This window comes from Suncus etruscus, chromosome 14, assembly GCF_024139225.1.
Source record: "Suncus etruscus isolate mSunEtr1 chromosome 14, mSunEtr1.pri.cur, whole genome shotgun sequence".
Taxonomy (NCBI): Eukaryota; Metazoa; Chordata; class Mammalia; order Eulipotyphla; family Soricidae; genus Suncus; species Suncus etruscus.
The window spans coordinates 78,660,135-78,948,492 of NC_064861.1; the positions used below are offsets into that span (position 1 = coordinate 78,660,135).

The 288,358-nt window shown below is 44.0% G+C and overlaps 7 protein-coding genes and 1 non-coding gene across 8 annotated transcripts in view; 5 read left to right on the forward strand and 3 right to left on the reverse strand.

Moving 5' to 3' along the window:
- The first annotated feature begins 9,070 nt into the window (after nt 1-9,070).
- NUDT19 (nudix hydrolase 19) lies at nt 9,071-20,415 on the forward strand. The gene is made up of 3 exons (XM_049786323.1): nt 9,071-9,955; nt 16,279-16,486; nt 19,883-20,415. The coding sequence occupies exons 1-3, from the start codon at nt 9,230-9,232 to the stop codon at nt 20,086-20,088; spliced, it is 1,140 nt and encodes a 379-aa protein (XP_049642280.1). The 5' UTR covers nt 9,071-9,229; the 3' UTR covers nt 20,089-20,415.
- Nucleotides 20,416-29,534: 9,119 nt separating this feature from the next.
- On the forward strand, nt 29,535-114,114 carry TDRD12 (tudor domain containing 12). The gene is given in 37 exon segments (XM_049787445.1): nt 29,535-29,558; nt 38,701-38,859; nt 41,779-41,915; nt 43,693-43,812; nt 47,010-47,065; nt 48,299-48,384; nt 53,227-53,419; nt 54,529-54,609; nt 61,325-61,422; nt 62,604-62,680; nt 64,081-64,161; nt 65,949-66,009; nt 66,876-66,983; nt 70,424-70,609; nt 79,295-79,451; nt 80,077-80,204; nt 82,615-82,800; nt 83,018-83,146; nt 86,995-87,112; nt 87,459-87,598; nt 87,722-87,942; nt 91,614-91,713; nt 97,136-97,323; nt 98,846-99,056; nt 104,313-104,405; nt 107,614-107,691; nt 107,693-107,790; nt 110,735-110,844; nt 112,028-112,088; nt 112,171-112,284; nt 113,065-113,083; nt 113,085-113,120; nt 113,122-113,148; nt 113,150-113,188; nt 113,191-113,223; nt 113,361-113,427; nt 113,979-114,114. Coding segments are annotated over 37 exon segments (3,912 nt in total). The 3' UTR covers nt 114,071-114,114.
- A 4,206-nt stretch (nt 114,115-118,320) lies between these two features.
- On the reverse strand, nt 118,321-148,032 carry SLC7A9 (solute carrier family 7 member 9). Its single transcript, XM_049786620.1, has 12 exons — nt 147,946-148,032; nt 145,967-146,114; nt 145,553-145,795; nt 145,143-145,268; nt 144,815-144,914; nt 143,789-143,833; nt 142,942-143,065; nt 142,387-142,490; nt 123,275-123,371; nt 122,119-122,268; nt 120,538-120,712; nt 118,321-118,385 (listed from the first exon to the last, which is right to left on the reverse strand). Exons 1-12 carry the CDS (start codon nt 148,030-148,032, stop codon nt 118,321-118,323), a joined length of 1,464 nt encoding a protein of 487 aa, XP_049642577.1.
- On the forward strand, nt 125,868-125,974 carry LOC126029008 (U6 spliceosomal RNA). The gene has a single exon (XR_007502669.1). It is a non-coding gene; the product is annotated as a U6 spliceosomal RNA (small nuclear RNA).
- A 21,622-nt stretch (nt 148,033-169,654) lies between the features above and the next one.
- CEP89 (centrosomal protein 89) lies at nt 169,655-235,018 on the reverse strand. Its single transcript, XM_049786698.1, has 19 exons — nt 234,875-235,018; nt 231,105-231,211; nt 229,277-229,435; nt 226,852-227,032; nt 218,742-218,847; nt 215,216-215,241; nt 213,752-213,794; nt 211,976-212,194; nt 210,278-210,423; nt 207,730-207,780; nt 207,119-207,202; nt 204,663-204,766; nt 198,807-198,922; nt 195,977-196,157; nt 189,438-189,605; nt 188,261-188,402; nt 183,777-183,866; nt 173,495-173,664; nt 169,655-169,980 (listed from the first exon to the last, which is right to left on the reverse strand). Exons 1-19 carry the CDS (start codon nt 234,911-234,913, stop codon nt 169,728-169,730), a joined length of 2,385 nt encoding a protein of 794 aa, XP_049642655.1. The 5' UTR covers nt 234,914-235,018; the 3' UTR covers nt 169,655-169,727.
- Nucleotides 218,776-288,358, forward strand: part of LRP3 (LDL receptor related protein 3) — a 269,703-nt gene continuing 200,120 nt past the window's right edge. The window contains exon 1 of the mRNA XM_049786576.1: nt 218,776-218,780. The gene's annotated coding sequence lies outside the window, so the exon portion shown is untranslated. The remainder of the gene's footprint in view (nt 218,781-288,358) is intronic.
- Nucleotides 235,549-238,516, forward strand: FAAP24 (FA core complex associated protein 24). The gene is made up of 4 exons (XM_049786670.1): nt 235,549-235,654; nt 235,756-235,895; nt 236,431-236,583; nt 238,268-238,516. Exons 1-4 carry the CDS (start codon nt 235,549-235,551, stop codon nt 238,514-238,516), a joined length of 648 nt encoding a protein of 215 aa, XP_049642627.1.
- Nucleotides 241,317-288,358, reverse strand: part of RHPN2 (rhophilin Rho GTPase binding protein 2) — a 77,333-nt gene continuing 30,291 nt past the window's right edge. The window contains exons 3-15 of the mRNA XM_049786579.1: nt 281,667-281,795; nt 277,836-277,911; nt 263,862-263,939; nt 263,478-263,602; nt 261,381-261,547; nt 256,411-256,598; nt 255,715-255,871; nt 254,170-254,289; nt 252,479-252,673; nt 250,317-250,393; nt 249,178-249,324; nt 248,663-248,818; nt 241,317-241,923 (exon numbers count right to left, since the gene is read on the reverse strand). Of these exons, the coding sequence (XP_049642536.1) occupies nt 241,663-241,923; nt 248,663-248,818; nt 249,178-249,324; nt 250,317-250,393; nt 252,479-252,673; nt 254,170-254,289; nt 255,715-255,871; nt 256,411-256,598; nt 261,381-261,547; nt 263,478-263,602; nt 263,862-263,939; nt 277,836-277,911; nt 281,667-281,795 (1,876 nt within the window). The 3' untranslated portion in view covers nt 241,317-241,662. The remainder of the gene's footprint in view (nt 241,924-248,662; nt 248,819-249,177; nt 249,325-250,316; nt 250,394-252,478; nt 252,674-254,169; nt 254,290-255,714; nt 255,872-256,410; nt 256,599-261,380; nt 261,548-263,477; nt 263,603-263,861; nt 263,940-277,835; nt 277,912-281,666; nt 281,796-288,358) is intronic.

A 288,358-nucleotide genomic window follows, 5' to 3' on the forward strand; every position in this document is an offset into this window, starting at 1 on the left:
ATCACAGCTCTCTCGTACAAGAGGAGGCAGTGTTAGAAAAAGTCCCTAAGAACCAAGCTTCAAGTACATCCTTCTATTTCTAACACTGATTCAGTCCCGATCGATGTGTTTTGGTTCATGGGGTGAAAAAGCCATTGTTCAGCAGGATTTCTTAAAGGAATACCCTATTAGACACTGAGAAATCCATGGTAAACAACAGAGACAAAAATTTTTTTGTTGTCATGCTTTCTAGAAACCACTTCATGTATTTACTGATGTGAGCAGCCAGATGTGGATCTTAGTCAAACTCCTCTACCCTTTGAAATTACAGAGCCGGCTGATCAAGTGTTATGCGTACAAAAGGAGAAAGTTGAACCCCAATAAATGTACTTAACCTGTGACCTATTAACCAGAACAGCTCTGTGAGTTTGAAAATTGTAATCCTTAGAAATAGTTGGCATCATTTGGAACTACCACTTTGCCTAGTTCTCTGTTCTCGTTTCTACATAATATTCAACAGTTTGCTTTCTGAGAGAAGCCTCATTCAAGTTAGCTATTTAAATCAAAAGAATTTATTTAATAAGAGTATTTGGTTCTTGGGATCTGAGTGATAGTGCAGCGGTAGGGCCTTGCACATGGCTGACCCAGGACGAACCTCAGTTTGATTCCCAGCATCCCATATGGTCCCCCAAGCCAGGATTACTGAGTGCATGGCGAGGAGTAACCCCTGAGCATCATTGGATGTGGCCCAAAAACAAACAAACAAAAGGCATTTGGTTCTTATGACAGATAACAATAGAAGAAACAAATATTATAAAATCAGGTAAAAATGATGAGGTCAGAGTTAAAGTTTATGACAGAAAGAATCCACTGTCCCAAAATGAAGGTAAGAATTAAAGATAGCATCTGTATTTCCAAAAATTAAGGTTGTTAGAAATCTTTTGTGTTAAATACCTGTGCGGAGAAATATCCTTGACCAAAAAGCCAAGAACTTGGAAATCAAAACAAAGATGGGCACTTTATTAAACAAAGAAGTTCTGTGCTAAGAAGAAGCTCTGGGGGCCGGGCGGTGGCGCTAAAGGTAAGGTGCCTGCCTTGCCTGCGCTAACCTTGGACGGACCGCGGTTCGATCCCCCGGTGTCCCATATGGTCCCCCAAGCCAGGAGCAACTTCTGAGCACATAGCCAGGAGTAACCCCTGAGCGTTACTGGGTGTGGCCCAAAAACCAAAAAAAAAAAAAAGAAGAAGCTCTGTGCTGGCAGCCAAAATAAATGTTTAAAATATTTGTAGGAGAGAATTTAGCTAATTCTCTTTTTCCTCCAGTGTAGGGAATGGAACCCAGGGCCTCTAGATATAAAGCAAACACTCTACTACTGTATTACATCCTCGACCAGCAAATTATTTTTTAATGTGCCCTATAAATTTATTTATTTATGTACTTAATTATTTATTTTGGTTTTGGGGCCACAACCAGCGGTGCTCAGGGGTTAGTCCTGGCTCTGTGCTGAGAAATCTCCCCTGGCAGATTTGGGGGACCATATGAAATACTGGAGGTTGAACCTGGGTCAGCAGCGTGCTAGGCAAACATGTTACCACTGTGCTATTGCTCCGGTCCCATATGCTTTTAAATGTTACAAAGGAAAATATTTTTTGGCAATTAAGAGCCTAAACATCTTAATTACCTTAAATTTATAGTAAACTGTAGGAGAACCATGTGCTGATAATGTGGCATGCACATGAATATGTTAATTTTATAATGTGTGCTTTTTAAGGGTGCAAGCCCCACTAAGTTAGCCTGAGGACTAAGTTAGCCTGAGAAGTAAAGTACTAGGGGATTGGTTTCTGCATTCCATGGGGTGAGGTGGGGTTTCTATTCCTACAGAACGGAAGTCCTGAGCAGCTGTAATGGCAGGGCTTTGTCCTCACTCTGTCTGTCCTCATTCTGACACTCAATCTGTCCTCACTCTGCCTCACTTCCTTCATTTGTGAAATGGGGGCTTGTGGGGCTCCCTGATTGATTCGCTCAAACATCCCTTGCAGAACTGAAAACATTCAACAGAAAGCTGTTAAAGAAAAAGCTTATTTTAGCTTATTCTGTTTATTTATATTTTGTTGGCTTTGATGCATAATGGAATATTATAGTTATTTTCTAAAATTAGACTCTTGAAAAAGTTCCGTGTTAATGTTCAAAGTCAAACTTAATTAAGCTAGTTGTGAGTTGTGTGTGTGTGTGTGTGTGTGTGTGTGTGTGTGTGTGTGTGTGTGTGTGTGAAAGCATGCGCATGATATTCAGGGACTCTCCTGTGGGAAGAAAGTGTTGTATTGTTAAGTTATATCCCTGGCCCATTATTATGATTCTAGTCCATGGAAGAATGAGTGAATAGACTTAAAAGTAATTTTGTGTAAATTTCACTTACAATATTTTAATTAGACGTTTTTCATTTGAGGCCACTAGAAAAGTTGTTTTACCCGGCAATCAGGCCACCTCAGCTGATTCTTGGAAAATTACAGATACAAAACCCCATTCTTTGTCATGAGAGAAGCCTATTCTATAAGTAATCTGACGCCATTGGAACTACAGCTTCACTGTCTGCCTGATGTAAGGAAACTTAAACCACAACCTGGATGCTTTTGCACCTCAAATGATTCAGCTATCTACTATTGTGACGGTTAAAATGTTAAGAGTGGGAGAGATAGTTAGATTCTTGCCTTGCAAGTGGCTGGCTCAGATTCAATCCTACCCCATGCATGTGTTCCCAAAGCATAGAGCAGAGCCATGGGTAAACCCTAAACAATGCTAGGTGTGGTCTCCAAACAAAATAACAACAGCAGCAATAAGCAAGCGTTCCTAATATTCTTCCTTCATATTTGAAATGAAAGTCCTGATCCTTCACAATCATCATCACATAAAGAAATGTTCAGAAATATTCAAGGATCATCTATCTCCAAGTGCTTGGTACAGTTCTGTCTTACCCATCTTTTCGTGATGGATTGAATCTGGATAGAATGGAAAGTTCTATGGAAGCAAACCTGGCTTGGGGCAACACAGATTCATGTCAGGTTTCAGTTCTGGTTCTTCAGTTCCTAGAAACTGACAAATGTGTAGAAACTGCCACATGGACACATCTGTGTCTATAAAAGCAAACTAGATTTCTGGTAACAGCATTTCTCTTCCTTTGACTAATTTTCATCTCAGTCCACAGGAGATTCTCTTCCCATTGGTACTGTGAGAGTTTAAGCATTCTTGTTTTTTGGTATTTAGACATTTATAACCTTAAGGCATTTATGACAAATAAAAAAAAAGCCAAATATGAGTTTTTGTTAGAAAATTATTAGAATTCTTTTAATATGCTACTGCCAGAGAACAAAGCACTCTGTGCATATATATCGGTGATAGGCATATAGCAAAGGTCTACAAGGAAATAAACAGAAATGAAATATTTTTAAGGTGATGGGATTCTGAAAGATATTTTTAATATTTCAATATTATATTATATTATTATACAATAAAGTTTTGAATGTTCTTTTCTAAACTAGAAAATATTATTATTTAAACCATTACTTGGGGCTGGAGAGATAGTACAACAGGTAAAGTACTTGTCTAGCATGCAGCTGATCTGGGTTCAACCCCTGGCACCTAATATGGTTCCTCACCAGGAATGATCCCTAATTTCAGAGCCAGGGGAAGGCTCTGAGCATTGCCAGGTATAACCCAAAAACAAAAATAAAAAAACGAACCTTTTATGTATAATAACTAACCATTTCACAATTGTCCTCCAAAGAGGATGATATCTTACTACATAGATTCCAGAACCCTGTTTGGAGTTGTAATTTCAAGACAAAGGCACTGGAGAAATAGCACAGGGGGTAAGGCTCTTATTTTGCATATAGCTGACCCCAGTTCAATCTCCAGCATCACATATGGTCCCTGAGCGCCATCAGGAGCGGTCCCTGAGGATATCTGCGGGTGACCCAAACAAACAAGCAAGCCTGTCACCCATTTGGTCCCAAACGTCCCATCAGGAATGATCCTTGAGTGCAGAGCCAGGAGTAAGCCCTAAGCACCATGTGATATGGTCCAAAAACAAACAAAAGCATAGAGTTTAACAGCTAAAATGAGGCATACCTGGACTGGGGAGTTAGGTGAAAGAACAAGAACACATTCTTTATATGTGCAGGCCCCTAGTTCATTTCCTGGTACAGCATAGTGTCCTACCAGTACCACTGATGTGGCCTTGGTGGCCCCTGTGTTCCCTTAAAGTAATCCCCCAAGGAATACCCTGGTTCAGATTCAAGCTTATTGAAGAAGTCTTTAATCTCACTGAACTGATAAGTTTTCTTATCCTTACAGCACTCTGTTCAACAGCATATACTTTGAAGCAAGATATTGCGAGATGGTGTCTATTATGCCAAGGCAGCAGGTTTTACCGGATCTGTTAAAAGGTGAAGACATTTCCGGGGATCTTTAATAGTGGTGCCACTGCTGAATGCCTAAACACTGAGTAGGTGAGGGTAAACAAAAAGCACGTATAAAAAAATTTAACTTTCTATAACTTACATAAAGTCAAAACCACACATTCTTGACAAAAAGGGAAGGTACATAATGAAAACATCAAGGTGATAAATGGAAACTTGGGTTCATGTAGAAGTTGTAAAATCGAATGTATTGAGGGGAATGTGGAGGTAGCTAAAGAAGTAGAGCACATGCTTAGTATGTGCAAGGTCCTAAATGCAATCCTGTAGGTTGTGGCCCTCGGGCCTGAGAGCCCAAAGGCTTACCCCAGTGTCCTGCCCAGGCCCATGGCCCGAGAGCCTACTGAAGGCCCAGGAGCACTGCTAGAGCAGCTGCTATGAAATATTTATGGTCATTTCAGTACAATAACATTCCCTCTTTTTCAGGTATGCCCCTTTCTCCACATGTATAGACTTCTGTAACCACCCCTACAACCAAGCCATGGGGTATTCTCTACACCACTAAATCCCTGTGTCCTTCTTTAGGCCATGCCTTCCTGTGTCCTGGACACTGGAAAACACAGATCTTATTTTCTCCTGAATTTATATTTTTATTTGTTTGGGGTCCACACCCAACTATGCTTAGGGGTTACTCCTGACTCTGCACTGAAGGATGACTCCTGGCTGGGATCAGGGATCAAATGGGATACCAGGGATTGAACCAGGATCAACTGTTAGCAAGGCAATAGCACTACCCAATATACTATTGCTCTGACCCAGCTTTGTATTTTTGAGAAATATTTTTAATGTTCTAATTCTTACTAAATAAGATATTGCTTCTCATTTTAGAGGCACATTTTGGGGGGGGGTGTTATGGTGTAAGGAGCACTCCCAAGTACTACTGAGAGAACCAAGACCCGGAGACCACTCTGGTGATACTCAGCCTAGTGACAGGACAGTTCAACACTTGGTCCTGGAAATTCAGTGCTTCTCAAGCCCAGTAGTGTTAGGCCTCCAGGGTAACACCCAAAGAAACTGGGGTAAGGTGATGGCTGCAATATGTGGTACCAGAGTTTGAACTTGGATTCAGATATACCCCTCATCCTTGTAGGTGAACTTTGCTGAACTCCAGTGACACGCCTTGGTTTCTGGGTAGGCTGAATAAATGCTCTTATTAAAGCTGAATTAATGCTTATCCAAGCTGACCATCTCTCCTTGCTGAATATATTCTCTTCTTACATTTTTTCCAACCCAAAAATCTGATAAATAATGGATAATAGAAATGAATTTGGCCTCACTGAACTAGAGACTGAAATAAAACCCTACTTGAAGCTATTATAAGAAGCAATCCATGTTTGGAAAGTTTTTTGTTTCTTTCAAGGTTATAAATGTTCTAAAATAAGAAAAAAATTTGTGTTCAGAGAACTGGACAAGGGACGTGAGAGATAATACAGATAGTACAGAAGTTTGAACATATGCCTTTAAATTGGCTAATTGTAGTTTCATTCTGGGACATTGTATTGCAAGATTCAGCTCTCAAGGGCATTGTATGGAGGACATCAGTATGGTGGTGTAAGGGAGAAGGGACAACGCCTACCTCAATATTCAGGCACTTGTGTTGCCAGGGATCCAGGGATTGAATTGTGGTTGGTCACATGCAAAGTCAGCAACCCCTGTACTATCTCTCCAGCTCTGCTTTTTTTTTTGGGGGGGGGGGGGGGGAACAGGCTATATCTGGCAGTGCTAAGGCACATTCCTGGCTCTGTACTCAGGATTTACTGTTGACAGTGTGGAAGGCAACATATGATGTGCCAAGGATAGAATCCAGGACCACCAGAGCAAAAAACCCCTACCTACTATAGTTTCTCTCTGGCCACTGTTTATTGTTTTAAACTGTCAAATTTATAAGAATTTGTTAACAGCAATAGACAGATAAAATATTTGTCAGCAAGTTTTCCTATCAGCGGCCATTTTAGATTTGAATACGGTATATCAACTGTTTTGTTACTTCTGGTTCCAGGCCACAGTTCAGCTAGCAGAAGTTAATAGAATGTAATCAGCGGATTGCTCCACAAACACACCACCATGTAAGACCACATGACAGAGTGGGATGCCGGGAATTATACCTGGGTCAACTGCATGCCATGCAAACCCTCTACCCACTATGCTATTGCTCTGACCATACCACATTCATTTCTTAGCTCTAATAAGACAGTTCTTCTCTCTCTCTCTCTCTCTCTTGCTCGCTCTCCCTTTCTCTCTCCTTTCTCTCTCCTTTCTCTCTCTCTCTTTCTCTCTCTCTCTCTCTCTCTCTCTCTCTCTCTCTCTCTCTCTCTCTCTCTCTCTCTCTTTTCTTGGGTAACACCCAGAGACGCTCAGGAATTACTTCTGGCTCTGTGCTCAGAAGTCGCTCCTGGCAGGCTCAGGGGACCTTATGGGATGCCAGGATTCAAACTGGGGTCCATCCTGTGTTGGCTGCATGCTATTGCTCAGCCCCAACTTTTATCTCTCCTTTTTAGTTCAAGGTTTTACTCCTGGTTCTTACTAAAGAATCACTCCTAGGGCCAGAGCAATAGCACAGTGAGTAAAGTGTTTGCCTTGCACATGGCCAACCCAGGTTCAATTTTCGGCATCGCATATGGTCCCCCAACCCTGCCAGGAGTGAGCTCTGAATGTAAAACCACTCTCAGAATAAACCCTGAGCACTATTGGGTGTCGCCCAACTCCCACTCCCCCCCCCCAAATTACTCCTAGTGGTTCTTGGAGGACCATATGGGATGCCAGGGATTGAACCCAGCTTGGTGGTATGTAAGATGAGTCTCTTATCACTGTACTATCTCTTCAGTCATTTCACTCTCCTTTTTGAATGTGAGGTTCCCAATCAGTGGTCTGGAGAAACTAGGAGGAAAATATGTTGCCAGGATAAAATTCCAAGTCTCAAAAATGTTAGGCATTAAAAGAAAGTAAGGTATCTGCCCTACCCCTTTGAGCTATCTCCCTTGTTAAAGTCTATCATCTAAATACTCTAAATTATTCTCTTCTTGTTCACTCTCTCTCCAGAACCACTCTCCTAATATAGGTCCTTATTTATTTCCAGGCTTATATCTTCCATAAGCCTATGGTCCAGCTCCATTCAATTGAGTCAATTTTGCTATTTAGGTGGGCTTTACCAATAGTACAGTATCACATTTCACAGCCTGCAATCACCTGGAAAGTAGTCTCCTAAAAATGCAGATTCCAGGGCCTGCCCTCAACTCTACAAGATCCTGAAATGACTCTCATAGCCAAGTACTCTATAGCTAAAGTGCAGTTCAGCAAGCACTGTATTATATACTCAGGTAAGAAGAATGTTTGGCCTCATTGTGTTATTTTTTTCAAAGTATGGCTCTGCTTCTTTTTGCTTCTAGGATGCAATTTGCACACCAAGATTCGCACCTTCAGGAAATGCTAATAACAGAAACCCATTTAAAAAAAGTCATGGGTGGTGCTATCTGAATTCAGTCACAGACCTTCTGAAAATAATCACATTAAAACTAAGTTTGCAAATAGGGCTCCGGAAGAGAATAATCTGTCTCTCTCAAGCCCCATAAGAAATGACATATAAGAAATGACATAAGAAATGTGTCACCTATTACTACACATATGGGAGAAATTGTTAGTAAGTAGACTCATTTAAATAGACTCAAAGAGCTATTAAGAAAAATAGTCAGGGTACATGCAAAAGATTTGACCTCTGGCACAGGAAATAAAAGGTTTAAGTCTCTAAGAGCTGATAACATTAAACCTGGAAGTGGTGTGATTATGGCGTGTGTGTGGGGGGTGAGAGAGAGAGAGAGAGAGAGAGAGAGAGAGAGAGAGAGAGAGAGAGAGAGAGAGAGAAACCTTCTATTTCCAGACTATGATTAAACATCTCAAACATGCTCTGAGAACAAGTGTCCAGACCATAATGAATCTGAAAAACCCAAAAGGCAAGGATTCAAGGAGAACTTTTCATATTTAAGCTGCACCATAAGAAATTGATATAAAAAACTGATATCTAGTTTGTCCATGAGTAGTGACAAATGCCTGGTCAAAGAAAGTTCTAGTTCTAAAACAGTTTTAGTGGGATAAATGTCTTTTTTGGTTTGGCTTTTGGGCCACACCAGTGGTGTCAGGGCTTATTCCTGGCTCTCTACTTGGGAATAACTCCTGGAGGGGCTAGAAGACGAGACTTATGGGATACCAGAGATGGAACCTGGGTCAACAGCATGCAAGGCAAAAGTCCTATCCTCTGTACAACTTGCTCTCAATCCAAAGGTCATGTCATGTTTGCCAAAGAAATGGCCTCAAAGGCCCTGCTCTCTGCCAGGCCCTCCTTCCAGGTCATTGTCAAAACAGTGGAATGCAGGCCTGATCGATAGTACACAGCGGGTAGGATACTTGCCAAGCACACCGCAGGCTGAGGTTCGAGTCTCAACATCCCATATATCCCAGGAGCCAGCCAGCAGGGAGGAATTCCTGGGTGGAGAGCCAGGAGTAACCTCTGACCCCGAGACAAAACCAAACTTAAAAGACAGGGGCCTGCCCAGGCAGTCACAGCAGTCACAGTCACAGGGCAGAGCAGAAGCAGAGGCTTGCTATGCTCCTCCCACCACAAGCAGGCGCAGAGTAAAAGCCCCGCAGGTCCATTCCACCTTGCACCAGTGCGCCTGGGTCGGGTGCGAAGCAAGGATCTCTTTGTCCCCAAGGCCAGGACGACCTCTGGGGCCGTGGGCCCGGCGCCTGGAGCTTCTGCAGGAACCTAGAAGCAGCTGCCGCCATGAGCGGCTCCCTGCGGCCGAGCCCTACGCGCTGGCGGCGGGCGGCCACCCTGATGCTGGCCGCCGGGTGGCCAAGGCCCGGCCCGGCCACCGCGACGCCGCAGCCACCGCTGCCACCGCCCGCCGAAGGCTTCCGGCTGCTGCTGCTGCAACGCTCCCAGAACCAGGGCTTCATGCCCGGGGCGCACGTCTTCCCCGGGGGTGTCCTGGACGCCGCGGACAGCTCGGCCGACTGGTTGCGCCTCTTCGAGCCGCACCACAAGCCGCCCCGCTTCGGCCTGGGCGCTGCGCCCCCGCGCGTGGCCACCTTCCCCGGGTTGCAGTGGGAGCCGGGCCACGAACCCGCGGCCGGGGACCCGGCGGTGTTGCCGGATGACGTGGCCTTCCGTATCTGCGCCATCCGCGAGACCTTCGAGGAGGCCGGCGTGCTGCTGCTGCGGCCCCGCGGGCCCCTGGCTGGCTCTCCCGGGCCCGGCCGCTGCCTCGAGCCGCCGCCCGGCCTGGAAGCCTGGCGCGCCCGGGTGCGCAGCGACGCGCGCCTCTTCCTGCGCCTCTGCGCCGACCTCGACTGCACCCCCGATATCTGGGCACTGCACGACTGGGGTGGGTGGCTCACCCCGTTCCTACGCCCCGGGGGACGCCGCTTCGACACGGCCTTCTACCTGTGCTGCTTGCAAGATCCGCCTCCGGTGCAGCCTGATGCAGCCGAGGTGGTGAGCTGTCAGGTAAGGCGTCGTGGGGGACCATGATGCTGAGGTCCCGCAGGAACATCCTGGAGATCAGCCCCCCCCCCCCCAGAAGCTAGTTGCATCCTCTGGCTATCCAATAAGCAGGTGTCCCCTGCAGGCCCAAGAAGCAGGGGACACTTTGGCATTCAGGGGATACTTTCCCCCAGGCTTCAAGATCCCAGGGTCCCTATTTCTTGTGTGTGTGTCTTCCAACATGGTACTCCCAGCGGCTTGCAGCTTTGACAGTAGCTTCATTTCAAAGCACCCACCTTCCACCCTTGAGATTTTCTTTTTCTTTAACGTTTTGGCCCAAACCTGGTGGTACCTTGGTTCTTCTGGTATCTTGGTTCTGGGGATCACTTCTGACGGGGATTATATGGGGTGCAAGGGATCCAACCTTGGTCGACTGCATGCAGGGCAAGAAACCTCCCCTCTGTACTTGATCGACGACCCTGAAATGGGTCATCTATCCAGCTGAGTACATCTATACAGCTGAGTACCTGTTGCGCCAAAGCAAGCAAACAGGGAAAACTTTGTTGTGCTTGTTGTAGTCAGTGTTTGTTAGGTTGGATTCCACGGGTCCTGGTTTTCAGGTCTTCCAAATTATTTACTTGCTTCATCAGCTACTGGGAAAAGAATGTTCTCTCTCTTGAGTTCTGTCACATTTTACTTTATTAATTTGGAAAATAAAACAATAAATAAATAAATAAATAAATAAAACAGCTTTTGTAAGCTGTTGTCTACATATCTAGGATCCAACAGTTGAGCCCCCTGTAATAGCTCTGAAGACATCTATATCCTTGGCAATTGTGCTTATTCTGAAATCTAAGTTTTCTCTGGCTGATCCTATTTAGTTTTGAGTTTTGGGTCACACCCACAATGCGTGGGGGTTACTTGGAAATCTCTCCTGATTAACAATAGAGCAAACCACAGTGAAGAGAGTTAGTTCCTTTCTGTTTTGGGCCCACGCATCAGGAATCACTCCTGGTGGTGCTTAGGCCCCAGGTGGCCTTGTGCAAGGCAAGCTAGTTTCCTACCTGATGTATGGTGTTTTTTTGTTTTTTTGTTTTTTTCATTTTTTTCCATTTGTTATTTTATTTTTTTGTTTGGGGCCACATTCAGCAGTGCTCAGGGACTACACATTTCTTTTCATTTATTTTGTTTTGTTTCGGAGTCACACCTGGTAGTGCTCAGACTTACTCCTACCTCTGATCTCAGGGATGACTCATAGGGCTTCAAGGGGGGGGGCATGCATATATAGGATGGCATATAGAATGGCAGGGATTGAATTTGGGGGTCTTCTGCATGGACAGTAAGTGCCTTACCCACTGTACTATTGCTCCTGCCCTAGATCTTTTTTTACTTTGTATTGTATTGTTTATTTGTTTGCTTTGAGGCTACTTGGTGCTCCGGGAGTTCCCCAAGGAACCATGTGGTGCCAGGACTGATACTGGGTTTCAAACTATGGAGCTTTTTTGAACTCCCAGATGTGTTTTTTTTTTTTTTTTTTTTTTTAAGTTCTATTTAGGAGTCAGAGCGACAGAACAATGGTAGGGTGGTTGCCTACACACGGCCTACCTGGGACAGATCTGAGTTCGATCTTCGCCATCCTGTATAATACCCCCCCCCCCCAGCCTGTCAGGAGCAATTTCTGAGAGCAGAGCCATGAGTAACCTTTGAGTGCTGCTAGGTAACCGCCCCAAAAAAGTTTCATTCAGTTTTGTTTTTGTTTTCGTTTTTATTTCATGTATTTTATTTTTTCTTACTTGTGTTATTGAGTCAATTGGTTTTAGTGTCACTTCACCTAATTCCATCATTTTAGTAATTTTTTGTTATTGGCTAGTTTTTTGTTTTGTTTTGCTTATTTTGGGGCTGTATTTCCCGGTACTCAGGTTACTCTTAGCTCTGTGTACAGGATCACTGCTGGGGGTGCTTGTGGAACCAAGTTTGGTGCTGGGGATTTAATTCAGACTGGCCATGTGCAAGTCAAGTACTTTTACCCATTGTACTGTTTCTCTCTGGCCTCTGATTTTTCTTTTTAGTTATAAGAGATCATATTTTATTGTTTCTTTATAGGTCTTATGATATATTTGTGCCACACATGTACAGTAAGTGCTGTGTATATGAGCTATAGTTCCAACCTGTTGGTTTTTTTTGTTACAGATTGTCAATTGTGATTTAATGATCTTTGAGTGTTAGATTTTTTTGTTTGTTTGTTTTTTGGGCCACACCTGATGACACTCAGGGGTCACTCCTAGTTATGCATTCAGAAATTGCTCCTGACTTGGGGGATCATATGGGACACCAGGAGATCGAACCATCCTAGGCTAGTGCACGCAAGGCAGATGCCTTACGGCTTGCACCACTGCTCCAGCCCCAAGAGTTAGATTTTTAAAGGTGTTGAGCTTTTCTGCTGGGAAGTTGCCAATTACTATGATAATTTTTTTTTTTTTTTTTTTGGTTTTTGGGTTACACCCAGCAACGCTTAGGGGTTACTCCTTGCTCCACACTCAGAAATTGCTCCTGGCAGGCTCGGAGGACCATATGGGATGCCGGGATTCCAACCAATGACCTTCTGCATGAAAGGCAAATGCCTTACCTCCAGGCTATCTCTCCTACCCCTACTATGATCATTTTAAGATTTACTCAATTGGTTTGTAGTGTAGATCTATGGTAGCCTTTATACTAGAATTAAGTTTAAGTATCTCTCCACTAATGAATGATATGCATCAAGGTCTCACCACTATGGTTGAAAGGAATTTGGAACATCTCTGGCTCACTATGAGCCCAGGGATCCTTACTTAGCCTTAAAGTTCTGAGTTAATTGTTCTTTTTCCAGGAATCACAGTTTTCTTACTTTAAGTAGGATTCAAGGACACCTGGCTGCACATTTCTGGAGCTCTGCTATCTTCCAACTTCTCTCCGGGCCAGACCTTTCCAGACCCCTGACCACTGTCTCCTCAGTTCAGTGGGAAATCTGTGTATGGTTTCCTTCTCCCTCCAGGGTCTGCCTTCTGTGAATCACCTGTAGGTGGAAGATCTGGCAGTGGTCATATTCTTTTTTTTTTTTTTGAGGGGGGGGCACAACCAGTGATGCTCAGGGGTTATTTCTGGCTATGGGCTCAGAAATTGCTCCTGGCTTGGGGGACCATATGGGATGCCGAGAGATCAAACCGCCATCTGCCCTGGGTCAGCCATGTGCAAGGCAATCGCCCTACTGCTGTGCCATTGCTCTGGCCCCCAGTGGTCATATTCTTATCAGTTACAATGGTACATCTTTTAAGTACCAAAAAGTGATGAATTAATATTTTGACCACTTCTCTATTGTTTTCACATATTGGGGAAAGGTAATTCTAGAGCTCATGAGGGAAAAAGAGGTTCTGATGGTTATTAATATAGTCTAAGCTAGATATTCTCAAATGGAAGAAGTTGGTTGACTTCACCCCAGGTACCTTTGGCCATGTCTACACACACTAGAGTTACTTTCATGACCGAGGTTATTCTAGGTAGATCTGATGGTTGCTGCTTGGACTATAGTGCACAGCACAACCTCTAAGAGCAGAAACATGAGCCTAAAGTGTGCCAGGACCCAAAGTGTAGAGACAGAGTTAAAAACTATGAACCTTCTTCCTTCCTCTTCCCAGCTCCCCTCCCTCAGAATTTGAAGCCAGATTTTTTAGTAAAACCATCTGTATTTCACATCTGTGAAATGAGGGTATGTTGGGAGATGCTAAGGAGTAGAAATATTTTATGTATTCTTTTTTTTGTTTTGTTTTGTTGTTTTTTGTTTGTTTATTTTGGGGTCACACCTAGTGATGCTCAGGGGTTAGTCCTGGCTCTGTGATCAGAAATCACTCCTGGCAGGCTTGGGGGACCATATGGGATGCCGGGAATCGAACCTGTGTCTGTCCAGGGTTGGCCACATGCAAGGCGAACCACTGTGCTATTGTTCCACCCCCTAGTTTACGTATTCTAAGCAGTGCACTCATCGTAACCAGTCACCAATCTTTTCATTTGTGGTCTGGACTATTCTGAACATGTTGAATTAAGCAAATTGGTGTCTATCGCTTAATATTTCATCTTTTAAATTTTTTATTTATTTTCATTTTGGGGCCACTTCAGCATTGCTCAGGGGTTACTACTGACTCTATGTCAGGGATCATTCCTGGTAGGATTCAAGGCACTGTATGGGATTCCAGGAATCAAATTGAGATTGACCATGTGGAAGGCCAGTGTTTCTGGTATATAATCTCTTAACTTTGGGGGGGGGGGGCACAGCCTATGGTGTTCAAGGGATACACTCCTTGCTCCATGCTCAGAAATTATTGAGGGACCATGTGGAAAGCCAAGGATCAAATCCAGGTCAACCGCAGGCAAGGCAAACATTTTACCTGCTGTGCTTTCCCTCTGGTCCCTGGCCTCTTTCTTAACCTTTCATCTAAACACCAAACAAATAGAATTCAGAAAACAGAAAGGTTGGGAAATAGCGATTTAGTAGCCCTTTGAAGATGAGCTCAGTTTTTCAAGATACAACCTTTGTTCCTTTAGAATAATCTGAGTTATTGGTTAAAAGTAAATTGCTCATCTCCCCCCTCCCAAAGAGTGAAGTTAATTGGGTCTGCCAAGGAAGGTATGTGAATGATGTGCAGATTTTGAACATTTTATCATCCATGGTAGGAAAAATTTCAACCCCACTTGGGTCTGATGTGTGTTATCAGTTTCCTCTGGTGTCAATGGTTATTTAGTAAACAACAACAACAACAAAAAGCAGCTGGGTCTATTATAGGATATAGTATTATAGGATATAGTAGCCTTTATACTAGAATTAATCATAAGGATTTCTCTACTAATGAATGATATGCATTGTCAGTGTCAACTTGCTCAAGATGGGCCCATGCTGCTGGAGTTTATGGGGCTTTACAGGCAAGACTCTGACAAATATCACAGACTTATTTATTAGAGAAGCCCAGGGGCCTATGACAAACCCCTAGGCCAGGAGAGAGAGAAAGAGGGAGAGAGAACTGGGTTTGGGTAAGGTCAGATTGAGGGCCAGGTAAAGCAAAGGGCTATAGATGAAAGTTGCCAAAAGTCTGTCCAAAATCAGGGGGAAAGCCACAGTCAGGAATAGAAACAGTTCAATCCACTTGATCCTTCCCACTGTCTCTTCCAAATGCCCACAACACTCTTCCCGCTCTCCAGCTACCACTTCCAACTGCCACCAAATTTTGCTCAACTGTCTATTCCAAATGCAAACCAACTCTCTTGATCCTCCAATTACCAACAAACTCTCCAACTATCTCTTTCAACTGCCAACCCTGGGGAGGTAGACTCAGCAGCCAATCATGATTAGAGTCTTTTTTTTTTAAATTTATTTATTATTTTATTTTCCCCCAGACCTCTGTGATTAGAGTCTTATTTAAAGGGGCAAATCCCTTTTATGGCTTGCTGATACTAGACTGTAGTTCTAGAATACATTAAGATTCACCTCGTTCATTCTTTCTTTTTTCTTCTTTCTTTCTTTCTTTCTTTCTTTCTTTCTTTCTTTCTTTCTTTCTTTCTTTCTTTCTTTCTTTCTTTCTTTCTTTCTTTCTTTCTTTCTTTCTTTCTTTCTTTCTTTCTTTCTTTCTTTCTCCCTCCCTCCCTCCCTCCCTCCCTCCCTCCCTCCCTCTCTCTCTCTCTCTCTCTCCCTCCCTCCCTCCCTCCCTCCCTCCCTCCTTCCTTCCTTCCTTTCTTTCTTTCTTCTTTTTTTACCTTTTCCCTCCCACCCTCCCTCCCTCCCTCCCTTCCCTCTTTTTTGTTTGTTGGTTTTTTTTGTTTTTGTTTTGTTTTGTTTTGTTTGGTCACACCCGGCAGTGCTCAGAAGAAGCCCCTGGCAGGCTTTGGGAACCATATAGATTGCCTAAATCGAACCATGTCCGTTCAGGGTTGACCGTGTGCAAGCCAAACGCCCTACCCCTGTGCTATGTCTCCGGCCCCTCAAGGTTCATCTTGATGAAAGAAGAGCTGGTCCTAGCAGTGAGGATTTTGAAATTAAACAGGAAGTTTCTGGATGGTTGATTCCCTGAGTTCATTAGCTCCCTAGGATTGAAGCTGCCTGTTGGCTTTCCAGAAAGTTCCCTGATGCCCTACTTTACTTTGACTTGAATGGTATCATGCGTCACACATTGTGCTGCAGATGTTGCCACATGTCTCAGGGATTTTGCAAGTCATATTCACAAATTAATTTCACATTTTCATTTAGATCTTAGGTACGGAGCTAACGATTTCATAGTTTGCCTTGCCCAATGGAATAACCTTTCGGCATCCCTCTTTTCTTCCAGTGGTCGTCTCCATCAGAGGCAATTGAAAGTTTCACATCAAAAGAAATTTGGTTGGCACCTCCACAATTCTATGAAATGAAAAGACTTGAAAATTTTGCCTCTCTCTCTGATTTGCACACATTTTGTTTGTATCGTGAAATAGAAGGGACGGAAAGATGGTTTCCCATCAGATTAACAGCTGCGGATGGGATGCTCCAGATTTTACCAGGTAAATCAGTGACTCATCAATACTTTTGATAGAATTTCATTTCTTGTATGTCCTTACTGCCTAACAGATATGAGTTATAGACTGTATCTTACATATTAAGTTGGTATCAAATAAGCATTAAGGTCAAAGTCTCAAAATATCTATCATATTATAAATAAATAGGAATACTAAGTCATTTTATACTCATATAAGTATGTTTATGTACATTTTTAAGATTTTGACAAAGTTTGTTTTTTTGTTTGTTTGTTTTTTGCTTTTTTGGACCACATCCAGTGAAACTCAGGGGTTACTTCTGGCTATGTGCTCAGAAATTGCGCCTGGCTTGGGGGACCATATGGGACACTGGGGGAATGAAGCACAGTCCATCTTAGGTTAGTACATGCAAGGCAAATGCCCTACCAATTATACCACCGCTGCAGCCCCAAAGTTGTTATATATTATCTCTTTAATTTCAATTTATTTGGGGATGTCACGAATTGGTATTAGTCAGGATCAAACCCAGGACTCCTATATACCAGATATATATGCTTCACCCCATTGTGAATCTTCTTGACCACCTTTTTTTATGTTGGCTTGTTGTTGATTTTAGACCTTGCCAGCAGTATTCAGGGTTTTTTTGGGGGGGGAGGGGTACACTCAGTGGCACTCATGGGTTCCTCTTGGCTCTGTGCTCAAAAATTACTCCTGACAGGCTCAGGGGACCTCAAACTTGGGTTTATCCCTACCACTGTGCTATATCGCTCTGGTCCCAGTGTTCAGGTTTTACTCCTGCTTCTGTACTCAAGAATTACTCCTGATAGTGCTTGGGGGGGACCCTATGGGGTACCCTGTTCAGCTTTGTCCAAGGCAATATCCACCTTAGCCCCTCTTTTATGTATTCATTTTGTTGTGGTTTGGTTTGGTTTTTGAGCTATACCTGGCTGTGCCCAGGACATACTCATGGCTCTGCATAGAGAGATCACATCTGGCAGTGATTAGGGGACCATACGAGGTGCCAGGGATAGAATTTAGGCCAACTGTGTGCAAGGCAAGCTTGCTACCCACTGTACTATCTCCTCAGTCCCTTTGTTTTCTGGGACTACACCCAGCAGTGCTCAGGGGTTGCTCCCAGTGTGCTCATGGGACCATGTTGTTTTGGGGGCTCCTATATGCAAAGCATGCAAAACCTTTTCAGCTATCTCCCCAGCCCTACATTTTAATTTTGAATGATAAGAAACTAAATTATTGGGCTGGAGCGGTGGCACAAACAGTAGGGCATTTGCCTTGCATGTGCTAACCTAGGATGAACCGCCGTTCACACCGTTCAATGGTTCAATCCCTGGCATCCCATATGGTCCCCCAAGCCAGGAGTGATTTCTGAATAGATAGCCAGGAGTAACCCCTGAGCGTCACCAGGTGTGACCCAAAAACCAAAAAAAAAAAAAGGGCCCGGAGAGATAGCACAGCGGCGTTCACCTTGCAAGCAGCCGATCCAGGACCAAAGGTGGTTGGTTTGAATCCCGGTGTCCCATATGGTCCCCCGTGCCTGCCAGGAGCTATTTCTGAGCAGACAGCCAGGAGTAACCCCTGAGCACTGCCGGGTGTGGCCCAAAAACAAAAAAAAAAATAAAAAATAAAATAAAATAAAAATAAAGAAGAAAAAAGAAAAAGGAAAATAAGAAACTAAATTATTTACTTAAGTTAGGAAATTTGCAAGTAGATGATTGTTTTAAATAAACTCAGGATTAAGTTTTGTAGTATTTTCGAGTGGACTTTGTGGCCTGTATTCATGGTTTCCTACCTCAGTTATCAGATTATTGGCACTATTTGTTTTGAAAGGGTGCCAGAGTGCAAACCAAGGCCTCACACACTCAAGGCAAACACTCTCCCACTAAGCTACTCCTTGGTTCTCTAGCAATAGTATTTGTTACACAACCTGCAAAAGGACAGTTTAACATGTAAATGATAATTGTTGCCCCATTTGTTGGCTCCCCTTTACTCCTTTGTTGATTGTTTGAGTATCTGCAAAGAGCTCCCAGAATGAGAAATTGATTCCCATTCTCTTGTCCGCTTTTGGGGGGAGATCTTGGTAATATTTATCCACAGCAAATAATCCACACAGACAGGAGAGTTAAGGGATAAAAGATTGGACGAAGAAAGTCCTTTGTCAGTCTGCTGCTAGCTCCAAAACACACTTAGAGCCAGCCAGCCAACTCTGGCAAAAGACCCTCAACGATCCAGGACCAAAGGTGGTTGGTTTGAATCCCGGTGTCCCATATGGTCCCCCGTGCCTGCCAGGAGCTATTTCTGAGCAGACAGCCAGGAGTAACCCCTGAGCACCGCCGGGTGTGGCCCAAAAACCAAAAACCAAAAAAAAAAAAAAAAAAAAAAAAAAAAGAAGACCCTCAACACCTTGCTCCCAAACTATTTATTCAGCTCTCAACAGCGCCCCCACCTGGAAGGTCAAAGTGGGACAACAGTCAAAGAATAATCTTATGGAAATATTTTCATATACAACAATTATTTGTTTTATTTAACCTTAATATGACTAAGGCTGTCTACACTGAAGTGCCAAAAATATATGGACATCAATGTCATTATTAATGTGGGTTGAAATAGAATCATGAGCTAAAATAGGAGCTAAAATTCATCATGAAAACAAGCCACTCATAAATATTTACATACCCAAAGAATATTCTTTTGGGCCCGGAGAAATAGCACAGCGGTTTTTGCCTTGCAAGCAGCTGATCCAGGACCAAAGGTGGTTGGTTTGAATCCCGGTGTCCCATATGGTCCCCGTGCCTGCCAGGAGCTATTTCTGAGCAGACAGCCAGGAGTAACCCCTGAGCACCGCCGGGTGTGGCCCAAAAACAAAAACAAAAACAAAAGAATATTCTTTTTGTTTGTTTTTCTGGTTTTTTTTTTTTTTTTGGGGGGGGAGGGTGTCATACCCCGCAGCGCTCAGGCATTTCTCCTGGCTCTATGCTCAGAAATAGCTCCTGGCCGGCGCGGGGGACCATATAGGATGCAGGGATTTGAACCATCGTCCTTCTACATGGAAGGCAAACGCCTTACCTCCATGCTATCTCTCCAGCCCCCACAGAATATTCTTTTTATTTTCTTTTGGTGGTGCTGGAAGCAAACCCAGGGCTTAAAATGCAAACATCCTGGCTCCCAAAAGAAATTCTTAACTGAGGGTAGGATCTATGGGAGAGGGGAGAGATATTAACACAAGAAACAAATTGAGATAAGCTCATAAAGTTAGGGTTCTTTAACCCTAAACTTTAACCATAAAGTTAAGGTTCTCAGTCCAAAACTCATGAAACCGATGGAAAAAATTGTTGATTTTAGAAGTCATTAATATGTTGAAATATTTTATACAATGATACTTTATAAAATTGGAATCTTATTTTTCAGGGGATGAGCTGTACCTAGAAGATTCAAAATTTATAGACAGTCAAATGTCCACTGAAAAGAAGATTGAAGATCTCATGAAGGAAGGAAAAATGTTTCATCGTATGATCTTATATGATAGCCACCTTTATATTATTCATGTAACTGTTCCAGCCAAATCTAAACATCTATACCCTAAGAACTCTGGAGTAAATAAAAGCCTTTTGTAGAGCAATGGCTTTGATCAGATGAATCCTACAGTCAGCTTCATAGTGGTTAAACCTTAGCACTGAAGGGACTTTGTGTCTCCAATCTTGTGAATTTCAAGTGTTTGGCGTTCCTGGACTTATTTCATTCTGAGTGTTTCATAGGTATAAAGTATTAATGATCTTGTTATCAAAATGAGATAAATGTTTCACAATCGATCCTGCTTTGTATTGCTATTACGTCAGAAGTTTAAATAGGATGTTCTACTACTACCCTTGTCTTTTAATTACATCAGTAATTAAAAAGTACTGACATCAGTACTTTTCTTGGCGTGCTTAGGAAATTGAACGATGAATTCATTATTATCCTGGTTGGAATTAATTTAAGGGTGTCTGATTTGATTGGAACAACTTTCATTTTTGTTGTTGTTTTTGTTTGTTTTATTTTGGGGCCTTACCTGGCAATGTTCGGGTTACTTCTCGCTCTGCACTCAGGACTCAAATCCTGGTGGTACTCGGGGATCAGATGGGGTACCAGGGATCAAAACCAGGAAGGTTGTGTACAAGGCAAACACCTTACCTGCTGTAATATCTTTCTGTCACCCAATGTAATCATTTGTGTCTTTAGTTTGATGACTACAAAAATTACAAATTTTTGATTTTTTGTTATTATTCAGGGTTTATTCCTGCTTCTATAATCAGGTATCACTCCTGGTGGTGTTCAGGGGATCCATATGGGATGCTAGAGATTGAACCCAGATTGGCCACATGCAAGGCAAGTAAGTGCCTTACCTGCTGTATCCTCTCTGGTCCCCTAAAGATAAATTTTAAATCAAGTGCCATTCATTACTAAATCAACCAAATTACAATGGCTTTGGGCAGTATTTTTTTAAATAGGGAACTATAATAAAAACTATACTTTTTTTAAATCAACAAAAATAATATTGTTTGTTTTGTATTTTAGGCCACAACCAGACAATGCTTAGGATCTACTCTCAACATGTTGGTGGGGGAATCACTCCTGTCTATGCTTAGCTGGGGATTGAACTCAGGCCTGCCATATACAAGGCATGAACACCAGTTGTTGAACTATGCCCTGGCCCAACTGTTAATTATTTTGACTTTGGTGTATTAATGAATACGGAGTAGATAGAGAGCTGTTGATCGTTTAATGGTGTTTAAATGCTTTAAACATGAATGAAAATGTTTTTATTTTTAAGTGGAATAATGGTAACTGATTATGGATGAGAAATTGTTTATATCTTGGATACATCATATCTTTTAAAATATGTGCAAAATATTTTTCACAAAATATTTTTATTTTCCTACCTATAAAATTGAGTTTATTGATAAAGTTTTGTGTTTTATTCAATCTTGAGTAGAGAAATGCTTCTTGGTCTGTGGTTCTCATCCCTGAGTCACTTTTCCCCCTCAGGTAACATTTAACCTATTTTTGAAAATTATCTTGTTTGTCAAAAATGAGAATGAAATGTTACTACCATCTACAGGGGAGATGCCAGGGATGCAGTCACTCCCCAGACATGGGACAGTCACCCACAACAATCTACGTTTGAGAAACTTTGATATAAAACTTTCAGTAAATATTCTGAATATTAATATTCCATTTGGTTTCTGAATCTGTATCTGTTCTCCTTACTGACTTATATTTTGACATAATATTTTTATTTTTCACAAAGAAAATGCTATACTTGGTATATATATAAAATGGAATATATGACTTTAAGAACAGATGAACTCATGCAGATTGGATGAAATCCAGATGAGATCCCTGAATGGATCTGGAGAGTGTCACGTTGAATGAAATTAGTCAGAAGAAGGACAGGCATAGAATTAAGTCTCTCCTATGAAGGATATAGAAAACATGATAGGAGAATAACAAATGCCCAAAGATAACGGAAGCAGACTGGTTTTCAGTAGGAAATTCAGTGACGCTGGGACAATGGAGGAGAGAAACAGACATTTTGTGGCAGGTGTGGTGATGAATGTTTTTTGAATAAAACCCCACTCTTACAATTTTGTAAATCATGGTGCCTGAAATAAATAAATTAAAAATAACAATCAATATGCAAATAGGCATGGTGGCTCAGAGCAGTAAGGCATCTGCCTTGCCGGTGCTAGCCTAGGAGGACCATGGTTCGATCCCCCAGCGTCCCATATGGTCCCCCCCCCCAAGCCAGGAGTGATTTCTGAGCACATAGCCAGGAGTAACCCCTGAGTGTCACCAGGTGTGGCCGAAAAACCTAAAGCCAAAAAAACAAAACAAAACAAAACAAAAACTTAAATTTCTAGGGCTGGAGAGATAGCATAATAGTAGGGTGTTTGCCTTGCATGTTGCTGACCCAGGACAGACATGGGTTCGATTCCCAGTATCCCATTTGGTCCCCAGAACCTACCAGGAGCAATTTCTAAGTGCAGAGCCACGAGTAACCCCTGAATACTGCTGGGTGTGCCCCACCCCCCAAAAATCCCCAAAACTTAAGTTTCTATATGCAAATTATGAACTAGAAGAGAAATTCTTTTTTGCTTTTATTTTGGGGCCATACCCAGAGGTGTTAGGGGTTACTCCTGACTTTGCACTTAGGAGTTACTCCCAATTGTGCCTGGTTCTGCTGTGTGCAAGGCAAACCGCCTACCTATAGTACTATTCCTCAGGCCCCAGGGGAAAAAATGCAAAAGTTTATATCTATTAGCTGTATAGACAGCAATTAAAAGTACTTGCTTTGCATGTGACCAACTATAGTTCAACTCCTGGCACCATAACCAGGGGTGACCCCTGAGCACCAAAGGGTATGGCTAAATGATTTAGAATTGTGTCCAAAGCATCAAGTACATAGAAGTAAAAAAAAGAATGTGGAAGATTTATATTTCAAAAACAAAGTTTTTTTTTTTTTTTTGGTTTTTTTGGGCCACACCCGTTTGACGCTCAGGGGTTACTCCTGGCTATGTGCTCAGAAATCGCCCCTGGCTTGGGGGGACCATATGGGACGCCGGGGGATCGAAGCGCGGTCCGTTCCTTGGTAGCGCTTACAAGGCAGACACCTTATCTCCAGCGCCACCTTCCCGGCCCCAAAGTTTTTTAAAGTTAATTTAAAAAGTTAAAATTTTGGGGGCTGGCGAGGTGGCGCTAGAGGTAAGGTGTCTGCCTTGCAAGCACTAGCCAAGGAAGGACCATGGTTTGATCCTCCAGTGTCCCATATGGTCCCCCCAAGCCAGGGGCAATTTCTGAGCGCTTAGCCAGGAGTAACCCCTGAGCATTAAAAGGTGTGGCCTGAAAAACCAAAAAAAAAAAAAAAGTTAAAATTTTTTAAAAAATTAAAAAGAATTTAAATTTAAAAAAGTTAAAAAAAATTAAAGTTAATTTAAAAAGAAAGAGAAAGGCTGTAGAGATAGTACAGGGTTAAAGCACTTGCCTTGTGTGCCCCTGACCTCAGTTCAGGTCCTAGGACCACATAAATGGTCCTCTAAGCACTGCCAGGTGTGGCCTTCCCAATCTCTCTACATTAATAACTTATTGGGTCATGTATGGGCCACACCTGTGGTGCTCAGGAATCACACTCAGGAATTTCTACATTTTACACTCAGGAATAACTTCTGTGGCAGGCTCAGATGACCACCAGGGATCAAATCTAAATCAGCCTTGTGCAGGGCAAACTCCCTACCCACTATCCTATCACTCCAGGACCCTATAAATAAAAATTTAAAAGAAACAAAATAGAAGAGGACAGAAGAAAATAGGAAAAGATTCTATTTTCAAGAGTTGGAAGAATTAATATAATTAAAATGATCATACTACCCAAAGCATTATACAAATTCAAAACAATCACTATCAAAAGAGACAGAGAGTTTGCCTTGCACAGCCAACCTGGATTTGATCCTAGGCATCCCATATGGTCCCTTGAGCTTGCCAGGAGTAATTTCTGAGTGCAGATCTAGGAGTAACCCCTAAGCACCACTGCGTGTGGCCCCCAAACAAAACAAACAAAACGGGGCCGGAGAGATAGCCCAGCGGCATTTGCCTTGCAGGCAGCCGACCCAGAACCTAAGGTGGTTGGTTCGAATCCCGGCGTCCCATATGGTCCCCTGTGCCTGCCAGGAGCTATTTCTGAGCAGATAGCTAGGAGTAACCCTGAGCACTGCCGGGTGTGGCCCAAAAAACAAAAACTAACAAAAATTCCATTGACAATCCTCAAGGACTTTGAACAAATGATGCTTAAAATTGTTTGGTTTTGTTTGGGGGCCACACCTGGCAGTGCTCAGGGGTTGCTCCTGACTCTGTGCTCAGGGGTCATTCCTGGCAGTGCTTAGGGGAGCATATGGGATGCCAGGGATTGAACCCAGGGCAACTGAGTGCTATGCTATACAAGAGGAAAATCTGGAAGACTACAGCCACAGAGTATGCTACTGCCCCACAGTCATCCTGCAGCATGCAAGACAAACACCCTACTCTTTGTGTTACCACTCTTGGCCCCATGATGTTTAAATGTGTACAGAACCATAAAACTCAATAAAATAGCCAAAGCATTGCTGAGAATAGAAAAAGGCATTCCATCCTCTGTACTGTAATGCCCAGGACTGAACCAGGATCACCTGTGTGCAAGAGAAGTATCTTAATCCCTCTTGAGCTCCCTCCACATTTTTCTCTCCCTCAGCAGGGCTAGGATTGAACTCTGACCTCATACACAAGTAAACAGTGGAGCTTTCTCTCCAGTCCCACTTTTTAAAAATGGAAAAATTGCAGACAAGAGAATTGATTACTCCAAGCTACGTTTTTTTGTTTGTTTTGGTGTTTGTTTTTGAGCCACATCTGGCAGTGCTCAGGAGTTACTCCTAGTTCTACACTTAGAAATCTGCTTTTTGGTCAGAAATCACTCCTGGCAGGCTTGGGGAAACATGGGATGCTGGGGATCAAACCTGGGTCTGTACTGGGTTGGCCATGTGCAAGGCAAACACCCTACTACTGTGCTATCACTCTGGTCCAAGCTAAGATCATTTGAATTACATCTTGGGGAAGAGGGAAAAAGGTAGTTGGAGAAATACAGTACAGTAGGTAAGGTGCTTGCTTTGCATGTACCCAACTGAGTTTGAGTTCTGACACCCCATATGATTCCAAAATCTTTAAGGAGTGATCCTTGAGCACAAAGACCTAAGCATCTTTATGTGTGATCCTAAAACTAAAAAAAATAAAGATCAAAAATGAAAAGAAGAAATGTTCTGATGGCCCCCCTTTTTTAAGTGAAGCAAGGTAGCTTTTATTAAATGAAACATGCTTAGAAAGATTTGAGGGCAGTAAAAGAGGGGACTAGGTATTTAAGAGAAAACACAGGTCTTTGTAAGAGTGCAAATAAGCAAAAATCAGAGACAAGCAAGTGTGTGTCTTTTTTTTTTTTTTTTTTCCGTTTTTGGGCCACACCCAGCATTGCTCAGGGGTTACTCCTAGCTGTCTGCTCAGAAATAGCTCCTGGCAGGCACAGGGGACCATATGGGACACCGGGATTTGAACCAACCACCTTTGGTCCTGGATCGGCTGCTTGCAAGGCAAACACTGCTGTGCTATCTCTCCGGCAAGTGTGTGTCTTTAGGAGAGAATGTGGGCTTGTGAAGTTCAAGCCTCCTTTCACTTATTTTTAAGTTATTTCAGTGCCAAAGAGATAGGGTAGGGCATTTGCTTTGCACATGGCTGAGCAGGGTGCTATCCCCAGGATCCCATGTGGTCCCCCAAATCTGCCAGGAGTGATTTCAGACCAAAGAGCAAGAAGTAACTCCTGAACACCGCTGGGTGTGGTCCAAAAAAACAAACAAAAAGTTACTCCAGTTCTGTGCTGAAGATTTAGTACAGGAATTAACTGCCCTACGTGCAGCCAAACCTGGGTTTGATCCCTGGCATTGCACGGTACCTTGAACACTGCCAGGGGAGACCTAGCATGTGAACTAAAAGAAAAAAAAAAAGTGTGTTAATCTGCAAAGTTTAGATGTTCCTTTGCATCCTCTTCTCACTACCCAATACTCTGCTCCACCACTCCTGATGCCTAATGTGGCCTGTTTCTCTTTTCTTCTGGGGGCTACCCGAGAAAGATCACCTGAAGGGTGATTGGGATGGGAAACAAAAAGTATAAGAACAGAGCATTCCCCATGCAGATGCTTTGCAGAACCAGAAGGCCATCACTGTGCTGAAAGACTAAAGACCTCACAATAATGCCAGGCACTGCAAGGCCCAAGACCCGGGGCAGTTTCCAAAGGGGGGTTGCCTTGCCCTGACTAATTTTCCTGAATTTCTGGAATAAACTTTCTGCTTTCTTGGCAATCTTTTACTTTATTTTTTAAACACTTGTCTCCGATTGCTTTTAGCATCTATCCAAATAAATAAAATTAGTCCATAGATTATAGTGTCATATTTTAGTACTAGGATTTAATTGCCTTATAAATTTGCATTGGTAGGCCCAGCATGTACAGCAGAGAGGACCACTTGTTTTGAATGCAGCTGACCCAGGCTTGAACTCTGGCACCACATGTTCTGGAGTGATCCCTGATTACCACCAAATGTGGCCACAAAATCTAAATAGTAAAACAGCAACTGGAATAATTTTATCTTTTCACATAATCAAGTAAAGAAAATCTCTTTACCTAGGAGTAGATGGAGGAACTAAACTTATTACAGGAGCAGAAACGTGACCTCCTTTGGCCAGGTGGTTCCTGGGACCCCAAAGCAGTGAGCCCTCCCTGTGGCAATCTTTTCACTACACCCCAAATTGATGTTACCACTCTGTGAGTCTGTTTGGGAAACCTTGTATTGTAGCCTGGGATCTAACTTGGGAAAATGGAGTCCCCCCCACCTTGCCCCCACACAGTAGTAGGAAGAAGCTGTATGTGACTTCTCTGGGCTTGGGGACTTCCATTTAAATCAGATGTGATCACTGGCATCTCTTGGAACTTCAAATGAGTGGCCCTGCCAGGTGTCTCCTCTGTGGTGGTCGGGAACCTTTTTAGCCCAATTCAGATCAGGTGGATATCTATCCAGCAGCTGGAGCAGTTCTGGCCTGTGTTTTCCTCTTTAGCAGCAGTTAGTACAGATGTGCTCTCCAGCAATCCTGTCTGGAACTTTAAGCAGATTTGAACTTGGGAAAGCAAACTTTATTTATTCATTTATTCACTCATTCATTCATTGTGTGAGGGATCAAACCCGGGTCCCTGAAACACTCAAGACAAGTACACTACTACTGAGCAATATCCCTGGCTCCCAACTTACTTTTTTTTTTTTTTAATAATTTTATTGTGACCAATGTGAATGACTAGTCTTTCACATTATATTTAAGATACATAGTGACAATGAATCAGGGCCATTCCCACCACCAGTGTTGTCCTCCCTCCACCCCTGTTCCCAGGATGCATCTGATACCTTCCCTCCCCCCCCCCCCCATTGTCCCCTGGACTGCTAGTGTAACAGGTCCACTGTGTTTGTGGCTTGTTGTAGATTTGGGGGTCTTGATTCTGTTGTCGTTGACTTTGGGTTTAGTGTTTAGGTCTGATTATTTTTATTTCCACTCAAATTTCAAGAGATTGCCAAACTTACTTTTTGAATGATGTGTATGTGAGCATTGTTTTCTGACTATATCTCCTTATCACTTATGTCTGTGCTCTCTTTAAACTGATAAATCTTGGGCCCGGCGAGATAGCACAGCGGCATTTGCCTTGCAAGCAGCCGATCCAGGACCACAGGTGGTTGGTTCGAATCCCGGTGTCCCATATGGTCCCCGGTGCCTGCCAGGAGCTATTTCTGAGCAGACAGCCAGGAGTAACCCCTGAGCACCGCTGGGTGTGGCCCAAAAACCAAAAAAAACAAAAACTAAAACAAACTGATAAATCTTTTTTTTTTTTTTTAATTTTTTTGGAGAGCCAGACCTGATGACGCTCAGGGGTTACTCCTGGCTATGTGATCAGAAATTGCTCCTGGCTTGAGGAAACCATATGGGATGCTGGGGGGATCGAACCGCAGTCCATCCTAGGTTAGCGCATGCAAGGCAAACGCCCTACCCCTTGCGCCACCGCTCTGGCCCCATAAACTGATAAATCTTTCATTATCTTGCTGATTCTCTTACTAGCAAATGAACACACTGTGATATATGAGAAACATTTTCACAGTTTAAATATTAAAACACTCATCTGTAAGTCCACCTACAACCACAGGGGTTCTTTTGTTTAGTTTGTGTTCATGGACCACACCCTGCAGTGCTCAGGCGTACTCCTGGCAGGCTCAGGGGACCCTATGGGCTGTTGGAGATGGAATCCAGGTAGGCTGCATGCAAGACAGATGCCCTATTCACTGAACCACCTCTCTGGCCCCACACACTTTTACGTTAAAAAAATGATTTGGGGACCAGAACAAGCGACCACGTGACAAACAGCCTCGCCCTTCTCCGCCCACCAGAGCCCCCACCCCCGCCTTGCCCTGTCCCCGCGCCCTAGCCCCACTCCTCATATCACCACGCCCCCTCCGCGAGCCCTAGACACGCCCCTCGGCCCACCAAGCCCCGCCCACGCGACTTGGCCCCGCCCCTAAGTTGCCCGCTCAGTCCCCACTTTCTTGTCCCGCCCCCTAGGATTGGCCATCCTCGTGCTCTAGCCCCGCCCCTCAGTATACCACGCCCCTTCCCTGCATCCTAGCCCCGCCCTATCCCTCGGTTCGCCACGCCCAGTGCCCCCCCACGAACCCTAGACCGGCCCCCTCTGCCTCATCCCCACTCTTGGCCCCCAGGATTACAATCTCCGCTCCCTAGGATTGGCCACGCCCCGTGCACGCCACCTTAACCCTCCCTCTCGGCCAATCAGATACCTGCCCTCGTGCCTTAGCCCTGCCCCCTCTGTTCGCCACGCTCTCGGTCCGCCTTGCCCTTACCTCACGCTTGGCCCCGCCCCCAGGTTTACAATCCCGCTCTCTAGGATTGGCCACGCCCCGTTCACGTGTTCTTAACCCTCCCTCTCGGCCAATCAGGTACCGTCCTCGCACCCTAGCAACGCCCCCTATATCTGCCACGCCCATAGACTAGCCACGCCCCCGACGCTGAGCGCTCTCTCAGACCAGCGTCCTGCTCGCTGAGGGCGGTTGCGCTGGCCGTTGCCTCTCCCTTCACGTGGCTCCTGACTGGCGACCTCGACGGAGCGAGGAGTCAGATCTGAGGCCGAAACGAAGTGTGGGCTGCCCCATGGTGCGCGGCGGCTGGACTGGCAGGGCCCGGGCCCCCCAAGCCGGGCCCCCGGAAGCCCTCGGCCCTGCGTGGGTGAGGCGAAGGGAGCCTCCCGGAGGCCGGCCCTGGAACACAGCCGCTGCTCCCACGCCCACAGCGTGGCCCACCAGGAGCGAGCGGGAGCCCGCATCGGGGCAAGGCCTGGAGGTCGCGGGTCCCAGGGGGGCGACGAGTCCGCCGGCCCTCTGGGGAGGAGCCGGTCCCGGGAAGATGCTCGACTTGCTGGTGCTGAAGGTGAGCCACCCCACACCCCACCCGCCCCAAGGGGGAACCCCGCCTCGGGCCGCTGATCTGGCATCCCGGCTAGATCCCGAGCCCCCCACCCCATACTGCAGATGTATTTCAGAGTCTTGTTGGAGTAAAAAGTAGTTTTCTTTTCAGAATTCAGACTTTTTTTTGGGGGGGGTTCACACCTGGCAGTGCTCAGGGGTTACTCCTGGCTCTGCACTCTCAGAAATCACCCCTGGCAGGTTTGGGGGGGACCCTATGGGATGCTGGGATTCGAACCACCATCCATCTGCATTGCAAGGCAAACACCCTACTTCCATGCTAGCTCTCCGGCTCCCAGAATTCAGACTCAACTAGGTGTTTCTTAACCTTAGGAGGGACGATCTGTAATTCCTTCCCCCACACATTCAGTATTTCTGGGTACCAGGATGCACACACACACACACACACACACACATACACACACGGGTTCCTATACCACACATACACACACACACACACACACACACACGTTCCTACACCAGCACTTTGCCTGCAGACTGTCTCTTGGACCCTCCCTGGCTTGTTGAGCAGGGCTCTTTCTCCCACATTGCATGCTGAGGGGTGCAGACCCCTTAGGTGTCTGTGACCAACTACATACAGCAGTCCTGGGAGGGCAGTGATCCGTCCTTAAGTGCTGGGGATGGAGTGCCAGACTGGTTGGTGCATGCAGGGCATGTATGTGTGAACTCCATCCTTTGAGCTATTTCCCTGGCGTAAGTCCTTTATATATATTTTTTAATTAAAAATACATATATATGTATTTTTTAATTAAAATTTGTTTGGGGGCCACACCAGGCGATGCTCAGGGTTGTTACTCCTGGCTCTATACTCAGGAATTACTCCTGGCGGTTCTCTGGGGACCATAAGGGATGCTGAGGATCGAATCCAGGTCACCCATATTCAAAGCAAGCACTCTACCCTCTGTACCGTTGCTTTGTCCCCAAATTCTATCAGTTTAATGATGTGAAATATTCTCTTAGGTGGGGCCAAAATGACGGCACAGTAGGGAGGGTGTTTGCCTTGCATGTGAAAAACCCAGGTTTGATCCTCGGCATCTGGTATGGTCCCTTGAGCCTACCAGGAATGACCCCTGAGTACTGCTGGATGTGACCCCAAAACAAACAAAAGTTCTCTTAGGTATAGAAGTCTGTTTTCACTTGAATAAATTTATTCAGTTTTGAGTAGTAGAGTTAAGGAAGAAAACAGACCAGAATTTTATTACAGGTGTCTTTTTGTTTGTTTTTGTTTTTTTTTTTAAATAAGAACAAAATGGTGCTGCAAGCGATGTCAGGATGGCTGGTGTGTACAATACGGTCTGCTGTCTCTGGTGTCAGAAATCACTCCTGAAAGTGCTGAGGGGACCACAGGGGATGCTGGTGATCAAACACAGTCATCCATGTATATTTTTTTTTAAAAAAAAGGAGATGTCCTAGGAACTTCCTAGGAAGTCCTAGGAACTGTGATGCCCTGGGGATGTTCTAGAGAACCTGAGTTGGATTCCAAGCATCACTGAATTATAAGAACCTAGGATGTGGCCGGAGAGATAGTATGGAAGTAAGGTGTTTGCCATGCATGCAGAAGGACGGTGGTTCAAATCCCGGCATCCCATATGGTCCCCTGAGCCTGCCAGGAGCAATTTCTGAGCATTGAGCCAGGAGTAACCTCTGAGCGCTGCTAGATGTGACCCAAAAACAAAAACAAAACAGAGAAAAAGAACCTAGGATGCCTTAAAAACAATTTTCTAAGGGCATGGGAGATAGCTCAGGTGATAAACCACCTGCCAAACATATGAGACTCATAGTTCAGTGAGACGCTCAGTATCAATAACTCTTCCCCTGGACTTTGCACCCCAGGTGAATCCCTGCTGATCCCTAGACTAGCCCCCTCATTCACAGCAGCAGCAACAAGGTATAGCACCTATGAAAACTTGTTTTTAACTCTATTCAACTTGATATTTTTCAGAGAAGCAGTTACAGAAATAACAAATTACATAAAAGCCCTACATCCAGACTCAACAGTTGTTAGCATTTGGTCACATTTTCAAATTTCTCTTTCTATAAACACTTATATGTATGCATATACATATATAATTATTTACTTTTGACTAGCGATTACTGTTCAAAGTATATAAAGAAATCTTGAAATTAAACAGTAAGAATATCCAAGATAATTAAAAAATGGACAGATTTGAATAGACATGAGCTGCACATGTAGATAGCCAGTAGACCCATATAAAATATGCTTGTCATCACTGATCATTAGGGACATATGAATTAATATCACAAGGAAAAGGAAAAAACACCAAAAAGGGGGGCAGAAAGATAGCATGGAGGTAGGGCATTTGCCTTGTATGCAGAAAAATGGTGGTTCGAATTCCAGCATCCCATATGGTCCCCCTAGCCTGCCAGGAGCGATTTCTGAGCATAGAGCCAGGAGTTACCCCTGAGTGCTGCCAGGTGTGGACCCCCCAAAAGACAAAATAAAACAACAAAAACCTAAAATCACAAGGAGATGAGGTTTTTGTCCTGGTAAAATAATTGGATATTTCATTCCAAGAAAACTTACTTTTTCTTTATGTCTTGCAAGTCTGTCTGGGTTGATTTATCTTTGTCTCATCCAAGAATTATAAATCATGCCAATGCCAAAGCCAGTTGTTTTGCCTCCACTAGAATGGGTTCTGAATATAAGCACAAAGAGGAAATCTGGAAGGGTCTTGTACATCTTTGCTAGATTTTTTTCCCCAGAATTGTGTTTTAGGTTCTTTTGCTTTCCCAGGGTGAAGAACATAGAAGACCATTTGTATCTTCTGAATTTGCCTAGTCCTGAACTTGCTGGTCAGATTTACTGTATGTGAAGGCAGTAGACCTTCAGATGCAGCGAGTTTTGTATTCTGATTTGAGAAAATGACTAGGATGCTTTTGTGGGTCAGAAGTATATTTAAATTGACTTAGTATCATTTTGTTTTGGGCCACAACCAGCAGTGCTTAGGCTTACTCCTAGCTTTGTGTCCAAGGATCACTGCTGGAGAATGCCGTACCAAATGGGGTACCAGGGATCAAACCTGGATTAGCTGTGTACAACACAAGCACCCTATTCTCTGCAAGATCTCTCCAGCCTGTAGAAGAAGGGTTTGGGGATATTAATATCTGTTAGATTAGCCAGGTACCATCCTATTCAGGATATGTTTGTTACTCATTGGTCGGAAGCACCTTAATGCTTCAGTCCTGCTGCAGCAAGAGTTCAGGATCCCCAAATTTGGGTCAGTGGGGTTGGGGAGGAAGAAGCACAAGGAGAATCTAATTGCAGGAATGACTTCCATTTTATTGCTCAAAGTGTCTATCTTTTATATGCTGTATTTTGGCTTACAGTCGCAGGTTTATTTACATAGTGGGGAGAAAGTAACATAGAAAAACAATGGTTGGGGCCGGGCGGTGGCACTGGAGGTAAGGTGCCTGCCTTACCTGCGCTAGCCTAGGAGACGGACCTCGGTTCGATCCCCCGGCGTCCCATATGGTCCCCCCAAGCCAGGAGCGACTTCTGAGCGCATAGCCAGGAGTAACCCCTGAGTGTTACCGGGTGTGGCCCAAAAACAAAAAAAAAAAAAAAAAAAAAAAAAAAAAAAAAAGAAAAACAATGGTTTACATTGGCCTACCTCCTGGACTTAGAACAGACAGAAGTGCTCAGTACAATGATTAAATTTAGTCAATAGTTTACAAGAACTTGTTGGAAAAAGATTAAGCACAGGCTTTACACAAGTCAAATAAAATAATTTCCCATTCCATACTTCGGAGTCTTTAATAGGGTCAGTCAGAGCTTTCATAATATCCCTTTTTTAATAGGATAAAAAATGATATTTCATAATCCTTTTTTTTTCTATTTAAGTAATGCTTAATCAGCTTAGCACGTTTTTATTTGTCTTATGAGGTTGCTCTTTTGTTCACTAAGCACCATTCAGGTTTACTACATCTGATTCGCTGCCGTAATAACAAATCCTTAAATCTTTTATGCCTATCTTTAATGTTTATTCGCCATTGTCCACCTGGGCTGTGAGCTCCTGTGAATGCTAATGGATCATCGGGTACCTTTTGCATGCTATTCTTGCCTTTTTTGGGTGTGTGCCAGATGACCTTTAATCACATGGGCAGTGAGTGACCCATGTGTTATGACCATATTTGGTCATAACAATAGATATAGTGGCTTTCCTGATTGGGGAGATAAGGGGGCTTTTTTTTGGGGGGGGTCACACCCGGCGGTGCTTAGGGGTTACTCCTGGCTATCGGCTCAGAAAAAGCTCCTGGCAGACACTGGGGACCATATGGGACACCGGGATTCGAACCAACCACCTTTGGTCCTGGATCGGCTGCTTGCAAGTCAAACGCCGCTGTGCTATCTCTCCGGGCCCAAGGGGGCTTTTTTAAAAGACCAGGTTTTCTCCTAGTAGTTAGGATTTCCAGAGTCAGATGCTTGGAATTTCAAAAGCCTAGTATGGCTACTGAATAATTGTCTGTTTATATTTTTGTAGCTCATCCATGAACTTTCTAAGGGTCTCATATGGCTTAAAAACTTTTGTGAGGGGCTGGGAAGGTGGCTCTAGAGGTAAGGTATTTGCCTTGCAAGCGCTAGCGTAGGACAGACCTCGGTTTGATCCCCTGGCGTCCCATATGGTCCCCCCAAGCCAGGGGCGATTTTTGAGCGCATAGCCAGGAGTAACCCCTGAGCATCAAATGGGTGTGGCCCCAAAACAAAGAAACAAAAAATAGCCTAAGATTTGTTACTTCCTTATGTCATGCCTGGCAAATCAGAACCATCAGGTAAGGGGGGTTGGAAGTAGAAACCCTGAGACTTCTGCTAATCCATTAATAGTGTTTACTGCTAAGCTTAAAGAGGAAAATCCAGGGACCAGAGCGATAGCACAGTGGTAAGGTGTTTGCCTTGCAAGCAGCTGACTTGGACTACAGTTCGATCCCCAGTGTCCCATATGGTCCCCCAAGCCAGGAGCAATTTTGAGCACCATAGCCAGGAGTAACCCCTGAGCATCACCAGGTGTGGCCTCCAAACAAACAAAAACAAAAGCAAACAAAAAATATAATTATGGGCTGGAGCGGTGGTGCAAGCAGTAAGGTGTCTGCCTTGCCTGTGCTATACTAGGACGGACCACAGTTTGATCGCCTCTGTCCCATATGGTCCTCCAAGCCAGAAACGATTTCTGAGTGCATAGCCAAGAGAACCCCTGAGCATCACCGGGTGTGACCAAAATAAAAAAAAAAAAAAAAAGGAAGGAGGAAAATCTAGTGTTAACCCTTGAAATTCAGGGCAGAAAGTTTGAAGGAATATTTAACTCTGCAGTGGAAGTATCTGTCATCACATTAAATTTTTGACTGCATAACTGGGCATTGCAAGAAATGCCCAGAAGAAATAGGGGCATTTTGCCTCCAGATTCTGTTCACCAGAGTGCTAGGTTTTTGAAGTGTATAGAACCAGAAATTCAACAGGCTTTTTTTTTTTTTTTTTTTTTTTTTTTTGGGTTTTTGGGCCACACCCGGTAATGCTCAGGGGTTACTCCTGGCTATGTGTTCAGAAGTTGCTCCTGGCTTGGGGGACCATATGGGACACCGGGGATCAAACCTCGGTCCGTCCAAGGCTAGCGCAGGCAAGGCAGGCACCTTACCTTCAGCGCCATCGCCCGGCCCCGGCTTTTTTTTTTTAAACCACACATAGCTCTAATTTCAGTGAACGTCTGGGGGCACAATTTGCATAAGCAATGGAGGTCAGAATATCACATCCTTGCCCAGACCTCTCTCATTTCACATGTTTTGCCTTATCACCCAGTCCCCTCAAGCACACCAACTCAGAGGTTTCACTCTGAGGGCCACTGGATGACAGACTCCAGAACCCGTTCCAGAATGGGTTAGTGTTACAAGTAGCGGCTAGTCAGTAGCACAAAACTAGTACTGAGAAATTTAATCAACAAACAGCTGAGACTAGGACATTAAAACTTCCTTTTCTGAATGGAACTCTTTAATATTTGTAATAAGGAAGCAATCAGGTAGTTGGAGACATTTTTTTTCTAAAAATTTTATTATTTCGGGCCACAGCCAGTGACCTCAGGGGTCACTCCTGGCTATACGTTTAGGAAATCGCTCCTGTTCTCTCTCCTGCCTCCTGGACCCCAAAGTTACCCCTGGTCGCCTGCCCAGAGAGCCAGCAAGGAGGGATCCGGGCGAGCAGTTTAAGGGGGACACTAGGCCTCTCCCATCCTGCACGGGGGATGGGGGGACTGGTGAACTTCCAGCTTCCAGCATAATTAAGGATCCAAACTCCTCTCCTGGAGAATAGCTACTTTGTTTTTCTGTTTAGGGGCCATACCCAGAAATGTTCAGGATTACACCTGGCTCCCTGTGCTCAAAGATCATTTCTGGTGAACTTGAGACTACTTAGGGTACTAAGGATCGAACCTGGGTTTTTCTCCCACAAGGCAAGTGCCCTTCCAATTGTGCTCTCTCTCCAGCCCTGAGACAGTTGTTTTCTTTTCCAATCTTCCTATCTTTTTCTTCGTTTGCAGCGAAGATGGTGGATATGGGCAGAGGCTGTTGGATTTTCCAGTGGTGGCTGTGGGTGGACTTGGCCAGGCCCATCCCCATTATGAACGTATTCCAGAGTTTTCAGTCTATAGTCTGGTCTAACTGTCCTCCTCCCCACTCTTCGATAGTGTTTTTTGAATTTGTGGGGAGGGTGATATTTGTCTGCTTTATCCAAAGTGTTGAATGTGTTTTTTTTTCCCAATTTTTAGCTAGCTCTCCTTTAGTTATAATTTGTATTCCTTTGAAACAGGATGCCATTCTTTTTATTTGTTATATTTTGTTTTGGGGCCACACCCAGTGGCACTTGGGTTACTCCTGTCTTTGTGCTCAGGGATCATTCCTGTCAGGCTCCGGGGACAATATGGGATAGCTGGGATCACATTAAGGTCAGCCGCATGCTAGGAAAATGCTCTCCCCCCCTGTGCTATCACTCTGGCCCCAGGATGTCATTCTTTTTTTTGTGGGGGGGTTGGTTTTTTGGGTAACACCCGGCAGCGCTCAGGGGTTCCTCTTGGCTACACGCTCAGAAATTGCTCCTGGCAGGCTCGGGGATCGTGTGGGATGCTGGGATTTGAACCACCGTCCTTCTGCATACAAGGTGCAAACTCCTTACCTCCATGCTATCTCTTCAGCCCCAGGATGTCATTCTTAATGGTAATGGATTTGTTCATGAAACTTTGTCACGATTGGAACCAAAATGGCCCTGATCTTCCCTGCTGCCTTCTCTTCTCTTTTTTGCTGCTGCTGCTATTGCCTTGACCTGGCTCACACATACCTTGACTGCAGGGCCTGCCTGCTTTGTCATGTTTGTGATGTCTCTTGGTGATGTTGCTCACTGAAGGTAGTTCTTCCTCGAATAGATGCTCCTGCTATGGTTCATGCTGTTTATCTGTGCTGTGCTCATTGGAGACCACACATTATACTCTTGACTGCCCTGAAAGTGTGGAATGCACTAGAGCCACCCACAGGACAGAGTCACCCAACACATGTGACACCTGGTTGAACGTGCCTTGATGCTTGCAGTGCAGGTGTTTCTAGCTGCCAGCTAGTCCCCTCGGACCCAGCTGTTCATTATAAAAATGTTCAATTGTTCAGAAAAATGGAAAGAATACTAATGCAAGCACCTGCATTCCTGCCAGCTGGTACCTGGGACACGAAGCCTGTATTGTCACAGCTTTAGACACGTTCAGTGGGCACCATTAGAAACTCGGTTTTGAAAACCATGGATATTTGTCAGATTTGCATTCTGATCATACATGTGTATGTTTCTGTGTGGAAATCATCAAAAGATGATAAAAAAAAAAACATCAAAAGATGACAAGGCACGTTCAGAGTAGTCTGGTTTTCATTGCTGTCTCTTCTGCTGCATTCCTGGCTTCCAATCTGGTAGTGATAATGTTTTTTTTTTTTTTTCTGCAACCTTTTAAAAATATGATCAAATTTTCTTCTTATGAGAGACACAGATTACTTTAAACATTATCTTGATTCTTCCTTTTGTATGTTACTCTGGATATTTTCAAACTTCAGAAACTAGAGATTGAGAGTCTAATAATCTATTGTTTTGCTTTTCACATAAAAACTACATATTGGGGCCAGAGGGATAGTTCAGGGCTTAAGTTACAGAGGTTACTTCCCATCCCAGTGTGATTTCTGGTGCTTCCTAGAAAGACAGCCAGCCAGAGAATCTCCAGAGTACTGCTGGGATAGCCTAAGTAGCCTGGGTGATCTAAGCCCTGCAGGACTAGAGTACCCTTGGTCTCTGGTGTTGGACCATTGATCCAACTGAGCAAGAGTCACAAATAACTTTGAGTGACCCTAAGGTCCACCAGAACATAATTTGGGAGGCTCAAAGGACAAAAGAGAAAAATAAATGACATGTTATTGTTTACTTGCTTCTGAATTTTACTTCTCCCCTGGCCCTGCCCAGTTTTATAATTGACATTGTGTAAATTTAAGAGGGAACAGTGTTGTGATTTGTACGTATCAAGTGCCTTTAGTTCTGGGTCTGACTATTTACAGTAGAAGCGGTCACGGATTTCCGGGGCTGGAGTGATAGTACAGTGAGTAGGGTGCCTGCCTTGTACATAGCTGATCCATCTTCAATCCTCAGCATCCCATATTGTCCCCTGAGCACAGACTAGGAGTAAGTCAGGTCTGGTTCAAAAACCAAACCAGGGCCCGGAGAGATAGCACAGCGGCGTTTGCCTTGCAAGCAGCCGATCCAGGACCAAAGGTGGTTGGTTCGAATTCTGGTGTCCCATATGGTCCCCCGTGCCTGCCAGGAGCTATTTCTGAGCAGACAGCCAGGAGTAACCCCTGAGCATCGCCGGGTTTGGCCCAAAAACCAAAAAACAAAGAAACAAACATACAAAACAAAAAACAAACCAAACTCCCCACCCCCAAAGTCAAGAATTTGCTAAATCGCTTATTTAGAACACTACCATGACTCTAAGATTTGTTTTTTGTTTTTAATGATTTCTTACTTTTAAATTATGTATTTTGTTTATATTTCAACTTCTTTACAGATTGAAGATCCAGGTTGCTTTTGGGTTATTATAAAGGGATGTAGTCCCTTTTTAGATCATGAAGTTGACTACAAAAAACTAAATAGTGCCATGAACAAGTTCTATAATGGCATGTGTCAAGACACAGAAGTAAAGCCACTGGTGTTGGAAGAAGGTCAGGTATGTATCTAAATGTGCATTTAAGAATGTATGTGTTGGGGCCGGAAAGATAGCATGGAGGTAAGGCATTTGCCTTGCATGCAGAAGGACGGTGGTTCGAATCCCGGCATCCCATATAGTCCCCTGTGCCAGCTAGAAGTGATTTCTGAGCTTAGAGCCAGGAGTGACCCCCGAGCGCTGCCGGTGTGACCCCAAAACCAAAAAAAAAAAAAAAAAAAGAATGTGTGTGTTGAGTGAGCCCCTATTCAAAATAGAGACTATTTGGACAGTGAGAATGACAAAAGTTCTTAGACCAATTTCATGTTCATAAACATTGCTTGTGTTAGCTTCTCGTGGGAGCGCAAGGTATCTACCTAGGAATCTTGGGATGGGAAGTGAGTGAGAGGCTACTGCAGTGTCTTCTCCTTTCCAGAGAGGATGGTAAAGGGTCTTAATCTGGGGCCAGTGGCTCCCTCTGGTGGCTTTAGTCAACACTTGTTCCTTTCTTTTCTTACAAGATCTTTTTGTTGCTTCTTGTTCCTTTCTTTAAACCTCAGCGGCCACATGCACTGTGACTGTCCAGGCTAACACCATTTCCAGAAGAGATAAAGCAGAAGACTTTGAGATTCTTGGGATCAGGGAGATGGCTCTGAGGGCTGGAGTGCAAGTTTATTAAATGGGAGCCCCCGGTTGAGCCCTGACACTGCAGGGTCTCTGAAATAAGATGAGAATCAGTCCCCTCCTTTCCTCCTCCCCACTCCAAAAACATACATTCTTTGTGAGCAGTAATTTGAATTTGTTTTAATTTCTTCTCTCTGAAAAATAGTTGATGGTATAAATAAATTTTTTTCATATGATTGACTTGTTGAAGAAACAAAACCAGTCTAGTTATCTTTTTAATGTCCCTTTGGGATCATTTCGTTGTTTCCTAGTAGTGTTACCTTTTTTGTCTTGTGTTTTCCATAGACTGTTGCGTAGGTTTTTTTCCTTTGGTTTGTGGTGCCAGAGGTCATGCTCAGACTCTTGAGCCTGAGCTTGGACCCTGCAAGATCGACAGTATTCCATTAAAAACCCCTGGTCTTCGCTTCTTCTTTTCTTCCAAAATGATTGGCATTGGGATTTTTTCTTGTATTGGATTTGGAAGTGATCGATTTTGGTGATGTAAGTTAAGGTTCATCTGTATTCCGAGGTCACTGCCTGGTCTCTTTTCATGGAGTTACTCGTAAGCTTTACATGTAGTGTAAAGCCCCTGGTGTCCGCCTCCCAGGCCACTCCTGCATGAAATGTGCAATCACTGTTTTCCATTCTGTGGACTGGAATCCTCCAGGAGAGAACTTTCCTTCATCTTTTAGGACTGTGTTTACCTCTGACATAAATTCAATTTGTATAGGAGATAGAATAATTGTTTGATTCTTTCCCATATCTTTCCCAGACCTATTTGTTTAGAGATTTGTACCTCCTGATCTTCCTTAGTATCAAGGTGTTCTGACTTTTTATTTATCTCTCTCTTTTTATTTTTCTTTCACTTTTGAGGCCTTAGTTTTGGTCCTTGATGTTATTCCGTTTATCTTTTCTCTAGGACCTCCTACATCCTGAATCCTGTGGTTTCACAGACATCCAGATTACCCCATTTTTGGCTAGTGAAAGTTCTAATCTTACAGTTGATTCATTGTATTAGTTATTCACATCATAAAACACCTCAGGCTGCTTGGATTGAAGCATTAAATAGGCATCCCCCCTCAACTTTTGCAGAGTTTCTCTTATACTCTCTTGCATTGACTCTGGTTATGAAGAGGTTATTAAGAGCCCTCCCCTGCAGAAAGGCTGCATCATATTCCCACATTCGAGTTCGGAGGGTAGGAATCTTTTCTGGCCCTCTCCTTCCCCTGACACTGCCTTCCTCACTGGGTCTGGCTCCACATACACCACCTGTGGTCAGTATATGGGCCAACACCTGTGCTTGGCTGTGAGTGGGCAGCCCCGTGGGACAGTCATCGTGATGTCAAATGTTGTCACTTCAGCAGGGCATTCTGGGTTGTGGCTGCAGATCTTTGTATATTCAGTCATTTAGCAGCAGGTGTAAAGACTTTACAACAGCCACAACTGTCCATGTGTGGGAACATGGCAGTCAGCAGGCACACTTTCCTGGAGCTGCCCCCAACTCTGGCATCCTGCCCCGGATGCAGTTCCCTCGGAGTCTGGCCCATGCTTGACATTCTTTTAGAAGCCTTGTGTTCTGACCCCAAAGGACTGTGGTAATGTGATTTTTCTTATTTTTTTTTAAAATCAGAGAATGCTTTCAAAAGGAGTTAATGGATCACAGTAGGAAAAATAAAGAAATGGAATGCAGGTGACCTCTGGTGACAGAGGTTCATTTTCCGGCAAACAGTGTAGTGGGGCAGGGCCATCCTCCTTGCATCTCTTTCCTTTCTGTTAAAGTGTTGTTATTTATCATCTGAATAGATATTTGAACATTGGCATTTATCCCTATAGATGTATCTGTGCATTCAAGCTAGTACTGCATCTTAGGCAATTTGCTGCATTTTAAAATGAGTGGGTATGTCTCTATTTTAGGGAAGCAGAGTTGCCCTATTACACTGTCTTCCAGAGACTCCATCCCTGAACCTTTCAGCCCATCTTGATTACATAAGCTTTACATTTTGGAAATGTCAAGTTGGCAGAAATATTACAAAGACAGTACCGCCAAGTCCCACCCTGCTCTCAGCCCCATCTTTATTCATTGCACCTGTTGCCATACAGAGCTGTGTGAGAATTTGAGAGCTGCTCCCTCACTTACTCCCATGATGTGATCCCCATTTCCTTGGCTCCTAGTGATGTTTTTCTAGTCTAGGTGTCCATCTCAGATTCCAAATTGCATTTAATTTAATTTCTTGACGACTTCCGGCCTGTTAACATTGGATTTTTCTTTTTAAATTTCAGGTCTGTGTGGTTTATTGTCAGGAACTAAAATGCTGGTGCAGGGCTATTATTAAGTCAATTGTGTCATCAGCTGATCATTATCAGGCAGAGTGCTTCCTGGTGGATTTTGCCAAGTACATTCCAGTAAAATTGAAAAAGTATGTATTTTTGCTATTTTCATGAGACATATGTCAGGGTTTTTTTTGGGCTTTGTTTTTGGGGTCATCTCCTGTGGTATTCAGAAGTTCTTCCTGGCTGTGCTCAGGGGATCATATGGAACTTGGAGAATCAAACCCAGGCTACATGCAAGTCAAGCACCTTACCCAATGTACTATTTCTCTGGCCCCAACACAGATATCAGTTTTTTAAGGGTTGTGTCAATTTTTAAACGAAGAGAATAGAAGTCAAAAGTAGAATTCTCCTTAACATCAAGAAGGGAAGTTAGGGGTTGAGGAGGGACAGAGTTACAGTACAGTGGGTAAGGTGCCTGTCTTGAATGTGGCCATCCTGAGTTCAATCTGAGCATCCTATATGGTGCCCAAGTATTGCCAGGAGTAATTACTATGTGCAGAGCAAGGAATCCCTGAGCACATCCAGGTATGGCCCAACTCTCCACCTCCCCAAATAAAGACAAGAGAAAATTGGACTTTATTATTATTTTTAAAGAAGGAGGAGGGTGGGAAGACTCAAAGGTTTTAACTTCTTGCACTGAAATTGGAGCAAGTGTCCTAGAGGAGGGTGTGGCTTCGGGCCTGCCAGCAGGCAGCAAAAGGAAAGGCTCCTAGTCTCTGCAGAAAAGGGGCTTTTGTTGTATGACACCAGCTGGGTTGCTGAGATCAAAGCATTATTCAAGGATCCTTTCCTGACTGTCACAGAAAATGTGGAGACAGTTTAGTGAGAGTCCTCACTGGTTTAGAGTCACTATTCTTTAAAAAACACTGTTTGGGGGCTGGATCTATAGTATAGTGTGTAGGGCATTTATTTTGCATGTGGCTGACTCAGGTTTGATCCCCAGCATATGGTCCCCAGAGCACCATGGAGAGTAATTCCTAAATGAACAGCCTGGAGTAACCCCTGAGCACTTCTGGGAGTGGCCTTAAAACAACAACAACAACAAACAACAACAATAACAACAAAATAAACCCCACTGTCTTGGTGTTTGTGGTCATTTGTTCATAGTTCCTTGTTCCTGAGTAAGAGTATAACAGTCCAATAACTAAGCATAATGACCCTTTCAAAACAGTTACAATAACAGATTTGTCTTTACTAGAAAAACTAAAATGCTTTATTAGTATTTTATTAATTTTCTCCACTTCCTTGCCATTGTGTTTTACTGCCAAAGATGTGTTTTTCTCTTTTTCTCTTTCTCCTATTTTTGTTATTATTGTTTGGGGCCACATCAGTCCTCAGAGGTTACTCCTGGATCTACACTCAGGAATTATTTCTGGTGGTACTTGGGGATCATAAAGGATTCCGGGGTTTGAACCTGGGTCAGCCACATCTAAGACACATTACCCTCTGGCCCTCCTGTACTACTTTTGAAAGGAATAGTAAAATTTCTTTAAATCCCCATCAGTTTTTGTTCCTTTGGGCAAATGTACCTGATCACTTATACTGTTATTAGAAACAAAAATAATCTGGGGAGCCGGAGTGGTGGCACAAGCCACAAGGCGTCTATCTGCCTTGCTCGCACTAGCCAAGGACGGACTGCAGTTTGATCCCGTGACGTCCCAAATGGTCCCCCAAGCTAGGAGCGATTTCTGAGCACATAGCCAGGAGTAACCCGTGAGTGTCACCGGGTGTGGCCCAAAGACAAAAAAAAAAAATTGGGTTTTGTGTTTTTTTTTAATGTTAAATATGTTGAATATAGGTATGCTTTTAAAATGTCGTTCCAATTTTTCTACATAATGGAATTATTTCTGTTTCACTATTAAGCATCCGAGTTGCAATGGAAAGTTTTTTGCAGCTTCCCTACAGAGCAAAGAAATTCAGATTATATTGCACAAAGCCTGTTACCTTACATATTGACTTTTGTGAAGACAGTGCTGGAATTGTGTAAGTATGGCTTTTAATGGAGGGAGGAACATGTATATTTAAAATATCTCTTAAGAAAGGCAAAGCAATTTCCAGGGTCCTTCAGGAGCTATATTTGGGCTCAGTGTGTATTAAACCTGGCCACACAGAAGAATTACTGCCACAGCCCCATTTTCTGAGGTTGAGATGAAGGGTGAAGGGGCGAGGGGTATAGCCTGAAGTCTGAGCTCCCCCTACCTTCTAAATAGAAAAAGTGAGGACCTGGAAAGAGAATCATTACTGAGCATCAGGTCAGGGAGCATCCAAACAGTACCTGAGGCCCCTTCTCCAGCACTGATTCCTCTCCTGCAGGGCATGGAACCCAATCTGCCTTGCACTGGGAGACCTTTTTCAATGGTGTTATCCACACCTATGTGTGGCACTTGTATTAAATATAGATCATGGACTCTTCTTGTAAATGGCATGTAAGAAGGTTTAGGAGGACTGGACTGCAAGTTTTGCATGTACAGGACCCATATTTGAGTTCCCACTGGTATAATTTTCTCTAAGTACCACCAGCCCCCAAGCACCACAAGCTGTGCCCCATCAAAACAAAGGAAAGGCAAATACAGATAAATCCATATAAAACACAAGAATGTATAGATGTAGCTCATACATGCTAGCCCCTGCCCTGGCCCCTATTTCTTAGTATTTGGCCACTTTGCCTGTAGTATAGTTCAGGACAGTTTAGTGTGAGTCCTCGCTGGCTTCAGGGTCACTGTTCTTTAGAAAACACTATCTTGGGACCAGATCTATAGCATAGTGGCTAGGGCATTTGCCTTGCCAAACTAACGTGGGTTTGGCAGTCGGCAGTACTGCACCAGGGTATGACTTTGGCCTTTGCTGTCTTAAACAGGCATTACCTGGGCCTCTCAGGACAATGTAGTCCTCCCACATTGTCAGTGATCAACTTTGATCTCCAGTCCATGCCATGTGGAACTAAGTTCCTGTACTTCTTTCTTCCAGGCTGCACTAATAGAATCTCTTGATGCCATGTCATGTGGAACTAAGTTCCTGTACTTCTTTCTTTTGGGCTACACTAGTAGAATCTCTTAAAAAACAGCTGTAGAAACTATGATAACAGAATTAGAGACATACTCCAGCGGATAAGGCCTTGCACATTGGCCTGGCACATGACCAATCCCATATGGTTCTACAGCACTACCAGGAGTGATCCCTGAGTGTAGAGTCAGAACCATCCCCAGGCATTTGCTGGGTATGGCCCTCAAACCATACAACGAAAAGCACAAGAAACTATGGTAATGCTAATTTAAATGAGAGGAGGTATTGGTAACTTTATGGCTTCCTTCTTGGGCTTGATGGATTTGCTGGAATGACTCCCAAAACTCAGAAACATTTTATTTACTAGAACACAAGTTTTATTATCAAGGAACATCCAGTTTTCAGAGTTGCCCAGTGTTAGGTTTTATGAGAAGGTACAGAGCTTCCATGCTCTCCCCAAACCATGCTTTATGAATAATCTCCCTCCCATGCATGATTTCCCTCCCTTTGAGTTTTTATGGTGACCTCATTACTTTTTGTGAAATTGACATTTTGAGACCTCGGATCATACTTCACTCCTTCATCCTTAAGGGCTTTGCAGAAATCATGTCATTATCACAAGAGAAGATTCTGTCCAATTCTTTTCAGTTAGGAAATTTTACCAGTGTGTATTATCTTAAAATTTATTTTGAAGGTACCAGGACCAAACAGTCATATGAACATTGAGTGGAAATAAAAAATGATCAGATTTACACACCAAGCCCAAAGTCAATGACAACAGAATCAATACCCAATCTACAAGCTATTCACAGAGGGGACCAGTTACACTAACAGTCCTTGGGACAAATGAGGGAGATATGGGATGCATGCTGGGAATGGGTGGAGGGAGGACAAACACTGGTGGTGGGAATGACTTTGATTGATTGTCACTATGTACCTTAAATATTACTGTGAAAAATTCGTAATTCACTTTGGTCACAATAAAATCTATTTTAAAAATTTATTTTGGGGGCCGGAGAGATAGCGTGGAGGTAAGGCATTTGCCTTGCATGCAGAAGGATGGTGGTTCAAATCCCAGCATCCCATATGGTCAGTGGCTCAAATCCTGACATCCCATTTGGTCCCCCAAGCCTGCTAGGAGCGATTTCTGAGCATAGAGCCAGGAGTAACCCCTGAGAACTGCCGGGTATGACCCAAAAACAAAAGAACAAAAAAAATTATTTTGAATCATTGTGAGATACCGTTACAAAGTTTTCGTGATTGAGTTTCAGTTATACAATATCTAATATTCCAGTGCACATTTCCTGCCACCATTCTCCCCAATTTGTTTCCAGTCCCCCCCACTTGCCTGCCTCTGGCAGATATTTTCTTCTCTCTCTCTCTCTCTCCCTCTCTCCCTCTCTCCCTCTCTCCCTCTCTCCCTCTCTACCTCTACCTCTCCCTCTCTCCCTCTCCCCCCCTCTTTCTCTCCAATTTTTCCTTTTTAAATGTTGGTTTGCAGTATGGATACTGAAGGAATATCATGCATATCACTTTATCTCCTTTTAGCACCCACTTGATCAGGTAGATCCTTCTCTGTCCCAACTGCACTCTCCACTTTTGAATCCCACTGATTGTAAGAGTTTGGTACCTGACACAAGGGAGAAAGGCTACATACACATCTATTTCTTTTTTATTAATCTTAGTATCACACATGCTAGAGAAGATGACAGAGAAAGATGGGAAACAGTGAAAAGGTGTTGGCAGAATGAGTATAGGAGCTAGTTGTGATTGGCCTTTTTTTGACCCCTTTCAGAATGACCCTTTTCAGAATATTGGTTTCATCAGAGCCTATGGAACCTGTGCTCTATGACAGCCTTTAGTTTAGGATCCTACTTCAAGCAGCTAAAATCATTTTGTGGCCGAGTAGAGGTAATTGGGGATAGTCCCATTGGGCCATATATAAACTGGTGTTGGGCCTAGTTCCCTCCAGGTAGTCCTTGGAAGGAACCTGACTTGCCCACACACTAGGCAGGAAGCCATGGTGAGAAGAACCTATTGTGGGTTACAGACTCCTCACCCCAGAGTAGAGTCATGAGCTCTATCCCTATTCATGCCTAGCATAGGTTTTACAGAATGATATGTATGTGCAGGCCTCAGATTGTTACTTATGCAGTTGCATCTCTTCGCTATTCCAGACCCTCCAGGAAGTGGGATAGTGCTGCCATTCAGTATTTCCAGAGTGTTATCAAAGGTATGGCAAGTGTTTATTCATGGCTGCTTGCTTGAGGATGGCATACAAAGGTTTTTTTCATCTTCTGGGGGATGAGGGGCTTGAGGTGTGCCTGCAGTTTGAGCCTCCTCACTCCTGAGTCACCTAATGTCCCCTCTACCCCTAATGTCAAAGTGCATGTGTACTCCAGTCATTGCCGGTTGAAAGTGAACATCTTATTGACCATTTTGAAATGACATGGGGCCAGTTTGAGGGGTCCCTGTGAGTTAATAATGCCCCTCTTTGAGTTTCCACAGAAGCTGCAGCCCTGAAAAGTAAGTTGACATGCACTGCATTGAACCAGTAATGGTTGAGTTGCTAGTATGAGATGACTGATGTCAGAGCACCTCTGCACTGTGCTCTGTTCTATATTGTTGACTCTAAACTAGTTTCCTTGGTGATGTGTCTAAATCCTTGCCAGTTAAGAGTCAATTAGTTGTGCTCACCTAAAACTGTAGGATAGTGGAAGGAAGTATCTGGGTGCTGCCTGCTATCAGCTGGGATCCCAGTGCCTCTCTTTTACTGTTCCTTTGACTGCATCAAGGAAAGAATCAGGGCCGGAGATATGGCACAGTGGTAGGGCATTTGCCTTGCATGTGGTTGACCCAGGAGGGACCCGGTTCGATTCCCGACATCCCAAATGGTCCCCCAGCCTGCCAGGAGCAATTTCTGAGCACAGAGCCAGGAGTAACTCTTGAGCGCCATTGGGTGTGGCCCAACAACCAGTCAATAAATAAAGTTAAAAATATAAAGGAAAATATGAGATTCCCTGCCTTGGGAGAAGTGGAATGGTGGGAGGGTTGCTGGTTTTGCAGTGTTGGCCCCTGTGATGGAGGAGTGAAGTGCCTGAGTTGGAATATTGCCCTTCTTTCTCCTTAGTAGCCTTCTCAGACTCCTCAGCTCACCTGTCTAATGACAGTAGCTGTTCTTTCATCTCACCGGGTTGTGGTTAAAAGTAAGATGAAGTAAATTCATTAAGGTTAGTATAGTGTCAGTCAGACCCACCCATAGAGCTGCAGTTGGGCTATAAAATCTCCAATATAGTAGTTTAGTGCTTGGATTCTGGATTCAAGGCCATGTAGATTCAGATGGAAGACCCAGGAAACAGCCACATGTGTGTTCCTGGCTAATCATTAGTAGGAAGGAGATAAATCAGCACTTTCAAATAAACACTTTCATGAGTACCTAATGCTTGTCTGTTTTTATTCAACATAGAAACTACCCAGGTGGAAGCCAAATTATGTGCTGTGGAAGAAGATACTTTTGAGGTTTATCTTTATGTAACTATGAAAAATGAAAAGGTAAGTTACAAAACTATATTTTAGAAATACCTTTCTCCTTTAAAATTTTTGTTTTAACAAAAATAAAACAAACAAGAAAAAAAGAGAATCCAGCAGAAAAGGTACATGTCATCCATGCATGCAGCTGACCTAGGTTCAATCCCAGCACCACATGTGGTTGCCCAACAACCCCAGGACTGATTCCTGGACAGGGAGCCAGTAATAATCCATGAGGCACTACTGGGTGTGGCTCGAAAACTCCTCTCCACAAAATAAAGAGAAGTGTGATTCATTAAGTATACATTTTTTTTTTCTTTTGTGGAGCCACATACCATTGCTACTACTCCTGGTTCTGTGCTTAGAAATTACTTCTGGTGGGGCCAGGGATCCAAATCAGCCAGTGGGGGGCCAGGTCTCTAAACTAGTTTATGATTTTTTTCATTGCTTATCTTGCTATATGTTAAAAAAAATGACAAAATAAAATTCCTTTTAAACCTGCTCTCTTGGGGCAATGGTACAACTATAAGCCTTACATATAGCTGACCCAAACTGAATTGCTGGCATCTCATATGGTGTCCTGAGCACTGCCAGTGTAATTCCTACGTGCAGATCCAGGAGTAAACCCTGAACATCATCCCTGAGCATCACCCCTAAACAAACTACACCCTGCTTACTGATGACTGGGTCTTTTCTTATTCAGCAGTAGCTCTCTCTGTTCTTTTGTGGTTTTATGTGGACGTGACAGTTTGTTCCTTCATCAAGATGTAAAGTATACAGGAGGGAAATTTATAATGCCTCACAAAGCTGGGATATTTTTTCCACCTCCCAAAGGAAGCACGAAAATGTTTCTCTGGTTATTAAATTTTCTGTCCGACTTCTTTGACCTAGCAGTTATTTTTTTTACTGGGCTCCCTTTGGTTAGCTCCACTAAAGAATTTCAGAGGGGTCACTTCACAGCCTGACTTCACGCTGGGCACCATAATGCCAAAGTTTTCTTTCCAGTCACCATCCCGTTGCTCCCTTCTCCCACCTTTTTTATGTAGCTGCTATAGAATTTTGTTGTTTATTGATAGTTAGCTCTGATTATTAATATGCACTCAAGAGTGAAAAATGCTTAATAATTGTCTCTAACTTATTTCACTGGGTTAGTTTATGGGCCACACCAGACAGCATTCAGGGGTTACTTCCTGACTCTATGTTCAATAATCACTCCTGCAGGCTTAGGGGACCATATGGGATGCTAGAGATCAAACCCAGGTTGACCACGTGCAAGGCAAATGCCCTACCCACTGTGCTATTGTTCTGGCCCCCAAAGGCATGATTTTATTTTATTTTACTTAATTGTCAGAGTAACATTCCATATTCCTTATTCTTTTTTTCTTTTTTCTGGTTTTTGGGCCACACCCGGTGGCGCTCAGGGTTTACTCCTGGCTCTGTGCTCGGAAATTGTTCCTGGCAGGTACGGGACCATGTGGGATGCCAGGATTAGAATCAATGTCCATCCTGGGTCTGCCACTTGCAAGGCAAAAAATGCCCTACTGGTGTGTGCTATCTCTCCAGCCCTATGTTAAAAATAAAGAAACACAGTGTCTTTATCCAGGCTACCTTTCAATCAACGTTTAGGTTGATTGCATATTTTGACTACTGTGAACAATATCGCTAAGACCAAAGGGGTGCAAGTTTCAAATAAACATTTTTATATCTTTAGGATAAATGCCTGGGAGCAGGATCACCAGTTGGGCTTATATGGCTTCTCTGATAGTTTCACCTCTAATTTGGTGTATTTAATACTGAGATGTCAGTATTAAAACTGGAGGTGTGTCATATGCTCTAGGAATTCCAGGATCTATGGAGCTGGGCTGATGAGCTCATATGGCAGCTGCATGGATCGTAGACTTGGCTGCTGGGACTTCTGGAAGTACAGAGATGCTAGGCATGGGGGTGGGTGGAGGGTGACCCACCCTGGCTCTACAGAGTCCCAGGGATGTCAGCTACAGAACCTGCATACCTGGTGTTTTTGGCAGTTAGAACTTGGTTCAGAGATAAGTGGAGAAGTTGTGAACTTGTCCATTGGTGCGGCGGCAGTTGCAGGGTGGGTCCGAGTATGCAGTTGCAGCACTTGGCAGAGGCTTCCCAAGGGAACTCTATGATCAACTGCAAGACTGATAAATCCATGGCTTGGTTGGCCTCTCCTTCAGGAGTTAGATGAGTCTGTGATTTTGACCGATGGGCAGACAAGGGGTGGCTCTGGGTAGTGGGGTGGCTCTCACTTTTAGGTTTCAAGGGAGCTGTGTGGCATTTTCCACAGGGGCTGCACTGACTCACATTCCTCCAACTATTTCAGAGTTCGGTTTTCTCCACATCCTCGAAAACACTTGTTTTAGTCTTTTTATGTTGTTTTTATCGGTACAGGGACCTCATCTGGTAATGCATGGAGGGACCATTAAGGCAGTTGGAAGCCATCTGGCTCCAGGGAGCTAATGCAAAGCTTTGTCTCTGCTGAGCATTGCTCTGCCCCTTGAGTCATATCTGATCCCTGTTACTTTTGTTTGTTGTTTTTTAGAAGGGCTTTAAAAATGATACTCAGGAAGCCTGAAACCCCTACTTTGCACTCAGGGGTCTCCTGAGTGATACTTGCAGTATCACTAAATACATCTAGTGATATTTGGAGGACCAAGAGTCAGATAAGCATTGCCTACCTCTAAGACATGAACCTTGACCCTGTTCTGTCTTCTAAGTCATCCCCATTTTAAAATCCTAATTTTATTATTTTCCACTTCTCCTTGTACTGTTTTTGTTGTAGTTACAAAGTGCAATGCTATTCGAGGTCAGTCACATTAGTTGTGGTGCTTGCAAGGGATCACATTCTTGCCAGGGTCATCCACTTTCAGTTGTAATGTGCTAGAAGTCACATAGTCTGCCCTGCCTCCAGGATTACACACAGGGCATGGACATTGCCAGGGATCTACCTTAATTTGCCGGCGTATAAGACGACTGGGCGTATAAGACGACCCTCTAATTTTGTAGTTAAAACATAGGTTTAGGCCTATATTCGCTGTATCAGACAGAAGGTTCCTGTGCTGCAATGTTCCTGCGCTGTATGTACCACAGTGAGCCAATCATAACAAGCAAAGGTTCAAAGGTTATACTGTAATAGACTTCCTCTCTGACTCTGGCCAATCTGAGCAGGCTTTTGATAGTGTGGATTCAGGTCCAGAACATTGTCTAATTTGCATGCATAAAAAGCCTGCTTGGATTGGCTGAGTTAGAGAGGCGGTCTGAGCAGCCTTGAAGTGATTGGTGCAGGATCGAGTTGGAAAATTCATTTTGTGGCAATATTCAGACAATTTTTGTTTAGCAGCATATTGAAACATTTTTCGGGATATACTTGGCATATAAGACGACCCCCAATTTGGGTTGACTTTTTGTTTCAAAAGTCGTCTTATACGCCAGAAAAGCCAGAAAATACGGTAATCTGTGGCTTCACTCCTCCACAAACTGAACTACTCCTGAGCTCTCTCTCCAGTGTTTGTTTCAGGGTTGAGGGCTACTGCCCTGGTTTGATGCTGATGCCACAGAGTGTCCCTTCCAGTATAGTACGCTGGATCCCTTATGCAGAGCATGCACCTCGCCCTATGAGCCCTCTCTCCAGCACCTCTAATTTTGGAGGCCCATTCTTCTGGTGGTCTTGATTTGCACTTTCTAACGAGTGATTCAGTAGCCACCTTGAAGGAAATTTACATTGTGATAAACCACTTTGAGGTTAGATCCATGTTGACCCCTTTTTACTGTGCATCTCCTTCGTTTTCTGGATGTCTGAGTTGTTGCCAGGTTGGCACTATAACAAAGCTGGATGAATATCCATGTTCAGGTCTTCTCATGGACTTTTTTTTTCTCTTGAGTAAATCATAGGAGTCAAACTTGTGGATGGTGTTCTAGGTCACAAAGAAATCACGTATTAGGGTCCGGAGAGATAGCACAGCGGCGTTTGCCTTGCAAGCAGCCGATCCAGGACCAAAGGTGGTTGGTTTGAATCCCGGTGTCCCGTATGGTCCCCCGTGCCTGCCAGGAGCTATTTCTGAGCAGACAGCCAGGAGTAACCCCTGAGCACCACCGGGTGTGGCCCAAAACCAAAAAAAAAAAAAATCACGTATTAATTCCCACAGTGCTTGGCCATTTCCTGATTGTCTCAGCACTGTGGGAATGTCCAGTCCTTCCACCCACCTCAGCACTGATTCTGGTTGATATGTGGTGGTATCTTGTTGAGGTTTTAAATTTGCTTTTCTCATAGCTCAGTATGCTTAGTATCTTTTTATGTATACTACTGATAGTCCAGGTATCATATTTGATATATTCATTAAGATCTCTGGGACCATGATGAAGTTTTTGTAAATGGAGGATTTTGTGAATTTTGGATAACATGACTATCTCCATATACATAAAGAGGAGGACGGAGGGTATCCTAAGTGGTGCTCAGGGAACCATGGGGTACCAGGAATAGAATGAGGGTCTCCTGTGGGCAGGGCATGCACTCTATCCTTTGAACTATCTCAGTGACCTATAATGATTTGTATCTTGCCTATACTTTTGCCAGCATCTTTGTATAGCAAAGTCTTATTAGCTTTTCAGTGGCTTAAAGAAGATATTTCTTACTATTTATACAAAACCTTTTATTTTTACCAGTTGGTCAGCAGGATCTTGTTTACTATCAGAAAAGATCAAGAGGTACCTGGCTTCCTAACCATTTATGTTCCTATATAAAATAATTTTTCTGAAGACTGTTATTCAGTATCAAGTTTGAGATAGTAATCTGAATAGGCACTTGTTTGTTTTCTCAATCATGAAATGTCTTAAATTGAACAGGTATGTGTTAATGACAACCTGGTTGCAAAGAATTTTGCTTATTACGTATCACCCATGGAAAATAAAAAAAGCCTTGATTGTTTGGAGAAACCAAGAATGAATATAAACTCAGCATCATTTTCCAGTAAACTCAACCCAGCACTTACTCTCTGGCCAATGTTTTTGCAAAGAACAAATTGTCAAGAAATGAAAAGTGAGTGGACCCCTCTTCTCCAATTCTTTATTATTATTATTATTATTATTATTATTATTATTATTATTATTATTATTAATCTCTGATTTTTAAAAATAATAGTGTAGGATAGTCTGCTATACAGACTTCAGATTTCTTCCTATATGGAGACAGACAGCTCAGTTTAATATTTTTGTTTTAATCCTACTGAATTTGGGATGTGTTTTGAGATCTGAAAACTGCTTAAGCTTTTTTGTTTAGAGGCCACAGACAGTGATGCTCAGGGGTTACTCTTGGCTTTGCACTCAGGAATTACTCCTGGTGGTGCTTGGAGAGGATCATATGGAATGCTAAGGATTGAGTCTAGGTCAGCCAGTGCACCCTACCTGCTGTACTGTTTGTCTCTCCAGCCCTGTTACAGTTTACTTTTATGAGACAGAAAAATACTATTTTTGGCCCAGAACAATAACACAGTAGGTAGGGCATTTTGTCTTGCACAAATCCAACCTGGGTTCAATCCCCGACATCCCATATGGTCCCCAGTGCCTCTCTAAGAGTGATTATTGAACTCCAATGATGTGGGCCCAAAAACACAAAAAGGGAAAAATACATTTCTTAATTTCTTATTAATATAGAGTTAAATTTTCAAAATTCCATCTGTTTGCAATTTAAAGATATTTCCAAGACAAGACGTTAGATGTTTGGGGTTTATTTTATTTTTTGTTTGATTGATTGATTGTCTTTGGGCCACACCCAATTGCACTCCTGACTCTGCACTCAGAAATCACTCCTGACAGGCTCAGGAGACAATATGGGATGCCGGGGATCTAACCCGAATCAGCCACGTGTAAGGCAAATACCCTACCTGATTTGCTATCTCTCTAGCCCCAAGATTTTATGTTTGACATTTAAAAAGAGTTATTTCTTAGCATAAAGATAGGAGAAGAGTCAGTTGTGGGTGGCAGAAACTACCTTCAGTACTCCCTTCCAATTTAATAGTCCCTTCTCATCATTTCATGGAAGGAACATGTCTTCTCCATGAACCTTAGAGCAAAAGCCAGAGTAAAGGAATTTCTATTGTATTTTGGCTTTTATTTCTTTCCCTAATCTAAAATGTATTCTTCTGTCAGGTGAGTTAACTTTTCTGGCACAGTCTCTCCCACGTTCATGGCTCAATAATGTGAACAAAGGACCCACTGTCACAGTCCCGGGTAAGCCCTCCCATATTATTCCATTGGAGAATTTGAGCTACTAAAAGGCTGTGAGGTTGGTTGGAAAGACTATGGGGAATTCAGCCTTCTTTCCTTAATTTAATGGGAGGTTAAATTTTTGATTCATGCTTAGAGGATTTTGTAATGTAAAAACATGCTAAACACTTGTTCAAGTGTAGAATTGTGAACCAGCCACAGTTTGGGGATTATTTGTCCTCAGGTGGATATATTTTTATTTTAAGTAGTAGGGTACATAAAAATAAGAAAAACACACTTTTGATGACAGAAATACCTACTTTTAAATTCCATATCTGCAAAATAGTTAATTGTTTGGCACTCGTATTCAGTAGCTTGTTTGTTTTGGTTTGGTTTTTGGGCCATACCAGCAGTGCTCAGGGATCATTCCTAGAAGGCTCAGGGGGCAATAAGGGGTGCCAGGGATTAAACCCACCTTGACTGCATGCAAGGGAAGTACTCTTCCCCACTATACTATCACTCTGGACCATGTATAACAATTGGGTGCTCACGAACCAGTGTTAATAAACTGATGATCTATTCGTTGTTTGGTGCACTGTTGTAGAAGTTCCTCTTACTTTGTTTCTATTTTGGGATTGTTGAGTGTGATAGAGTGTGATAATTTATGTATCTAGATATATCCATAGAAAATTCACCTGAGGCTGGATTGATAGCATAGCTCTAGGGCAGTGGTGGGCAACCTTTTTTTTCAACTGAGTCAAATCTCGCCAAAACCACGATTGAAATTTATTTTGAGAGCCACACAGGACGTGCACTGACAGAGGCTAGGAGCAGAGTCCTGACTCCTGGAGCGGCCGCCCGGCACACAGAAGAGCCGCATGAAAAAGTGTAAAGAGCCGCATGTGGCTCCCGAGCCTAGGCTTGCTGACCACTGCACTAGGGCATTTGCCTAGCACACAGCCAACTCGGGGCCAATCCGGGTTTGATCTTTGGCATCCCGTATAGTCCCCCGAGCCTGCCAGGAGCAATTTCTGAGTACAGAGCCAGGAGTAACCCCTGAGCACTGCCAGGTATGGTAAAAAAAAAAAAATGCATCTGAGTCAATGTTGTAGTCAGTTAAAGTTTTTTCTATACTTACAACTATTTTTGATAACCTGGTAATACTGTTCATTAGAAAGATATAATCGACTTGCCTATTTTTTAAAATACTTTTCTACTTACTAAAAGTTGAGTCTTTCCAAAGATGTCTATATGTGAGGATGTACATTAAATTAAGTTAAATTAAATTAAGTTAAAAACTTAATTTACAGAAATGATATTTTACAATATGTACCTCTTCAGTGTACTTTTTGTTTTTGTTTTGGGCCATACCGATAGTGTTCAGAAGTTACTTAGCAAATTATTCCTGGTGGTGCTCAGGGGACCATAAGAATTGCTGGGGATTGAACTGGGTTAGCCACATAAAGGACAAAAAAATGTCATCCCCACTATACGATCACTCCAGCCCCTTCATTGTACTTTTTATTTAATATATGGCTGGATTCCTCTCTAGATCAAATTATTGAGCATAATGTGGGTTAAGGATATGGGCTCTGATATCGTTGTTGTGGAGTATCAGTCTCACACCTGCCTCTGTGACCGTGTAGAGGATCTTCCCATCCCTTTGAATTGGTTACAAGGGCCTTTCTAGTACAGATCTGCCTGGCATATTATCTGGCCCATGGTAGCTTTTGGTACACATTGTTTCTCTCTCCTCTTATTTGTTTTTTATTTTTGTTTTTGGGCCACACCCAGCGGCACTCAGGGGTTACTCCTGGCTCTGTACTCTGAATTCTCTCCTGGCAGGCTTAGGGGACCATATGGGATGTTGGGGATTGAATCTGGGTTGGCTGCATGCAAGGCAAATGCTCCACTGGCTGTGCTGTCCCTCCACCCCCATGTCTCTGCCTGCTGTCAGGGCCCTCTTTTTTTTTTGTTTTGTTTTTGGGCCACACCCGGTGACGCTCAGGGGTTACTCCTGGCTATGCGCTCAGAAGTCACTCCTGGCTTGGGGGACCATATGGGACGCCGGGGGATAGAACCGCGGTCGGTCCGTCCTAGGCTAGCGCAGGCAAGGCTTACCTCCAGTGCCACCACCCGGTGTCAGGGCCCTCTTAAGAAGATTTCTGTTGGGGCCGGATAGATAGCATGGAGGTAAGGCATTTGCCTCGCATGCAGAAGGACGATGGTTTGAATCCCAGCATCCCATATGGTCCCCCGAGCCTGCCAGGAGCGATTTCTGAGCATAGAGCAAGAAGATTTCTGCTGAAAATCCTCTGGGAATATGTTATTTCTATTTTGCCTTTTTCTTTCTTTCTTTCTTTTTTTTTTTTTGAGGGGGGTCACACCCGGTGGTGCTCAGGAGTTACTCTTGGCTCTGCACTCAGAAATCACTCTCGGTAGGCATGGGGAACCATATGGATGCCGATGAACCACCTTCTGTCTTGAATTGGCTGTGTGCAAGGAAAGCACCCTACTTCTGTGCTATCTCTCTGGACCCTTGTCTGTCTTTATTTTATTTTATTTTTTTATTTTATTTATTTTATTTTTTTTGTTTGTATTTTTTGTTTTTGTTTTTGTTTTTCAGGCCACACCCGTTTGATGCCCAGGGGTTACTCCTGGCTAAGCACTCAGAAATTGCCCTTGGCTTGGGGGGACCATATAGAACGCCGGGGGATCGAACCGCAGTCACGATCTTTCCTTGTCTAGCGCTTGTAAGGCAGACACCTTACCTCTAGCGCCACCTTGCTGGCCCCTATTTTATTTTATTTTATTTTATTTTATTATTTTATTATTTTATTATTTATTTAATTTTTTGGGGGTTTGGTTTTTGGGTCACACCTGGCAGCACTCGGGTTATTCCTGGGTATGCACTCAGAAATTGCTCCTGGCACGCTTAGGATCATATGGGATGTCAGGATTCGAACCACCATTCATCCTGGATCAGCTGCGTGCAAGGCAAATGCCCTACTGCTGTGCTCTCTCTCCAGCCCCAATCTCTTTGTCTTTCTTCCATTGTCTTTGGAACAGGGAAAAATACCAGTCTCTTATGTCATTGTGTTTACCATTGCCTGTCTTCTGGCACATGATTATATCATTATTATTTTAAATAGCAGTAATTCCTGTACCACAGTTGTTTCCAGGCTTTTTCTTTTTTTACAATCAGTATTTTTTTTTTTTTTGGTTTTTCAGGCCACACCCGTTTGATGCTCAGGGGTTACTACTGGCTAAGCACTCAGAAATTGCCCCTGGCTTGGGGGGACCATATGGAACACTGGGGGATCCAACCACGGTCCTTCCTTGGCTAGCGCTTGCAAGGCAGACACCTTACCTCTAGCGCCACCTCGCCGACCCCAACAATCAGTATTGATAAAAAAAAAAGTGGGGGGGCATGTTTTTGTTTGTTTGTTTGTTTGGGCCTCACCTGGCAGGTGCTCAGGGTTTAATTCCTATATCCTCTCAGGGATCTCTCTAGGTGGCTCAGAGGACCATATGAAATGCTGGGGGTTGCTGTTTTATCTCTCAGTTCCCTGTGCATTTTTTATTTTAAGAAAAGATTAATGATAAACAAAAATAGCTAATGTGATGTGTGACTAGATTATCAGGTAGAAAAACCAAGATCATTAAATGTTATTTATCCAAGTGAAGATTTTCTTTCCCTTAGACTCATTGTGAAGAGCTATTTCAGGTATTTTTTAATTAACTTTAGGTTCTTCTCTTGAAAGCATCTTATTTGGTTCATACCTGGAAGTACTTAGGGGTTACTCCCAGTGGTGCTCAGGGGATCATGCAGTCCTGGGGATCAAACCTGGACCTCCTGCCTCCTCAGCCCATTGGAATTTCTCTCTGGTCTTGAAATTACATTATTTAAAAATTAAAGGGTGACACCTGGTTACATTTGTTAAATAATCATATAGTACAGATGGGTTAGAATGAAAAGTAAATTTTTTTTCCTCACCCAAGCTGGTTTCTACAAGTAAACTTTTTTTCCCTTAGCTATTTTAGGTAGTTTTCTTAAAAATATTAAATAACTATATTGATTTATATTTTTCTAATTTTATCAGTTCTATATGTTGCCTGTCTCTGACAGCTCTCAGACTTTCTGGGATACATTCCTTCCTCAGTCATTCAGAAAGTTCCTATTTGTGCTCTAGAAATTCATTAGGGAGGGAAACAAAAAGTGTCTGCTTTCATGGAGTTTATGTTCATTTCATCAATAATAGTTTTTATTTTAATAATTACAATGACAAAACTTTGAAAGCATTACAGGGGTCTTTGTAAGCTTTAATTTTAATTAACTTGTCTTTACACTTAAAAGTGGTGTTCCTTATAGCAATATATAATTGATATTAGGTGGGGGTTTTTTTGGTTTTTGGTTTTTGGGCCACACCCAGTGACACTTGGGTTACTCCTGGCTATGTTCTCAGAAATTACTCCTGGCTTAGGGACCATATGGGACACCAGGGGATGGAACCTCAGTCTGTCCTAGGTTAGCAACTTGCAAGGCAAATGCACTACTGCTGCACCACCATTCCGGCTCCCTTTTTTCTTTTTAATATCGGGGGCCCCTTAGGGGTTTCAGGAGTCATGGTGTATATGTGTATGTACATGTGCATGCAGTGTCAGGGACTAAGCTCAGGCTCTCAAGCATGCAAGACATATCCTATTCCTTTGTTGCATCTCCCTGATCCCATTGGTTGGGCTGTTGGATCCTGTCTTTCAAGGGAAATGCCTGCAATCGAATGACAGGATGTAGTCAGCAATATGAGGTTGTGAACATTCATGATGTATTGGGTGTTTTAGATGATTTTACCATGACTGTACTCATGGAAGAGTGCTAGGAATAAGTGTTGAAGTGTTGATGCCTGGCAGATACAATAAATGTGTTTCAGACGTGGATAGGATAAAACCATCCAATAATGCTATTATAGGGTGGTAACCAACCCCCAAACATACATGCATAAATTGAGGAAGTTCATGAATTATTCTGGGTTCAGTTTCTTTTTCTTTCTCTCCAAATAAAATTGGGTGGGAGAGGGATAGAAAGGGTATTTGGAACACACTACTTTGCTCAAAGCTTATTCCTAGCTATGTGCTCAGGAGCCATTCCTGGCAGGGCTCAAGGGACCATAAATGGCGCCAAGGACTGAACTGGGGTCTACACATGCAAGGCAAGCACTTTGACCAATATAGTTTCTCACTGGCCCCCCAAGTAATTTATTTTTCATGATAAAAATTTATGCTCATGCAAACATAAATATGCAGCTTTTCAGTGGAAGAAAGAAGACCCACTGCTATCGCTAGGGAGGATTTGAAACAGCACAAGAGGAGCAGCTCTGGGTCATGAACATGTGGTAACCAGCTCTGCCCAACTGTAAGGCATGGAGAGAGACAGTTGCTGCTGGGCCAGCAGCAAACCCTGCTCTGGGAACCACTGACCTAATGGAGACCTAGTAATTTTTTTTAATTTAAACACCATGATTTACAAAATTCAGTTATTTCAGGAATTCAGGAAGTCAGTGTTCCAACACCAATACCACCACCGGTGTGACTGATGTCCATCATTGTCCCAGTTTTCCTCCTGGGTTCTGTGCTGAGAATGGGCAGAGCAAGAGCAGGGTTTGTTTCTATTCTATAATGTCTGGCATTCCATGGTTGGCACCTTCCTGGAGTATATTTTTGCCATCTGAACGTTGAAGCTTCAAAAGCGAGCATCCAAAGAGCAGGTTCTAGGCACAGGGCAAGTTTGTAAACTCACTCTTGAAATCAGTGCTACTGTGACAAGTCCACCCAGGTCATGGGAAAGAATACAGGGATGATCCCTCTATTCAGTGCTGGAAGTAGCCAAGTCACTGTGAAGGTAGTCTTGAGTTTGGTCAGCATGTTGTGATTCTTTTGGGAAATTATAAATTCAGATTGGGAAGCAATTTATTTTTAAATTTTGGTTTTTAAAATTTGGGCCACACACCAAACCAGGAAAAACTCGTGGCGGGGCTTATGGGGACCTGTATGGTGCCAGGATTATACTCACTGTACTATTGCTTTGGCCCAAATAAATTGTTTTTAATTGTTAGTATGCCACTAAGAGAATTTTGAAAGCATTTTCTGTCTAAATAAAGATTGAAATAATCATTTAAATTTTAACTCTTTCAAATAGAGCTTAATATTGAGCTTTATTCCATAATACCAGATGGAAAGACTTTATGATGGTGTTTGTTTCATTATCTTTTTTAGGATTTTGCTGTTAATGCTAAAATAAATTTTTTTTTGGGGGGGGAGGGTTTGTTTCGTTTTGGGGCCACACCCAGTGACGCTCAGGGGCTACTCCTGGCTATGCACTCAGAAATAGCTCCTGATTTGGGGGACCATATGAAACACTGGTGGATTGAACCATGGACCGTCCTAGGTTAGCGCGTTCAAGGCAAACACCCTACCACTTGAGCCACTGCTCCGGCCCCTAAGATAGGTTTTTTTGTTTTTGTTTTTGTTTTTGTTTTTGGGCCACTCCCAGCGGTGCTCAGGGGTTACTCCTGGCTGTCTGCTCAGAAATAGCTCCTGGCAGGCACGGGGGACCATATGGGACACCGGGATTCGAACCAACCACCTTTGGTCCTGGATCGGCTGCTTGCAAGGCAAACGCCGCTGTGCTATCTCTCTGGGCCCTAAGATAGGTTTTCTAATTGCTATTTTTATCTTACAGATCAGACTCTGAAAAACAATACAGATTCATTGAGAAATTTACCTAAAAAGACACTTGACGAGGAACAACAATGCATTCCTTTGGAAGATGTAAACAAGGTGGTATTTTTAAACATTACATAAATATTAAATGTATATAATGTTTTTTGAAATTTCTTAAGAGTTGATAGGAAAACCAAAATTATGTTTTCTATTAGAAATCTTTGACTGTATTTGGACAAAGTACAGGTTTTCCTGTTTGCTCAGTTTCAAAAGAACAAATCAGTTCCAACTTCCTAAGCCCTTGTTCTCAACCATGTAACGACACCACAATGATGATTCTCATTATACCAAGAGTTGGCATGCTGGAATCACTAAAAGTTTAGTCTCAGTCTTTACTTTAGTCTTAGTGTTCTGTGTTCAGTCACTATTCTCTAGTGCCTTTGAGAATATAGATGAAAGTAATCACAGAACATTTCAAGTACAGCTTCCTGAATGCCAGCAGCCTGCTGGTCTGAACACTGTGCATAGTAGTTATGGCATACTCCCCCCATCTTCTACTTCTTCATCTTTCCATATCTGTGCACTGGAAGATGTCTAAAATGGTTGTTTATAATACTGATATCCATGGAAGTTTTGTTCCTTTTTTTTTTTTTGGTTTTTGCATCACACCCGGCGGTGCTCAGGGGTTACTCCTGGCTGTCTGCTCAGAAATAGCTCCTGGCAGGCACGGGGGACCATATGGGACACGGGATTTGAACCAACCACCTTTGGTCCTGGATCGGCTGCTTGCAAGGCAAACACCACTGTGCTATCTCTCTGGGCCCGGAAGTTTTGTTCCTTAAGAATGCATATCTTGGGGCCGGGCGGTGGCGCTGGAGGTAAGGTGCCTGCCTTACCTACGCTAGCCTAGGAGACGGACCGCGGTTCGATCCCCCGGCGTCCCATATGGTCCCCCAAGCCAGGAGCGACTTCTGAGCGCATAGCCAGGAGTAACCCCTGAGCGTCACCGGGTGTGGCCCAAAAACCAAAAAAAAAAAAAAAAAAAAAAAAAAGAATGCATATCTTGGTGCCGAAGAGAAAACATGGGGTAAGGCATTTACCTTAATGCAGAAGGTCGGTGGTTCGAATCCCGGCATCCCATCTGGCCCCCGAGCCTGCCATGAGTGATTTCTGAGCAAAGAGCCAGGAGTAACCTCTGAGCGCTGCCGGGTGTGACCCAAAAACCAAAAAAAAAAAAAAAAAAAACCCAAAAATGCATATCTTGTAGCATGCATGCTCTCTAAAAATTTTCTTTACAGTGTGTTGAATCTTCAGTGAACTGGCCAACAAAGAGAGGCATAACCATTTATGCTGAGCCGGATTTATCAGCCCCAAGGTATGATCTGAGAAGTCAGTGCTGGTTGACCAAGACCCATACACTTAGTGTTCTGTGTATGTACAGTTGCTGTGTTTAAAGTATTTGTTTTTCTCAATTATGAGACATCCTGGGTGAGACGTCTTCCAATTTCACTTTCTCATGATGATCTAATTGTCCCAGTTTTTTTGTATATCAAGTAATATTGACATTTGCTAGGTATTTAGCATGTGTGAGACTGATTTCAGTTAAAATTTTCTGGAGAATGTTGATATTTATTGTTACTTGTTTTAACAAGAGGTTAGTAACTGGGGGCTGTAGCAATAGTATAGCAATAAGGGCACTTGCCTTGCATGCAGCTCACCCAGATTTAATTCCCAGCATTCCATAATGGAATATGGTCCCTCGAGCACTGTTAGAAGTGAATTTGAGTGTAGAGCCAGGAGCAACCTCGAAGCATCACTAGGTATTGAATAAAAATAAAACAAACATGAAAGAGGCTAACAATTCTATTTATATTTTAAATTTTGCCTCATTTCCTATGGCACTTATATTAGTTTAGTTTTGTTAGCTACTCTGGGTCTGTTCTGAATATGGTCAACTTTGGGTGAAACTGGGACTTGGGTTGGGTCATCTGTAGAAATACAGTATCGCCCTCCATGCTGGCTTTCTTCTTTTCCCAGAACTTCCCTCACATCCATCATTTTCTAGCTGCTTCTACTCCTGGTGGGTTCTTTTAAAGAGATGGCTGGACACTACTGTAAGATTGGTGCTTCTTGTGAAGTGTAGCAGCAAGTTCACAAGAGAAAAGCAAAAGGAACACGAGACTGCTCCATAATCTTTAGACCACAGGTTTCCTCTGGGGGAAGGGAAAGATTTTCATTTTAGATGACTGCACTGTAGTGCCAATGTGTAGTGGCTGGCTCAAGGGTCAGAACTGGCTTTGGCCGAGTTGGCAGGTCCAGGAAGGAAGAAGCGAAAAATAAAATTAATTGTGATTTCCACACAGTTTCCTCATCGTTTCTAAGGCTTGTAAATGACTGTGCTCCTCTCAGGCCTTGGGATGTTTGTATCTACTTCATAGTTAGGTCTCCCCAACCCATAGAGAGAGGAGAGTCAAAACCAGGAAATCTCCAACACAGTCCTGGTTGTTTCTGACTTCTCTTACACCCCATCCTACCTCAAGTTTTGTTACTTTGTGCAGGGTTTCTGGTTGAAATTATTAGGAGAGGGAGGCAAAAGGTGTCTTTATAACCACAACCCGTCAGTGAATTCCACACTCAGTAGGCTAGGAGTGTCCCCGGGTGTATACAAGCAGGTCACCCTCAGTGGCACTTTTAAGATTTTCTCCAGGAAAATAAGAACACATCTGCATTTGGGTACGTGTGTTGATGTTTTAATGAATTGATTTTTATTTCTAGTACATCATGTCAGAAGCCAAATGAGAAATCCTTCAGATTGGCTGAGAAGAAAGAATACAATGAGAAGAATGGCTGTGTGAAGTAGGATTTGTTTCTTGGACTACATTTCTTTTTATCAAAATGATTATCATAGAATTGTAATAGGAAACATTCACATATGATTTTGTCACTAATTTCAGAACTGTGTTCTTACTAAAAGATCATACATGCTGGGCCAGAGCAATAGCAGAGTGGTAGTACATTTGCTTTGCATGCAGCCTACCGGGATGGACCCGGATTAGTTCCCAGCATTCCATATGGTCCCCCGAGCCTTCCAGAAGCAATTTCTGAGCTCAGAGACAGGAGTAATCTCTGAGCACACCGGTGTGGAGCAAAAAGAAAAAAAATCATACATGCAATCTCCCCTGTGTGTATACTTTGATGTTTGTTTTCCTCAATGTTTTTTAGTATGGGATTTTTCTGGTTAAATCTTTATTCCATCATTTTATACCTTATTATGATCTTCTTGTACAAATGAACAATTTTATGAAGCAGATAAGTGTAATTGATCTTTGGAACTATTGATTTTTAGAGGGGTTAGTGTTTGCTTTTACAACTAAAACTAATCATGTATAGATAGTATAGAACTTTGGGGTTTTTTGGTTTGGTTTTTTTTTTTGGGGGGGGGGAGGTGTCTCTAGCCAGATTGACAAAGCATCCTTATGTAATTTGTTAATAGAATAATAATTTTATATTATACTTTAATCCACACAATGTTTCTTTATCAGTTTTTCTGATTCCTTATATCAGTCTAAAAACACTCCTACATTACAAGTAGGGTCATAGAGTCCATATGGTTCTGAAGTCGATTGATGAAGAATTAAAAAAAAGGAGGTAGGCCAGGCTATAGCCACTGTTTGTCCTAGGAGGAGGACAGGATACTCAGCTGCTAGCTTTCTACATTGGCTGTTATGTCCTTATACACAGAAGGGACTCCTTGGGACATTCAAGGAACTGCCAATGAGCTCACGGATCTTGGGGTGCCTAATGCACATGCCCAGAAACCTCTCGGCATACCCTGAATATTTTATTGTTACAAAAGAAGGAAAATAGCTATTGTCCTTGCATTACTCAGGTATATAATTTATTTTTATTCATTTTATAAAATGTGATAAAATACTACTCTTGTAATATAGTCTGTTCAACCACCACCACCATCTTTTTTTTTTTTTTAACTAAGTTGTATTTTCTTTGGCTAAATACCATTTACTTAGAAACCCCTGGATGAAATTATCAATTATTCTCTCCATCCACTGTAGGTTCCAGGGAATACAAATGGTTGAAAACTAAACAATAGAGGAAGGGGACATTGGAGGGTTTGTTAGAAATAAAAGGGGAGCTGGTGGGGCCGGCGAGGTGGCGCTAGAGGTAAGGTGTCTGCCTTGCAAGCGCTAGACAAGGATCAGGACCGTGGTTCGATCCCCCTGCGTCCCATATGGTCCCCCCAAGCCAAGGGCAATTTCTGAGCGCTTAGCCAGGAGTAACCCCTGAGCATCAAACGGGTGTGGCCCGAAAAAACAAACAAAAAAAAAAGAGGAGCTGGGAATGTTGTAGTCTTTCATCTTGTCTAGAGCAAGTGATCCTGACACTGCTGTGCTGTGTCCCCTCCATGAGCCCTGCCCCGGTGTGGTGGGAGAACACAGACAGACATGCCTGCCATGGCTCTCTGATTGCACCAGACAAGACAGAGCACAACAAGCAGTCATTTTGTAGCTATCATGCCTTGCTGTAGTATAGTTTATCATAACACTTCTAAGAAAATGTGAAAATAAGTGTGCTAAACAACATATTTACCCTTTCTTTGAATTGCCCTTTTATCCATTTTACAGATTATTGCAGTTTTTGAATCCTGATCCTTTGAAAGCTGGTGGAATCTCTGATTTGCAGCAGGTATTTACTGCCCTAGAAAAAGTTTAAAAAAATGGGGTTGGATCTATAGCACAATGGGGCCTTGTCCACAGCCGACCTGGGTTAGATCCCTGACATCCCATATGGTCCCCACCCATCCCAAGCCTGTTGAGAGTGATTTCTGAGTGCAGAGTCAGTGCTGCTGGGTGTGGCCCAAAATTAAAAGTTCAAAAAGCAAACATGTAGCACTTGTTAAATCCCTCTCTTCCTCCTTATAGATTTGGGATTAGAAGGGAATTCCCTTATCCCTGATGACCAATCTGGAACCAGTCGGAGTCTCCAGTTTTGGTTGTGTGGGTTTGGGCTGCCTGCACACAAAACTTCATTCTTTTCCCATCCCTCTACCCTCACCTCTCTTTTCTCTTCTTTTGTACACCTCTCTCTTTTCCCTTCCTTTATTCTCTGTCTGAAAAAAAATTGTCTTTATTCTCTATCTACATGTTTTCTCCTTAATAAACATTCCTTCCCCCTCCCCCGCTAAAAAGAAGTTCCTTAAATGGGAAAAATCTACCCAAAGACTTCCATTTAGAGATTTTCTATTGAGTCTCTGCTTTACAGAAATTGTTCTTTTACAATTAGGGCTCTAGGTAATCTTCCTTTTATTTTGTTATTTTGGTGGATTTATGATAAGCAGATATGCAAAGGTGGGTTTTTTGTCATTATTTTCCCCCTGCTATACCAGGGATCTAGCTTATGGCCTCATGTACAGTTTGCTTTAAAGCTGAATTCCATTCCCAGAAATGCTTAGGTTTTCCTATTGATATCAAACCCTTATATTTTCATCATTTCTCTAACTTGTTGAAACCATGTGTCTCTGGGCAGAGGAGTCCAGCATTGTGTTCTCTTAGTTGCAGAAGTTGAAATCAGGCATGCAGCAGTCCTTGGTGGTACTCCGAAATAAGGTGGAGCCTTGCTTATCCAATGACGTGTTGCCGCTTTCTCCACACCTGAAAAAGGTAAGATCAGTGCCCTACAAGTAAAATAGAAGGCAAGTTCACCTTCTCTAAGTGAATAATTCTTTTGTGGGAAGACCCCTAAGTGCTTTTCTAAATAACTTTTCAAATGTGCTTAGAAAAATAAATTACCAGGACAGTTTGAAACATACTTCTTAGCACTTACTTGTTTTGGGTGTTTATTGAGTCCATACCCAGCCATGCCTGCAGACAACTTCCAGGTCTGTACTCATGGTGCTCCAGACCATGTGGTGCTAGGGATAAAATCCAGGTCTCGGGGCCGGGTAGGTGGCGCTGGAGGTAAGGTGTCTGCCTTGCAAGCGCTAGCCAAGGAAGGACCGCGGTTCGATCCCCCGGCGTCCCATATGGTCCCCCTAAGCCAGGAGCGATTTCTGAGCACATAGCCAGGAGTAACCCCTGAGCGTCAAACGGGTGTGGCCCAAAAACCAAAAAAAAAAAAAAAAAAAAAAATCCAGGTCTCCTACAAACAGAGTATGTACTCAGCCCATTGATCTTTCTCTTTGGCCCTTCTTAGCATCTTCTCAAAATCACTTTATGGATCTATTGCTTCACTTAATAAATTGATCAGACCTGTATAGTTATTTTTTTCCTAATACAAAAAAAGTTTGATGATTTTTTTTTGTTTTGTTTATGGGGTGCATACTTGTTGATGCTTATGGGTTCTGCACTCAAGAATCACTCCTGAAGGGCCAGAATAGTAGCACAGTGGTAGGGCATTTTTCTTTTCTTTTTTTTTTTTTTTTTTTTGGTTTTTTGGGCCACACCCGGCGATGTCAGGGGTTACTCCTGGCTGTCTGCTCAGAAATAGCTCCTGGCAGGCACGGGGGACCATATGGGACACCAGGATTCGAACCAACCACCTTTGGTCCTGGATTGGCTGCTTGCAAGGCAAACACAGCCGTGCTATCTCTCCGGGCCCGGTAGGGCATTTTTCTTGCATGCAACTGATCTAAGACGAACCTTGGTTCTATCCCCTGGGAGTCCCCATATGGTCCCCTGAGCCAGGAGCAATTTCTGAGCACATAGCCAGAAGTAGCCCCTGAGCATCACAGGGTGTCGTCCCAAAAAAGGGAAAAAAAAAAAAAAAAAAGAATCGCTCCTGGCAGTGCTCAAGGGGATCATATGAAATACCAGAGATCAAACGCGGGTCACTATGTGCAAGGAAAATACTCTTCCCACTATACGATCTTTCCAGTCCCATGATGTTTTTAAAAGATAAAGCTTAAAGGCTGAATAGAATGGGAGTAAATTTGTCACAGAACAAAGAATTTTCATCGGCTTTTCAAAAATGCAACACAGGCCCCAGTCTATCTGGTATAACAGAGGAAAGGAAAGAATGGGGGTAAATTGGGGAGCAAAGTACTTACTCTGTTTTCTTAACATCCTACTTTTAGAAATTGAATGGCTCCAGAGAAATGACCTTCAGGTGATCTTTGGGATTATCCCAATAAAACATGCCTATTTGCTTGCCTGTCTTCCTACAGTGATGCCACATGTGTGGCTCACCCACAGATCTGCCAGGCTCATCCCCTTTGGTGCCCATCCCCTTTAATGTGTGAAGGGACACCTTCTAAGGGTCCTTAGATATTTGAAAAAGGCTCTCACTTTAACCAAAGCAGAATGAATTCTTTGTTCTTTCTTGAGGTGTGGGGATAGAATCACCTTAAAAATCTGAAGAAAACAATGTAGGCCAAAGAAGAAAATAGAAAGTTAACATCTTAGAGATAAAAGAGGATGCTGCATTGTTGCATGTATTTGACAATAGCAGGGTGTTGGGTCAAAAAGGAAAAAGGAGTAAGAAAAGACTCCTGGAAATTCAGATGCAGGGGGGGGGATGCTTAAGAGAAAACATAGAAATTAAAAGAAAAAGGCAAAGAGATGGAAATTGGGGAGAAGAGAACTTGAGGACTGATTTGATATCTTAAATCTTTAAAAAAGGGGGGTGGATTTCTAGAAAGAATGATGAGGGCCAAAAATTCTGACAAAAGCAACATATGAACAACTTCTGGACCTGATAGATATGTGACAAAAAATGAAGAGATTTTATGCTGAGCATGATTCAAGAGAAAATTGGTAGATAGTGTTATGAAGCCTCCATACTTGGAGGTCCAGAGTATGAAAGCTTTTAGAGAGAAGAAAATGGTACTGGATACAAGATCAGAAATTCACATAGCTTCAGACTTCAACAGAAGAAAGCAGAAGAGTGTTGATTCTAAATCCCTAAAGAGGGCTGGAGTGATAATACAGTGGTAGGACACTTACCTTGCACATAGGAAATCAGGATCAGCACAGTGCCTAAGCACTCCAGGACGTGGCCCAAACAAACAAAATAAGCAACAAAAAGGGGGGGAGTGGAACATCAGCTAAATGATGTGCTCTGAGGCATTTCAACCCTGAGATTTATACAAACTCTGAATGAAGCGTCAGGTATGTCAGGGTAGGATGAAAACATTTCAAAGATACGTGTGTTTCAAATATTACTTTCTAGAGTACAGTAGGTAGGACATTTGCCTTGCAGGTGGCTGACCTGAGTTTGATCTCTGGCACCACGTATGGTCCCCTAAGCCTACAGGGAATGATCCCTGATCACAGAGCCAGGAATAAATCTGAGCACCATTAGGTATGCTCCATACTTTCTGTACCTCCTGTACCCTTTGCTTAGAAACCTTTTGGAAATTGTTCTTAATTTGGTTGGAGAACTCTGATAGCGCTTATGAAACAAAGAAAACAAAGCCAGGGGCTGGCACAATAGCACAACACATAAGGTGTTTGCCTTGCATGTGGCTGACCCAAATTTAATCCCCAGCATCCACCCCCAAAGTCTGAAAGGAGTGATTTCTGAGTGCAGAGCCAGGAACTCCTGAACACTGCCAGGTGTGGCCCAACAACCAAAAAAGAAAAGAAAACAAAGCCAGTAAAGTTGTGCTTTACATTTTTTTTTTATAAATGGTGCCAAATTTTATAAAATAAAACATTTTATAAAAGGCTTGTTTATCATGTGGCCGACTTGATTTGATCCCTGACATCTGATATAGTCCCTCGAATACTGCCAGAAGGATTTTTGAGTACAGAGCTAGAAGTAACCCCTAAGCACTGCTAGATGTGCTTCAAAAGCCAACAAAATGAAACAATTTTTTTTTATAAATGAAGCAAGGCACTGGCAGATGATTAGGAGATAGTGATTCCACACTTGACTCTTGTGATCTTGGAGTCCTTGGGTGGTTTATGGATCGATTAACTTCTGATCCATTTCTCGTGGGAACCAGAATAGGCTATCTTATGGCTGGCGTTTGGAATCAGGAAGACTGAGCAAGCTCCATTTGGGGTACTCCACTGATGATTTGAGTAAAGTGTCCAGGAGATGGGATTTCCGCTGGTTTCCTATCCTTACTGCACTCTCTTGGCCATTCACTGTTTTCCAGATCCTCCAGAGAAATAAGTTTCCAGGACCGAGCCACACAGAGTCTTATGCTTGGCCTCCCATAGCCCGTGGCTGCGATGTGGTGGTCATCTCTCAATGTGGAAAGGACCCTTTGCTCTACTTACTGCCAGTGCTCTCAATTCTGCAAACAGAGGGCTGCTATAAGTCATTAGAAAGTAGAAACGGAGTGAGTCTAAGGCAATGTTGTTTACAGTATGAGTGAACTGTTCAAGAGTATGTGACACTAACTTTGGGTAAAGGTTGACTCACATTCCTCTGCCAGCCCCAGGCTGGGAGGATAGAATCTCTTCCTCCTGCCACAGCACAGAAAGGCTCCTAGGGCTGCCCTCAGCTCACTGGGGCTGCTGGCTGAGAGTTGGCAGGAGAGTTGGCTTTCAGGAATGGTTGCTTCGGTGAAGGAAACTTCAGTAATTATTTCACTGACCTAATACTTTCTTTTAATATTATCTTTATTTAAGCACCTTGATTACAGGCATGATTATAGTTGGGTTTCAGTCATAAAAAGAACACACCCTTCACCAGTGCAACATTCCCATCACCAATGTCCCCAGTCTCCCCCCCACACACACACACACCTGTATTCAGGCATTCTACTTTTATCACTCATTAACATTGTCACCATAGTTGTCAGTGTAGTTATTTCTCTAACTGCCCTCACCACTCTTTGTAGTGAGCTTCATATCATGAGCTGGTCCTTCCAGCCTTCATCTCTATTGTCTCTGGGTATTATTACAATAATGTCTTTTATTTTTCTTAAAACCCATAGATGAGTGACACTATTTTGTGTCTATTTCTCTTCTTCTGACTTATTTCACTTAGCATAATAGATTCCATGTACATCCACTTATAAAAAAATTTCATGACTTCATCTCTCCTGACGGCTTTACAATATTCCATTGTGTATATGTACCACATTTTCTTTAGCCATTCATCTGTTGAAGGACATATTGGTTGTTTCCAGAGTCTTGCTATTATAAATAGCACTTCAATGAATATAGGTGTGAGGAAGGGATTTTTGTATTGTATTTTTGTGTTCCTAGGGTATATCCCTAGGAGTGGTTTAGCTGGATCATATGGGAGCTCAATTTCCAGTTTTTTAAGGAATCTCCATATTGTTTTCATAAAGGCTGGACTAGATGGCATTCCAACCAGCAGTGAATGGGAGTTCCTTTCCACATCCTCACCAACACTGATTGTTCTTGTTCTTTGTGATGTATTCCTGTCTTAGTGGCTTGAGATGGTACCTCATACTTGTTTTGATTTGCATCTCCCTGATGATTAGTGATGTAGAGCATTTTTTCATGTGTCTTTTGGTTATTGTTTTTCTTCTCTGAGGAAGTCTGTTCATTCCTCTCCCCATTTTTTGATGGGGTTAGTTTTTTTTCCTTTTAAGTTCTGTCAATACCTTGTATATATTTTTTTTTGTTTTGTTTTTTTTAATATAAATTTTTATTTTGATCATAATGGCTTACATATTGTTGACAATAATATTTTAGGTACATATTTACATAAAATCAGGGGGGATTCCCATCGCCAAATTGTCATCCCTACGCCTCCGTTTCTATCCTACCTCCCTTTTCCTTTTCCCTCACCCCAGGGCGGCTAGAATATGTGGTCCCCTCTGTATCTAACCCACTACTTAGTAGTCTTGCACCTGTTTGGTCCTGATGCCTCCCTTATTTCCCCCTCTATCTGGAGTCAGGACTAGCTAGTTCAAGTTGCGTGGTTTTGTTTGAAGGAGAAAAAAGCAATAAACTGGGGTAAGAGTCTAATACCCCGAAAATGGGCGGAGTCCTTCTAAAGGCTCTCATCATCACTCTGGGAGATGGAGAAAAAGTAGGTGAAACACTCCACTAGTACCAAAAGAAGTGTCAAATATCCAGTGAGGGCTCCAGCTATTTCGATAAGCACCACACAGAGCAGACAAAACAAACAAACAAACAAGTAGAAAAAAAAATAAAACAAAAACAGACAAACAAAAATCACGCCATGGTCTTGAATTAAGAAACATGGCATAGCACATAACGAAAGAGAAGAAAGGAAGAGAAAAAAAATAGAAAAAATAAGTATAATTGGGGACTACACTTTCAATAATCACACCCAAACAGAGAAATCGACCAAAATAGATTGGTAAATCAAAAATAATAATAACAATAATAAATGAAGGTACTATATATATTTATATCAAAAAAATAACCAAGGTTTTGTGCTTTTTGTATTTTTGTTTTTTTCCCTCCTGCACTGGCACAGTAAATATTGGGGTCATTCGAAAAAGAATTCACTTGGCCTAAGAGATATGGGATTTCTCCGTCCTTGGAGCATACTGTCATGGGATCAACTCTAGACATTGCTCAGGATCCTTTACTTTGCCGGTGGTGGTTTTTTTTTTTTTTTCCTTTCTTTTTTTTTTCCTTTGGTGTGTGGAAGACTTCTGCTCTGTGTTTAGAGGTCTCAGTATCTGTACAGATCCTGAGGTGGGACTTATGATGAAGTCAGTCTTTGTGGTTCTAGAGGTTCTGTTACCTCAGTGTCATTTTAACCCATCTTCTGTGGTTGATGATCTTGGTCTTTGCACTGAGCCTAGGGTGGCACCTAGGATAGCGTCTTTCTTTGTGCTCCCAAAAGCCCCATTCCGTTACAATTGTCTCTGCCGGATCTTTGGGGCTGGGGATCATGATTCTTGTGCAGGTCATAGTTCAAACCCTAAACTAGGGCTTATTTATTGGTCCCAAGATGTATACAGTCTGGTCGTGAATCAAGCAGCCAGTCATCTGTAAATCCCGATCTTGGGTTTTTGTCCTACCCAAGGGAGCCAAGACTTCTGGTTTTGTCTTGTCGTTAGTTGGTAAGGTAGGCTAATCTGCTCTAAGGTCAAAATGATCGCATTTTCCCTGTTGTCAGGATATCATGTTAGAGGTGGGCCTTGTTGTTGGTCTCGTCGTATTAAGGCCGTCCTGGATGGAGTTTGTTTCCTGCAGCTGTTGTGGAGAGCTGTGCCGTTTCTATGTCGGAGATCCAGGGTTCAAGGCTGGATGAATGGTATCTAATCACCTGAGGTCTAATTTGATTCCACATGACATATTTTCAAGGCAGGAGATATCCCTATATTTTAAATAACTATGAGTTCCTATCTCTAGTAGATAAGAGCTCTCTTTTATTTTTTTTTTAAATGTAAAATTTCCCCTTTACTTAGTGTGCCTTTGTAGGGGGAAGTGGTGCTACATCATAATGTCTGTGTATTCGTGGGTGGACTGATGGGATAACAGCCACAGGTCACCTACCAAAAAACGAAGAAAAAAAAAAGGGGGGGGGGATTGAAACTGTATGTGCTCACAAATATATATGAAGGACAAACATTTAAAAAAAAAGATAAATAAATAAATTAAAAAAAAAAAAAGAAATAAAATGAGTTAGCGAAATTTTTATGGGACCAAAGTGGTGCAAAAGACTACCTTACATTTGGGGGAGGGCAGGTAAAGAGGTGGTGTATTACAGGTCTTATGCCTATGTTGGAAGTACAGTTTTTCCCATTGTCTTTTGGGTTTTTCTTGTGGTGTGTGGGTTCCCAGGCATCTTCCTAACCCACCCCCTGACCTTCTTCAGATTGGTAAATATTTGCGGCAGGGGGGTACCTTGTATATTTTTTATATTAGCCCCTATCTGATGGGTATTGGATAAATAGTTTCTCCCATTCTGTGGGTGGCTTTTGTATCCTTGGCACTATTTACTTTGAGATGCAGAAGCTCCTCAGCTTAATATATTTCCATCTGGGGGCCGGAGCGGTAGGGCATTTGCCTTGCACGCACTGCCTAGGATGGACCACAGGTTCCATCCCAACATCCCATATGGTCTCCAAAGCCAGGAGCGATTTCACCGGGTGTGGCCCAAAAACAACAACAACAAAAAATTAATGTATCTTTATCTCTGCTTCCACTTGTTTGGAGAATGTGGTTTCCTCCTTGAAGATGCCTTTAGTCTCAATGTCATGGAATGTTTTACCTACCTTATAGTTTTAGGTCTAATATCAAGGTCTTTAATCCATTTGGATTTGACCTTTGTGCATGGTGTTAGATCGAGGGCTTAGTTTGCTTTTTTGCAAGTGGCTGACCAGTTGTGCCAACATCACTTGTTGAAGAGGCTTTCCTTGCTCCATTTTGCATTTCTTTCCCCTTTATCAAAGATCACACTATTGTATGACTGGGGAACATTCTCTGAATACTCAAGTCTATTCCACTGATCTGAGGGTATGTCTTTATTCCAATACCATGCTGTTTTGATAACTACAGCTTTGTAATACAATTTAAAGTTGGGGAAAGTGATGCCTCCCATATTCCTTTTCCCAAGGGTTGCTCAAGCTATTTGCGGGTGTTGATATCTCATCGTTGTTTTGATTTGCATCTCCCTGACGATTAGTGATGAGGAGCATTTTTTCATGTGCCTTTTGGCCATTTGTATTTCTTTTTTATCAAAGTGTCTGTTCATTTCTCCTCCCCATTTTTTGATGGGATTATATTTTTTTTCTTGTAAAGTTCTGTCAAGGAAAAAACTCTTCAACAAGTGGTGCTGGCAGAACTGGTTCGCCACTTGCAAAAAAGCGAACATAGACCCCCAGTTAACATCATGTATGAAAGTAAAATTCAAATGGATTAAAAACCTTGATATCAGACCTGATACCATAAGGTATATAGAACAACACGTCGGTAAAACACTCCATGACATTGAGACTAAAGGCATCTTCAAGGAGGAAACTGCACTTTCCAAACAAGTGAAAGCAGAGATCAACAGATGGGAGTACATTAAACTGAGAAGCTTCTGCACCTCAAAAGAAATAGTGCCCAGGATACAAGAGTCACCCACCGAGTGGGAGAAACTATTCATCCAACACCCATCAGATAAGGGGCTAATATCCATATCCAAAATATACAGGGCACTGACAGAACTTTACAAAAAAAAAACATCTAATCCCATCAAAAAATGGGGAGGAGAAATGAACAGACACTTTTTTTTTTTTTTTTTTTTTTGGTTTTTGGGCCACACCCGGTGATGCTCAGGGGTTACTCCTGGCTGTCTGCTCAGAAATAGCTCCTGGCAGGCACGGGGGACCATATGGGACACTGGGATTTGAACCAACCACCTTTGGTTCTGGATCGGCTGCTTGCAAGGCAAACGCCACTCTGTTATCTCTCTGGGCCCATGAACAGACACTTTGATAAAAAAAGAAATACAAATGGCCAAATGGCACATGAAAAAATGCTCCTCATCACTAATCGTCAGGGAGATACAAATCAAAACAACGATGAGATACCATCTCACACCACAGAGATTGGCGCACATCACAAAGAATGAGAACAATTCGTGCTGGTGGGGATGTGGAGAGAAAGGAACTCTTATCCACTGCTGGTGGGAATGCTGTCTAGTCCAGCCTCTATGGAAAGCGATATGGAGATTCCTCCAAAATCTGGAAATTGAGCTCCCATTTGACCCAGCTATTCCACTCCTAGGGATATACCCTAGGAACACAAGAATACAATACATAAACCCCTTCCTCACACCTATATTTATTGCAGCACTAATCACAATAGCCAGGCTCTGGAAACAACCAAGATGTCCTTCAACAGACGAATGGCTAAAGAAACTGTGGTACATATACACAATGGAATATTATGCAGCCATCAGAAGAGATGAAGTCATGAAATTTTCCTATACATGGGTGTACATAGAATCTATCATGCTGAGTGAAATAAGTCAAAGGGAGAGAGAAACGGACACAGAATAGTCTCACTCATCTATGGGTTTTAAGAAAAATAAAAGTCATTTTTTGCGGGCCCAGAGAGATAGCACAGAGGCATTTGCCTTGCAATCAGCCGATCCAGGACCAAAGGTGGTTGGTTCGAATCCCGGAGTCCCATATGGTCCCCTGTGCCTGCCAGGAGCTATTTCTGAGCAGAGAGCCAGGAGTAACCCCTGAGCCGGGTGTGACCCAAAAACCAAAAAAAAAAAAAAGTCATTTTTTGCAACAATCTTCAGAGACAATGAGAGAAGGGCTGGAACTTCCAGCTCACTTCATGAAGCTCACCACAAAGAGTGGTTAGTGCAGTTATAGAAATAACTACACAGAGAACTACCATAATCATATGAATGAATGAGGGAACTGGAAAGCCTGTCTGGAGTACAGGTGGAGGTGGGGTGGGATGGAGGGAGATTTGGGACATTGGTGGTGGGAATGTTGCACTGGTGAAGGGAGTGTTCTTTACATGACCGAAACCTAATCACAATCATATATGTAATCAAAATGTTTAAATAAAGAAAACAAAACAAAAGATTTAAAGTGGGGCCGGAAAAAAATTAGGTGCTTGTATGTCTGGGGAACATTGTCTGAGAACTCAAGCCTATTCCACTGATCTGAGGATCTGTCTTTATTCCAATACCATGCTGTTTTGATAACTATTGCTTTGTAGTACAGTTTAAAGTTGGGGAAAGTAATGCCTCCCAAGCTATTCGAGGGTATTTATTGTTCCAGATGAACTTCATAAGTGTTTGATCTACTTCTTTGAAAAATGTTATGGGTATCTTTAGAGGGATTGCATTAAATCTGTATAATGCTTTGGGGGGGAGTATTGCCATTTTAATGATGTTAATCCTGCCAGTCCGTGAGCAGGGTATGTGTTTCCATTTTCGTGTATCCTCTCATTTCTTGGAGCAGGGCTTTATAGTTTTTTTTGTATAGGTCCTTCACGTCTTTGGTCAAGTTGACTCCAAGATATTTGAGTTTGTATGGCACTAATGTGAATGGGATTGCCTTCTTGATGTCCATCTCTTCCCTATCATTATTGGTGTATAAAAAGGCCATTGATTTCTATGTGTTAATTTTGTAGTCTGCCACCTTGCTATATGAGTCTATTGTTTCTAGAAGCTTTTTGGTAGAGTCTTTAGGGTTTTCTAAGTAGAGTATCATGTCATCGGCAAACAATGAGAGCTTGACTTCTTCCTTTCCTATCTGGATTCCCTTGATATTTTTTTCTTGCCTGATTGCTATAGCAAGTACTGATCTCCCCCTTTTCATTTCTAATCTGGTTTATTAAGTTTCTCCTTTTCTTAGTGAATTTTGCTTGTGATATATAAATCTTGTTTATTTTTCAAAGAACCAACTTTTCTGCTTTCACTGATCTTTTGGATTGTTTTTATTGATTTCCACTTCATTGATTTCTGCTCTAAGCTTTGTTATTTCCTTCAGTCTACCTATTTTTGGTTCCTTTCATTGAGCATTTTCTAATTTTATAAGCTGTGTCATTAAGCTTTTTATGTAGGTCTCGTCTTCCTTTCTGATATGTGCTTTCAAGGCAATAAATTTTCCTCTTAGTACCGCTTTTGCTGTGTCCCATATATTCTGGTAATTTGTGTCTTCATTGTCATTTGTTTCCAGGAATGTTTTGATTTCCTCTTTTAATTTTAATTTCAACTTTAACTGAACTGGTTGTTCAGTAGTAAGCTTTTTAATTTCCAGGTGTTAGGTAGTCTATTCAGTTTCTATACTCTTGACTTTATAGAGATATGTTTTATGGGCCAGCATGTAGTCTATTCTGGAGAATGACCCAGGTGCATTGGAGAAGAATGGATATCAAATTTTCTGGGAAAGTGGAGTGCCACTTTCTTCCATTTCTCCTTTCAGAGCTGATATATTCTTGTTGGGTTTCACCCTGGTTGACCCATGAAGGGGTAACAGGGCAATGTTGAGGTCTCCCACTATTAATGTGTTGCTATTGATATCTTTTTTCATATTTGATAACAATTGTATTAAATCTTGTGCTGGTCCCTCATCAGGTGCTCTTAGCACTCCAGTGAAAGACAGGGCTCTAATAACAATAAATAACCATTCATTTTTCTAAGTATATTATGTAGTTTAATTGTCTTTCCTTGAGTATCTGTATTGACCTGTCCTGTATTAAGTGGATAATGTTTGTTCTCTCCTCCTATAATGGGTATCATACCCAGGGCCTCATGCATGCAAGGCCAGTACTTTAGCACCAAGCTGCCTCTCCAGCCCTAAGTTGATATTTATATTTGTTGAGTGAGTCCGCTGCTTGTGTTGACAGAACCTTTACTGGGCTCGGCTTGGTTCCAGGCCTGCCTTATACTCACATGTCTCCACCCTTAGCCTGCCCTTAGACTTGAGGCCTAGAACATGCTCAGGAGAATGAAGGAGAGGAAAGAGGAGAATGTTTCCACATTACTGGTGCCTGTGATAGGCACAGGAGGGCGGGAGAGCCCTTTCAGGAGTGCTGTGTGGGATAGAGGAGCACAGGGAACATGCTATTGGGATAGTCTTCTGAGGAAGAGATAGTAACCTTTCTTAAAGCCCCTTGCATGAGGCAGTTTTTTCCATTTCTGCTTCAAGTAGACCCTCTCAAGCCAAACTGCCCAGGCTTTTATTTGCTCTGCAACTTCAGGCAACTGACCTCCCTTTCTTTTTATTTTTTCTTTGTGACCTCCCTTTCTGACCTGACTTCTCTGTGGAATGAGATGGCTTCTGACTGTGCAAAAACACTGTAAGGGCTTCGATTAAGCCCCAGCAGAGTGTACTCAAATGTGTCTCAGTCTGTTTTCCTGACATGACAGTGTAGCAATTCTACTTGGCACAATAAAAAGAACTGTCATACACTTACACTATGTATGCAAAGATGTTGTTTTGTGTGCGTGTGTGTGTGTGTGTGTGTGTGTGTGTGTGTGTGTGAGAGAGAGAGAGAGAGAGAGAGAGAGAGAGAGAGAGAGAGAGAGAGAGAGAGAGAACGACTAGATGTGCCTTGTTCTCTTACCTTTGTATAGAATTCTACAATTTTTTTTGTCTTTGCAGCCTCTGGCAGTCATCGTTTGCCCTGGGTGGAAGAAGGCCCAGTTTATTTTTGAATTATTGGGAGACTACATTGCATCCTCTAGGCCTCTTCACCCCATGTTACTAACAATTGGACTCAACAAAGATGAAGCCAAAAACATGAAGCTCCCAAGAGGGTGTAAGCATCCTTTTCAAGCTGCTTGCCTTTCCCTGGAGATCATGATGAACCTGCCAGACAGGCCTAGAAGTTACACATGAAACATAGCAGTTGAGGGTCAGACCTTACCTGTCTGTTCCGTCGGGGTCTGCATTGGGCGTGTTGGAGCTGCTGAGGAAATCCCGTGGTTTCATATGTCTATCAGCTCTTTACTATCATTGCAAAGCAGAGAAACCTGGGGCTTAGGTGTGGAGACACACAATGACAGGAGACATGGGGACAGGAGACACACAGAGGCAGGCAAACATCTTCTCTCACTTACTCTAGCAAGAAAAACAACTTTTTAAAAAACTGGTTTCACGGCTGGAGAGATAGCATGTAGGTAAGGCATTTGCCTTACATGCAGAAGGACAGTAGTTCGAATCCCAGCAACCCATATGGTCCCCTGAGCCTGCCAGGAGTGATTTCTGACTGTAGAGCCAGGAGTAACCCCTGAGTGCTGCTGGTGTCCCCCCCAAAAAAAAAAACAAAAAAAACAAAACTGGTTTCAGTAGAAAGCATTTCTAGAAACTGTATGCTCTTATGGAAGTAAATGATAGGGGGGAAATGGTTGAAAACCTAAGATGTCTGTTGTTTTTTTCCTTAGGTGACATGATTGTTACAACACCACATAGCCTCCAGAGATTGCTCAAATATCAAAGCTTGTTATTTCTTAGACTCTGTCACCTGATTTTGGATGAGGCAGACATATTATTTGTTGAAGCTAATGAACAAGTAAGTGTGGTGACCACTTAGATGTCATTACAACTCAGAAATCAGTGTAGAGACATAGAAATGCATGTGTATATAAAGTCTTGAGTGCTTTTAGGGTTCCAGGAGTGTGTTTACTTGGGGTAGAAACTGGTTAATTTAAAGCTATTTTCTCTGGCTGAAGGACTGAGGTATAGCAGGTAAGCACTTTCTTTGAATATGGCTGACCTGGGTTCGATCCCTGGCATCGCAGGTGGTCCTCAAGTCCTCCAGGAGTAATTCCTGACTGCAGAGCCATGCGTAAGCTCTGAGTAGGCATGGCCCCCTCCTCAAAATAATACATTGAAACAGTTTTTAACTTTTTGTTGTTCTTTAGACCACACCTGGTGGTTTTCAGGAGCTCCTCCCAGCAGTGCTCAGTGGTGTCACCTGGCCTATTATGTGCAGAGCTAGCTTCTCTAGTACTTTGACTATGTTCCCCAGCTCTTCACTTTCATAATGGAGAAGAGAACTTTGGTTTGAAATTCCTTTTAAAAGTGTTATCTTTGAAGAACAAAATTTCTTATGAAGGGTTTTTCAAATAGTAATAGTTTTCTGGCAAAGGGCCACTCGAGAGACAGTTCCTCAGGTAAGGCTTTTACCTTGCAAGCAACTTAGCCAGGTTCAAGCCCTGGCACCATGCATGGTTCACTGAGCCCATCAAGAGTGATCCCTGAGCACAGAGACAGTAATAAACCCTGGAGCAAAGGCAGATGTGGCTCGTATATACCCGCCAAACCCCAATTTTTGTTCTGACTATGGTTATAGCCTTGTATTTATTATTATTATTATTATTATTATTATTTGATTCATAGGTTACACCCGGTGGCACTCAGGAGTTACTCATGGCTCTGCTCTCAGAAATCACTCCTGGAAGGCTTGGGGGACTATATGAGATGCTGGGAATCAAACCACTGTTCGTCCTGGGTTGGCTGCATGCAAAGCAAATGCCCTACCACTGTTCTGTCTCTCTGGCCCCAGTTGCAATCTTTTTATTTTTGAAAAACCCAACTTTAATCACCTCCTATGCACAGAAGATACCTATTTTGGAGTATTTATTGTTTATATTTCCTATGTCTATTAATTCATATTGGTGACACTTTCAGATGTATATTTTATGTGCTACTTTGTAACTTAGAATTTTGGGGGACTTCCCAACAGAGGTCCAGAAACTCCCATAGTGATTCTAACTACCTGGGCCATTGCTGCTACTCTTCCTGCAGTGCCAGGGTTATCCAGGTCACCCCAACAGGATGATCGCCTCCAGGACTGCACCAGTGGTGTTCAGGGGCCTCCAAGGCAATGGTCTGGAGATCCTGTTGTGCCAGGAATCAGACCTGGCATGGTGCCTGCCTGCCTGCCTGGCATGCTCTAACCATTGAGCAGTCTCCTGGACCTCTCACTTGCTTTCTTGAGGGGTGGGGGGAGCCCAGACCCAGCTCTGCTTGGGGCTTACTCCTGACTGCTCTCAGGGATCACTTCAGGCAGTGCTCAGGAAACCTGGTGGGATGTTGGGAACCAAACTGGTTGGTTGCTTGCCAGCCAAGGTCAGGCTATCTCTTCAGCCTCAGTGATTCACATTTTTTTAGTAAACATTGTGAGAATTCTTCCTACCTGTTATTCATAACACTTTTGTGATTGCTACTAATTAGAAAGTATTAAATCCTGAATCCACACCATAGTTTATTTTTAAATTACCATTTCTTTGGGCTTGTGTGTATGTGTGAGAAAGTATTCCTAGGTCAAAGACTGGGGTCCTCTGAAACACTTGATGGCAGCAGTGTCATAGGTTGAGTAGGGACATTTGTCTGAGAGCGGTTATGATCACAGTGGCTGGTCCTAGCCATGTCACTTACTGGCAGGGTTTCTAGAGCCTGAAGACTCAGCTCTGTGCCATGCATGCCCTGTGCTGCTCCCTCCTACGTTCAACTTCTTTAAACAGTTTTCTACCACCACACCTTCCCAGTGCCCATCAGCTGTGCCTTTGCGGCTTTCATAGCATGATTGAACCTTAGTTGGAGCTGCTTGGTTGCTTGTAAAGAGGAGCACAAACAGCCTGGCCATCCCACTCACCCTTGAGCTACTGTTCTTTTCCTTGATTTATTCTGTCTTTGAGGTCATGTTTCTTATCAGGCCACAGAACGTTGTACTCAATAAGGTTAATCCTTTGTCACCTAAATTTCCTCCCGAATGCTGTTTGTATTTGCATTTGGTTTGTATTTAACCTTTTGGTTCTTTGCTGCTTTTTTTCCCCCTTTTCTGTTTCAAAGGCTTTGTTTGTTTCACCCTGAGAACAGAATATGTGCTTATTAGTTCTGTCGACTAAATCTTACTTGGCTTTGAAATAAGAATGAAATAATGATATACCTGGTTGTTGTTGTTTTTTTTTTTTTAGATGCTTGCTATACTAGATAATTTTAAAAAATATACTGAAGAAAGGGAGTCCGCCCCACGTCAGATTGTCGCTGTGGGAGTTCACTGGAACAAGCACATAGAACATTTAACCAAGGAGTTCATGAGTGACCCCTATGTTGTCATTACAACCTTGAAGGAGGCGGCTCTTTATGGCAGCGTCCAGCAGGTGGTGCCTGGGAGAGGGTGGTGGCAGGGCTGTTGAACACAAACAGGTCGCCTTTATTTCATGACTTCATGTTAGCAAATCACAGTTTTAATTTTTAGCACCAGTCATGCATTTAAAGTTAAATGTATTTACTAAATATCCTTTCTATTTCAATTGTAACTATCAGAGTATCTTGAATATTAAAAAAAAAATCCCCGTTTTTGCATTTCATTGTCAGATAGTGCATCTTTGCCTAGAAAGTGAAAAGACTTCTACATTGCTCCAGACTTTTGATTTTGTTCCCAGTCAAGCACAAAAGACCTTGATCTTCACCTGTTCTGAAGAGGAGACAGAAATGGTGTCTAAGGTGAGCCCTTCTACTTGCAACTGTCTTTTGTCGTGAAGCAAAGTGCCTGTACATGGGAAGTGTGGGAGGAGAGAGAAGAGGGCTCCAGGGCCCCTGAAGGTGAAGGGGATTGATTACACGCCACATGTTTGGAATTCGGAATGTTCTAGGATAGCTGGTGGTGTGGTAGTGTTTTACCATACATTGAGCTGTCTTCAGTATGAAGACAAGGGTAGTTCAGTACTCAGTGGTAGTAAAGCTGCCCATGTTTCACATCAGTCAGAAGGTGAGGTGAATTCTACTGCCCAGCACTGACTGGAGCAGAGGGACTGGGGGACCCTCCCCTTGGCCACCTCAGCCTTCCAGTTTCCCCAGAAGCTGAGGATGTTCCAGTGTTTAGAATTTTGTATTGACAGAATAGTCAGAGGATCCCAAACATGAAGAAAACCCAACTTCCCCTAGATCTTTTATGACTTGCACAATAAGCATGATCCCCAGTCCCAAAGGTCTGACAGAGACAACTGCAACAGAATGGGGCTTCTGGAAGCACAAAGAAAGACACTATCCTAGGTGCCATCCTAGGTTCAGTGCAAAGACCAAGGTCACCAACCACAGAAGATGGATTAAAACGACTCTGAGGTAACAGAACCTCTAGAACCACAAAGACTGACTTCATCACAAGTCCTACCTCAGGATCTGTGCAGATACTGAGACCTCTAAACACAGAGCTCTGAGTGTATCACCCTGGACAGAACAGAAGTCTTCCACACACCAAAAAACACCACCGGGAGAATAAATGATCCTGAGCAAAGTCTAGAGCTGATCCCATAACAGTATACTCCAAGGATGGAGAAACCCCATATTTCTTAGGCCAAGTGAATTCCTTTTCGAATGACCCCAATATTTACTGTGCCAGGGCAGGAGGGGAAAAAACAAAAATACAAAAAGCACATAACCTTGGTTATTTTATATATATATATATATACATATATATCTTTTACCTTCATTTATTATTATTATTATTTTTATTTACCTATCTATTTTGGTCGATTTCTCTGTTTGGGTGTGATTATTGAAATCGTTGTCCCCAATTATACTTATTTTTTTCTCTTCTTTTCTTTTCCTTCGTTATGTGCTATGCCATGTTTCTTATTTCAAGACCATGGCATGTTTTTGGTTTGTTTGTTTGTTTTTGTTTTTGTTTGTTTGTTTGTTTTGCTTTGTTTTTCGTCTGTTTTTTGTGGTGCTTATCGATATAGCTGGAGTCCTCACTGGATAATTGACACTTTTTTTGGTACTGATGGAGTGTTTCACCTTCTTTCTCTCCTTCATCTCCCAAATCGATGATGAGAGCCTCTAGAAGGATTCCACCCATTTTGGGAGTATTAGACTCTTACCCCAGTTTATTTATCTTCTCCTTTTCAGGCAAAACCACGCAACTTGAACTAGCTAGTCCTGCCTACAGTTAGAGGGGGAGATAAGGGAGGCATCAAGACCAAACAGGTGCAAGACTACTAAGTAGTGGGTTGGATACAGAGGGGACCACATATTCTAGCCACCCTGGGGGTGAGGGAAGAGAAAATGGGAGGTAGGACAAAAACGGAGGAGTAGGGAGGACAACTTGGTGATGGGAATCCCCCCTGATTTTATGTAAATATGTACCTAAAATGTTATTGTCAACAATATGTAAGACACTATGATCAAAATAAAAATTATATTAAAAAAAAGAAAGAAAATAAAATGATGGCTAGATTATAGCATCATTTAGCTAAAAGAGTCAATGATCTGGGCAAAGATTAATGTCTTATAGATTTTAAAATATAGACCTGAAGTTTCTAAACTTTTGTAGTCTACTGGTCCTTTTCAGAAAAAAAAAATCACTCTGTACTGCCCCTGGAAATCTGCTGCTATTGTACCCCAGCCCTCTCACCAGATCATTCCAGTGTTGCCCACTTAGAGAAATAATTCTGGAAAACAAGGACAAGCTAAATAAAATAAAAAATGTAATATACTATTAAAATTCAGTGGAAATGAGATCTAGGAGCTGTGGCAGGGAGGATTCTATTGGAAACAGTGCTGTTGATTTGTGTGCATGTATTTATATGTGTTGGTAAATGAGTCTATATACAATGTATGAATAGACCATTTTTATTTGATTTTATTGGCTTTGGGGTTCTTTGGGATGCTCAGGTCTTAGTCCTGACTTTGCTCAAGAATCACTCCTGGGGCCGGAGAGATAGCATGGAGGTAAGGCATTTGCCTTGCATGCAGAAAGTCGGTGGTTCGAATCCCAGCATCCCATATGGTTCCCTGAGCCTGCCAGGAGCGATTTCTGAGCATAGAGCCAGGAGTAACCCCTAAGCGCTGCCAGGTGTGACCCAAAAACCAAAAAATAAAAAAATAAAATAAAAAAAGAATCACTCCTGGTAGGGCACAGAGGACAATATGGTATGCCAGGAATCAACTTAAACCAGGCAAATAAGCACCCTACCAGCTGACTGTCTCGCCAGACCTCTGTTTATCATTTTTGACAGGTTGAAGTTTTATTTTTGATAGATAAATAAATGGAGGTATACTTTTCACCATGTACTACTGCAGGGCTTGTGAGGTTGAAGAAATAGTTTCATGAGAATTCCAGTCAGACCCAAAATGACTCCAAATAAACTTGTGATTGACTGAAATCAAATCTTTCATCTTGAGGGAGTTTTTTGTTTGTTTGTTTTGGGACCACACCTGGCAGCAGTGTCAGGAGTTACTCCTGACTCTGAGTTCAGAAATCACTCCTGGCAGGCTCAGGGGACCATATGGGATGCTGGGATTCGAACCCATGTCTGTCTCGGGTCGACCACTTGCAAGGCAAATGCCCTACCTCTGTGCTATCTCTGGCCCCCTTGAGGAAGTTTTTAAGAAGTTCTTCACAAAGTAGATAATTTTTTTTCTTTTTTCTTTTTTCTTTTTTTTTTTTTTTTTTGGCCACACCCAATGATGTTTAGGGATTATTTCTCGATCTACACTCGGGAATTACTCCTGGCAATGCTTGGTAGACCATGTAGGTGCTAGGGATTGAACCCTGGTCAGCCACACGCAAGGCAAATGTACAAGCCTTACCCACTGTACTATCTTTCCAGACTCTGTAGATCACTTTTTAAAGAAGGGAAAATAATTTGGTGGGGAGATGCTATACCTGTGATGCTTAAAGCGTACCTCCTGGCTCTAAGCTCAAGGATCACTCCTGGCAGTTCTCAGATGATGGAGATTAAACTTCTGTCAGCTGTGTCCAGGGCAAGCACACCTGCTGTCCTATCAGTCCAGTCTTGGGAAAATAATTTGTTTTTGTTTTTGTTTTGGGGCCACACCTGGCAGTGCTCAGAAGTTACTCCTGGCAAGCTTGGGGGACTATATGGAATGCTGGAGATGGAAACTGGGTCCACAACATGCAAGACAAATGCCCTGCCCACTATACTATCACTCCAACCCCCCCCCAAATAAATGTTTAATTAGAATATTTCACTTGAGGGTCAGAGTGATAGCACAATGGTAGGGTATTTGCCTTGCATGCTGATGACCCAGATCTGGGTTCGATCCCTGGCATCCCATATGGTCCTCCGAACCTGCCAGGGTCAGTTTCTAAGAGTAGAGCTAGGAGTGACCCCTGAGCGCTGCCGGGTGTGGCCCCAACCCCCCTCCCCAATTTCACTTGGTCAAATTATTTAGACATAAGCTGTAGAATTTCAAACATTTGTTTTGCTCATTCTCCTGAATTAGTGGATCAATGTAGCAATACTTCACAGTGAGGTTTACAGCAGTAATGATTGAAGGGAACACAGGCTTTACTATCTTTGACCTGATCTCTTTGAATTCCTCTTTAGGTCATAGAATGCAATTCAATATTTTGCCTGAAGATGCATTCGGGCTTGATTTATAACTTAAAGAGTGTTTTAGAACAGTGGAAAAAGAAGCTAAATTCTGGCTCTCACATTGCATTAGGTAAGTGTTTAGATTGCTCCTTAGATGTAGAAAAGCACAACAATGAAGAGGACTCTTGCCATAGCAGATCATTGGTTTCTGAGCCCCACATCACTGGGAATTAATGAGGGCTGTTAACTTCCCAGTCAGTGTGTTTGTCCCTTAGGTTTGCCGAGGCAGATGCCAGTGCCCCCAATTGTGGTTACTGGGCTGTGATATTTTTGGGGGGTAGGAACTGAAAAAGGATCTCTAGAAGGTAAATGCAATAAAGAAATGTGTTGTAGTCTGGTTGTTGAAATTACCTACGTAGGGGGTGAGTTTGGTGGAATTTCAAGGTTATTTGTAATTGTCCTGCTTCTTTTTCCAGCCTTAACAGATAACTGCATTCCTCTCTTGGCCATCACTGATGCTACTTGTGTGATTCACTTCAGCTTTCCTTCCTCGCCAAAAATATTTGGTGGACGCCTATATTGCATGTCTGATCATTTTCAGAGTTTAACTGAACAGGTTCGATCAACATTTTATCTTTCTGTCTTCTGTTGGTGTTTCTCATGTAATGACATTCATTTATAGTGCGTGGATTGCTCTGGGCAATTCACTACTTTTATTCTCCCCCCACCCCTACCTCAGGGATTTTCTGCAGAACAAGGAGACAGGAAAACCAAATCTGTCTTGCTGCTTACGGAGAAAAATGCATCTTACGCAGTTGGTGTTCTACACTACCTGGAGCGAGCAGATGCCAAGATTCCACCTGAGCTCTATGAATTCACTAAAGGACTCCTGGTAACCAAAGAAGAAAGGAAAGCAAGGAGGCCTCTTTGTCCATCTCTTAAGTCTTTTGGTTTTTGCAAGTAAGCCTGCCATTTATTTTGTAGGGGAGAGAGATAGGGGGGTTCATACCAGTAAAGTTCCTGACTCTGCACTCAAGAATTACTCCATGCTCAGGGGACCATGTAGAATATCAGGGATCAAATCTGGGTCAGCCACATACAAGGCAAGTAGTGCTCTATCCATTGTTCTATCACTATGACCCCAAGCCTGTCATTTTTGGAGTTAAGATAAAGCATCCAATCAAATACAAGACATTTGCCGTTCAGTGGATGATTATACTGCATGTACCCATGTAAATCACAACCCAGCTCTCTAGCAGCACCCTTAAAATCTCCTCAGACCCTTGCCCACTTTGCCTTGTGCCTTAGCCAGTCACACAGTGACCATTCTTCTTTGATCAGACTGTGGGTTGTTTCCAGTTTGGGGCTCTTGCATATGAAACTGTTGTGAAGGTTTTTGTTCTTGACTTTTTGTGAAAACATGCACCTCTTTCTCTTTCTCTTGGGTATACTTTGGGATGGAATTGCTGGGTGATGGGGTAGACATGCTCCAAAGAGATTGATCATTAATGGATCCATCAGTACTGGTTGAGTTTGAATTGCTATGATTCTATTGAGTTAAGTATTCCTGAGTATTGATGGTAACCTGTGTGGGTTTTATTTTCCTAATACTCCTATTGAGTGTGGTTACTTTTTTTTTTGCTCTTTGGGCCACACCTGGTGATGCTCAGGGGTTCAGGGTTACTGCTGGCTATGCGCTCAGTAATTGCTCCTAGCTTGGGGGGACCATATGGGATGTGGGGAAATCGAACCATAATTCATCCGAAGTCAGCTTGTGCAAGGTAACGCCCTACTACTTGTGCCACCACTCCAGCCCTGGGTTGGTTTGTTGTTGTTGTTGTTTTTGATGGCAATCCTATTCAGATCTTTTGCTCCTCTGGTGGGGGTGAGGAGTTGGGTTACACTTGTCAGTGCTTGGGTTTCTCCTGGCTTTGTGCTTCCTCAACTTTGCTCTTACTTTCAAGTTGTCTTGGCTCTTTTTAATTTTTTTTTATTTTTTTATTTTTTTTTTTTTGGTTTTTGGGCCACACCAGTGACGCTGAGGGGTTACTCCTGGTTCTGTGCTCAGAAATCACTCCTGGCTTGGGGGACCATATGGGACACTGGGATTCAAACCACCATCTGTCCTGGATCGGCTGCGTGCAAGGCAAACATCTACTGCTGTGCTATCGCTTTGGTCCCTGCTTGGCTCTTTCAGTCATGTATACTGCTGGTGAGAATGCCATCTAGTCAGTGCTTTTTGGAAAACTATATGGAAATTCCTTAAAAAACTGGCCATTGAGCAATAGCATTCCTAGGGATATATAGGACCTTGATGGCGAACATATGGCACGTGTACCGGCAATGGCATGCGAAGGCCTTGCAGCTGGCACATGGGAAGGGGTCCATAATTAAGATATGTGGGAAGGCGGGAGGTGAGTGTGCCCGTTTCTGCTTTACAGCTCACCTGGCAACAGGGCCAGACTAGCCATTGGGAGGACCAGGCATTCTTTGGTTTTGTGTAGCAGTTTAGACACTTGGGCTCAAAAAGTTTAGCCATGATCACTGACCTAGGACCACAAAAAACGTAATACAATAATGCTCTCTGCATTCCTATGTTCATATCAGCACTATTTACAATAGTGTTGGCCAGAATGACCAACAACAGATGAGTGGCTAAAGAAACTGTGGCACATCTACACAATGGAATACTATGCAGCTGTTAGAAGAAATGAAGTCATGAAATTTGCTTACATATGAATAGATTTAGAGACTATTATGTTGAGTGAAACAAATCAGAGGGAGAGAGATAAGCACAGAACAGTCTCGTCTGTGGGATTTAAGAAAAATAAAAGAGTATAAGAATAACACGCAGAGACAATAGAGATGAGAGCTGGAAGGACCAGCCCATGATCACAAGCTTATCACAAAGAGTGGTAAATGCAGATAGAGAAGAAACTACTACACTTAACAGCAATCATAACAACGATAGAGAAATACAATGCCTATCTTAAAGACAGGCAAGGGTTTGAGGGAGGTAAGAAATGGTGGACCATGGTGGTGGGAAAGTTGCGCTGGTGAAGGGGGGTGTGTGCATTTTATGGCTGAAACCCAGTTGTGAACATGTTTGTAACTATGGTGCTTAAATAAATCATAAAAAGATAAAGCTTTAATTCATGTGTATATTCTTACATATAAGCACAAGCTTGTGAATTTCTTCAAAAAATACAGTATCTTCTGGAACTTTGATAGCAATTGCATTCATCTAACAAAGCAATTTGGGGACTCTGATATGTATCAGTCTTCAGCAGGTATTGGCATTGATCAGACATATTGAGAAATGGATGCTGGAATGGAATAGTAGGTGTCTAATACTTACTGAGACAGCATGAAAGGGGTTAATGTTACATTAAAGACAATCTTAACTTTTTAAAAGTTGGATATACAGAGGCTGGAGCAAGAGCACAGTGGGTAGGGCATTTACCTAGAACATGGCCAATCTGGACTCTGACCTAGGTACAATCCCTGGCATTTTATATAGTCCCCCGAGCCTGCCAGTAGCTATTTCTGAATGCAGAGCCAGGAGTAACTCCTGATTTCTGCCAGACGTGGCCCAAAAACAACAATAACAACAAAAGTTTGATATACTAACTAGGTTGTTAGACTTAATATCTGTAGTGCTATAGAATGTAGATGATGCTAAAAATGTTAATTTCTATAAAATATTTATATAGAAGCTGCAGCTTATTCTTGGTTTGGGTAAAGAAATGCCTGGGTTCTGGGTTTGGGAGCTCCAGTGATGTGATTCTGATTTAGAATGTATAGATTCTGATCACTAAATATCGCACTGAAGGGGCCAGAGAGATAGCATGGAGGTAAGTTGTTTGCCTTTCATGCAGAAGGTCATTGGTTTGAATCCCGGCATTCCATATGGTCCCCCGAGCCTGCCAGGAGCGATTTCTGAGCATAGAGCCAGGAGTAACCCCTGAGCGCTGCCAGGTGTGACCCAAAAACCAAAATATATATATATATATATATATATATATATATATATTACATTGAAGAATGCCTAGGGTGAGAATAAAGGAATGATTTTACATTTATTTAGCATTAAATTATACAAAATATAATTTATTTAATATATATTTATACTTTCTACTTATTTACATGTTCTTTTTTTTTTTTTTTTTTTTTTTTTTTTTTTTTTTTTTTTGTTTTTGGGTCACACCCGGCATCGCCCAGGGCCTACTCCTGACTGTATACTCAGAAATCGCCCCCGGCAGGCTCAGGGGACTATATAGGATGCCAGGATTCGAACCACTGTCCTTTTGCATGCAAGGCAAATGCCTTACCGCTGTGCTATCTCTCCGGCCCCTATTTACATATTCTTAGTATCAGCTGGACATTTTATTTCATTTTAAAGTGCTTAGTTTAGTGCTTGCTCTAGTTTTAATTATATATTCCTGAATAATACTTGCAATTCATTTGAAAAAATTGTTTGGGGTCAGGGATATAGGTTAGCAGTAGAGTGCATACCTTGCATGTGTGAGAACCTGGGTTTAATCTCTAGCAATGCCAGAAAAGTTCAATTTGAAAAATATATAATTGCATTGTTTTAGTTTGCTGTAAAAAGTCTCATTACCTTTTTTCAGAAACAAAAGAACCTGTCCTGATCGACACCAGATTAACCCAGAAATAGACATGCCAAAGAACACCTCAAACCAAGCTCTTCCAAAATTTGGATACATTAAAGTAAGTTCTGTCAAGGGTCCTTTAGTTGAAATGTTAATGGTTATTTTAATGAGTGTTTCATATTCTTAAACATTAGAATCTTACTAGAATACATTAATGACTTCCAGTGGTCATATAATCTGACAGTAGACATGGATCATGGATCCTTGAAAGGTGCCTAATTTTAAAGCTCCAGCATATAAAGAAAATCAAGATCAAACTGAGAAACAACAAATGTAAGAATTATATAAAACTTTTCAGAATTATCCATAATTATTTACTTATAGGAATTCCTTGTGCTGCAAATGGCTGAGGAGCTGTGTTTTGAATCCTTCTGATTCCATTCTTTCTTCCTTGTTACCTGGTCTCTTACCACCTTACCTTCCCCCCAAGGCTCCTTCTCTAATGCTGGGTCTGAGCTATTGGGTCTGTTTGTGGGCACAGAGGGAGAGAGAGGGGGGAAGGGAAAGAGAGAGAAAAGAGAAGAGGAGAGGAGGGGAGAAGAAGGAGAGAGAAGGGAGAGCAGAGGAGTAGAGCACAGGAGATGAGAGGAGAGGAAGAGAGGAGAGGAGGAGAGGAGGAGAGGAGACGAGGAGAGGAGGAAAGGAGAGAGGAGGAGAGGGGAGGAGGAGAGGAGAGGAGGGGAGGGGAGGGGAGGGGAGGGGGGAGGGGAGGGGGAGAGGGAGAGGGAGAGGGAGAGGGAGAGGGAGAGGGAGAGGGAGAGGGAGAGGAGAGGAAAAAAATAAAAACAACTGCATGACTTAAAACTGCACAGGTTTACTCTCTCAGTTACTCTCTCTCAGTTATGAAAGCCAGTTGGCTGGGCAGTTCCTTGCTCCCCGGAAACTCAGCTGGATAATCCTTGGGACTTTGTCTCCCCTACCCCACCCTACCCCTCCACCACAATTTCCACCCACCTTTCCTCCTTTACTGCCTTTATTTATTTATTGGTTTATTTATTTATTTTTGCTTTTTGGGTCACAGCCAACTGTACTCAGGGCCTAATCTTGGGGTGCCCAGGGACTCTTCTGCCTCACTTTTTTCTGGAGGGACAATTGGCCCCATCATCCCAAATGATCTTCTCAAGACCCTTGGTCACCTCCAAGGCTTTTTCCAGGCCTTTTGCAGTCTGTGAGTTAGCCCCCAGACACACCTGTGGTGGCACACTTTGTTTCTAATTAATGAAATGTCTTTTTTTTCTTTTTTTTTGTTTTTGTTTTTGTTTTTGGGCCACACCCGGTGGTGCTCAGGGGTTACTCCTGGCTGTCTGCTCAGAAATAGCTCCTGGCAGGCACGAGGGACCATATGGGACACCAGGATTCAAACCAACCACCTTTGGTCCTGGATTGGCTGCTTGCAAGGCAAACGCCGCTGTGCTATCTCTCCGGGCCCATGGTTTTTTTTTTCTTAATTCCATATGATCTTCTGAGTAAATGTCACCTTATGTTTGAATTTTTTTAATTTTGATTCATGTTGTTCTCTCATATTTTTGATCATTTATCTTAGCTTAAAAGTAGATTGTTTTTAAATTTTTGTTGTTTGGGGTATATTACAATTTATTTATTTATTTATTTTGGCTGTTGGTTCACACTTAACAGTGCTCAGGGGTGACTCAAAAATTACTCCTGTGGTAGGCTTCATATGTGGAGGACCATATGGGATGCTGGGGTCATCCACATGCAAGGCAAATTGCCCTCGCCACAGTGTTATCACCCCAACCCCTTAAATTTATTTTTTGTGGTCATAGTAAGCAGTACTCAGTTTATTTCTGACTCTGCACTCAGGGATAACTCCTGGTGGGCTCAGGGGACATTATGGGATATAAGGGATCATACCTGGGTTAGCCATACTCACTGTACCCACTCCAGCCCCACAGGTTATTTTCAGAGGTGTAATTAAGTTTTGTTTATTTTGACTCTACAAGTACTCCTCAGGAGGCTCAGGACCTCTCCTGGCAGCTCTTACCAGCTGATCGGCTGCTCTGGCCCAGTGCTGCTGCGGGGCCTCCATTACAGGACCTGATGATGCTGAGACCATGTGGTGCGTGGGCACATGCAAAGCTGTCTTCCTGTTCCAAAAGTTTTCATTTAGTTCATAGCTATATTTTTCTATAAGGTATATAGAACAATATGTAGGTAAAACACTCCTTGGCATTAAGACTAAAGGCATCTTTAAGGAGAAAACAGCACTCTCCAAACAAGTGGAAGCACAGATAAACAGATGGGAATACGTATATTAAGTTGAGAAGAGCCACCCACGGAGTGGGAGAAACTATTCACCCAATACCCATTAGATAAGGGGCTAATATCCAAAATATTCAAGGCACTGACAGAACTTTACAAGAAAAAAAATCTAATCTCATCAAAAAATGTGGAGAAGAAATGAACACTTTGTCAAAGAAGAAATACAAATTATCAAAAGGTACATGAAAAAATGCTCCACATCACTAATCATCAGGGAAATGCAAATCAAAACAACCATGAGGTACCATCTCATGCCACAGATTGGTGTACATCACAAAGAACAAGAACAAGCAGTGCTGGCAGGGATGTGGAGAGAAAGGAACTAAGGAACTCTTATCCACTGCTAGTGGGAATGCCGTCTAGTCCAACCTTTATGGAAAGCGATATGGAGATTCCTCCAAAAGCTGGAAATTGACCTCCCATGTGATCCAGCAAAAGCTGGAAATTGAGCTCCCATGTGATCCAGCTATACCACTCCTAGGGATATATCCTAGGAACACAAAAATACAATGCAAAATCCCTTTCTCACACCTATATTCATTGCAGCACTATTTACAATAGCCAAACTCTGGAAACAACCAAGATGTCCTTCAACAGATGAATGGCTAAAACTGTGGTACATATACACAATGGAATATTATGCAGCCATCAGGAGAGATGAAGTCATGAAATTTTCCTATACATGGATGTACATGAAATCTATTATGTGGAGTGAAATAAGTCAGAGGGAGAGAGATAGACACAAAATAGTCTCACTCATCTATGGGTCTTAAGAAAAATAAAAGACATTCTTGCAATAATTCTCAAGAGAAAAAGATAGGAGGGCTAGAAAATCCAGCTCACTACATGAAGCTCACCACAAAGAGTGATGTGTGCAGTTAGAGCAATAACTACATTGGGAACTATCATAATAATCTGAATGAATGAGGGAAGTTGAAAGCCTGTCTAGAGTACAGGCAGGGGTGGGGTGGGGAGGAGGGAGATTTGGGATATTGGTGATGGGAATATTGTACTGGTGAAGGGGGGTGTTCTTTACATGACTGAAATCCAACTACAATCATATTTGTAATCACGATGTTTAAAGATATTAAAAATATTTTTCTAGTGACTTTTACTGACTAAAGACATGTTGTTCTGCTCCTTATATTTTTTATTTTAATTATTTTTTGTTATATATGGGCCTTAGTACTTTACTATTGCTCACTTTAATTTTCCCCCAGTTTTTATTGAGGCTTTGTGATTTACAAACTGTTACTGATGCTCTTAACAGTACACCTACCAACTGTGGGCCAACTCTTAGTTTCTTTTCCTCTGACCTTTTCTTTTTCTTTTTTTTTTCTTTCTTTTTTTTTTTTTTTTTTTTTTTTTTTGGTTTTTTGGGCCACACCTGTTAGATGCTCAGGGGTTACTCCTGGCTACTCGCTCAGAAATTGCCCCTGGCTTGGGGGGACCATATGGGACGCCGGGAGATCGAACCGTGGTCCTTTCCTTGGCTAGCGCTTGCAAGGCAGACACCTTACCTGTAGCGCCACCTCACCGGCCCCTCCTCTGACCTTTTCTTATCCCCTTACAATGCTTCTTTATATCACATAAATGAATGCTATCATTCTGTAGTGGTCCCTTCCCCAAAGGGGGCTCATACCCATTTGTGCTCAGGGATTACTCCTGGCTCTGAACTCAGGAATTATTCCTGAGTGTTTCTAACAGTGTTCAGGGGACTATATGGAATGTTCAGGATCAAACCTAGGTTGACTGTAAGACAAGAGCCCTAGCACTGTCCTATCTCTTTGGTCCCTTCTCTAGAAGGAAACTGGGGACATTGGTGGCAGGAAATGTGACCTGGTGAAGGGTATTGTATGACAGAAGCTCAATCATGAACAATTTTGTCACCATGGTATTTATAAAGTAATTATTTTTTAGAAAACCAATACTTCAGGGGCTAGAGAAGTGGCACAGGCAGTATGGCTTTTGCCTTGCACATGCTAAACTAGGATGGACTGCAGTTCAATCCCCCAGTGTCCCATATGGTCCCCCAAGTCAGGCAATTTCTGAGCATACAGCCAGGAGTAACCCCTGAGCATTACCAGGTGTGGCCCCAAAACAAAACAAAACAAAAAAAGCAATACTTTAGTCAGTAGGTCTCTTGCCTTGCACACAGTCTCACTTCAATACCTAGCACTACATATATATGGTCCCCAGAGCCCTGCCAGGAGTGATCCCTGAGCACCAATGTTGTGGCTCATGAAAAACATAATCAGTCCTTCAGTACTTTTTAATGGAAACAAGCAATAAAAAAAAAAAACTTTACCAAAATGTAAGATTTACCAGTTAGCCTTATCAAGTGGTCACAAGCTTATTTTTGAAGGGAAAAGTCTGTCTACACTTGGCAGCAAAGTCACAATCTTAGTAGTGAAGGCTGTGATGTTTGTTTAATGTTCCTACCCTTTTGTTTCAAATAACCAGCCTTGTCCATATGTAGCATCTAATTCAAGTTAAACTTGTCCAGGGAGCAAATTCGAAAGAACTGGTTCTGACCAGTCTAGTTATAGATCATCATAAAAATGGGAGAAAGAGCCCATGAAATTAATATAAAACTAGCTTCCTCCTGAACTGCAGAAAGGCAATGTTTCAGAAATCCACTACCAGAAAGGAGCTTTTAATGGTGCCAGCACTAGAAAGATAAGAATATGCCTCGGTCACACTGGCTGCAGTGAGCACATTCCCCCCCCCCCCCCACAGCCCGCATCCCTACTCCCTGCTGCCCTCACCCTGCCTCTGCTTTCCTGTCCCCTTTCTGTTGCTGAGCCTCATTGGACTTGGCTTCTCTGTCACCCCCATGTCTTGCACACTGAGCTCCTCATGAAACACTGGTTGTTGCATGATCCAAGATCTGAAAGTTCTCAGGAGACAGAGATGGATCTATTTTAAGGATTGTTATAAAGTGTTTTTTTTTTAAATAAACCAGGGAATGTTTATTCCCTAGTAATGAAATTTCAAGATAAATAATATCTACTTCCAGGAATCTTTCTGTAGATTTAAGATAGAACTTTATATGATGATAAGGTTTGAATTTCAACTTTGGGGCCAGTTTTCTAGCTTATTTCTAAATTCTTGCTTGTGATTTGGGTTCTTAGGTGTTGATCGCTGCAGATACCTCTGGATTTAGATTGATTTGTCTATGCTTAATGTGTATATTTCAGATAATTCCCTTTTATATTATGAATGCAACTAAATTCCTTGGTCGTATAATCGATAAACACGTGGATCTTTATGTAACTCTTAATGCTGAAATGAATCAGTATTTTGAAGATTCCAGTAATAAAACAGTTGTTGAAAAGGTGGAGAGATTTGGATTATATGGATTGGCAGAAAAAGCAGTTTTTTATAGGTAAGATGCTGATTTATTTCATCTCTAGAAGTTGTGAAGCATGAGAGAACTTTGAACGGCATTAATCTTTATTTTGTTGCTGTTTGTTTGTTTGTCTTTTTTAGACCACACTGCAGTATTCATGCCTACTCTTTGCTCTACTCAAGGATCGCTTCTGGTGGTCTTGAAGGACCAATGCATGGGCTAGGGATCAAACCTAGGTTGAACACATGCAGGACAAACTGTACTGTTGCTCTGGCTCTAATGCCTTTTTTTTTTTATCTTTTCATTAGTTTTGGGGCCACATCCAGAACTGCTCAGGAATTACTCTCAACTCTACACTCAGGGATTATCCCTTGCAGGCTCAGGGGACCATATGGGAGGCCTAGATCAAACTGGGGGTTGACTGCATGCAAACAAACTCTTTGCCCACTGTGCTATTGCTCTGGCCCACTAAAGCCTGTTTTTCTCTCTGTCCCTGAGGAGATGCTGCCAGTGTTTTTTCTTCCCAGTACCTGACCCACTTATACATGTGAAGCACCTCTAAATGTGGGTTCCCAGATATAGAGTCTGGAAGCTCATGTACCTTTATGATATGGGTATATATGGGACCTGTTACTGGACCTTCATTAGGCCATACATACATAGATCTGCAGCTCTTCATTCTTGTAGAATGCATGTAAATTGGGTGTTCTTTCCATTTTGAAAGAAGCTGGCCAGGTCTTGGTAGCCTTACATGCATCACTTAAGGTTATTTCAGTATATGGCAGAGTCTAGGATCCAAGCCAGGTGGTCAGTTTGCATCACTTCCCTCCAGTGCCTCTCCAGGTGAGAGTGGGGTGGCAAATCTCTGAAACTGAATTTGCTCTGTTAACTTGTTAGAAAAGGGGACCTGAGGGGCTGGAGCGGTGGCACAAGTGGTAAGGCATCTGCCTTGCCTGTGCTAGCTTAGGAAGGACCGTGATTCGATCTCCTGGCATCCCATATGATCCCCCAAGCCAGGAGCAATTTCTGAGCACATAGCTAGGAGTAACCCCTGAGCGTCATTGGGTGTGGCCCAAAACCCAAAACAAACAAACAAACAAAAAAAAAAACAGAGAAAGGGATTTGGGGGCCAGAGAGATAGCATAGAGGTAGGGCATTTATTTGCCTTATATGCAGAAGGACAGTGGTTCAAATCTCCCAGCATTATATATGGTCTCCCAAGCCTGCCAGGGGTGATTTCTGAGCTTAGAGCCAGAAGTAACCCCTGAGCATTGCCGGGTGTGACCCAAAAACAAAAACAAAACAACAAAAAAAAAAAAGAAAAGAAAAAGGGATTTGCTCTCTACAAAAGTAAAGCATACTTAATAAAAAATTCTTTGGTATATTTTAATTAAATATTCTACTGCAAAGTACTCTTGAAAGTTCTAGTGACTTTACTTCTGCTACTAAATAAAAGACCATGCAGTTAAGACTTTTTGTTTTGCCTCTAATGAATATGGAAAGACAAAGATGGTCCATTTTAGAGTCTGTTCAACTGATTGCCACCATTACTTTTCAGGGTGCAGGTGTTGGAGATGAGCCCGAATGAAGACACCTGCATACAGGACAATGTCCTAGTCAAGTTTATAGATGAGGGCAAGACTGAGTTGGTCAAAAGAGACCAACTGCTACAACTCCCAGAACATTTCCACACACTTCCCCCACAAGCTGTGGAGTTCATTGTGTGCAGAGTAAAGCCTGCTGACGATGAGGTTGAATGGAACCCAAAGGTGAGTGCTTCTGACTTTTGGAACACACTCAACATATACAGAATTAGGGTCTTATAGGTCATGTTTCTGTACAGCAGAAGCCCAGTCTGCTTTTCCCTGCTCACTCACACAGGAGCTCACACCAGACCAGACTCTGAGCCTTGCAGCACCAAGCAGGGCCAGGGTCAAAAAACCAGACAAGTCCTACGGAAGTGGTTGTCCTGTCGGGGGGTGAAGGAGAAACGACATAGGTAGGTGACAGGCTGGAAGGGACTTTCTATTTCAGTGGGTAGTGAGGATGTCACCAACGACATCACTGAGATGAAGAAAACTGCATGTACGCAGATCTAGTTCAGGAAGGAATACATATGCCCAAAGGTCTGCACTGTCCATGCTGCAGAGAGAGGGTCCTGGTCGCAGTGACGCTCCTGAGTCTTCAGAGCAGCCTTTTGTGAATTTTGCTTCATCTACTTATGGGGATATGACATCTTTTCAATTTGCAGAATGAAAACAGTTTGGGTTATAAACAAGGTAGTAGACTGGTAGTTCATTCCACAATACAGGATATTCATCATTTGTACTGAATTCTTTACTAATGAACTTAGTGAAAAATATAACTTATATTAGAAATTTCTTGTTTTCTTTCTTTTTTTTTTTGTATTGGGGGCCAGGGGCCATATCTGATGGTGCTCAGGGCTGATTTCTGACTTTGCACTCAGGGATCAGTCTTGGTGGGACTTGGGGGGCTGTATGAGGTTGAACTAGGGATTGAAACCAGCACTAATCCCTGTACCATCTCTCCAACTCCATAAGTGTTTTTCTTTTTTATTTTTTATTACAAATCCTTCATAGTTGTATTTCAGGCATATAGGACAGTAAATTAGGGTCATTCACACCATCTGTGTTAACCTCCCTCCCACCAAAGTTCCCAGTATGCATCCTATACCTCCAACCTTAGCCCCATGGCCTTCCAGTGTAACAGGTCCATTTTAAGTTTAGATTGTTATAGTTTGGATCTCTTGATTCTATTGTCATTGACTTTGAATTGGGTATGTGTTTAGTTCTGACCTTTTTTTTTCCCCACCAATGCACATTAGTGTTTTTCTTTTCTTTCTTTCCTTTTTTTTTGTTTTTTTTTGTTTGTTTGTTTTGTTTTGTTTTGGGGTCACACTCAGCAATGCTCAGGGGTTACTCCTGGCTCTACACTCAGAAATCGCCCCTGGCAGGCTCGGGGGACCATATGGGATGCCGGGATTCGAACCACTGACCTGCATGCAAGGCAGACACCTTACCTCAATGCTATCTCTCCGGCACACGTCAGTGTTTTTCTTTTGCAAAGCACTGACCTAGTGTCCTTTATGTGCTGGTGCTGTGTGGGTTTTCTGATCAGGGTCCTTGATCTCAAGAAACACTGAGTTCACTATTGGTCAAGATCAGGGGTCTCAAACTCAATTTACCTGGGGGCCGCAGGAGGCAAAGCCGGGGTGATCCTTGAGTGCAAAGTCAGTAGTAAGTCTTGAACACGGGGGTGTGACCCAAACAACTAAAACAAAACAAAACAAAAAAAGATTCCTCTAGGGCAGGGCCACAAAATGTTGTATGGAGGGCCGCAAACAGCCCACAGGCCGCGAGTTTGAGACCTCTGGTCAAGATAAAACTTGATAGAACTCAAGTCTGTCTTGCAGAGGAGTCTGCTGTAGTAATAGGGAAAATTTCCTTCCAGTGTTTAAAGTAGAAGGGGGATAGAGATGACTAGATCATGATGAGCCAACTCCCTTTTATTCTGCTTTAAATTGGAATTAAAACCTACCTGACTCCTCTTGAGTGGTTCTCCTTGAGCTGAAAGCTGCCCAGGTGCTCAGGAAAGGGCACCCTAGCACAGTGCAAGTGCAGAGGGGCCCAAGAACTGTGCCCCCACCCTCCTAGGGAGCAGCAGGAAATGTTGCTTTAGAAGAAATGGCCACACTGTGAAGATAGTTGTTAGCCCCCTATAAGAGGCACGAGTGAGGAGTCCAAAGGCAGAGATGTCCACTTTTGTACTTAGTAGACTCCATGGTGGTCTGTTCCCTTTGCCAAAGGAAGGGGTGTGATGCCAGGGTGATAGGGCTCAAATGAAATGCATTGGCAAATAATAGAGTGTTGCATTAAATAATTAATGATGGAGCTGGATGGAGGTGGTTAGATGGAGGGATTATTCTCTGCCATCCCAGGCCACGTGGCTCCGCCATCCCCATTCAGCTGGCGGGTCCCAGGCTTAGGTGAACGGCGGAATCAGACTCATTCAGAGACAGGCATCAGGAAGCATCAACTTTATTCATGCCCTATTCACCACATGTGTGGCCTATATCATAACCTTTTAAGCATTCAGCCATTCTTAGCTAGCCCTGCATCTTAACTCCTGTCAGCCATCCTCCCTTTGACCTCCATGCTGGCAAAAGACCAAAAAAGGCCTAATCCCCTGGGTCAAAGGTCTTATATAACCTTCCAAGACCACTCCTCAGAATGGGAGGGCTCTTGCAGGTAAGGTTACACGTAATACCCAGTTCCCAAGACCCCTCCCATAAATGGGCGGGTCTCAGGTAGCTACACCTAAATCCAGGGTGGAGTTACATCTCCCCCTTCTCTGAAATATAGAAGAAGCTTTTGTAATTCTGACTCTGCCTCTAGCCAAAGGCGGTTAATATTTCCATAGCAACAACGTAATAAAGTGAAAATTACCATACTAGCCCTTTTCAGAAATATAACATTTCTGCAAAATATACTATACACCTGTAACTTATTGTAGTATATGAAAAAGTTTCCATAAGATTATTCTTGGAATTGTTGTATATAAAAATATTTCCTTAGGATTGTTCTGTGATTATTGCCCCACCTAGCCCTTCCAGGTGGGGGCGCTGTGGAGTTGGCAATAAATAGCTTGATGGACAGGGGAGAGGGGTCCTTTTGTGAAAGCTGTTTGCAGGCTGCAAGAGGATTCTCTTGGCTCTCTTTGCCCAATCTTTTACACCCTATCCTTCTTGTCTGTGTGGATTATTATTTGCTGTGGATAAATATTACCAAGGTCTCCCCCCAAAAGGGGACAAGGGGATGGGAAGTAATTTCTCATTCTGGGGACTGTTCTTGGATTCACAAATATCCAACAAAGGATTTAACACCCCAGATAATTTACAAATGGTGCCTGGAACAGGTGGACTTGGACCCTCAATAACTGTAAGTGAAACGCTTTATTGGAAATTGCCTCTGGAGATCCTTGGATGGCTTCTATGGTCAGCCGCGTTGATTGTGCCCCCTTGTTACAAATTCTTTGGTTCTGCGTTTGTCAAGTGGATATTTCCATACTATTTAAAACGAATAGGCTTGATGATAGGAAAATTCATTGCTTTTGGTTGGTTGTGGTCTATAGTCCAAACGAAAATTTATACTCAAATATTTGCCTCGCCTATGTTGTCTCCATCAGTCGTAGTTTGTGGAATCTCTGTGTTTGCTAATATTGTTATGGTGTGCATAGGTATTGGCTGGTATTTAGGAAGTAAAAAGTGTGGAAAAAGTGAGGCTAAGACCAGCCTGGATTAGGAGAGCTATCCAATGAAACTCCAGGCCAAAGTGCAGGCTGATTAATCTAGCACCACCATCAAAAATATAGGCATTTTTCCCAACAAAAAATCTACTCGGAAACATAATTTAGAAACTCAGGACCCAAATCAAAATATTAACACTGATGACCAACCCCTGGTGCTAAGTCCACAAGTGAGTCCGGATTCTGTACACAGAATGGAATCACATAATAGTGCCGACTCAGATGACGAATCACAGGCTAGTGCTCCACATGTCAGGGCTCAGAGCCTGGTGCAGAGTACTTCTGCTAATCTGGCCTCAGTTCCGTTACAAACAGTATATATACCAATTTATGAACCCCTTGAAATAGAAGACATGGAACGGTTTAAGAAAGCATGTAAGGACTTTGGGCCAACTTCTCCATATTGTGTGGAGATGCTAAGACTTTGGTGTCGAAAATCACTTTGGACCCTGCATGAATTTAAAAAACTAGCTGAAATATGCCTGCCATCTAAACAGCGAACTGAATGGGAGATTTTATATGCGGAGGGTGTGAAATCCAAATTATATAGCCCGGATGGAACAAAAAAACGAGTGGCAGGGATCAATCTCTCATATGAATTATTAATGGCAGAAAATCAATATGCAGATATTCAGGCACAAGCTGCTTTATCTAAGGAAATCTTAAACATAATTAAAGAGATTGCAGTATCTTCATGGGAAAAAATTGATATGAACAGCACGAGTGCAGGAACCTTTTTAAGAATTACTCAAGGTCCCCATGGCCTATTAGGTCCTGAATCTTGGAATTTCATATTTGACTTCTGCTTTTCCAAGGGAAACTTACTCGGAATTGTTCATCTTGGACGCTGTAGATTTTTTTCTACTCTGGAGCTTGGAGTTGATTCCTTTACATCTGTTTCTGGTTTTGAACACCCTGTGTTAGGTTAAAAAATTTTTTCTATACTTTTTCCGGTGATGCGCTTATGCAAACAGCCACTCTTTTACCATTGCTTAGTTGTTCTTTTTACAATTATAAAAAATATTACTTACTTCTGTACATTATTATTGTTTCTTTACAAAAAAGGGGGGAATTGTAGTGTATGAAAAAGTTTCCATAAGATTATTCTTGGAATTGTTGTATATAAAAATATTTCCTTAGGATTGTTCTGTGACTATTGCCCCACCTAGCCCTTCCAGGTGGGGGTGCTGTGGAGTTGGCAATAAATAGCTTGATGGACAGGGGAGAGGGATCCTTTCATGAAAGTTGTTTGCAGGCTGCAAGAGGATTCTCTCTCTCTCTCTTTGCCCAATCTTTTACACCCTATCCTTCTTGTCTGTGTGGATTATTATTTGCTACAGATAAATATTACCAAGGTCTCCCCCCGAAAGGGGATAAGGGGATGGGAAGAAATTTCTCATTCTGGGGACTGTTCTTGGATTCACAAATACCCAACAAAGGAGTTAACAGCACAGATAATTTACAATAGAGCACATTTTTGTTTGCTTTGGGTTCATTCCTAGGGGTGCTCAGGGACTACTACCAGCTCCAGGCTAAGGGCCAAGGGAGCCTGTCCACTTTTGGTGCTCCACAGGGACTATAGAGTGCCAGGGATCAAACTCTGGAATCCTGTGTGCCACATACATGCCCAGCCCTTAGAGCTATCTCCCTGACCCCAGAGTAAACTGCTTAGCACCTTAGAGAAACTAGTTTCTTTTCAGGTTACTAGATTTATTCATCACAAAATTATCGGAAAAACTCATGATGCAAAAGTGATACTGGCTTTGGGAAATACAGTTTGGATCGATCCAATGGTGAGTATCTAATTAAAGTATCCTTTAAAATTTTAAAGTATCCTTTAAAATCTGCCTGAAAGGCGGTTCTCCCTGAGAGGAAGGCAGCTTCACCTTCCATGACGGATGCAAGGTATGTTGGGTTGCATAGATTTCTTTTTCTTTTTTTATTTTTTTTTAATTTCTATTGTGATAACAATGGGTTACATATCTTCCACAGTAGTATTTTAGGTACATATTAACATTGAATCAGGGGAATACCCATCACCAAATTTGTCCTACCCCATCCCAGTTTCCTTTCGGGTTGCATGGATTTCTAACTTACACATTGTTTAGCCTCCCAACCTCACTTAAATAAGGTTCCTGTATAGAAATGTTCACGTAATTGTTACATTTATAACAATGAAAAGATTTGAGGGACTTCCAGGAGACCTGGCAGCCGAAACCATGTCTCACAAAAGCAGTTGTTATGTCTGCATTTGGCCACCTCCATAGCCACAAGCACAAGCATTTCCCATGGCAGTACCCACACAGCTCATAACCAAAGGGACATCAGAGCCATCAGAAAACAGTCCCACCTGCATAAATACATGGGATCTGGGGTGAAATCATGAGCAAATCCTGGAATTGAGCCTTCAGGAAAGAACTATCTGTGATGTGAAACTCAGACATTATAACTTTACCTGAGACTCCAACTTCCTTTCACAAAGATGGCCCTAAATCTTGTGTCCTGGACAAGTTCCTCTTTTTTTTTTCTACCAAAACATTCTCCTCCATTTCATATGACATAGAGCAGTGAATCATGCCCTGTGGATGGTGAGGTGTTTCTCAGCAGAGCCCCTTTCTAGGAGGAAGCAGGTCGGTGGCACTCACCAGGGAACCCTCCTAAGTGAACCCTCACACGTGTTCTTCCTGCTGGTGGCAAAATCTTCTCCACACAAGGTGGAGAGGGTGCGGAGGCCCTAGGGCTGAGGCACCCTCCCTTCCATTCACATGTGCCGGAAACCCTGGCCTTCTCCCACAGTCAGTATCCAAACCCCTGTTAGGATATCAAGGCTTATATTTTAAGAAAGTAGTTTTCAGTGAAATTGTTCCTTTGAACTATATTCCTCTAAACAACTTATCAGCATCATAATTAAGATTCAACACTAATAGAGTGAATGTCTGAACTGAAGAGCTTTAGGGATGGAGGCAGAGTGTGACGGTGCCGGGATCAGAAGGAGCAGTGGAGTCCTAAACCACACTCACCCCACACACCCACAGTTCCACAGAGAGGGATCTGAGTACAGAAGCCTGGTCCAGGTTCCAGCACATAGAAGGTGCTCAGTAATCTTGGTGACTGAACCAGATGAAGAGCAATTATCCCAAGAAAACCTCCATAAGGACTGGAAGGTGACATCACCATGAACACACCGGGCATATGTTGCTCTAAGCGGCTTCTGTCTTACAGCGCCATGCGATTTCAGTGAATCCACTTCAGGGAGAGTGGGTTGCCTGAACCGGCATACGGAGAATTATGAAATAAATGAAACTACACAAAGTATGTGTGGTCAACATGTTTCTGGCAGGAGTGCGACAAGTTTAATTTTTTTTGAGCAAGGGAATTTATAGGGGTAAAATTAGCCAGAGGAAAAGAATAATTATAATCACAAAGCATAGTACAACAGTAACAATACCTAAGATATGGGTGTGACTAAAAATTCTAGGTTACAAAAGAGAAGGTCACAACTCAAGGTAACTCTTTGCAAAATTACTTTAAATGCAAAATTAGGATGAGAAGGGAGTAGAAAATCTAGGAACTTGATCTTTCTGGGCTGGACTCTATTATTTTAGAGTTTAAGTAAAGGGAGGAGCCAAATCCCCAAAACTGAGTCTCCCTATTTCTAAAGGAGGGTCAATAGTCAAGATCTGCATTCTGGTTACGCCCTGGATTACCAGAAACTGCAGCTGCTAAAACATATTTGAGAAAGAGAGAAAAATTGTCTTTGCTTTTAGGGCTGGCTATTATCCAGAAAAAGGAATTCTCAAACTTAGGTGCTGAAATTTCTGAGCCAAATTATTTGATAGAGGCCATTATTTTGCCTGATATATACAAAGGAGAGATAGTCAAATACTGGCTGAAAAATGTAATGCCAGGCATCTCTTTGGAAATTCCTCAACCATCCACGCAGGGGAAAAAGGCATCCACAGCGGGCCTTTTGAGGAATGCCATGTGAGTTAAATTAGTTCTACCCACCAGGAAAATCTGAGGATACACATCTGGTGGGCTGAGCTCCCCTAAAAGCTTAGGTATGCCCTGGCAATATGTGATCATTTACAGACAAAGAACCGGGCATATGTGATTATTTACAAAGACTGTCACCTTTCCACCGAGACTTTCAGTAGGACGCAGCAACACTCAAAAATGCAGATCAGAACTGTAAAAACTAGAGACGGTTCCACATAATGAAACAATTGAACAGTTTCAGGAAGTTTTGATACAACTGAGTGTGTCTTTGTAATTTAAGGTTCCCATTCTACAGATTTATAAATTCATATATTTACACACATATATATTACTTTATTTTAAGACCATATAGTACATAATACACTTGTTTCCAGGCAAGTGGAAGTGAAATTATATTAAAAAGAAAAGAAGAGCCCGGAGAGATAGCACAGCGGCGTTTGCCTTGCAAGCAGCCGATCCAGGACCAAAGGTGGTTGGTTCGAATCCCGGTGTCCCACATGGTCCCCCGTGCCTGCCAGGAGCTATTTCTGAGCAGACAGCCAGGAGTAACCCCTGAGCACCGCCAGGTGTGACCCAAAAACTTAAAAAAAAAAAAAAAAAAAAAAAAAAGCTTATAAAAAAAAAGAAAAGAAATAAAGGGAAAAGAAAAATAAACAGTACAGCAACAGAAAATTTGTGTTGAAACTATTTTCAACAAAACAACAGAAAAGAACAAAAAAGAAAATTTGTTGAAAAGAAATGTAACAAGTTACAACAAAAGAAAATGTGTGAAAATTAACAGAAGAAACTGAAAACTATTGTAATTTTGCAAAGAGGTCATTAAATCATTGTCAGAAGGGTTTACTAGCATCTTGTTGCCAAGTAGCTTTAAATATTTGTTGACATCTAACTTGGTGTGTCCACAGTGATGACATGGACTCTGCAAGGGCCACTGCAGGGCTCGAGGCAAGGAGAGTGAAGGGGGTCCACTGTACTTCCTGCCACCTATTTTTCTTGATTCAGGTGCACATCACAAAACTTTCAAACTTGAAAACATCTATTATTGATTATAATGTTCGAGCTGAAATTTTGTCGATGGGAAATGGGCGTTGATAATTCAGAGAACACAATAGAACAATTGGGAAAATTATACAAAGAAGCTAAAATGCCAGACTTTGAAGAATATTTAAGCCAAATCTCGTAAGTGAATTTTATTTTTATTTTATTAATGTATTTAATTATTTAATGTATGTAATTATTTATTTAAGCACTGTAGTTGCAAAATTGTTTTTGGTGAGTTTCAGTCATAGAATGTATACCACCCTTCACCAGTGCACATTTCCCTGCCACCATGGGACAGATCTTTCTTTCTTTCTTTCTTTCTTTCTTTTTCTTTCTTTTCTTTCTTTCTTTCTTTCTTTTTTCTTTCTTTCTTTCTTTCTTTCTTTCTTTCTTTCTTTCTTTCTTTCTTTCTTTCTTTCTTGCTTGCTTTCTTTCTTTCTTTCTTTCTTGCTTTCTTTCTTTCTTTCTTCTTTCTTCTTTCTTTTCTTTCTTTCTTTCTTTCTTTCTTTCTTCTTTCTCTTTCTTTCTTTCTTTCTTTCTTTCTTCTTTCTTTCTTTCTTTCTTTCTTTCTTTCTTTCTTTTCTCTTCTCTCTCTCTCTTTCTCTTTCTTTCTTTCTTTCTTTCTTCTCTTCTTTCTTTCTTTCTTTCTTTCTTTCTTTCTTTCTCTCTCTTTCTTTCCTTCCTTTCTTTCTTTTGTTCTTTCCTTTCTTCTTTCTTTCTTTCTTTCTTTCTTTCTTTCTTTCTTTCTTTCTTTCTTTCTTTCTTTCTTTCTTTCTTTCTTTCTTTCTTTCTTTCTTTCTTTCTTTCTTTCTTTCTTTCTTTCTTTCTTTCTTTCTCTCTCTCTCTTTTCTTTTCTTTTCTTTCTCTCTCTCCCCCTCTCCCCCTTTCCCTTTCTCTCTATTTCTCTCTCCTCTCTCTTTCACACACACATACACTCGTGCGATCTCTCTTGATCTCTCTTTTTATGATACAGTGGTTTGCAGTATTGCTAATGAAGAGGTTCCGTGAATATCACTTTATCCCCTTTTTGCACCCAGTTTTCATAAGTCAATTTTAGCTTCTCTTTCTTGTATGGAAATAACACTCCCTCACCCCCACTGCCAATGTTAAAGGAATTTTGTTGTTGTTGTTTTGTTTTGTTTTGGTTTGGTTTGGTTTTGGGTCACACTTGGCAGCGCTCAGGGGTTCCTCCTGGCTCTACACACAGAAGTCGCTCCTGGCAGGCTCAGGGAACCATATGGGACGCTGGGATCCAAACCACCGACCTTCTGCATGTGAGGCAAACACTGTACCTCCATGCTATCTCTCCAGCCCCAGGAATTTATTTTTAATGGTGATAAAAGTGCTTAATGAGGGCCCGGAGAGATAGCACAGCGGTGTTTGCCTTGCAAGCAGCCGATCCAGGACCAAAGGTGGTTGGTTCGAATCCCGGTGTCCCATATGGTCCCCCGTGCCTGCCAGGAGCTATTTATGAGCAGACAGCCAGGAGTAACCCCTGAGCATCGCTGGGTGTGGCCCAAAAACTAAAAACTAAAAACAAAACAAAACAAAACAAAAGTGCTTAATGAGCTTTCATATACCCAGTTAGCTTCAAAAATTACCAAAATTTGAGAATCTTGTTTTATCGACCCACACTTTTCCTTTAGTCTAGATGGACTATTAAAAGACACGTCCTAAATAACTTTTGTTCTGGGGGAGAGTAGCTAGGGCCACACCCAGCTATGCTTAGGGATCACTCCTAGAGGGACTCAGGACCATATGAGGTGCTGAAAATTGAACTGGAGTCAGTCACCACCAAGGCAAGTGCCTTAAGCCCTGGACATCTCTTCAGCCTCCTAAATAAGCTGTTCACTTGTAGCGTTCACAGATCAAAATTAAATCCTTATTGACAATTAGCACACACAGAAAGAATGTACATGCTGTGAATCTGGTTGGTGAACTGCACTTTCACAGACTGGAAACAGCCACCTCTGCCAACTGGGGCAAGGATGGCGCTTCCCTGTGCTGCTGTGTCTGAAGGGAACCATGCAGCACCCCCACTTCCTTAAACCCAGGTTCTTCTGATTATGCCAGTGAGTGAAAGTCATCACTGTATTTATTTACCTGAATTTGCTGTTGATGGGAGAAATTTTCTAGTTCTGAGCTACTTCACGTAGACCCTACAACTTCCTGCTGCAGGTGTTTGGTGTGCTCTGGATCCTGTTTGTGCTGTGTCAAGAGCTATTGCCCAGCATTTTCTTTGCCCCTTGGCAGCGGAGAGGCTCTGGAAGCTGCTCTGGGTGTCCCCTGACCTGCCCCAGAGCGGGAGGAGGCCACAGCATCTATGTTTACCCCACCATACATCTTCCATGAGGAGAAAATGGCAGCTTCCTAGTAGAAAATGGAGACGGAAAGGCCCTTTACTTCACAGAATTTAGCCACTAGACCAAAAGGGGTTTGAATTCATTGGTTATCAGAACCAATGCCTGGTGGGCCTTGGGGGGGACCATATGTGATGCCGAGGTCAAACCCAGGTTGACCACATGCAAGGCAGAAATCCTCCCCACTGTACTCTCGTTCTCAACACATTCTTTTTGTTGCTATTGTTGTTTTGGGGCAACACCCACTTATGCTAAGGTTACTCCTGGCCCTATACTGAGGAATCATTTCTGGCAGGCTCTGGAGACCACATGGGATGCTGGGGATCAACCCAGATTTATTGCCTTCAATAAACCTTTCCCACTCACTGTACTAGTGCTCCAGCCCCACATGTACTTTTTTCTTTAAATTGAGATAAAATTTACAGATTTAGTCATTATAATTCTCCTTTACCATTTTTATTGAGGTACTGTGATTTACAATATTGTTGATTATACTTTTCATGTACACCTTGTCCCAACGCCACCCCCATCACCAAAGCAGACCAGTGGTCCTCAGCCCTTCTCACCTTGCAGGCCAGCAGCAAGACCCTTGTTGAAAACCATTGGGAAGGGGCTGAGCCTTGTGCCCTGTGCGTCACTGGAGGCCCTGCAGCCAGGCAATGTCTCTTTGCCTGTTTTTGTCCATCTCCTCAAGGCTCAGAGTTCATACCTCCTCTCTCTAGGCCTCCTGCTTCAGCAGAAGATGTTGCTGATCCTCAGAGCACCCAGCCAGAAGACAAGGACTCAGAAGGAGCCACTAACTCTGGGGCGGACATACAGGACCACAAGCCTGGTTAGTTGTATCTGATGGCTAAATTGAAACCATTGCTTTATGGGAATTTTCTAATACTTAAGACTTTCCCTTTGAATGAATTTTAGAGAGGAAAAGGACATTTATTTTTTTGGTTGTTCAGGAAGTGTTTTTGTTTATTTGGTCTTTCTATTTTTTTTTAATTTAATTTGTTTATTTTGGGTTTTTTAATCCCAGGGCCTATTCTTGGCTCTGTCCTAAAGGTTCATTTCTATTGGGCTTGGGGGATCATATGAGGTGCAGGGTTTAACCAAGGATCAAATCCAGGTAAGATCTGTGCCAGGCAAGTGCTCTTCTGTTGCTTCAGGCCCCTCTCCAAGAGCACTCTTTAAGTCGGTTACCTCTGTGATAGATCTTGATATTACTTTCCGGTCTTGACTATATAATTATTAAAGCTGTTATGAACATTATTGTTTCAGTCTATCTGGAAATTCTGTTTCCATCTGAACTGTTATTTTAGGCCCATGCCTGTGGCTGCAGTGGTATTACACACACTTTGCATGCCTGAGGTCTTGGGTTGGATTCCTGGCCCCCAGCATTACTTGGTCACCCCAGAGAACCACTGAACCAATAAAATAAAAACCAAACAATGATATGTTCAGCCTTGATTACCTGCCCATCCTGGCTACCCACTGTTGGATGACTTCTTTCTGGCAGACTCAGTGGTACAGGGAAACCAGACATGTGGCCACTGATTATGATGCTCTGGTCCCCTAATGAAGAACAGCTGGACTTCCTTGATTTTGTCATTTATTACTTGGCAAAGCCTGTTCTTACTGGCTTTACTAAGTGACGTGCATTTTATTTTTTTCTAATGATTCATTAGAACTGACACTTAGATTAATATGAAATTTATGTGCTGAGAAAATAGTGTCTCAGTTAAAAATTGCATAAAGTGGGCCCGGAGAGATAGCACAGTGACATTTGCCTTGCAAGCAGCCGATCCAGGACCAAAGGTGGTGGGTTCGAATCCCAGTGTCCCATATGGTCCCCCGTGCCTGCCAGGAGCTATTTCTGAGCAGACAGCCAGGAGTAACCCCTGAGCACCGCCGGGTGTGGCCCAAAAACCAAAAAAAAAAAAAAAATTTGCATAAAGTGCAGAAACCTATACACATCATGGGGTTGTCTATAAGTAACCTGTAGGAAAATCTGATTTTTAATGCAGAACCTTTACATGAAAACACTAAAGGTGCTCCCATGAGCAAGACGGCAGAGCCAGTAAGAAGGTGAGTGTCTGGAGAATGGACAGCCATCCCTGCTTCCCCCACCACCACAGTCCTGACGCTCTCTTGCTGCTTCCACTTCCAGCTTCCACCCCCACATCAAATGGTTCCAGAAAGATGATGTTGTCATCCTGAAAGTAAAACTGAGAAATGTGAGAGATTATAAATGTAAATACTTTCAAGATAGAGTTGTTTTCAGGTAGGTTTATCTCATATCTTACCTCTGTAGATCTTATAATGTGAAACATAATTTTAAGTTTTTTTTGTTTTAGTTTTTTTTGGGGGGTCACACCTGGCAGCGCTTGGGTTACTCTTGGCTCTGTGCTCAGAAATTGCTCCTAGGAGGCTCAGGAGACCATATGGGATGCCAGGAATTGAACATCCTGGGTTGGCCACGTGCAAGACAAACGCCCTACTGCTGTTCTATCGCTCTGGCCCCATGTTTTAAGTTTTTAATTGTATTGAAGAACCATGATGTAACAAAGTTATTAAGAGTTGAGTTTCAGTCACGTAATGTCCTAGCATCAGTCCCACCACCAGTGTCAACTTCCTTCCCTCCATCAGGGCTCCCAGATTCAGTCTCCCACCTTCATCGGTACATTTTAAATTTTGGCTGTTGGAATTTGGGATCTCGTGTTTTCAATATTGTTGGCTTTGTGGTTTGGATCTAAACCTCTACTACTGCTCTACAACCACAGATGTACTGAGGCTCTTGACCCCTGCTCCTGCATTTCTTCCTTCCTTCCCCTTCTTCTCCCTCCTCCCTCAAGATTGATTGTACCACACCTGGCTCTGCTGAGGGCTTACTACTGTCTCTGCACTCGGGATCACTCTGATTAGGGCACCACATGTGATTGCCAGGAACCAAACCTGGGCCAGCTTCGTGCCAAACAGGACATCCTACCACTGCTTTATAGCACTGACCTCCAAAAGAGATCATTTTTTAAAAGCACTTGATGTTCTTTTGGAAACCCCTAAGTGCCTGGGTGGAAGACAGATTTTTACTTGGCTGACATGGCACTCCAGGGCAACATCTATAATGGATGACTCCAAATGCCTTATTCAGAGATGAGGAGCCTGTAATCACGCTTGCGAAAGAGAATGAAGGGAATCCTGGTGTAGCTTACTCAAACAGAAGGTAAGTTTTAAATTAACTATGCTTGTCTTAACCTGAGGGCATTCTCTCTCTCTTTTCTTTCTCCCTCTTCTCCTCCCCTTCTCTTTCCTCTCTCTGTTTCTCTTTCTCTCTCAGTGTGTATTTGTTATGTTGAACAGATTCCTAATGTGACCTTTGACTTGATCACTGGGAAGAATGCGAAGAGGGAAAACCACTTCTCCAAGGGTAAGAGTATGGACCCCATCCATTCCCTAGCACCTCACTCTTCTTATTTTAGAAACACAGCTTTCATGCAAGTGGTCCTTACTGTACAACCCTCAGGAATTCCTTTCTGGGTGCTAATTGTGCTGGTTTGAGTAGATTATCAGGTTTTGATCATATGTATTAGTTTATTTGGAGGGTTATTTTGAACCTTCTAAACAATGCATAGAAGGGGTCTCCTTAGGCCTCTTCTCATGATGGTTGGCAGCTAGGCCAGCAGTACATTGCCAGGATCCCAAATACAGGATAACTGTTCAGACCTTGGGGTTATTGTGGGCTGCCGGCCCTCACAGCCAGCAGTGCCAGGAGTCTGCCTCCCAGGGCCCCTACCATGTGCTCTCTTATCGCCACAGAGTATTTTTCAAGGGAAAGAAAAAGGCCTTGAAGCAGGCAAATTCTATCTGGTCATTTCTTGCCTGAGATAACACAAAAATAAAGCCAAAATTCCATGGGGAAAGGAGAGGGTCTAGGAATCTGTAGTTAATGTATTATTTTTTTATATCTGAATTTTACAGTCGTGCATTCGAAACCCTTGTCCTTCAAAGTGCCAGAGGTAGTTGAGGACAGTGAAAGCACGTCAGAAGAGGATGAAAGTATGAGTGAATGAGAACCAGAGTCCTGACGGGGGCTGGAGACTGCATGGAATGATGATGCTACCGTGACAGGACACATGATCCAGAAGTCCTCGCACAACCTTTTCTTTTTTGTTTTGTTTTTGTTTTGGGGCCATACCCAACTATGTTCACAGCTTACTCCTAGCTCTGTGCTCAGAGATCACTCCTGGCAGACTCAAGGGAACACATGTGGTGCTGGGGACCAATCCTGGGTCTGCCACATGCAAGACAGAATGCTCAGCCATCTGTACTATTGCTCCAGCTAGTCGCCCAACCTTTTTACTAGAAAGACTGCCTGGGGCCGGAGAGATAGCACAGAGGCGTTTGCCTTGCAAGCAGCCGATCCAGGACCAAAGGTGGTTGGTTCAAATCCCGGTGTCCCATATGGTCCCCCGTGCCTGCCTGGAGCTATTTCTGAGCAGACAGCCAGGAGTAACCCCTGAGCACTGCTGGGTGTGACCCAAAAACAAAAAAAAAAAAAAAAAAAAAAAAAAAAAAAAAAAAAAAAAAGACAGACTGCCTGAGTCATGTGGGGTATTGGAATGTTAATGGTGAGAGATGCCTCACTTTCAGAGGGGCTTTAACTGACCAAGGAATGGGGGAAGGGTTCCCAAGGCACAGAGACGATGCTAGCCAGGCCTGCCTACGACCTCTCACAGTGTAGATCCGCTCGGAGATCTGGCAATGAGTTATACTGGCTGGAGTCCATTGTGTTCCTTAGTTTCTCATTAGAACTGGGCTGCTACATGCCAGAACTCTAGCTCTGTACCCATCAGTTGGGATTTCTGTCTTATAGGTACTCAGAACTTCCTTTTTTTGAGATAGCACAGCAGTGTTTGCCTTGCAAACAGCCAATCCAGGACCAAAGGCGGTTGGTTCAAATCCCGGCGCCCCATATAGTCCCCTGTGCCTACCAGGAGCTATTTCTGAGTAGATAGCTAGGAGTAAACCCTGAGCACCACTGGGTGTGGCCAAAAAAAAAAAAAAAGTGCTCATGGCTTACTCCTGGCTCTGTACTCAGGGATCATTCCTGGTGGTGCTCAGGGGGCGATAAGGGATACCAGGAACCAAGCCCAAGTTTGACCATGTGCAAGGCAAGCACCCTACCCACTGTACTCTCTCTCCAGCCCCAAGTTAGTTGGGATTCAATGTAGATGTGTGTTAGTACTTTTAAGTATTCTGGGGCTGGAGAGATAGCATGGAGGCAAAGCGTTTGTCTTGCATGCAGAAGGATGGTGGTTCGAATCCCGGCATCCCACATGGTCCCTTGAGCCTCCCAGGAGCGATTTCTGAGCACAGAGCCAGGAGTAATCCCTCAGCACAGCCAGGTATAACCGAAAAACAAACAAACAAAAAAATACTTTTAAGGATTCTTAAGATACTGATAGCTACAGTTCTCCCTTTTTCCTTTGAGGGGGCATATGTGGTTCTGGGGGTAGAAATTGGACCCTCATTCTTGCAAACTTATATACTGTGCAGTCTTATACTAAGCCACAACCCCACCCTTAAGTTTACTTCTTATGGAGAGCAATTCTTTGGGCAAGAATGGACTGTCGGGCCCCGAGAGATAGCACAGCGGTGTTTGCCTTGCAAGCAGCCGATCCAGGACCTAAGGTGGTTGGTTCGAATCCTGGTGTCCCATATGGTCCCCCGTGCCTGCCAGGAGCTATTTCTGAGCAGACAGCCAGGAGCAACCCCTGAGCACCGCCAGGTGTGGCCCAAAAAAAAAACAAAAAAAAAACCCAAAAAAAAAAAAAAGAATGGACTGTCTCAAGACAGCCTTCCAGTCAGACCCCTGCTTTGTAGAGGAAGAGCACAGCCTGTGAAGATTGGCCTAGCGGAGAGGTCTGGGCACATGGCAGGGAGTTGGGGGGAAGAGTTACTATTAATGAAAGTCAAAGAGGCTCTGTGAGGTACATTGAGGGAACCCTCAGAACACCATGCTGTGGGGCCAGAGAGATAACATGGAGGTAGGGCATTTGTCTTGCATGTAGAAGGATGGTGTTTCGAATCCCAGCATCTCATATGTTTCCTCGAGTCTGCCAGGAGCGATTTCTGAGCATAGAACCAGGAGTAACCCTTGAGCACTGCCGGGTGTGACCCCAAAAAAACAAACAAACAAAACACGAGGCTGTGGCCATGACTTTGCAAACATTCATGATTCCTTTACTAGCCTGGGCTGAGGCTGTGAGACTGGAGGTGGGAACCTCGGAGTAACATACCTGCCTCAGCCTGGCTCTCAGGGCATCTGAGAAACACACCCCCAGAGGGCAGGGGAGGTATGCAAAGGCAGCAGGACTTGATTTCCTCAGAGCTCATCCAGGTCACTGAAGGACAAAACCCAACCTTTGGTGTGGCCAAAAAAAAAAAAAAAAAAAAGAAGTGCTCATGGCTTACTCCTGGCTCTGTACTCAGGGATCATTCCTGGTGGTGCTCAGGGGGCGATAAGGGATACCAGGAACAGATGGGTGTGCATCTGCCTCTCTTCTCCCAGCCACAGGCACCCCTCCAGCAAGAGGGCAGCTCAATAACCAGCTTTCCTTGTAAGCAGGTGAGAGCCCCACTATGACTGTCCCTTCGTTTGTCAATAAGACAGTAAATACTCGGCTGCACCATGCCTCACTTTTTAGTGTCTAAGTTCTGCTCACAGGTTCATTGCCTTGGAATCTTTGTGGGGCCAAGCTGGGGTCTGGCCTGGACAACAGCCAGGAGCAAAGGGGTCTTGGCTGCTGCTAAGACTCCCTACGGATCAGGAAGGTGGAGGTTGGGCTTTGTCCTTCAGCGACCTGGATGAGCTCTGAGGAAATCAAGTCCTGCTGCCTTTGCATACCTCCCCTGCCCTCTGGGGGTGTGTTTCTACAGTTCTAGTTTCTGGGTAGCAGGAGGCCTGAGCTCCCACACTGGGATGCCTACAGCTCTGGTTTCCTGGGCACCTGTTGGCCTCCGCACTGTAGAACCTGAGGAATTCTGCACTCTGCAGAGCAGGCGAGTGAGGCTGATAGGAGACGGATGGCAAGCTGCTTGTGAACTCTAGACCAGTTTTTTTTTTGGGGGGGGGGGGTGGGTTTGGGGTTTGGGGTCACACCCAGTGAACGCTCAGAGGTTACTCCTGGCTATGTACTCAGAAATCGCCCCTGGCTTGGTGATTATATGGAACACTGGGGATAGAACCACAGTCTGTCCTAGGTTAGCATGTGTAAGGCAAATGCCCTACCACTTGCGCCACTGCTCCTGCCCTAGACCAGCTTTTTCTTTTTTTTTTTGGTTTTTGGGCCACACCCGGTAACGCTCAGGGGTTACTCCTGGCTATGCGCTCAGAAGTTGCTCCTGGCTTGGGGGACCATATGGGACGCCGGGGGATCGAACCGCGGTCCGTCCAAGGCTAGTGCAGGCAAGGCAGGCACCTTACCTTTAGCGCCACCGCCCGGCCCCAAGACCAGCTTTTTCAACTAGTGTTTGAAGCTCTGTAGACTCGGTCTTGTGAAATGTAAACTGTTGCTGGGTTTTGTTTTGTTTTGTTTTCTGTTAATCTGTACTAATTCTATGGTTTGAGAAAACTTCTGAAATGAAAATAATAGTGTCTTGTTGTTCTTTCTATCTTCCTAAAATCACCCACATAGTTTACCCAGGTACAAATGTCTTTTGCTGGAATAAAATCAGTTTTCACAGAAATGTTACTTTTGGCATTGTCCGATGTAGTTTCCCTAAAGACCAAATGAAAAACGAGTCTGTTCACATTTCTGCTTTGCCTACAGAGTGTCCAGGAAGACCATGGCAAGGCTCCTGGGGTACTGGGCCAGCCATCGTCAGCTTGGCAGTGGGGCCTGTGGTCTGGCCCAGGCTAGATCTGCCACCTGCATCTAATGAAATGTAGGGGTGGCAGTACCTGGGGAGGTGCATAAGGGGTAGAACATTTGTACTTAGTATTTTAAAAATCTATTTCAAAGCAAAAGTTTCACCCATTTTAAATTCAATCCATCTTGCCGGCGAGTTATTTTAAGGAATCCGCCTTTGTGGAAAGAGGTGCCCCACAGCTCATTGTCCATCCTCCCATGAGGTGGCACTGTCACAACTGTCCACGTCACCTCTCCAGTCTGGATCCCCTTCCAAGCCCAGAGTATCTGAAGATAGCAGTGAATGTCTGGATCCAATTTTTTTTCTTCACAAAAACATCAGGAGTAACCACAAATACTCTTACAAAAATAAAGTCATAGCTTGAACGTGGCGCTAGGGCATGAGCTGGTCACTTGGGGTCATCCTCTGGTGGCACCACTTCCATGAGCATCTGGAGATGCATGGTGAGGGGTCCTAAAACAGAAGATACCCAGAAATGCAGTCAGGAGGAAGCCAATCAAAGGAACGTTCCTGATTGGTCCCAGGATGCCCCTGGCCCTCTGGGACCAATCAGTGAGCCATAGTGCTTTAGGGAGGGACTCGTTCCCATTAAAGCATCAGGAACTGCAACGGAGTCTGATTGCCACTGGTTCATAGGAGAAAGGGATATAATTGGGTGTATTTCTTGAGTGAAGCAAAATAAGTTTAGAGAAATGAATATAAGGAGGGAGAGAGGGAGGAGAGAAGGAGGGGAGAGAGATATCCAGGAAGAAGTCAACAGTACTCAACTGGGGTTGAGATGCAGGCACATCTCCAAGATGGAGAATCTGCCATAAAGGAAAGAAATGACATGTCTTAAGTAGAAATGTGGGCAAGCCAGGGGCGATTTCTGAGTGCATAGCCAGGAGTAACCCCTGAGCGTCAAACGGGTGTGGCCCCCCCCAAAAAAAAAGTAGAAATGTGGGACTATCCCTTTCGGTTGATTTTTTTTTTCCCCACTGCCTGTGGAGGTGCCCCAGCTGAGGATTTAGCTGGGGAAGGAAGAGAGCTAACCCTGAGAAGAGTCCTTGGTGGAAGTGATGAAGTCGAGTTTTGTCCTTGGTGTCATTGTTAGAGGTTATGGAGCAGAATCTCTTCTCACAGCAGGCAACATCCACCTCACCCACCTCCAGATGCACTTTGCTCTTTTGTGCCTTGTAGATTGTCCCTAAACTGTAGCTGAAGAAAACCCACATAAGGGTACCTGGGGAATTGGTTGTAATGTCTGATTGGACAAACTTTGTTCACTGAATATATTGTGGCTGTAGGACAGATCCAGGCTTCAGGGGTTTGCTGCCTCATCTCTACCTTCTAGAAGCTCATGTCTAGGAGGGAGAGAGCAGGAAAAGGCCTGTGATCCCTGAGTCTGCTGAGGACATTCAGGTGCCTTTGAAGGCTGTATGGAAGTAGTTTCCTATAGTGATTGTACCACATGTGGGGTATCCGTTGGAAAGTTGTCATTTAAGCTGTACCACAGAGTCGCTCTGTGGCACTGTGACATTAGTGCTCTATTAGGTTATACCTTATTTTACCCAAAAAAAATCACCTGTGGTTTCTTTGGATCTGGTTGTTTACAACTTGATTTCACCCAAAACAAAGATTGTCTTATATGTAAAACCTGGGCGGGGACAGGCTCAGGATAGACTGAGCTATCTGCCCTTACTGTGTCCTTACTGCCCTTACTGCCTTTACTATGTCCTTACTGTCTCTGTACTCAATAAAAACATTTCTGACAGGCAGCTTGCTGGAGATTATGAGGTAGAAGTCTGCCACACTATATGTGTTTCACCCTCAGCCTGGTCTGGTTTTTTCATGCACAGCCCTGATTCAGATTCGCTCACCTGGAGTTGGAGATAAGGCACATAGGGTGACTCTATAGTGCTCACTTTTCAACATGAAAGTGGCTAATGAAGTTAAACTTAGAAACAAGTTTAAAGTAAGACAACTAGGCTAAACTTAGATGACTAAAGTCCTCAAATAAAGGAGAAGCCAGGACTGCCAAGTGGAAAGGAGAATCTATTGTCTGGGCAGTAAAAGGCCAGGGCCCTCATCATTCACTTTGAAGTGTCTTTGTGCTTAGCAAGATAAATAAAATGGTGCTTTTGAGATAGGCCACATAGGGATAGACGTGCTGTTATCACCATGATCAGTGGTGTCACCAGTGTGTGCAGGAGCAATGCTGCCAGCTGCTAGAAAGGTTCAACTCGGGCCAGAGAGATGGCATGGAGATAAGGCGTTTGCCTTGTATGTGGAAGGTCGGTGGTTCAAATCCCGGCATCCCATATGGTCCCCAAGCCTGCCAGGAGCGATTTCTGAGCATAGAGCCAGGATGAACCCCTGAGCGCTGCCGGGTGTGACCCAAAAAAGGTTCAACTCAAGTATCAGGCTGGGGAGCAGAGCAGCCCACAACTGCACAGAGGTTAAAGACTTGCCCTGTGACTTGGAAACGAATGGGGCATGTTCCCTAAAGGAAGTAACATTTGTTCATTGAGATCCTGTGACAGAACCAGGACAGAGGAGGTGGTAGGTAGGTCTCTGCATATCTGTTCCTCACTAACAGTATAACTGTTGTGCTGGTAATACTTACTTGAGATTTTCTGAGCCCATTCAAACTTATAGTGGACAAAAAGGTAGTAAAATATCAGGCCACTCAGTATGAAGAGCACACAGTAGAGATATTCCAAGGCAGGCTCACTAATGATTGGGGCAAGGACCAAATACACGGACACCAGCACCACCACGATGGGAATCAGGATGGGCACCTGCAAACAACAGTGCTTTAGTCATTGGAAACTTCACTCAAAACAAAAACACTGTTTGGAAAGAAAGAATAGAAGGAAATCCAAGGGCCACTCCAGTTTAGTCATTTTAAATAAGTTTTCCAATCTTTATTTCTCCCACTCCACCTAGAATTTAGAGAAAAAGCCAATCCTAAATATTAATAATAATAAAATATTTCTCTATGAGGAGGTCTTTCTATGTTTAAGACTATGTCCTCCACACCCCTTTTTTTCTTGACCTCATAGATTTGCTGTAGAATTTGGAGTTTTATCCCATATAATGTCTAGTCTCACTTGCCCTGTTGACTTAATCCTCTCTCATTTCCTGTCAGCTGTCTGCAAAGATACTTCAGAGCCCAAGCAGCCAACTTCTCTTTGTAACCCAATCTGAGGAACTTCACATCAACTTGACCTTCATTTTTCTTTTTCTTTTTTTTTCTTTTCTTTTTTCTTTCTTTTTTGGATATTTGGTCCACATCAGTTACTCCCGGCTTTGGGGAGCATATGGGATGCTGGGGATCAAACCCAGGTTCGTCCTGGGTCAGCCACATGCAAGTCCTACCGCTGCGTCATCACTCTGGCCCTTCGTTTTCTTATTTGGAGCCTGCCAAGAAGTGATGGGGGCTCAGGGTTACTCAGCCTGGATGTACAGGCCTGAAAGGCTGAGTGCAGGCCAGAGGGCCACAAGTGGCAGTTGTGGGACCCACTGGAGTTACAGCCAGTAACTCTGGGGTCAGACATTTAAGGCATGTGCTCCAGCTTCCTGAACTATTCAAATCACTTTGTAAGTAAACTAAGGACAGGCTAGGAATTGATCAGTGTCCACCAGATCTGGACCCATTCTTTTCCCCAGGGAACTTTGTTCCCCTTTGGTCAGAAAGGGCCTTTATATGGAGAAAGTCAGGTTATATGAGGTGAGTCAGAAAGAAAAGCATAAACCCAGGTGAACACACTATTGTAGTAGAAAGAGAAAAAAAAAAAAAACGGAATTAGCCTTCCCTGAACAAGAAAGCCTGAACTATGATCTGGGGGTGATGTCAGGAAAATGACAGTGGATTCTGGTGGCGGGACAGTGGATTCTGGTGGTGGGCAAGGTGAGGTAATACAGGAAGTAGAAAAAAGGAGTCGGAGCGGTGGTGCAAGCGGTAGGGCATTTTTCTTGCACATGCTAACTTAGGATGGACTGTGGTTCAATCCCCCGGCATCCCATATGGTCCCCCAAGACAGGAGCAATTTCTGAGCGCATAGCCAGGAGTAACCCCTGAGCGTCACCAAACACCAATAAAAAAAAAGAAAGTTAATAACTGGTACATCTATATGTGAATGCCAAATGGTGAATTCAGTCCTTAGGGGACCATATGTAGTGGCATTTCAGATACCAAACCTACCTTTATGGGCCTTTCCAGTTCTTTCCTTGTAAACCTCATCACAATCAGTCCCAGAATCGTCAGACCATAAAATAGCCATGCAGCAAAACTGAAGTAATTCACTAATGAGTTTATGTCTCCCGGGATGATATATATAGTTGCTATGATGCCCTAGAAGAGAATAGATTCTTCTTTAGCTTATTAGGGTAGGCAGACAGTCTTGTCATTTCATAGCTTTACCTGAGGAGAAATGTGGTAGGGTAAGTTGTGGATCCCTTCATATTTGGGGTGAATCTGTACTAATCTGTGTTGATAGCTGTTTTTGTTTTGTTTTTGTTTTTGACACTAGTGAAGACTTCGGGAAATGGTTTAACTTTTTGGAGATCTGATGTGAAGCACAAATCTAAGGTTGTGCCAGCTTTTTAATTCTGGGTTTTGCTTCTAGGGACTTCTGGTCCTGGAAGAGGGTGTGCACCAAATCAGGTGTTGAAGGGCCTAAGGAGAACAATGTGGATGGCCCATTGGGACCCGGGACAGTGGCTCACAGCTGGGAATTTATTACCCTCTGCTGCTGAGCTCCAGGGGGAGATACGAAAGCTCTGTGCTGCACATGAGTTTATGGAACTTTGAAATTAGTGGACCACTGAGAAAGGCTGTGGTCAATTGCCACCTGGTAAATGCCTTATTCTTCTGCCCTGGAAGCAAGTGGAATTTTTATTGTTTCTTGCCTGGGGTCCATGAAAATACAAATGGACATGGGAGAAGTGTGTATGGGACCAGCTTGGGAAATTCAAACAGCATCTTCCATGGATGAGTGCTAATAGGGAAATGATCAACCATTGGAGTTCTGAACATGCTTATTTCATGTGGAGGATGAAGGGAACCTGGGTGCTTTCAAAGTGCTCAATACCGACTTAGCAAAACCGACTAAGCATGCCAAGGAAAGGGAAGGCCTCCCAAAAGGGGTGTTTTTGTTTGTTTGGGGGACCAAGCTTAGTAGTGCTCAGGAGTTATTCCTGGCTCTGCGCTCAGAAAACACTCCTGGCGGACTGGGGGACCATCTAAGATGCCAAGAATCAAACCCGGGTCAGCCACATGCAAGGCAGAAATGCCCCACCCATTGTGCTATAGCTTGGGCCCCCAACAGGGGTGTTTTTGTGAGGATGTTTGCGCTTACATAAAAGATGATGGCAGGAGCGGGAGTCAGACGCTTAACGCTGATGTAGGAGAGAATTTTCAGCATGTGACCTTCCCGGCCTGCCACGAACACAAGTCTGGAAAACAGGGACATGAGTCCAGGCATGAGAGTGCAGGCAGTGTCCTGTGTGCCTTCCTGTTGGGGACCAGAGGCCCTGAGCAAACGCAGTGGAATCCCTTAAGCAGAGAAGGAGATATTTAGGAAGCCCCTTTCACAGAGGAGATGCCTTATCTGAACCCCAAAATAGGGTGCAAGAAAATACTGTCCAACTGGTGCCCCTCTGTGCAGCAGCACTCCAGGCTGGTGACAGTGTTAAAAAAATTAGACTTGGGGCCAGAGAGATACCATGGAGGTAAGGCGTTTGCCTTGCTTGCAGAAGGATAATGGTTCAAATCCCAGCATCTCATATGGTCCCCCAAGTCTGCCAGGAGCGATTTCTGAGCGTAGAGCCAGGAGTAACCCCTGGGCGCTGCCGGGTATGACCCAAAAACCAAAAAAAAAAAAAAATAGACTAGTCATTGGACATGGCATTTCATACCCCTAAGAACAGTTTGAGTTGTGGGGAAAAACTACTAAAAGTGTCAAAGGGAAGAAGCACTAACTGGAAACTGGGCAGTTTGGTTTCCCTGAGCTCAGGGACTACTGAGTTCTGTTTCCAGTCAAGAGATATAAGTCAAAGAAATCCTATTAAAGAAATTTAAAAATTCATCAGCTGAGAAACTCGGCACATATGAAGAACAGAAAAGAGACACTCATGGGGGCCGGCGAGGTGGCGCTAGAGGTAAGGTGCCTGCCTTGCCAGCACTAGCCTAGGACGGACCGCGGTTTGATCCCCTGGCGTCCCATATGGTCCCCCAATCCAGGAATGACTTCTGAGCGCATAGCCAGGAGTAACCCCTGAGCGTTACAGGGTGTGGCCCAAAAAAAAAAAAAAAAGAGACACTCAATTTGAGTGAGGCATAGAGGTGGAAAGGATAAAGGTATGAGAAATCAGGAACACAGTGTTAAAACATTTTCAAACTCAACCAAGTTCTGGCAAAAAAAAAAAAAAAAAACCAACAAAACCACATCAGGGACAAAGGTCTATCTAAAGGTCTATCTAAACTGTGGCATTATGAGAGTAAATGTAAAAAAGGGCACATAGAGGCCTTGAAGATAGCTCAATTAGAGCTTTATAAACATTTTGGGGGGGAGGAGGACTTGGGTCACACCCGGCAACACTAAGAGGTTACTTCTGGCTCTGTGCTTAGAAATTGCTCCTGGCAGGCTCAAGGGACCATATGGGATGCCAAGGATTGAACCCACATCCTGGGTTGGCTTTGTGCAAGACAGTTGCCCTGCCGCTGTGTACCACTCTGACCCCCTTTTGTGACCCTTTCTCAACAAAGGTGAGTGCAGTCACAAACATTACATATTTTATTTTGAATCAAATTTTGATTGTACATTTAGAAACTTTCACTGGTTTCAGATATTTGAGACCACTCGTTCTCATTCAGTGATGAGAGCTTGTGTGGGGGTCACAGCTAGGGGTCTAATCACTTGCCCAACTGGCACAGGGACACAAGTTCAAACCCCATGTAATCTGCACATACATTGATCCTAACAGCTCTGCTTTTAATGAGAAAAGGCTCAGAAGATGATTCAATGGCTTAGAAGGTGTCCAGGACAAAAGTAGTCATGGACCAGCTATCATGAATATCCCAGTTTGAGGATGGGGAGGAATTAAAGGGACAAATTAGACAATAGCATAAATAAGATTTTTTTTGGCTATACCCAATTGGGAGTTACCCCCAGAGGTGCTTGGGGGACAAAGTGGTGCCTAAGATTGAGCCAGGCCTCCTCTTTGAAAAGCATGTGCTCAATCTGTTGAGCTATCCATAAAAAATAAGAAATAAGCTATCCGTAAGAAATAAGAGGTTTTCACAATTGCCTATAACTTTACCAGGATCCAAGCCTCTACCAGGGAAGACCTACCACTGCTTTGGCATTGACTTACTCCAAAGAGTGCTCCCAACACTCTGACAACTCAGTAACAGTCTGCATGCAGGGCAGATCGCTCCGCATTTAATGGTATGCTGAAACTAGAGGATGCTCCACATCAGCCTGGCATCAATAAAAGAAATGCACAGAATCCAGAGTCTTTATAAGAATCTGATATCAACAATAGCTAAAGTGTGAAAAAGTTTCACCGGGACGTTGAGAATGACTCGAGTTGGATGGACTGGTATGCCTGGAACCCAGAATCAATAAACTTCTGTGATGAGGCCTTTTTGTAATCAGGTCAATAATTTTTTTCCGTTTTCCCAATTTTTCTGGACCTATGCAAACAATGGCAATTGCCACTATCACACTTTTACTATATTTTTTTTTACTCATCCTTTAAGGAAAAAAAAAATACAACTTACTGAACTTAAAAACCAATAACTGTAGTAGAATGCCTGTCTCGAATACAGGCAAGGGATTAGAAGGGGGAGGGGTAATGTTACACTGGTGAAGGGGGGGTGTTCTGGTTATGACTGTAACCCAACTATGATCATATTACTTAAATAAAAAATATGTTAAAAAAAAGAAAGTGCTCGCTTCGGCAGCACATATACTAAAATTGGAACGATACAGAGAAGATTAGCATGGCCCCTGCGCAAGGATGACATGCAAATTCATGAAGCGTTCCATATTTAAAAAAAGAAAAAGAAATGAGTTTTGGGCATTTTCCAGTCACCCCTGAACCAAGGAAGCCATCTACGAAACATCCAAAATTGTCTATGACATCACCTGGAAGCAATTCTCTACCAGGGAAGACCCTACTGCTGCTGTGACATCGATTTACTCAAAAAAGTCTTCTCTTAACACTGAGAAGATTTAAACAACGATGACCTGCATACTGGACAGGGCTTTCTGCATTGCCCTTTAATTGTGAGTTGAAATTAGATGCCGCTCCACACCCTCTTGGCTTTAATGTAGGATATACAGATTCCAGGACCTTCAATACAGAAACATGATACTAACAACAGAGACTGTGAAAAATATAACTATGGGCACTATAGACAATGATCGGGATTGGACAAACTAGTTTGCCTGGAGCCTAGAAATGGTCTTATGTCGGGAAACTTCAGGGGTAGGGTCTACTTGTATTTAGGCCAAAGTTTTTCCTTTCCATGACCCCCATGCAAATGATAATTGCCACTCTAACATTGTTTTTACAGTGCTTCTTTGACTCTAAACCTTTATAAATAAATATATATATTAGTGATGAGGGGAATTGATTTTCATATTAGAATTCTATGATTATTCTGTAATTATTAGTACTAGAAGATACATTTTTAAATAAGTGAGATTGTTAGGACTTTATAATTCTCAAAGGAAACTATTTAAAAAAGACCAACAGGACAGGAGCTATAGCACAGCAGGTAGGGCATTTGCCTTGCATGCAGCTGACCCAGTAACAACCTGAGTTCTATTTCCAGCATCTCATATGGGCCACCAAGCCTGCCAGGAGCGATTTCTGAGCACAGACAGCCAAGAGTAACCCCTGAGTGCCACTGGGTGTGCACCCCCCCCCCAAAAAAAAAAAAGACCAACAGAATGTTCAAAAGGAGTTGACTGAAAACGCCATGTTCAGGGCACAAAACATCTTGGCATGTAAACATTAGATTTTTAAATTTTAATAAATAATTCCTTTTAAATAGGGATGGAGAGATAGTATAGGGGTTCAGGCCCTTGCCTTTGCACATGATTGATCCCAGTTTAATCCCCGACACCACCTATCATTCCCTGAGCACCACTAGAATTGATCCCTGAATAGAGCGAGAAGTAAGCCTGAGCACCACCAAAATGGCCTAAAAATCTTAATTATTTCCTCAAGAGTATTTTTCAAAGTCTGAGCTTATAAAGAAGCTACATTCTAGATAGGGGGGAAGGTTATAAGCCCTTAAATGAGAATTCAGACATTGATAGAACCTATTAGGTTATAATTAAGAATACCATATTTTCCAGCATATACGATGACTTTTTAACCCATGAAAAACCTCTTAAATGTCAGGGGTCATCTTATATGCCATTATACAGCATGCTGAAACTTACTCCAGCTTCAGGGTCGAGTGATCTGTCCCCCTCTTACCGCAGCATCCCATTCAGCTACCAGGCATCATCACCAGTCACTAGGTATGTGGCTTTCTGGTGTTCAGTCTCCTCTGTTCAGCTTTTATGGGACACAGAAGAGGCACTCTGTCTCTCTCTCTAGCTGTCCCTTTAATCACTGCACCCCAGCCAGCTGCTCTTGAAGGAGCCCCCTCTCCCTGCTCTCAATGTAGATCACAATTTAAAAAATCAGTTATTTACTCCAAATGACAAATGTAAAATGATTGTTGTCACTCCAAAGTCTAGCTTTATTAAACATATACCGTTAACCTTTGAGGCTTCTACTCTTTTTCTCTTACATTTTTTAATTTCCATTTGGTTTGTGTTAAAAGAGAGGTAGTCATATGGCGAATATAGCCCAAACCCTATATTTTAACAGAAAAAGTAGGGGGTCGTCTTATGCACCCAGTTGTCTTAAACGCTGGAAAATACAATAATTGCTAAAAAGGGGCCTGAGTAATAGCACAGCGGTAGGGCGTATGCCTTGCATGTGGCTGACCAAGGATGGATGTGGGTTCAATCCCTGGTGTTCCATATGGTCCCCCAAGCCAGGAGCAATTTCTGAACACAGAGCCAGGAGTAATCCCTGAGTGTCACTGAGTGTGGCCCAAAAACCAAAAAAGAAGGAGAAGAAAAGAAGGAGGAAGAGGAGGAGGAAAAAAGAAGAGAAGAAGAATTGCTAAAAAATCAACAAAATGGAGATTAGCACTACAGTTCTGTGTATAATAGCCAACAGCTAGAAACAAACTATATGCCCAACAACAGATAAATAGCTAAAGAAACCAATGTGTACACAATGGAGGAGAGCTGTAAGAAATCAACTTCTAGAACAGGTGAAATCTTGCCATTTTCTATAAATTGAAGCTAGATGGGTTGTGTTAAAGCAAAGTAAAAAGGAGACAGACAAATGCTGGGTCTCACTTATAGATGGGGTAGAAACAAAGCAGGCAGTGGGAGGATTATAATGATAACTCCCTCTTGGACTCAGATTATAGAACAGAGGTGACTGGTGTGGGGTGGGAGAGTTTCCCAGATTGCAGAGGAAGAGGATGACTGGTAGTGACACAAAACAGAGGTAGAAGGGCAGCAGCTCTGCACAAAACTGTGACCCTGTTAGCTCAACTACAATCTACAACTTAAAGAATCAGAATAAAGCAGCAGTTTGAAATTTTGCATGGAAAGAAAACATTTGGATTTAAAATATATTTTTAAAATATATATCCAGAAACGTATCCTGAGATATTTTTTAAACAAATCAGCTTCTATCTAAAAATATGTTTTCAAGTGAGGAAAAGATAAAATAATGTTAGATATTCACCTAGTTGTAGTAATAGTCACAATAAATTTTATAAATGATACAAATAAAATACAAAAATATAAATAAATGATTGAAACCAGCTTCCTTGTTAGATGCTAGATGCATGCTCTTGGGTCAAATTTGTTCCAAAAGGCTGTCAAACCCAATGCTACTGAGGTTGAAGAGAGAGAAAAGGGGTGTCACATAATACCACTGATTGAACAATAATGTCAAACTAGAGTTTAAGGACAAGAGGGTTTCTGCTGCAAAGGGAACAGTCTATCAAGAAAAGAGAAGTACCAAGAACCTTTAAAACATATAAGACACAAGTCCATGGGAGTGAAATATGTAAACAGTCAGAGTTAAAGCTTGATGGTGATATATAAATTCAAAAGTTGAGAGGATGCACATAATTTCAATACAATGCTACAAGAGAAGCTTTAAAACATCAGAAGAAGTGGTGATGACAGATAACTCAGGAATACAAAGGCAAAAATCTCCACCATTTTAGAAATGACACACAATCAGTGCTGGCAGGGAGGTGGAGAGAAAGGAACTCTCATTCACTGCTGGCTGGTAGAAATGCCATGTAGTCCAGCCTTTATGGAAAACAATATGGAGATTCCTCAAAAAACTGGAAATTAAGCTCTCATATGATCCAGCTATACCACTTCTAGAAATATATCCTAGGAACATAAAAACACAATACAAAAATGCCCTCTGCACACCTATGTTCATTGCAGCTCTATTTACAATAGCCAGTGTCTGGAAACAACCAAGATACCCTTCAGCAGATGAATGGCCAAAGAAGCAGTGGTACAGGGGCCAGAGAGATAGAATGATGATGGTTCAAATTCCGGCATCCCATATGGTCCCCTGAGCTTTGCCAGGAGTGATTTCTGAGCATAGAGCCAGGAGTAACCCTGGGTGTGACCCAAAAAAAAAACGAAAGAAAAAGAAAGAAAGAAAGAAAGAAAGAAAGAAAGAAAGAAAGAAAGAAAGAAAGAAAGAAAGAAAGAAAGAAAGAAAGAAAGAAAGAAAGAAAGAAAGAAAAAGAAAGAAAGAAAGAAAAGAAAGAAAGAAGAAAGAGAGAGAGAGGGAGGGAGGGAGGGAAGGAAGGAAGGAAGGAAGGAAGGAAGGAAGGAAGGAAGGAAGGAAGGAAGGAAGGAAGGAAGGAAGGAAGGAAGGAAGGAAGGAGGAAGGAAGGAAAGAGAGAGAGAAAAAGAAAGAAAGAAAGAAAGAGAGAGAGAGAGAAAGAAAAGAAAGAGAAAGAAAGAAAAAGAAAGAAAGAGAAAGAGAAAGAAAGAAAAGAAAGAAAGAAAGAAAGAAAGAAGGAAGGAAGAAAGAAAGAAAGAAAGAAAGAAAGAAAGAAAGAAGAAAGAAAGAAAAAGAAAGAAAGAAAGAAAGAAAGAAATGGTGGTATGTATACACAATGGAATATTATGCAGCTATCAGGAGAAATGAAGTCATGAAATTTTTCTATACATGAATGTACATGGAATCTATTATGCTGAGTGAAATAAGTCAGAGGGAGAGATATAGATACAGAAGTTTCACTCATCTATGGGTCTTAAGAAAAATAAAAGACATTATTGTAATAATGCCCAGATAAAATAGAGATGAGGGCTGGAAGGACTAACTCACGATATGAAGCTTACTACAAAGAGTGGAGTGGTGAGTACAGTTAGAGAAATGGCTACAATGACAACTACAATGTCAATGAATGAGAGAAGTAGAATGTCTGTTTCAAATACAGGCATTAGTGGTGGAAATGTAGCACTGGTTAAGGGGGGCTGTTCTTTTTATGACTGAAACCCAACTTCAATCATGTTTGTAATCAAGGTGCTTAAATAACGATGTTATTTTTAAAAATTAAAAAATAAAAACGACACAGTTGAGTTTTTAAAAGATGCGAGTAATGACATTAATTCCCAGAACAAATAGGTCAAGGTGGATGGAAAAGAGATATTGAGTAGAGGAGAGATGTTGTCTCTGGATGATGCTGTGAACCCACTCTTTAAATCTCAAAATTGGCAAGTCTACAGACTCTGAGAACAAGCAGAAGCTTTGAAAGAGGAGGAAAATAGCACATGTGCATCTGAAATGTTAAACGTAGCAAAGAGTGTCAGACATCAGAGTCTGTACATGTTTTGTTCCTGCAACCATAACATTTTTCATTGAGCATGAAACAAAGATAGGAAATGACCAGTCAAAACCAAGTGAAGCAAGTACTCCTAGGATGACAGTTTCAAATGAGACGGATTATTCAGAGTAGGCCACAAGTAAAGACTTGGGAAAGAAGAGGTGTAAATAGGGGCAAGATTCATGTCTCACCTCCCACACATCCCTCCTGGTCAGAGTTAAAGGACTTAGTGGTAAACTTAATCTCATGGACACCTTGTAGGTTTTCAGCAATGCACAATTACAACTTCCTCATAATGTTGTTATTATGTTATTTTGTTATATGTTATATTTGTTATATTTATATGTTATAAATAAATACTTATTATCAAAATGTTATTTTGATAAAACACAAAACTAAGTGCTAGATGAAAACAGTTTCTTGAAAGGAGAGGAGGGATTCTTGAAGGGAGAAGGAGGCTTTTCTATGAGATGTAGAAAAGAAAGAAACCAGTAAAATAAAGTCATAGATTTAACTTAACAGTGATATAATTTAATATAGCACAAGTCCCTGGCCTACTTTCAATCTGCTCAATCCAAAATTTGACCAAGTCAGCCCCAAATGAATCTAAGTACAATAGCTAAGCCTGAGAAACTTAGAGAATAAAATAGTAAAATATTATTGTTTCATTGTTGGCATATATTCCTAGATATGCCAAAAAAGCATGAAAAAATGGATAAACTGGACTTTCTTTTTAAAAAATTGGTGGTTCTGGGCCATAGCAATAATACAAAGAGGGCATTTACCTTGCATGTGACTGTTCTGGGTTCAAACCTTGGCATCCCATATGGCCCCATGAGCACTACCAAGAGTGATTCCTAATTGCAGAGCCAGAAGTAACAACTGAGCATTGCCAGTTGTGGTCCAAAAACAAAACAAAGAAACAAGTAGTGTTAAAAAAAAAAAAAAACACCACTAAGAAAATGAGATGATGTCACTGAGTCAAGATAAATAATGTGCAAAGGGATTTCTGGATATTTGCATCCAGAATATATGAGCACTTATAATTCAGTTAGTTGATGAACATCCCAATTTTTAAAATGGACAAGATTTGAATACTAGAAGATAATATGAATGGCTAATAGGCACAGGAAAAAATGCTCAATATAATTAGTCTTTAGAGAAAAATAAGCTAAATCTATAATTACATTCTAAGACCTAGTAGAATGGCTATTATCAAAGACCCAATGCCAAGTGTTGGTGAGGATGTGAAGAGAAACTCATTTGCAATGAAAAAGAAACGAAGCAGGGGGCCGGAGAGATAGCATGAAGGTAGGGCATTTGCCTTGCAAACGGATGGTGGTTCGAATCCCGGCATCCCATATGGTCTTTCTGGCCTGCCAGGAGTGATTTCTGAGCACAAAGCCAGGAGTAACCCCTGAGAGCTGCCGGGTGTGACCCAAAGACCAAAAAAAGAAAAGAAAAAAAAAAAAAAAAAGAAATGAAGCAATCACTGAAAAAAAGAGCTAATAAACAGTTCAAAGAAAATGTGGAGTACCACACAGTTCAAGGACCACAGGTGCATGTCTTGCATGCTCAAGATTCACATGGTCCCACTTGAACCCCCCCCCCCAAGCATTCCAGGGATAGAATGATTAACCCCAAATATCACTGGCTGGTCTTGGTGGTCCCCAGAATTACAGGGCCTAAACATTCAGCCTGGTTGACTATGTATCTCCAGGAATGGCTCTTAGATATCCTAAGCAGTACTTAAGGGGCTTGAAAAAAAGAAAAAAAAAAAGTAACTTACATACGAACCAGCAATTTTATCTCAAAATAAATGAAAAAAAAATATGGGATGTATAAGGGGGAAAACATAGACTATTTTTGGCACCTCACCAACAGAGTAACAGCTACTAAGGACAGAATCAGTGATCTGGAAGATGAGCTGCATGACACCTTCAAACAACATAGAAGTTAGCAAAAAGTCTTAACATAAACAATCATAAGATGAAAAGAAAATCCTCAAAATAAGTGAACAGACAATAGAGCTTTGGGATAAATTCAACAGAAACAACATAAGAATCATTGGGGTCCCAGAGATCCAGGAAGAAAACTCCTATGAATAATCAAAAGTCAAAGACATCATTGCTGAGAAGTTCCCAAAGCTGAAGAGTGCATGCACTCACATCTTATATGTGCAAACAGTACCAGCTTAAAGAACCCAAATAAAAACACCCTAAGATTCATCTTAGTTACAATAATGAAAACCATAGAGATAGAATACTGAAAGGAGAAAGTTTAAAAAAGCAAATTACACACATATAAACACCCTTAAGATTTACATAAGATTTATCACAAGCAACCCTGCAGGCCTGAAGGCAGTGGTGGGATATAATTAAAAAAAAAAACCTAAATGAAAGTAATGTCTCACCAAGAATACTTTACCCAGTCAGACTTTCATTCATGACTAAAGGAAGGATACACAGCTGCAGAGATAAATAACAGATCAGAAAAATTATAGACTCAAAACCAGCTTTAAAAGAAGATCTGGGGGCCGGGAAGGTGGCGCTAGAGGTAAGGTGTTTGCCTTACAAGCGCCAAGGAACGGACCACAGTTCGATCCCCCGGCGTCCCATATGGTCCCCCCAAGCCAGGGGCGATTTTTGAGCACATAGCCAGGAGTAACCCCTGAGCGTCAAACGGGTGTGGCCCAAAAACCAAAAAAAAAAAAAAAAAAGAAGATCTGAAGGGGGTACTTTAAGGCAAGATAAACCCCCAAAATACACAAAAAGATGGCACAAATCCCATAACAATCATCTTTCCCTCAGCATCAATGGACTAAATGCACCAGTTAAGAGATAAAGAGTGGCAAAATGGATCAGAAAATTGAATCCAACATTTTGCTGTCTTCAGGAAATACATTTAAATAGAGCAAACACAGACTCAAGCTCAAAGGTTGAAAGACAATCCTTCAAACAAACAACTTCCTTAAAAAGATTGGAGTGGCCATACTAATATCAGATGACATCTATTTCAGACTTAAAATGGTTATAAGAGATTGAGAGGGTCATTTCTTAATAATAAGGGATATATACATCAGAAAAAAAGAAAGACACTCCTAAACATATATGCACCCAATGAAGGGCCAGCAAAGAACTTAAAACAACTGCTTGAAGAAAGATATCAAAAACAAAACAGTAGTAGTTGAAGATTTCAACATTGCTCTATCACCTCTTGGTAGGTCAATTACACTAAAACTCAACAAGGATATTCGAGAATTGAAGGAAAAAATTGAAGAGAGAAACTTACTATATTAGATATAGATATATATTTACATATACATATATAGGGCTTTTCATTTCCAAAAAGCTGAATACACATTTTTCTCCAAAGCACATGAAACATTTCCAAGACAGACCACATGCTGGTTCACAAAACATACCTTCGTTAAATAAATCAAGAGGATAGAAATTGTATCAATTTCTCAGACCACAGTGTACTGAAATAAAAGTGAATTACAAACATAAATGGAAAAATAACTTTAACACCTGACAATTAAATAGCTCACTATTGAACAACCAGTGGTTCAGAGAAATCAAAGAATTCCTGGAAACAAATGAGAATGAAGACAAATTATCAGAATTTGTGGGACACAATAAGAGTGGTATTAAGTGGAAATTTTATAGCTTTTCAAGCATTCATCAGGAGGAAGAAATGGCCTGCATAAATAACTTAGTGGTACAGCTTAAGAAATTGGAAAATAACCAACAGAAACGAGCCCAAATCAGTCATTTAGAAGGAAATATTAAAACTTAGTGACAAATTAATGAACTGGGCACCCCAAAAAAACAATGAAAAAGATCAATGAAAGCAAGAGTTTGTTCTTTGAAATAATAAGATTGATAAACATCAGATAAAAAGAGAGATAGAAACTTCATAAATAGAATCAGAAGTGAAACGTGGAATGTTACAACAGAAAATAAAGAAATTCAAAGGATAATTCCTAAATTCTTTTAAGATTCTTTGTGCCACAAAACAAGAGAACCTGGAAGAAATGGAAAAATTCTTGAACTTCTATTACTTCCCAAGGTTGAATCAAGATGATTGACATACCTGAATAGACCTATCACAATTGAGGACTACTGAAAAGATCATCAAAAAAATGATAATCAGGGGCCGGAGAGATAGCACAGCGGTAGGGTGTTTGCCTTGCATGCAGAAGAATGGAGATTCGAATCCCAGCATTCCATAGGGTCCCCTGAGTCTACCAGGGGCAAATTCTGAGCGTAGAAACAAGAATAGCCCCTGAGCACTGCCAGTTGTGACCCCAAACCAAATAATAATAATAATAATAATAATAATAATAATAATAATAGAAATGACAGCACTTCCCATTTAATGAAGATTTAATGCAATCCCTATAATACTCATGATATTTTTTAAAGAAGTGAATAAAACATTCCTGAAATTCATATGGAACAATATATGTTCACGAATAACTAAAGCAATCCTTGGGAAAAAGAAGATGGGATGCATCACTGTTCCCAACTTTAAATTGTATTACAAAGCAATAGTCATTAAAAACATGAAATAAAGACATGTCTTAATTGGAATAAAGACAGACCCACAGATCAGTGGAATAGACTTTAATAGCCTGAGACTGACCCTCAGATATATGATCCATTAATCTTTGATAATGGGGCAAGAAATATGAAGTGAAGAAAGAAAGCCTCTTCAACAAATGGTGTTTGTAAAACTAGGCAGCTACATGCAGAAAGTGAACTCAGAACTCTCTTTAATGCCATGCAAAAATGGATTAAAGGCCTTGACATTAGAAATTAAAACCATCTGGGGCCGGAAAGAGAGCACAGTGGTGTTTGCCTTGCAAGCAGAAGATCCAGGACTTAAGGTGGTTGGTTCGAATCCTGGCATCCCAGATGGTCTCCCGTGCCTGCCAGGAGCTACTTCTGAGCAAATAGCCAGGAGTAAACCCTGAGTGCCACCGGGTGCAGCCAAGAAAGAAAGAAAAGAAAGAAAGAAAGAAAGAAAGAAAGAAAGAAAGAAAGAAAGAAAGAAAGAAAGAAAGAAAGAAAGAAAGAAAGAAAGAAAGAAAGAAAGAAAGAAAGAAAGAAAGAAAGAAAGAAAGAAAGAAGGGAAGGGAAGGGGAGGGAAGGCAGGGAGGGAAGGAAGGAAGGAAGGAAGAAGAAGGAAGGAAAGAAAGAAAGAAAGAAAGAAAGAAAGAAAGAAAGAAAGAAAGAAAGAAAGAAAGAAAGAAAGAAAGAAAGAAAGAAAGAAAGAAAGAAAGAAAGAAAGAAAGAAAGAAAGAAAGAAAAAGAAAGAAAGAAGGGAAGAAGGGAAGGGAAGGGGAGGGAAGGGAGGGAGGGAGGGAAGGAAGGAAGGAAGGAAGAAGAAGGAAGGAAGGAAAGAAAGAAAGAAAGAAAGAAAGAAAGAAAGAAAGAAAGAAAGAAAGAAAGAAAGAAAGAAAGAAAGAAAGAAAGAAAGAAAGAAAGAAAGAAAGAAAGAAAGAAAGAGGAGAGGAGGGGAGGGGAGGGGAGGGAGGGAAGGAAGGAAGGAAGGAAGAAGAAGGAAGGAAGGAAGGAAGAAGAAGGAAGAAGAAGGAAGGAAGAAGGAAGGAAGGAAGGAAGGAAAGAAAGAAAGAAAGAAAGAAAGAAAGAAAGAAAGAAAGAAAGAAAGAAAGAAAGAAAGAAAGAAAGAAAGAAAGAAAGAAAGAAAGAAAGAAGGGAAGGGAAGAAGGGAAGGGAAGGGGAGGGAAGGGAGGGAGGGAGGGAGGGAAGGAAGGAAGGAAGGAAGGAAGAAGAAGGAAGGAAAGAAAGAAAGAAAGAAAGAAAGAAAGAAAGAAAGAAAGAAAGAAAGAAAGAAAGAAAGAAAGAAAGAAAGAAAGAAAGAAAGAAAGAAAGAAAGAGGAGAGGAGAGGAGAGGAGAGGAGGGGAGGGGAGGGGAGGGGAGGGAGGGAAGGAAGGAAGGAAGGAAGAAGAAGGAAGGAAGGAAGGAAGAAGAAGGAAGAAGAAGGAAGGAAGAAGGATGGAAGGAAGGAAGGAAAGAAAGAAAGAAAGAAAGAAAGAAAGAAAGAAAGAAAGAAAGAAAGAAAGAAAGAAAGAAAGAAAGAAAGAAAGAAAGAAAGAAAGAAAGAAAGAAAGAAAGAAAGAAAGAAAGACGGGGCCGGGTAGGTGGCGCTGGAGGTAAGGTGTCTGCCTTGCAAGCGCTAGCCAAGGAAGGACCGCAGTTCGATCCCCCGGCGTCCCACATAGCCAGGAGTAACCCCTGAGCGTCAAACGGGTGTGGCCCAAAAACCAAAAAAAAAAAAAAAAAAAAAAAAAAAAAAAAAAAAAAAAAGAAAGAAAGAAAGAAAGAAAAAAAGAAAGAAAGAAAGAAAGAAGGGAAGGGAAGAAGGGAAGGGAAGAAGGGAAGGGAGAAGGGAAGGGAAGGGGAGGGAAGGGAGGGAGGGAGGGAAGGAAGGAAGGAAGGAAGGAAGGAAGAAGAAGGAAGGAAAGAAAGAAAGAAAGAAAGAGAGAGAAAGAAAGAAAGAAAGAAAGAAAATAAAGAGAAAAGAGAGAAAGAAAGAAAGAAAGAAAGAAGTAGAAAGAAAGAAAGAAAGAAAGAAAGAAAGAAAGAAAGAAAGAAAGAAAGAGAGAAAGAAAGAAAGAAAGAAAGAAAGAAGAAAGAAAGAAAGAGAGAAGAAAGAAAAGAAAGAAAGAAGAAAGGAAAGAAAAAAGAAGAAAGAGAAAGAAAGAAAGAAAGAAGAAGAAAGAAAGAAAGAAAGAAAGAAAGAAAGAAAAGAAAGGAAAGAAAGAAAGATAGAAAGAAGAAAGAAAGAAAGAAAGAAAGAAAGAAAGAAAGAAAGAAAGAAAGAAAGAAAGAAAGAAAGAAAGAAAGAAAAGAAAGAGAAAGGAAGGAAAGAAGAAAGAAATTAAAACCATCCAGTTCATAGAGGAAAATGTAGGCAGAACACTCCATGACATTGGGGCTAAAGAAATCTTCAAGGATGAAATATCACTGACCAATCAAGTGGAAGCAAAGATAAACAAGTGGAACTACATTAAACTAAGAAATTTCTGCAGTGATACAAAGAAAACAGTGATAGAAAGGATACAAAGACTGCCCACAGAATGGGAGAAACTATTCACCCAATGCCCATCTGATAAGGGCAAGATATATAAGGCATGGGTAGAGCTTAAAGAGAAAAAAAAAAAACGAACTCATTTAAAAATGGGAAGAAGAAATGAACAGATATTTCTTCAAAGAAGAAATGCAGATGACCAAAAGGCACATGAAAATTGTCCTTCATCATTAATCATCAGGGAGATGCAAATCAAAACAACAAAGAGGTATCATCTCAAACCACAGAAACATCACAAAGAACAAGAATAACCAGTGCTGGTGTGGATGCAGGAAGAAAGGGACTCTCATTTACTGCTGGTGAGAGTGTCAACTTGTCCAGCCTTTTTGCAAAACAATATGGATATTCCTAAAAAAATAAAATAAAAATTGAGCTTCCATATGATCCAGCGATACCACTCCTAGGAACATTCCCTAGAAGCCCAAAAACACCATGCAGAAAAACCCTCTGCACTTCTATGTTCATTGAAACACTATTCACAAGTGCCAGAATCTGGAAACAACCCAACTGCCCCTAAACAAATGAGTGGATAAAAAAGCCATGGTACATCTCCACAATGGAATACTATATAGCCATTAGGAAATATGAAGTCATGACATTGCTTATATGAATGGATATGGAGTGTATTAGATGGAGAACAAAATGTGTCAGAGGGAAAGGGATAGACAAAGAATGATTGCACTCATTTGTGGAATATTTAAAAAAAAAAGTAGTATGGTATAATATCCAGAGGAAATAGAGTCCAGGGCCAGGAGGACCAATTCATAGTAGAAAGCTTGCTACAAATAGCAGGGGAGGGCAGAGAAGGGACCACTATGACAATGAAAGTAGGAAATAATCACTCTGGGCAAGAACTGGGTGCTGAAAGGAGATAAAGTGATATGCATGATACCCCTTCAGTAATAAGATTGCAAGCCACAAGTCTAAAAGGAAAAAAATGGAAGAGAGAGAGAGAGAAGAAAAATGTCTGCCCCAGAGGCAGGCAGAGGAGAGATGGAGGAAAGTTGGGAAGAACTTGGACACTGGCAATGGGAAGCTGGTGATGAATGTTGTACATTATATGGCTGAAACTCAATCATGTACAACTTTGTAACTGAAAAATAAAAAACCACAACTGTATTAAAAACAACCTTCTACCATGGTGTTTAAGTCAAGTAATTTGAAAAAGAATACTCATGGCAGGATTGATAGTCCAAACAAGACACAACCTAAAATGTCCATCTAAATCTAAGTAAATAATGTGGTATTTACCCACATGAGGAACAACAAAAGAGATTTTTCTCCTCGCTCAGATGACATGGATGAATCTCAGGGATAGCATGATGGAAAGGACCAGACCATCTGGAGCACTGTTAGATGAGTTTTAGAAAAGGCAGTTCATACTCAGAAGCAAATCTATGGTCTGCAAGTGGAAGTGGGCATTAACTGGTGGACTGAGGAAAATCTGGGGTATGATGGGAACACTCTAGAACTTGATCCTGATATATGCTTTATTTTATGAATTTACTAAAAAATCTTTGCATTGTACAAAGAGAGTTTTATGGTATTAGTACTTCAGCAGCACTGCTAAAATTGCTTCTATTTCTAACTAACTCAGAAGAGGAGAATTTTACATATTAAAAACAACCACAGAATAAAAGTATAAACTATTTTTGCAATATGCCTGACAAAATGCAACCAAAACATGTGTATTGAAAACTATTACTATTTGGGGGAGAAAGAGGACCACACATGGTGGCACTCAGCGGTTACTCCTGGCTTTGCATTCAGAAATTACTCCTGCAGACTCAGGGGACCATATGGGATGCCAGAGATCATACTCGGGTTGGCTATGTTGTACAAGGCAAACGCCCTACTCACTGTGCTATTGCTTCTGAAAACTATTGCTTTTTAAACAATATAACTATTATTGAAACTTATTTGAGGGGAGAGAAAAGGAGAAGTGTGTGTTTAAAAGAAAAAATACAAAACAAACTTCTCCAGAGTGGTAAAGGCAGCAAAAACAACAACAGCAACAACAACAACAACATAACACAGAGACAAGCAAGGGAGACACATTTTCAAGAGCAAACATTGACCTAAAGAGCAAACAGTAAACTACTATTGGAATAAAGTAACTGTTTAAACTGTTTAGCTGAGTAAATAGCCCCAGTCCCCACTTTAGAGGAATACTTTCACAATTACCCCTCCAAATTGATGTCAGCTTGATTGAAATCTCTTCACATTTTTGTAGAAACTGTAATCAAATTCTTTTCTAAGATGGGATTCTAAAACCCACATAGACATGTAAAGAATTTAGAATATTCTAAATGTTTTGTTTTGTTTTAAAGAAACAAAGTTGAACAAAGCTGGCATTGTCTGTATCAGGAGACAGTCTTTAGAATGGGTGACTTGGGGCCCGGAGAGATAGCACAGTGGTGTTTGCCTTGCAAGCAACTGATCCAGGACCTAAGGTGGTTGGTTCGAATCCCGGTGTCCCATATGATCCCCGTGCCTGCCAGGAGCTATTTCTGAGCAGATAGCCAGGAGTAACCCCTGAGCACCGCGCCGGGTGTGGCCCAAAAACCAAAAAAACAACAACAACAAAAAATAGAATGGGTGACTTGTGATATATATTTCTTTTCTTTCTTTTTTTTTTTTTTTAGTCACACCCTGTGACACTCAGGGATTACTCCTGGGTATGCAGTCAGAAATCGCTCCTGTCTCAGGGGACCATATGGGATGCCGGGGATCGAACCCAGGTTCATCCTGGGTCAGTCACATGTAAGAAAAATGCCCTACCTCTGTTTTATCGCTCTGGCACAATATTCCATTTTTAAAGTCTTGCAATCAGCTGTGTCAGGTTCAGAAACATTCCATTTAGAACCATGGACAACGGGACAAAAACAGCAGCTCAGGAATGTTCCCTGCAGCCCTGTTGGTGAAAAGCATGTGCCTGGATGGAGGCCAAGTTATATCACAGTGTCATTATGGGAACTGCTCGACTGCTGGCTCTCTGCCCTAGTGGCAGAGCCAAGCGGGCCCGTATCTCCTCTGGACCAGAACCGCTGTTGGAGCTGCTGGCCTTTATGCTCTACAGACTGAGCATTTTATTTATTTTTCTGGGAGTCTAAAAGAGTTTCTCTCTAGTCTTTGAAGGGCAAATTGTTCAATCCCAATTTAGACTGTGTATATATATTCATGCTATGGTCAAAAAACAGTTTACAATAACTCAGGAAATTGACAATAAGTAAATTATCCACAGGCCTAATCACAGATGTTTGGGTAAAAAAGATAATGCACATTTGTACAAAAATTACTATTAACAGTGTTGGAGCGATAGCACAACGGTAGGGCATTTGCCTTGCACACAGCCGATCTAGGATAGACCTTGGTTTGATCCCCCAGGGTCCCATATTGTCCCCCTATCAAGGAGTGATTTCTGAGTTCATAGCCAGGAGTAACCTTTGAACGTCACAGGATGTGGCCCAAGAAACCAAAAAAAAATTGTTTTTGTTTTGTTTTGTTTTTTTTACTATTAACATATTAAAAAGTAGATGGTTTGTGGCAGGATAAAAGGCATTGGAGGGGACTGGCATAGAGCACTGTGAGAAGAGTAACTTCATTTAGGTGTGCAGAACAAGGACATAGCACAGGTGAGTGAAGAAGGAGGAGACAGATGACAGACTGGTGGAAGGAAGCAATGGGTGGAGAAAAGTTGGAAGGTATTTAGAGAGTCAGGTGGTGTTTTTCAGTAAAGGAAAATATAGCAGGTGAAAAGAGGTCACCAGGGCATTGGTGGAGGATCTTGGGCAGGTTGTTGGTAGTGAAGATATTGATGATTTTGTGCACCAAACCCTTGGAAGTTAAGTGATTGTTGCTGTGTTAAAAAAAAAAAAAAAAAAAAAGAGGGGCCGGAGAGATAGCGCAGCGGTAGGGCGTTTGCCTTAGATGGTGAAGGATGGTGGTTCGAATCCCGGCATCCCATATGGTCCCCCGAGCCTTCCAGGAGCGATTTCTGAGCATAGAGCCAGGAGTAGTAACCCCTGAGCGTGGCCCGGTGTGACATCCCCCCCCACAGCCCCAAAAAAGAAAGAGAGAGAGAGAGAGAGAGAGAGAGAGAGAGAGAGAGAGAGAGAGAGAGAGAGAGAGAGAGAGAGAGAGAGAACCTTACAGAAGCAGTGCCAGTCCCGGCCTGCTGCTACGGCTGGTGGTCCAGCCCCAGTGGGGGATCCTGAACCCCCAGGGTAGCCTAAGCTGCTCCCCTGCAAGTGCTCCCTTGGGCCCAGAAGAGCAGGAGCCCGCAAACAGGCCCGGTGAGCCAGGGATGGAGCTGGCTCCTTGTGTAGAGTTGGTTTTGATGCCCCACACTCATACACCCAAGAGTAGTGACCAAGGGCGTGAGAGTCCCCTACCTGCCCGCTGTAAAGCAGGTTCCGTTAGCGGCCCCGATGGTTGAGAATGCCACGAAGAGAGGCACGACCCAGGAGGCTGGGTAGAGGACACGGTCCCCGAATGTCTGCGGGAAGAGAGGTGCCCCTGAGTCTTTCCCAAGAAAGGGTCTTGCTCCCAGGGAAGGGGCAAGGAGTGTTTCCTGTGGACCCCGAGGCTCTAATGGCCCCTCAGAGGGTCGCTGCTTCCACCATGGGAACCAGGAACCAGCCACCTTTCCCCTTTGTGCCTGAAGACCCGCCCCCAACCCGGCCCTTGGTCCCGCCCACTTTGTGGCCCTCCTACATTGACCTACTGGGCACAGCATCGAAAAGTGCTTATTTTCTGATCTATGCCAGCTACCTGGCCTCTAGTATGAAGACCTGCCACCATGTCCTAGGCCTTCCTCAAGCATTCCCCAATCCTCATAATCATTCCCTCTTCTCACCCCAAGTCCTGATCCTGCCCAGCTCTCCTGCTTGTCTGTGCCTGCTTGTGCCCACATTGCCTGCACTGCAGACCCTGATCCCAGTGCTCACCACTGCCACCGCCTGGGACTGCAGGAGCTCCGTGGCGGTCATCACCGTGAAGTAGGAGACATTCATGAGGATGTAGCACCCGGTCACCAGCGGGATCCCAATGACAATGGCCAAGGGCAGGTTTCTAGAAAGGAAGGGCCCATGTCAGTCTAGTATGGCCAAGACAAGGGGAATATTCACCCTGTATGCCCTGAGCCCAGGGCAGCCCACCTGCTCCCCCAACCCTTGCCAAAGATCTTGGAAAACAGCAGCATCCCAGCATTTTTTAAACAGAAATATAATACCCATCTCTGACTCCTGCACAGCAGAAAGGAATTGCCTTTTGTGGGGGGGTGGTGGTAAACCCATCATTACTCAGGTTTTATTCTTGGCTCTGTGCTCAGGAATAACTTAACTCCTGGATGCCAGAGATTGGATTGGGTTGGCTGTGTCCAAAGCAAATGTCATGTCTGCTGTACTATCTCTCCAATACTGAAATTGCTCTTGAAGCACAGCTGAACCAAAGGGTGAGTGAGCATTCTTCCTTTTCTCCGTGCAATCAGTTCATTCTCCAGTCTGGCCAACTCCAGAGGTGCAGCCATCTGAGAAGGCCCCAGGAGGGGTTATGTCATTGCAGAGAAAACTCATCCACTGATTTGGGGGTTACAGCGCTTGGTGGGAGCTACTCCCAATTAGGTGCTTGAAGTGATTCCTGGTGGTACTCTGGATACCAGGAGGTGCAGGAGATTGAATCAGGGGCTTCTCATGCAAAGCCTGACCTTAGACATCTTCCAGCCCTCTGCTTCTACTATCTGGAGGCAGAAATGCTTGTCTGCCTACATCCCTGGCCTGCTTCACCTTTTCTTACCTGAAGGGGTTTTGAAGTTCTTCAGTAATATAGTTGAGCTGGTTCCTAGAGAAAGAATAGTGGTAAGGTACCTCACAGAACATGCATGTTCTTTTCTCTTTTCATTGTTTTGGGGCCACACCTGGTGATGCTCTGGGCTTGCTCCCTACTGTGAACTCAGGATTCACTCCTGGTGATGCACATGGGACCGTATAAGATGCTGAAGACCAAATCTGGGTCAGCCATATGCAAGGCAAGCATGCAAGGCAGCTCTACCTGCTGTACAACCTCTCCTACCCTTGGAATGTGCACTGAGACTGGATGAATGGCTGTGGATTCCACCAGAAAGCTCCCTCCTGCAGGAGAACCTTGGTATATGATGGGGACACCCCCAAGAGTGGCATGCCTGACAGTAGGAAAGTCTTTGCCCTTATGAGACTCTAGTGACTTTTCAACAATTAGTAGAATAAGGAGTCCCTAGGATGCTTTGACAGAAAATGAAGAGAAAAGGGCCTGCAATGGCCTTGGGAGAAGGAAAGGACACATGTGGCCAATGCACATATCTTCTTCAGGGGATACTGATGGAACTTCCCCAATCAACCCAGTACTTCGCTGTTCTTGTATGGAAACCACACCCAGTGGTTCTGGTAGGTGGTGGGTGGTCATGAGGTGTCAGAAATCATATCAAATATCACCTCATGTAAACCCTGTGCTCAGGCCTATGAACCACTCGCCAGCCCTTGGCATTATACCTCAAGATCTGCACCCAATGCTGCTGCTTATTCCTGACTGAACCATGTGCGGTGTGGGGCTGACTTAGGCCTGTGATGGCTTCTCTGAGGCAGAGACCACATGAGGGACTGGGAAGGAATGTTGGTGTCTCTGAAATCTGAGGAGATCCAAAGATGAGGGTGCGGTGCTTAACAAAAGGGGGAACCAGAGGTGATTTGGGTGGGTCCCAAAGATTCCCTAAAATGAGAACTCATGCTTTCCCTACAGTTTAAGATGGCACCTCTTAAAAGAGTGTGACACCTCGGGGTACCTTACCACCCATCATAGGCCCAGAGTCCATTGTAGAATGCCAGGCCAATGGCACCTACGCTCAGTTTTGAGCCCTCAAAAGAATTCTCAAAGTTCTTCGTATTTCCTGTAAGAAAGCCAGACAGAGAATAATGGGGGTCAGCTGACCAGGACCAGATGGGGACTTCGCATCACCTCTTCAGGGCCAAAATCTGACCTGACCTGGGTGGGACCCCAGACCACGAACCCATGTCTAGAACACTGGGGTGTAAAGATCTCTTGTATAGAAAAGGTGAAGCGAGGAAATCCATGGCACCTGCACCCCCATCCCGCACACACATCCTGTGCTGTTCACCTTGGGCCAGGAGGACAAGTCCGCTGATGATAATGATGGCCACGATCACCAGCTTGGCTGCCGTGAACACATTCTGGACGTAGCTTCCCAGCCGCACACTGAGCGCATTCACTGTGGTAATGAGCACTGCAGAGCAGAGAGCATTGTCAGGCAGGGGAGCTCCCACCTTCACCAAGCACCCCTCTTGCCACTTTGCTGTCCAAGGGCTATGCCCTCAGAGGTGTTGGATTAGTAACCACCCCCCCTCCCAGGATCCTCTTGACTGCCTCCCAGCAAAGCAGGGGTGCCGGCAGCCAGCCAGGAGCAGAACTGCCTCTACTCATCATGGTTTCAGACGCCCTCTGTAGTGTGGAGGGGCCCTGGGTGGATGCCCACTAAGCCTAGATTGGTCCTTGCAAGCCAGGACTCACAGATGGCAGCGGCTGCCAGGCACTTGACCACCAGGTCTGGAGGTTTGCAGCCGGAGTAGAAGGGCGCCGAGACATACTCAGAGAAACTGAGGCAGATAATGGCAAAGGAGGTAGGCTTGATGACGAACAGGCTGGTCCAGGAGAAGAGGTAGGCAGGAATGGGGCCGAAGGCCTCCATCAGGTAGGGGTACTCGCCCCCTGACTTGGTAATCATAGTCCCAAGCTCTGCAAAGCACAGAGCTCCTGAAACACAGAGATGAGGTGTCCCAGTAACCCATGAGGTGTTTCCTCAAGAGGAAGCCTGGGCCCCAAGGTGTAGGCACCTCCCACCCACCACACATGCGCACTCGCACTAGTGGGGGTCAGGGTTCCCGAAATCCAGCCCAGTGTCCTGCAAGAAGAGATCTCTTTTACCCAGTGTGGCGAGAACCCCGCACGCGGCCCATATGATGAGACAGGGGCCCACCGCCTCCGTGTTGCTGAGCACAGATTTGGGGGAGATGAAGATACCAGAGCCGATGATGGTACCCACGATGATGCAGATACCGCTGACCAGGCCCACCTGGGGGTGTAAGGGAGAGGGGACTTAACGCTGCCCCCCACATACAGGTCATGGCCAACCCTCCCCCCCTAGAGCTGCCCAAAAGGAATTAGGGTAACCCTTCTGCCCACTGCTACAGAGACCCCTGTTCCGGGGACTTCACACCAGCCTCTTGAGCCAAGGATGCTGCTCAAACCCACTGTACTTAGAAGTAAACAGAGGCACAGAAGATGGCAGTGCCCAGTAGACCCAGTCTCTACCCTTCCTATCTGCTCAAGGCAGAAACAGCTATTGATCAGGACTCGCCCCTTTGCTGGGCTGACTGGGGTGCACCTGGATGCTCAAAACTAAGAGTGAAGTCAAGGCAGGGTCTCAGGCAGGGTGAGCAGCAGAGGCTCTAGGGATGAAACTGGAAAGGACTGCTTCTGTCCCCCACTCCCTGCACAGCTAAAGAACAGGCAACAGTGAGGGGTAAGGAAAGAACTCAGATGGGGACTGACTGGAAAGGGGCTGAGGCAGATTTCTGGTGCGATGAATTGTCCAAATGCATCAATATGGAGCATCACAGCTGTGTGGTCCATGGTTTTTTGTTTGCTTGTTTTGGTTTTGGGGCCACACCCAGCAATGCTCAGGGGTTCTCCTGGCTCTGAGCTCAGAAATCACTCCTCGTAGGCTTGGGGGACCATATGGAATGCCAGGGATCTAACCTGGGTCAGCTGCCTGCAAGGCAAATGCCCTATCCACTATGCTAACACTCTGGACCAGTGGTCCTCAAACTATGGCCCGCGGGCCACATATTGTATTTGTATCTGTTTTGTTTCTTCATTGCAAAATAAGATATATGCAGTGTGCATAAGAATTCGTTCATAAGTTTTGTTTTTACTATAGTCAGACCCTCCAATGGTCTGAGGGACAGTGAACTGGCCCCCTGTTTAAAAAGTTTGAGGACCCCTGGCTGGACCCTTTTCTGCAGTCCATGTTGATAGTCACACAAGAATCAAGGGAAGAATGTGCTTTGAAGGATTAAATGTGCCTCAGGCCTCAGCTTATAGCAAGAGTCTAAAAGTCCTGGACTGCCTGTCAGAACAGAAGTAGGGGTGTACCCCTATGGGGATCCCACACTATGGCTGGATAACAGAGTACCCTTCTACTCTGGCCTCAGCACCAGGTGGGCTCTGGATAGTCTCAGCTTTCCTCTGCTAAAGGCAGCTTGGCTTGCCTGCACCCTAAACCCCCAGAATCCTGTGAGGTCTGCATCCCCCCCAGTAAACCTCACTAAACTGGAACAGCTCAGCTCTGCTCCTGGGGAGACCCCAGCCCAACCCACTGCAAGTGGGGCATCCCCTGAGTCTCTCTTTCACCTCATCAGCCTGGGACAGGCACACAGCCCTGAAAACTTCCCTGACCTGCCTCAAGATTACCTCATTCTATCACACTATTGGGGACCAGGCCCCAGCCCAGAACTTCCTGGTGCTCAGGCGTGTTCATTCATGCTTCCACTCTCCTGTCATATCTATTTGAAATTTACCATCCAGCTAGATTCCCTGAAATGGGTTCTCGTGCCTGGAGCCCCTAATATGAGAAGGACAGCGCTCAGGAAAGATGCTCTGAGGGGACTTGGGTGCTGCAGGTCCCCTCTGACCCTCTGTTCCTCTGGGAGTGCCCAGTGTCTGAGCACATACCTTCCCTGCAGTGGCCCTGGCATAGCCACACCTGTTCCACTGTCATAAGAACATGCTGAGTTTGCTTGGAGAGTAATGGGGCGGGTCCAAAGACTTGCTCATAGAGAGAGACTTCCCAAAGCAGTTGGCCTGCCCTGCTGCCCACCTGCTCTCAACCCAGCCCTCCTCACCTCCTTCTGCAGAGTGGTGCTCTTGGGTTCATTGCTCTGGATTGACTTCTCATCCTCTCTCCTCTTTCTCAGACTTGTCCCCTCCATGTCTCCCTCCTGCTGCTTCTAGGAGGCTGGAGGCTGCCAGGAAGGATGGATCTGGGTTCAGCAAACACTTGTGCAGATAAGACACGAATGGGAACTCAGCAAGGGCGACTTTCAGCTGGACCAGATACCACGGAGTGCTGCCTCTTGGAGCAAATATTGGCCACGGTGATAACAAAGATCAGTGGCCAGTGCCGAGAGGTTGTTTCTCAGTCCCTGGAGGACCTGTTCATCCTTCTTGCCTGGAATTAGAGCGAGACTGCTCTCCCCCAAACTTCCCCTCTTCCCTGCACCTCTGAGCCGAGCATTTATACCATCTGCTTCTAAGACCCCACAACGAAGCCTTGACAAGCGTTTCTACTGCCAGAACCCAGCTTCATTTGACTTCCAAAGACACGTGTTCCTTGGGAAGCATCTGGAATAGACTCCCTGGGGTAGGACAGGAATGCCAGTCTCATGATGACCCCCTGGCAGGAAAGCCCTTCATGTGGAACCATCGGATGGAGGGAAAGGAAGAGCTTGCTAAGAACAGACTGTTCGAGGCTGATGGATCTAGGGGGTCATTTCCTGTCCCTCTGCAGCCCCTCCAGCCAGGAGGGCCTTGTCACCCCATCACCCAAGGGCTTACCTTCTCCCTTGACCTTGCGGAGCCAGGGAGCTGCCTGGAGTGCCGGCTGTCTGTGTCTGCAAGGTCGCAGCCCAGGAATGGCCATGTCTTGGGGCCAGGAGCGGGGAAGCCAGAAGGTACAGAGGTCAATAAAGGTAATAATTAAACACCTTTTTTTTTTTTTTTAAGTAACAAAGCTGGGATGCAGCACACCAAAAGGGGAGGGTCGGCGAGGCAAGGTGTCTGCATAAATGCTTAGGCTGGTTCACAGGGATCTAGATTCACATATGATTTCTTCTTTGCTAGGTTTCCCCAAAAATCAATTCCATCCTCTCAGAAGAAACGTCTGTAAGGACTGCAAGTAGGAGCCGACCGACACTGATACTACTGGTACTTTATGAGTCAGATCAGCTCAGGAACTGAGTGCCACCGTCATTCCACCCTAGGCTTTCGTTTCTCCCTGTTTCTGCCCCCTGAGGGCACATGGGAGCTGTCCTGACTCCACTGTGCCAGGGACTTGATAGGAGAGACCTCAGACACTGCAAGATGCTGTACCTGGTGTGTGTCCCTGCGGCTGAGGAAGAGTGTGCCATGTCCCCACTGGGTCCCTTGTTATCAGCTCTGAGAGACACTGCAGAAGTGGAGACAGAGGGACAGCATGACAGAATATACTCTGACTCCACCTGCAAGCCTCACAGAGCCCCTACTGCTTACCCTCCCCCCTATTCTGGGGGTAGTATTTTCCCCTTGCAGAGACATTTGTGGTTCTGCCTTTGTTCATGCTCTCATGGAAACCCCAGGAGCAGGCATCACACCTTTGTGAATACCCAAGGACCCCCCCTGTGTCCCTCATTTTTCTGTGCTGAACTGAGCTGAGCATGGGTTTTGTTCTTGGGGCCGATAAGGTCTCCCCTAAGAAGGAAGTCTGGAGGAAGCATTGTTGTCCTTATCACCGCCATCCCCACCTACAGTTTTACTCAGGCTCAATTTAACAATATCTCCAGTAGCCAAATGAGATCAAAGGCCAGAGGTTGGTGGAGGGGGGGACTTTGAAAGCATTTGGGGGTGGCTCAGAAGGCCATCAGTGGGCCTAGCAGTCAGGGCCAGGGCACAAATTGGAGAGTGCTTGACTGCTTTGAGGGGCTAGGTCCACTTTTCCCTGTCCATCTAGCACCCCAACATGACCACCAAGAGATCAGCACCTACAGGCATTGAGCAGGGCATCTACTTCACATGCTGCTCACACAGTGCCTGGCCTACTTCTCCACACACTAAATGTGGGCCCAGCGGTCACCGTTAAGAGAAATGGGTTGGCATGGATGGAGTCAGAAGGCCTGGAACAGCCTGCAGTCTGCTCACAGGAAACATGCGACTTCTGTGCTTTAATTCATCTCTTGTCCCTTCATGAGCTGGTGAGGCTGAAAGGTGGTAAGGACTGAGGAAACAAAGATTGAGGCCTAGAGGACTGAGGACGTGAGGACTGAGGCCATGAAGACTCAAGTCTTGAGGACTAAGGAAGCTAGGTTGGCAGGATTTGAGGCACTTGGTCAAATTCTGTTCCTGCTATGGGCCCGTACCTGGTTTCTGCTCAGTACTGTGTGAGCTGGAGAATTCACCGGGTTTTGCCCAATAACAGATGAATGGCTAAAGAAACTGTGGTACAGGGGGCTGGAGAGGTGGCTCAGCGGTAGGGCATTTGCCTTGCATGTGGTTAACCTAAGATGGACCACCGTTTGATCCCCCAGTGTCCCATATGGTGCCCCAAGCCAGAAGTGATTTCTGGGCTCATAGTCAGGAGTAACCCCTGAGAGTCACAGAGTGTGCCCCCCCAAAACAAAACAAAACAAAACAAAACAAAAAAGAAACTGTGGTACATATACACAATGGAATACTATGCAGCTGTCAGGAAAATGAAGTCATAAAATTTTCCTACTACATAGATGGACATGGAAACTATTATGCTGAGTGAAATGAGTCAGAGGGAGAGAGATAAACACAAAATGTCTCATTCATCTGTGGGATTTAAGAAAAATTTACTCCTTGGGGCCGGCGAGGTGGCGCTAGAGGTAAGGTGTCTGCCTTACAAGTGCTAGCCAAGGAAAGGACCACAGTACGATCCCCCCTCTCCCCGTGTCCCATATGGTTCCCCCAAGCCAGGGGCAATTTCTGAGCGCTAAGTCAGGAGTAACTCCTGAGCATCAAACGGGTGTGGCCCGAAAAACCAAAAAAGAAAAGAAATATTTACTCCCAACTACCTCCCTGGTGGGTTAAAAATAAAGAGGCAAAGAAAGTTATTGAACAAGTGTTGAAAGAGAAAAAGGAGATACAATGAGAGAAATGAGAGAAAAGGGGAAAAATAAAAAAAAATGAGAGAGAAAAAAAGTATTTTTAAAATAGCATAACATTGAAGAGTGAGAAAAATTAAAGAGAGAGATTTATTTTTAATTAGTTTCACTTACAAAATGCTCTGGGGTTTATATTCGAAGATGAAAAAGGTGAAAAAAGAGACAAGTTGAACATTCAGCAGGAACGAAAGGCTCTAGTGCCTGTTCTGCTCCTGCTATGTTGAAACTATGTAAGGCATCCTCTTGTTTTCAGACCTTTCAGCTACATCTGAAATGAACTAGGATTTATCTCTCTTTCCTCTCAGTCAACAAATACCCAATTTGGTCCTATAGATAGATAGCAATAACCCCACTGTATTACTTGTCTGCAGAAAGTAACTAGATGATTTTGTCATCCCATTACCTGTAAGGTCAGTTTTCAAATTTTGAGTAAATCTAAAGGTCCTACAAATTCCAGTATTAAGAGAGAGAGAGAGAGAGAGAGAGAGAGAGAGAGAGAGAGAGAGAGTGGGGGGGGGAGGAGAGGAGAGGAAAGAAAGTAGAGAGAAGAAAGAGAAGACAGAAGACAAAAATAGAAGAAGGAAGAGGAGGAGGGAAAGAAGAAGAAGAAGAAGAAGAAGAAGAAGAAGAAGAAGAAGAAGAAGAAGAAGAAGAAGAAGAAGAAGAAGAAGAAGAAGAAGAAGAAGTAGGAGGAGGAAGAAGAAGAAGTAGGAGGAGGAAGAAGTAGCAAAAGAGGAAGAAGAAAAGGAAGAAGAGAGGAGGAGGAAGGAAGAAGGAAGAAGAAAGAAGGAAGAAGAAGAAGAAGAAGAAGAAGAAGAAGAAGAAGAAGAAGAAGAAGAAGAAGAAGAAGAAGAAGAAGAAGAAGAAGAAGAAGAAGAAGAAGAACAGGGAAATCTCAACTTTTTCATTATCTACAGCAAATGTATTTATAAAAAAAATCAAAGCCAAAACCAAACCAAACCAATCCAACCAACAAAACACAGGAGCCAAAGCAAAGCACAGAGCTTAGGGCATTTGCCTTGCACACTGCCAGCTAGTTTTCGATCCCTGGCATCTCAAATGTTCCCCCTATCCTGATAGAGTAATTTCTGAGTACAAAGCTGGGAGTGACGCCTGAGCACAGATGAGTGTGGCCAAAACAAAACAAGACAAAACTAAAACAAAAGAAACCCAAACCCCAAAACAAAAAACAAACACCACTTCTAACCTTGAGCATCTCTCTAAAAGCCCCTCATGAGCTACTAGCCAATCTAAGCCAATTTTCCTTAGTTACTTGGTTACTTTTATATTCACTGGATAAACGGTTTGTTAAGCATACTGCGGTAGCAGTCACAAACCAACACCCCGGCCTGATGGAAGTGGCATGACATAGAACTGAAGGAGAAGAGCTTGCAAATAGACCAAGGTGTCATTTTCTAGCAGGTACCAATATTACCCATAGGGTCCCACCTACAGAGCTTATAGTATGAAAGGCACATAAAAGCAGGCAAGTGAAAGTATTGTATTGGGAAAGATACCAAGATCTTGCTAAGTATTTCTCTCCATTCTCATTTATCCTCTCAGAGGGTTACAAAACAAACCAACAAAAACAACAACAAGGAACCCTGAAGAAAATCCAGCCTCCAAGTTCAGCTCTGCCAGCAAGTGTGCTGTTCTTTTTGGATGAAGAGGATGAGAATGAAGTAGATGATACTGAGCAGGCCTCTACACCCTGAACTTTGTCCTAATCTCTCTCCACCCTGGAACATTCAAGAGCAAATTAAATTTACGAGACTAGGCCAAAATAAAACTCTCTATTTCCTGGAGACCTTTTTTAACATTTTTTTAAATCAAATTTTTTTGCATGTTGCTGCAGCCTTTAAAGTAATGAACTAACTGGAGAATCATCAGGGTAGCCAGAGAGAAGAATTATGAAGACTTTTAACAGAAAGTTTTGGTGCTTTTCTCTATTGCATACACAGTTTGCTCTGTGTAAGTAGTGCCTGGGAGCCTCCATTTAGCAAAAGGCAGTGACTTTGACACAGAGCCTGGAATATAGTTGGGCAGTTAGGCAAGTTGTGTTGTTCTGGCATCTATGAATTAATTCTCAGACATCAACAGAATAAACGTTTCATCTTTGGAAGGGTAGCTTGAGTTTCTGAAGTTGTTTCTCTTCAGGACCTTGCCAGCCCTACCTTGTTTAATAGATTTATTTAATTCCCCAAGGGAAATTTCTTTATTTTTAAATACATAAATAGTTACTTCCTGGAGCAGGAAGCGCTAGAGGATCATGGGATCTCTCAAGTCTACCTACATCCTGGTTTTACTCTTTGTAACAACTGTCCTTTCTGAAGGTTCAATTATATCCACATTCTGTTTAAATCTTGAAGCTTTAAATTTTTAGATTAAATAAAAATAAATCAATAAATAAAAAATAAAAATTTTAGACTAGCCATCTTATGATCTTCCTGTTGCTCTTTCCTGTTAACCTCTTCAAAAGCACCTTTTATTTTATTTTTTATTTATTTATTTATTTTTTTGGTTTTTCAGGCCACACCCATTTGATGCTCAGGGGTTACTCCTGGCTAAGCACTCAGAAATTGACCCTGGTTTGGGGGGACCATATGGGACGCCGGGGGATAGAACCGCGGTAGCGATATTTCCTTGGCTAGCGCTTGCAAGACAGACACACCTTACCTCTAGCGCCACCTCGCCGGCCCCAAAAGCACCTTTTATTTTAGTCACATACCTGACCACTTAGGTGATCAATCTATATCTCAGGGTCGTAGAGCTGTCAAAATGTTGCTTTTTAAAAGCAACTCCAGGCTCATTCATAACTGTTGATTTTGACTCCTCTGCCCATTTCTGCTCCCACAACCATAGATTCTTTATACCCTTAAATATTCAAGAAGTAATAGTCTTAGGTAATGAGTCAGAGTGGAGAAATGGGGCAGTTCAGTCTGGAGCTTTCCTTACACTCTTGACTGGGTTTATATATATATATATAAACATACATACACATATGTAAAGTTTATATATATAAAGTTTGTATATAAAGGTTTTATTTTTTTAATAATTTTGGGGGGGGGTTGGGTCACACCCGGCTGCCCTCAAGGGTTACTCCTGGCTCTTCGCTCAGAAATCACTCCTGGCAGGCTCGGGGGACCATATGGATACCGGGATTCGAACTACCATCCTTCTGCATGCAAGACAAACACCCTACCTCCATGCTATCTCTCCGGCCCCAGTTTTTAATAATTTTCACTGAAATCCCACACCAAGGTTTGGATTTGTAATGTGGCCTAGACTAGTGTTTGGGGTTCACCTATATTAAACAGCTGGTTGGGATCCCCTGGGACAGAGTCTCCTATTGCATTTATGTCTTAACTAACATGACTAACACTGTAAAAAACTTGGGGTGCTGAGGTTTGCGTGTTATGTTTCTTATTTTTTCACATAGATCATCAGAAATGGGATTGCTGTTTCTTTCTTTCACTTCCTTCTAAAATTTGTTTATGCTTTTGCTGTTGATATTATGGTGACCAAGATTACACACATGTCCAGCTGTGGTGTCACATACGTTTAGCTACGGTGCTCCCTGGAGCTGGCACAGCAGTCTGTGGTGGTCACACATGCTGCTACAGTGCTCACTGAGTTTTGCCCTTAAGTCATCATGGTATTCCCTGAGGTTTGCCCTCTTGGTTGAGTTGTATAAATTATGGATATGCTGCTCACCAGAGAACACAGTTCCTGGCCACTGTGCTCTCATTTGTTTTGCTTTGTTTTATGAGTCACATTAGGCAGTACTCAGGGGTGCCTGAGTGCCTACCTCTTTGCTCAAAAATTGCTCTTGGCAAGCTCAGGGGACCATATGGGATGCCAGGAATCAAACCTGATCCATCTTGGGTCAGCCTTGTGTAAGGCTAGATGCCCTACAGCTTTGCCATCAATCCGGCCCCTGTGCTTTCATTTCTTTAAAGTTTCAGCGCTTCCCAAGTATTGAGTACTGCTTTATGGTGCTTGCACACACACCTCTTGGATTAGAACTGAAGACCACCCACTTACAAGGCACATTCTAAGCTTGTACCTCATTTCTTCAGGCCTTATTTGTAGCTCCATAGAACTTCCCAAATTTGTTGCACTCATTTACAGGCCGCCAAGAGTTAAGGAGTTTCGTTTCATTTCCTCCACACCCTCTCCAGGGCTTGTTTTTGCTGACTTTTATGAAAGCCACAGGTGTGTTGAATCAGCATATGGTAGTCTCAATTTGCATTTCCCTATGGTCAGTGATGATAAGCAATTTGAATATATAAATTACTTTATCACATAGTTGACACAATTGATTATAAGATATTTGCTTCTGGGTTAATGGGAGGAAAATTATTTAAAAAGGAAAAAGAAAAAAAGAAGAAAGAAAAAAAAGTACAGCAACAAGGACATATGTGAAAATTATTATATCTCACAATGAGGTCATTAAGTCATTGTAGGAAGGTATATTAAGCTCTCGTTGCTAGTTGAGTATTCTCTTATTTCTTTTGTTTTTTAACATCAGGTGACTTTAACTACACGTTAGCATCTAAACTAGATGGTGTTTAAATGTGGTGTCTAAAATGGTGTTTAGATACATGGATGACAGTACTAATAAAAAGTACAGTTGTCCAAGAATTCTAAGCACTATTGCTGATATTGTGGCTTTTGTGGGACATGTTTTCAGCTTTCAGGCCTTTTGGAAGTATAAGAAGTGGTGGATTTGGAGGAGAGAGGGAGCCCACATTCACTCTAAAGAAGTACTGGTGATGTCAGCGTAGATACTGGTATACCTGGAGTTTTGGTCTGATTGATGTCTCTGCAGAGAGCTGTAGAGGAGTGGTGAAGTGGCTATTGTGGGTGATGGCTGCAGTTGACGTGGTTTCAGCAAGGCAGGGTCTTGGCATGCCCTTTTTTCCCAAGATTGAAGTTTTCAGCTGCTTGGCTGGTTTAATAAATCAGGTCTAATAAATCAGGCTTAATAAATTCAGGTCTGCTGAATGCAGACCTGGTGGATATGTTTGTGGGGTGTGGTTTCTGATAAGCATTTTTTCCTCATGCCTATCAACCATCTGTGTTACCTTTTGCCCATTTTAAAATTGTTTTTGTAGGCCAAATCAATAGCACAGTGGTAGGGTGTTTGCCTTGCACACAGCTGACACAGGACAGACCTGGGCTTGATCCTCACTGTCCCATATGGTCCCTCAAACCAGAAGCAATTTCTGAGCATATAGCCACTCCCCTGAACATCAACAGATGTGACCCAAAAACTGAAAAAAAAATCACAATCAATAGGCTGACATCAACTCTTTGCCTAACATGTATGAAATCCTGAATGTGATCTCTGTGATCACACATTAACACATATACACAAACAAATAAAGATTAATTCATTGATTGATTAATCTTTTGATTTTTGGGCCACACCTGTTGGCACTCAGGGGTTATTCCTGGCTTTGCGCTCAGAAATCCCTCCTGGCAGGATTGGGAGACCATATGGCAGGGGTCTCAAACTCGAGGCCCGCGGGCCATTTGCGGCCCTCCGTACAACATTTTGTGGCCCGTGGTCGGCCTTCAAATATCGCAGTATTCGCAATTATTCGCTTACCGAATAATCGCAATAAAAATCGCATTAGTAAGGAAAAATCGCATTAAACATTCGCATACCCCGAGCAGTTCCGTTCGGGGTATGCAAATGTTTAATGCAATTATTTTTCTTACTAATGCGATTTTTATTGCGAATATTCGGTAAGCAAATAACCGCGAATACTTTGCGCCTAGCAGACATGCATGGCAATTTTTGAGAGAATTGCCCCCCTGAGCTTTCCCGAATGTTCAAGCACACCATGTGCCTTTTTGGGAGCACATACTTGTGTGAAAAGTTATTCTCCACATTGAACTTCAATAAGTCAAAGTACAGGTCTACACTTAAAGATGATGATCATCTTCAAGCCATACTGAGCATCTCAACTGCTTCCTCTCTAAAGCCAAATGTGGTTCAGATTTGTGAGAAGAAGTGCTGTCAAGTCTCTGGCAGCAAGGAATAGGCAAAAGATGCCATGTTCAGAAGAACTGTTCATGATCTTCACTCAATGTTCTATTCATGTTCAGAAGAAATAATTAAAACGGTTAATAATGATGTTTGAGGACTTTTTGTGTTAAATCCCTTATGCGGCCCTGCCTCACCCCGACTTTGCCTTCTGCGACCCCCAGGTAAACTGAGACCCCTGCCATATGGGATGTCAGGAATAGAACCCAGGTCTGTCCCAGGTCAGCCACATGCAAGGCAAGAGCCCTACCACTGTGCTATCTCTCTGACCCCAAATAAGATTAATTTAATAATAAAACCAAATTATTTGTATATACTCTCATTTTAAGAGCCCCAAAACATCTCTAAATCTAATGTCACGAAATACTTCAGTTGGGCGGAATGATAGCACAGTGAATAGGGCGCTTACCTTGCACGCAGCCAATCCAGTTTCAATTCCCAGCATCCAATATGGTTCACCAAACACCACCAGGAATGACCCCTGAGTGTAAAAAATATTTCAATACTTTATTTTCTATTATTTTAGGTCTCTAGATGTCTTTGATTTAGTTTGGAATATTTTCATTTGGGTGGGTCTCCCTAGTTGTATCATAGAACAGAGTCACCCCTGGGTGTGTCTGTGGGGTTTTGGGTCTGATATTTACATGCTCAGACCCAGTGATGCTGTTTTGCTCAGGTCTGGAGGTATTGGGGACTACCAGGGCCACACTTAGCAGTGTTTGAGTAATCATGTGGTGCTGAGACTGAATTCAACACCTTATTTGTGCCCATACCACTGAATCTTCGCAACAGATTTTATTTTATTATATTATTTTTTTTGTTCTTGGTTCACATCTGGTGAGCACATCTGGTGCTCAGGGCTTCCTCCAGGCTCTGTATTCAGGAATCATTCCTGGAAGGGTTCAGGTGACCAACATATGCTGGTGGTTAAACCTGGGTCAGCTGTGTGCAATGCAAACTCCCTGATGTACTATCACTTTAGCCTCTTGCAATAGATCTATATACTGATTTTGTAACCATCCACTTCATGGTCAATACTCACTATTTTAATTGATTCTTAATGGAATCTTTAGGGTTTTTTTATTTATGTCTTATCTTGTCAGCATATAATGAGTTTTACTTCTTCTCATACTTCAAATTGTTGGTTAAATAGAAATGGTGATAATGGACAGCCTTGTCTGTTTGGATTTGATTTGATTGATTTTTTTTTTTTGGCTTATGTTGCTCTACAATTGAGTCACATCTTTGCCCTTTCCCCTTTTTTTTTTCTTTTTTTTTTTTGATTTTGAAGAAAAAGCCTTCAAAGTTTCATGGTGCATATGTTTTAAACTGCAAGTTTATAATATATGGCCTTTGTTATGCTGTGATATGTTCTTTTAGCCTCATTTTACTGAGAGTTTTAAATCATAAGTGGGTGTTGAATCTTGTCAAATGTTTCCCTACCTCTAGAGACAATATATTTTATTCTTTCCTTTTATATATTGACCTGTTATATTGATCACATTGCATTTGCCTGAAATATATCCTGCTGGGTCCTGATGTATAATTTTCTGATTGAATTCAGTTTGTCGGTATTTTGCTAGGGACCAGCATCAGAGCAATATAGGGCACTCTGAATAAGAATTCCCCTCCAGGAGGGGCAAGTGCCCCAATGCTGAAGTCCTGAAAGTTGTGCATTCAGACCCTTCCTACAGCTGCAGTTGTGCCAATGGCCCCCATGGACCACTGCTGTTGCCTTAACAAGGTCATCAGCCCAGCTCCACAGATCCTCAAAGTTGTGGACCACATGGCAACATAAGCCCCCATAATTTTATTTCATTAATTAATTTATTTATTTACTAGATTTTGGGTCACATTTGTCAGCGCTCAGGGGTTACTCCTGGCTCTACGCTCAGAAATTGCTCCTGGCAGGCTCAGGGGACCCTATGGGATGCCGGGATTCCAATCACTATCCTTCTCCATGTAAGGCAAAATGCCTTACCTCCTTGCTATCTTTCCAGCCCCAAACCCCCATAATTTTAATACTGACCTCCCAGAAAGAAGAGATCAAATTGTGGGGCCAGAGAGATAGCACAGCAGTAGTGTGTTTGCCTTGCACGAGGTTGACCCAGGACGGACCTGGGTTCGATCCCCTAAGTCCCATATCCTCAGAGTCTCCCAAGTCAGGAGTAATTTCTGAGCATATAGCCAGGAGTAACCTTTGAGCATCACTGGGTGTGGCCCAAAAAGCAAAAAAAAAAAAAAAAGAATAGACCAAATTGAATGTAAAATTATCATTGAAGCCACTCAACACAATACACCAATTCAGTAGACCTTCAGACAATGGCATAATGACTCAATTAGAAATATGACAATTTTCACAAATTTTCTTTTAATGAAGTTTTTTTTATAATTTTATTATCATTTCATTGAACAAAATTAAGCAACATTAAGTCAATTACTTGTATCTGCCAACGGGCAGGCTTCAGGGAGGTTGGGAAACTGATGACAAGGATGGAAGGAATGTTACACTGGTGGTGGGATTGGTGTTGGAATGTTGAATGGCAGAAATAATTATTATGAACAATTCTGTAAACTATGGTGTCTACAATAAAAATAATTAATTTAAAAAGAAAAAATTTCCCTTCCAACATCCATCAGAGATATCATCCGTAGTTGTAAATGTCCTTATCTAGTTTAAGTGTCATCGGGTTAATGTTGTTTGTGCCCTTTGTTCAGGAACAGGAATGTATGTCAGAGATGGCCAAAGCCACTTCTGATGACACTGTGTCAGCTTGATGGCTCAGGGCCCAAGGGGCTGGAGGCCACCAGGGTGGAGCATGATGTGCTAGGAATCATCTGACCGAGGAATTTGAACATACAAAACCTATGCTCTTGTTTGCTCTGTACTCAAGATTCATCCCATAAAGACCACAAGAGATGAACAGTAATGCAAACGCAACAGAGGAGTTTATTATTAGCATGCTGGGGCCACCCCTTGTTAGACAAGGACCCCTTATGAGCTCTCAGGCTTCTTTTATTGGCCATTGAGGGAATTTCCACCGTTGGATAGTTGACTTTTAAGTAGATTGGCTGTTGTCTAGGATGATTCTAGGGTGTTCCATTATGTCCTTTTATGGCTAGATATCTAGAGTGGTATATTCTGGTTTACAGGGCCTGGGGGTCTGCATCTTTATTGTTATGATAGAAGCTTCACATTCCCTTCTAGTTTCCTACACTCTGACCCTTGAGCTATCTTCTCAGCCCTTAAGAATTTCTTTTTTCTGTTTGTTTGCTTTTTCTGTTCCTTTATTTTTTATTTTTGGCCACACCTGGCAGTGCTCAGGGATCACTCCTAGTGGGTTTGGGGGCACCATATATAGAGTACTGGTTGCTCTTGTCCATGGCAAGTGCTCTCCCCACTGTATTATCTCGCCAGCCCCAAACATTTTTTAAGTTGTTATTTCCTTTATTTGATTTGTCCCTTACAGAATTGAGTGTTAGACCAATAATGCATTTTCCTCAGGAAAAATAATATGAATATCTTGATTTTATTTCATTTGGGGGTGGGATGGGTCTGTGCTCAGGATTTTTTCTCTTGTGCTCAGGATCAAAACATTACAAGGTATTTACTATTACTCTTTACTATTACTCTTGTCCCTATATAAATATCTTTTTAAAAAAGCACAAATTGTATAGAGTGATAGTACAATGGGCAGGGTGCTTTTCTTTCATATGCCCAACCCATTTGATCTTCAGTCCTACATATGGTTCATGAGCTCCTCTAGGAGTGATTCCTGAGTCTAGAGCCAGAAGTCCTGAGCACAACAAGATATATCAAAAGCAAAAAAATAAATAAATAATAATAAGTAAATTTTTTCCTAATTTTTGTTGGCTCTCTGACTCACTCTCTACCACAATTCTCCTTTCTCTGTCAATTCCTTCGTACAGTTAATTTTCTGGAAAGTTTTCTATTTCTCTTCTCCAGCTATATTATTTCTTAAGTTTCTGCCCAGAAACTTGACCTCTGCTTCACAACTGTACATTTTCTAGTGGCTACACTGCTTGCAGCTTGAAAATACAAACCCTGTCTTGTCCCATCATCTCATATTGGGCCCATCTTTGATTTCCACTTCTTTTTTTTTTTTTTTTTTTGGTTTTTGGGCCACACCCTGTGACGCTCAGGGGTTACTCCTGGCTATGCGCTCAGAAGTTGCTCCTGGCTTCTTGGGGGACCATATGGGACGCCGGGGTATCGAACCGCGGTCCGTCCTAGGCTAGCGCAGGCAAGGCAGGCACCTTACCTCCAGCGCCACCGCCCGGCCCCGATTTCCACTTCTGTGATGTTTTTCAATGATGTGTTTAGACAAGAGAAGAGTGTATTTCCTTACAACCTATCAGATTCTTGATCTCTAATTTACTTCACTTCCTTGGTGATAGGGGCTAGAAAGACAAAGCACAAATGGTTGAGCCTTGAATGTGTAAGGCCCTGAATTTTATTCAGGAATTTTATATTCTGAGGAATTTTATTCCTCAGATCATACCACCCTGCTCAGCACTGCTGGGTTTGCTAATCACAAACCAACCAACCTTTAGGTGCCAACATCTTCCTCTACCACATGCGTCTTGTACCAAGCCTGAAGTTTCAAACTGCCTCTTTTCCTAAGGTTATTTCATCTCTGTTCCTTCCCAACAGGATCAGGGCCTCAAGGGTCATATAATAGGCAAGTTCACTACTGCTTGAATCCTGACTGACAACTTGTAGGGAGTCAGGGGAGTATGTGCACTTTAAGTAGCAAGAACCCAACCATAAAAAATTTAACCATAAAACAATTAGCAAGGCCAGCACTATTAAAACTTATCAGGAGATTATCAAATCTGCTTTTATCAAGGAAACAATCTATCATTGCACTTGGAAGAATTCCATTGAAAGTGTGCAGTTACATCCAATTCCACCTCAGAACCTTGTCTATTCTTTTATATGTCTTAGGTCATGTGGCTTTTTATGGAACTAGACCAATGATCTGGTTCAGGGTTTAGCCCATGGGTTTTTTTGTTTTTTGTTTTTTGTTTTGTTTTGTTTTGTTTTTGCTTTGTTTTGCTTGTTTTTTTTCTTTTCTTTTCTTTTTTTTTTTTGGTCACAGCAGGTGGCTTATAAGGGCTACTCCTGGCAGGCTTGGGGGACCACATAAAATGCCAGGAAATGAACCCTGGGTTGGCCACACAACCCAAACAAAATTGAGGCAAATGCCCTACCTGTTGTGCTATCGCTCCGGCCCCTAGTCTATGTTTTTTCTACAATGTGACCAGCTTGTCTTGCTCCCGAATCCTGACTCTGCCTTGGTTCACACACAATGAGGCAACATTAGTGGGCCAGGTGGAGAAGGGCTCTGAGTATCATCTTTGATGGAGAGCTGGTGTCCTTGGTAAACCTGCCCTAAGGGGAATTGGCTTTTCTGTGAGATTATGGCTCTCAGTCCAGAGCCCCACAGTTCCTGCCCAGGAGAGGGGTCATGACCCCAGATCAGAGGACAAATTTGTGTTCTGACTGTAGAGAAAGTCAATGGTCTTAAACCACCAAGCCCAAGGACAGCCTATCTTCATCCTCCCCCAATCCCAAGGCCTATGTGGGCCACCCAGAGAATATTTCCAGAAAGGTCCCTCCTTCCTTCACAGCAGACAGCATGCTACCTGTTCTTTTTTTTTGGGGGGGGGGGGAGGTTGTTGTTGTGGTTGTTTTTTGAGGGGTGGCTACACCCGGTGATGCTCAGAGGTTATTTCTTGCTATGTGCTCAGAAATCACTCCTGGTTTGGGGACCATATAGGATGCTGGGTATCAAACCAAGGTCCATCCTGGATCTCCACATGCAAGACAAAGGTCCTACCGCTGTGCTAACTCTCCAGTCCCATCACCTATTTTTTCAGTTGCTGGCATCCTGCCCTGGTGTGACATGGACCCTTTGTCTGTTCTCAAATATGTTTTTCCCTTTCATTTTTTTTCAGGTAGCAAGAATCTCATAAATGCAAAGAAGTGTTATATTATGGAGCTGAATTCCTAGCCCTCAAATAGTTTTTATTTGGGGGTCACTTTTGATGGGGTCACTTAGGAGTTACTCCTGCATGCAAACACGTGATCCAGCTCACTGAGCTCAGTCCCTGGCCCCTCAAATAATAAAATTAATCATTTTTGTTTGGGAAGTACACCTGGTGGTGTTCAAGGCTTACTCTTGGCTCTGCCCTCAGGGATCACTCCTAGCAAGTCTCACAAGACCATATGGAGTGCCAAAAATTGAATCCCAGTTGACTGTGTGCAAGGCAAGCAAGCTCCTTACCCACTGTACTACCTGTCATTAAGTAACACTTTACTCATCAAAGTAATTCTTTTCTGTTTTATTTTTTATTTTTATTTTGTTTGTTTTTTGGGTCACATTCAGCAATGCTCAGGATTTATTCTGGCTCTGAGCTCAGAAATTACTTCTGGCAGGATCAAGGGACCATATGGTATGCTGGGGATCAAACTTGGGTTGGCTGCCTACTAGGCAAACACCCTATCTGCTGTGCTGTAATTCCAGCCCTCAAAGCAATTTCTTAACAAAAAAAAATTCAAGCAACATCAGTGGTACTATAATAAGGCTAGAAGCTTGTCTTGCACGAGGCTGACCCAGTTCAAACCCCAGCACCTTATATGGTTTCCCAAGTACCACCAGGAATAATTCCTGAGTGCAGAGTCAGGCATAAGCCCTGATCACTGTGAGACGTGGCCCCCAAACAAAAAGTCAAGCAACCCTGCAACTCAGAATTTTAGGAAACCCAACAAAGCTCAGATCAGTTATATGTCCCCCTCCTCGCTGCCCCCTAATGTCAGCTATTCTGAAGGCCTGACCTGAACCAGCTGGGACAGAGTCCTGGGCCCTACCACACTCCACCCTATAGTACTGGGATTGGTGACAGACAGAGAATCCACATTTTAGCTCAGCACATTCCCCAGATGCTGAGACCTCAAGGTGTGATCTAAGTCCCTGCCCTGTTGGACCTTTGCCACCATCTGCACCAACAGCCCCTCCCTACTCAGGAGGAGATGGACCACTGCTTTTTCTTTTAGACAACACCCCCAAAGGCCATTGCACACCAGACATCAAACACCAGATCCTTTTCCTTCAATCTCTCTCCCCCAGTTAATGACAAGGGTGGTGGAGGGGAGTAAGCAGAACCCACTCAGTGCTTGCTGGTGAGAATATGCAGTGGAATAGACACGTCAGAAATGGGTTTGGATGAGCTGGAGAGATAGCACAGTAGTAGGGCATTTGTCTTGCATGCAGCCAACCCAGGATGGACGTTGGTTTGAATCCCAGCATCCCATATGATTCCCCAAGCCTGCCAGGAGTGATTTCTGAGCACAGAGCCAGGCGTAATTCCTGAGCTCTGCCAGGTGTGGCCCAAAAACAAAGAAAGAAAAAGAAATGGGTTTGGTGACTTCTTCAATGGAAGCAAGCTTGTCATAAAACAATAAAACTCATCACTTGTAAAGCAGACAGGGCAATGGCCTTCAGTACTCTTGAGAGTTATATAATCCCACCATCCCTTGCAGAACATTGCCTTCTTCCCAACCTGAGGCTCTATTCCTGGGGAACAGAATTTCCAGCCCCATTCTAGAAGCTACATTTTCTGTTCTGTCTACAGTCGCAGAACCACATGGTGTTAATCATTCCAGAGCCAGAGGGTTCTCACAGTTTTATGTGAATGCTTCAGTGAAGTCTTGATCTTTTATGTTGTTTATTTATTTATATTTGAGTACACAGTTGGCAGTTCTAGAGTATAGTTCTGGTCTACCTTTGATCTTTGGGGGACCATGTGGCTCGAAAGCTCAAACCCAGGCTTCCCACATGCAAAGCTTGTGTTCAGCTCCCAGCTCTCTCTAGACTCATAAAAGCTTGGTTTCCAGAGACCCACCACTCCTCTCCAGAGTTTTGTGACCTTCTAGGGGGTCACAGCCCCTCCCACCATCCAAGATGAGCTGTTGGGGGGGAGGCTACTAGCTAAAGAAGGTTAGAAAGACATAGGGCATGTGCTTTGGAGACAAGTTTGCTTTCTAGGGACAGGGTTGGGTGTGAACTGGGGAGGGACAGGCCTAAGAAACTGGTGTTTCTCCCTCCAAGCTGGTGAGCACTGGATCCCTGCTCTTCCTGCCCAGAACTCTGTTCCCCACTGTTCAGGCTGCACCCACATCCATACCTAGAGTCTACATAACAGCTTTTTCTTTTGTTCCATGATGTAGGTGTGCATCTTGCACGGGGTGGGCAAAACCAAGATCCCAAGGCTCTTGGTTCTCTGAGTCTCAGTTGGCCCCACTGTTGGGAGCATGAGAGCCTGTTGGAGGTGCCAGTGTCCAGAATGGACAGAGAAAAGAGCAGACACATCAGAGACCTCAGGGATGTGTGTGTGTGTGGGTGTGTGTGGGGGGGGGGGTGGGTGTGATAGGCAGCACAGCCTGCATGGAGCAGTGCCAAGGCTGGACTGCTGAGGGCCAGAGAAGGTAGGCTCAGAGCTTTCCAGGGCAGTCTGCTGACAAAGTCCACAGAGGGACCAAGGTGACTGGATTGACCAAGACCTCTTTTCCAGGAGCATTTAAGAGTGATGAAGAGTCAAGGGGTGGCTGTCCTCTAGTAAGCTCAAAACCAAGGACAAGTGGGCCCATCAAGACAGTTCATAGGAACTGCATTTGGAGTCCAGCTGGAGCCTGGGCCCTGGGAGAGCTAAGCCCAGCTCACCCCTGCTCTTCTATCTCTGCAGTTCACCTGCCTCCTGTCTAGTTCCTGAACACTCACAGATGCCCTACTGAGGCAGGCCTGTCGCCAGGTTCCTCATGATTCTACCTAAAACCTGTGGACAGTTCCTTCACCAAAAAAAAAAAAATTTGCTTAAATCCAAAGGGCTTTTCCGTACAGAAGCTTCTCTGCTTCTCAGCATTTCAGGACCCTAAGTCTCTCTTCTTGCATGTATTTTTTTTCCTCCCTACTCCTGGTAACTAAGTCCTTCAAGGCCCTTTAGTTTGCCCTTCTATGCCCAACACACCTGCCCTGAGGCCTTCACAAGATCTTCTTTCCATGCACAGACACGAGAACCTAAGAGGGAGGTCATGGTCATGCCTGACCCTCAGGAATATGCACATGGGAGTGAGTTGTCCTCCTTGGACTCAGGCCTCTGTTGATCTGATGCTGGCCTAGATGGAATATATACCTACCACCCACTCTCCACTGTGGTCCCAGGCACTTGTTCTGGTTGAACAGGAAACAGAAAAAGGGTGATTATCTTGGCTGGGCTAGGGCAGTGGTCAGCAACCTTTTTTTTCAATTGAGCCAAATTTCGCCAAAACCACCATTGAAATTTATTTTGAGAGGCACACAGGGCATGCACTGACAGAGGCTAGGAGCAGAGTCCTGACTCCTGGAGCGGCCACCCGGCACACAGAAGAGCCAAATTAAAAGTGTAAAGAGCTACATGTGGCTCGAGAGCCGCAGGTTGCCGAACACTGGACTAGGGGAACCAAAGAGTGAGTTCAGTTTCCCATAGGCCCATGGGAAGACTTGAGCATTTTCCAAGTCCCCCTAAGAACTTGGGCTTTTGAGCCTCTTCTGCCAAAAGGACAGGTGAAAATAGCATGCTCATAGCCTTTTCTGCCCATGCCATGAAGCTGAGCAGCTTAGTTGGCCTATTTGGGAAATGGGGAAGACACTGTCCAGAAAAACTACCCAGAACCCAGACTTTGGGATTCAGATTTTTTGTTGAAATCCACAGGAAATTTAGGGACAAAGTAGATGAACACCCTCCCCTCCCACACACACACCAGATAACGTTGGTGTTTCAGAGTGAAAATGCTTTTATTTGTAGGTAGAATATTATTATTAAGTTACCAATATTACTCCACCACAGTTCATTTTTAGCCCCCTCACCCATTAGTACCTAAGTTCTGTTATCAGAGTCTAAAGGTTTTTTCCATGGAACCTGTTTTTGCCCCTTGCTTTTCTTTTATATACCACACACAAAAGAGATCTCCTAGTATTTGTTTTTCTCCTACAGCTCCACACACTATAACCAAAGGCCAGGCTTCATCTTTTCTAACATCTGAGTTTTCCATTATGCATATGAACATATTTTTATTTCCTTGACTTGATGCTTGGCTTGTTTCCATAGTTTGGGTTTTGTAAATAGTGTTGCATGAACGTAGGCGTGCTTCTGTCTTTTTAAAATAGCATTTTGTGTATTCTTAGGAGAGAGGCCCAAGAGAGAAAATACTAGATCATACGAAATTTAAGAATTTGGGAGGGGATGGAGTGATAGCACAGCAGTAGGGTGTTTGTAAGCTGTTGACCTGGGACAGACCAGGGCTCGATCCCCGGCATCCCATATAGTTCCCTGAGTCTATCAGGAGCAATTCGTGAGCATAGAGCCAGGAGTAACCCCTGAAAACTGCTGGGTGTGGTCTCCATATTGGTTTCTCTAGAGGCTGCATCAGTTACATCTGTCACAGATGGTTCCTTTTCATCTATACCCCCCCTTTTTTTTAGTTCAGTTATTTTCCTGGGTGTCAGGCAATATCTCTAAGTAGACACGCTTGTTGAGAATGACAGAAATAATTCCAGAAGAAATAGTGGAGGAGGAGGAGGAACGGAATTCCCTGTGATTAGTGGAATTCCAAGGTGTTTCCGGGTCCCTTCAGATCCTGACCCAGCATCTTGCTCGTGGCCTTTGTTACAGTCACACCCTGTGCAGGTCCCCTCCCCTCCCTGTACCGTACAGTAATGCCCAGCCCCACCCTGAATACTTGCTGACCTTCGAGCACTTACGAAGTGCATGGCTGGGATGGGCTGAGTGTGGCAGGCACCATGTCTCCAGGGACCCTCTTCCGTGGTCCCTGCATATCTGGCAGCTGTCTCCCATGAGCATGACTAGCAGCTCCTGAGAAGCCACCCTCTTTCCATCTCTCTACCCTTTCTCCTGGCACCAGAGTGAAGGACTCATCTCAGTCATGCCTGCCATGGACACTCCTAGGAATCCAATTCCTGCTGTCTCTCATTTTGTACCTCCGTATTTTGTTTGTTTGTTTGTTTGTTTTTTGCCCATACCCTGTGGTACCCAGGGATTACTCCTGGCTTTGCACTCAGGAATCATTCCTGGCAGTTCGGGGAAATATGGGATATTGGGGATCAAACCCGGGTGAGCTATGTGCAAGGCAAATGCTTCAATTGCTAAAATGTCACTTTGGCCCCATGCTCCTTTTTTTCACAGGAAGATCAACTCGAATCCCGTTTTCCCTCAACCCCACAGAATGCTCAGAGCTGCCCCTCTTCTCACATAGGACTGCCACACAGCTCTGAAGATTTGCCTCTAGTCCAGGGTTCAGAGATTTTTTTTCAAAAATTAACTAGACTTCCTTTCTTAGCAAATTCTGCTAATTAAGCGGGAGTACTACAAAGGACATCTAGTCTCAATATTTGCTCTATCAACAATACATTTCCTCGGGCCCGGAGAGATAGCACAGAAGCGTTTGCCTTGCAAGCAGCCGATCCAGGACCAAAGGTGGTTGGTTCGAATCCCGGTGTCCCATACGGTCCCCCGTGCCTGCCAGGAGCTATTTCTGAGCAGACAGCCAGGAGTAACCCCTAAGCACCACAGGGTGTGGCCCAAAAATCAAAAAAAAAAAAAAAAAAAAAAAAAACAACAATACATTTCCTCACCTCTGCACTTCAGGAACTGACCTGCCCCAGGGCTTTTGAGGGCAATTTGTCCTGAGTAATAACCAGGATCTACATATGCTGCTTGTATCTGTAGCTTTTCAAGGCAATTTTACATGCATGCTCCATACAGGTCTTCCCTGGAGAATCCTCTGCTGAGCCTGTGTGGTCTGCACAACACAGAACTGGAACCACACACACATTGCTGGAAGTCTGTGCGAATGACTCCATTGAATGTGGGCTTAATTCAGTCACCTTCTTCCAGCCTAAGACGACTCAGACTGCTTCCTTGTGAGGTTAGTAAGAATAAGTTACTCTCAGCACTCTTGTTATTTTCTTCTTGGTGGATGCATGAAAGGTTTCTCTAGAACACACACACACACACACACACACACACACACACACACACACACACACACTAAAACAGGCCATGTCAGAAACCTTTTGGCTCTGGTGGGAAGATCATTGCTTGCACACACACACACACACACACACACACACACACACACACACACACACACACACACACACACACAAAAGCAGGCCATGTCAGAAACCTTTTGGTTCTGGTGGGAAGATCATAGGTGGCCTTTTGCTTTCTGGAGTTCTTTATTTTCTCTGAACTTTTGTTGTCTCCCCCACTTCACCCATTCAGAAAAAGAAAACCAGGAGTCTCTAGATATGCCAGTCCGTGTGCACAGAGTAGGGTAGTGGCCACAGTAAGACTGCTCAGAGGGAGCACAACCCTGGATAAGCATCTTCCTCCCTGATTATTGCCCCTGTTGCAGCACCAGTAGCCCAGAGATATGATAACCAGCACCCTGAGATTTTTCTTAGTACCATTGTGACCAGAAGACCTGTGTTGCCTGAGTTAGCACATGACTCAAGTCAAGCCAGAGAGAAAGTATGAGTTTATCAGTTTATTTCTTGTTTGCCTGATAACTTGCCCCATCCTGTTTTTTGTTTTGGAAGACCAGGATTTAGGCCAGGGGCTCTTGCCCAGGGGAGTCCACAGTCCCTAGTGGTAGGTCAGGTGGTGGCTTCATGTCACAGTAGCTGAAGTTGCAGCTGTCCAGCCTGTCTCCTGGAGAGATGTCATCAATACAGACCTCCTCCAGAGCTCTGCTGCTCTCTATGCCTTTCCTCTCCAGAGTGGCCTGTAGAAGTTTTCGAATTCTCTGGTTTTCCTTGGACGTGGTCTCCCAAACAACTTCAAGTTCACCTTCCATTTCTCTAAGACAAATAAACAAAGAAAAGTTTAAAATGGCAGCTCCTTTTTCACCACATCCCTGTCAACACTGGTTGTCCCCAATCTTTTTCTTTTCTTTTTTTTTCTTTATTTAAGTCCCCAATCTTTTTGATATATCCTATTCTCACTGGCATGAAACGATATCTCATTGTTATTTTGATTTGTATTTTCTTGATGACAAGTGATGATACTACAATACAATAATTTTAAATTTACCTTCACATATCTATAATTATACTATGGATAACATATAAACTGAATGGGATATAGTTAAAACATTAAATATTGGGCCGGAGAGATGACACAGTAGTAGGGTGTTTGCCTTGCACACAGCCGACCCAGTATGGATGGTGCTTTAAATCCCGGGATCCCATATGGTCCCCTGTGCCTGCCAGGAGTGATTTCTCAGTGCAGAGCCAGGTATGACCCAAAAACCAAAGGAAAAAAAAGATATTGTGGGGCCGGAGAGATAGCATGGAGGTAAGGCATTTGCCTTTCATGCAGGAGGTCATCGGTTCGAATCCCGGTGTCCCATATGGTCCCCTGTGCCTGCCAGGGGCAATTTCTGAGCCTGGAGCCAGGAATAACTCCTGAGCACTGCCGGGTGTGACCCCCCCCCCAAAAAAAAACCACAAAAAAAAAAAAAAAGATATTGTGAGCTGGTGCTGTAGCACAGCAGGTAGGGTGCTTACCTTGCATGAGGTCAATTCAGTTTCAATCCTTGGCATCCCATATGGTCCCCTGAGCTCACTAGGAGTGATTCCTGAATGCTAAGCCAGGAGTGACTCCTGAGCATCACCAGGTGTGCCCCCCCCCCAAAAAAATTATATAACTGAGATACAGAGATGCTGATCAATCAAGTTTAGGTTTGCTCATATTTAAGTCTTCAGGTTAAAATTTCAAGCGTAATCACTAAAAGCAAAAATGGAATGTAGGGGTTAGAGAGATAGCACAGCGGTAGGGCATTCGCCTTGCAAGCAGCCGACCCAGGATCAACAGTGGTTCGAATGCTGGCATCCCATATGGTTCCCAAGCCTGCCAGGTGTGATTTCTGAGCAGAGAGCCAGGAGTAACCCCTGAGCACCGTCGGGTGTGGCCCAAAGATTCCCCCCCCCCCAAATGGACTGTATAACATCTTAAAGGGCAGAAATGGAAAACAATTCTCAACTTCTTCTCTGATAATACATTTGTTTTAAAGACTCAGAAGGGAGCTTGTTTGTTTGCTTGCTTAGGGGATATATCCACTATGTTCAGGTTTATTTCTGGCTCTGAGTTCAGGGATCACTCCTGGTGGTAGTTAGAGGACCATCTCTGGTGCTGGAGATTGAATTCTAATTGGTTGTGTGCAAGGCAATTAGATGCACTTACCTGATGCACTACTGCCCCTGACTTTTTCTTTCTTTTTTTGGTTTTTGGGCCACACCCAGCGGTGCTCAGGGGTTACTCCTGGCTGTTTGCTCAGAAATAGCTCCTGGCAGGCACGGGGGACCATATGGGACACCGGGATTCGAACCAACCACCTTTGGTCCTAGATCGGTTGCTTGCAAGGCAAACACCACTGTGCTATCTCTCCGGGCCCTGCCCCTGACTTTTTAAAAGTTTGGTCCAGACACAGCAACACTAGATTTAGGGAGACAGAGGTTACTCCTAGGTTGGGGTTTGAGGATCACTCCTGGTGGTGTTTGGTGGATCATTTGATACCAGGTATTGAAAAACTACCACTACTACCATGCACTCCCATCCCCTTGAGTCATCTTCCCAGTGCTGGGGCTATTTTGCATAAAGTGGCTGGTAGGCATCTTATGGTAATATGATTGAAGGCCAGAATGATAGCACAGCAGGTAGAGCATTTACCTTGCAAATGGTTGACCTGGATTTGATCGCTGGCATCTCATATGGTCCCCATGAACATATGCTCCGTGAATGAATGACTCTGGAGCACTGAGCCAGGGGTAGCCCAAGCTCTGCTGAGTGTGGCCCAAAAACCAATAATAAAAAGGAAACATACAAAAAAACCCCAAATGTCTGTGACTAGAGAACCTGTTATTTTGTGGGTATACTGGTTTTTCAAATTGAAAACTCAGGGGTGCTCTCGGTAGAAGGGTGGGTGGAGTCCTCACCCTGCCGAAGCCCTAGCAGCCACATCTATAACCCCCAGCTGCTGCAGTGCCAATGGCCCAACTTCACTGTTTCATGATTAATCTTTGCTGAGACACCAAATTGATAAAAAAAAAAATCCAGGCTGAATTGGGCTGAAAACTCTGGGGTCTTCTAGGAGTAGGGGTTTGGTAGCATCCCCTTCCCCAGCCCTCTCCCCACTGTACTGCTGGAGGGCCCCAGCAGCCACACCCACACCCCACAGCTGTTGCCTCGTTCTACAGATTCTGGAGTTCTTGGAACATGAAGTATGTAGACATACAACACCTTCAAGTTTCTCAATACTGACATACAATAGGAGCACACTAAGTAGAAGTAGATGGGAAAGTAGCAGAGGCCAGCTAAGCCCAAACAAAAATAATTGTGACAGAAGGTTCAGCTAGTAGCAAATAGCTTAGGAAATCCTCAATGCTTAATGACCCTTTTGTGAGATATAATAATTTTCACAAATTTTCCTTTACTGAACTATTTCTCAATAATTCCATTAGCCATTTAGTTGTAACAAGCAAAACAAAATGAATTGTTTTGTGCATGGTAAGGGGTGGGAAACTGGGGACAATGGTAAAGGGGCGGTTACACTGATTATGGGCTTGGTGTTAGAAGACTGAATGCCTAAAACAACTGTATTAAGAACAACTTTTAGGGGCTGGAGAGATAACATGGAGGTAAGGCGTTTGCCTTTCATGCAGGAGGTCATCGGTTCGAATCCCAGCGTCCCATATGGTCCCCCGTGCCTGCCAGGAGCAATTTCTGAGCATGGAGCCAGGAGTAACCCCTGAGCACTGCCGGGTGTGACCCAAAACCATGGTGTTTAAATAAAGAAAAATGTGTTTATATATTATATATATGGAATATAGACATCTGCATTCCACATTAATGTGTGGAATGTGTATCAATACACAAAGATGTGTATCAAATCATCATGTTGAACACCTCAAATTTATATAATGTTATATTGTCAATTGTAAAGAACCATATAAAGCTGGAGAAACCAATTAAAAAGAAATGTGAGGACCTAGTCCAGAAGGAAAGGTGCTTGCCTTACATGCAGACAACCCAGGTTCAATCTCTGGCATTTCATTTAGTCCCCTGAGCACCACCAGGAATGATTCCTAAGTGCAGAGCCAGGAGTAACCTCAAGCATCAATGGGTGTGGCCCAAAAGCCACAAAAACAAATCAACAAAAAAGTTAGAGGAACAATATAAGACCATTATTAAAGTCAGTTACAACTAAAATATAGAAAATAAACAAACGAGTCAGTAAGCAGAAGAGATTTGATGAACATCCTACTATCATTCAGAAGACAGAGACATGATATGCAGCTGGGGCTTTTTATACACCTTTTCTGCTGCAGTGCTTCATCCAGGATCTCCTGCTTGTCCTTCAGAATCCGATGGAGGTTCCTCATCTCCTGCTGGTACTGAGCCGTCTTGCTAATGAAGTCTTCCTGCTGCTCTGTCAGAAGGTGACAGATGTCATCCACCTTTAGGGATGTCCTCTTCTTGTACCCCTGAGGGGAAAAGAGGGATTCGGTGATAGATGAGGTACCTGTGGGCATGGTGGATGGCCCTATCCACCAGATAAAGCAAGCCCTGGAGGGAAGGCATCACTCCCAGAGCTTCATACATCACATACAAGGTAAGTGCTCTACTGCCCAGTCTTCTGGATGAGTCTGTTTAGAAAAGTAATTCTGGATCCTGAAAAGTTACATAGGGCAGCACGCAAGACAAACACTTTATTTCTTTATTTATTTTGGTTTTTGGGCCATACCCGTTTGACGCTCAGGGGTTACTCCTGGCTATGAGCTCAGAAATCGCTCCTGGCTTGGGGGGACCATATAGGATGCCGGGGGATTGAACCACGGTCCGTCCTATGCTAGTGCTTGCAAGGCAGACACCTTACCTCTAGCGCCACCTTCCCGGCCCCAAGACAAACACTTTAAACCCTATACTCTCTGGCCCTGTGGTTTTCATATTTTTGAACAACAGATATCTACCTTATTTATGCATTATAGGTTTATTGAAGCTTATTTTATAGTCAATTTCTGTGACTACACTCTGTGTGTTAGAGACAGAGAGAGAGAGAGAGAGATTGATATTGATATTGATATTCTAAGACAATAAAGATGAGAGCCAGGAGGACCAAGTCATCCATGGTAGGAAGCTTGCTACAAACAGTAGGGGAGTGTACTTTGGGAAGAGAAAGGACCATGATGACAATGATAACTGGAAATGATTACTTTGGAACGAAGGCGATATGCAGTAACAATATTGCAAACAACAGTGTCTAAAAGGAAAAAAGGAAGTGAGAAAGAGAGAAAGAGAAGGAAAATCTCTGCCATAGAGGCCAGCAAGACAGAGAACAGAGGGGAAGGTGGGAGAGACACTGAGACATTGGTGGCAAGAAATTGGTGAAGGGGTGGGTGTTGGGCATTGTATGACTGAAAATCTTTAACAATGTTATAACTGTGTATCTCATGGTAATTTAATTAAAGAATTTATTTTTTAAAAACAGGAAAAAGAAGGAAGAGTTGAAAGAATCATACTTCAACAAGCAGAGATCATCAAAACCCTTTAGCAATTTTTTGAAAATTTTTGCTTTGTTTTGTGTTATTGACATAAAGATTTTTTTTCCAGGATGCTTAGAATAAGAGGTTAATGACATGTTTAAAGTATACATATATCTGCACACACCTTTTACATACTATAAATGTCAAACCTTCAGGTTCTTTGATTTAATCTCTTGATCTGAGAAGTTGGTCAAGCTCCTGTTATTACTGTTTCCATTCATCTTTGTTTTTCATGGTGTCTGGGCTAACTTAACGGTCCAATCTGAAAAACTTTTCTTTTCATGGACGAACTAAACTTATTTAGATATTTATTTGAAAAATTCATTTGATCTTGGATTTGTTTTCTATTTTGTTTTATCTAAACACATTAAAAATAAATTTATTTTTGTAGTTATTTAATGATCAAACCAAAGTCTCATATATGCAAGGCAAGTGTCCTTCTGTTGAGCTATCTTCCTTCTCCTACAAACATTTTCAATCTTTTTCCTTAGCTCATTCACTACTGCAATTCTACTATCAAAATGAATCTCTGATTCTGTGGTTACTTTTAACCTTCTGCCTTTATACTGCATGTTCATCTAGGCAGTATATATATATATATATATTGGTTTTTGGGTCACACCTGGGGGTGCTCAGGAGTTACTCCTGGCTTTACACTCAGAAATCGCTCCTGGCATGCTCAGGGGACCATACGGGATGCCGGAATTCGAACCACTGTCCTGCATGCAAGGCAAACACCTTACCTCCATGCTATCTCTCCAGCCCCTATTTAGGCAGTATATATTGGCTTCCCATGAATAGGTCTATGATGGTACATAACACTCTTAATTCTCATATGCTTTTCTTTACTCTAACTTCACTTAAATATGCTACAGCTCCTCCTTCTAGACTTTCAGCTCTGAATGATATCCTCTGACTATTAGCTATTACATAGGAGACAATCAGTAAGTCAGGAAGTCTATGTAACCCTTTACTTCCTTTCAGCATTGTCTGTCACTGTTATCAGCCTTATCTTGCTTTGTGTGAAGTCTTAGTTGGCAGTTAAATAGATTCTTTGCTCATGGCAAGTGATTTACTGCAGCTTGCCCAATCCTTTTTTTGGCTGGCTCAGTTGAGGTTGACTGATCCATGAGGAAGGGTTTATAGTAAAAAAAAAAAAAAGTTTTCAGGGTTCTTGCACGGTCAGAACTATCTGGAGAGCAGTTTTGTTGGATACAAACTGTTTGTTGGCTCAGACTGTCTTTCCTTGAATGTTTATAGATGGCATTCTTCTCTGGCAGTAGTACAAATGAGAAGGGTGATGCTGAAGTGGTTTTCTTTTTCTTATGTCTTAGTCATTTGCCTGAAGGTCAAAGAATTCTTCCTTTATTTTAAAGTCAGCTAAGACTTGGTGTCAATTTTGTGGGCCCATTCTTGGTCCATTTTTTCCTAGCTATACAAGTCTATATTCAGTTGTAGATCCAACTGAATTTCAGAAAATTTCAGAAATTTCAGAAATTACGTTTTGGTGCAAACTACCTTCCCATTCTTTGGGAACTCTAAGAGCAGATATATCAGGTCTCTGTCGCTTTCTCATGATCTCATTTCCACATCTTGATTTCTGTTTTCTTGTCTTTGCCTTTCATATTTCTATCCTTATGCCTCTTATATACTTTCTCCTGGGCTCAGTTATTTGATACATATGTCTGAAGTATTTTATTTCCTAATATTTCTTGTTTAGTTCTGTTTTTTCCTTTCCAAAATTTCCTCTGTCTGGCCATTCTTTTGGAGAATTGTATTTCTGTGTTGTGGTATTTCTTTGCTGTATTAAGTTTTAAGTATCTTGCAGGACAGAGAGATCGTTCAATGGGTAAGATGTTTGCCTTGCACATGGCCACCTGGGTTTGATCCCTGGTTTCTAATATGGTTTGAACCAAATGCCACCAGTAGAGATTTACCCAATATAGAGCCATGAGTAAGCCCTGAGCACCACCAGGAGCAACCCCCAAACAAAAAACAAACAAAAAAGTTTTAAGTATTAGGGCCGGAGAGATAACATGGAGGTAGAGCATTTGTCTTGCATGCAGGAGGATGGTGTTTCAAATCCCGGCATCCCATATGGTCCTGCCAGGAGTGATTTCTGAGCGTAGAGCCAGGAGTAATCCCTAAGCGCTGGCGGGTGTGACCCAAAAACCAAACAAAACAAAAAAGTTTTAAGTATCTAATCACCCACCTCTCTACCTACTCATTCATCTACCCTACCAGCCTACTTTTCATTCTAAAGTGTACTTGGCAATTTTGATCTCCTTTATTTCTGAATTTTCTGCATTTTTACCATGTATAAGAAAATATTTCCGGGCCCGGAGAGATAGCACAGCGGCGTTTGCCTTGCAAGCAGCCGATCCAGGACCAAAGGTGGTTGGTTCGAATCCCAGTGTCCCATATGGTCCCCCGTGCCTGCCAGGAGCTATTTCTGAGCAGACAGCCAGGAGTAACCCCTGAGCACCGCTGGGTGTGGCCCAAAAACCAATATATATATATATATATATATATATATATATATATATATATATATATATATTTCCATTTTTATTTTTTGACTCAGTGCTAGAGACTAGACCACATATGCCCCATATATGCAAGGCAAATAAATGCACTGAGCACTTTTGTAGGTAGTTTGATCTTCCCAGATCCTAGATCTTGGGATAGCCCTGACTGCCAAGCTCTTGCAAATCCTGTTTTTCTATGGGGTCCTGACATATCCCCAGTGCATTTTCTCAAGCCTTTCCCAAGTCCTCTTTCTCGGGGCAGCAGAAATGGTTCTATCAGACTTAGATCCAGTCACAGGTCTCCTCTCTGGATGTCTGGGGAGAGATCCATTTTCACTATTCTTTTTTATTTATTTATTTATTTATTTATTTATTTATTTATTTATTTATTTATTTATTTATTTATTTATTTTTGATTTTTGGGTCACACCCACCAGCGCTTAGGGATTACTCCAGCTCTATGCTCAGAAATCGCTCCTGGCAGGCTCGGGGGACCATATGGGGTGCCGGGATTCGAACCAATGACCTTCTGCATGAAAGGCAAAAATGCCTTACTTCGACGCTATCTTTCCGGCCCCCATTTTCACTATGTGCTAAAAACCCTAAGACAAGGCCAACTACCCTGAAAATCAAAAATAATTTATCTGGAAACAAAAGCCAACATGAAAACCAAAGAAAACAGAAGACCCATCATTATTACTATTCAGAAAACTTAACTGCAGGTTTCCATCATTAATAGCAGGGAGTCAGTACTAGCCCTTTTGGCACAGACTTGAAACACTGCTTTATATTTTGCTAAAATTATAAAATATCTATATTAGTTTATTTCTCAAACAGTTACTAAATTTTATGTGCCTGTTGCTGTGATATGTGCTTGGAAGATTACTAGTGAACAAAAGGAGAGAATGCAACCCTGCCCTTATGGAACTTAAACGTCAGAGGAGACAGACAACCAATAAACATTATTCAATAAAACATCTCATCTATTAGGAGATGATGCTATCTACAGAGAAAATAAATCCAGGAAGATTCAGGGGTGAGAGTCCAAGTGTGCCTCACCGGTGAGGTGGCATAGGGTATATATGTGTGAGAGGGAAACAAAATACAATGAGGGATTAATTAACAACAAAGGAAACTATCGTATTATTTAATGTTTGGTTTCGGGTCACACACACACACACAAAAGAGAAAACTCCAAACCAACCAATAGTTTCTCACTTTTATGCAATAATATGATTGTGGGATCCACATTTTATAATTTTTTTCTTTTCTTTCCAATTTTTCTTTGTTTTGTTTTTGGGTCACACCCGGCATTGCTCAGGGGTTACTCCTGGCTGTCTGCTCAGAAATAGCTCCTGGCAGGCACAGGGGACCCTATGGGACACCCGGACATGAACCAACCACCTTAGGTCCTGGATCGGCTGATTGCAAGGCAAACGCCACTGTGCTATCTCTCCGGGCCCTCCAATTTTTTTTAAATATATTTTTTACTTAAGTAACATGATCATAGTTGGGTTACACCAGTGTAACATTCCCCCCCCCCCTCCCATCCCCTGCCTGTATTCGAGACAGGCATTCTACTACAGTTATTGTTTTTTTTTTTTGGCTTTTGGGCCACACCCGGCAGTGCTCAGGGGTTACTCCTGGCTGTCTGCTCAGAAATAGCTCCTGGCAGGCACAGGGGACCATATGGGACACCGGGATTCGAACCAACCACCTTTGGTCCTGGATCGGCTGCTTGCAAGGCAAACACCACTGTGCTATCTCTCCGGGCCCTCAGTTATTGTTTTTAAGTTCAGTAAATTGTATTTTTGTTCCTTAAAGGATAAGAGTGAAAAAATATAGTAAAGGTGTGATAGTGGCAATTGCCATTGTTTGCATAGGTCCAGAAAAATGGGGAAAATGGAAAAAAATCCTTGACCTGATTACAAAAAGGCCTCACCCCAGAAGTTTATTGGCTTTAGACTGACTCTGGGCTCCAGGCATTCCAGTCTGTCCAACTTGTCATTCTCCGTGGTCCCAGTGAAACTTTTTCACACTTTAGCTATTGTTTGTATCAGGTTCTTATATATATATATTTTGTTTTTGTTTTTGGGTCACACCCGGCGGTGCTCAGGGGTCACTCCTGGCTGTCTGCTCAGAAACAGCTCCTGGCAGACACGGGGGACCATATGGGACACTGGGATTCGAACCAACCACCTTTGGTCCTGGATCGGCTGCTTGCAAGGCAAACACCGCTGTGCTATCTCTCCGGGCCCAGGTTCTTATATTTAAAGATTCTGGATTCTGTGCATTTCTTTCATCGATGTCAGGATGATGTGGAGCATCCTCTAGTTTCAGCACACCATTAGATGCGGAGCGATCTGCCCTGCAAGCAGGCTGTTGCTGAGTCGTCTGGGTGTTGGGAGCACTCTTTGGAGTAAGTCAATGCCAAAGCAGTGGTAGATCTTCCCTGGTAAAGGCTTGGATCCTGGTAATGTTATAGACGATTGTGGATGTTTCCATAGATGGTATCCATTGTTCAGGTGTGTGTGGGCAATGCCCATTCTTCTGAGGCCTAAACCAAGTCATTATGCCAATGTTCAGGGTATAAGGCCTAATTGCATTACCAAATTTGTGTTCCCATCTCTATTAGATAAGAACTTGTTTGCATATGTATTATTTTCCCATTTTAATGTGCCTATGCAAAAGAGAAGCAATGCCACAAGATATTGTTGGTGCATTTGGGGACCGACGAATAAAATCCAACATTCCCCGTAACTTGGTTCAAACATGAAATCTATACAGAGATACTCTTCTACCAGTATTGCTTATAAAACAGATCTCAAAGAGAGAAGATAAAACAATCAAATAACAAAGCCAGTGGGCAAACATTCTACAATTTTTTAAGTTCGCTGCTTTTTTTGTTGATACGTGTCACTCACTGGATGGAAGTACCTTGGGATTGAAGCACCTTTTGGATTGGAGCCAAAGATCACCTGTTCTCCTCCCCAGGGTGTGATCTTTGACTTCACAATAAAGCCTGAGGATCTTAAAAAGAAACTGCTCGAATGTAGTTTCGGTTTTCCACAACTGGGTTATCTAGCTTGTCGGGAGCAGAATCCTTAAGGTGGAAGTTCCAGAACATGCTTTATCTCCTTAATCACGTGTGGATTATTTCCTGTGTCAGCATTTGCTTCCAGACCCGAATCCCCCACAATCCCCTCTACTTTTACTAAAAGTTGGAACCAACTTCCAGCTCCAGCCATACTAACTACTCTATGTGGTCAAATTTCCTAATTTTTCTTTCTTTTTTTTTTTTTTTTTTGGTTTTTGGGCCACACCCATTTGAAGCTCAGGGGTTACTCCTGGCTATGCGCTCAGAAATCACCCCTGGCTTGGGGGAACCATATGGGACACCAGGGGATCGAACCGCGGTACATCCGCTTGTAAGGCAGACACCTAACCTGTAGCGCCACCTTCCCGGCCCCTAATTTTTCTATTTGTCGTACATTTTCACAATCTGGCTACTTTTATGTCTTCCTCTTTGTCTTTGGTGTTCCACGTGTCACTGTGATGCTGTTAGGCATTGCTTTAAATTTATCCTACTTAGCAGGGAAAGTACTATCATAAATAAGTGTACTTGAAAACTAAACTGACTCATGGGGCTGGAGAAATAGTATGGCAGGGAGAGCATTTCTGCCTTGCACTTGGCCAACCTAGGTTCGATCCTCAGCATTGAGTCCCATGTGCCTGCCAGGAGTGATTCCTGAGCTCAGAGACAGGAGTAACTCCTGAGCACTTCTGGGTGAGTCCCAAAAAAACAAAACAAGCAAACAAACGAAAAACTAAACTGACCTAGATGTGCCTCCATGTCTATTCATCAGCCCAGATCAACAGACTCATTAGACTCTTAAGAGATACAAGCCAGGGTCAGAGAGATAGCATGAAGGTAAGGCATTTGCCTTGCATGCAGAAGGATGGTGGTTAGAATCTCAGCATCCCATATGGTCCCCCGTGCCTGCTGGGGTGATTTCTGAGCGCAGAGCCAGGAGTAACCCCTGAGCACTGCCGGGTGTGATCCAAAAACCAAAACAAAAACAGAGATGCAAGCCAATCTGCAAAAATTCATAGGAACTCTGGTCTTCCAGCAGAAAATTTTGGGACCTAGTTGAAGGGCGAATGGACTGAGTCCCCACTCTGCAAAATTCTTAGCAACCACAATCATACCCCACAGCTGCTGCCATTCATGAGGGGGATAGGCAGCCTCCCCCTATACTTCTGGAAACCCTGGCAGCAACACTCACAACCCACAGTCATGTAAGTTCATAGGCCCAGTTCTATAGCTCCTGGGATTCCTAGAGTGTGCAGCCACTACGATGGCTATGCACCACTTCCAAATTCCTCACTATTGACTCCCAGTAGGAGCACCCCAAATTAGATGGGACGTAGCATAGAAGTCAACTAATTTCAATAAACAAAAACAACCCAGAATGCTCAGCTAGCAACAAATAGCTCAGCTTAGTCAACTTTCAAACAATGAATGACCCCATTGTGTAACAATTTTAAAATAGTAACAGCGGCCAGAGTAATAATAACAGGGGCAATTTTGCCTTGCACCTGGCTAACCCTAGTTCAATCCCAGGCATTCCATACGGTCCCCCAAGCCTCCAGTAGTAATTTCTGAGCGCAGAGTCAGGAGTTACCATAAAAGTAACCCCTGAGTGGCTTCCAGGTGTGGCCCAACCCCTCCAATAAATAAATTTTTAAAAAAATTATCTTTTGTTTGTTTGGGGGCCACACCCAGTGGTGCTTAGAGTTTAACTATAGCTCTATACTCAGGAGAGCACTTTGTGGTACTCAGGGGATGATATGGGATTGAATCTGGGTTGGCTGTATATAAGGCAGTCATCCTACTGCTGTACTATCTCTTGGGCCTTTGTCACAAATGATCTTTTATTGAAGTAGTTTTCCATACTTCCATTAGCCATTTAGTTGTAATAAGCAATATAATATAAATTATTTGGGGCAGGCTTGGAAGGGATGGGAAACTAGAAACCATGGTGGAGGGAATGTAGAAATGGTATTAGAACACTGAATGCCAGAAACAACTGTATTATGAACAACTTGGTAAGCCACGGTGTTTAAATAAAGTAAAAACAAACAAAATAAAACCCACTAACCTGATCCAAATCTTCATTTTCTTTAAAACTATATGATAGTAAGCATTCTATGATGACACAAATCACGTCCCTTGAAAACTGAGACAAACCTGCTCAGAATCCATAGTAATATTTGAATGATTTCAGGCTAAATTAAATTATTCTGGTCACTGCAAGCCACGGGATAAATCCCAGAGTTCTGAATATGGGGTTAACGTGGACATTTCTGATATCATTTTAGCAAAGATGTCCTTTCTTCAAAAATAGCATCATGAGGGCCCGGAGAGATAGCACAGCAGTGTTTGCCTTGCAAGCAGCCGATTCAGGACCTAAGGTGGTTGGTTCGAATCCCGGTGTCCCATATGGTTCCCTGTGCCTGCCAGGAGTTATTTCTGAGCAGACAGCCAGGAGTAACCCCTGAGCACCGCCGGGTGTGGCCCAAAAACCAAAAAAAAAAAAAAAAAAAATAGCATCATGCTTCAACTTCCACATTTGAGAGTAGAACGGAGCTGCTCTGGTCCACTGAGGGAAGGGTTACTTGGGACATCTCTGTCTACAGGGGGCATGACCTTTTGATGCTCTGGAGCACACACTAATCTTCCCTGAATTTCCTTAAGATCTTACCTGAGGAAGTACATGCTGCTTATGGCCAAATGCATTGAAAACCTGAAAGCCCCTTCAGGATGCCCTGACTATACCCACTGAGAACCAAACCTACAAGGCAATGTGGCTTCCAAATCCTAGCATCTGGGAAAGAAATACAAAGCAGTATTTATAATTCATAGGGAGGTTGCTTAATACTTGAAAGCAACACTTGTGAAAGACACAATCTATTGTTTGCAAGAAGATGTACGTTTGAGTTTGAGCAATTTGAAGTAAGAGATCAGATAGACAGAAATAGAACAGAGAAAAGCAGCTGAGGGAGCAGAGTGGAACCAGGAAGAGTATTCAGGGCAGAAAACTGGAAGGAGTAAGAATGCAGAAAAGGATGAGACAGGTCAACACTGCTCTCTGCTGGAAAAAAAGCAAAGGTTGGGCTGGATCCCCAAGTCTCACAACTTAAGGATGGAGCCTAGAGATGCAAGTATTAAGCAAGGTTTAGGTCAGGGGATTCTTCGATTTATTTTCCTTTTCATTTTTAAATGCATGATTTTTTATTGTGCAGATGAACTAACATCTTTAGTTTGTCAGTAGAGAGGTATTTTATTGATGCAATTCTAAATTGCTTTATTCAGTGGATACACACACACACACACACACACACACACACACACACACACACACACACACACTTTTTTAAATCGCATGGAATTCTGCACTCTGGAATCTCCTTTCCCATTGGAAGATGGGATCCCGGCAACTACATAAATGAGCACCTACCTACCTTGACTTTTTCCTCCAGCCTTCCCAAGCGAACATTGCTTTCTAAGACTTTGTTGAGAACTCCATGTTTCTCACTTTCTAAACATTTAGCCTACAAAAGAAAGGTGAAAAGAAAAATAAAGGGCTCCTGGTTTTACAGAAAAATTAAAATATTCTTCTGCGAAGAGAATTTCTACTCACTACTTATTTTCATTCTGCTTCTTGTTCTTGCTCTCCTGCCACCATCAATAGCTCAGGAGAGGCAAGAGCCTCTCCACGAGGTGCCCAGATTTCTGGACACACTGGAAGATCTGAGTCCTATATCATCCCGAACCCAAAGGGGAATCTAGGGGAATCAAGCATATTCTGTCCTATAGTCCTTTTTTTTTTTATGTGCCACACTTGGCTGTGCTCAGGGCTTACTTCTAACTATATGCTTTTTTATTTTGTTTTGTTTTGGGTCACACCAGGCAGCACTCAGGGGCTACTCCTGGCTCTATGCTCAGAAATCGCTCCTGGCAGGCTCAGGGGACCATATGGGATGCTGGGATTCAGATTACCGACCTTCTGCATGCAAGGTAAACGCCTTACCTTCATGCTATCTCTCCGGCCCCCTACCTATATGTTTAGGGGTGACTCCCAGTGGAACCATTTAAGGTGTCAGGGATAGAACCAGGTTCAGCCAAAAGGCAAGCACCTTACCTGCTCTCTATCACTCTGGGTGTGAAATAGTATCATTCCTACTTTTGTTGTTGTTGTTTTTGGGTCACACCCAGTAGTGCTCAGGGGTTACTGGCTCTATGCTCAGAAATCACCCCTGGCAGGCTCGAGGGACCATATGGGATGCCGGGATTCGAACCACCATCATTCTGCATGCAAGGCAAACACCCTACCTCCATGCTATCTCTCTGGCCCCACTCCTACATTTTAATTAAACGTTTTTCTTCATCTTTTGTTTGTTTGTTTTAGGGCCATACCCAGTGGTAGTATAAAATGAAACTCTGAAATTTACCATTTCTTTTTGTTCTTTTTTTTTTTGGGGGGGGGGTCACACTTGGCAGCGCTCAGGGATTACTCCTGGCTCTTATGCTCAGAAATCACCCCTGGCAGGCTCAAGGGACCATACGGGATGCCAGGATTCGAACCACCGACCTTCTGCATAAAAGGCAAATGCTTTACCTCCATGCTATCTCTCCGCCCAACCCCCCCCCTTTTTTTTAAATTTTCTTACCATTTCTTTTAAGTAGAGATAAACATTTTCCTCTAAACTGCTGTAATTCCTTCCGCACAATAAAGTGTTGCATCCATTTTCTAAATATCTTACTAACAAATGAAATAAGCCATGTCCCTTCCTAACGGAATTTCCACATCTCATTCTCCCTGGAAAAGGGTCAAGTTCTAAACCATGCTTGTTTAAACAAGTAATACATTCAGAGTAGAAAAACCATAAGATGCAGATAACTGCAAATCATTTTTAGGAGTTGGAGACATGGCTCAAGGGGAATATGGCACATGCTTAACATATTCGAGATGCTGAACTGAATCCCCAGTACCGCTGGTTTGTCTTCTCTATTTATTTTTGTTGTGGGGCTCAGGGATTACTTCAACTCTTGAATCCCTGGAAGGGTTCAGGAATTACTTCAGCTCTGTATTCAGGGATGACTCCTGGTGATGCTTGGGTGACCATATGGGAAGTTAGAGATCAAGTCTGTGGCTGCAGCACGCAAGACAAGCCCCTTACCCATTGTACTATGACTCTGGTCCCCATGTGTTCCTTATTTAAAAGAAAAAAAAATATATATATAGATACAAACACACAAACACTCCTATCTCTTAGAGATAGTAACCAGCTTGTTGTTAGGTTTTGCAGGAAGTCTCATAAGACCTTTTCCCGAGCATACAGCTTGGCATAGCATCTGTCTGCCAACACCATGCAATCTGCTAGAGACATCTTTGCGAGCCAGTGTGAAGACACCGAGAATCTTGTCATGGCATCATTTTTTTCTGGCTGGGAAGCCTTCCCTCCTCCAGGACTGCCATCACTAACTTGCTCCCTCATGGCCTAAGGCTTTGAGGACCACAGTGGCAGAAAGCCAGGATTGCACTATGTGTGTTGTCTTGGGGCTTCTCCCTAGGTACTCTGAGGGTTTACCTCTCAACAGGGGCATGCTCTGACTGCTTTACAGAGAACATGATGATGCCCCTGTTTTTTTTTGTTTTTTTGTTTTTGGTTTTTGGTTTTTGGGCCACACCCGTTTGACGCTCAGGCATTACTCCTGGCTATGCGCTCAGAAATTGCCCCTGGCTTGGGGGGACCATATGGAACGCTGGGGGATCGAACTGCAGTCCGTCCTACGCTAGCACTTGCAAGGCAGACACCTTACCTCTAGCGCCACCTTCCCGGCCCCGAAAATGTCCCTGTTTGCTTGTTAAAGGTCTGATGGGTACTAGTTTTATTTATTTCAGTAGAATTCTTCAGTTTACCTTAAGAGATATTTGCAACCAGAAAAAAAAGTTTGGGTTGTGAAAGGGCCAGAATTGATAGTACACTGGGTACAGGGCTTGTCTTGCATATAGCAAACTGGGTTCAATTCCCAGCATCCTATATGGTTGCCCACCAGGAGTGAATCCTGAGCTCAGAGCCAGAAATAAGCCCTGAGCCATCACCAAGTATGACCCAGAAACTAAAACCAAAAAAAAAAAAAAAAAAAAAGTTTGGGTTGTCATTTCTGGCAGAAAAACAACCTGACTCCTTCACCAAGCTCAAAAAAAAAAAAAAAATAAATAAATAAAAAAAAAGACTGCTGATATTTTCTAGGTAGCCTGGTCTGGGCTGATACTGATACCTCTGTGGTCTTCTCAGAAAGGATGGGAGGCCAGAAGGGAGAAAGCAGATTTCCCTTGCTGCATGAACCATAGCAGCCCAACATATCCTACAGATTCCAAAAGAAAAAGCCCAAATTCTCAACTAAAATCAAATAATATGAGCAGCTAAATCTTCTCAGGTGAGATCAGACTACAGAGCTGATAACTCTGGGACTTTCATTTTGGAAAGCGATTGGAACAAGCCCCTCACCCCGACTGGAAAACCCAGGAGCTCCTGTCCAATGCTGCTGTCTTCCTGGCAAAAAAAATAAAAACAAAACAAAACAAAAAACAAAACACACACCAAAAAAAAAATCCACAAAAGGGACCGGAGAGATAGCACAGCTGCATTTGCCTTGCAAGCAGCCGACCCAGGACCTAAGGTGATTGGTTCGAATCCCGGCATCCCATATGGTCCCGTCCCCCGTCCGTGTCCCCCCCCCCCCACCCACCACCCCCCGTGCCTGCCAGGAGCTATTTCTGAGGAATAACCCCTGAGTACAGTCGGGTGTGACCCAAAAACAAAACAAAACAAAACAAAAAAACCCTACAAAACTTCAACTCCACCACAAGCTCCAAAGGAAATAATGGTTGCAAATATTTCCCAGGTAGTCCGGTTTGGGCTGATACCTCTGTGGAATCTCAGAAAGAAATGGAGACAGGTTCACCTTTCTGTGTGAACTGCAACAGTCCACAGCTATCGCCCTTCATACACCCTCTGAGAGAAACAGCCCAGCGCCATGACTTACCAAACTTCCAATTCACCAAATTTCTTTTATATTTATAAATCCTGGACACCTCAATACTTTATAGTAGTATCAGCCCAGTGTTATCACAAGAATTCTGAAGGGAAAGTTACATAGAAGTCTACTGACCTCAGTGAGCCTGAACAATATCCCAGAAGGTTCAACAAGCAGTAATCACAGTCCAGTAAACCCTCAAATACTGACTTTAGTAACATCATGGAGAGATGTAACAGTCATTTAAAATTGACACTTATAGATCTAAAGTTTGATAATTCCATTTGCCTTGTGCTGTAACAGCAATATGAAATATGTTGATTTGAGCCTGCATGGAGGCAGGCTATGATGGTGGGTGGGAGATTAGAAAAACTAGTGAAAGGAAGAATTGGTGTTTGAATATTTAGTACCTGAAATGACTATAAAGTGAACAACTTGGTCAATCATAGCATTATAATGAAAATTAGGGAACAATATTGATACCTAAACTTTTAAATCAGACCTAAATTTGGGGAAATTGTGGGGCGAGAGGGAATGTTTAGGTTGATCCACTTTTCAAAACAAAGGGAACTTTGGTTGAAAGATAACATTTTGGAAACCTGGAAATTAGTACTTGAAATGTTAAGAGATGAACTTTTCATGGATAATTTTGTCTAAAAAATACTCTTAAGGGGCTGGAGCAATAGTACAGCTCTAGGGTGTCTTCCTTGCATGCAGCTGACCTGAGACAGACCCGGGTTCGATCCCTGGCATCCCAAATGGCCCTCGAGCCTGTGAAGAACGATTTCTGAGTGCAGAGCCAGAAGTAACCCCTGTGTACCACTGGTGTGTCCCAAAACCAACCGCCTCCAAATTATGCTTAGATATCAGCTTGCAGTTTAAGCCATGAAAGAAAACTTACCAAATACATAAGATGATCACGTTCCTGAGTTATGTTCTCTGCCAGGCCAACAAGATTTGCTAGATACTGGTGGGCAGACATTTCATTTTCCATGGCTTTTTTTACCTGCTTTTTGAGAACTTCAATTTTCTTTTCAGATCTCCTAGAGAGTTATCCCAAATGGTGGAATGAAAAACTCATTAGCCTGAATGGCTAGGACATAGTGAATAGTTAATAGCAAATGTATTTTAAAATAGCAATTACGTTACCATCTAATTGTTTTTCTTTAGCAACCTAAATCTATTAAGTTTCAAGGTGAAAAAAAAAGGGGGGAAACAAACGGAACTTAATTTCAAACTAAGCATGATTATTGACTTCGGCCCAACTCGATAAGAATCCCAAAATGTTTCACACAATGAATAGGCTAATTATATTGATGAGTCGATTAACTTTGGGCTCACATTCTAAAAGATACTTTTGAAAAAGGAAGTCAGTAATCCCAAAATAGACTTCCAGTAAATGGCAAAGAAGAACTCTTAGAACTTTCAGAGACTCGGCGTCATCGGTCTCACAATCATCCATCATTGAACTACAGACTGGAGAAATAGTGGTTAATGTAACAGAAAGTCTTGCTCTTATATTTCATTTTGGTTTGCAAAAATCTTGATGATCCTTTTCCACTTAGGAGTCACTATCCAAGATAAAACACACTCATGTGTGATAGACAGACAGAGAAGAGACAGGAATGAATAATGACAAACCCTTGTTTTTGCAGAAGTGAGGTTGCCAAGTGGTAGTTATGGGGGGACTTGAGGGGAGGAAGAAGTGGAATAAAAGCGACATAAGGACAGAAGTAGAGGGGTGTGGGCACTCAAACCATTAGAGCATAAAAATTATGAAATCTCTAATGCGGATGAAAGAAAAGCAGCCCATTCTTTTTTTTTTTTTTTTTTTTTTTTTTTTTTTGGTTTTTGGGCCACACCCGTTTGACGCTCAGGGGTTACTCCTGGCTATGCACTCAGAAATCGCCCCTGGCTTGGGGGGACCATATGGGACGCCGGGGGATCGAACCGCGGTCCTTCCTTGGCTAGCGCTTGCAAGGCAGACATCTTACCTCTAGCGCCACCTTCCCGGCCCCAGCCCATTCTTTTTTTAACTGTTAAAAAAACAAGGAGGCTTAAGAAAAATCTGCATTAACCTGTATCTCTTCTGTGTCCGCTCCACCTCTGCCGTCAGAGTTTTGTTCGTGGCTATCAGACTGTTCTTCTCCAGCAGCAGGCTCTTTGTCTGCAGCTGCAGGCTGGCCAACTTCTCCAACAACTCCTCCATCTCCACACTCTCTCGCTCTTCTTCCTTCTGCAAACGGCTGGAGAAGAAAAACATCTCGAGCTGTAGTCAGGAGAGTGAGACTGACAGTGCCCTCTAGGGGGTCATCTGGAAGGTGTCTGCAGCAATAATGCCCAGGCTCTGGACAGAGTCCCCAGTGGACACTCACTCCTTGGAAGTCACCATCTACCTGTTCATCTACCCTGAGTTCTTTTTGTTATTTGTTTGTTTTGAGTGTTGGGGCCACACCTTGTAATGCTTGTAATGCTTACTATTGGTTCTGCACTCAAGAATGACTACTGGTGTTCTAGGGTCCATACGGGATGCCAGAAATCAAACCCGATCGGTTGCATGCAAAGCATAAGCCTTATCTACTCCACTATACTCTTACCCCCTGCCCTGAATTTTTGCACTGTCTGTGAACATACAAATATCTTAATTTTCTACTGCCTTAATTTTCCACATACTTAATAACTTTCCCAATCCTAACATTGAAATAATTCTTATGGGGCTGGAGCGATAGCACAGTAGTAGGGTGGTTTGACTTGCATGCGGCTGACCCAGGATAAACCTGGGTTCTATCCCTGGCATTCCATATGGTCCCCTAAGCCAGGAGCAATTTCTAAGTGCATAGCCAGGAATAACCCCTAAGCATCACTGGGTGTGGACCAAAACAAAACAAAAAACAAACAAACAAAAAAAGAAATGACTCTGACTTCATAGTAAAGTAATGACAGCAAGTTCTCACTTAATATTGTCAATAAGTTCTTGGACACTGTAACTTCAAGTGAAACGATGTATAGCCAATCACACTGCAGGCTAATCTATATAGACAAGGGCTCAGTCCTTACAGTGTCTTACTGGTTACAAAAACATCGCCAGGGACTAGAGCGATAGTACAGTAGTAGGGCATTTGCCTTGCAAACAGCTGAACCTGGAATGGACTCAGATCCCCGGCATTCCATATGGTCCCCCAAGCCTGCCAGGAATGATTTCTGAGTGCAGAGACAAAAGTAACCCCTGAGCACCACTGGGAGTGACCCCCCCCCAAGAAAATCTACTCAAATTTATAAGTGAATACTCAAGACACTCCTAATGTTAAGGAATACTCATTTGTTCATTTTCAGGTTTTTATTCCCATTTAGGGTTTTTACTGACTAGGGTGCTAAAGGTACAAGGAGAGTATGAACCCAGAACCACTTCCACTGCAGTATGCACTCCTCCCTTACTCAGGCTAAGACAACTTAGCCGTACCAATGAGCACATCTCTGGGAAAGTAGAGATAGAGGAAAGCAGGGCCCCTGCCATGAAAGCCCCGAGAAAACCACAGACCTGGGGAATGTGCAAACTCTCACAAACATTGGCCTGCCAGGCTCTGAGATACTTCCCCTCATCAACATGGTAACAACATGATGCTGTAAATGAAACATTATTCCAGGGCCTGCTCAAGCATATGCTTTTCTGATGAAAGAAATGAAGAACAAGGCGGACATGCAATCTCAATATTGAATTCTGGCAAAAGGATGCTCAACAGATCACATTGGTTCTGTCAGCCAATTTTCATGCTAGAACCAGGATTGAAAAGTTCAGGCCACTCACAGGAGACTGCCCAACACTTACAGGATGGGAGGCTCTGAGTGTCAAGAGGGTTTTCACCTCCAGGTTTGCTGGTTGGCAAATAGCCTTGGGCTGGATGGGTCTGCAGTTTGCCTCACATATCATACAACTGCCAAGACTTCAGCCTTAACTCCCAGTCAAGACTTTTCCAGTTTTCTTATTTATTGCTTTTAGTCAAAGAGTAGAGGACATCCTAGAGAGAAAACCACAGACTTTCAAGCTGGGATGTAGTTCAGTGTTTGAGCACTTGAACTCGTTATCTGGTGTTGCAAAAAAAAAAAAAAAAAAAGGGAAAACAAAACAAAACAAACAACCCCACAGAACTGTAGTTTGGTTTTAAACTCATCTTTGATTTATTTTCTTTTGCCTTTGTTTAGATTTTTAGCACTTTACTTCACTAGGGAGCCAATGAACTGGTAAAAAAAAATTCACAGGGCCAGAGAGAGAGCACAGAGGTAGGAAGTTTGCCTTGCATGTGGCTGACCCAGGACAGACCTGGGTTTAATTTCTTACATCTCATATGGTCCCTGGAGCCTGCCAGGTTCAATTTCTGAGTGTAGAACCCGGATTTACCCCTGAATGACACTGGGTGTGACCCCAAAACAAACAAACAAGCAAAATTCACAGTGCAGAGCAACCAGAAACAATAAGGAATTCAGGGAAGGAGTTGGTGGGCATGAAGAGTTTCCTGAGAGAACATTTAGAAAACACAACTAATCTAATCAATGACCCAATAATGCCTCCTGTAGGGGTATACTGAGGACAATTTAAATAATTTTGATAGAGTTTGATAGAGCAAACAATAACAATTTAAATTTGCATTCATAGGTTAAGTAAGACACTATCATTAACAGTATTGTAAACCACAGTGCTTAAAATAAAGTGTAAGGTGCTTGCCTTGAATACAGCTGTCCTTGTTTCAATCCCAGGAATCCCATATGGTCCCCCTTCCCCCTCCACCCCCATCCCATCAGGAGTGATTCCTGAGCCTAGAGCCAGGAGAAACCCATGAGCAATGCTGGGTGTGGCCTCCAAACCAAAAAATCAAATTAAATTGAATTAAAAAGGAGTAGTCTTTCTTTCTTTTTTTTTTTTTTTTGGTTTTTGGGCCACACCCGGCGGTGCTCAGGGGTGACTCCTGGCTGTCTGCTCAGAAATAGCTCCTGGCAGGCACGGGGGACCATATGGGACACCAGGATTCGAACCAACCACCTTTGGTCCTGGATCGGCTGCTTGCAAGGCAAACGCCGCTGTGCTATCTCTCCGGGCCCTAGGAGTAGTCTTTCATATGATGTAACCAGCCGGTAGCAGTTATAAGGTGGCAAATATGAAAAGATATTTGATAATTTGAGTAAATTAGTCAAGATATAAAAGAGTTTGTTTTCTGAAACTCAAAACATACAAAATACTTTTTTTTTTTTTTTTTTTGGTTTTTGGGCCACGCCCGGTAACGCTCAGGGGTTACTCCTGGCTATGTGCTCAGAAGTTGCTCCTGGCTTGGGGGACCATATGGGACACCGGGGGATCGAAACCGCGGTCCGTCCAAGGCTAGCGCAGGCAAGGCAGGCACCTTACCTTTAGCGCCACCGCCCGGCCCCACAAAATACTTTTTTTGTTTTGGTTTTTGGGCCACACCCGGTGACGCTCAGGGGTTACTCCTGGCTATGCGCTCAGAAGTCGCTCCTGGCTTGGGGGACCATATGGGACGCCGGGGGATCGAACCGCGGTCCGTCTCCTAGGCTAGCGCAGGTAAGGCAGGCACCTTACCTCGAGCGCCACTGCCCGGCCCTACAAAATACTTTTTTATTAATGATAACATATGCAAAAATAAAGTACAGATGCAGAAAGGTAGAGAAATATAGTGAAGTAGGAGTTTGCCTTGCAAGCAATTGACCGGGATTCTATCTCTGGCACCACACATCGCTTCCGAGCATCACCATGAGTGATGCCAGATCCCAGAGCCAAAAGTAAATCCTAAACACAGCAGGGTGTTGAACTCCCTAAACAAAAATAAAATACAAATTGAGACTACAATTGAGATGTACAGGGCTAGAGAAGTCACAGATCCAGGACCCAGAGCAGTTCTGAGGCTATGTTTAATTCAAATCTGCAGTAAAAAGTGGACAATAAAACTACATTGCAAAATGGGAAAGAAATAAAATGAGAAGAGTAAAACATTTGAGGAGGCAGAGCTTGAAGATTTGTGATGGAGGGGCAATAGAAATAGCCCAGTGGATAAGGCATTAGTCTTGCACACGGCCAAACCAGGTTTGATCCCTGGCATCCATATGGGCCCCCCAAGCCTTTCAGGAGAGATTTCTGAGCGCAGAGCCAGGAGTAACCCTTGAGTACTGCTGGGTATGGCCCCAAAAACCAAAACCAAAACCAAACAAAAAAAAAGAATTTGTGATGGAAAAAGCACTGGACCAATGTGTATTTCCTGAAGTGGGAAGAATTGACAGATGCTGGTAATACTTGGGAACTTGAAGAAAATTTAGATTGCTCAGAGTTAACATGAGCATTTAATTCTCAAAAGCTGGTAAAGAAAAAGATATTATAAAAAGAAAATCCTTATCTGACAGTCAGCCTGACTGATGATAGCAAGTCAAAGAAGAGATGAAGCTGCCAAACCCAGAGGCTTTGCTAGCAGTCTGGATTCAGAAATGGAAAAGATGCAGCAGCAGTGGAGAGGTGATACTTCTTATGAAGGAGAAAGAATCAGATGAGGCTGACTTGGTGCTGACTGAAGAAGCAAATATGAAGAGTCCTCAAATTGTAATTGCTTTTTATGAAGAGAGACTAACTTAGCGTTCAGAGATAAACGCATCAATAAATGCTCAATAAATGTATCCCCTGTTTTCTATACATGTACATATTATATATATATATTTTTTTTTTTTATTTTTTTTTTGGTTTTTGGGCCACACCCGTTTGACGCTCAGGGGTTACTCCTGGCTATGAGCTCAGAAATCGCCCCTGGCTTGGGGGACCATATGGGACACCGGGGGATCAAACCGCGGTCCGTCCTACGCTAGCGCTTGCAAGGCAGACACCTTACCTCTAGCGCCACCTTCCCGGCCCCTACATATTATATATTACACAATTTATATTTACATATATGTATGCAGATATACAAAACCTGGGGTTTGTGTTTGATTTACTAGTGTGAAAAAAATAACTTCCATTTAATGAAAATAAAGCTTGGGGTTGGAGAGATAGCATGGAGGTAGTGCGTTTGCCTTGCATGCGGAGGGACGGTGGTTCAAATCCCGGCATCCCATATGGTCCCCTGAGCCTGCCAGGAGTGATTTCTGAGCGTAGAACCAGGAGTTACCCCTGAGTGCTGCCGGGTGTGACCCAAAACCAAACAAAAATCAAAAAAACATAAAACAAAACCAAAATAAAATTTGATATATTCAGTTTCAAGTGGTAAAGTAAATTTACCTTTAAGTTTACAGTTTCAAGTGGTAAGGGAGATTGGGAGGTTTTTGTGTTTTGAGGAATTTTTTAGTTTTATTTTTTTATCTAATAGCACCTGGTTACTTTGGATAAATGAATCTTTCTTTTCTTTTTTTTTAATCTTTCTATAGTTGCTTCCTCTATCAGAAAAAAAAAATAGGGGTCGGAGCAATAGTGCAGTAGGTAGGCCTGTGCCTTGCATGCAACCCACCTACGTTTGATCTCTGCCATTCCCTATGATTCCCTGAGCACTATCAGGAGTAATTCCTGAGTGCAGAGCCAGGAGTAACCCCTGAGTAACCCCTGAGCCAGCCAAGTATGCCCCAAAAACCTAAAAGAAAAGAAAAAAAGAAAAAGGAAGAAAATATTGGAAATATACTTTTAACTTTGTGATATTGCTTTTAGATTTTGCTTTTGATTGCCTCTGGTGGAAGGGAACAGGACCATGAATAATGGTTAAGCAGGGTTTTGGTTATATTTCTAACAATCTGTTTCTCAAAGAAAACAAACAAGATGGTGGAAATGATCTATGTCTTAAAAGTTAATATTTGGTAGGGACGAATGCCATCTTCCCAGCAGAATAATGGCCTGTCTCTTTGACCAAGTTCCAAAAAAATTAATTAGCTGATGCTCTCCAGACAGCCAGGTCCAGGCTGATAACCATGTGGCCTTCTCAGAAAGGATGGGGTGAAAGAACAGATTCTCTTTTCTGCATGAACATCACCAACATCACCCAATACACCCTTCAACAGAAATGGTCCAATTCCAACACTTAACCATATCAAACTTCCAGTCACCAAATTTGTTTTATATCTACATAACCTGGATGCCTCAATATTTTATAGTAGTGTCAATCCAGCAGTACCACAGAAAAATTGATGGGCAAGCTTCGACTGGAGGACAGCCTCCATCATTCAAAAGAGCTCACTCAAAGATCTCCTTGGCAGCGGGAAGGGAGAGAAAGCTGAGGGTGAAGTGGAAAAGACACACCCCAAGAAGTAAAGCAGCACAGAACCCCATGATGGGTAGTTGACAAAGACTGTAATCTTTGGGCCCTGTATTCCATTTATGGTTAAATTTTTCCACTCAGCTAGTTCCCTCTGTATATCTAATTCTACTACTTTCGATTATTAGCTTTGTTTTTTACACCCATAACACCCATGGAAGCATGGGAGGAGGAGGCGCCCCTCACATGGAGGCAGGCTGCAGTCATGATGTAGGCTCTAGTGCCTGTAGTGCTGAATGCCTGGAAAAAGCCAGGGCCACCTGATCCTCCTCTGCGAGTAACAATGTGCAAGGAGACAAGTCGCGCTAGATGAGGCCTGCAATCCTTACCTTTCTAATTCATTTATGATCAAAGTATGAACACTAAGATCAATTTTGCCATCTAGTTGTGTCCTTAATTCCTGGTATTCACGACGTAATGTTTCCAACAGCTTCTTATTCTCACTCAGCTCCTTTTCTTGGCTCTGGGTTTTAGTCTCCAGAAGCATTAGTTGTTTGGTCAGTTTAGAAACTAAACAACAAAAGAGATGGGTAAAGACTTAAAGATTGAACCACAAATGATAATTACTTACTATGTAATACTGAAAGCCAACTTGCAAAAATGATTTTTTAAAAGCTCTTTTTGGATTTATAAATGAATATCAAAGGTTGTATACAGAGAAACTAATAACCTACAGGAAGCATTAATTTAATATAGCCTTTCTTCTAGAGACTCAATACAAAATGCTTATTGATTCTTGGCTTTAGATTTCAAGAAACTGGCCTTCCAAAGGCTGAAGTTACAAAGATGTGTAGATATATGTCATGATATTGTCTTAAAAATGGCAAAATGTGGGCCGGAGAGATAGTATGGAGGTAGGGCATTTGCCTTGGATGCAGAAGGATGGTGGTTCGAATCCCAGCATCCCATATGGTCCCCCGAGCCTTCCAGGAGCGATTTCTGAGTGTAGAGCCAGGAGTAACCCCTGAACGCTGCCAGATGTGACCCCCAAAAAGAAAAAAATATGGCAAAATGTTCATGATTTTTACTTTTTTTCCTTCCAATACTATTAGGGATTGAATAAGGTTCAAACACCAGGCCCTCATAAACACATATTTAAGAAAATCAAATTGAGTAAGAGTAAAATTAGTGTTTGTCATCTCTAGTTCTAAAAGCCAAGACAAAAGGTTTTAGGACTTTTTTATTATTTTATTTTGACTTTCTACCCTTTTCTATTCAGCAGTGCTGAGTGAGGCAAACACATCTGAGAAGGAAACTCCTGGGGATCTTCTGAGAGCTGTTCTTGTTCACAACCCTCTGGCATTATAACCCTCACAACCAGAAACAAATGAATCTGAAGCCTGGAAGCCTCAAACTTAATACAGCAGAGCTGGAAATCAACCTTTTTGTGGGACAGCAAGGGAGACTTAACAATAGGTTCTGCAGGGGCCGCACTGCGCACAGAGGCATCTCCTGTCCCATATTGCTCTCCACAAAGACAACATAGCAAAGCAGGAAGGGAAATGCCTCTCTCTTCTGTACTCATGAATTTTGATTTTAGTCAAAGCAGAATAAGTATTCTGGGGCCAGAGTGATAGCACAGTGGTAGGGCGTTTGCCTTGTACGTGGCTGATCCAGATCAGACAGAGGTTCAATCCCCCAGCATCCAAAAAAAAAAAAGAAAGAAAGAAAGAAAGAAAGAAAGAAATTTGTTGAGTTTTTTTCAGTTTATTTTATTTTATTTGCCTTTTTTTGTTATGATTTTCTGTTTTTTCGCTTTCTTCATTTTAAATTGATATGTATAACCCCTAGACATACTCCTCCCAGTTTTTTGTCTGTTGGTTTTGTTTTTTATATTTTAGTTTTTGTTTTTTTTTCTTTTTTCATCATCTTCTTTTCCTTTTTCTTTTCAAATAGAATCATATAATTTGAATCATCTTGTTCTAACTCATAAAATGAGGGGAAAAAATGAATGGTACCAGAATCAAACAGTCGTATGAACATTGAGTAGAAATAAAAAATGATCAGACTTGGGGCCGGGCGGTGGCGCTGGAGGTAAGGTGCCTGCCTTGCCTGCGCTAGCCTAGGACGGACCGCGGTTCGATCCCCCGGCATCCCATATGGTCCCCCAAGAAGCCAGGAGCAACTTCTGAGTGCATAGCCAGGAGTAACCCCTGAGCGTCACAGGGTGTGGCCCAAAAACCAAAAAAAAAAAAAGAAAAAAAAAAAAATGATCAGACTTAAACACCAATCCCAAAGTCAACGACAACAGAATCGATACCCAATCTTCAACAAACTATACACAGAGGGGACCCGTTATACTAACAGTCTGGGGGGGGGGGGTGAGGGGGCAAAGGAGAGGGATGCTGGGAACAGGGTTGGAGGGAGGACAACCCTGGTAGTGGGAATACACCTGATTTAATGTCACTATGTATTTTAAATAGTACTGTGAAAGACTTCTAATTCACATTGATCACAATAAAAATTATTTAAAAAAAAAAAAAAGAATAAGTGATTCTGGATCTGATCCCCTTCAAAGTCAGGTTCTGGGAGACCCTGCAGGGCAGGAGGGAGGGATGCAGAGAGAGAAGGCTATGAGGGCACTTGTTCAAGGTCTCTGAAATATTTCCCAGAGGGGTAACCACTGTTCTGGAAACCACTTAGAGTGTACAGGGCTCCTACTTATTGTTTGTCACACCTGGTTTGGGAACAGATCTTTGTGTGAATTTATTATTTTTTGTTTGTTTTAGGGTCACACCCGGCAGTGCTCAGGGCTACTCCTGACTCTATGCTCAGAAATTGCTCCTGGCAGGCTTGTGGGACAATATGGGATGCCGGAATTCGAACCACTGTCCATTCTGGATCAGCTGCGTGCAAGGCAAACATCCTACTGCTGTGCTATCTCTCCGGCCTCCTTTGAGTGACTTTAAAAAATTCACTTCACATGTCTCTTCCCCTCAATATGGCACACTGTCCCCTAAAACCAGTTCTGTAGAGTTGAAAGCTGTCATATACCAATGCAACTTATGAAAGTTGACACTGCGGGTCTCCAGAGGAAACAAAAGCCACACAGCATGGGTGACATATGTCATGCCAGATCCTTAGCAGGATCTCAGGGAACAATATAATGTAAAACACCATGCCCTTCATTTCCAACCACACTGGGAAGACAGTGCTCACCTTCCTGGAGGTGCTCCTGCTGTGCATCCGTGGCTTTTTTTCTCTGAATCTCCAACTGATCTAGCAACAATTTGTTTTCCTCTGAGGTCATTTTTGCCTGAGTCGTAAGCTGGTTCCTGCAAGTAATACACACAAGTAAACACACAGTTATTTCAACATTCCTACAACACTAGAATCGATACCCAATCTACAGCAAGCTATACACAACAGTATACACTGTTATACAAAATATACACTAACCGTCCAAGGGGCAAAGCGGGGAGGTATGGGATGCATGCTGGGAATAGGGGTAGAGGGAGGACAACACTGTTGGTGGAAATGGCCCTAATTCTTTGTCACTATGTACCTTAAATATTACTGTGAAAGACTTGTAATTCATTTTGATCACAATAAAGATTATTAAAAAAAAAAAAAAAAACTGAACACTGAGCTCCCATGTGATCCAGTAATGCCACTACTAGGGATATAACCTTAGACCACAAAAGCACAATACAGCAATGTCCTCTGCACTTCTCTGTTCATAACAGCATTATTTATAATAGCCATAATCAGACGCTGGACTGACAGCACAGCCGTAGTGTGTTTGACTTGCATGCTGCGGACCTGGGATGGATCTGGGTTCATTCCCCAGCATCACATGTGGTCCCTCGAGCCTGCCAGGAGCAATTTCCGAGCAAAGATCCAGGAGTAAGCCCTGAGTAATGTCAAGTGTACCCCCCCAAAACAAACAAACAAGCAAAAACAATCAATAGCCAGAATCTGGAAACAACCCAGATGCCCAACAACAGATAGAAACTGTGTTACATCAATACAATGGAATACTATGCAGCTGTTAGAAAAAAAATGAAGTCACGAAATTTGCTTATACATAGGTGGATTTGGAAACTATTATGTTGAGTGAAATAAGTCAGAGGGAGAGAGATAAGCACAGAATAGTCTCACTCATATGTGGGATTTAAGAAAAATAAAAGACAGTACAATAATAACACCCAGAGACACTAGAGATGAGAGTTGGAAGGACCAGCTCATGATAATAAGCTTATCACAAGGAGTAGTAAGTGCAGTTAGAGAAATAACTACACTAATAGTTACCATGACAATGATAGAAAAATACAATGCCTGTCTTGAAGATAGGCAAGGGGGGGCCGGGCGGTGGCGCTAGAGGTAAGGTGCCTGCCTTACCTGCGCTAGCCTTGGACGGACCGCGGTTCGATCCCCTGGCATCCCATATGGTCCCCCACGCCAGGAGCGACTTCTGAGCACATAGCCAGGAGTAACCCCTGAGCATCACCGGGTGTGGCCCAAAAACCAAAAACCAAAAAAAATAAAAAGGAAGATAGGCAAGGGACTGGTGGAGGAGGGAAGTGAGGGAAAATGGTAACAGGAAAGTTACACTGGCAAAGGGGTGTGTGTGCATTTTATGTCTGAAACCCAATTATGAACATGTTTGTAACCATAAATAAATATAGCCATTTCAGAGCTGAACAACCAGTTAAGAGGGCATTCTGCAGTCTAACTGGGAGGTCATAGGTATCCAGCATCCAGAGAGGAATTAATGCTCAAGATGTTAAAAACACTGTAGATCCTGCCATTTGCATTCAACTTGAGGCAGAATTCTGAATTATAAAGTTTCAGTGACTTTTCAAAAGTAGTTATAACCATATACAAAATTAGAAAGAATAGAGTACATGTGCACAATAATGAATTTGAACAAAATTCAAATCTTATTCCATCCATTTTGTTTCATCTACATAAAACTTTAAATCTATAACAATTAGATTATCTAGAACCTGGTAGAACTATTTAAAAAATTTTTTTAGAAACTTTATTTATTGATTAATTGGTTTCTGGGCTACACCTAGCGGAGCTCAGGGGTTATTTCTGGCTCTGCATTTAGAAATCGCCCCTGGCATGCTGGGGACCATATGGGATCCAGGAATCAAACCAGGTCCCTCCCCGGTCAGCCACATGGAAGGCAAATGCCTATTGCTGTGTTATCTCTCCAGCCAGGCAGCTTTTTATCAAGTGTTTCATTTAATAAGAAACACAAAGGCCCAATTTCCTATAAAAACTTCCACAAAATGAGTTATGTGTAACTTAATTTTTTTTTTTTTTGACAGTCAGACCACATCTGGTGAGATTCAGAGGTTACTCCTGGCTCTACACTCAGATTAGCACTCCTGGTAATGCTCAAGGGACTCTACGGGAAGAAAGGGACTGAACCCAGGTCAACCATAAGTAAGGCAAGTGCCCGCCCTACTCCTTATGGTCACTTGAGCACCTGTGGTTGTGATCCCCAAAGATTCCCAATCTGCCTTGTTATACAGGACACACACACACACACACACACACACACACACACACACATGCACGCACGCGTGCCTAGGAAAGCACTATTACTGTAGTGAGTACGGCCAGTCTAGCAGTGCAGTGCTCAGGTGTGGTGGTGTCAGATGAGAAGAGTGGGTCCCAGTGAGATTGGGGAGACGACTGGGTGTGTGCTTTGCTGCTGGAGCTGTCTGTCTCCCCACCCAGACTTCCTTTCAGTAGGAGCAAACCTTTACCACCCCAGAACATTTCAATGAGGAAATGTTAAGCTCAGAAAACTTAGAAATTTCCTAGTTAAATGTTTACCATTCAGAGTAAATAGTAAAGACTTGGCTCCATTATTTTCTTTGTTTTTATCTGCAGTGCTACTAGGGATCAAAGCAGAGTCTCCATAGGCTGGACAAGTGCTCTACCCCTTCAGCTCTCCCATAGTAAATAGTAAAGACTTGGCTCCATTATTTTCTTTGTTTTTATCTGCAGTGCTACTAGGGATCAAAGCAGAGTCTCCATAGGCTGGACAAGTGCTCTACCCCTTCAGCTCTCCCATAGGTCCCTTCCTTCCTTCCTTCCTTCCTTCCTTCTTCCTTCCTTCCTTCTTTCCTTCCTTCCTTCCTTCCTTCCTTCCTTCCTTCCTTCCTTCCTTCCTTCCTTCCTTCTTCCTTCCTTCCTTCCTTTCTTCCTTCCTTCCTTCCTTTTTCTTTCTCTTTCTTTCTTTCTTCTTTCTTTCTTTCTTTCTTTCTTTCTTTCTTTCTTTCTTTCTTTCTTTCTTTCTTTCTTTCTTTCTTTCTTTCTTTCTTTCTTTCTTTCTTTCTTTCTTTCTTTCTTCCTTCCTTCCTTCCTTCCTTCCTTCCTTCCTTCTTTCTTTCTTTCTTTCTCTCTCTCTCTTTCTTTCTCCTTCCTTCCTCCCTCCCTCCCTCCCTCCCTCCCTCCCTCCCTCCCTCCCTCCTTCTTTCTTTCTTTCTTTCTTTCTTTCTTTCTTTCTTTCTTTCTTTCTTTCTTTCTTTCTTTCTTTCTTTCTTTCTTTCTTTCTTTCTTTCTTTCTTTCTTTCTTTCTGGTTTTTGGGTCACACCTGGCAGTGCTCAGGGGTTACTCCTGGCTCTATGCTCTGAAGTCGCTCCTGGCAGGCTTGGAGGACCATATGGGATGCTGGGATTTGAACCACTGACTTTCTGCACGCAAGGCGAACGCCTTACCTCCATGCTATCTCTCCAGCCCCCCTTTCCTTTCTTTCATTAAACACCTGAGAGATTCCCCCCAGTTCAACAAAGAAGCTGAACCACAGGTTTGGTTTAACATTTAGAGGTCAGTAGGCTGAGACACATTACACCTGAGACTACCCAATAGTTCAGGGAAGTTGGGAAAAGAAGTGCAGAGTGTTTGGGTGCATCCCAGTAGTCAATGAGAAATTAGAAAGCTGAAGTAGGGAGTCAGTGATCCTGAATGTGAGGGATGCCTGGGTATCCTACACATCTATATGTACAGGAAGTAGCAGGCAAGGGGACACAGGGAGGCCAACTGACTGTGCAGGTCTGTGGGACACTACAGAGCCCAGCTCCCCTCCCTGAGCCAGAGGACAGAGATGCCGAATGGAGGCAGTGGAGCCTCAAGAGCTCCCTGCAGTGCAAACCCTGATTAACACAGGAAGGGATGCAATGGGCGTGTGTGTGTGTGTGTGCGTGTGTGTGTGTGTGTCTCCCCATCCATGATGTAAATGTGTGTGTTCTCCCATCCATGATTTAAAGTTGTGTGTATGTGTGTATGTATGTGTGTGTGTGTGTGCGTGTGTATCTCCATCCATGATTTAAAGTCAAGGTCTACCTCTGGAGCCATGCCCACATCCCACATTCGCTGCCATACAAATAGCCCAACATCACCACTTCTAGACTAATCTGAAGAGATGCCAAGCTGAAGTACATCAGTTTTCAGACTGAAAAGTCTGCATCTCCTTGGAGTTAGGACAGGCCCTGTACACACCCTATCCCTGTTTTGGAGAAGCCCCATCAGCCACATCCACATCCCAGACTCCACCATGTTCCATACCTTCATGACTAATCTCAGAAGAGATGTCCAGCAAAGCCAAAGAAATTAACGGGTACACTGGTCTTTGGGGCTGAAAATTTTGTGCCCCTCAAAAGGAGGAGAGCCAAGAATTGTCCCAGTTCTACAGATTCTGGAACTCCTGGAGTATGTGACCACATATGCAGCCATTCAAACTTTAATATTCTACAATACTGACAGCCCAGTAGGAATACAGAAAATTAGATGAGAATGTAGCATAGAAGTCAACTAAGCTCAATAAGCAAAAGAACAATAACACTGAAGGCTAAACTAGCAACAAATGGCTCAGTAAATGTTCAGAAAATGACTTTAATAACCCCATTCTGAGATATAATAATTTTCACAAACTTTTTCTTACTAAAATACTTTTTGATAATTCCACAACTATTTTGTTGTAGCAAGCAATATAAAATAATTTTCTGCCCACCAAAGGGACAAGCTTGGGGAATGGGAGGCAAATTAGGGACAATGGTGATGGGAAGTTCACAATGGTGGTGAGATTGGTGTTAGAACAATGAATTAAAAACTGTAAATCACAGTTTTGTTTGTCTGTTTTTGGAGCCACACCTGGTAGTGCTCAAGTGTTACTCCTGGCTCTCCACACTCAGGTATCATTCTTGGCAGGCTCAGAGTACCATGTGGGGTACCGGGGATTAAACTTGGGTTTGCTGCATGCAAGGCAAGCATCTCCAATGCTTAACTATCTCTCTAGTGGCCCCAAACCACAAAGTTTAAACAGTAGTTTAAAAAATAATCCTGGGGCCGGAAAGATAGCACAGCAGTGTCTGCCTTGCAAGCAGCTGATCCAGGACCTAAGGTGGTTGGTTCGAATCCCGGCATCCCATATGGTCCCCCATGTCTGCCAGAAGCTATTTCTGAGCAGATAGCCAGGAGTAACCCCTGAGTGTGGCCAGGTGTGGCCCAAAAAACAAAAACCAAATAAAAAAAAAAATAGTCCTCTATCAAGCTCCAAAAGAAAATAGTGGCTGCTGAAACTTCCCAGGTAGTCTGGTCCACACAGAATGCCTCTGTGGCCTTCTCAGTCTGAGTGGGAGCAGAGTCCCCTTTCTTGCACAAACCATAGCAACCCAGTCCCACACCCTACATCCTCAGATAGAAATGGCACAACACTACAACTAACCTTATCTAAATGCCAAATTTGTTTCAGATCTATAGATCCTGGACCATGCTGTTATAGCTGTGCTGCATCTCAAAATTTTATAGAAGTATCACAGGAAATCTGAGGGAAAAGTTACATAAAAGACCACTAAGCTCAGTGAGCCTAAATGGTAACACAGAAGGCTTGGACTAGCACCAACAAAAGTCCAGAAAGTCCTTTCAAATTGACCCTAGTCAAGCCTTGTTTTGATCATCCCATTTGCCTTTGTGTTGTAACAAAGAATATGAAAAAAGGAACTTGATTTGTTTGATCTTTTTTAAGTAATCAAATACCAGAAAACACAACTTGCCATTTCTCACTCCCAACAGGGCTCTTCTTCTTTAACTCCCGGTGCAAATCTTCATTTTCTTTCACCACTTCTTGAACACGCAATTTGAACATCTTCATTTCCTCCTGAAATAAAATAAGTATATCTCACTCTCCCCCTCTCTCTCCCACCCTAACATCTGTGCCTGCCCTCAAGGAATGCAGAATTAGACTAGTGGGGAAGCAACAGAATCACTGCTATGCAAGGACCGCAGACCCCACTAGACCATACCAGGTCTGAAACATTCAGTTCCAGGCCGGAGAGAGAGTACAGTGGTTGGGACACTTGCCTGGCACCAGAGGTCTCCTGAATCACTGAGGAGCATGTAGTGTGCAATACACAAAGGCCTAGGATGCAACCACACACCTGCTGCCCTGGTCTCCTATGTGAGAATGAGCTCAGAGGTTGGGGAGACAGCGCAAGGGCTGGAATTAATGTTCTGCATTCAGGACCCATGGGTCTGATCTCCAGCACTTCTTGGCTCCCTGAAAACCATGGGAATTAGCCCCTGGGTACCCCCATTCCCATCCTTCACAGTCAAGACTGCTGGAAATAGCAAAGAAAAATACCAACTCGAACAAAAAACAAAAGCAGAATGAGTTTTGCTGCTGGAAGCTGAACCCGAAAACCACAGGCATGGAGCAAAAGAAAAACCTCTCTTCCTCCCACTTCCAGTAGTTCTCACTGAGCTTCCTGAGCTTGTCTTCCACAGAATTAGGAAGTTTATTGAGAGAGAGAGAGGAGAGAGAGAGAGAGAGAAGAGAGAGAGAGAGAGAGAGGAGAGAAAGAGAGAGGGGAGAGAGAGAGAGAGAGAGAGAGAGAGAGAGAGAGAGAGAGAGAGAGAGAGAGAGAGAGAGAGAGAGAGAGACCAGGCCAGAGTAGTGGCACAAGCAGTAGGGTGTTTGCCTTAAATGCAGCTAACCTAAGATGGACAGGGTTTGATCCCCCGGCGTCCCATATGGTCGCCCCAAGCCAGGAGCGATTTCTGAGTGCATAGCCAGGAGTAATCCCTGAGGGCCGGGAAGGTGGCGCTAGAGGTAAGGTGTCTGCCTTGCAAACGCTAGCGTAGGACATAGGATGGACCGTGGTTCGATCCCCCGGCGTCCCATATGGTCCCCCCAAGCCAGAGTAACCCCTGAGCATCAAACGGGTGTGACCCAAAAAAAAAAAAAGGAGTAACCCCTGAGCATCACCGGGTATGACCCAAAAGCACCAAAAAAACAAACAAAAAAAACCCAAAGACATAGTTTCAACTCCACCACTAAATACTATGTGTTTAGGAAAATTATAACCTTGCTAAATCCCAAGTTCATCAGTTTTATCACTTTGATGAAATAGTGCTTAACTCTCAGGAGCATGTTATGAACATAAAAAAAAAAACATATGTTTGAACTTATTTTTGCAATTTATGCAAATGTTATATATTATTATTTTGGGTGCTATTGTTTTATTTCCATTGCTTTGGACTCAGTAAGTTGCAGGAAAAAACTTTATTTTTGTCTACCTTCACAAAAGTTCATTAAAGAGGAAATAATAAAAATGGAAAAGAATGACAATATTAATTTCAAATTAATTTGGTCTTTAGACAAAATAATAAATGGCCATATAAAATTTCAGTAATTCATGCCATCATTAATTATCTAAATATTTAGAAAAAGAAGCATCTAAATCTACTTTAAAAAAATAAAGACTCTGGGCCCGGAGAGATAGCACAGCGGCATTTGCCTTGCAAGCAGCCGATCCAGGACCAAAGGTGGTTGGTTCGAATCCCGGTGTCCCATATGGTCCCCCGTGCCTGCCAGGAGCTATTTCTGAGCAGACAGCCAGGAGTAACCCCTGAGCAACACCGGTGTGGCCCAAAAACAAACAAACAAAAAAAAAGACTGGGCCAGAGAGATAGCACAGTGGGTAGAACATTGGCCATGCAGCTGACCTGGGTTCAATTCTAAGCATATGGTCCTCTGAGCCCTACTAGAAATGATTCCTGAGTACAGAGCCAGGAGTAACCCCTGAGCACCACCTGATATGGCCCCAAACCAAATACATACATACACACATACATAGATCTCCTTCACATGTTTCTGGCTACTTGACCCCTTCACCCCCAATAATCCAGTGTCTCTTCTAACAAACTGTAGTATCCACAGCTAAAAATACTAAAGAAAACCCTCTCTGAATCCCAAAATCCCAGCCAAACTTGGGGTGCCCAGAAACTACTGCACCAGAGCTGCATCATAGTCCCCCTGATCTCCCCTTTCTCATCCTCTCATTCTACCACCCTTTCTCTCTCCTCCCTCCACCCCGGACCCTCTTCTGAATTTCTCCTTCTTTAACAAGCACTCCACAGTGGATCTAAATGCAATACACTTCCTCAAAATCTGAAAAGCCCATGGTTTTCATAAACCTTATTCACTCTTCTGCGACATTTGCCAACCTACCTGGAGGGTGGCACTGAGCTCGTCCTTCTCTTTCATCCTGTCCTCATAAGCCAGCAACAACGGAGACAGGTACTTCATATCCAACTGAGCAGAATGATTAATGAGGTTAATATATTTCTTGCATCGAAGCACAAAGAGCATATTTTAAAATAGTGATAAAAGACTTAAGTGGGGGCTGGAATAACAGTACAGTGGGGTAGGGTGCTGGCCTTACATGTGGTAAACCCAGAGCCTTAAGCATAGAGCCAGAAGTAAACTCTGAGAACCACCAGAGGTGGGCCCAATTGCCCTACCCCACCCCCCAATACGAGAAAAGATTTGGATATAGAGCAGTAGTACAGTATGTAGGGCATTTGCCTTGCATGCAGCCGACCCAGATTCAATCCCCAGCATCTCATATGGTCCCCCAAGTACCACCAGGAGAAATTCCTGAACACAGAACCAGGAGTAACCCCTGAGATTCCCCATGTGTGACTCCAAAATAAATGAAGAAAGAAAGAAACAAAAGGCAAAATTTAAATGAAATTCCATTAAAAAAAAGACTTAATTTGGAATGATTTTAAATATTCAAACATAGCACAGAAAATATGGGCTTGAACTGAGATACTTACCAACCAGGGTGGTGGAGGTCCTTCTGGTGGGAGACCTTTAATATTTAAAATCTAAAAACAAAAACAAATTGAAGACAAATTAAGCAAGACTTCCCCCCAAAAGGCAAACCTTTGATATTCTTCATCTTGACAGAACATAAGCAATCTATGTAAGCAAACGCATGTCTATTATGTGAAAAGTTTTGAGATGTTTGGGAGTAATTTGAAGATCTAATTACCCCTTTCCTCAAATATTTCAGTGTGTAATTTTTTAAATAAAAATATTCATTTGCTCAATCACAATGACTTATAGCCATAAAATCAGGATGACAGCACAGATATACTACTGTATTCTTCTTCTTTTTGGTTTCTGGGCCACACCTGGTGATTTTCAGGGGTCGCTCCTGACTATGTGCTCAGAAAGGGCTCCTGGCTTGGCGGACCATATGGGAAGCCAGGGGATCGAACCGCATTCTGTCCTAGGTTAGCGAGTACAAGGCAAACACCCTATTGCTTGCGCCACTGCTCCGATGCCATAATACTATATTCTTATAAGCATTTTTTCTATAGTCAAATTTCACCTATTTCCCCCTCCATGTTCTTTTCTGAACAAGGATTCAATCAGTATTACTTGTTGCTCTTAGTTTTCAAGTCTCAAAATCTAGAATCTCCAGGAATCTTCTTGTTTGAGGGACACCCCCAGCAGTGCTCAAGACTTACTTCTGGCTCTATGCTCAGAGCTCAATTCTTGAGTCCTGAATGGAGTCCAATCTGCATTGCCCTGAGTAAAGGTAGTGTCTTAACCCCAGTACTATCTCTCTGGAGCTATTAAAAAAATTAAGGGCTAGAGAGATAGCAGAGTGAGTAGGGCAGTTGCCTTGGACATGGCTGACCCAGGTTCAATCCCCAGCATCCTATAATGTACCCTGAGCACAGCCAGGTGAAATTTCTGAACACAGAGCCAGGAGCACTCAAATAAAAATTCAGTGATTTTTGTTAACTAAACTTCATCAGTATTACATATTATTTCTGGATTTTGTAGGTTTCCTATAAAAAGTGTTTCCCCCTCTATTTTTTACATGTTACAAAGTGTAATGTTACTAATGGAAACAAGACCTGCCAGACACAAGAACGCAGGGAACATATGGAACATGCGTAGATCCTTTCCAGGGAGAATGGAGGAGACAGTCACTTGTGGCTGTTCTCTCAGTTATGAATGACCCAGGTGAACAGATGTGTGTGTGTGTGTGTGTGTGTGTGTGTGTACACATGCATGCATAGTGTGCATGCATTATTTATTTGTTTACAGTCCTATGGGGTATGTGAATGCAAGCTGAGAACAGAGCAGCCAATGTGGACTTTCACTTCATGCATCAGCAGAGTGCCCCTCTCCTTTTCTTGGCTTTGGGGCCATACCCAGCAGTGTTCTGGACTTACTATTGGCTCTGTACTCAGGGAACACTTCTGGCAAAGCTCAGGGAACCATATAGGATACTAGGAACTGAACCCAGGTTGGGTGCGTACAAGGCAAATGCCATAACTATTGTACTATTTTTGTGGCCCCCCCATACTTTTATTTATTATTATTATTATTATTATTATTATTATAGAAATTTTATTGCCTCTGCTATGAGCTACAATGCAAAGAAGGAAGAAAATGAGGAAACTATGAAGAAGAGTGGACAGAAAGGTAGTCAAAGGGCTGATCATGTTTGCATGCAGGAGATATCCTTAGCCCCATCCAGAATAACTCCTGATCCTCAAACACAAAGTCAGGAGAACATAGTCCTCAAGCTCTGCAGGGTGAGACTCAAACACCAAAACTACAAATATTCTGTGTTGATTTATCTTTTTTTTTGGGGGGGGAGGGGGTTTCGGGCCACATCCGGTGACACTCAGGGGTTACTCCAGGCTATGTGCTCAGAAATAGTTCCTGGCTTGGGGGGTTATATGGGACGCTGAGGGATCGAACTGTGATCCATCTTAGGTTAGTGCATGCAAGGCAGACACCTTATCACTTGCACCACCGCTCCAGCCCCATGGATATATCATTTTTAATTAAGTTACAACAAATAAAAGGCCCCAGTATTAGAACTCAACTTCACAGTAAAGGCTAAAAAAATATGAAGCCTGATTATTCTTTTTTTTTTTTAAGGTTCTTTTTTTCGGGCCACACTCGTTTGATGCTCAGGGGTTACTCCTGGCTAAGTGCTCAGAAATTGCCCCTGGCTTGGGGGGACCATATGGGACACTGGGGGATCGAACCGCGGTCCTTCCTTGGCTAGCGCTTGCAAGGCAGACACCTTACCTCTAGCGCCACCTCACTGGCCCCAAGCCTGATTATTCTTTTTTTTCGGGGGGGGGGTTGGTTTTTGGGCCACACCCAGCGTTGCTCAGGGGTTACTCCTGGCTGTCTGCTCAGAAATAGCTCCTGGCAGGCATGGGGGACCATATGGGACACCAGGATTCGAACCAACCACCTTTGGTCCTGGATCGGCTGCTTGCAAGGCAAATGCCGCTGTGCTATCTCTCCGGGCCCCGCCTGATTATTCTTAACTGGAACCATTACCTCTTCCTTGGACAGATGCCTAAATTTTGTTTGGTATCTACTCAGTTCTACATTCAAACGATGGATGGTCATTTTCAACTCCTCATTTTCATCCACCAGCTCTTGAGCTTGTTTTCTTAGATTAACTAATTCAGGTGAAGCCATCACTGAAAGGAAAAAAACAAAAACCATAATAAAAGAACTATGTCAAACTCTTCAATATTTTATAAAAATTCCCATTCAACTGAAGCCTGCACAGGCGCCAATCTGTATGATTTGAGGTTACTCTGCATCCCACAAAGAAGGTGTGTCTCCTAGAAAAGATGTGTCATCTTCTTATAAAGCCTCCTTCACAGTTGGCTCTGGCATTCTAGGAATTGAAAATGAGGCAGCATGAAGGCCTCATAAGGCTGGGTTATCAACTGAGGTTATTACAAAGGTTAGGAGCAGAACATTACAATTAAATAAATAGCCAACGTTGACACTGGATTTGGGGAAAAGGGAACCATAACACTATTGGTGAGTGTTGACTGGTCCAGCCCTTTTGGAAAACAATATGGATACTATATGGGTACTTCTCAAAAAACTAGGAACCGTGTTCCAATACAACCCAGCAATTCCACTTCTTGGCTCTCTACCCCAAGGACCCAAAGACTCTATTCACAAAAAAATATTTGATTTCCTATGTTCATCACTGCACTGTACAATAGCCAAGACATGGAAATAACCCAAGTGTCCAGGAACAGATAAGTGGATAAAGAAGTCATGGTATATATTCATAATGAGATACTAGTTGGCTTTAAGAAAAGATGAAATCAAAACGAAAAAAATGAACCCATGCAATTGGTTTCTATGTGGATGGATCTGTAGAGTACATTGTTAAGTGAAGTTAGTCAGAGAGTGAGACAGACACAGAAAGCTCTCTCATAAGTGTTATATATAAAGAAACATAACAGAGAAATAATAAATGCCAAAAGATAAAAGAAAGTACCTTTAGTATGAAGGTCTTTAGTATAAAGCTTACCACAGAAGTAGAAAAGGAATATAGGGTGGGGTGGGGTGGAGGAAACAATGGAACAATGGTGGAAGGAAGCAGACACTGGTGAAGGTTGTGTTATAGGAATGTGTTATGCACCCAGCATCCCATATGGTCCCCGATCCCCCAAAAGTGATTCTTTTATAAAAACTTTATTTATTTATTGGTTTTTGGATCACACACAACAGAGCTCAGGGGTTACTCCTGGCTCTGCACTCAGAAATCAGCCCTGGCAGGCTGGGGGACCATATAGGATGCTGGGTCCCTCCCAGGTTGGCCACATGCAAGGCAAACACCCTATTACTGTGCTATCTCTCCGCTCCCCTCCACAAAAATTGATTTTTTTGTTTGTTTTTGGTGGGGCCACACCTGGTGATGCTCAGGGGTTACTCCTGGCTATGCGCTCAGAAACAGCTCTTGGTTTGGGGGACCATATGGGATGCCAGGAGATCGAACCGCGGTCTGTTCTAGGTTAGAGCATGTAAGGCAAATGCCTTACCTCCATGCTATCTCTCCAGTCCCAAGGGTTCCCCAGATTCGTCAGCATAACAATGACCTTATTTCAACAAGTATATCAGTGGGAAACTTAAATACTGTAATACAAAACACCAACAAATATGACACGAAACAGGAATCCTGAAAGCACTTTTGGCTCCAGACCCAGGAGCTGGCCAGAGCCGTACCTTCCTGGGAAGAAGCTGACTCAGCCTCCCTCAGCTTCCGGTTTTCTTTCTCCACCCTCTTGAGTTTTGACTGAAGTTCTTTCATGGTTTGTTGTATTACATTAAGCTCAAGAACAAGGGTTTGATTTGTGTTGCTTAGATATATATTTTCTTCTTTTAACTCCTGGACCTTTTCTTTGGTAATTTCCAGACATCTCTGACGTGTTCTACCAGTTATATCTGAAACGATAAGAAGGGAAAAGTTGGGCCGGGTAGGTGGCGCTGGAGGTAAGGTGTCTGCCTTGCAAGCGCTAGCCAAGGATCAGGACCGCGGTTCGATCCCCCGGCGTCCCATATGGTCCCCCCAAGCCAGGGGCGATTTCTGAGCACATAGCCAGGAGTAACCCCTGAGCGTCAAACGGGTGTGGCCCAAAAAAAAAAAAAAAAAAAGAAGGGAAAAGTTTCTAAAATGGTGACTCAGCTTTAACGTGAATGTCCTGTCTTGTTTTCAAGGAATTCCTCTGTGTTCCCTTTGTAAAGGAAAGATATTGTAAATCTTTTTAATAGTTCCTGTCAAAGATGTATATCTGTATTTTTGGATCATGTTATAGATGACGGATATATTGTTTAATAAATCAAATCTTTTTTGGCACAAAAAAAAAAAAAAGAAGGGAAAAGTTTAAAAACTTCAAGGTATTTACAAATTCACATCAAAAAGTTAGGGGGCTTTATTTCAAACTTCATGGGAGCAAACAAGAGAGAGGTCCAGGGGTTAAGCTGCTTGCTTTACATGTTACAGAACCAAGGTTAATCCCAGCCCTGAAAACAGTCCCAAGTCCCACCAGGAGTGATCAATGAGCACAGTCAGGATTAAGTCCAAGCACAAGTCAGTGTGATCCTGCAACCAAAACAAACAAAACACTGAAAACCATGAGAGTCTCTACTCCCTGCAGGCCCTATGTTATGCTCTCCCCAAACCCCAGGCACCTTATATACAAGTGAATGGAAACTGCCAGCAGTTGACAAAAAGGGGGTAACAAAGGGAGGCAACACTGGAGGTCTTTTCAGGTTTTATCCTGTAAGTTACCAGGGGTCTGAAGCCAAGAGTAAAAATGGACAGGCTCTCCCCTCAAGGATACATATCTCAAAGACCCTCTCCCCTCAGGGACGCTCTCCTTTCAGCTGAGGCTCTCTGGGTAGAATGAGGCCAAGGCAGAGTGACCTTGCCCAAATGCAGCTCCAGAGAGGGAATATACAGAAGGGGACAAAGAGAGGACTCAGGGCTCCAAAATCAATAGAACACAATTGATGACATGTGAGCCATAAGAGGAGACACCAACAAGGAGCTGGCAGGCATGATGGTGAGGAGCTTGGCCAAGTCAAAGCCCAGAGCTCTGAAGCCAGCCTCATCCTTGTTTTCAGGAGGAGGAAATTCAATCACTGTCCCATTCATTCCAGTTCCATTCCAGAGAAATAACTCAGCCAGGGGCAGGGAAATAGTACATAGAACACAGCGCACATCTAGCAGGAGTCTGAACTGGGTCCACATGGTCCTCCGAGCACCACCAGATGCAGCTTTGGAAGCTCCCAGCACCACTGGAGTGGCCAGGAGTATCCCCAGCACCCAGGATCTGAGTAACACTGTGTTCTCAGATTCCTGCATCAAACCACTGACCTGGGTGGTCAAGACAAGCTGGTGGGGCTGCAGGGTTTCCTCATACCTCTAAAAACAAAAAATACACAAAACAAAAAACACTGCAAATGAGTCAATCGTAATAAAATTCAGAAGGCAGATACCTGGGGAGGGTGGAGGCTTCTCACATAATGGTGACTTTTCTTCCTAGAGAATAAATAAAAAAAAAAACACAAGAGTGAGGAACCAAAGCCTTTGGCAGCTCCTATGCTTTAATCACAGGTGCAGGTATTTCCTAGTTGTTTGGGCTCTGTCCCTTGCAGCTTGTTTTACTTTAGAAACTTCAGTGTCCACTGCTTTCTTTCACTGAACCTTAGACCTAAGGGTCCTTCTTGTCAGAGCCCTTAACGCTCCAGCTCCCTCCTGTTGTGCCTGTGAGATCAGCTGTGAAGTCTCCATGTGCAGGTTCTCAAGTGACCATTCTAGAGCTGGGACCTGCAGGCTGAGCAGAGACAAAGCACAAAGCCAACTGCCATCAAGCTTTGACTCCCTGGAAACTTCCACATTCGTGGCTCAAAGAGCTGACAACAAGATATATTGATATCTTTTTCCACCCACAAAACTTCCAGGAAAGGACTTGTATTTGTTCATTTTTCCTTTTCACAGTGACCTGATATTAAGTCTTGGATTTCTGCTGATAAAGTAGATAAGGTTACAAATTAACTCTACTAATGGTAAACTCTATTGAGAAAATGTTGAATTTCCCATGACACTGCAGAATGAAAACTTAAGTTAGAACTCCTCTCACATTTCCACATCAACAAATGATGAATGACATGTGTTTTCTTACCATCTCAGAATAACATGCTCTTTTTTTTTTTTTTTTTTTTGGTTTTTGGGTCACACCTGGCAGCGCTCAGGGGTTACTCCTGGCTCTATGCTCAGAAATCGCTCCTGGCAGGCTTGGGGGGCCATATGGGATGCCGGGATTCAAACCACCATCCTTCTGCATGTAAGGCAAATGCCTTACCTCCATGCTATCTTTCCGGCCCCAACATACTCATTTTTGAGCTGTGGAGAATGTGAGTTTCTTTCAAAGAAACATTTGATAGGATGTACTCCTTATGAAAAACCCCTGCCAATCTCCCATCCCTCTCTCACATAAATGCAAATAAATAAAAAAATGATTTAATATTATGACAGAAATAGTACTTATTGAAAAAAATATTTTTTTAAATCTTGGGGCCCAGAGAAAGAGAAAAAAAGAGGTAGATAAGGTAGAAAAGGTAGGTAAGATGCTTGGCACATAGCCCATCAGGTTCAATCCCTAGCACTCTATATATCCCCCCAAGTCAGAAGTGACCCCCGAGCACAGAGAAAGAAGCAAGCCTGAGCACCACCAGGAGTAGTCCTAAAACAAAACAAAGCAAAAAAATTTTTTTGCCTTTTTGTGTCACACCCAGTGATGCTCAGGGGTTACTACTAGCTATGCACTCAGAAATCGCTAGCTTGGGGGATCATAAGGGATGCCAGGGGATCAAACCACGGTCCCGCCTAGGTTAGCTGCATGCAAGGCAAACGCCCTACCACTTGCACCACCGCTCCAGCCCCACAGAGCAAAATCTTACCTTCAGATTCCGAATATGTTTTTCATCTAAAAACAAGAGAAAGAGTTTGTTAGAGCTAGTGAGTGTGAAGAGTTTGGTCAGGAATTCACCTGCACAGACTGAACCAGGCTGGGCCAACTGGGATATGTCGCAGGGTCAGCAGGCTGACTTGAAATTCCCTGACTCTTAATGCTATTCATTCCTGAGCTCATAAGGGCAGACCACACTCCTGAAAGAGAGTCCAAGATTTTCTATTTGCCAGACCCTCTCCCGCTCTGCTCTCTCCACATCTGTTCCCCAAACTCCCCAAAATTTGGTAGAGCAGAAGGCCTTCCTCACTACTTACCCTCCCTGGACTGGCACATGACTTGGTCAGAAAAGTAGTAGTTCTGTGGGGCCAGAGAGATAGTGAAGTGGGTAGGGCACTTGCCTTACATCCTATTCAATGTCTTGGTTTAATCCCAGATCTTGGGCACTACATATGGTTCCTGTGCTCAACCTGAGCACAGAGCCAGAAGCCAGCGTGGAGTATCACTAAGTGTAATCCCAAAATCAAAATCAAATAAAAAAAATAATAGTTCTATAAAATAAAGGCCTCCACAGTGCAGAGCAAAATTGTTCGTATTCCATTTACAAGCACACAGGAAGTGGTGCTACTTCACGGTCCTTTTATAAGCACACAGGAAGAGATAGTACAGCAGGTAAGGCAGTTGCCTTTCACGCGGCCAATCCATGTTTGATACCTGCCAATCTATATGGTCCCTCAAGCCCACCAGGAGTGATCCCCAAGTATAAAGCCAGGAGTAAGCCCTGAGCACCACTAGAAGTGAGCCAAAAGGAAACAAGAAAAGTGGGGCCTGAGAGATAGCATGGCGGTAAGGCGTTTGCCTTTCATGCAGGTCACTGGTTCGAATCCCGGCATCCTATATTGTCCCCCGAGCCTGCCAGAAGCGATTTCTGAACATGAAGCCAGGAGTAACCCCTGAGCGCTGCTGAGTGTGACCCCCCCCCCCCAAAAAAAAAGAAAAGCATTTCCATTTACAAGCACACAGCTTCACTGAGGTTCTCCTTGTCTGTATCCTTAGGGAATATCATAAAGTCAGAGTGCTGGGTTGCTTTGGACTTTCTACAAATAATTTGCACAGCAGAAAAAAAAGCACACTGAGAAAAAAATTAAAAACAAATATGAAAAAATATATCTCTATTGTGAGAATTTTTGCCCTAAAGATACATAGAAGATGGTGAATGTATGTCGTGGGACAGACTAATCACAGAAAGAGCTTGTTGTGTAGCCCAAAGTCATTCTGCTTCATTATTTTTAACCGAACTGCTTCCCACCAAATGTCCTGGAGCAATTAGTCAGGGGCACCCTTGGGGGCTCCTTCACGAAGCTTCTGCCCAGAATGACAGGCAGCAGCACTACTTCTCTCCACCCCAGCTCCAACTCTTCCCCCTCTCCTCCTAGATCCTGCTTGCCAGCCGCCCCTCAGCACTCCACTCACATTGGTACTGTGAAAAGCCCCTCCTAGCAACTGAACTGGGAAGAAAGAGTCAAGAGTTCCACAGGTCAATACCTGTGAAGCTGATGAACACACATTTCTCTTCCTTATAAAAATAGACTTCTTGGGCTGGAGTGAGAGCACAGCGGTAGGACGTTTGCCTTGTATATGGCTGACCTGGGACGAATCTGGGTTTGATCCTTGGCATCCCATACAGCTCCCTGAGCCTGTCAGGAGCAATTTCTGAGTGCAGAGCCAGGAGTAACCCAAGAGCCACTGAGTGTGGCCCCAAACAAACATACACACACACACACACACACACACACACACACACACACACACACACACACACACACACACACACACATATATATATATTCTTCTGAAAGGAAGCTTAAGCAACTAGATTATAAGAATTAATTTACATTTTTATGAACTTTCACAATCTTGATTTAGTGTCTTGTCTTGCAACACTCCATCAGCACTTGGGGTCAGAGCAATAGTACAGTAGTAGAGCATTTGCCTTATTCATGGACAACCTACATTCTATTGCCAGCATCCCATATGGTCCCTTAGAGGGTGACCTCTGAGCTTCTTAGCTTCCTCCTCCCAAACAAAAACAAAACAAAAATACCTTCAAAATAATACAGAAAACAATTCCATAACTAAGTTGATGAATAGTATTGGGGTTGGGGATGAGTCATTTTCCAAGTGCCCAGGGGTTCAGCCCAAGGACCACCAGAGGATATTCCTGCTGCCCTACCACCCACTGTGCATAAGCTAAGGTCCCCAAGTGTGCCAGCATTTCCCTGCCTCAGCCCCAAACTTCTCACTGCTCAGGTTCTTTGCAAGCAGAAGCAGCTTTGTCAGCAGGGAGAGATGCTGCAGAGAAAATGCTGAGTTCTGAGGGCTTCTGCATCTTTCTTTCCAGTCTCTCCTTCCTTCCTTTCTCTAGGCTGCACCTGGCATTTCCTGGAGACTGCTCCTGATACTCCCAAGAGAGCAACTTCCTCAACTTCTATTAACATAGCACAACACAGATAAGCCCCACATGGCTATTCTTTTCAGTATCTTTCTTCCTCCAGGCAGAAGGTTCCAAATGTCTTCCTCCTCAGAGGGCCTGTTACTGCAGTGGGGAGTGCAGTGCCCCTCCTATTGGCTATTTTATATATATGTTTTTTTGGGGGAGGGGGGGCATACCCAGCAGTGCTCATGGGTAACTCCTGAAGTCACTACTCAGAAATCATTTTTGGTAGGCTTGGGGGACCATATGGGATCCTGGGATTGAAACCAAGTTAGCTGTGTGCAAGGCAAATGCTCTACCCATTGTGCTATCGCTTTACTCTCTGCTATACATACATACATACATACATATATATATATATATATATACATATATATATATGTATGTATGTATGTATAGCAGAGAGTGTATATATATATATATATATAGAGAGAGAGAGAGTATATATATAGGTTTTTGGGTCACACCCGGCAGTGCTCAGGGGTTATTCCTGGCTCTACACTTAGAAATAGTTCCTGGCAGGCTCAGGGGACCATATGAGATGCCAGGATTTGAACCACTGTCCTTCTGCATGCAAGGCAAATGCCCTACCTCCATGCTATCTCTCCGGCCCTGCTATTTATATTTTTGAGTTCTTGCTATTCCTGGTGGCCCTATTAGAGTGAATTCTTGTGTTTGAGTTTTCAAACTTGGTCCTAGCTGACAAAGTTCAAGGCACAGAGACACTAAGAAGCAGATGGAGAGCTTGTAAGGTGAAAAGGGGTCAGTGGGAGGAGCAAGTCTGTGGCCTTCAGAGTCTGAGCCACTGCTCTCTTCCCTAGCCTCTGGCCGGATGGGACTGAGGAAACAGGCACTTCAAAGACAAGCACAGCACCAGAGTCAGGCAATGGACAAAGGAAATAGCACTCAGGACAATCCCTGCCTGGAAGCATAAAACCATAGCCTGGCAGAGTGGCCGACACAGGGCTCCCGGGTCAATCAATGCTGTTGCCACCAAGTGCTTTCATGTCTGAAAAATATCTACCTTTCTCCAGTGTGCACTGAGATGTAGGCGGGCAGCCTGAAGAGCCAACATGCTTAGAGAGATTTTCTTCTTCTTCTTCACTGTCCATCTCACGTGACAATAGAACCTTCAGTTATAAAAGACAAAGCATGAACATGATTAGGGTAATCAGGTACATTTCCTCTGACCAGGGTCAGATGTGTATTCTACATCAGGCCACCATCTTACCCTTCCAAAATATAAAAGGGCTCTAGCCACAGGGATGGGCAAAGACAGCCACAACTTTGAAACTATGCTATACCTTCCACCTATGCCCACATGGTGGCCACACCAAATCTGGCACAGAGATACAGGGCATGCCCAGCCTGCTCTGCATCCCTGGTCTCATCCATCTGCTCCTGAGACTGTTGCTCATCTCTGCATAGGAGGAGTGAGTCAGCCTCAACCAGGAGACTGTCTGAACTGCTCCCCAGCTGAGGCTCTATGGAACCCTTCCTTGGAGACAGGGGGCAGTGCCTGAGGGCATCCTGCAGGGTGGCAGTGAGATAAGGGGTTGCCCAAGATGCAGAGCAAAGAACCCCATCTCATTTTTCGTCATCCTGGCATGATCTGGGGGCTTCCCTTCTGCTCTCCTGACTCTCAGTAAACACCATGCCTGGGTCAACTGGACAGAGCTGCACTCTGTTACAGGCAATGGAAGGTGGGTGGGGGTGACACCCACATTTCCTGAGAAGATTTTCAGCACTATGTTCCTTCAGCCATCAGGGTCTATATCTAGGGCAATAACAAGTCCTGGGCCCTTGAGGTTGGATGGTAGAGAAAAGAAATGATTTCTTGGGTCCTTGCATGAGGATGACCTGGGTTGGATACCTGGCAATTCATTTGGTCCCTGGAGCATCTCTAAGACTAATTCCTTAGTACAGACCCAGGAATAACCTGAGTACATCCAGGTATGGCTCAAAACCAAATAAATAAATAATTCATGAAGACAAATTTTCACAAAAATATTCTAAAAATAAGACCCTAAAAGGCTTGAAGCACAAGGACAAAGGGAGGCTTCTATCCATCCTGGCGAGGCTCTGCCCAACCCTGGACCCAAACTACTGAGGCATCATGGGAAGTGAGTCACTCAGGAACACCATTTTGCCCTCCAGGTCAGGAAGTATATGAAGAACATAGCCATGGAGCATAGAACAGCAACAGCACATTTCTTCACCTCTTCATAATTTACCACAAGCATACCAAGACATCCTATCTAATAACTCAGCCATAGAACAACACACAAGAAATACCTCCAGACTACAAGAATCACAATGAAAAAGCAACACAGAACTCCACCATACTTAGTGGGTGAAAATGGTATTCCTGAAGACCTACCTAACTAGTAATAACCAACTGTAAAATCTCTCTGATAAGGACTTTATTTTTTGAGGGGACCACATCCGAAGCACTCAGGGGTTACTCCTGGCTCTGCGCTCAGAAATTGTTCCGGCAGGCATGGGGGACCATATGGGATGCTGGGATTTGAACCAACCAATGTCAATCCTGGGTCGCCTCTTACAAGGTATTGTTGGGTATGGCCTGAAAACAAAACAAAGCAAAAATAAACTAAAAAACAAACAAACAATGAAATGGACAATCAATAAAACACATGAGGATGTATGAGTGCCAAAATAAAACAAACAAAACACCAGAAGAAATAAAAATGGATAAAAAAACATATGAAAAAATGTTCTCCTTCACTTATCATCAGGCAGATGAAATCAAAGCAATCGTGGGATGATCTTACACCACAGACACAGACACACATCAGAAAGAACAAGAACAACCAGTGCTGGCATGAACGTGTGGAGGAAGGGACTCTCATTCACTGCTGATGGGAATGTCAACTGGTCCAACATTTTTGGAAATCAACATAAACTTTCCTAAAATTATTTTGGAAATAACTTCCATATAACCACAAGGGACCAAAAACAAAATGGAAAAAAGAAATCTGCTCCCTTATGTTCCTAGCAGCACATACACAATAGCCAAACTCTGGAAACAACCAGCATCCAAGAATAGATTTGGATAAAAAAAATTACGGTACATCTACACAATGAATTATTACTTGACCATAAGAAAGGCCAAGTCATAAAATTTGCTGCTCCATGGAGGGACCTGGAGAGTTTCATGCTGAGTGAAATCATTCAGAGGGAGAGAGATGGAGAAAGAATGACCTCTCATGTGCAGAACATAAAGATACATAATGGTGGAGTGGCAAATATTCCCCAGATAATGAAAACAAAGAGTATAAGAACTGGAAACATGCCACTTGAAGGGGCTGGGAAACTGCAAAGGAAGTGGGGCAGCATCTATGGTAGAGGGAAGTGTTCAACCAGAAGGAGAAGCTGGTGCTGGAAGATGGTAAAATATATGTATAAAACTCTACCAGCAACAGTACTCTAAACCACATTGCAAAAATTTATATATATAAAAAAAAAAAAATCACAAGGGCCAGAGCAATAGCACGGCCGGAAGGTAAGGAGAATATTTGCCTGACACACAGCTGATCTGGGTTAGATTCCCAGCATTCCATATAGTCCCCCGAGCCTGTCAGGAGTAATTTCTGAGCACAAAGCCAGGAGTAACCTGTGAGAATTGACAAGAATGACCCAAAAACAAACAAACAAACAAAATGCCTGTTGTAAAAACAGACTGGTGAGAGAAAAATGAGGAGGGGGAGGGTGTGCATTGGTAAAGGGAAGCCAACAACTGTGAAGGGATTGATTAGTACTGAAACATCATATGCTTGAAACCCAGTCATGATAAAAATATAATTTCACAGTAACTAAAATTTTAAAAAGTAAAATTTTTTAAAATTTAAATAAAAATAGGGCCCGGAGAGATAGCACAGCGGTGTTTGCCTTGCAAGCAGCCGATCCAGGACCAAAGGTGGTTGGTTCGAATCCCGGTGTCCCATATAGTCCCCCGTGCCTGCCAGGAGCTATTTCTGAGCAGACAGCCAGGAGTAACCCCTGAGCAATGCCGGGTGTGGCCCAAAAACCAAAAAAAAAAAAAAACAAGTTTTCCCCAAGCCAGGAGCGACTTCTGAGCGCATAGCCAGGAGTAACCCCTGAGCGTCACCGGGTGTGGCCCAAAAAACCAAAAAAAAAAAAAAAAAAAAAAAAAAAAAAAAATTTAAATAAAAATAAAAACATGACCCTGACAAAAAGTTTTGATTCAAAACATATTTATAAATTAGTAAATATTCCTTTTAAACATTTATTTATTTATTTATTTATTTATTTATTTATTTATTTATTTATTTTGGTTTTAGGACCACACCCAGCAGCACTCACCGGTTACACCTGGCTCTATGCTCAGAAATCACTCCTGGCAGGCTCAGAGGACCATGTGGGATGCCAGGAATCAAAACTGGCTTCATCTCAGATCAGCCACTTGTAAGGCAAATGTGCTACAGTTGTGCTATCGCTCTGGCATTGCAAATATTTCTGATTATGAAATTTTCTTGGAACCTAAAACAATACTTGTTGTGGTACAAGAGGAGAGGAGAAGGCATGGGCCAGCCCAGCCATGGCACTAATGACCTGTCTCTCATTTTCCATCTTTGTGGTGTGCTGAGCCCAGGACCTCAAACATGTGGAGTGTGTGTTTTGAGGCTGAGCATTATCTCAAGATCTACATCTTTTTGTTTGTTTGCTTTTTGTTTTGGGGTTATACTGGCGGCGCTCAGGGGTTACTCCTGGCTCTGTGCTCAGAAATCGCCCCTGGCAAGCTCGGGGAACCATATGGGATGCTGGGATTTGAACCACTGTCTGCTATACTGGATCAGCTGTGTGCAAGGCAAATGCCCTACCGCTATGCTCTCTCTCCAGTCCAGTAGCAGAAGGAAAGACAGAGAACAATGAAAAAATTACCAGTCTAAAGGAGAGAAAAAACCCCAAACAAATAAGAATATCTGGAGTAATAGGACAAAAAGAAAACTAGACAGCTAGCAAGCCTGGGGAGCGCTGGTTGGTAAAGTATCTACAGGGGCACGGGAAGCCATGCACATTCAAATCTTGGCACCCTATATGTGGGTGGCACTGCCACTGGGCAGCTTCAGTACCACAATAGTATGTGTGACTTCTGAGGCATCACAAGCAAATGTGTGCATAACCAAAGAGGAGAAAAAGGAGACAGGGAGATACAAAAGGAAATTTTAAGCTAAAATATATATATTGAAATGTATATCAAGCGAATCAATGGTTCAGTAAAAAGACAAAGGTTGATTTTGTCAAACTGTGTTAGCAAAAATGAAACCCTGATCTTTGAATTCACAATGTGAATCATATTTTAGTAAACTTGTTTTTAAAAACTACATGCTGGGGGGCTGGCGTGGTGGCGCTAGAGGTAAGGTGTCTGACTTGCCTAGGATGGACTGCAGTTTGATCCCCCTGGCGTCCCATATGGTTCCCCAAGCTAGGAGCGGCTCCTAAGCGCATAGCCAGGAGTAACCCCTGAGCGTCACTGGGTGTGGCCCAAAAACCAAAAAAAAAAAAACCCAAAACTATATGCTGGTTACAATGTCTACCTGAATATGAAAATATAGAAAGGCTGAAATTAATGACTGGAAAAAGTTGAGCCATGAAAAGGTCAAGGAAAAAAAACAAGAGCGATGAAGATGAGAGAGATGTCTTGACAAAAGAGAAAGAAGAGATTTTTTTTTTTGGTTTTTGGGTCGCACCCGGCAGCGTTCAGGGGTTACTCCTGGCTCTATGCTTAGAAATCGCTCCTGGCAGGCTCAGGGGACCATATGGGATGCCGGGATTCAAACCACTGACCTTCTGCAGGCAAGGCAAACATCTTACCTCCATGCTATCTCTCCAGCCCTGGAAGAAGAGATTTAAATACTTCAGAATATTTAAACATTTGGCTTCTCTGGCACTTTAAATCTATACACCCAATACTATAGCCAGATGCAAAAGCATGCAAGTTTAATAATTTATGCAGAGATCAAGACAGGCAAATGGAGTTTGTGTGGTCAGCTTACCCTCTATGGCCTGGAGTGGGGGAAGAATTGGGAAAGCTGGGGAAGCTACAGGAAGCAGCACAGAACCTGATCCTGGGTGAGCAGACAAGGGGCTGCAGATCCAGCGGGGACTGGTCCCCAGGATGCACAGGGTCCACACAGGAGCCCACACAAGCTCACACAAGCCTCCTTGTTGCCTTCCCCATTTCAGGAAACTACCATAAACCTCCCACAGCCACTTGCTGAGCTGTCCAGACCCCTTCTCTGGAGAGTCACAGAGGAAGGTAAGAATGTACAGTGAGCCATTGACTGACTTGTGATTTGTAAGGTAGAGGGACCCTGACGTGGAACATTGGGAAAAATCAACTAGGATGGGCTGGAGAGATAGCTTGGAGGTAGGGCATTTGCCTTGGATGTAGAAGAATGGTGGTTCAAATCCCAGTATCCCATATGGTCCCCCAAGCCTGCCACGAGTGATTTCTGAGTGTAGAGCCAGGAGTAACCCCTGAGCACTGAGTGTGACCCAAAAACAAAACAAAACAAATCAACTAGGGGTCTGTGTATCTGTTTCCTTGCCTGCTGCATAGGGAAATCCTACTCAGAGGAGGCAGAGCTCACTCTCCTGGTCTCTGCACACTGCTGTTATGACAGCTCAAAGCCTTGCTGCCACTGTGGGAAAGTCCTGACCACAGGGAGGGTCTACACTGAGAAGAGCAGGCAGGGAGGCACACACGCCACCAATGGCAGCCTTGCCTGTCTGCCTAGGGCCATGCAGATGACCTGTGGGGTTCACGGCACATCTGCCCACATGGCAGCCAGTATCAACTTGCCTACTCCACGAACACCCAATTTGCTGGGAGCCAAAGGGCTCCGCCTATGGTCTGAACCAGGCATTCCTGGTGACTATGAAGCAGGGCCGGAAGGAAACTCAGGTACCAGTTCTGGTGGTTGGGTGGCTGAGGTCATTTTGGAATCTCCTGTCTCTGAATTACATCATATCTGTTTTTAAGGGCTCCACTTCTCTGTTGGCACCATCAAGAAAACTGCTGAGGGTTCGGAGCGATAGCACAGAGTTAGGGTGTTTGCCTTGCACATGGCCAACCCAGGATGGACCAGCGCTTGATCCCCAGCAACCCATATAGTCACCCAAGCCTGCCAGGTATGATTTCTGAGCGCAGAGCCAGGAGTAATCCCTGAGCATCGCCATGTGTGGCCCCAAAACCAAAAACAAACAAACAACAACAAAAAATCTACTGAGGGGGGCCGGGTAGGTGGCGCTGGAGGTAAGGTGTCTGCCTTGCAAGCGCTAGCCAAGGAAGGACCGCGGTTCGATCCCCCGGCGTCTCATATGGTCCCCCCAAGCCAGGGGCGATTTCTGAGCACATAGCCAGGAGTAACCCCTGAGCGTCAAATGGGTGTGGCCCAAAAACCAAAAAAAAAAAAAAAAAAAAAAATCTACTGAGGGGCCGGAGAGACAGCACAGCAGTAAGGCATTTTGCCTTAGACACAGAAGGACAGTGGTTCAAATCCCGGCATCCCATGTGGTCCACCGAGCCTGCCAGGAGCGATTTCTTTCTTTTTTTTTTTTTTTGGTTTTTGGGCCACACCCAGCTCAGAAATATCTCCTCAGATATTATCTGCTCAGAAATAGCTCCTGGCAGGCACGGGGGACCATATGGGACACCAGGATTCGAACCAACCACCTTTGGTCCTGGATCGGCTGCTTGCAAGGCAAACACCGCTGTGCTATCTCTCCGGGCCCTCGATTTCTGAGCATAGAGTCAGGAGCAACCCCTGAGTGCTGCTGGGTGTGACCCAAAAACCATTAAAAAAAAAAAAAAAGAACTACTGAAACAAGATTTGCTTCCACAGCCATACTTCTCACATGTGGGAAGCTGCCCAGATAGCCTGAGGAATTAACAGGACTGACTGCAGCAGCCAGGGGGCTTGGTCAGCTTCCTTGCCTAGCTAATGTAGACAGCCATTTGCTCTAAGAAAGGAAAAATGGTAGGTGAAGGATAAAATGATGACCTGTTGCTCTCAGGTAACCTATAGGAAGCCACGGGAGACATCCCAAGTCAGTCCTCTTCAGACCTGCTGCCATCTAGTGGTCACACAGCGGTTTTGCATGCCCCACACACCCACTTTTCCAAAGAGGCATTTGAGTCATTAAAGATAAAGACTTGGTCATTTCCAAATGAAAGCTTCAGTTCTGAGAAATCTCCGAAATGAGGAGGAGGATTAATGCTGTACAGTGAATATAAGTCAAAGGTAATATACATACATTTTAATTCTACAAAAGGGCTAGAGCAATAAATAGTACAGCGAGCACTGTTTGCCCTCCATGGGGCCAGTCTAGGTTCCATCTCTGTTATCTCATATGGTTTCCCTAGTACCACAAGATGTAATTTCTTTGTGTGTGTGTGTGTGTGTGTGTGTGTGTGTGTGAGTGTGTGTGTGTGTGTGTGTGTGGTTTTTGGGTCACACCTGACAGCGCTCAGGCGTTACTCCTGGCTCTACGCCCAGAAATTGCTCCTGGCAGGCTTGGCGGATCATATGGGATGCCAGGATTCGAACCACCGTCTTTCTGCATCTAAGGCAAATGCCTTACCGCTGTGCTATCTCTCCAGCCCCTCACAAGACGTAATTTCTGAGTGAAGAGCCAGAAATAACCCCTGGCTGTGGCCCCAAACAAACAAACAAAAAAAAGAAAATATATGGGAAGAATCTGAAGATCTTATCTTTGTCTTTGAAAGATTAAGGAAAGAGCTTCGAATTTTTGCCTAACCAGAGACTGTAAGAATGGGCACAGTGGACTGGAGAGACAGTAAGGCTTTAGCCTTCTACACTGTCCATCCAGGTTTAATCCTCAACATTGCGTATGGTCCCCAAACACCACCAGGAGTGATCCAGAGCAGAGCCAGGAGTAAACCCTGAACACGGCTGGGTGTGGCCTCCACCAGCAGTTCCCCCCCAAAAAAAGACACAGTGAAAAATGAAACTCCCAAGATAAGTGATCTGGAAAAAGAGAAACAAGAAAATCTCACTAACATCTTCTGGCCAGGTTAAGCTAATCTAATGTCAAGGGCAGGGGAGATTCTGGAAAGGAACACGCACCTGGCTTCTGTGCGGCACGGCATAATCAGCATTGTCCGGCAACTTCTTGGCTGGGCGAGCACCCACAGGCCCTGACTCCTCGTCGCTGGAGCACAGGTTGGAGTCGGAGTCCTCTGCGTAGCCCAGGGCCGAGAAGGTTGGCAAGGAAGATCTTCTTCCCATCTCGCTCTGCCAGTTGGCTCTGTTCAGAATGTCAAAGAGGAAAATGAAAAGCCCCCTTTATGCTTGCATTGCTAGGTGCTAACCACTGACATGCATGGTCTCCCTGCCACACATAGTATCAGAGCTACATTATGAAGCACAGATAAGCCAGAGATCAGAATGTCTGTCTAAGAGACAGATAAGAGGTTGGGGAGGAGGATAAAAATGGGGAACATTGATGGCGGAAAGATCACACTGGTGAAAGGTGGTGTATATCTGATATTTAAAGAATGTACTGGGATCAGAGATGCAGCTCTGTGGTAGAGAGGGATACCTGGAATATGTGAGGCCTTGGGTTTGATCCCCAGCACCACATGTCTCCCTCAGCACTTCTGGTGCAGCTCCCACAATAATAAAGGGCTGGAAAGAAACCTCAATGGAATGAGCACATGCTCTGCACAAAAAGGGACACTCAGGTTTGATCCCTTGAAAACAATCTGCAGTGACCGCTAAGCACATTTTTCTAAGTAAATTTCATTCAATAAAAACGATCTTGCTTTGGGGCCGGAGTGGTGGCATAGGCAGTAAGGCATCTGCCTTATCCACGCTAGCCTAGGATGGACCGCGGTTGGATCCTCCAGCATCCCATATGATCCCCCAAGCCAGAAGCAATTTCTGAGTGCATAGCCAGGAGTAACCCCTGAGTGTCACCAGGTGTGGCCCAAAACACCAAAAAAAAAAAAAAAAAACCCACACAAAAACAAAAAACAAATAAAACTATCTTGCTACACTAAAAACAATAATAATAATTATAAATAAAATAAAGATGCTGACTCAAAAGAAAATATCTATTGCTCTGGACCAAAGTAAAAGCACAGCAGGGAGGGCATTTGCCTTGCATGTGCCAGACCAGGGTTCGATCACCAGCATCCCAGATGGTCCTCTGAGCCTGCTAGGAAGAATTTCCGAGCAGTAACACCTGAGTGCTACCAGAATTGGCCCCAAAATAAAACAAACAAATCTATTGCCCAAAATAGCAAAATAATAAAATAAAAAATGGTAAATGAGGGTCAGAAGGTAGCTCCAAGGTTAAAGCACTGCTTGTAGCATGAGGTGAGTTTGAGTTCCTGTGCTTAGCACTGCAGTAACCCTAGCGCAGAGTATGCAGGCAGGTGTGTGCAAGAAGTGTGACTCCTTAAGAAATCGACATGTATGGGCCCGGAGAGATAGCACAGCGGCGTTTGCCTTGCAAACGGCCGATCCAGGACCAAAGGTGATTGGTTCGAATCCTGGTGTCCCATATGGTCCCCCGTGCCTGCCAGGAGCTATTTCTGAGCAGACAGCCAGGAGTAACCCCTGAGCAATGCCGGGTGTGACCCAAAAAAAAAAAAAAAAAAGAAATCGACATGTGAGGGCCGGAGAGATAGCATGGAGGTAGGATATTTGCCTTGCATGCAGAAGAATGGTGGTTCGAATCCCGGCATCCCATATGGTCCCCCGAACCTGCCAGGAGTGATTTCTGAGCGTAGAGCCAGGAGTAACCCCTGAGTGCCACCGAGAGTGACCCCCCCAAAAAAACACAAAAAAACAAAAAGAAATCTACAGGTGAGAAGATGTGTAGGGCTACTCTATTAGCCCAAGTTCTCCTTCCAACATATATCTCACTTACTTGTCTCTATGTCTCTGCTTTTTCCACTCTGGAGAAGCCCATGTTCTTTCCTGAACACATATTTCCTCTCTCTCCCCTCACGTCTAAGTAAGTCTCAATAAACCTATCTTACGTCACAAAAAGGAAAAAAAGAAAAAGGATGTGTGAGTGAGAGAGAAGTACAGTGGGAGGGGGTTGCTTTGCACTCAACTGACCCGGGTAGATCCCTGGCATTGAAACACAGGGTCCCCTGACGCCCACCAGAAGTGTTCCCTGAGTCGAGAGCCAAGAGTAAGTGCTGTGTACTTACTCCAAAAACAAAAGGAAACCAACAACAGAAGTATGTGAGCAATACAACTTAAGTGTGACTGAGAGAGAGTGCCTAAGCCCCAACCCAAGCTACTGTGTGTGGGGTAACCCTGGCCACTGATACAAAAGCAGCACAGGGCAAAATTTTCTTTTAATTCCTTTTGAATTTAAAAAGAAAAAAGAAAAGAAAAGAAAAGTAAAGTAGGCAGTATTTTTCCAAGTGATGATTAGGTAAGATCTACTCTCGGGAACATCCTGATACAAAGCAGCATCTGCCCAAGCAACGGCCCAAACACAAGGCTCCTCTTTTGTGCTCCCGCTCCTTACTGAGGCCTCAGCTCTGCAGAAGTGGCATAAGGGTCGATGAAACTGTCCTTGTCCACGTAGGTTGTGTCACTGTCGGACTGGGACCTCTGGCGAGGCTGAGGAATGGCGACGGTCCGGCCAGTCAGTGTTGTTGCGAGAATGGCTGCAGCGAGAGCAGACCTGGGGGTGAAAACAAGTCAGTGAGACATCTGTGTAACGAAGTCTTCTTTGTGGCCAGTGGGAAATGCCCATCTACAGACTCACACCCAGGCGGGCTGCACCCTTGCTGCAGTGACCACAGGAATGCCTTTGCACAGGCAGCAGTGATTTGCCCAGGATTTCCTAGCCAATTGGGAGTGAAAGCAGGTCTCTAATCCATATCCATTTTTTTGTTTGTTTTGGTTTGGTTTTGGGGTCACACCGGCAGCACTTGGATTACTTCTGGCTCTACACTCAGAAATAACTCCTGGCTGGCTCGGGGACCATATGGGATGCCGGAATTCGAACCACTGTCCTTCTTCATGCAAGGCAAATGCCCTACCTCCATGCTATCTCTCCAGCCCCCTTGTTTTTTGTTTTTTGGGCCAGACCCAGTGACACTCAGGGGTTACTCCTAGCTATGCGCTCAGAAATCGCTCCTGGCTTGGGGGACCATATGGGGACACTAAGCGATCTAAACGCAGTCCATCCTAGGTTAGCGTGTGCAAGGTAAACATCCTACCGCTTGCACCACCCTTTTTGCTGCTCCATATCCATTTTCTAGTAGGTTCTCTATTAAAAATAACAGGATGATGGGGCTGGAGTGATAACATAGCCATAGGACCTTGCACGTGGCCAATCCAGGTTCCAACCCAGTTTTGATCCCTTGCATCCCATATGGTTCCCTAAGTCTGCCAGAATTAATTTCTGAGAACAGAGCTAGGAGAAACTCCTGAGCACATGATGCTGGCTCCAAAATGGACGGATGGATGGATGGATGGATGGATGGATGGATGGATGGATGGATGGATGGATGAATGAATAGATGGACAGAGGGCTGGAGCTATAGCACAGCTGTAGAGCATTTGCCTTGTAAGTGGTTAACCAGGATGAACCGGGTTCAATCCCTGGCATCCCATATGGTCCCCTGCGCCTGCCAGGATCAATTTCTGAGTGCAGAGCCAGGAGTAACCCATGAGCACTATCAGATGTGGCCCCCAAACAAACAAACAAACAAAACCCTCATATTTAAGAATACAACAAAGTGTATAGATAGGACAGCTATCTGGAGTATGAGGGAATCCCAAGCCCAGGAAGTGAACAAACTTCTGGCTCCTCCCAGCAGAGCAGACCAGTTTTTAAAAGGACAATTACGTGCATGATTCCAGGTTTATTAAACACACTATCAACCTAAAGACTTGGACTTCAATGCTCTGTTTTTTTGTTTTTTGTTTTTTTTTGTGGTTTTTGGGTCACACCCGGCAGTGCTCAGGGGTTACTCCTGGCTCCATGCTCAGAAATTGCTCCTGGCAGGCACGGGGGACCATATGGGACGCTGGGATTCGAACCGATGACCTCTTGCATGAAAGGCAAACGCCTTACCTCCATGCTATCTCTCCAGCCCCCAATGCTCTGTTTTTTAAAAACATCCTTGTTGCATTCAGTGATCAGAGGTGAGGGTTCCCTACCCTGAGGAGGGAGGTGAGGCAAACAGAATCTCTTGCCAGCCTGCAGTGAGTGATCCCCAAAAGAGCTCTGAGTACATGAATGGAATCATCCAGCAGATTTTCTCATTTATTTACAGAGTGCCAGGAGCAAGCATTTGTGGTTGAGCATAGAGTACATTCAGTCCTGCTCACCAGAGACTCACCTGGGCCTCTCTGGAGAGGGGTTGGGACTGCGTGGAGGTGGCGTGCGGGGCACAGCTGGCTTTGGGGCAATGCTGGCTGCAGGAAGAAGGCCATGGGCAATATGTTTCTGCACAAATAAAACACAGGAATCACTGATGATCGACATCTCTAGGCAATGAAAAATTCTTCCCTGGGCAAATATCAGGAGGGGACACTTGCACTGTCAATCCCTGGGCCCCACTTCTCCCCTGGCCCCCAAGCATGCTTAGCTAGGATGCACCACAACAATTGGGGTTCACCCTCCCCTCTTCAGGGTGGCCTCTCTGACCCCCCTTTCTGAGTCATCTCCAGCTCTTGCCTCAGAGCACAATCTCTAGAACCTGCTTACTGGCCACCCCATCAGTGGAAATGTCAGAGCTCGTAACCTCCTTGTCTTGAATAACCCAAAACTCTGACTGCCATAGACAAAGTCTCAGAAGCAAGATCCCTCAGTAAGTCAGAGAGCTGCATCAGCATGGGGGAGTTTCTCAGTGTCTGAAGGGGCCGCCAGCCTGGCCCGCTATGCTTCAGCTCTAAGAGGCAGGGAGAACACTGCAGTAGAGTCTCCCACATTCACTCCAGAAGAGAACTAGGGAGCAGGCTCAGGAGGGTCAAGGACAAGGAGCTTAGTAATCCAGGGAGGAGGGTTCCTTCAGGTTGGGGGCTTGAGAAGGGGTCTTCCAAGACCATCAGAGTGATGGAAGAGAATTCCAGGAAGAAGAAATGGCATGAGAAAGAAATGAGGCAAGATGTATGGGGCTCTGTTCTTGAACTAACAAGCACCAGGGCTTGCTGACTACAGGTATCTGGGAGAGAGAGGCTAGGACAGAAGGCTTGGCAAGAGCTGAAAGGCTTCTGCTTGGAGTGCTGAGAGCAGGCAAAGCAGACCCAGTGGCATGAGTGCACCCCAGTAAAACTAGCACAACCTTGGTGGACTAGAGCATGGATAGACCTTCCAAATGTCTCCACAGACCCTACCACCCTAGCTGGACTCCCACAACAGCCCCAAAGTCTCAGCTTTCCCCCTCCCTTCCCTCTTTGTCCCTCAATGAGGGATTCCATCACTTCTCCCCTGCTGCCACAGCTTGTTATCTTTGAACCCTCTGGGGTTGATACCAAATAGACTCAAAATTCTTCATAAATTCTGTGTTTTATAACAAAAATAAATCTGTATTTGTCATAAATAAATTACTTTTCCGGGGCCAGAGCAATAGCACAGTGGATAGGGTGTTTGCTTGCCTGTGGCTGACCTGAACTCAATCCCTGGAATCCGGAGCTTTGCCAGGAATGACTCCTGAGCACGAGCCAGATTCATTTTGAATCACCAGGTGTGATTAAAAAAAAAAACAAACAAAAATGAAGTTACCTTTCTCAAAACTGGCTTCCCTGTGGTACCCTGGCTTGTGGCACTGTTGTTATTTTCATACACACTGCAGAACTATTCTGCTCACCACAGGGACCAGAGATCTCCTGGGGACCCAGTGAACTCAGTTCATAGTTCTATCTCAGGGGAGTGTCGAATTCCTTGTTTTGGGAGTTCCCGAGCAGTGATATAGTGGCAGAGGTCCCACCTCAGCAATGCTAGACCAACCAGATGGGAGGGTTCACTGCTCAGGTCAGGTGAGCTGTTCATGGGCCATCAGGGCTTTATCCCAGTGCTGCTCCAAGGGCTATCTGATGCTATCTGATGCTGGGGATCATACTTAAGTTCCCAGTGAAACTGGGGTGCAAAGCTTATGTCTCTGACTCCTGATCCATCTCCCCCAGACCCTTGCTTTGGTTTTCTTAAAGCATAATCTTGCCATTTCCCCATTCCCATCCCTACCCTTATACTAACCCTTTCTTAGAACCTGCACCACTGGGAGCATTTCCTGCTGACATGGGCCTCCATCAGTCTCTAAAGCAACCGAAGATTGTCTCCACCGTGCAGGAGCCTCATGGTATCCACTCCTGATAACAGGGAGCTAGTTCAGCCCAACACAAGGTGCTTGTCAATGGCTTCTCCTGACAAGCCATCATGTAGCACTTAAAGCTGTTTCCATTACCACAGAGCAAATACTCTGCTCCTCTCTACCTGGAACTCTTTCCTCACTCCTGAGGCAACTTTTAGAAGATAGATAGATAGATAGATAGATAGATAGATAGATAGATAGATAGATAGATAGATAGATAGATAGATAGATAGATGATAGATAGATGCCTGGGTTAAATAGATAGATGATAGATAGATAGGTAGATAGATAGATGATAGATAGATAGATAGATAGATGCCTGGGTTAGATAGATAGATGATAGATAGATAGATAGATAGATAGATAGAAAGATGATACATAGATAGATAGATAGATAGATAGATAGATAGATAGATAGATAGATAGGTAGGTAGATAGGTAGATAGATAGATGGATGACTTTGCTGTGCATGCCTGGGTCTGTACCTTCTCAGTAGATCCAGTCCTATTCTGTGCTGAAATTCTTGTGGGACTGTCATCCTCTACATTGTATGACAACAGACTGCCAATCAGTTGGTGGGACCCTCACACAGTAATGCAGTTTGGTAAACATTCAATAAATCACAGGTCAATAAACATGCTGGCTGAGCTAGCCAAACTGCAATGTGAAAGTGTGTACCACTCAAGTTCTCAATGATTGTCCCCCTGCTCCTGTCCAAAGTGACTTCAGGAGAGAAAGAAGCCAGGGTAGACATGTTTATGATTGCCACTAAATAGAGGTTAAAATGCTTGCCTTGATTCTGTGTGCATGTGATTATTGAGGGCTCTGGATTCTAATGAGGTTGATGATGGGGGCTGGAGAGATAGCATGGAAGTAGGGCATTTGCCTTGCATGCAGAAGGGCGGTGGTTCAAATCCCGGCATCCCATATGGTCCCCCGAGCCTGCCAGGAGCATAGAGTCAGTGGGTAAGCACCTTACCCACTGTAGTATCTCTCCAGCCTCTCAGGGCTTCCATGCCCAGTGCCCAGCACAATCTCGGAGTTCCTCTGTTTGACATTGGCAGGCTGTTGTGCGATCTGAAATCCCTTTTGTGTGTGTGTGTGGAGGGGGAGAGGTGTAGAACTACAGCCAGGGGTATGCCAGCACCCTAACTAAAAAGGGTGCAACCTCTGATTGAACATTGCAACTAAAGAAATGGTCAGGCAGTCAGGCAGCTAAGAGAGCAATCTGATCCCAGCAGGAGGGCAAGCAAATGAAGGAGTGCAAGTCCTCGCTGGCCAGATGTGCCAGATGTGTCCCTCACACTTCACCCCATCCCCGTCCCCCAGATACGCACACCTCTCACCCCAGCAGCCCGAACAAGGGCGCGAGTTCACCACATCCAAATAATTCACGTGCACGGGGGTCAATGCACTCTCAAGGGAGAAAAGTGGAAAGCGGGGAAGGCAAGATAGGATGGCGGGAAGGATCCCCAGGGATGCTGTAGGGACCCAAGGGAAGGGCAAGAGCAGAAGTGCGGGCATCCAGGAGGGGTGCTAGCAGGGGATGGGAAGCCTGTGATGGATCTGGGGGAGAGGATCTATGGAACTTTGCCTGGGTGGGGTGTCTGTAGTGAGAAAAGAGGAAAAGGCGGGAAGCATCAGGCCTGACTCCCCAAAGCCATGTAATCTAGCCTTGACTTTAGTGCACAAAAGACCGGGGGTTGGTTCTCTTGCAACTCGGGGTGCAACTGCCTCCAACTCGGCCCAAAACCCAACCCTCCAGGGTCCGAGCGAAAAGCCGGCGAGGATGTACTTACAAACTGGCTCCGGCGGCTTTTCCGAAACCCCCGGAACATCTTTGCAACCGGAGTGTCCGGCCGGGCAAGAAGATTTTGCAACCCGACAACACACCAAGGGACTGCTCACTAGTCACTAGTGCCCCGCCTAGTGGTTTAGCTTCAGACGCCTTTTTGCCCGGAGACACATATCAACAACGACGTCTGCTATTGGCTGAAATTTCTCAGCGACCAATCAAAGACAGGTTTATTCGGTTCTCGTTGTTCTTGGCAACCAGCGGGATCGCATTCAAATTCCGGAAATGTGACTCTATCCGATCTCTGATTGGTCATCTCGGACGTCCGTCATCGACCCTCTAGCCTATCCAGAGCCGTGAAAGGAGGAGGGCGGGCAGCTTGAAGAACTGGTGCAAGTCTTGACCTGGTCCAGCCCTGGACCCAAGTGGGACCCTTGCTGGTTTGATTCCTGCTCTGGCCAGGACTGCAGAACTGAGATGTATCCAGAGCCTGGGAAGTGACGGAAATTAAGGAGGTGACATCCAAGGACCTAGATTCCAGGCATGTAGACCTAGTCCTTTGCAGACTGGCTCTCCTTGGGGAGATCCACTGGGGTTTGGAAGGGACCTGGGGGTGTGCTGGAGGGCCAGACCTACCTAGTGTCTTCTTGTTCTTTCCTCCTTAGGCCAAAACTGCCGATGGAAAGGATACCCCCTGACTGCATAGGCCCCCCACATGTGCCTTTGGGGTACGTGGTGGCCAGTGAGAAGTGGCGCGGGTCGCAGCTGGCTCAGGGAATGCAAGGTGAGTGGGCTATGCTGAGCCCCGCTTTCAGAAAGCCCCTTTTCAAACCCCAAGCTCATGTAACTCACTTTCTTCTTTTTTATATATATTATTTTTAAAAGGGAAAACTATCCTGGTGTTTGAGGATGACCTGTCACCGGTAGATTTTTACTTGTCTAGCAGATCTTGCATTCTCTTTATCTCTGAAGCTGATTTGGTAGCAGGAACTAGCTACAGAAAAAGACTCGTTCGAGTTAGAAATGTAAGTACAATGGATTTAATGAGCTAGTACAACAAGTAGGACACTTTCCTTGCAATGCAACCTGAGTTCGACACCTCCCCCCATCCCTGGGTCCTAGCACTGCCAGGAGTGATTCCTGTGTGCAGAGCCAAGAGTAACCCCTGAGCACTGCAAGGTGGGAACCCCTAATAACAAAGAAATGTAAGTACTGACCCAAACTGGAATTTATTTGTTTGTTTGTTTGTTTGTTTGTCTTTGGGTCACACCCAGCAGCGCTCAGAGGCCACTCCTAGCTCCTGGCAGGATCAGGGGACCATATGGGATGCCGGGATTCAAACCAATGACCTTCTGCATGAAAGGCAAATGGCTTACCTCGATGCTTTCTCTCCGGCCCCTGTTTTTAATAATTTCTATAAAAACCGTTAGCCATGGGTTTCTCATCCTTGAAGAGAAAGCCTTTTTTTTTTTTTTTTTTTGGCTTTTGAAGGTATTTTGTTACAAGTTGATTTATTGTCTCCTCTCTTCCCTTTCTCCCACCACCCTCCCTTCTTTGAAGTCCAATCATCTCCAAGCGATTGTCATTGTGGAAAAGACTCAAATGAGTGTACAGTACTTCCCAGCCGTCCAGAAGTTCACTGTCCTAGACCTAGGCATGGTGCTGCTTCCAGTAGCCGACCAGATGGAAGCTGCCAGCCTCATTAGCCAGTTTGTAAGTAATGATCAGGAGCTCTTTGAGCAAGTCCATCTGACCTGGGAATCAGTCTCTAGCCCTTGTCCTTTGATACTTCGGTCTGTATTATTCCCTGTTTATTTCTAAAACTTGGATGAAGGGGGCCGGAGAGATAGCACAGTGGAAGGGCGTTTGTCTTGCACACAGCCGACCCAGGACTGACGACAGTTTGAATCCCGGCATCCCCTATGGTTCCCGTGCCTGCCAGGAGCATTTTCTGAGTGCAGAGCCAGGAGTAACCCCTGAGTGCAGCCGAGTGTGACCCAAAAACCACCAAAAATATAAAATAAAACTTGGGAGAAGAGAATGGTAGAACACATACCACACGGGTGTGCCACCCTGGGACCCAAGGAGCCTGAGTACCAAAAACAAAACCAAAATAATCCCTTTTTGGAGGAAAAATTTCAATTCAGCAATGCTACAGGGAAGGGAGATGTCCTCAGGCACATTCTAGGTCCCAAGTTTAGACTTCTGTGTCTACACCTATCATTTATTATTCTGCTGGTGAAATGCTAATTTGGACCTCAGCCTCACATATCTTTTGTTAAGCATAAGCACTCCATCTGCAAATTTTTTTTTTTTTTTGGATTTTGGGCCACACCCAGCAGCGTTCAGGGGTTACTCCTGGCTCTGCACTCAGAAACTACTCCTGGCAGGCTTGGGAAATCATATGGGATGCCAGGAATCAAACTCGGACCTGTCTCGGGTCGACAGCGTGCAAGGCAAATTTTCTCTGGTATGCTATCACTCCAGCTCTGCACATTTATTTTATTTATTTATTTATTTTTTGGTTTTTGGACCACACCCGGCAGTGCTCAGGGGTTACTCCTGACTGTCTGCTCAGAAATAGCTCCTGGCAGGCACAGGGGACCACATGGGACACCGGGATTCAAACCAACCACCTTTGGTCCTGGATCGACTGCAAGGCAAACGCCGGTGTGCTATCTCTCCGGGTCCTGCACATTTATTTTTAAAAACAGAAGTCATACCCAACAGTGTTGTGGGGGCAGTTGTGCTTCCAGAGACCATTCCCAGGGCTTCACACCTGCTAGATATGTATGTGGTGGTCCACTTGTGCTCTCTCCCAGGCCCCAACTTGTTTTAAAACTGATTCTCCATACTCTCACTGATACTCATCTCAACTATACTTTAGAACTTTTGGGGACTTTTTATTTTTGTGGTTTTTGGGCCACACCTAGCAGTGCTCAGGGGTTACTCCTCACAGACTCAGGGAACCATATGGGATGCTGGGAATCGAACATGGGCCAGCTGTGTGCAAGTCAAATGCCCTACCCGCTGTGCCATCACTCCAGCAAAGCTGGTAACTTTTTTTTAATAAAACATAAAATTATAGAGGCCAAAGAGAAAGCACAGCGGTAGGGCATTTGCCTTGCACTCAGCCGATCTAGGACAGACAGTGGTTTGAATCTGGCATCCCATTTGGTCTCCCGTGTCTGCCAGAAGTGATTTCTGAGTGCAGAGCCGGGTGTAACCCCTGAGCATCGCCGGGTGTGACCCAAAAACAAACAAACAAAAAATTATACATAAAACAATTTACTTGAGCAAATGAAAACCAGAGAGAGCAAAATTTTACCAAACATCTCAGAAACGGTTTGTCCCATAGAGGGCGCTCATGTGCTTTCTGTTATATATTTTGCTTCAGGTTCTAGAGCAAACTAAAGAGCCCAGTAAAAACCCTCTGCTCAGGAAGAAGCGGGCTCAGATTTCTGAGGCCTGTCTGCTTAGGACTGTGCAACAGATCCCAGGCATCGGAAAAGTCAAAGCTCCCCTTCTGCTTCAGAAGTTTCCGAGTATCCAGCAGCTGAGTTGCGCTTCCCTCCAGGAACTGGAGTCAGTGGTGGGGCAAGCAGCTGCACAGCAAATTCACGACTTTTTCACTCGGCCACGGTGAGGGTCTCCCAAGCAACGACTCCAGCTCTTTTTTAAATCAAACTACAGGATCCTGATTTTTGTACTTGCAGAGCAAGAAGGCTTCTCGAACAGCAGCTCATGGCAGGTGCAGTGGCACTTGGGAATCTGCTTGCTGGGTCCAGGTAGTGAGTGGTCCCTGTTGGCACTTCCCTTGTCTACTAGGAGAGGGAGGGATTGTGGGCATCTTCCCAAGAGAATCATGTTAATCGGGACAGACTCAGCAAAAAGCTAGCTCACACAGGTTTTCCTGTGTGACCTTGAATCTGTATGTCATGGACAGGGCTTACCAGGCTCCCGCTGGCAGCTGGGAGTCCCCAGGGTGAACCTACAATGCAGTATTGTGCCCCTGGCTCCTGGCTGCAGAACTGCTGTTCTCCAGGTCAACTCTCCCTATACCTGTGCTATGGGGCCACTGCCACTGTAAATAAACACTGTGTCTTCCTTCCTTCCTTCCTTCCTTTCTTCCTGGCCTCCTCCCTTCCTGGTAGCCCGTTTGTTTATAATCATAGAGTCTTGTCTTCTAAATACAGAAAGCTTGGATCTGGAGTTTCTATTTAAAGGTTAAGAAGCCTGGGACCAGGGCAATAGTGCATAATTTGCCTTGCATATGGCAGGCCAGGGTTCAGTCTCCGGCATCCCATGTGGTTCCCAGAACCCCCTAGGAGTGATCCCTGAGCACAGAGCCAGGAGTATGCCCTGAATACCATGTGCAGCCCCACTTCAAAATAAATAAAAATTACAAAGCTAAGTGGGGTATTGGGAAGATGGCTCAAAGGGCTAAAGTGTATGCTTTTCATGTAGGAGATCCTGAATACGACCCCCACAGGCACTGCTCGGTAAACCCCTGGTGGCCCCTACATTGCTAGACCCAGTCATGGCACAACCAGTTCATGGATTACCCCAATTAGCCCTCAGATCCCCTCAAAATTAGTAACAAAGCAGGTATATGAGGGAGGAGTTTATATGGTACATGTTTGCAAATGATAATACAATGATAGGAAAGTATACAAGAGGCAGACAAAGCATAAGGGGATGTAAGGATACCTGCAGGGCTGGGGGGGGGGATTTAAAATTCAGTGTGGGGTGTTGGGATAGATAGTACAGCAGGCAGGGTTCTTGCCTTGCATGTAGCTGACAAGAGTTCAATCCTCTGCATCCCATATAGACCCCTGACCACCGCCAGGAGTGATTTCTGAGTGGCAAACCAATAGTAACCCCTAAGTTGTGGCCCCCAAACTAATAATAGCAATAATGATAAAAAATACAATTAGGGGCCGGGCGGTGGCGCTAGAGGTAAGGTGCCTGCCTTGCCTGCGCTAGCCTAGGACGGACCGCGGTTCGATCCCCCCGGCGTCCCATATGGTCCCCCAAGCCAGGAGCGACTTCTGAGTGCATAGCCAGCAGTAACCCCTGAGCATCACCGGGTGTGGCCCAAAAACCAAAAAAAATACAATTAGAGGCAATATGGTTTCAAAGATACTAAGAATACTTTAACGCTCTTTATGCTTTGTGAAATAGTTTTTTTTAAAAAAAGAAACATTTTGTGCTTGAGGGTAGGATGCATTTGAAAGAAGAAATGAAAAGTGAAATAGGGGCCGGAGAGGTGGTGCTAGAGGTAAGGTGTCTGCCTTGCAATCGCTAGCCAAGGAAGGACTTCGGTTCGATCCCCTGGCATTCCATATGGTCCCCCCAAGCCAGGGGCAATTTCTGAGTGCTTAGCCAGGAGTAACCCCTGAGCATCAAATGGGTGCGCCCCCTCAAAAAAAAGAAGAAAAAAAAGAAAAGTGAAATAAACAGTAAATCAGGCAAATAAATGTGTTTATTTAAATACTTAATATAAAAACGGTCCTAGAAGTGATATACTTTTCCTTTTGATATTGCACTATGAAAATATTTAAGTTCTTCTTAGATTTCAATGCTATCTATTCTTTAAAGCTATAGAACTTGTGCTATGTCAACAGTGAGTCTTAAGTAGAATCACAGTGTCATCCAACTTATAGCAAGAGAAATCAATTGGTAAGACTTGTTTTGCAGAATCGAATAGAGCTGAAAACTAGAATCATTAATTTACATTCATGTCCCTATTATAAAATGTAAAACTTAGCTTTTTACCCACCTTTAACACTTCAAATATATGATGCAATTCCTACTTTAAACAAAATGACGATGATTTGAGTATCAAACAGTATATATCTACCTTGTAGATAGTATCTTTATCTAACACGGACACTGTGTTAGCAACCTTTAAATGAAAAACTAAAAACGAAAGCTCCTAAATTTAACTTTTTTTCATCTAACAAGTCACAAAAATTTTACCCTTAGAGACTGGGAAATAAGTTTCATATTCTTTAGAAATAATAGCAAGAATTCATCATTGTAGGAACATTCAGTCCTCTTAGGAAGCAATTTCCTGAACAGTTAATAAACGCTAAATCTATCCTCAACCCTTGTGACTGGCCTTTATGTAGAGGTGATCTTAATTCTGGGTTCAAAATGGAGTGGTGGAGCAAGCGGTAAGGCATCTATCTGCCTTGCCCCTACTAGCCTAGGACGAACTCGGTCTGATCCACTGAAGTCCCATATGGTCCCTCAAGCCAGGAGCAATTTCTGAGCGCATAGCCAGGAGTAACCCCTGAGCACCGCCAGATGTCATGAGCCCGGGGTTCATTTGACATCCCATAAGGTCCCCCAACCTGCCACAAGCAATTCTGAGTGCAGATTCAGGAGTAACCTCTGAGGGCCGCAGGGTGTGGCCCAAAAACAAAACAAAACAAAAAAAAGTGAACTAGTACCCAAGCCTGGGTAATCAAATTGCAATCCAATTAAGTTTTGACATTAACTCAATAACTAAAGCCATCATTTTAAGCCATTAAAAAAATAGCCATGTTCCAACACTATTCTATTGGTAGCACTTACGTAATAAATAACTTAAACATCTATTCAAAGACACCCTTTAACTAGGTTTGTCCCCCATATGTTTCTACAGGGTCTTGTCAGTTTCACTTATGAAGACATAAAAAGTAAGTTTTTACATGGTGAGAAATCTGGGTTGGGGAAGACTTGGGACGTTCTAATTATGGCACAAATGTGAAACCAAGTCAGCACTGGAAACACTTCTCCGTCTCTTCAGTAGAGAGAACTGTCAGAGTTGAGAAGGCTGAAAGGAGGCGGGAACTTCTTCTTGACTTGAGGCCTCGACACCCCAACCGATGGGAGGCACAGTGTGCTGGCTGACTTCTGTCTGTTCTTGCTGGTGCCCCAACCCAAGAAAGAAAGCTTTTTGGAGATCTTCTTGGTTTTATCAGATTTGTCATCACCCTCGATGGCCAGGCAGATCATGGAGTAGGTCTTCTGCATCCCCACGGAGTACGTGGCACACTTGTTGTGCTGCAGAGGAAAGGAAGGGAACAGTGTTAAAAAGCCTCGACTGGGAGGATGGGGCCCGAGAGATAGCATGGAGGTAAGGCATTTGCCTTGCATGCAGAAGGACGGTGGTTCGAATCCCAGCATCCCATATGGTCCCCTGAGCCTGCCAGGAGAATTTTCTGAGCATAGAGATAGGCTGGGTGTGACCTGAAAACCAAAAACATAAAATAAAAGCCTCGACTGGGGTCAGAGTCATAGCACAATGGTAGGGCATTTGCCTTGCACATGGCTGACCCAACTTGGAACAGTATTACATTGGTCACCAATGTGAAAATGTATAATGAACAGTGGATATTCCTTTCACCTAGGCTAGAAATTCCAGACCTTTCCATCGAGAACCTCTATTATTCTTGCAGAGATAAATGTATACATTGCAGTTACTGGCATAAGCATAGTTCACAGACATTTCTTCCTGCCTGCTGTCTTCACTTCCTGTGTCTGAGAAGACAGTGCGTATGCTCAAGTAATATGTAACAACTCGTTCTTTCTTGGTTTAGTTTGGAGTCCATCCTTTGTGATAGCAGCTCAGGGTTTACTCCTGGCTCTGCACTCAGGGATCATTTCTAGCAGTGGCTCAGAGGACCATATGAGGTGCCAGGAGCCCAGGATTGAACCCTGCTCAGCTGACGGCAAAGCAAACACCTTGCCTGCTATACTATTCATCATTCATATTCAGAACCCAGCCTCTCTCTAGCCTCTAACTTTATTCTTCTTAAAAAAACAATAGACTCAGGGCTGGAGAGATAGCATGGAGGTAAGGCATTTGCCTTTCATGCAGAAGGACTGTGGTTCAAATCCTGGCATCCCATATGGTCTCCTGTGCCTACCAGGGGCGATTTCTGAGCCTAGAGCCAGGAGTAACCCCTGAGCGCTGGTGTGCCCCCAAAACCAAAAAACAAAAACAAAAACAAAAACAAAAAAACAATAGACTCCATAGTGAAGATATGATTAAGTTTGTCTCCCCCCCCTTTTTTTAATTTTTGGGCCGCACTCAGCGGTGCTCAGGGGTTGCTCCTGGCAGGCTTAGGGGACCATATGGGATGCCAGGGATCGAACCTGGGTCCGTCCTGGATTGGCTACGTGCAAGGCAAATGCAAGATTGCTGTGTTATCACTCCAGCCCCAAGTTTGCCCCCCTCTTTTCTTTTTTTACAAAGGTGGTTATAATGTATAAGATTTACCTCTTGAACCACTTAAGTCCTCAGTGACACTAAGTACACTCACATTACTGTAAAACCATCTCCACCATCCGTCTCAACAACTCTTCAAATTCTCTAAGAGCAATCCCATACTTGTTAAATACTATTTTTTTTTGAGGGAATGAGGGGAGGAGTGTCACACCTGGTGGTGCTTAGGGTTTATTATTCCCAGTTCTGCACTATGAATAGTATAAGCCTTATTCCTATTCCTCTTGCTAGGAGATCAAACTGTAATATTGCTCCAAACCCTTCTATCATTCACTTTTAAAGGATCATAGAAGATACAAAGAAACTTCTTGTTTTCTGAGTTGTTTTGTTTTGTTTGGAGGGTCTTTTTTTGGGAGGGGGGTTGTGAAGCAAAATAGTTTCTTGGTGGTTTTTTTTGTTTTGTTTTGTTTTTTTTTTTTTTTTTGGTTTTTGGGTCACACCCAGCGACACTCGGAATTCTCTCCTGGCTCTAAGTTCCGAAATTGCTCCTGACAGGCTCAGGGGACCATATGGGATGTCAGGAATTGAACCCAGGTCATCCTGGGTCAGCCGTGTGCAAGGCAAACACCCTATCACTGTGCTTTCTCTTTGGCCCCTGCAAGATAGTTTTTATTGAACAAAACTTGCTTAGAATGATGTGAGAGGAGAGAAAGGAGAAATATGTATGAACAAGAGAACATGGGATTCTCCAAAGTGAAACAGCAAGTGAAAAACGAGAGGAATTCAAGGAATGCAAAGAACACTGTCTCGTAGAGCAAACCAAGAAACTTGTTTTCTAGACACTTCCATGTGGATTATTACTCCTCTGATCTGCCTAATAATGATGAATTTCTTTTTCAGCCACTTAGTGAGCATCTACTATAGTCAGAAATGAAGTCAGGCCATTGATGTCAATACACATATATAGCATTTACAAAGTACAAATCTGAAGATCCACTTTTATAAAATGCCCCTGTGGAGTGTGGCTGCTGCTGCCTTCCCTGTAAAACTACCCACTAATCCTCCCAGGCTGCACAAGACACAAACTATCATTAAGAAGGTAGTAAAACAACCCTGGAGGTAAACTTCCAGCTGCTCAGAGTCTTTGTGCTTTGTTACAGCCACTCCCTTATAAATCCCCTCAATTCTCTTCGGTGCTCCCTGGCAAAATGTCAACTCCAGTTTGGTTCCACCCTCTGCCTCCCCGGGATCCAAACAGCTGCACAGTGCCTGAGGATATTTAGCTATTTAGTGAGCTGAGTTGCTTTCCTTGAAATTCCAGGCCTGACCCAAGGCACCATACTTAGCCCTCCCACCCTTACCCTAGTATAAGTTTCATTTGCTCCTTGACAACTTCTGAAGCCAAGCCTATGACTTAATTGCATCTAAGCTCCAAATACAGGCACCCCTCCATCCCCCTTGCCTCTTCCAGAACAATCAGCATTGCTCACTCCTTCTTTGAAAAGCTTTCTTTAGTCTTAGGGCCTCTCCAGTTGCCAGCCCAAGAACCGGTCCTATTCCCTCCCATTCACTTCTTGCAGCCCTCATCCTGCATGGTCTCTGATACCCACACACCTGCTCCTCCAATCTCCCCTGGGGCAGCTCTCTGGCACCCTCAGAGCCTCCTTTAGCACAGTGGAAACCTCTGCACTAGTCTAACTCTTACATCACCTGGGTGAGCAAACAGGCCAAGTGAGGGTGTTGACCTGGAGGTCACATATCTTTTCTGTTTGTTTGTCTTTGTTTTGGGGCCACATCCAGCAGCGCTCAGGGGTTACTCCTGGCTCTGCACTCAGGAATTACTCCTGGCAGGCTCGAGGGACCATACAGGATGCAGGGGACAGAACCCGCATACAAGGCAAATGCCCTCTGTGTTATCGCTCTGACTCCTACGTAACTCATTAACAACAAACAGCAGGGTCTGATTCCAGCTGTTTGATTCCCAGCCTGAGATTCTTTCCATCTATCTGTAGCATCCAAAATATGCCCCACGGGAGTGCTAAGGGAAGTTGGACATAATCGTGGAGTATATAACCTAGGGTCAGTATCTAGCCAGAGCACTGGGATTTAGTGTCTCTTTGGTTTTATTTAAAGGAAAGACTTGAAAACAGTGCCCATAGGCTAGAGCATTAGTATAGCAGGTAAGGCCTTTGCCTTGTACGCTGCCAGCCCAAGTTTGATCCCTGGTAGCCCAAATGGTTCCCCCAAGCACCGCCAGGACTAATTCCTGAATGCAGAGCCAGAAAGCAGGAATATCTCTGAACATCACTGAAGTGTGGCCCCCAAACAATGGATAAAAAAAGAAAAACCTGCCCACCTTGGTCTTCAAACCCATGTTCTTCCTTAAACATGTTCTAAGTGGTTTGTTTCTGCTTGGCTATTTCTACTCTGGAGAAGTGTGGACACATATTACCCTCTTCCTCTCCTCTCACATTTTCCTAAGTCCCATGCTTCATGCCCATATGGCCCCCTGAACTCACTAGCAGTGATATCTGAGCAGCACAGCCAGGAGGAAGTCACCAGGTGTGGCTCAAAACCAAACCAATAAAAAGGGCATGGAAGGTCATGAAAATGGAGTGTCTTGGTATAAGGTGAACCCACTTCCTTTTTCCCTCACCTCTTCTTTTGGCATATAAAAGCCCATCTGGATTACAGAACCTCCCCTGACCCTGGTGGTTGGGATTCTGGATAATAAAGAGAGGAATCTGGTTTGGGGGGGGGGGGGGACAGGCAGAATGAGCACATGGCAGAGAAAGGCCATGAGGCAAAAGGCAGACCAACATCAATGAAACTTTAACTCATTGGCTTGGTGTATTATTTCTCCTGCTTCATCAGTCCACCTAAGGGATTAGAAAACATGGTGCCTGGGGTGGTCTCACCCAACTCATGGATATTTTTTTTTAACATCTTGGTAATGGCAATAGAGACACAATTGAGGCAATGGTGGGCTCCTTGGCGAGGCCAAATATCTCAAAGCTGATGCTTCTCAAGCTCTTCTTTGAGTTGACTCTGGTGTTGCCCGGCCTTGTCCAGCCAGATGCCAGAGGGTACAGGAAGCATTTCAAACTAGGACAACTAGAGGCCAGAGGGATAGTAGAACAGGCAGGGTGCTTGCTTGCCTTGTACCCCTCCAGCTTGGGTTTGGTCCCGATACTACATATGGTCCCCCAAATCTCACAGAAAGTGATCCATGAGCATCAGAGCTAAAAATAAGCCATTAAGCACCACCAGGAGTGTTCTAAAAACAAAAGCAAAAGTTAGGCCATGCTTTCTCCAATTCCTCCACCACCACCACTGACCACCAGTCTGCATGCTCCCTGCCCTCTGACAGCCTACCAGCAGCAGCTCCCATGTCACACCCCTGCCCAAGAGACTCCCAGCTTCTGCCCTCCATCTTGCATCAGGCTCCTGCAGAAATAGAACCTATGTGCAAGTGGTCCCCTTGATTGAGACTGGCGGGGGGCTGGGTTTCCTTCATCATTAAACCTGGCCAACCTGGTCCTGAAGAGCCTCTCACAGCCTTGGCATTCTGTCATGACACACCTGTTTTCTTTCTAGCACTTATCAAAATCACAGTCACCTGATTGCTGATTTAGTGCCACAGGGACCTTATCTAGTTCCAGCAGCAGCTATGTCACCTAAGATGGGGCTGGCACAGTGAGGCACCATCCAGATTTGCTGGCTGAATTCACAACCTTGTGGCTGTTCACTATGTGAACAGGGACCTGTTCACTATGTGAATGTGACTGATCAGAGAGTGCTGGCAGTGATTCCACCTCAGGAAAACTGCACCCACGAGTCTGCCCAGGTAACAGGCACTTTCAGAGACACCCTGGGAAGCAGCCGGCATTGACATGTGGAGAGGGCTACTCTCTATGGCCTCCACCTTGTTTGGACATGGGTATTTTTCTAAACCAGAAGTATGTATTACTTTTGCAATGTTTAAGCAGAAAAACGAGGCAACTGGTTATTTATTTATAGGAATAGTTTTAGTCCCTGGTCAGCCAATTGATTTTCACTCACAGAAATATCCTTCTGATGGCAAAAAAATAATTGCTGCTTACTGATAATGATTTTCAATCACCTATGTATGGATGCTACTATCTGCAGATGTGTGAAGAGTGGAAACCACAAATTAAAAAACATGAGTTGGGGGGCCGGGCGGTGGCGCTAAAGGTAAGGTGCCTGCCTTGCCTGCGCTATCCTTGGACGGACCGCGGTTCGATCCCCCGGTGTCCCATATGGTCCCCCAAGCCAGGAGCAACTTCTGAGCGCATAGCCAGGAGTAACCCCTGAGCGTTACCGGGTGTGGCCCAAAAACCAAAAAAAAAAAAAAAAAACATGAGTTGGGGCTGGAGCGTTAGCACAGCAAGAAAGGTGTTTGCCTTGCATGCGGCTGATCCAGGTTTGATCCCCAGCATCCCATATGTTCCCCCAAGCCTGCCAGTAGTAGTTTCTGAATGCAGAGCCAGGGGTAACCCCTGAGTGCCACTGGGTGTGGAGCAGTGTGGCACCCAGTGGCACTCAGAGGTTACCCCCCTGGCTCTGTGCTCAGAAATTGCTCCTGGCTTGGGGACCATATGGGACTCCAGTGAGGTCCCCCCGGGTCAGCCACATGCAAAGCCAATGCCCTACTGATGTACTATCTCTCCGGCCATCCCCCCAATTTTTTTAATTAAAAAATTCAGGAATTGGGGGCCGGGAAGGTGGCGCTACAGGTTAGGTGTCTGCCTTGCAAGTGGATGGACCGCGGTTCGATCCCCCGGTGTCCCATATGGTCCCCCCAAGCCAGGGGTGATTTCTGAGCGCATAGCCAGGAGTAACCCCTGAGCTTCAAACGGGTGTGGCCCAAAAACCAAAAACCAAAAAAAAAAAAAAAAATTCAGGAATTGGAACCATAGCACAGCAGTATGGTGTTTGCCTTGTAAGTGGTCAACATAGGATGGACCCTGGTTCAATTCCCAGCATCCCATATGGTCCCCCAAGCCTACCAGGAGTGATTTCTGAGCAGAGCCAGAAGTAACCCCTGAGCGCTGCCAGGTATGACCCCCCCAAAAAATTAAAAATAGTTTTTTTTAAGAACTAGAAAGATAGTGCAGTGGGTAGGGCACTTGCCTTGCATGGAGCCCACCCATGTTCAATTGCCAGCAACGCACATGGTCCCTCAAGCCCTACCAGAAGTGAGAGTAAGCCCTGAGCACTGTTGGGTGTGGTCCCAAAACAGAGAAACAAAGTTTAAAAAAAAATGAGCTGAAGCAACAGCACAGTGGGTAGGGCGTCTGCCTTGCAAGTGGCAGACCCAGCATCCCCTATGGTCCTGAGCCTGCCAGGAGAGATTCCTGAACGCAGAGCCAGGACTAATCCCTGAGCATGGCCAGGTGTGATCCAAAAACAAAAAAATAAATATTAAAAAGTTGGGTACCTGTGGCAGGGGATAATGCTGGCAGAAGGCCGAGGGCAGAGGGCCAGACACAGTGTCTAGGACAGGATCACCCCTGCCCCCCATTATCCCCACCCCATTATGTCAGTGCTCACCATGGATGAGGAAGAGTCCCGGACACTGATGACCTTCATGTCGATATTGTCCTCGCCAAAGCCCTGGAGCAGTTTCATCACTTCACTCACTGTCAGCCACTTACAGTCCACATCTTGAATGGACACGATGTAGTCCCCTTCCCGGGTTCCTGCCAGCTACAAAGGATAACTGAAATCAGGCAACAAGCCTGTCATCCAAATCCCTGCTCATCCCTGAGAGTCCTGCAGGAAATCTAAAGCCAACCCTTCATGGGTGGGACAGAGCTTGGCAGACTGATGCACGTTTTATATACAGGAAGCCCAGGCTCTTATCTCCAGGGCTATAGGGTTCCCAAAACACCAATGAGGGACCCCCAAAACCATTGAGGAGGTGTTTCCCCACCCCAACAAGGAACCAATCACAGTCAGATTTTTTGCATAAGAAGCCTGAATCCCCTTTTGAACCCGATTGTAGGAGTGTGGGCTTTGCACCCTTTCTCTCCCCCTTCCCCGCCATCCAGGAAGGGTACACTTACCGCTGCAGAGCAATAGGGGTCCAGGGACTGGACTTGCACTGGGGCATCCCCCTTCAAGGTGAACCCCAAGTCCCCTTCTTCTGCAGTGAACTGAATGTTTCGAGGAGGCGTCCATCTCTTGTTGGCACAAAAGATGGAAGGGGGACCCTGTGGGGGCAGAAGAGCATTAGATGCACTTGATGCTGGAAAGACAGGGAAAAAGTCTGAAGATGTCACAGCCCTGCTCTGAGACACATGAGCCATCCGGGATAGCAGAGGTGACAGTGGAGGTTGTCATTCTCTCTAAACGACTTACATTGTTTCGTATGACATTCTTTTCCAAAAAGTATCTTCCTCAAACATTCAATATATCCAAACCACAAACATTAATGACTGTAAACATAGTACTTAATCTAGTAAGAGAATTCCTTCTATTCCTGGTATCACAGGATGCCCAGTATTACTGGGAGCAACCAAGCACCACAGGATGTGGTGCCCCAAAATAAAACAAAACAGAACTGAGGACAGAAGGAGACAGTACAATGCCAAGTGACTAGATAGTTGCCAATATGCATGCAGTTATAAATGAAGTTTGTAGGCACACACCACTGAGTTTGGAACCTTTTGTGGTACGTGCTTTTCTTCATAGTTCAACAAACGAAGGCCTAATAAAAATGGAGCCTTTATTACCTAAAGATGTAGAAACTTAAGGAAGTAATAAAGAGGCTTTATTAAAGTGTGGCATTGTGAATTTACAGTGGATTAAGAAGCAACAGAGAAAGTCATAAAACAATATTACTTCTTAAAAAAAAAAGGAAAAAGAAAGAGATCAGGGCCAGAGCAGTGGCGCAGCAGTAGGGCATTTGCCTTGCCAGCACTAGCCTAGGACGAACCGCAGTTCAATCTCCCAGCGTCCCATATGGTCCCCAAAGCCAGGAGTGAATTCTGAGTGCATAGCCAGGAGTAACCCCTGAGAGTCACCAGGTGTGGTCCAAAAACAAAAAAGAAAAAGACAGATAGTATAGTGGGCAGGGTCCATCCAATACGGTTCCCTGAACCTGCCACATATTCTCCCCACCCTCACCCCCAAACACACACACACACACAAATCTAAGCACCATTCTGGCAATTGGACTGCTCAGAAGCAAGTGTGAACCTACCAGTCTCTGGAAGAAGTCAGTCACTACCACCTTGGAGAACTGTGGTGGGATAATTTCAACCTCGTATTCAGTTTTAGCTGGAAAAGAAGAGGACAGGGATGCTCAGGTCACCATCTCTGAAGGGCCAAGGGGCAGAGCTTGGCCAGTCTATGCCTCCCAGCCATACCCAGTGCAGAAGACAGACAGGACAGACAGAGTGGCCTGTGCTGCACCCGGGGACCTGCTAGGACTCAAGCTCTGCTCTGCTCTGGGCTAGGACCAGCTGGGATAAGTTGACACACCAGACCTCAAGAGCTTCTGGCCACTCTCCTTTCTCACAGTGGGGATCCACTTTGGGTTGGGGGCTAGGGCACCTGTCCTTGCTGCCTTCTAGCTTCAAAAAAACCTGTGGAGGGGCTGGAGCGATAGTGTAGCAGTAGGGTGTTTGCCTTGCACGTGGCTGACCTAGGACAAACCTGGATTCAACCCCCGGCATCCCATATGGTCCCCCAAAGCCAGGAGCAGTTACTGAGCTCATAGCCAGGAATATATCCTGAGTGTCACTGGGTGTGCCCCCCCCCCCAGAAGAAATAGTTCCCTTTTGGGGGCTGCAGAGATAGCACAGCGGTAGAGCTATGGTTCGAATCCTGGCATCTCATATGGTCTCCTGTGCCTGCCAGGAGCGACTTCTGAGCACAGAGCTAGGAGTAACTCCTGAGTGCTGCTGGGTGTAGCCCAAAACACACAAAAAAGAAAAAGAAAACAAACAAATAAACAAAATGCCAGTGGAGGGGGATAAAGCATGGCCTGGACAGGTGTAGATTCCATCATCTTTCTCCCTGGAGAGGCATGTAGGCCACATCCAGCAGGGCCCAGGGGTCACTTCTAGAGGTGTTTAGGACAACACATGCAGTGCTTGGATCAAGCCAGGGATTGAACCAGGCTGCTATCTCCATTTCCATTAATAGCATGTGAGGAAGATTTCACAGGGAAAAGTGGATTTGCCAAGTAGCTCCCACAGCCTCCAGCACATGGACTGAGTCAGCCTGTCCTGGGAAACTGTGAGAAACAGACCCGCTGTTTCCTGCAGAGGCCAGAATAAACAGAAAACCGGGGGAAGAGCACGATCTTTCCGCCCTAGAGCTTATGAGTCCTGGAGAGCAGGCACTAGGGAGACGGACATCAAAGTCACACGTGACCCCTAATCCTTCCACCTTCTCCTCCTACACAAACTACACTGTGTTGCAAAGCACAGCATAATGCACATAACACACAACACAGCGCAGTACACATTACACAACACAGCACAGTGCACCACACAGGGGCCAGGAAGTCAGGTTGGGCATTTGTTTTTGCCTTGCATGCAGCTGGCCCAGATTCAATCATGGCTGACAAGGTGACAAGGGTTCAGTCCCCAGCACTTTTTGGTCCTCTGAGCCCCGCCAGGAATAACTCCTGAGCAAAGCTGGACAAAACAAAACCATGCACCACACAACTCAGATGCATAGCACAACACAATATAACACACAGCACCCACCACACACCACGCACACACACACACACACACACACACACACAACTTAATTTCAAAAAAAATAATTTTTTTTTGTTTTTTGAGTCATGCCCAGCATCACTCAGTTGTTACTCGTGGCTCTACGCTCAGAAGTCGCTCTTGACACGCTCGGGGGACTGTATGGGATGCCGGGATTCAAACCACTGTCCTTCTGCATGCAAGGCAAACACCCCACCTCCATGCCATCTCTCTGGCCCAATTTTAAAAAAAATCTTTGCTGCTAAAGTAGAAATTTGCCTGAATCCCCTGACCTCACTGTACCAGTAAAATAGTGACTTTACATGCAATCAGAAAGGAAACATTGGATGCAGAGGGTGGCTGGCTTTTGGCTGGGAGGAAAGGCACAGGAGGATGTGGGGCTCGGGGAAAGCACAGACATCAACGTAAAAGATTTAGAAGCTCCTAATGAGAGGTGAGTGGGACTCAATGGCCCTGGGTAATGTGGGAGCAAACTATGGAGAGATGGGGCAGGGCAGGGCGGAGTGGGGTCAAGGAAATCAGAACACAGAGTGGTCATATGGCCCAGGGGTTCAGTATATGAGAGCAGAGAGGGCTCGACTTGGGGTGATGGTGACAATGTGGGGCCCTGCAGCTGTCCGCCCCCACTCACCGATGACGTCGGGCGCCGGGCTCAAGGTCAGCAGATCATCGTCTTCCTGATGCTGCGCGTACTTGAGCCTGGACCGCTGGTGCGCCCCGGACAGCACCGTCTGCAGCACGTCGATGCGGCGGAGCTTCCGGCACAGGCTGGCCAAACGCACCGACTCCTCGTGCTGGGTGATGGCTCTGAGCAAATGGGACTTGCCTGCCAATAAGAGCGCCATACAGTGAGCCCTGTGCCATGTGGAGCTGCTGCAGAGATGGGAAGAAACCCTCATCCCTGCAAGATCCCACTTACATTCCAGGAGCACATCCCTCCTGCTAACACTCATGGCACAGCTGGTGCTCAAGACTAAGCATCAAGGGCCAGAGCGATGGCATAGTGGTAGGGTGTTTGTCTTGCATGCTGCTGACCTGGGACGCACCAGGGTTCGATCCCCGGCATCCGATATGGTCCCCCAATCCTGCCAGGAGTAATTTCTGCGTGCAAAGCCAGGAGTAACCCCTGAGCACTGATGAGTGTGGCCCCAAAATTAAATAAATAAATACATAAATAAATAAACAAATAAACAAAAAGACTAAGCACGGACAAAGGAAGCCCTCAATGTGCTCATATGCCTGTGACAAGCAGACAAAAGCTGCAGGGAGTCACGGGGCAGTAAAGTGGGGGAAGCAGAAGTGGCTAGAGAAGCCAGGAACAGGGCGTTCCCTTCCAGGACACTGATCAGGGAAGGTCAGTGTTTTATTGTGTTCTTTTTTTAGGCCATGCCTATACCTAGGCTCAGGGCTTACACCTGGCTCTGCCCTAAGGGATCACTCTTGACAGTACTCTGGGGTCCACATATGGATCCTAGGATCAAATCTGGCTCGGCTGCATGCAAGGCAGTACACTGTCTCACCGCTTGTATATCTCTGAGACTGACAGAAGGACCTTTTGGAAGAGGAAATGCCAAGGTTGGAGGCCAGGGGCAGGAGCTTGCCAGTGTTCAATGATGAAGTGGGGTGAAGGAGCTAGCTCAGAGGGTTGTGCATATTGCAGGAAGCCTAGGATTTCATCCCCAATACTGTGTGTTTTCTTGAGCATCAGCAAGTATGACCCTTATGCACTGAGCCAGGAGTAGCCCCTGGGCACTGCTAGGTGTGGCCCAAAAGCCAATATGCAGCTAGTGAGACTTGGAGAAAAGTAGCTGCAGGTGAGGACAGAAAAGATGGAAGGCCAGACATGCCCCAGCTTGCAGGTGAAAGAGAGGATCCCCGGCTCTGCTCTGGGAAGACAGGTTTAGTCATTTGAGGACGGACACAATCTGACCCAGGCAGAGAGAAAGACATTTCGACAGGTCTCCCCACTTGAACTATAGCTCCCTCAAAGGGAGGCCTGAGCAAGCAGGAGGTCAGAGCTGGTCCAGCCTAGGATTTCACTTGGTTTTGCTTATTCAATAAGGACTGAGAAAGACAAGATCAGGACCTGAGTCCATGAGGGTGTGGCCTGGACACCAAAAAGAGAGCAAAGCTGCCAGAGGTGGGAGAACATAAGGTAGAGGCACAGGTGTGGGGTGGAGAATCCAGGTTCAAACATGAAAGAGATGGACCAGGAAGACATGGCTGAGACGAGGCCAATCTGAGCCAGCAAGCAAGGACTCAGAGCACCTTCTGTCCTGTGCTGTAGATGTGGGGGGGAGGGAAGATGGGGAAGGTACCCACCCAGCTGCTGGCGCTGTTGGACATTCTTGAGCGTGGCCAAGGGTGTCAGTCCCTCCGGCATGTGGTCACAGAGCTGGGACAGGCACTTCTCCTGATGGTCCTCATCTGCTCCTGGCTTCACTGTAAGAGAACCATGGCCACACATCACATAAAAGAGACACGTCTCACATTAGTGCATTCATTTAAAACTTTTTTCATTTTATTTTATTGGGGGACTTCCCAGCAACTCTAGGAAATCTAGGGGTTCAATTCCAAGACACTCAGGCCAGTGATCCACACCTTATAGATCAGTATTCAGGCCCACACCTGCCAGTACTTGGGAAACCAGGCAGTGCCACAGAAACAACTGGGGCTCAGGCCCCAGTCCCTAGAACTTTCCATAATAAGTGTGATTAACAAGGCAAGCACCATGGCCAATGTGCAGCCCTCTGATATGAAAACAACAACAAGGGAGGGAATGAGACACCTCCTAGGCCTTCTCTCCTCTGGTGATCCAGGATCCTTGCCAGATTCCCCATGGGCCTGACACCCTCAGCGTGAGCACCTGATAGAGTCTGAGCTTATCTCTGGTCACCCACCGTATAGGATCTCCTGACAAAGCCCTGCCTCAGCCTCTCCTCCCCCAGGACTTTCTGAGCAGTAGTGCTGTCTCCCCAGCTTAAACCTTGTCTCCCTGTCAATGTGTCCCAACCTCACAAACCATTCCCAGAACCTCAGAGCTTCCAGCCTCAGTTTCTGCAGTCAGACAGTGAGTGTTGCTGCTGGGTGGTTCTACCCCTTGGTCACCTGTCCTCAGAGATCAGGGCCAGCACAAATGCCTTGTCTCCAAGGGTTCTAATCCCACCAAAGATTTCACTGTTGCTTTGTCTGTGTCTCAAATGCATTTACCAAGACACTCATTCCACAGTCTTAATATCTTTTTTTAAAGTTTTTGAGCCATACCTAGCAGTGCTCAGGGGTTACTCCTGGCTCTGTGCTCAGGAATCACTCCTGGAGGAGTTCAGGGGACCAAATAAGATGCTGGGGATTGAAGTCCTAGAACAGGGCACAGGAGCCAGAGAACTAGTACAGTACAAGCCACTTAGCTTGTCTTGAAAGCAGCTAACCAAGATTTGATTCCCAGCACCTTATATGGTCCCTGAGCACTGATAAGAGAGATTCCCTGAAGCATCTTCATCTGTGGATCCTTTATTTTCTTTCCATAAATACCTTCAATTAATTACATTCAAATGCTACCTGGATCACAGTTTTAGGCCCTCATTTAGATTCTGAACCCAAAGTAAGTCCCTCACTAGCCTTGCCTATTCTACATTCCTGGTGAAAATAGCTTCACACAGCCATAAGCTCCAGGCAGAATGAATAGCGCTGCTCTTCTTCCCACAGTGGGAAGACAGAGCCCCTAATTACAGCCTGGCTTGTATGCCAGTTGCCAGGGCCAACCTGTAAGCTTCGCTCCCCTACCCATCTATCCCCAGCCTGGGCACCTCTCCCAGCCCAGGGCCTCCCAGAGGCAGAAACCCAGGCTCCCAGCCTGGCCCGCCTTACACTGGTGATCGATGAGTAGGATGGCGGTGAAATAGTGTGCCAGGGCTCCATAGTGCTGCGCCTTCACACAGGCGAGGCTGGCCCATGAGTAGGGGATGTTCTCCTTCACTGGCGGCTGGCTCATAGCCTCGTACAGACGCTGGTACACTTCTCCCACCTGAAATAGCAGGCACGGTGGGTGAGGCCCATGAAAACCAGCCCTTCCTGGGAGGCAGCAGCCCTGCCTGAGAATGCTCTGGAATCCGGGAGCTGCTGGCAGGACTCCTCATGCTGAGAGTGCCAGGGTCACCAGGGAGACCAGGCCACTGTCATTAGGCTGGCTTTTAGGCAGTGATCCGTCTCTGGAGGAGCTGCCAAGAGGCAGGCAGCACCGCAGCCCTGGGCACACTGCCCAGTTCATGGGAAACTGCAGGGAAGTCTCTGTGGTTATTGGTGGGCCAGCAATACCCCACCCCCAAAGTCACAAGAAGTAACCAAGTCATTTCAGTCTTTGGTCAAAGTCATAGTACAATGCATAGGGCACTTGTCTTGAACAAGGCCAACCTAGTTCAATTTCCAGCACTCCATATGGTCCTCTGAGCCCCACAAGGGGCTGAGTGCAAAGCCAGAAGTCCTGAGCACCACTGGATATGGCCCCCCAAACCAAAACATTTAAAATAAACAAACAACAACAAAAAAAAAACCAGGAGGCCTCACCTTGGCAGCCTCATGAGCCACCTTCACCAGTATGAAGAACTCATTCTGGATTCCGGGAAGACAGAGTTTCTCAAACACGCACTCCTGGGCCTGCGCAAGCATCATTCTGACCAGCACGCTGAGCATGGCGGGACTCATGTCATAGCTGGGAGTATGAGTAAATGTCTCCTTCAGGTAGTTTAGAACCCCTATAATGGAACATTTGTTTGCTTGTTAGTTGGGTACCACATTAATTTCACCATATCACCACTGATACAGAACAGGACAGAAGTAAAGCAGAAAATCAGAGTCCTCGACCACCTTAAAAATTCTGATACAGGGGCAAGAGTGATAGCACAGCAGTGCATTTGCTGTGCACACAGTCAACCCAGGAAGGGCTCAGGTTTGATCTCCAGCATCCCATTTGGTCCCCTGAGCCTACCAGAAGCAATTTCTGAGTGCAGAGCCCAGAGTAACACCTGAGCACCATCAGACGTAGGCCAAAAACAAACAAACAAACAACAAATTCTCATACGGAGGACTGGAGTAATAGTATAGTGGTAGGGCATTTGCCTTGCACGAGGCTGACATAGGATAGACATGAGTTCAGTCCACAGTATCCCATATGGTCCCCCCAGGCCTGCCAGGATTTCTGGGCAGAGCCAAGTGTGACCCTCCCAAAAAATTCTGATATTGATCAGAAGTGATAGTACAGTCGGTAAGATGTTTGCCTTGTACACGACCAACTCAAGTTCAATTCCCAGCATCCCATATGGTCCTCCGAGCATCACCAGAAGTAATTTCTGAGTGCAGAGCAAACCTGAACTGAGAACCATCAGGTGTAATCAAAAAAAAAAAATTTGGCTGGAGCAATAGTACAGTGGGGAGGGCATTGGCCTTGCATATGGCTCACCTGGGTTTGGTCCCCAACATCCCATATAGTCCTGAGCATAATAATTCTAATTATTCTAATAATTCTAGAGTGCTCTAAGCACAGTCAGGTAAGCCTCCTCCCAAATTCTAATTCTTTTTTTGGGTGGGAGGGGGGGGTCACACTCGGCAGTGCTCAGGGGTTACTCCTGACTTCACACTCAGAAATCGCTCCTGGCAGGCTCAGGGGACCATATGGGATGCCGGGATTCAAACCAATGACCTTCTGCATGAAAGGCAAATGCCTTACCTCCATGCTATCACTCCAGCCACTCAATTCTGATTCTTAAAAAAAATCTCCGTTCTCTTTTATCTATGTACGTATTTATTTATTTTTGGTTGTGGGGCCATAGCCCGTGATGCTCAGGGGTTACTTCTGGCTCTGCACTCAGAAATCACTCCTGGCAGGCTCAGGGGATCAAATGGGATGCTGGGGGTCAAACCTGAGTCCATATTGGGTTGGCCATGTGCAAAATAATCGAACCAATCTGGGTCGGCCACATGCAAGGCAAACACCCGCCTGCTATATTATCATTCTGCCCCTACATCTGCATTCTCTGCTCATTACAGATCTATTCACATCTGGAAATAGTCAAGTGCCCAAGAAAGATGATGAAAATAAAGAAAAATAAAGGTAAAGGGTAAATAAATTATGGTACATATACACAATGAACTATGGCAGAAAGATGACATTATGTAACTCACCACTGTGTGGATGGAACTTGACAGTATCATATTCAGGGCAGTTAGTGAAAAAGAAAGAGCCTTCCTTAGATGTGGTTATAAAGACACGCAGTAAGAGATAACAAATAGTTAAAGGTAACAGAATCTGAGATCTGGCCTAAGATCAAACTAAGCTGGACAGAAGATGGGGTGATGAGTGGTGGTAATTAAGGGGGGGCACCCCAAAACATCATATGCATGAAATCCTATCCCTATCACCAACAGTACTGTAAATCACTGTGATTAAATGTTGTTTACAAAAAATTTGATTCTGGGGCCAAGGAGGCAACTCAAGTCTGGAACACCTGTTCTGCATACAGGAATCCTGGGTTCAAGCCCCAGACAGCACTGCTGGGAACAGAGACCAGGCATCTTGGGGTGTGCCTCCTACCAATGTTACCTGTTACTTGGTGTAACAGGATTTAGTAATTCCTCTCCTGAGTACACTGAAACTGGGACTGGAATGATGCTTGTACCCTCTTTGGTTTACTGCTAATATAAGTCAAAATGTGGGAAGACAATGCAATTGTCCATTAACAGATAAAAGAATAAATAAAATGTGGGGCCAGAATGGTGACACAAGCAGTAAGGTGTCTGCCTTGCTAGCCTAGGACGGACCTCGGTTCGATTCCCCGGTATCCCATATGGTTCCCCTAAGCCAGGAGCAATTTCTGAGTGCATAGCCAGGAGTAATCCCTGAGCGTCACAGGGTGTGGCCCAAAACCCAAAAAAAAAAAAGTGATAAGTGCATTCCATGGAATATCTTTCAGCCTTATAAAGAGACACTGGGGCCAGAGAGATAGCACAGCAGTAGAGCGTTTGCCTTGCATGTGCCAACCTGTGACAGAACCAGGTTTGATCCTTGGCATCCCATATGATCCCCTGAGCCTGACAGGAGCAATTTCTGAGCAGAGTCAGGAGTAATCCCTGAGTGCCACTGGGTTACCAAAAAAAAAAAAAAATAGAAAAGAAGAAAAGAAAAGAAAAGGATATTCTGACAAGGATGTCACACTAGGTGAAGTAAACCGTAACAGGGACAGAAGCCTGTCTAGACTTCAGACAGGAAGAGTCTGTCAGATACAGCAAGTGGAGAGGTGTCAGCCCAGCAGAGGGTGGTGGGTTGACAGTGTGTTAACAGTGTAGTCTGGGCTGAAGTACTGCAGATGGAGGATTCCCAACAGCTTGAATGTACTTATTGTCCCTGAAATCACATCTGAGTGGGTGTAAAGTCAGGTTAGTGTCTGAAGTAAATGACCATTCACTTTTTGGTTTTTATTTTTTGGCTTTTGGGCAACACCCAGCGGCGCTATGGGATTACTACTGGCTCTACACTCAGAAATCGCTCCTAGCAGGCTCAAGGGACCATCTGGGATGCTGGGGACTGAACCAAGGATCAGCCGTATGAAATGCAAACATTCTACCCATTGCATTATAACTTTGCCCCCGCACCATAATTTTAAAAAGGCAGATGCATGTATGGCTGTATGGAGCAAGAAAAGCCTGCCCCATCCAGTCAGGTCTCACCTGGGACAAAAGGGAGAAATGCCAAACATGACAGGCATTTGACGGAGGCGCAGGTGGAAAACCTGTGATGTAACCAAGAAGGCCTGGGGGATGGGGGACTTACTAACACCCCGGCCCCCGAGAAACCAGGTGCTTTCCATATAAGCTCAAGAAAGAACAACTCAGCCAGCTCCAGAGTGAATGGAAATTTTCAGGCTGAGTCTTTTGCATGCTAGAAAATTAATTAAATGTCCTAATATTAACTGACAATCAACCGAGAGGTGTAATAAAATCTCTGCCCAGAATCCCACCTGACAGGTTCCTCTGGTTTCAGAGCAAAGCTCCAAGAGTCCTGCTGGAAGGAGGGTGCTGATCCCCTTGCCTGCTCACTCCCCTTAGCCACAGACCACTGACCATAAAGCACACCTGTAGGGGTAAGGAGGGGTTCCCAGAGAGTAGAGCCCAGGAAATCTATTATAGCGCAAGAACTGATTCCTGTTTGGGAAAGTTATCTCATGATGACCCATCCTCAGAGGTATTATAAGTCACAGTGCTTTGAATTTTAAAAAATCAAAATTTTAAGAGAGAGCCTGAGAGCTAGTACAGTAAGATGCCTGTTCCCCACTCCTCAACTTGACTGGCTTTAGGGAAAAAAAAAAAGAAAGGTCCCGGAGTGGTGGTGCAAGTTGTAAGGCCTTGCATGTGCTAACCTAGGACGGACCTAGGTTCAATCCTCCAGCGTCTCATATGGTCCCTCAAGCCAGGAGCAATTTCTTTTTTTTTTTTTTGTTTTTGGGCCACACCCAGTAACGCTCAGGGGTTACTCCTGGCTATGTGCTCAGAAGTTGCTCCTGGCTTGGGGGACCATATGGGACACCGGGGGATCGAACCGCGGTCCGTCCAAGGCTGGCGCAGGCAAGGCAGGCACCTTACCTTTAGCGCCACCGCCCGGCCCCCTCCAGGAGCAATTTTTAAGCCAGGAGTAACCCCTAAATGTTATTGGGTGTGGTCCAAAAGCAAAAAAAAAAAAAAAATGCTTGTCTTGCATGTAGCTTGACCCCAGGAATTGTTTCCTGACAACGCATGTGGTGACGCCAAACTCTTCCAGGAGTGATCCCTGAGGGGATCCCTGGAGGGGAGTTAATGTCCCAGACAAATAAATTTGGGAGCCCTAATGACCCCCCCAAAATAAAAAACCCACAAAAGTGCCCAGCCCAGGGTGGGTACTAGGTGGGTAGGCAGCAGAGAAAGGAGCGTGTGAAGCCAGCCTAGGTCGGGAAAACAGGGACACACACCACCCTGCATATTTGCACTTTCACCCACTCTCATAGGTGAGGCTACTGGACATGGCTTTACTTCTAGGGAACAATGCAGAATGTGCAGCCCTCCCTGGCAGCACTGGTGGTGTGCAAAGTGTCACTTGGCTGAGAGAAGAGCAGCACAGCTTCAGTGCAAGACAGTGGCAGAACAGAAACAAGCTGTAGGCTAAGCCGAAAACAGGCACCGAAGAGGGTGGTGTCTGTCTGTCTGTCTGTCTGTCTCTCTCTCTCTCTCTTCCAGGAAAACAGACTCTGCTCCACAGACCATGTTGCAGGAGTTTTTCCCAGCTGCTCATCTGAAAGAGCTTAACCATTAACCAGAGGATTCCCTGAGAACACACGCCATGACCACAGGGCTGGGGCCAGAGCACCAGGTCCAGGTGTGAATTTGCAAACTGAAGCTGCCTGGCGGTGGAGAATGGACCTGGGGAAGACCCCACAGGACCCTTCAATTAGGGTCCTTCAAAATACCCCATAGGGCCATGGCCCTGACCTGCAGTTCTGGCAGCCACAAACCTGCAGCCCTCTGAAAGGCCTCCACAGCGCTCTCCAGGCCAGCCTGCGTCTGCCGGTTGCACCGCGTGGCGATCTGCGTGCAGAGGGCTCCGACGTTGAACAGGATGCTGGCCTTCTCCAGAAGCAAGTTCTGCTGGCTCACGGGCACCCCGGTGAGGGAGTCATACCTGTTCCAAAGAAACATGCTGAGAATACTGAGCCACTCGGCTAGTGAATGCCACTCGGAGATGGAAGCAGACAAACTGGATCTCTGCAATAACATTCAAAATTGCACATGCGATGGGGTTTGCATGTCAAAGCAAGGGGACAGGCCAAACCACGCTGAATAGAGACACCCCAATCACACGCAAAAATGAAGCTCTCAGTCGAGATGTCCTTCAGTTGAGTGGGTCACGCACGCACAGCAGAAAATCCACATTGGAGTATTAGTCAGTGCTACTAAAGGACAGAGCCAAGCCGTGGGCCGACATGCAGGCACTGGAATGCCTAAGACTAGGGGACAGCCAATCTGTAAGCGACACCTACTGTTTGACTCCAACTAAGTGACATTCTGGAAAAGGCAAACAAACAGTGAAGAAAGAAGAATCAGTGGTTGCCAGGATTTTAGAGATGCAAAGAGAAGGGAAGATGTGATGGCTGGGGGCCAGAGTGGTGGCGCTAGGGGTAAGGCCTCTGTCTTGCCCGCTCTAGCCTAGGATGGACTGGGGTTTAATCCCCCGGAGTCCCATATGGTCCCCCAAGCCAGGAGCAATTTCTGAGTGTAGAGCAATTTCTGAGCATCACCAGGTGTAGCCCAAAAACAAAACAACAAAAAAACAACAACAAAAAAAAAACCGGGGGATAGAGAGTGGGCAGGTTAGAATTCATTGGTGAGGAGACCACACAGAAAATATCTCCATCTTCCCCTAATTTTACTGTGAACTTCAAACTTCTCTAAAAAGTAACATGTATCTAAAATAATGCAGGAGAAGCTGGAGCAATAGCACAGCAGGTAGAGCATTTATTTGCCTTGCACATAGCCAACCTGGGGTTCAATCCCTAGTATCCCATATGGTCCCCTAAGCCTACCTGGAGTGATTCCTGAGTGCAGAGCCAGGAATAACCCCTGAGTACTGCTGGGTGTTGCCCAAAAACGAGAAAAACAAAACAAAACAAAAATGCAGGAGCCAAAAATAAGAGAAAGTTTTAGTCTGAGAACACATCAGTGGTAGCCAGAGGGTAGGAGGAAAGGGGCAGATGAACCAGTTGTCTCATAAGATAAATTTCCATTTTAGCCGTAAGTTTGATGTGCTAGATATAGATACTGACTTAGGATTATAACCCTTTATGTTATAATGTGATATTACTTCAAAAAGTTATTGTAGGCGCTTATCTTACATGCAGCAGATCTGGGTTCAATTCCCAGAACCCCATATCAGGAGTGATCTCAGAACCAGAAGTAAACCCTGGGCACAGCTGGATGTGCCTCCTCCTGCCCAAATTAAGTTGTTTTAAAAAAAAAATAACACAGGTTTAATAGCAAAATATTATACAAATAAACTTCTGCTAAATGAAGTACTGCCATTTGTAAACCTTCATAATTCTTCCTGAGTCGAAAGATTTGTTTCAAAGCTCCCTGGCCACCTGAGGTGCTGCTTCCGAACCCCCTACAGGTGAGAGGAAGCTCCTTGGCCCTCACAGAGAGGCATCTGCGAGAAAGAGGCTGGCCCTGCCTTTCCAAAGGCTGCACCAGCCTGACATAAGAAAGCGGCCCCCCAAGGTGTTGAGACAGCAGGCGCCCAGCAGGAACTTCCTCTCCTTCCACCTGCAGGCAGAGAGTATCTATTGAAACACTTAGGCTTCGGAAATACCAAGCATCAAAGATGCTTCTAGGCTGTGGAGAAGGATCCATCTCAGCCAGCTGCTGTCCCGACACAAAACCTGCCCCCCCAGCACCTCCCATCTGGGAAAACCTGGTTAGTTCCATCTCAGAGCCTGTGACTGCCCTGCGACAACATAGTCATGGAAAAATGTCTCTTCTCAGCTCACTGGCCCTGAAAACCAGGCCTGCTAGCACTTTTCCCCCTCCATAAATAAGTCAGGTTTCCCTTCACCTACCAGGTAAACAAGATGCCCATGTGGCGGCTGGGTGGGAAGAAGCGGCCTTCGATGAAGCCCAGCTGGATGAAATAGCCCATCAGCATCTCCACACCGGCCTCATCTCTGCTGGGTGTCCTGCAAGCCTGAAAGGAAGCAACCCCAGAAGGTCAGAGGGGCAGGTGGTGAAGAGGCTACCTCAAGCTGTTTCTGTGAAGTGTGGGCCCCAACAGTGCACCAGCCACTGGAGAGGGGCAAAAGGACTGGCTGATGGGGATCCCTCCCAGACCTTCTCCCCCCACCCTTGCTCAGATGCTTAATGGAATGTAATGAAAGAGTCCTTAGTCCTGCAGAAAGTTCTGCCAGACACTGGGTGTAACAGGAATAAACTGCACCAATGCACACCTGTCTCAGATCCATGAGGTCTGCTATCTCGTCTTCATAGGTGGAGCTGTCTTCACTGTAATGCTCCAGGATGAAGTCCTGGGGAAAAAAAGGAGGCCGAGGTGTGATTTAAAATAAGCAACAGGGGGTCGGCGACGTGGCGCTAGAGGTAAGGTGTCTACCTTGCAAGCACTAGTCAAGGAAGGACCTCGGTTCGATCCCCCAGCGTCCCATATGGTCCCCCCAAGCCAGGGGCAATTTCTGAGTGCTTAGCCAGGAGTAACCCCTGAGCATCAAACAGGTGTGGTCCGAAAAACCAAAAATTAATTAATTAATTAATTAAATAAGCAACAGAACTAAATATCCATGCCAAAGTCAATGCAATAAAATCAAAAGACCTAAACTTTAACAATCTAAACTTAAATGGGCCTGTTATACTGGCAGGCCAGATATCTAACATTCTACTATAAAGGGCTCTGTAGATCACAATTGTTTCAATAAAATAAAAATTTTAAAAAAATAGGTGGGCCCGGAGAGATAGCACAGCGGTGTTTGCCTTGCATGAAGCCAATCCAGGACCAAAGGTGGTTGGTTCGAATCCCGGTGACCCATATGGTCCCCAGAGCCTGCCAGGAGCTATTTCTGAGCAGACAGCCAGGAGTAACCCCTGAGCACCGCCAAGTGTGCCCCCCCCAAAAAAAAATTAAATAGGTGTGGCCGAGCAATAGTACAGTGGTAGGGCATTTGCCTTTCCAGCGGCAAACCCAGGACGCACCTGAGTTCAATCCCCAGCATCCCATATGGTCCCCCAAGTCAAGAGCAATTTCTGAGTGCATAGCCAGAGTAACCCCTGAGCATCACCAGGTGTGGCCCAAAAACAAAAACAAAAAAATTAAATAGGCAAGACATCCAGTATGCCTCCCCCTTTTAAAGGGCTGAACAGATAGCACAGGGTTAAGGCACTTGCCTTGCACATGGGCAACCCTGAAGCAAGGCCCAGGAAGGAATGCAGAGCAAAGGGCCAGGAATAAATCTTAAGCACTTTAAGGTGTGACTCAAAAAACAAAAGCAAAACTCCAAACTAGATGTGAGACTCCATACCAGTAATTTTCTGAGTGGTTTTCTCAATGTTAAGATGCAGTTAATTTTAAGTCTTGCACAAGGTTGATTCCCAGTACCACAAGCAAACAAAGAAGCAGACATGGTGGTTTTATGGGGACCGAGGGATAGCACAAGAACACAGTATCCTCCATGTAAGTGGAAGGCAGATGAGGGCTACAGTTCAATCCTGGAAGGGGAAAGTCCTCAGGCAGGGGTGGCTTAATTACTCAGGATCGCCAACACTTCAACAAAGTGTGTAGCTTCTGGCAAGCACCCCAATCAGTGTGAAGAACAACACAACCAATTATGAGTGTCACCCTACTCCCAATCATCATAGAAACAGCAAGAGAGGGCATCTTTACAACACCTTTATGTGATCTAAAGAGGACACCAAGAGCTGTCACAGATACTTAGCGTATCAGTACCCAACAGGGGTATTATTGGGAGAGCAAACTCGAGCCTGGAGTTTTCCCTTTGGAAGAAAAGTCTGGGCCTCTCCGTAGTGAAACTCTGGCCACCTGGAGGCTGCCTGCACTGAAAGAAGACTTGAGTATCAGTCACAGGCCATGCACTGATAAGCATTACTCAGTCCCTGGGTCACATCAAAGCGAGTCAAAGATCAATGCCTGTGGGACTTTCAGGGAGAGAGAGAGAAAGCGAGTCAAAGATCAGTGTTCTGTAGGACTGAGAAAGACAGAGACAGAGAGTGGGGGCTGCCCCCAGCAGTATTTATGACTTACTGCTCATTCTATGCTCAGGTCACACAGAGATTATATGTAAAGGAGACAGAATCTGGAAGGCAAATGCCTCAACCCCTGTACTATCTCTGCTACTCCTACTGCTCTGTGTAAATACACACACACACACACACACACATACACATACACACACACACACACCATCTTACAAAGCCAGGATTGTTCTGAATGGTGACACAACTTTGCTTTGTTGTTTTTTTTTTTTAAACTGGCTAGTTATCAAATGTTTTTATGTGCCATGAGAAATTCTATAACACATCTCTTTAATGGTTATGTAATCCTCCAATGTAATGAATGTTCAATTCATTTCTTCAACAAGTAAATCAAGCACCAACCAGGTGCTGGCCAGCGTGAACCGTGATCTTCTCCTGCCTTCTATTTCAGGTATGAGTCATTTCAAAGGTTTTGCACAGAAAGCAAACACTGTGACAGGCATTATGTGTGTGTCTCTAATTGGCTCCAGGAAAATAATTCTGGGGTATCTTTTTTTATTTTTTGTTTTTTTGGGCCACACCCGTTTGATGCTCAGGGGTTACTCCTTGCTAAGCACTCAGAAATTGCCCTGACTTGGGGGGACCATATGGGACACTGGGGGATCAAACCGAGGTCCTTCCTTGGCTAGCGCTTGCAAGGCAGACACCTTACCTCTAGCGCCACCTCACCGGCCCCAATTCTGGGGTATCTTGCTGGATCCAAAGACAGGTGGGTTCCTTCTGTCTCTGAACTGGGCAACATTTCCATGCATTACCTTAGATTTTCCTCCCCTTATTGGGAATTAGTTCCTCTGCTCATAGAATGGCATTTGGAAAGTCAGAACTAGATTTCAAAGGTAAGAAACAACAGTGACAAGAGTTAAGGTGAGGGGCCGGTGAGGTAGTGCTAGAGGTAAGGTGTCTGCCTTGCAAGCGCTAGCCAAGGAAGGACCATGGTTCGATCCCCTGGCGTCCCACATGGTCCCCCCAAGGTGGGGCAATTTCTGAGCGCTTAGCCAGGAGTAACCCCTGAGCATCAAACGAGTGTGGCCCAAAAAAAAAAACAAAAACAAAAAAAAAAAAGGTTAAGGTGAAGAGGTTGAAGAGACAGTACAGTGTGAAGGGCACATACCTTGCACATGGCCCAGTCAGGGTTTTGTTTTGATTTTGTTTTGGGGCCACACTTGGCAGCACTACTCTTGGCTACTCTTGGAGTTACTCTTGGTTCTGGACTCAGAAATCACTCCTGGCAGGCTCAGGGGACCATATGAAATGCTGTGATCAAACCCAGGTTGGCCGCATGCAAGGCAAATGCTCTACCTGCTGTGCTCACTCTGGTCCACCAATCCAGGTTTAATCCTGGACATCACATACAGTCCCCAGAACACTGCCAGGAGTGATCCCTAAGCATTGCTTGGTGGTAGTCCCAAAAACAAACAAGCTAACTAAAGACTTAGGGTTAAGATGACCTAGAGGACAAAACTGTCCAGGGCTCCTTCACTGACATTCTGAGGAGGATATTGGGTCACCACTGAGAGATGCTCAAAAGTACATTGTTCCAGCAACTTCTACTGCCTATCACACAGCAAATACTGCTGTTTGGTTTTTTTTTTTTTTTTGGTTTATTTTTTTTTTTTAGGTCACTCCCAGCAGCGCTCAGAGATTACTCCTGGCTTGGCACAGGGACCATATGGGATGCTGGGATTGAACCACCGGAACTTCTGCATAAAAGGCAAACACCTTATCCATGCTATCTCTCTGGCCCCAGAAAATACTTTTGTAATAGAACAAACAATGCTGAAAATAAGCTAGGAAAATACTTGAAATGACTTCATAAGGCCAAAGAAGGCTTTGATAAATTCCAAAACATAATCCTGATCTTAAAAGTTAGTAACCTGGGGCCGGAGAGATAGCATGGAGGTAAGGCATTTGCCTTTCATGCAGAAGGTCATCGGTTCGAATCCCGGCGTCCCATATGGTCCCCCGTGCTTGCCAGGAGCAATTTCTGAGCATGGAGCCAGGAGTAACCCCTGAGCACAGCCGGGTGAGACCCAAAAAAAACAACAAAAAAAAAAAAGTTAGTAACCTAAGATAGATCAGAATGATTTAGCAGGTTAGTAGATTCTAGCAAAAGCCTGGCATGACTCAGTGATAAGGTACATGCCTAGCATGGGTGAGGCCCTGGGTTCAACACTCCCCTCCTCTTGCACATAAAAATCCAAAACTCAAAAATATCCTGAACTCCACTGTACCCCAATGTAGCTATCAGGAATAAGACAGCTTTCTAATTCACTACTACCACCTAACATCATTCTGAAAGCTCTCCCACCCACAAATTAAGAAACAAAAATATAAATACTGCAAAGGAACAAAATTCTAAATTTAAGCATAGATTTGGGTAGATTTGCACACTAACAGCCTATCTAAAGAACCTGAGAGCTTCATTGAGAAACTACTAAGTAATAATTTAGGACCAGAGATACTACCAATAGGCCAACCTGGGTTCAATTCCAGATACCATACAAGATACCTGAGCTCTGTCAAGAGCAATCCCTGAGCTAAGCCAAATGTGACCCCAAAGCAAAAAAATAAAAAAATAAAAAAATTCAGGAGCCAGAGTTACACAGCAGGTCAACTCCTAGCATCCCATATGGTCTCCTGAGCAGGGTCAGGAATGACACAGCAAGCATAACCCCTGAATATCACCAGATGTAGCATAAACAACAACAACAACAACAACAACAACACACACACACACAATTCAGTAAAGTAAGAAAAGAATGTGTTATTTTTGTTTTGTTTTATCTTGGGGCCACACCTGGTGACACTCAGGGGTTACTCCTGGCTCTGCACTCAGGAATTATTCCTGGCAGTCCTGGGGGAGGCATATGGGATGCTGAGAATAGAACTAACTGGGTTGGCCGAGTATGTCCTACCTGTCGCGTTATCACTTTATTCCTGATAAAAGAAAGTTTTAAGTCAACTGTCCTTTTATTCTTTTCCCAGTTATTGTTTTTGCAGGGGGGAGAGGGGATACACACAAATCCAGTGGTGTTCCAGGGTTACAAGGTCTCAAGCATCAAAATGAGGTCTCAAGGGTCCAGAGATAGAACAGAGGGTACAACACTTGCCTTGCACACAGCTGACCCAACCTCAATTCCTGGCACCCAAGCTCAATCCCTGTATGGCATATGGTCCCCTGAGCCTGCCAACAATGATCTCTGAGCAAAGAGTCAAGAATCAGCCCTGAGCACAGCCATGTGTGGCTCGACAGCAACAGCAACAACAACAGAACAGGCTTCACACCTGCAAGACTGTTCTACCACTGAGCCACATCACCAGCCCTCAGAGTCCTCCACGCAATGACCAATCAAAAAATTGGAGTAGGAAAAAATACATGCACTGTTGTAACAAAAACACAATGTTCTATGAGGTCAGAGGGATAATACAGTGGGTAGGGTGATTGCTTTGCACATAGCTGACCTGGTTTGATCCCTGGTAACCCATAAGATCTCCTGATCCCCTGCCCCCAAGAGTGATCCCTGAGCACAGTGGCAAGAGTAAGCCCTCAGCACTATTGAGTGTGGCCAAAACATAAAGAGGAATAAATAAAAAAAGGGGCCAGGAAGGTGGCGCTATAGGTAAGGTGTCTGCCTTGCAAGCGCTAGCGTAGGACGGACCGAGGTTCGATCCCCCGGTGTCCCATATGGTCCCCCCAAGCCAGGGGCGATTTCTGAGCGCATAGCCAGGAGTAACCCCTGAGCATCAAAATGGGTGTGGCCCAAAAACAAAAAAATAAATAAATAAAAATAAAAACCAATGCTTCTTAGGCTAAAATTAATTCAATTGGTCAATATTACTAAAATATTTACTGAAATAAATATTACTGAAATTCTTGAGGAAGGGGAGAAGAGAAGGAAGACAGGATGGACTTATGTTATTTTATTATTTATTTTTCATTGTCTGTACTAGGAATTAAACCCAGGACCTGCCTGTGTTCTACAATTGAACCCTAAAGCAATTTAGGAGGAAGCCTCCCAAGCAGTAGCTGGGAAGCAGATGCCACTCCTGGTGATATTCTGGCAACTGTCTGGGACCATGATACTGAGGACAACCAGGGCCATATCTGGATATCTGGGATCACCCAGGGGTCTTCCAGTCCCTGAGAAGGACATGCATTACCTGGATAAAATGTGGGTTTTGATGGTTGTAATCATGGTGCTTAAATAAAGATTTTATATATCTGCGTGTACTCATGCATTTACTCAGGTTATCTGGACAGTTCCCACTGTTTGTGTTTCCCATTAAGAAGCCAGAAAAGAGCCAAGTGACCACAAGGACATGTATTTGAATCCCAGTGCTGCCTGTAAGCACTGCAACAATCTCACTGTTCTGATTTTAGGATTTCACAGAGGGATAGGGCCTGGAAGATAGATTCTTTAAGAAAAAAAATGTGGGTTTTGCCTATAGAAGATATGCACCTCTGACCCCAGAGAGATTTTCTGGCCCTCAATTTATTTTTAAACAAAATAGATATGTGATAAAACTTGTGATATTGATATCATTGCAGACATTAAATTCATGGGTAAAAACATATAATAGGGGATGAAGCAATAGCACAGCAGGTAGGGCATTCATTTGCCTTCCATGTAGTCAACCAGCATTCCATATGATTCCCCAAGTCTGTCAGGAGTAATTTCTGAGCCTAGAGCCAGGAGTAACCCCTAAGCACTGTCAAGTATGACCTCAAAACAAACAAACAGGGCCCGGAGAGATAGCACAGAGGTGTTTGCCTTGCAAGCAGCCGATCCAGGACCAAAGGTGGTTGGTTCGAATCCCGGTGTCCCATATGGTCCCCTGTGCCTGCCAGGAGCTATTTCTGAGCAGACAGCCAGGAGTAACCCCTGAGCGCAGCCGGGTGTGACCCAAAAACCAAAAAAAAAAAAAAAAAAAAAAAAGAAAACAAACAAACAAACAAACAAGCACGAAGTGTAATACTGTGAAGATGCTAGTTCTTCCAAATTAAGTTATAGATTACATAAAATTTCAATCAAAGGCTCCAAATTACAGGATTCAGAAAAAATAGCTTGGTGGACTGGTATATACACTTGACATGCAGGATTGATTCCAGGCAGTCAGATCCCTGAACACTCCACCCCCTCTGCACCACTGGGCATGGCCAGAAACAAAGAGCAAACAAACAAAGGCTGACAAAACCCCAAAGTGCTATTTTGGGGGAAGCCTGACAAAAAAGTATGAAAGGAAAAACATGAAAGAAAAGCAGGGTCTGGAAAAGCAGAGCAATAAAGGAGGTGCTGAAACCCCCAGGATTAAGTAGTGAGGAATGGACAGTGAAACCAGATCTGGGCCAGGAAGGGCTGAGAATCAGGTATTTCACAGCAGCCAGCATTGCTGAGAAGGGGGGAGGCTGGAGCCTGCACTATCCAATCAGGGAGACACAGAGAAAAAAGAGGGGAACAAGTGTTGACACCCCACCCCTTCCCAGTAGTGCAAAGAGCAATCAGCTGGGGTGGGGGCAGGGAACAGAAGTTAAGCCCCATGCCCCTGATTTGTGCAGGGGATCCTCCGAGGGGTGGCTATACAGCCTATGGAATGCCCAGGGCCCCAAGAGGGGAGAGACATGAGGGGCATTGAGGGGGCTGAGGGAAAGGACAATGGTCTATACCACAGGCAGTCCTATAGCTCAGGGAAGCACACGGTCCATTTAATGACTGGAAAATAGCAGAATCTTACGTACATTTACCTTAAATTCCAGATAGAGTAAAGATTAGGTGTTGAAACGCTGTGTGTATATGTGGCAAGATGGGGTTTTTTTGTTTGATTTTGTTTTAGGGCCATACCCAGTGGTACTCGGGGGTTGATTCCTGAGTAACTCCTGCCAGGATGTGGGGAGCTATATGGAATGCCAGGGATCTAACCCTGATCAGCCACGTGCAAGGCAAACACCTTACCACTGTGCTATGATTCAGGCCCTGCAAGATAGTTTTTAATAAAACTATTAAAATTATATGTGAGGGGAGGGAAAGTAAGAACTTAAAAGAGAGAACACAGGCTTCTCCAGAGGCAAGGAGACAGACAAGCAAGATACAAGGGCCTTGAAGAACATGCTTTGATGTTAAAAATTTTGAACACACTGGAAGACACTGGAATTTTGGAAAACTATGGTGTTCAGGTCTGGAGAAGGTCTCCCTGAGTCTGCCTTTGAGGTAGAATTGTAAAGAGAAGGACAAGTAACATGAACAAAACCTAAACATCTAAACAGAAGTCACAAAACTAAGTTTAGGGCCAGAATGATAACACAGCAGTAGGGCATTTGCCTCGCATGCTACAGACCCAGGACAGATCTGGGTTTGATCCCCAGCATTCCATATGTTCCCCGAGCCTGCCAGAAGCGATTTCTGAGTGCAGAGCCAGGAGTAACCCCTAAGGGCCAGGGTGTGGCCCCAAAACCAAACCAAATGAAAACAAACAAACCAACCTAAGTCCAGTTCTATAACTACACGTAGGTATATAGTTATAGCTGCCTATAGAAAAGAATGAAGGTGTGGGGAGAAATCATTGTAATGCATATAACCAAGGGTGGGGATTCTGTGGAAAAACACTCACAGAAGGAAGGAGGACAACACTATGGAAAAGTTGACCGAAGAACAGAAACCAGAGTTTCAAAGGATAAGCTTACAGGGCAAGTAAACATACATGAGAATGTGCTTAACTCAACACTGAAGGAACACGTGCAAACTCTGACATGGTTTCGCAAAAATCAAAAGGCTATTTCAAGGGCCGGAGTGATAGCACAGTGGGTAGAGCTTTTGCCTTGCACACAGCCAACCCGAGTTTGATCCTCAGCATCCCATATGGTTCCTCAGAGCCTGCCAGGAGTGATTTCTGAGTGCAGAGCCAGAAGTAACCCCTGAACACCACCAGGTGTGACCCAAACAGACAGACAAACAGACACACACACACACACACACACACACACACACGTATTTCAAGAAGCTGAAAGACAAGTGATGCCCTGAGAATGGTGCAAAGGGTGGAATGTGCATATAGGAGCCTGGGTTCAACTCTAGGATACCACAAGCACCCCACCCCAACACTGCTGGGAATGACCCCTGAGTGCTAAGTGGGAGTAGTCCCTGAGCACCACTAGGCAGGGCCTAATAAGCAAAACATTCAAAGGACACCAGTGTGCCACAAAGGGAGATACCAATTGTGGCCACTTAGTAGGAATGAAAGGCAGGTCATTTAGCATCATGTAAGTAACCTACCAAACCCACATCCAGGAAGACACCCAAAGGGAATATTCAGCAGAGTGGTCTGTGAAGTTCAGTGGGGAGCTGCTGACAAAAACAGGTATTTGGACGTGAGCAAAGAGCTCTCCTTGATCCTTGGATTTTTTTTTAAATCACTTTACAATACCACCCTTGATCAAAAATGAAATCGTAAGGGGTTAAGGTGCTTGACTTGGATGCAGCCCTGATTCATTTGAACCCTGATTCAAACAAATCTCAGCATCAGATGTTCTCCATGAAGCACCAGTAGTGAAGCCTGAGCTCAGAACCAGGAGCACAGCCAGGTATGATTGTAAAAATACAAACAAACAATAGGGCCAGAGTGTTGGCACAGCGGTAAGATGTTTGTTTTGCACATGGTTGACCTAGGATGGACCTAAGTTTGATCCCCGGCATCCCATATGGTTCCCCAAGCCAAAAGCAATTTCTGAGTGCATAGCCAGGAGTAACTCCTGAGCATCACTGGGTATGGCCCCCAAAAAACAAAACAAACAAAAATACAAAAAATATCCCAGAAAAGGAAGAGGAAGATGAAATAAATGGCAAAGTAAGTAACAACCATCCCCCCACTCATCACCCCCCAAAACTAAATTCATTCTAAGGGTATTCTAAGGGTAGCTTTTATTTTTTTTTGGTTTTTTGGGTCACACCCGACTGCACTCGGGGATTACTCTTGGCTCTAGGCTCAGAAATCGTGCCGGCAGGCATGGGGGGCCATATGGGATGCTGGGATTCGAACCACTGTCCTTCCACATGAAAGGCAAATGCCTTACCTGCATGCTATCTCTCCGGCCTCCCTAAGGGTAGTTTTTTTTGTGTTTTTTTTTTTTTGTTTTGTTTTGGTTTTTCAGGTCACACCTATTTAATGCTCAGGGGTTACTCCTGGCTAAGTGCTCAGAAATTGCCCCTGGCTTGGGGGGACCATATGGTATGCCAGGGGATCGAACTGCCCTCAGTCACTATCTTTCCTTGGCTAGCGCTTGCAAGGCAGACACCTTACCTCTAGTGCCACCTCGCCGGCCCCAAGGGTAGTTTTCTTTTTTTTTTTTTTTGGTTTTGGGGTCACACCCGGTGGTGCTCGGGGGTTACTCCTGGCTGTCTGCTCAGAAATCGCTCCTGGCAGGCACGGGGGACCATATGGGACACCGGGATTCGAACCAGCCACCTTTGGTCCTGGATCGGCTGCTTGCAAGGCAAACGCCGCTGTGCTATCTCTCCGGGCCCAAGGGTAGTTTTTTAATGAAGTTAGTATGACACCTATTTATTAAAAGAAAAAGAAGAAGGAAATCCCATTTACCAGCATTAACATAGACAGACACATGGGTCACAGCTGAAAGACAACTTGAATTGCCCGAATCAAGTCAGCTCAATTACTTCTGCGGCTACTGTTGCCGTCAACAAATGTGGGAGGGAGAAAAATAGAACAGCCTAAAGTTCTCATTTTGTACAAGTAACATCTGTGGGGCTCCTTTAGAGCTAAAATGACATGGTTGGAAACCCCAATTGAGCAGCAATCAGCCATACCAGAGAATGTGATTTTTTTTCTCCCTTGCTTTAATGTGGAATTCAGCACATAATTTGCCGAGATTCTAAGAGCTGCCCATAAAAATAAATCAAAATTCTCCTCTCAAATGCCTGTATTCTTGTTGCACAGTCTGGGAACAACCCAGCAAAATTTTTAATTTTTTTTTTTTTTTTTTTGGTTTTTGGGTCACACCCGGTAACGCTCAGGGGTTACTCCTGGCTATGCGCTCAGAAGTTGCTCCTGGCTTGGGGGACCATATGGGACACCGGGGGATCGAACCGCGGTCCGTCCAAGGCTAGCGCTGGCAAGGCAGGCACCTTACCTTTAGCGCCACCGCCCGGCCCCAAAATTTTTAATTTTTTTTGTTTGTTTGTTTTTTGATTTTTGGGTCACACCCGGCAGTGCTCAGGGGTTACTCCTGGCTCTATGCTCAGAAATCGCTCCTGGCAGGCTTAGGGGACCATTTGGGATGCCAGGATTCGAACCACCAACCTTCTGTATGCAAAGCAAACACCTTAACTCCATGCTATCTCTCTGGGCCGGTTTTTAATTTTGTTTGTTTTTGGTTTTTTTTAGGTTGTGTGTGTGTGTGTGTGTGTGTGTGTGTGTGTGTTTTCTTTCCTTTTTTCTTTTTTCTTTTTTTAGTATTTTGGGCCACACTCAATGATGCTCCGGGATTACTCCTGGCTGTGCACTCAGAAATCGCTCTTGGCTTGGGGGAACACATGGGATTCGGGGATCGAACTGAGGTCCATCCTGGGTCAGCCGCATGCAAGGTAAACACCCTACCGCTGTGCTATTGTTCCGGTCCCAGCCCAGCAAAATTTTACAGATTGTTTTCAAATGCAAGAGATGAGCAGAGGACTTCCACAGACAAAAATGCTGTCTAGCACCCACAGATCTGGGCCAACAGCACACCTAGGAAAAGCTAATTTGAAGCTGAATTGCTTCAATCTCGCCCCTATTAATTCCTAAGGTCGCTTCTCAAACTCCAAACTAAACCCGACTCACAGGGTTGGGACCTGGATTTAAAGAGTGTCCAAAGGGCACTGAGAGAAAACAAGGCAGCCATACTCTCATGAGCTGGCGAGGGCAGGAAACATCCACCAAGCGATCCGGAAAGAACGCACGTCACGTGGCCAACATACCACAGAATTTTCCTTCTCTAAGTTCGAAGCCGCCCAAGATGAGTCAATGAACAGACTAACTCTGACTAAAAGCTTAAACTCTGGCGCGTTTTCCATAATGTTCAGATTAAACCCGATACCACAAGCCTGTTCTGGAAAGTTCTGCGACAGGCGTGCACCCCTTCTACCCTTTTCTCCTCCTGAGGAATTTTGAAGTGATTCATCAAAATTGTTGGAGCTGGGGAGAGACCAGCCATTCCGGGCAGAAGTCTTATGGGCTCTCCTACCCAGTTGGGTGCCACCCTAGTGCACCTCTTGCTCCAGTGAATCCTCCATCGAACCGCAGGTCTAGGAGACAGGATCTGGGCACCCTCAAAGTCCAACAGAAGTAAACACAGGTGCAACAGCAGGAACCAACTGCCAGTCAGGCACATGGGTAAGAGAAGCTATACAAGACAGCCTTCACCTCATGGAGGAAAATGGCACCATAAGCAAGCAATATCTCAACAAAGATATGTAAAACAAAAAAAAAGAGAGACAGGAGAAAGCCTGAGAAACAGGCCTTTGGGGGAGGAATGGGGGTGTCACTGTCCAGTGGGGGTGTCTACTAGTCAAGTAATTAAGAGAAATGCACCAATACCATTGATTTACAGGGGTCTTCAAACTATGGTACATGGGCCACATTCAGCCCACCGAGAACATTAATCTGGACCGCTGGATGTTTTTGCTGCCGCTGTCTGTCTTGCTTAGCACTTGACTCATCCCTGGACCACATTGTACATGTGTGAGATGTACACCACACTCTCCGACTTCCCTCCTTCTCTCTGTCTCTCAACTCCTCTCAATCTCAGACTGGGGTCCTCAAACTATAACCCCAACAAAAGTTCCCATAGTTCCCAATGAAATTCTGATAATTTTTTTTTGTTTTTGGGGGGTCTTTTTTTTTTTTTTTAGTTTTTGGTTTACACCCAGCAGTGCTCAGAAATCGCCCCTGGCAAGCACGGGGTACCATATGGGATGCCGGGATCCGAACCACCGTCCTTCTGCTTGAAAGGCAAATGCCTTACCTCCATGCTATCTCTCCGGCCCCTTTTTTTTTGTTTGTTTGTCTTTGGGTCTTACCTGGCAGGTTCGGGGGACCATATGGGATGCCGGGATTCGAACCACTGTCCTTCTGCATGCAAGGCAAATGCCTTACCTCCATGCTATCTCTCCGGCCACTTTGATAAATTTTTGTTTTAACTTGACTTGGTCTTCATTTTAAATATCCTATTTGTTTTCATTCTGGTTTTTCTTTTTTTGGGGGGCATACCAGGTGACGTCCAGGGTTATGCCTGGCTATGCACTTAGAAATCATTCCTGGCTGGAAGACACCAGGGGGATCAAACCAAGGTCCGTCCTGGGTCAGCCGCGTGCAAGGCAAACACCTTACCACTGCACCACTTCTCCGGCCCCTGTGTTGTTCAAAATAAGGTATGTGCAGTGTGATAGGAATTTGTCCATAGTCATTTTAAAACTATAGTCCTGTCCTCCAATAGTCAGGAAGCATAAACATTTTGTTTACTTTGGAATGTGTCAGAGAACAAAATGATATGGGGAAAATATGTAAGACGGTGAGCCAGTATATTTAAAGAGCCGATGTGTGAAAGTTCTAGGTTCAATTCCAGGTTCAACCCACTGCCCTGAGCATTGCTGGGGAGCAAATTCTAAGAAATCATTAAATACTAAGTAGGGTCAAAAATCAAAACCCAAACCACAGCCAGGACAGGTGTTTGCGATAGAAAGCCTGGAGGCCTTGGAGAGAGCAGAGGCGGAGCACATGCTGGGGCCAGTTCAATCCCCTCACACCCACAGCCTCCTAACCAGGTGCAGCCCTGGTGTCCCCCAACACCCTAGGGAGCCCCTTATAAAGAAACAAATAAATTCCAAAGTACCTCCACCCCAGAACCTGAGTGACGAGGCCTACTGAGGAGGCTCGGAGTTCCTCCCCAGTGCCCAGGACCTCATAAAAGGAAGAGTGAGTGTGAGAGTGAGGGAACTGGTCCCCATATGGCAAACTCAGGCCACCTTAAAGTGGAAATCAGGGGACTCTTGACCCCCAAGCCAGGTTCAACAAAAGAACAGCAAATAAAAAAATAAAACCATCCACATGGTTCCCAGTTTCTGCCAGTTTCCAGGGCCTGCTGTTGGGGGACCTACCTTGAGCACAACAGAGAAGTCAACATCCTTGGTCTCCTTCAGGCCGAGAGGAATCAGGGGAATCATGAACTCCTCCCTGTGGGGAAAACAGCAAGTGAGCACCCCCTGAACAGCCCACACCAACCACAACAGCCTGGCTTGGATACCCCTTTCTTCTCACAGACAGCACATATCTGCTTTTCTCCACAACCACAATCCGGCCACATACCATAAATGCTCAAAACGGGGGACTGGCGCCTTACAATGTCTGGGTCTCCACATGCAAACACATATATTCAAGTGCACACATAAATATTTACACGTGATCGCAGTGCAACCATGTGTGTGCATATACATGCACTCACACATACATAGACACGCATTCAAGCCCACACTCACATATAATCATTTGCTCATACATACCCACTCATACATGCAGAACGTGCACTATAAGCACATGCATACTGACACAGACATACTCAAACATATACACAGAGTCCTATCTGACCCTCAGTGAGAAATGTCCCTTCTCTCCTCTGCTGAGAACTTGAAGAGGGCTAGGACCTGGAGCCACCCTGCTGGGCATATTGTTGCCCACCTGGTCCCACTAGCTGAGCAGCCCATGCCAGCCCCAACACAGCCCCCTCCTCATACCTAATCTCACTGCCTCCAGCCCGGTTCTCTGGGGCTCCCCCTAAGGGGCTTTGTGGTTTCCCTCTAGAATTGTCAACACACTCTGAGGAGGGCAGAGTTCCTGTCAGACTTGTGTGATTCACTCTAGATGGGGTCAGACTCTGGCCTGATGCTTCCTATTCCCTTTGTCCCCCTAACTGGACACTCAGCCACCCCATTCTTTGGGCAGGGTCCACGGGAAGTAAAGGGACTCAGTTCATTTGGTCTGCAGAGACTGAGCTCTTGGTGTGGAATTTACTCTTGTGTAGGGCTGGCTGAGAGCCTCCATAGCCCCTAACCTCTGCAAGGCCAGAAACCAAGTTGTGCCATCACGGGATCGAAAAAATATCCTGGAGGTAGGGCGTTTGCCTTGCATGTAGAAGGGTGGTTTAAATCCCGGCATCCCATATGGTCCCCCAAGCCTGCCAGGAGCGATTTCTGAGTATAGAGTCAGGAGGAACCCCGGAGCACTGGTATGACCAAAAAAAAAAAAAAAAAAAAAAAAAAGCAAACAAAAACAAAATAAGTTGTGCCACCAGGCATTCCCAGAGGTGGCCAGGCCAGGGCACTTTGGAAGAGGGATCTCTTGCCTGTCCAGGCACCAGTGCTCTCCATGCACATCCCCAGCAGGGCAAGGCTGCGCTTCCTCTAACTGTTTGGGAACAGTTTGAGTCCCCTGATCAGGAAATACTGCCACAACCTTGAGCTGAGGACCTAGATTGTCAGGCTGCTGGGGGCTTTGATGGCACCAGCTGCCCCACAGGGACTAATGGCCAGCAGCATGTCAGGGATACTTGTGTGACTGCCAAGGGATTCCTGCACTTTAGCATTGCAAACTGCCTCATTTGCACCTTTCTGACACTGCTTTATTTCCTCTAAGAACAATTTGTAGGCAGATTAATAATGACGATTGGCACACCAGACATAGGATCCCCACGAGGTCTAAGGGATGAGTTTCCACTCTTGTGCTCACCTACGCTCTCAAGAGCAAGTGGACATTGGGACATGGGAGGAAGCACCATCCTTAAGGTGACTCTGGTCTCCCTCAGTTCCCTCTGAGGATCTGGGGAGCAATTGCCATTAAAAAGTCTCACTTTCGGGGCCGGAGAGATAGCATGGAGGTAAGGCGTTTGCCTTTCATGCAGAAGGTCATTGGTTTAAATCTTGGCATCCCATATGGTCCCTCGAGCCTGTAAGGAATGATTTCTGAGTGCAGAGCCAGGAATAACCCCTGAAGTCTGCCTGGTGTGACCCAAAAACAAAAACAAAAACAAAAAAAAGAAGTCTGACTTTCAGGGCCAGAGCAATGGTGCAGCAGTAGGGCATTTGCTTGCACACAGCTGACCTAGGACAGACCTCGGTTTGATCTCCGGCACCCCAAATGGTCCCCCAAGCCAGTAGCAATTTCTGGGCACATAGCCAAGAGTAACCCCTGAGCATCACCAGTTATAGCCCAAAAACTAACCAAATGAAAAAAAGAAAGAAAAAAAAAGAAGTCTCAGGGCCGGAGAGATAGCATGGAGGTAGGGCATTAGCCTTGCATGCAGAAAGACAGTGATTTGAATCCCAGCATTTCATATGGTCTCCCGAGCCTGCCAGGAGTGATTTCTGAGTGTAGAGCCAGGAATAGCCCCTGAGTGCTGCCGGGTGTGACCCCCCCCAAAAAAAAAGAACCAAACAAACGAAAAAATGAAGTCTCACTTTCTAGATTGCTATTCAAGCCTGGTTTTTCCGGAAACACACATCTCACTTGTTTATCTCTGTCCCTAGCCTTTTCGACTCTAGAGAATTCTGTTTTCTCCCTGAACTCATACTTCCTCACTCTCCCCTCAGGTATTTCTAGGACACTGTATTACAAACATTCTGCTTCATCAAGGTCTCACTTCCCTAATCTTTGGAGCATCTGAGTTGGCTCCTTTTCAACCTGAGTATTTCTTTTGAAGGAAGAGTTGTGTGTACCTCCTCAAACGATGGACTAGAGAGGCAGTTCCATGGGCTGAGCAAGGCCTTGCATGCAAGAAACCCTGGTTGCATCCCCAACATGGCATGATCCCCTTAGCATGGTTAGGGGTGACCTCTGAGCACCACTGGATGTGGCGTAGGAACAAACCAAGAGAAGCTTCTGAGTTAGAAGACGCCCTTCTTGGGGCCGGGCGGTGGCGCTGGAGGTAAGGTGCCTGCCTTGCCTGCGCTAGCCTAGGATGGACCGCGGTTCGATCCCCCGGCGTCCCATATGGTCCCCCAAGCCAGGAGCGACTTCTGAGCGCATAGCCAGGAGTAACCCCTGAGCGTCAAATGGGTGTGGCCCAAAAAAAAAAAAAAAAAAGAAGACGCCCTTCTCAAATGCAGAGTGGGGGTGTGAGCACAGAGGGTCTCTATTGCACCTCTTTTTTATTTATTTATCTTTTTTATTTTTGGGCCACACCTGGTGATGCTCAGGGGTTACTCCTGGCTATGCACTCAGAAATCACACCCAACTTGGGGGACCATATGGGACAACACAGTCTGTCCTAGACTGGCACACACAAGGCAGACAGACACCTTACGCCCTGTGCCACTGCTCTAGCCCCATTTATTGCACCTCCTTGAGACTTCATGTAACCCTGTGGGTTTTGAGTCACCAGCCATGTCAAGGGGCCAGAGAGATAGCACGGAGGTAAAGCATTTGCCTTGCATGCAGAAAGACAGTGGTTTGAATTCCGGCATCCCATATGGTCCCCCGAGCCTGCCAAGAGCAATTTCTGAGCGTAGAGCCAAGAGTAACCCCTGAGCACTGCCAGGTGTGACCCAAAAACCAAAAACCAAAAACAAACGAACAAAAAACAGCCATGTCAAGGTGATGTAGTCTGTCATACTCTAGGAACAGGATGACTCCAAGTTTGGCTCTGAAAATGGTGGTACAGCAGGGAGGAAAGAAGGCAAAAACACAAGGACTGCTTCTCTGAGCAAACAAGGCAGCTATGTAGCAGACCCCCATCAGGGCCTTGTGTGAGATGCTGTCACCCACCTGAACCCAGCCACACAACTAGTCTGTTAAAACTATGACCCAAAGCATCCCAGGACTCAGAAATGCTGCATCCCAGTGTATAGACATGCCCCACTGAACCACCATGAATTCCTCCTCCCTGATGCAGCATATCCTGGTGCTCAGACATTACCCACAGCAGCACAAACACTTACTCCGTGTTCTGATAGACTCCCACGGAGATGTTGAGTCCCTCCAGCTCTTCCTTGAGCATTTGCAGGTCTGAGTTTACGAAGCTCAGTTCCAGGCGCACCTGCTCCCGGACTTTGTTGTTGGTGGCCACTCTGAAAAGAGAGAGAGAGAGAGAGAGAGAGAGAGAGAGAGAGAGAGAGAGAGAGAGAGAGAGAGAGAAACTCTCAGATGAGCACCCTGGCAGCCAGGTAGCAGTCACTCTCCCCGTTCCATGCAGGTGAATGACACAGGTGTTGAGATGTCTGAGTTGCTGGGTGCATGCCACTGAAGGAACATGGGTCACAGCCAACAATAATGAGCTGTCATGTATGACCCCACAGACATCAGTGAAGAGAGAACTGGCATTGATTACCAGAGTCTAGTCCCAGCCATCATCAGCCATACCCAGTTATCCCTGGATTCAATTCCTTGTACAAACAAATAATAAATAAATAAATAAGTACAATATGACACGACCACGTAGGATTTCTCAGGAAAGCAAGGTTATTTTAACATCTGAAAATTAACTCAGGTTGGAGCCAGAGATATTACAGGGATTAAGGTAATTGTCTCACATGTGACCTTATGTCTGGTTCTTCCAGTACACATATGGTTTCCTTAGAATTATATGTAGCAACCCCTGAGCATAGAGCCAGGACAAGTCCCTAAGTACTGACAGATGTTGCCCCAAACCCAATTAATTCATTTTAAAATTTATCTCTTCAGGGTCCGGAGCAGTAGTGCAAGTGGTAGGGCGTTTGCCTTGCATGCGTTAACCTAGGACAGACCACGGTTCAATCCCCTGGCATCCTGTATGCTCCCCCAAGCCAGGAGTGATTTCTGAGCACATAGCCAAGAGTGACTTCTGAGCATCACCAGGTGTGACCCAAAAACAAAACAAAAAATTATCTCTTCAAAAAGAAGTATTAGGGCCCGGAGATAGCACAGCGGTGTTTGCCTTGCAAGCAGCTGATCCAGAACCAAAGGTGGTTGGTTCGAATCCCAGTGTCCCATATGGTCCCCCATGCCTGCCAGGAGCTATTTCTGAGCAGACAGCCAGGAGTAACCCCTGAGCGCTGCCGGGTGTGGCCCAAAAACAAAAACAAAGACAAAAAAACAAAAAAACAAAAAAAAAAAGAAGAAGTATTAGATAGGCTATCTCTGGGCAGAAAAATGGCCAAGCTCAAAATGAAAATAATGGGGGCTGGAGCTATAGTATAGCGGGTGAAAATTTTGCTCTGCAGACCAGCCCACTGGAATTCAATCCCCAGTACTCAACATGGCCCCTCGAGTCCTCTAGGACTCTGAGTATGTAGTCAGAAACTACTCCTGAGCATCATCAGGTGTAGCCCCAAAACAAGAAAAAAATAAATGCTGATTCTTTCCAGGTAGTCTGATCCAGGTTGAAAATTCTAGGGCCGGACCAGAGAGATAGCACAGTGGTAAGGAATTTGCCTTGCACATATGTGACTGACACGAGACACACCTGGGTCCCATTCCTGGCATCCCATATGGTCCCCCCATCCCCACCAGCCTTCTAGGATCAACCCCTGAGCACTGCCAGGTGCTGGCCCAAAAACAAAACAAAACAGAAAATTCTAGGGCCTTCATGGAATGGGGCTGGGCAGATTCCCCTTTCTACATGAAGCAACAGTAGCGCAGTCCTACACCCAACAGTCTTCAGTAGAAAATGTTCACAACTTAGATTTATCAAATTCCCAGTCTAGCAAATTTGTTCCAGATCTATAGATCCTGGACCATGCAGACAATACCTCAAAATTTCATAATAGTGTCAGTCCAGTAGGATCACAGAAAGTCTTATGGAAAAGATGCACAGAAGGCCACCAAACTTGAGCCCAAACAACGACACATAAGGTTCAATAGCACCAACCAGCCCTTACATCCTGAAAACACTGACTTTAGTAACACCATGGAGAAACATGTTAAGTTATACATTTAGTAACACAATTGATAACACAATTATAACCATTATTACAAATGAACCCTTACTGATCTAAGTTTTGATCATTCCATTTGTGTTGTAACGAACAATATGAAGTAAATTTGTGCCTGCTAGGGTGGTGGACAAGAAGCTAAAGAAACTGGTGAAGGGGGCCTGGAGAGATAGCACAGCGGCGTTTGCCTTGCAAGCAGCCGATCCAGGACCAAAGGTGGTTGGTTCGAATCCCGGTGTCCCCTATGGTCCCCCGTGCCTGCCAGGAGCTATTTCTGAGCAGACAGCCAGGAGTAACCCCTGAGCACTGCCGGGTGTGGCCCAAAAACAAAAACAAAAACAAAAAAAAGAAACTGGTGAAGGGAATGTCACACTGGTGGTGGGACTGGTATTTGAACATTAAATACCTATAACTACTGTATTATGAACACTTTGGTAAATCAAATATTTTAATAAGTTGTTTTATATCATGTTAATAAATAAAAGTAGATAGAAAAATAGATTGTATTCCTATTGATCTTAAACCAGAAAATAAATCACGAGAAAAATAAACAATAAGCTAGAATCTTTTGTGCATATATGGGAGAGTGCATAATATATGCAAATATATGCATAATACACATAGCAAAATATTGACAACTTGAATCTTGTTGTTACATTTATTTATTTTGCTCTGTCAGTCAAGTGCTCTATTCACTGTACTTAGCTTTCCAGGCTGTTACATTTGTTTTTGTTTGGGAACCACACCTGGTGGCATTCAGGGTTTACTCCTGACTACACACAGAACTCACTCCTGACAGGCTTGAAAGACCATATGGGATGCTGGGGATTAAACTCAGTTGGCTGCATGCCAAGGTAAACGGCCTACCCACTGTGCTCTAGCTTTAAAAGGAATTAGGGGGCCCGGAGAGATAACACAGTGGTGTTTGCCTTGCAAGCAGCCGATCCAGGACCTAAGGTGGTTGGTTCGAATCCCGGTGTCCCATATGGTCCCCCGTGCCTGCCAGGAGCTATTTCTGAGCAGACAGCCAGGAGTAACCCCTGAGCACCGCCGGGTGTGGCCCAAAAACCAAAAAAAAAAAAAAAAGGAATTAGATGGGGCCGTTGAGACAACATGAAGGTAAGGGTGTTTGCCTTGCATGCAGAAGGATGGTGGTTCAAATCCCGGCATCCCATATAGTCCCCCGAGTCTGCCAGGAGTGATTTCTGAGCACAGAGCCAGGAGTAACCCCTAAGCGCTGCTGGGTGTGACCCAAAAACAAAACAAAAATAAAATAAATTAAAAGGAATTTAGGAGCACCAGAGCCCAGCAGGTAAGGTGTTTGATCCCTAGTGTATGATCCCTAGTATCCCAGATGGTCTCCAGAGTCTGCCAAGAGACATCCCTGAGTGCAAAATAAAACAAAAAATGTATTCAGATTGTAAAGGAGAAAAGTAACTCTATTCACAGATGGCATTATCTTGTAGAAAATCCTAATGCACTCACTCACCAAAAGAAAAATAAAATTAAGAAATATTAAACTGGGGCCGGGTGGTGGTGCTAGAGGTAAGGTGCCTGCCTTGCCTGTGCTAGCCTTGGACTGAACCATGGTTCGATCCCCCGGCATCCCATATGGTCCCCCAAGCCAGGAGCGACTTTTGAGCACATAGCCAGGAGTAACCCCTGAGCATCACCGGGTGTGGCCCAAAAATCAAAAAAAAAAAAAAAAAGAAAAAGAAATATTAAACTTAGCAAGACCAAAGGATATGTGTCAATGCGCAAAGACTCATTTTCTTTCTAAATGATTGTTCAATGAACAAGCTGAAGAGATTCAATCTCAATAGAATCAAAAAGAATAAATATTTAGAAATAGTTCAGAAAAGTTTAAGAAAGCTGAAAAGCTACAATCCTGCTGACATATCAAACAAGACATCCCATGGTTAGTAATTAAGAGACTCATGACTATCAAGATTTTGGTTCTTAGGGCCGGAGAGATAGCCTAACGGCAGGGCACTCAGCCAACCCAGGACCAATGGTGGTTCGAATCCTATGGTCCCCTGAGCCAGACAGGAGTGATTTTTGAGCGTAGAGCCAGGACTAACCCCTAAGCACAGCCAGGTGTGACCCCCTCCCTCGCAAAAAAAATTATTTTTTTGTTCTTGCTAGGATTCAACAAATTTCTTTTTTCTTTTCCTGTCTTTTTCTTTTTTTTTTTTTTGGTTTTTGAGCACACCCGGTGGCACTCAGAAGTTACTCCTGGCTCTGAGCTCAGAAATCACTCCTGCTAGAATTAAGGGATGCTGGGATCAAACTCAGGTCAAATACATGCAAGGCAAACGCCCTATCTACTGTGCTATCACTCTGGCCCCTCAACACAAATTTCTAATTAAAACACCTATAAATCTTTTAAAATGGAGAGGACAGAGAGCTAGTACAGTGGGTAGAGCACTTGTCTTGAGCATGGAGGATCTGGGTTCGATTCCCAGCACCCATATGGATCCCCAAATCTTGCCAGGAGTTGATCCCTGAGTGCTGAGCCAGGAGTAAGTTTTGATCACCACTGTGTGACACAAAAACAAAAAGAACAAAGTTGGAACAGTAATGCTCTCCACTAAAAAACAAGTAAGGATTAAGGTGTTGGCCTTACATGTAGCCAACCATGGTTCAATATCTGGCACCAAATATTCTCCTGAGCTTTTCTGGGTTCAGCCCTAGATGCCTCAAGAAGCTCTGCCTCAAAAATCACTCCTGGCAGGCCTGATGGACCATTTGGGATGCTGAAGATTGAAACCCAAATCAGCCACATGCAAGGCAAATGTCCTACCTGCTGTGCTATCGTTCCAGGCCCTTCATGTTATTATTGAATGCAGAGCCAGGAGTAAGCCCTGACCACTATCGGAAACAAAACTAAAATGCGACAAAGATCAGCAAAGGTATTTTACTAAGAACATATGACAAAATAAGTACATAAAATGATGTTCGAGAGCTGGAACAACATACAGCAGGTAGCATGCAAACATGTTCAATGTAGGTTTGACCCCCATCATCCCATATGGTTTACAGAGCACTACCAGAAGTGGTTTCTGAATACATCACTGGATGTGGTCCAAAACAACAACAACAACAACAACAACAGTAACAAATAATGCTTGATATCTTTAGTCAAGGGGCTAAAGAAACAGTAGAGCAGGCACATACCTCAAACTTGGCTTTGTATTAAAAATAAAAAGGCTGGGGCCCGGAGAGATAGCACAGTGGTGTTTGCCTTGCAATCAGCCGATCCAGGACCAAAGGTGGTTGGTTCGAATCCCGGTGTCCCACATGGTCCCCCGTGCCTGCCAGGAGCTATTTCTTAGCAGACAGCTAGGAGTAACCCCTGAGCAACGCCGGGTGTGGCCCAAAAACCAAAATAAATAAATAAAAAGGCTGGAGCGGTGGTGCAAGCAGTAGGGCATTTGCCTTGCACGCAGCTGACCTAGGACGAACCACGGTTCTATCTCCGTGCATCCTATATGGTCCCCCAAGCCAGGAGCAATTTCTGAGCGCATAGCCAGGAGTAATCCCTGAGCGTCACTGAGTATAGCCCCCCCCCCCAAAAAAAAAATAGACAGGGGCCGGGCGGTGGCGCTAAAGGTAAGGTGCCTGCCTTACCTGCGCTAGCCTAGGACGGACCGCGGTTCGATCCCCCGGCGTCCCATATGGTCCCCCAAGCCAGGAGCGACTTCTGAGCGCATAGCCAGGAGTAACCCCTGAGCGTCACCGGGTGTGGCCCAAAAACCAAAAAAAAAAAAAAAAAAAAAACCAAAAAAAAAAAAAAAAAAAAAAAAAAAAATAGACAGTTAACAAGTGATAGTGACAGAAACAAATAAAATGCTCTGCTGTGGAATGGAAATGGTACAGCCAGGCTGGGAAACAGCTGAGCAGTTTCAAGAAAACAAACATTTCCAGGTGCAGAGAGGTAGGGCACATGTTCTGCATATAAGAGGCCTGGTTCAAACCCTGACACATTGTCACCCGCCTTAGGAGTGGTTAGCCACGGCTGGATGTGGCCCCAAGAAGAAAACAAAACACAAACATTACCATTCACCTACAATTCCACTCCTAGGAAACTATGAGAAAGTGAAAGTATGCATCCAAAGGCGTGTGTGACTATTTAGACTTGAGGGACATTAGTCACAAAAACTAAAAGTGGCAATTGATTTCCTCTTACTGAAAAGAAAAGAAAAGAAAAGAAAAGAAAAGAAAAGAAAAGAAAAGAAAAGAAAAGAAAAGAAAAGAAAAGCACAAGACCATAGAAGGGCTTCCCATGGAGAAAAAACCATAAGAGTCTACCTGTGGCTCAGTACCTGCCTTACAAGAGTGAGGTCCTGAGTGTGATCCCCAGCACTGTGAAAGCTGACATCCCAACAATTCAATCCTGATGTCAACCCCAGGGCGACCAGAGCTCTCAGGGTGCAGAGACATCAGACAGCCCCACTTCAGGCAGCAGGCATAGTAAGCTGTGTTTCTGAATGACAAGCTATAAATCAGGACTCCCAGAAAACCCTCAGATATGATAATCCATTAGCACAGCACAGGATAATTCTTCAGGTAACTGTTACCTAGACTATAATTAATACAAAATCTTTTTTTGGGGGGGGTCACACCCGGCAGCACTCGGGTTACTTATGGCTCTGCGCACAGAAATCACCCCTGGTAGGCATGGGGGACCAACTATATGGGATGCCAGGATTCAAACCACT

Bases quoted from the DNA above. Each gene is read 5' to 3' on its own strand.
- NUDT19 (XM_049786323.1), top strand. From the start codon at position 9,230: ATGAGCGGCTCCCTGCGGCCGAGCCCTACGCGCTGGCGGCGGGCGGCC. The intron at 9,956-16,278 runs GTAAGGCGTCGT...CTTTTCTTCCAG, and splicing joins CCGAGGTGGTGAGCTGTCAG to TGGTCGTCTCCATCAGAGGC. The intron at 16,487-19,882 runs GTAAATCAGTGA...CTTATTTTTCAG, and splicing joins GATGCTCCAGATTTTACCAG to GGGATGAGCTGTACCTAGAA.
- SLC7A9 (XM_049786620.1), bottom strand. From the start codon at position 148,032: ATGGAGGGGACAAGTCTGAGAAAGAGGAGAGAGGATGAGAAGTCAATC. The intron at 144,915-145,142 runs GTGAACAGCACA...GCTTTCTTACAG, and splicing joins ACTTGTCCTCCTGGCCCAAG to GAAATACGAAGAACTTTGAG. The intron at 118,386-120,537 runs GTAAGTATTACC...CTTCTGTTTTAG, and splicing joins ATGGGCTCAGAAAATCTCAA to GACCCCTCACCATGCATCTC.
- CEP89 (XM_049786698.1), bottom strand. From the start codon at position 234,913: ATGTTCCGGGGGTTTCGGAAAAGCCGCCGGAGCCAGTTT. The intron at 207,781-210,277 runs GTAATGGTTCCA...TTTTGTTTTTAG, and splicing joins GGCATCTGTCCAAGGAAGAG to ATTTTAAATATTAAAGGTCT. The intron at 188,403-189,437 runs GTTAATGCAGAT...ATAACTCTCTAG, and splicing joins CGGACACAGAAGAGATACAG to GAGATCTGAAAAGAAAATTG.
- FAAP24 (XM_049786670.1), top strand. From the start codon at position 235,549: ATGGAAAGGATACCCCCTGACTGCATAGGCCCCCCACATGTGCCTTTG. The intron at 235,655-235,755 runs GTGAGTGGGCTA...TATTTTTAAAAG, and splicing joins GCTGGCTCAGGGAATGCAAG to GGAAAACTATCCTGGTGTTT. The intron at 236,584-238,267 runs GTAAGTAATGAT...ATTTTGCTTCAG, and splicing joins CCAGCCTCATTAGCCAGTTT to GTTCTAGAGCAAACTAAAGA.